At 41.8% G+C, this 274252-nt stretch overlaps 2 protein-coding genes across 2 annotated transcripts; one reads left to right on the forward strand and one right to left on the reverse strand.

Moving 5' to 3' along the window:
* Positions 1 to 127877: 127877 nt before the first annotated feature.
* LOC142594960 (pinopsin-like) lies at positions 127878 to 219075 on the forward strand. The gene is made up of 4 exons (XM_075721625.1): positions 127878 to 128223; positions 154206 to 154531; positions 194936 to 195169; positions 218848 to 219075. The coding sequence occupies exons 1-4, from the start codon at positions 127887 to 127889 to the stop codon at positions 219073 to 219075; spliced, it is 1125 nt and encodes a 374-aa protein (XP_075577740.1). The 5' UTR covers positions 127878 to 127886.
* Positions 216256 to 239955, reverse strand: ST6GAL2 (ST6 beta-galactoside alpha-2,6-sialyltransferase 2). Its single transcript, XM_009485569.2, has 5 exons — positions 238959 to 239955; positions 234604 to 234701; positions 231349 to 231450; positions 230077 to 230251; positions 216256 to 216524 (listed from the first exon to the last, which is right to left on the reverse strand). The coding sequence occupies exons 1-5, from the start codon at positions 239902 to 239904 to the stop codon at positions 216256 to 216258; spliced, it is 1590 nt and encodes a 529-aa protein (XP_009483844.2). The 5' UTR covers positions 239905 to 239955.
* Positions 239956 to 274252: the final 34297 nt, after the last annotated feature.

Here is a 274252-nt window from a genome sequence, read left to right on the forward strand (position 1 = left end):
CTCATGCAACCTTCTCTTTTTAGCTGTGGAAACAATACTGCTAGGTGAATGGTGAATTGAGGAACGAATGCAATGAAGACAAAGCTGGAACATACACCTGAACTACATCTGGGAAGTATTTCTAGATCTCAAAGTTTCAACACATGGAGTCCTTTGAAACATTCTTTGAGACCCCACCTGGAGTGCTGTGTCCAGCTCTGGGTCCCTCAGCACAAGAAGGACATGGACCTGTTGGAGCGGGTCCAGAGGGGGGCCACAAAAATGGTCAGAGGGCTGGAGCACCTCTCCTACGAGGACAGGCTGAGAGAGTTGGGGTTGTTCAGCCTGGAGAAGAGAAGGCTGCGGGGAGACCTTACTGCGGCCTTTCAGTACTTAAAGGGGGCCTATAGGAAGGATGGGGAGAATCTTTTTAGGAAGGCCTGTTGTGACAGGACAAGGAATAACGGATTTAAACTAAAGAAGAATAGATTTAGACTAGACATAAGAAAGAAATTGTTTACAATGAGGGTGGTGAAGCACTGGCACAGGTTGCCCAGAGAGGCAGTGGAGGCCCCATCCCTGGCAACATTCAAGGCCAGGTTGGACGGGGCTCTGAGCAACCTGATCTGGTTAAAGCTGTCCCTGCTCACTGCAGGGGGGTTGGGCTGGATAGCCTCTAAAGGTCCCTTCCAACCCAAAGCATTCTATGATTCTGCAAAAGGTTCTGAAAAAAAAAGTAATTCTATTGTCAGGAAACCTACATCTGAAGTCTGGAGGAGATTAAAAAGGTTTGGAAACCTTTCTTCTACGCACATGTGATACGCTGACTAGATAGGAAGAGGATCTCAAACTCTGTGCCTGTTAAAAGGAAAATCATTATGCTGACTCACCTTATTCATGATTTCAAGAAATACATGGCTCAGGAGCTTGTCTACTTGTAGGTACAGAAGAATTTCCCGACCTAGTTGTAATGGATTCACTTCCAGATAGCACAAACGCGCCCACATGAATGATATTGGAAAAATTAGTCTCTTGCCAAGATAGCTTAAACTAGTAGCCTGAAAAGAATCAAGCAATATCAGTAAGATGAGTTGTTACTAGACATTTTGCCCTAATGTCTGTGCTGGTGATGGCTGTGATTTTTTTAGCCTGGGTACATACCTGTATAAATGTACATACACATTCCTGTGTCTATGTCTCCCTCCCTGCTCTCCTGTATCTCTGGTCCCTTAGTAATTTTTTAATGGCCAGCTTGTTTCATCTGAAATAGCATAGGTGTCGGAGATGTTAATTTCCCGATGCATTTATTGGTGGTAGGCAGATGGAAAAGATACAGGGTATGCTTAAGTCTTACTGAGCAGCAAAAAGTCCATGCAGGAGAAAGACATGAACACTGTGACTATGGCAATTTCAATCAGAGCTCACAATTTATTAAATATGAAACAATCCAACCACAAGACACAAATTCTTTGGAAACCAGGCTTCATTAGTTCTTCTGTTCCTGGAGTTATTAATTGTTGGAGCAAAACTTGAGAGTTCTTCTCAAAACTTCTCCCAGCTTTCTGGGAGAGATGAATGTGGCTCCAGAAGCAGAGAAAACTACAGGAGAAGATGGATAGTGATGTGGAAAGGGGAAAGGAAAAGAAAGTAGTCTGTTGAAAGTAAGAATCTGTGCCCAGATATCTTGAAGCAGAAGCTTTAATTATCCATGTTTCTCTCAAAAAGTTTGAGAGCCATGCCAGGTGATAAAGATCTAAAGTAGATTTCTAAACCCTTTTTCTCCCCACACCCAGTACTCCATGACATTTACAAAAAGAAGAGGTTGTTTGTATGAGGAGAGAAGAAGGAAGGGTGTCATCCATGTGAATGGCACTTTGGTAGTGTGCATTGGCTCAGCCCACCCACTCTCACCCAAAATGAACTTGGCTGTAGAGACTCCGATTACTCATGCATGTCGGGCAGCCTTCATTTGCTAAATCCAGCCAACTGGAGAGCAAGTACAAGAAAAACTAGTTTTGTACTCTGTCTGTCAGGCCATTCATTTGTCCTCTGTGTGGTTTTGTCACATGTCAATGGACATTTCAAAAGAAAATGCATTTGAAAGGCATTATTTTCCATTTTCTTTTTTAAAAAAATAACCATACTGAAAGACTACATCAGCAAGCTTTGTCTAGAGATTAGTGTGCTCTTCTACAGAAATTCCATCAAGAAATTCCTGACTGTCTTTTTTATTTATTTAAATGTTTACAGCCATGTAGACTTAGGATTTATAGCACCTAAATTAGTCTGTTGAGACTATAAAATCTGTAATACCCTTACACGTGGCACCCTTCATGTTCATCTAGCTTTAGGAAAGGCTATGCTGATACGTTTGTGGGCTAAGGTATTCTGTGTGGTCACTAAATAGAAATGGCTATGGCTGAACAAAAACTGTATTAAAATCCCAGCTATTAAGGACCTCTAAATGATGCCCTTCAAAATGGTCATGCACTTTGGGAAATAGTTACACTTTACCACCAGGGACAAAGAAACCTCTCTTTTTAGCTCTAGTTGCTGTCTATATTGCATCCTGCAATTAGTTAAGATGCTATCTATAGGACCATTGTCCTTCACTGGGAGCTGAAGGGCACCCTGATACCAAATTCCTGATGCTCCTCACTGTTTTGGTCTGAGACCACACATAAAAGCACCATCAGAGTGCAATAGCTGGTACCACAGCATGAAAATCTTTGTATTTGCCAGCTTTCACATGCCATCTAGTATGTCCCACTGCCAGTCTTGATGACTTCCTATGGGTTCAAGAGCTCACAGCTCCAAATGGGGGCTGCCAAGTGCAGGCCCTGGGGACGCTGTTGTCAAGCAGGAGGGAATGGCCATAGTCCAGAGATGTGGACGCCTGGCCTAAATTTTCATCTTCCCCACATACAGCTAAGCTAAGGTGTTAGACAAAGGTGTGTAAAAAGGAAGGCTCTTTATGGAAGAGAGAGATACAGAGCTGGTGTGTTGTTGTGGGTTAACCCCAGCTGGCAGCTCAGTCCCACGCAGCCACTTGCTCACTCCCCACCAGTAGGAAGGGGGAGAGAATCAGAAAGATAAAAGTGGGAAAACTCGTGGGTTGAGATAAAGACACTTTAATAGGTAAAGCAAAAGCTGTGCACACAAGCAAAACAAAGTAATGAATTCATTCACTGCTTCCCATCGGCAGGCAGGTGTTCAGCCCCATCTCCAGGAAAGCAGGGCTCCATCACACTTGATGGTTACTTGCAAGACAAATGCCATCACTCCAAGTATTACCCCTTCCTCCTCTTCCCCCAGCTTTTATTGCTGAGCATGACGTCATATGGTGTGGGATATCCCTCTGGTCAGTTGGGGTCAGCTGTCCCAGCTGTGTCCCCGCCCAACTTCTTGTGCACCCCCAGCCTACTTGCTGGCAGGGCAGTGTGAGAAAGAGAGTCTTGACGCTGTGTAAGCACTGCTCGGCAATAGCTAAAAAATCCTTGTGTTATCATCACTGTTTTGGTCACAAATCCAAAGCACAGCACCATACCAGCCACTATATAGAAAACTAACTCTGTCCCAGACAAAACCAATACACATGTGCAAACAAGTGAGGAGAGAAGGGCCCTGGAAAGGTGTGGGATATTGACTGGGTTTGCAGCGTAGGTGTCACTTCCCAGCACGTTCCATGCTGTGTGGAGATGTGGTTAGACCACCGAGAGAAAGGAGCTGCAAAAGCATGCTCTGTAGTCTTGAATGGGGCTTTCCAGCTGAGGCTTGTACACAGACATGCACTACAGACATGACTACAACATCTGGCTAGAGGTAGGGGTCTGGTCAGGCTTTCCGTACGCTTGTGTGAAACGGCTCACTGCTTTTGCAAATGCTTCCTTCCCATCTGTTGGTCCACTTGGCTTGGAAACTCAGAAGGCCATTGATATTCATTAGTCAAACAGGAAAAATGCAGGCTGAAGGGAGAGGGTGCTAGGAGGTGTTTTGGTGTAATGGCTTTTTATACTGTCTAATTTGTGTTTTCAGTGACTTTATCTGCAAAATACTACTTTCAGCACTGAGCCTGTCCCTGGGTATTGCTTCTGCTTGACATTATTTTTATTTTTTTATTCTTCAGCTTTTCAAGAGTTAATTTTCCCTCAAACATGCAGACACTTCCTTCCTCAAACTCCTTTCCTTTTTATACCCCTGGACAGTGTGGAAAGGTAGAGCTCTGAATATAGTGAAGTAACCAGTGGAGAATTTATGCATCTGTGCAGTAAAGCCAGAGCAACCACTCACTCTACAGCTCAGACCTTTAGTTTACCCATTGAAATACTTTGTCTTCAACCTGCTCAGGTTTATTATTTGAAATCTGTCACTTGAAATGAGGCAGTTAGGGGAATTTTTTCATCCTTTTGATGTATATAGTACTTCCATTAACATCATGCAAAAGAAGATCTTCCCAGTTTACAGATGAGGCAATTTCAAGAAGGTAAGTAAAGCCTTTAGAATAATTAATGCAAGTCACTGAAAAAGTGTTCATGCCTGCATTTTTTTTTAGACTTCACTAATTTAATTGCCTCTTGAGCCTGATGAGGTGTTGATCTCTACTAGATTGCAATAGCTGAGCCTCCTCTGGCAATAACTTACAAATGGAAATAGGGTAGTTATCATCTGACCATCCAGTTTTCCAAATAAGACCCAGAGAAATGTTATTTAAAATCTCTTTCATCAGCAGAAGTGATCATATAGTTTATATAATTCTACTTCAATCTGGTAACATTAAGAAAGGTCTATTTATAATCTATCTACTCATTGCTTGGGTTGGATAGAGAAATAATTTTTTATTTATATGAGCACTTTCTCCCTCCAGTCCTGCAGGAGTAAGGTAATTCAGGAAGAGGGAAGACAGGAACTAAGGGGTTGCCGTTCAGTCAGACACTTCAACATGTAATATGTTGCCCCTCTTCCAGAATACACTTTTTAACAGTCTTTCTACTCCCTGTGCATTTAATGGGAATTGCACATACAAAACATGCGTTTTATGAATGTGGATCATTGCCAAGTCAGTAAAGAGCCTCACAGAAGTAATCAGGTGAACTCCTTGAGGTACAAGTTAAAAGCAAGGAAAGTAAGGAAAGTAAATTTCAAAAGAGTGAATCACTAAGAGTGATTTGTTATGAACACAGCGTTAAGCCACGTGTTTAATGATCAGGTGAACTGGTGTAGGTCCCAAACTAAACTGGATTGCCAGTTGGGAGCAAAGGGTCCATGAATTCTGAAGCAGAATCTTGTCTGGCTGTTCTAAGGGAAACTGCATCACTTTTGTGCAGACCCTTTTCTGTTGTTTAAAATAAACGTTAAAACACTAATTGCAGACCCTAATCCCACTACCAAACACAAATTCCAGAAACCCCTGGCCTTTTGTACTTTCCACTGAAAAATGTATTTGCTGAATGCTAGTTGTGTCCTATTTACTAAAAGCTCTATCTGCAGTTGATATGTAAGCATGTCTTAAAATCTTGTTATATTCTTTGTGACCCCACTTTAGCTACCACTGTTTGTGTTGCAGGATCAAGTTGCATCTAGTAAGTTGAAAAACATGAGTGGAATCTTCACCCACCCTGCAACATTATAGCAAAACAGTTAGTATGGTATATGGAGACCCCTTGAAAGTTCTGAATGTACTGGGAACATGACTTAGCCCATGCCAGGACCACAGGAGACATTTTATAGTTCATTGTTTGGATGGGTTTTACCCTGAGCTATCTGATTCTCCTCATATATTATGTAAAGAACTCAAGGCACAGGGGTATAGCTTCAACTTTGGGGTCAGATGTCTAGGTATTAGATGCTGTGGGGTTCAATTTTTAGGTGATTAAGTCCTTTATCAGCTCTAGTTCAAAATGCCTGCCAGATTCCCAGAGGAATTTGTTCTCTTCTGAACATCCTTCATTGTGGCTGGCCCTTCCCTCTCTTGCACCTGTTATCATCATGGGACTACATCAAAACTATCTTCCTAAATGACAAAGGTGGTCTCTGTAAGCTTGGAGGAATGGCTCCTTTATAGGTTTGTAGAGTTTTTATAAAGAACTTCATAACAAGGGTCTTACTCAGTCTTTCACTAATTTTTGCACCTAAATTAATTTGGTAGTTCAGCTGTTATTCTGTATTTCTGCAAAGCATATCTAGTTAGCTAGCTAGCTGTATCTTGCATTCAACGTTTTTCATTGACAAGGAGTCTGGTTTCAACACCAACAATAAAGGCTTGTCTGGTTTTGACTGTGTGAATGGATATTCTTTTTCCATCTGTCACTGAGAAATAGGGTGGATGTCACCTAAACTGCAGCAGTCTCTATCCATTTTTAAACACAACCAGATGGCAGTTTATTTTCCTGTTTTTTCTTAGATGGAGTATCCTATGTGGTTTACAAGACTCCTTACAGCCACATGCCTTTTTTGACCATAGAGCAAAGGAAACACTCAGATTCGTCATTGCTCTTAAAATATATTACAGCCTTCCTGAAAATACATAATTCCACTTTTAAGTACAGCTCTGTTCTCATTTCTCATTTCCAAGAGCCCATCACTGTCATCATCATGTTGAGCGCTGATGTTGGAAGTCCAGAGGGTATCAGCACATCCTCCCTCCCCTCCTGGGAGTTTGCCTGCCTGAGCTTAGAGCCAAGACCTTAGCTGGCTGCATTCAAGGCCAGCTGTTTGAGAAGAGCTCTTGTGAAGAAAGAGCTGGAAGATGCCTTGGCTAAGGGTCCCCACTCTTTCCCTTCAGAGTTGCTTTTAAGCTGTGCCTCTCACCCTTGTCCCCACCTGAGGTACCTTGCAGTTGTGCCACAGTCATGCTCATCCCTGACCATGGGCACTGTTGATCCAGACCCTGATCCTGACTCGTTGGCTTGACTGCAGACTTGATCTCAGTCCTGCTTTGTCTCTATGGTCTTGTCTGGTGATCTGGACTCTCAGCCTAAGCTGACTGCTGTCACTGGACCTTCTCTGGTCACCTCACTCAGGTACTGTGGGACTCGGCCCTTGCTGGCATGGCCCCTCTGTCTGGCAGCTACATCATCATGCTTGGCTCCCCACTGCCTTTTCCTTATGGAGCTGCTGGACCTGGCTGCTCCCTGCCAGGGAGGTTCATGGTGGCAGGCATGATTTGTTAGCAGTAGCCTGGGTATCATACTGTGCAATGACTGTCTGAAGAAAGAAAAGCCGTTTGAGAGGTGAAGACGGCCCCCTCACAGCGTAAAGAGTAGTCATGCTAAGACCTTGTCTATACCTGACAATTTTTCCTTTTTTAATTGTGCCAGAAATAAAGTTGTTATCTTCCCCTGTCACCCACCCACTGAGATATACTTACAGAGGTACAGTGATGTTACTTTTTGGCTTGTTATGAAAAGCTGAGGCATGTGTCCTGGACTGTATGAAATACATGGCACCTATAACTAACTAACCTGGCAAAAACATCATATGCCCTCTCTCCACCATAGTTAAAAGTGGTAAAACTTTAAATGTACCCCCAGGCTCCAATTTGTAATTTTGTTGTAGTTTTGCTGCTATTTGAGTTACCAAAGCAATGTTATTGTGCTCCTTTCCAGTAAAGTCAAATCCTGCGAGGTGTGAAAGTTTGTCCTATATACACCATTCAAGGATGTTGGGACGTACACACAGGATCTCTTCTTCTTGTCTGTCTCTCTCTCTCTTTAAGCAGTTTTCAGTCATGCTTGCCTTCACACTCCATGAATACAACTACCTAACAAGCAGGTGATACAATCACACAGGAGCCAATGTGCCAGGGTGGGGGGGCAAATGTGGGTTACATATCTGGGGATAAGTAAATACTTGTGGCTTTACTTCAGCCAGCAAGGCTCTTTTCTGCCTTTTTGCACAACTCTGTATGACTTTGACTACCGCATGTTGGGATTGACATTTTCTCCTTTTAGAGGTTTGTAGGTTTCTCCTATGGCTTTTCTCCCTTTTAAATTCTCATTACCACTATGTGTTTTTTCCACTTTTTGAAACTTGTTTTTGGTAATACCTTGTTACAGCTGAGAAGGACTATAACACATGCCTATGTACTGCTCACTCTCAAAAGCCTAGAATGCCATTTTAAAAAACAGTTTAGCAGCTTAGAACTAAATCTGCATCCTACATTATCTGGAAAAGACATATTAGTGATCAGTCAACAGTTACTGGATTACACTTGCACACAAGATTATTCACAAAGAGAGAATTTTATTGATAGCATCTTCCCAGCAATATCCAGAACTCACACAGACCACATCATCACAATAACAGATTACAGCAAGCAAATCAGCTCCATGGTAGAAATTTTGCTGTCAGACATTCACTCTAAATTATGTACTCTTTATATGTTCTGCATACAGAGCTGGTGTCAGCCAGGGGGAAATAAAGGCATCAATACATCTGAGACAAAAGCAGAAAGATAGAAACTGAGGTGTGTGGAAGGAAGGAGACATCTTTTGGTTTATGTGTTCTGGAAACAGTGTCATTTTTGCAAGATTTTACAAGACTAGCCAGAAAGCTCACTTGCGTGTTGCAACAACCCATGTGCCAAGAGGCTTCTACCACTGGGACCGCATTACACTAGGGCATTGGTTTACTCAGTGTGGTTACATTTGTCTGGAGGGTCTCCCACGACTACCTCAGCTCACTACTCTCGTAAATACTGCTAATAGCCTGTCTTCACAACAGAGTTAACTCAATTTTAAACATAGTGAAAGTACGATATCAGACCACTCAGATGAAGAGTACGTTAGGTCTAAAGGTCTTCATCCTCGAGATGCTGTAGTCCAGACCAGTGTGACTGTGTCCATAGAAATGCTGTCCCAGCCTAAGTGCTTTAAAAAGGACTGTTCAATGAACTCATTCACAAGGTGCTCCCTCGTCTGCCCAGAGATGCTGTCTATGGCGGTGACATGAAAACAATGCTTTATGTAAGTAGCTTCCAAGCAGTTATTCATTATTAATGCAGACAGTTCTGACAGCAAAAACAAACAGCATTTAGCAGCAAGAACTTAATAAGAATATCATTAAGGAATTCGGTCTGCCAACTAGCAAGTACTTTGTAGTGCAGTGAGCTGACTTCCCTGCCTCTTTGCCTTTTTTTGGCTGCTAAACGTAAAAATGTCACTATAAGTATATTTTCCCTCTTGATGTGTTTTACTGGTACCATACCACAGTTTACCAGAAGATTGATGTCAGCTCCTGGCAATCTGTGTTCTCTGACTGTGTCACAGAGGTGGAACAGAAATAAATGAAAAATGCAGAACACAGGAGACATACAGTTAAGAGGTACAAGCCCAGTAATGCAGGGGTTGGAACTGGAGGACCAGCAGTATCAACATTTACTTTCTCTGCATATTCATTGAATGTATTTGCAAACACAGGCCTTTACTTGTGCAGGTACTTTGCGGAGTATTAACAGGTGGCAAATAGCTGATAAGCATGATCCCTGATGAAAACTACTGATATTTCCTTTACTCACACTTACTCAGTATCACAGAAATGAAATTTGTTCAAGATTAAGGGAACAAAATAATTTTTAGAACCCCATGGCTTTAACTTGACCTGGACACAGTAAAACATTTTTATCAAATGGCTGGAAAGACTTGATGTATCAATTGCTTTGGAAAGGTTAATCAACAAAATTGGCATGTGGCACTGAGTCTTGGCATGCCAAATACCATACTGTGTGGCTGTACAGGGAGAAAATAATGTAGGGCTCTGGTCTCAGTCCAGATTCAGCTGGCTTTGGATCAGCAAGTCAGCATGTACCTACTATTTCACTACGGGTGATCTGCAAAGAAGAATAATGTTTATCAGTTCTCCTTAAAAAAACAAGAGAACAAAGTGCAGAACCATGAAAGACCTCGTGTTTGGAGAATGAGCAGCACTTCCCGGACTTTTTTGCTGCTTCACTTTCTAATGTTAGAAATATCAGCAGCAGAAATCTTGTCTCTTACACCTTTACTGAAAGATTTATTCAACAGTTAGTTAAAAGAGCCGAGGTGTTGAGTGATTCATGCAGACAGTATTTCTTGCAGATAGTTTAATTAAATTAATGTAAACTAACTCTAATCAAACAGCAACAAATTGCACAACTGAGATGTTTCAAACAGTGAATAATGATCTCATTTGCTTTACTTGATCACTCTGAGTTCTTTGGTATGTGTCATATCATAGCCCTGCCATTTCTGTAGCTCCCCATTGAGACTCTAGGGGAAAACAAGCCCTGAAAGTGTTTCTTTTTTACAACCCAAATATTTAAAACTAAAATCCTTTTTTTTTCCCCAGAGGAAGTCATTCAGACCATCAACCTCACTATAATTTAACCCTCCCCTCCAGAAATTATGCCAACTTGTGTTCATAGGATCATCATCAGCTACCTCTATTTGAAGTACAGAAAGATAATTCACAAGAGCAGAAATCGGTAGTTTTTTCACAGCTGCCCTTTCTAGTCAATACATATGCAATCAAGGTAAAGGAGCTGGGATGAGTAAACATGGCACATGGAATCACTGTATCCAGGACGCGAGTGTCTCTGAGAGTATTCTTGAATGATGAATAGGTAATTGCTCCTGTTGTATTTTGTATTCTCCTGAGATGGAGGGTTTTTTCATAGTCACAGAAAGAAAAGTCAGTAGTATTTTGACCCTGAGAGAATTTGGTGTTTGGTGTGGTGATGGGTGTGCTTCTGCATTTTACTAGATGGAGAATTCAACTCTATTTGTCACCATCCTTATACCACAGCATATATGTTTTGGAATGTGACCTGTCCTGTCTAAAGATGATTTTAAACAAGCACAAAATTTTTTTTTCAGGGAGTCACTATCTGTAAAGATCCCTACCTAGATCAAGAATGCACAGGAGTCAATATTAGTAGGCATCTCTTTGGAGTTGACTGTGGTGTAGCAGAGTTCCTCTTAAAATAATATCCAAATGCCTATTCAGGTTTATCCTGCATGCTTCCCTTTATGAAGCTGGCAGGTTTAGCTGCACTCATTTTGCTCTGGTGCCACTGATTTTACAAGCTGCCCCAGACGCTGAATGCCCCACAGACATTGGCAACCTACAGTAAGGCCCACAGAATAGGGAACTGCGCTTATTCTAATTTTACGAGTAAGGGACTGATGCAAAGAGGACAAAGAAGGCCATAGCCTACTTCTCTGTGCAGGTTACTGAGTACTTCCTTCCATGATGGCTCTCCCTGTAGTCAGCTCAAGTAAGGGAGGCAGAGCATGGCTGTAAGTGGCCTGCCTAGCTTTGGAGAGCTGAGCTGTTTTATTTTTGTTGTATACTCTAAGGCACCATACATGTGCTGAAAGAAGCAATCCTGCCTTTCTTGCAGCTGCAGTGAACCAGACTGGAAACTGATCTGGTGAAAATGCACCTTTTTTTTTTTTTTTTTTCAGTGTGTTACAAAGTCTGGGGATTGGCAGACAGCTGGGTTGATTATTTTGCTGGAGTGGCTGCCTTATGCAGGCTTCACCAGTTAAACTATGGCCTCAGTTTCAGGATACTGTAACATCTTCCAGGGATAGCGACGAGAGCACTATCAGTTGTGCTGATTCATCTGCTTTCTATAATTATATTTCTATATAGCATTTCAGCACATAGTCATATTTATAAAAAAATGTTTAAAACCTATGGGTGTGTCAGAATTGTGTAATTCCACAGTTCCATGATTTTAGTTCTATATATGTTTCTGTGTCTACATATTGAACAATTAGAATCAATAAATTACCAGCTAACTATGGCAAACCTCAATTTAGATGACCAATGTCCAGTTGGTCCAGAGAAGATAACCTGTTTTCTTCTGGATTATCTTGCCTATGCTGCTGCTTTAGATATTTTAATTGAGCTAACTAGTTTATTTTGCACTTCTTTCAAGGATTCCTTATGAGCGACTGAATTCTAACAAAGCTAATTAGAAGCTTCAGAAGTGATCCCTGCCAGTACCTTTGACACTTTGCAGATTTACACATCTTCTCTGACTTTTTTTCCTATTGCTGAGAAAGCAAGGTACATATTATTAAACTCCCTATGTTTTTGTTTGTCTATAGTCCTTCCTTCACTGAATTTCCCATCTTTGGAATTAGTGTAGTTTGAAGAATTGTCATTTACTAACCCAGTTCCAATCCCACCAAAGGGCAGAGTGACTCTGTAGGAAAGCGGTGCTATCTATACTAATAAGCATTAGTGACACTCAGGAAAACTGGGTCTTCTGAGTAGACTCTGCATGTTGCCAGTCCTCTCTGCCATTCAGCACTAATGAAAGAGCTGATGACCTTGCTGCAGCTAACAGCTGCAGCAGGAAAGGTTGCAAGGCTATTAAATTAGGAACGCAAATACGGTACATTAAGACTAATTGAGCATGCTGATTCCTGTTGTGACTGTGATGTTGCTGGTTTGGTAAGGACACCTCTGCTGAGAGCTTCTGAAGCATTCCAGAGTTCTGGCATAGGAGCAGATGAAAATTTTGGAATAGCAGCAATTTCTGAAGTAATGTTAATGGCTGCACCGACAGTTCTGGTGACAATCAAACAGGGAAGAACAGTCTGCTAAAGATTACCAGAATCTCCAGGTCTACTCTGCTATGGAGAATGCTGGATTGCTGTCAGAGTAGCGTGACAAAGTGGTTTGGAAGGAGCCTTCAGGATTCACCTATCCACTTCCCCTACCCTGCATTCCTGGGAATTATTTGCTGAGCAGCTAATGGGGACTCTTTGAGCTCTTAGGCAATCTACTGAAGTGCTGCACTAGTCCCATTCCCCATTCCTCCAATGGAAGGGGAAAACTATATTTCCAGTACATCTCGTTCTTTAAAACACTTTTTATTTCTAGACTATATTACATCAGGATAACAATTGTTTCCCTTGAAACAGCTGCTTTCCATCCAAGATCGCTTTTTGGGAGGAAGGATTGATCCAAAAGCTTCAGGAATAGCAGGGATTCCATCAGCAGAGAATGAGCTACACTACGACAGCATAGCTAAGCTCACAGCATCTTGCGGTCTTATGCTTTTAGAAAGAAGCAGCAAAAATAACAAACCCTAGAAGTCTTTAGTGGCAAGAATTTCGGAGAGGAGGAACTGTTCACTTCCAAAGCTATTTGAGTTCTGCTGCAGAGAAAGGACTGAAAGCTGTTGCTGGGTCCTCTCTTCATACTCTTATGGGCAAGTTAGAAATACGCAGTTGCTGAGGAGCACTCACTTGCTGAGAAGACCAGCAAGGTGGACACAGAGGTCCACAGGACCATGGGAAAAAAGACTTAGCGCACCATGCCTTCTCTCTGCCCTAACCTGAGCCCTCTCTCTAAGAAGTCCAGAACATAAGCAGCTGGTGCATATAATTGCAGCTTGGCAATTATTTCTTATTTAGTGACTTTGTCCAGGCATTACAGTCTGGAGAAAGACTCGTAGCTGGGTGGCACTTGAGTAAGCCTTGTCTTTTTCAGAATGTACAGCAATTTTTTGATATTGGAATTTCTCTGCCAGAGGCATTTACTAGTTCTTTAAAAAGTGAACAAGGGTTATTTTTTAACAAATTTTAATAGCACAGGTAAGCATATATCTGTTTCATGGGTTGCAGCTCTGTATTTCTCAAAACTTATCAAATTTTAGCATGAGTGAATGGACAAGGTCAGTCAAAAATGATGGAAAGGATAACGTTCAAATATTGAATAGCCACATCCTTTTACAGATTGTCCACCACTTCTTCTCCACCATGAGGCACTTCCCACAGCAGATGTCTTCTCTTTTCCAGCCATAACTGACAGGAAATGTAGTATATGTGTCAATAGATACAGATCTTGTAGAATTTGGTTTCAAGGCTCTGGAATTTGCTAGAACCTATGATACTTTCCTCACAACAGCAGGGAGGGGAATATTTGTTAAGGAAAATGGTTCTCATGCTGCAGAACATCCACATTATTAATTTACTGTATATTTTGGGATTTGTTGTGTCTCTTTAAACTCCATTATGAAACTACAGCACTGCAAACTAAAAAACATGGTAGATTAACTTCTGTGGAACTGGTGTGTGTCTACTTGATACTGTGAACCGAATGACTTCTTGAGAACCTTCAACTTTGTTTTCTATTATTTTATGCCAATGATTTTACTAGGGAGTGTTTTTTACCTATGGAGGAATTAGAAGGAAATTCCAAAATTAAAAAAGATACTAAAAATAAAAGATCTGTGATTACCTCAGAGGTACCCACAGGAACTGTTGTTTGGGTTCCTCATGGCATACTTTCCTGTATAAGTGAGGCTCCTTGGTTCAAATGAAGCCCCAGCTGAGTTTTATGGTCTCTCATCCTGATGAATTGTTTGAAGTTACACTGGGAGTACCCACATGAAAACCATACCAGGAAATGGAATCATGCTTGGGATTCTGACCCAAGGAAAACAAGGACACTTGAGACAATGAATTCTCATGAGGTTTTACATTAGGGCTTCTTAGATAAGATCCTTTTGATTACTGAAATACTATTTTCTCAAAAAAAAAAATTTATTTTTTGCTTTTCAGATTTTTTTTTTTCCAGGAAAAAAGTTGAGATTTGCTGCTGTTCATGATTTTGACTGAAAACTTTCAACTGAAAACTTTTAAAATTGTTTTTGTTCAAAGTTTTCACACAGTTCTGTTAGCCAGCAGGAAGTTAGATGATGATTAGAGCACTGACTTTTCAATGTTTCCTAGAATATTGTCTTCCCTGCTTTTATGCTCTTAAGACAAGAGTGTGATGGTAAGTGATACTGATCTTTTGTGTAGTCTGTTAGTTAAACTGAAAGGTTATCTTACATTCATGGGTAGATAGTTGGAGAACATGTTGACCAAGAATAACACCTAATTTTTCACATGGTAAGTGATAAGAAAAAAAATAACATTGAAGCAAAGACTTGCTGCTCAGTCATTATTTTCCACTTTCCAACTCAGCCTTGTTTGATTTGGCATCAGTTGCTCAGCGTATTTGGCCATGCTGAATCAGAGAGGAAACAGAAAGCAAAGAATTCCACTTGCTGATGCATCTTTCCTATTTTGCCCAGTTTTCCAGGCAGTGGTCAATCCACTGCTTACAAAGCAATACTCTTCTAGGGCTTTGCAGATAATGATGAAGAAAGTTTGAATGCATATTTTAAACTGTAGTCATGTGGGACTGATTATTAAAAGTGAAGCAGAAATTATGAAACCAGGTATGCATGTGTTTAAACCCACTACTGTAGTCTGGTTAAGACCAAAATTAATGGATTTTTTAATATAACCTAAAAAAAACCCCAAAAGCCATATATTGAATATGAAGGGCAATGTGACTCCACAAATCTAATATTACACTCTGATCCCAAACTCATAGAAAAAGAGCAAGGACCTTACAAATTTGGACTTTGAAATGCTGTCTCCAACAAGGAAACAGAAATTCTGCAAGCTTTACTTAGAATTTGAGATTTTTGTATTTTATTTGTTCATTATCTTAATAATGCACAGCAGCTCTCAAGGGATGTCCCAGGAGAAGTTAAACAAGAACCTGCTTTGTGGAATCAGTAACAGGAAGAGTGGATCACATTTTGGATTTCGTGTCCAAGCTGAGAACATGTTGTGGAGACAGAAATTTCAGCCAAGAGAAAGTTCTCCTGTGGCTGAGAAGTGATTTATTTATTTTTTAATGTGACAGACAAACCTGTTGACATGCAGAGCAAATAACCTCTAAATCATTTTAACCAGTAGAACACTGACTGAAGAATTATGCCGTTGCTCACAGATTCTGTTTATTCTGCTTTTAAAGAAATTTTCTGGCAAGTTGAGTTTTTATCCAATATGACTTACCTATGATTTGATGTCTGTCGAAAAATCAATGTGAAATCATAAAGTTGTATTGGCTTTCTTGCGATTTTAAATTGAAAGTAGTAGTGGGATCCATCTCCACAATCCCCTCCTCCCTCCAAAAGCTCCTTATTTTCATGAATATTTTACATTCCTACCAAGTATGAAAAAAGACTTATGTTCACACCAAAAAGTTATGTTTCCGTCTCCAATTTTTCAATGATTCCATACTAATTCTCCTGATTGAAAGACAAGGAGGCCATACAAGACATTGCTTGACATTTGCTGGAGCATGTTATGTGGATCTGTAGCTGCATCTACATTATATTTTGCTTTGATACAGTGCTGAAGCTATGTAGTGAATTCCTCCAACTGTCCCCAGCTGTGCATTGATTGACTTGGCTTGTAGAGCAGTTGGATGTATGACAACCCAATATTCTTTTGATTAATATTAAACCAGAAGCTGTGCTCCTGCTGTGTATCAAGTGCACCCCTACCCCTAACAGACCTCAGGGTCTGAATCAATGATGATCCTTTGGACAACTTCAGTCCACAGCCAGGGGGGTGGATAAAATCTGATCTGAAGTAGAAGCCCTGTACCACCTTGTATAGCTATGTAAGACAAGCATTGATCTCTTTCATGCTGAGCCACTTCTCTTACATCCAAGTACTTGCTAAAGTAGACATTACCTCTGATTCTTCACTTTCTATGAAGTATTTTAATCTCCTTATTTTCATCTCTTAAATGCCTCTGTGTTTCCCTTTTTTTATTAATACATACACTCGATCTCTGCCTTGGTAGGACATATTTTTTCTGATTTGTTCTTGGAAACAAACCAGTGGCCTGAACAAGTTCTCCAGTTTCCAGTTTCCATGTGCTGTTTAAATATAATTTATCACTTTCCATTTTTATTTTTTATCCTTCCTGGAAGGTTTTGCTTATCACTTTTGTGTCTTTGAAATGCCCATTTCCCTGTTAAGCAGAGTGGCACGAAGTGAGGAAGCCGCTTGCTTATAAATTACCTTCTTCCCTTAACTTACATTTCTAACACATTTTCCAATAGCTGATGTTCAAAAATTCTTTGGGAACATTATTACAAGGGGCTCGCCGCAGATTACTCATGGAGCTTAACACATTACATATTACAGTATAGCAAAAGTGTAACAAAAGCATAATTCAGGAAATGCTATTAAATATTAATATGCTTGAAGTAAAACTGCAGCAAGCCTTCATCTCTGCCCTTGACTGGATTTTGTTTATATGTCACTCACACATGGTTATAGTTTGTGTAAGAAGTATGTTCTTAGACCTTTTGTACTGGTTTTGCTTCAATCGCCTTCCCACACTATCTTTTTAGATTATTGGACAGTGTAATTGGGTGTTAAAATCTTACATGGGTTCAAGAGAGGGTTGGACAAATTGCCGGAAAGCAAATGCAAAATGCAGGATTTGGAGTAATAGTTGGGAGAGGTATTATACCTGCTCAGCCTGCTGTTATCCACTCGCAGGCATCTGCTTCTCATCACCCAGCACCACTTCAGACACCTTTGCCAGCCTGTGGATGCCCTGGTTGCCTTGACAGCAATGGGCTCTGCCAGTGGTTATCAGCTGCAGCTCCAGCCCTCTAAGCTTGTGCCTCCTCACAAAGTGAGGCAGTGACTTTTTTACTCCCTTTCCATCCTTCAGAGTATCTCTAGGGAAACCCTTCTAACCTTTCCACCGCATCTTTAGAAGCAGATAAGCAAAATCTCTTTAGGGAAGAGATATTCCTTGGGCAGGAGGAGGTGGCCTACATTTAGCAGTGGATGCCACATTTTTAAATTGTGTGGCTAGTTTTTAATTTCTTCCAACCATATTTTCCCTCACATGCTCTGGAGCTTTTGTATTTATTTGTATATACAAAAGTGGCAGTTTTGTATATAGTGGTTTTAAAGTGGTACCAGCCACAGCAAGTTCAGGTACTGGTATAGCCCATTGACAGACAGGTTGCACCTGATATTGTTAAAGTTGCTTTGCAAGTTTTAGATTGGTCTAGCAGCAATAGCTGGAAAGAGAGGAGTGTATTTTCAGACATGCTGGGGCCTCCCCGCTCTAGGAATTTAGAAATTTGCTGAAGTTAGAAGAAAACTCTGCCCTCCTGCTGTCTTGGGATGCAGAAAAAACAAACAAACAAAAAACAAACCTAAAAAACCCCCAAAGTCCTCACTATTTTTAGTGCAGGACCAAGCTAAAAATGCTGGCTACAAATCCACACAGAGTATGTGCAGGACTTTTTGAAGGAAAGCTTGTGTCCTTTCCGTTGTTTGGTCCCTGGGGCTTTTCTTGTGGGGAAATGGGAACCCACAGCCGCGAGTGCAGATGCTGGGATGACAGCGGTACCTCGTCGGTTGTTTTGCTAAGTGCCTGTCGTCCTCCTGAGCACCAGCAGGGAACAACAGGAACTGCCGAGAGCATTGCCTGCCTCTACCGAGTACGCTGATCCGACACCAGTCTGCTCATAATATGAGTTAGAAGAATCATATTAGACCCAGTTAGACCCACAAAGTGGTAATCGTCTCAGCTAACTTTACCAATCCGCAAGTGGAATGTCTAGTCTTTTTTCCAAGTTCCCCTTATAGTCCAGGGAATGAGATCATCACCCCCAGCTGGGGATGCATTCCGCCTGCAAGGGCCTCCTTCCCTCCACTCGCACAGAGGGGACCTGAAGGACTGCCTTCCGTGCTTAAAAAATTCCCACCAATCCCAATGATGGGAGAAATGCTCACCCTCATTAAGTTGATGGGGCTGGGAACAATACTTTAAATCAACGTTATTCTAGAGGTGTCTAGGACAATCCTGACGTTATTGGGGTGGTGGCTGTGTACCTGCAGTCACATCCCCTCATTTTGGGTGCTCAGTTTAGACACAGCAGCTAGTATGGTGCCAGTTCAAGAGCCTGAGACCCATCCGATCCCTGCTGTCTGGCACTGCCAGGCCCTGCCTCTCTGTGAAGAGAATCAGCCACTAATGTGAATATTTGAAAACTGCAATTTCTGTCAGCTCGGCAGCCCCAGGCATGATTTCAGGATTTCTTTGAAAAAATAGTTGAGTTCAGTGATACAATAGCCACGTCCAAATTAAACACTGTCAAGAGTTTTGGGGCTCAGCTCTGTGGCAGATTAAGTAACTTGTCCTCACGTAAACAAAATGCCTCAGAAAGAACTCGAAACCCATGGGATTTCCCAGCCTAGCTAGTGGTTTGCTAAATCACTGCAATAGCTTCATATACTGACAGCTTTTTCAAATTTTTAGTATTCCAATTATCTAGAACGACATTACCATGATCTCTGGGACAGAAGCAGATAATTTCATCATAATGTTTTAAGAACCTACTTTCAATAACCAGGCTGATTTAGAGTGAGTGCAATAATTTAGGATTTACTTAGCTGGTTATTGCTGAACCAAGTCAACGTGACATATTTATTGCCTTTAATCATGTCAGTGTTATGTTGACTATTAACCTTTCATGATTCAAAAGCCTTTTGAAATAACTAGTGGCACTATAATGCTATATTTAGATCTAATTAAAACTTTTGTTCCAAACATGATTTTTCCTTTAATGCCAACTGCATTACTATATATGTTACAAATGCAATCATATAATTGAATGTATTTGAAGTAGTAGCTTAAAAAGAATAAATGGACAATCTGAGTGGGAAAACACTTCAGGAAAAAATGAAATGGTAATTAGCTGGCTAGCACAGCATTTTTGTATTATTTTATGAAAAGCAGAATGTTGCTGTCTTTTGCATTTTATTTTCATGATGTCACTGCTGGCTTTTCCTATTTATACACCTTTGCTCCTTGGACTAATCTAAATTTAAATCTAAATCTAAATCCAAATCCAAATCCAAATCTAAATCTAAATCTAAATCTAAATCTAAATCTAAATCTAAATCTAATTCAAGTTGTAATCTAATATATTTTTTTTACAAAAGGAGATTTTTTTATGCATATGACTGCAAATCTCCTTGGAGTGCAAGTGACTGGTGGGTTGAAGCCAGTTCTAATTGAAAGCAATCAAATGCTCACTTTGGCATCAGTGTTTTCAAGATATGCACAAGGCTTGACTATTATTCTGAATCGTTACCATTGTTAATTGTTTCCTGTGTTCTAATCTTATCAATTCTCATTTTTTCTGAAATGAGACAAATCCAATTCAATGACTAAATTGGTCAATGTAGTTCATTTACGTATTGTATTTACTTACACGCACGTAAAAACCTCATACATACCTATACATACAGCTTCCCCCCTCTAATCTACATCATGAACAAATGAATGCTTTATCTGGTAACTATAAATTAATAGTGGCTGTAGGATATTTTTTGAATGTGCATGCGTTAGCAAATATTAGCAAAAATAATTTTTGAATGTGCATTCGTTAGCAAATATCAGCACCTACATTTCATTTAACAGAGCTAGGATAACAACAAATTAATGGAGCAGTTGCTTCAATTTAATTGCTTCCCTCTCTCACGTGGTCTGACCAGAGGGGTCAGTAAGCAAGCCGTGTGTTCCTTGTAAGACAACACGTGTCACTAGACACGTCATGCCCTCCGCCAGCTGCCACCGCCGGTGGGGCCGCTGCAGTGGGGCTGGGCAGGGCAAGGGTGCTGGCTGCTGCCCTGCCATCACCCGCTGCCCAGGGAAGGGGCTCACTGCCCCCAAGATTAGAGCATCATTTATCACTTCTTTATCAGTAGTATATGACTTTTCCCGTATTGATGCTGTCCCATTTGCTTTTCTGTGTCTTCTGTACAGACTTGGTACTTGCAGACAGGGAATTACTGCCTGGGAACAGTGCCCCAAATTGGAACCGAGTAATTCCCATGTTTCTGAGTGGGGGTTCATTGTGGTTTGCAAGAGCTGCTATGCAACTGGAAGCAGGCAAGAGTTCCTGGCATTGGTGGGAAGGTTGCCCAGCTGTGTTTCTAAGTGGAGTACAATGAGTTTGTTTCATTCGTAACTCTGTTTTTCTGAGGGAGGCAGAGTGCTTGTAGAGCAGAGGAATGAGGAGAACTACTTTTGAGTCACTATCTTACGAAGTCATCTTTCTCTTTCACTCAAAGATACTAGTTGTGTAGGTCTCTTGTGGTCTGAAAACATCCATTTGAAGGCCTCCCAGATTTTTCCTCTAACAGGAGACGCTGTTGTGTCTGGTCAGGAGGCAGGGCGCATGGCTGGCGAATGGTGTCATGTGAGGGGACAGATCTAAGCACCCACTGAACAGCAGTATGTGACATGCCAGGTGACAGCAGGAGAGTCTGCAGCACTGCATTGCCTAGCCATAGTGGGCCTGTCTCTCTGCGGGGTGGAGGAGGGAAAAGCCTGTCTGTCCCCAATTCAGCAGGAATCTTAACAGGCATAGTGTGCCTGGGAGCCCCTCTTCATACTGTCTGGAGAGTGGCATGAGAGAGAATCTTTAGTGCCATAGATGTCCTGCTTAGTGCCCACAGCTCAGGGGTCCCCTTGCTGGGAATGAATGGGGTGCAGTCATGCAAGTAGTCAGCATTTTTAAATGAAGTACCTCTGTGTCTCTGCAGTCACTCAGAGGGGCCATTGCAAAAGCAAGAAATACAGGTCCCTCTCAGATGGCCAGCACTGTTGTAATGGTGGTTTAGGCAGTGAGAACTGTCATATAAACCAGCAAGAAATAAATCCCTCCATGCTGCCTCACGGTGAAATAAGTATTTGCTCCCGGAGCGTGGTCTTTCTGCCAGTGACTGGCAGCGGCAAAGCTGCTGTGAATAGAGTGCCCTGGCATGTCTGATAAGCATTATGAAAGGTGTGACTGTTAGGGACTGCGCTAAGTACTCTTTTACTGCGCAAGGACAGATAAGCGTAGGTTGTGAGGTGGCACGTAGCACAGTTGTCACAGAGTATTTTGAGGAAACCCCAGAGGGCTTGGACCATGAAAGACGATAAGAGAGGATTAAAGAGTGTGTCTTTCTTCAGTGAACTATACTTTGCATACAACTAGTGACTGCTTTAATAAACAAGCTGTGTAAAATGATGAATACACAAATGCAACGTGAAGCTTGAATAATTCTCTTATGGGAGGTTCAAGCTTTCATAGGACATCAACCATTCCAGGCAGATTTTGGGGACACAGCTTGACAGAAAGGTAGCCACTTGTCCCCCAAATTGCACATAACAATTTGTTTCCCTGAGGTGTCAGAAATCAACCTAAGGGACTAGACAGTCTTACTTTGACTTGTGCTGTGGTGACTCTTGCTTCACCTCAGCTTGTAATTTCTGGAGAACATAGCAGCTTCAAGATGATTTGGAGGTGTAGAAAGCCTCAGGGAGAGAAACCCAGGGACATGGTCCAAAGGTAGCCTTAGTCATTCAGCTCGCAAAAGCACACAGGAAAAGGTATTTTTCGGTGATGTAGTTCTAATTAGCTCTTCAAAGCCACAAGTGTTACAGTCATCTCATTCAGGATGAAAACTGTGTCTAACAAGACCATCTGTCAATGAAAACATGAGAAACAAGTAATTCTGTGCACAACAGAACTGAAGTAGCCAAGTTTCCAGCACCTATTTCTCCTCATCTCTTCCCTGCTTCCTCACCCCTACTAGGCGAATATTTGGTGTCTGATGGAGATCAAAATTGTGCCTTAATGGGAGCACCGAACACACAACATGATTCCACAAGCTTTATTTCCTTAGACAACCACACTAAAATAAGGCACATTCCTAGTTTAACAGTTGATTACATGCTATTATGAAGGGGAGCAGTGGGGTAGGAAGAAATACTGCAGAAACATTAATCTTTGCGTACATACAACAGTGGAAGATTAGCATAGCACTCTATTCGAAGGGAACTTCGGATGGGAGTTTACCTGCCTAAAGACCTTACAGTTTATCTCATTGTACATTTCATTTTGGTTTTGTTCCTGATCTTGCTGAGACTGGATAATTAGGCACCAAACCCAGTGCCCACAGGGAGCCTAAAATCAACAGAGCTCTGCCCACATGGCCTCGATTACAAAATTCTAACCCTCTAATGCAATAAGGGATCTCAGAGCTGTGTCATAGCAATCTGTTCTGGTTTTATGTACGCTTACAATACAAGATTTAAACTCTTAAAAGATGCAGTTGCAGTATTTCTTTCTCCCTGTGAAAAACTTTATGTACAGTGAAACCACAAACAGATCTAAATGTGAAGACAAATAGAATTTGCAATTCAACATTTCTCAGCATCAGTCAGGAAGGAAATGTACGAACCCATCAGTGTGCTGAAAGAATTTGTTTTAATTTGTTTTCTATTTGATTCACTTCACATAGTTTAGTAATGTTAAATTTCTTGTGCTCCACTGGAGCTGTAGGTTTAGCGTGATCTTTGTACAGTATCCTGTATTGCAAGCTTTGCATAGTATCTATGGTTAGACGGGGGTCCAAAGGGAGGAGGGAAGAGAAGAGATAATTTTCTACAAAAGCAGAGACAGGATGTTTGTGGTTATGCTTTATGAGATTTATTCTTTCACCTCACTTAACATCTCCAGTGTTAGTGCTCTGGTATCTTGCTGTACATTGCTGTATTGCGTTACATGAGACTTTTGCACTCCTGACTTCTTGCAAACTCACTGCTCATGCTGTTATCCTAACTAAAATTGTTCTGTGAACCGTGGGAGGAAATCTGTATTATTTCATTCACAAACATAAGTCCAAACCCATCTTTCAGGGAAGCCCAAGGATTAGCATGGTACAGTCCATTTCCTATCCAGTCCCTTTTGCCAACTGAGAGAATGCAGATCAGAATGGCTGGACAGGAGGCAGAAATTTTGTGTCAGACTTAGACCAGAATTTGTATTATCTGTATAAAAGTGCAAAATGGATGAAAAGCAGCACATGCTCTGAAACCAGACTGTGCCGATGAGGATGCGGAATGGAAGCCCTCTAACACCTATTCCTAAGATAATGTTCAGCCTTCTGCGTCAGCCACCAAAATATGCCTGATACATATAGTAAGTCACACTGCACTGAAGTTATTTAAATCAATCTTATGAAATTCTGTTGCATAAGAAGTGCCAGAGTGAATTCTTGCTAAAGATTTTGGTTTTGTCCTAATGATAATTTCTAATTTATTTACTTTTCCAAATGAATCAGCTTAATATCTGTAGGGTGAAACTTAAATATTGCTTGGTTGATTTGAATGAGTATTATTCTAAGGTATTTGCACAGCATCCTGAAAGCTGTGAAAAGTACTTTATAACTCAGCAACGTATCATCAAAACCTATTTTTGACTGAGCTCTTCAGCGCATTTTCAAAATCCCTACCTGAGTAAATCAGTTGCAATCACTCAGAGTACACATGAATGATTGATTTTGACATCTGGAATGGTAAGATTATTATAATACAGAATAAAGCACCTGTGCCATTTCTGCCTTGAATGGCTGTTAGGGTAATGCTGTAAAGTAATGAACTGTCTAGAACAAATGGTTAATGAGAACAGTTAAGCTTTCACAGTCAAAGCAGAATGCTTTGTGAGGAGCAAGATTTATAAAAAGCTTGTCTCACAATGCATAGTATCATCATCCTATATGAAGACCTTCGTAATCATGATTCTCACTTTCAGCTCACAGTACCCAGCACTGTATTTTACATAATTAAGGTAGCATAGGCTGTTTAATGTTGCTCAGCTGGCATACATACTAGTTACAAAAAGGCTTGCTATAGTAAGAGTTCCAATGCTTGATATTTTTGTAAATAACAAAAAGAAAGCAGTCCAAATCTCTGAGTGTAAACAGTTCTGGTCAAGTCAGTAGAACTGTACCGCATTGGTATCAGCTCAGCATATAGCCCATCACATTAGTACTCCTGATAAATAGCAATAAAGTAGCAATTAAGGTTTTCTGAAAAGTATGTTAGTCTTTTTAGCAAGTGGATCAAGCATTTTCAGAGTAATTTTTTCTTTTTCTTGGCTTACTAGGAAACTGGATGTATTTCTTGCTGGTTTTGTAAGTCTCTATCTTATGGTTAGGGAAAATCAGTCCTAGCCTTTATAATGGTTGTGCCTGTTTGTTTATAGTTCCCCAAATCTGGAAATACAAAAGTACCTATTCTATATCTAGTTAAAGTTATCTAGTTAAAGATCTATATTCTAGTTAAAGCTGTCCCTGCTCACTGCAGGGGGGTTGGGCTAGATGACCTCTAAAGGTCCCTTCCAACCCAAAGCATTCTATGATTCTATGATTCTACATCAGATTAATTCCACTTGTTTCCCATGTTGTCTTTGCCCTTAGGTGCTAAAGCAAAATCTTTCTGGACTTACAGTTACAATCAGCTGCAACTTAGTTGAGTCTTCACATCCCTGCATGGTCCTTCCTTATGTGACAGAAAGAACTGCTTTTCATGATGAGGCTTTTCAATAGCAAAATGTCAATAACAGTAACAACATTCTCTAAAGTCCAGTCAAAAGGGTATTTTAAAAACAACAGCATTCTCCTAGAAGAAAGTCCCAACATTGCAGCCAAAAAACATTGGGATGCTGTGGGCCTGAAGCAGTTGGTGGTGTTTGAATCATATTGTGGTTTTATTGCTGTGTCAGCCAGTTTTGCCTGTTGCAAGTTATGTTCTTCAGAATGGCTAAAACATTGGATATTTTCTGTTAATCCATTTTGCTAGCTGTGCCACAATCTTCAGGCCGTACCCAGACATTTCAGAGAGGAAGAAATATTAAAAGTTTGAATAATACTACTCAAACAAATAATAGAACAAAGAAGCATTTACATAAACAGGAGCTGCTTAAAGAGGTAGAAGCTTGGTTCTGCAGAACCAACTGGAAAGCTTGTACAGTAATCCTTCTAACAAAACGCTTCCAAGTAAAACTGCTTAATGCATCAGAGCTCCCTAAAAAGACAGCACCTTAATTACAATTTGTTTGTTCAGAGATTGAATGGAAACAGTATTGATGTGAACTACAATGGTACAACACTGGGCAGGCTTCTTTTTTGAGTTTTCTAGCTTCACTTCCATTTCCACCAGTCTGTGTACTCTGGATCCATGCAAAAGAACGAGCTTTGTTTTGGGAGCTCTAGGCATAATTGTTTTGAAAATTAAAACCTGATGTTGCTAGGACCATCTGTGCTTAAAATTGAGGTTATGCTCACTGATGGGTCATTGCCCAAAGATGGTTCCAGATAGTGAGGAAAATATGTATAGGGCTCGTTATTTATCTTTGTGAGCCTCCATTGTGAGTTTCACATACTAAGAAAGTGAAGAAAAATCTGCTTTGGGGTTTTGCATAGAATGTGTGTGAGTATGTGTGTGTGTGTGTTTGTGTTTGCATGTGAAAGAACAAAAGGCATTTCTCCCCTGAAGAGTTAAACTGTGAATCCTGGTGACCTGTTGTGAAAAAAGCCAGGAGTAAGGGCCTGCCTCTCCTTTCCCTTGCAAGCTGCTTTTAAGCTGAGGTGTTACCACTGGCACTTGTGCTACTGTCACAACTGTGTAGCTGCGTCTGTGCCTGGTCTCAGATCAGCTTGTCCCTGACCTAGACCTGCTGGCTTGGCTTTCTGGCTTCACCTTGGACCTGCCTCATCACTGTGGACCTGCTGGATGACCACTGGATGGTATCTGACACTGGTCAGTGTGTCCTGACCTGATCCCAACCCTGACTTGCTGGCTCGGCTTCCTGGCTCTTTCCTGGCCAAGGTCACTGCTCTTGCCGACTTGCTATCATGCTCAGCTCCTTCCTCTGTGGAGCTGCTGGCTCTTGCTGCTCCTTGACACCATCAATGTCCTCCAAATGGAAATCCAGGATTTACCACCCAAGAGAAAAAGAAATCTTATTCAGAACAAAAGCAAGACTCAAATGAACTGGATGTGACCGCACCAGAACTTGCTACATTTCACCCCAGTTGGGGGCAGGTGGGGGCCTGCCAGAGGCATCTGCCCCTCACCACTTACCTTGTCCGGACTTCTTTTCCCCCAGGAAAAAGCAGCACATCAAGTTATCTGTGTAACTGGGTATAATCCCACCTCACTGAATTCAGTATTTGCAGGGTCTAGCCTGACTGTGCCAGGGTCTGTCTCTCTGCTGTAAGTAAAACCAGAACAAACATGGGGCACAGTTTTAGCTAGCCGTGTCTCTGCATGGGCTGACTGATGTTTTACATTCTCTGGGCAGGATTTCCCACCTACCCATCTCCTACCAAAGGCAGCCTTTCTCTTCTCCTCTTGAGGTCCATCTGATCTGCTGACAGGCAAACTGAAAAAATTCCCTTTGCATCTTCATCTAAGGCTCTTCTCCCAGTTTGTTAAAACACCACCACCACCATAAAGCACTCATTGTCAAGTGAGAGCTTTTATTTCAACAGGCTATTTGCTTGTTACAGTGATTTTTGCAGAAGAGACCACACATCTGGGGGAGCTGTTTGTCATTTTCCTTGGACTTCAGGGCCCGCACAAAAGTGTTATCTCAGTAGACAAGTGCTTGGTAGGAAGTTCCAAGCTCCATGGAGAGGCTGTCTGGGAAGGCTGCCCTGCCAGCACCTATTGCAGAGTGTAACCATGAAGCTGCCTCTCCTGTTTCAGTGCTTGAAAAAGGGAGGGATCAATCTCAGCTAGACTTGGAGAGCTAATCTTACTTAGTCATCACAGCAATTCTTAATCATCCCAAGACAAGTATCTAAAATAACTAGAAGGAGTTGCCCTGTGGAGGTGCCAGATGCTCTCTCTTGACTAGAGAAAATATTTATTTAGACTGCCAGCTCAGACAGGGCACCTATTTTTTAGACAAGGAAGTTAGGTGGTAGCCCACTAATACCTTCTTGTATCATCCTATATTTGGTTACTTCAGCTGCTTCACTGTATTTTAGTCCTCCACTGCCTTTGCCAGCAAATAAACTCAGCTTCTGAGCCCCACTGCATCTGCCCATGGCTGCAAATACCTGGCCTTGCCATCAGTGTTATCTTCACAGTTGTTCTTGAGCATCACAAGGAATGAGCAGCAAAGGTCTGCAGCATGCCATCTTGTGAAACGTATTAACCATTCCGCCATCCTCTGTCACAAAAAGGGCAGTTACTGAAGATGTATACTGCACAGCAACCTTCTCTTAAATGTGGAACCACTCTTCATCTCCTGTGAAGATTGCTGGACCTGTTGCTTTCTTCATTGGATATCAAACTTTTTTTCTTGGACTGTGACCTCCAAAAAGGAAAGAAGCAGCTTCTCGTATGTAACACTAAACATGACATCTCAGGTACCATTAGGCATGATCTCCCCTTTTTGCAGGCAAGATTCCATGATCTCCTTATATGACCTGGTGACCCGCCTGGTAGATGAAGGAAAGGCTGTGGATGTCATTTACCTGGACTTTAGCAAAGCTTTTGACACCGTCTCCCATAATATTCTCCTTGGGAAGCTGGCAGTTCATGGCTTGGACGGGCGTAGTCTTTGCTGGGTAAAAAACTGGCTGGGTAGCCGAGCCCAGAGAGTTGTGGTAAATGGAGTTAAGTCCAGTTGGCAGCCGGTCACGAGCGGTGTTCCCCAGGGCTCTGTTTTGGGGCCAGCCTTGTTTAATATCTTTATTGATGATCTAGATGAGGGGATTGAGTGCACCCTCAGTAAGTTTGCAGATGACACCAAGTTGGGTGGGAGTGTCGATCTGCTCGAGGGTAGGATGGCCCTGCAGAGGGACCTGGACAGGCTGGATCAGTGGGCTGAGATGAACTGTATGAGGTTTAACAAGGCCAAGTGCCAGGTTCTGCACTTGGGTCACAACAACCCCATGCAATGCTACAGGCTTGGGGAAGAGTGGCTGGAAAGCTGCCTGGCAGAAAAGGACCTGGGGGTGTTGGTAGACAGCCAGCTGAACATGAGCCAGCAGTGTGCCCAGGTGGCCAAGAAGGCCAACAGCATCCTGGCTTGGATCAGGAATAGTGTGGCCAGCAGGAGCAGGGAGGTGAGTGTCCCCCTGTACTCGGTGCTGGTGAGGCCGCACCTGGAATACTGTGTCCAGTTTTGGGCCCCTCAATACAAGAAAGACATTGAGGTGCTGGAGCGTGTTCGGAGAAGGGCAACAAAGCTGGTGAAGGGTCTGGAGCACAGGCCTTATGAGGAGCAGCTGAGGGAACTGGGGTTGTTTAGCCTAGAGAAGAGGAGGCTGAGGAGAGACCTTATCGCTCTCTACAGCTGCCTGACAGGAGGTTGTAGTGAGGTGGGTGTTGGTCTCTTCTCCCATGTAGTTAGCAATAGGACAAGAGGAAATGGGCTCAAGCTGCACCAGGGGAGGCTTAGGTTGGAAATTAGGAAAAATTTCTTCACAGAAATGGTAGTCAAGCATTGGAACAGGCTGCCCAGAGAGGTAGTGGAGTCACCATCCCTGAAGTGTTCAAAAAATGGGTAGACGTGGCACTTGGGGACATGGTTTAGTCTAGTCTACCCTTGATTGGTTTAGAGTGGACTTGGTAGTGTAGGTTAATGGTTGGACTGGATGATCTTAAAGGTCTTTTCCAACCTAAACAATTCTATGATTCTATGATGAAAGGTAATTCATAGTGATGTGACAGGAAGGTGGTGGGAGAACCTATACTTCTAAACTGGCTTCGGTTATGAAAACAGCATCTACCAATGCGCACAGCTGGCACTGCACGACTGTTGTCACGTACAAGGCTTGACACAAGAAGGTTCTGCCAACCTATAAATGAATTGTCTCTGTAAACATAATTTTTTCCAAGCTTTCTTTTTCCTGGACCACACAGCTCTGCCATGACTGCAAAATATGAAAAGATCACATAAGCCAGAGTGGACTAATCTTAGTGATGGCTGGACATAAATGTGGGGAATATTAACAACAGATTAAGCAAAAAAAGCACAGATTTTTTTTGCTATTGCTTTTGTAAAGTCTTTCAGTGCTTCAGCTTTCTATTATTTTTACTTGAATAATTTTCATTTGAAATTATTGTTTGTTCTCCATTCCTAGCATCTGTGGTCAATGTGCTGTGTAATTATTGAAGGGACTGGGAGCTGGGCCACTTTTATGGTAGCTATCCCAAACCCTGCCTCTAGTTTGGTTTTCCACAAAACACATAGAACTTCTAAAAAATCAGGCTGGGATTTTCAGGACTTCCTAAGGGATTTGCATGCTGAATACTCTGAAATACTGTGGAAGTTGGGCATCTAGCTTCTGTAGCAATTGCAGGCCACTCTCCCCATCACTTAGCAAGTGGTAAAGAGCAGGTACAGCAGGAAGCACATCTATTCTACTGCCTTTATTAGGTAACCTACTTTTAAATGTTATTTAATGTGTGTATTTATCCTTGTTCAGAGGTGTGCAGGAGAATTATGGTGTGCTTTATGATAGAGTACGAAAAGATGTTAAGCAGAATCATTTCATCATTCATCTGAAAGGAAAGGGAATATCGTATTTCAATATAATGTTTTTAAAACAGGATGACTGAATAGATTTTGTCAGCAACAAAGTGATAAAAGGCTGTCAAATTTGTGCTGCTGCCACTTCCTAAATATTACTATGTCTACCTTTTTATTTGCTGAAAAGTCATCTTTTAGGAAGTGACAGGTGTATGATATTAAACGAATTTTTTACAGGTTATGCTTTGCAAAAAATATGCTGCTAGCTGAAAGTTGCAAAACTCAGTTGTGCTGTTGTACAAAACAATGTGCAGTCATTAATTCCAGGGCCTTTGTAAATAGGTTTTCTTTAAAAGAAAACACATATCTCAAAGGCACACAACTTTGATCAATTTTTGATGAGAACTGATTTTAGTTATGACTAGAAACCTTATTTGTTTTATTTCTCATGTCTTAGGCTTCTATTTCCCTTTTCAATCTCTAATAATTTTGTTTTGGTTCCATTTTATATGTTAACATTTGAAGTATCTCTATTCATAGTCTTCTGTGGTAGCATTTTATTTTTATTTTATTTTATTTCATTTTAAAAACATGTAAAAAGTCATGTCTAGTACTGGGACAGAAGCTGAAGACATTCTTGACCAATATTGTGTATTTTCTTAGCTTAAAAGCAAATTCTTATCTTTATTTTTCTGTATTCAGATTATCTCTGACATATGACTACAAGTCTTGTGTTTCTCTGCTACGCAGAAGACTTGCATGTTTGTATTCCGTTTCCAACACGTTTCAGGCATAACAGAGTTGTCTCTCCAGCATTTACCTTGCATAGTAGCTGCAAATTTTCCAGATCCTCTTCTTGTTTTTCCATGTAGTTTCTACACAGGAAAACAAGAAGAGGATCTGGAAAATATTTTCATAGAAACATAGAGTCACCAAATATTTTAGCTTGGAAGAGACCTCTGGAGATCCAGCCCCCTTCTCAGAGGTCCACTTGGATGTGGTTGCTCTGGGCTGTGCCCGGTTGAGTCTTGAACATCAAGGATGGAGATCCCATAGCTGCTCGGTGCACCTGTATTTGACTACCCTCGTGGAATTTTTTTTCCCTAATACCTATTCAGAATTTTGCATTGTATCGGATTTACGTGGCAAGATTTTGGTAGCAAGGGTGGCTACAGGGGTGGCTTCTGTGAGAAGATGCCAGAAGCTTACCCCATGTCCGATAGAGCCAGTGCCAGCTGGCTCCAAGACAGACCCGCTGCTGGCCAAGGCTGAGCCAATCAGCGATGGTGGTGGCACCTCTGTGATAACATAGTTAAGAAGAGTAAAAAACTGCTGTGCATCAGCAGCCGGAAGAGAAGAGTGAGAATATGTGAGAGAAACAACCCTGCAGACACCAAGGTCAGTGAAGAAGGAGGGGCAGGCGGTGCTCCAGGTGCCGGAGAAGACATTCCCCTGCAGCCCACAGTGAAGACCATGGTGAGGCAGCTGTGCCCCTGCAGCCCAGGGAGGTCCCCACACCAGAGCAGGTGGATGCACCTGAAGGAGACTGTGACCCCCTGTAGAGGAGCCCACACTGGAGCAGGTTTTCTGGCAGGACTTGTGAACCTGTGGGGGACCCACGCTGGAGCAGTCTGTGAAGAACTGCAGCCCATGGGAAGGACCTACGTTGGAGAAGTTCATGGAGGACTGTCTCCCGTGGGAGGGACCCCATGCTGGAGCAGGGGAAGAGAGTGAGGAGGAAGAGAATGTGTCTCACACAGAGACAATGTGTGATGAACTGACCACAACCCCAATTCTCTGTCCCCCTGTGCCACTAGCAGTGAGGAGGTAGAGAAAATCAGAAGCCAAGTTGAGCCTGGGAAGAAGGGAGGGGGGAAGGGGAAGGTGTTTTAATATTTGGTTTTATTTCTCATTGTCCTACTCTGATCTGATTATTAATAAATTAAATTAATTTTCCCAGGTTGAGTCTGTTTTGCCTGTGATGGTAATTGCTGAGTGATCTCCCTGTCCTTATCTCGACCCACGAGCCTTTTGTTGTATTTTCTCTCCCTTGTCCAGTTGAGGAGGGGGAGTCATAGAGCAGCTTTGGTGGGCACTTGGCATCCAGCCAAGGTCAACCCACCACACCCATGTTCCATCTTGTGTCTGTTGTCTCTCATCCTATCACTGCGCACCTCTGAGAAGAGTTTGACGCCACTCTCTATCTTCCGGTCAGGTACTTGCAGACAGCACTAAAGTTTCCCCTGAGCCATCTTTTCTGTAGACTGAGCAGACAGCTCTCTCAGCCTCTTCTCATATGTCCAGTGCTCCAGCCCCTGCCCAGCTTGGTGGTTTCCACTGGACTTGCTCCAGGACATCCCTGTCCTTCTTGTACTGGGCAGCCCAAAACTGGACACAGTACTCCAATGCAATTTCACAAGTGCTGAATATGGAAAGCATCACTTCCCTGGACCTGCTGACTACTTGCTAATACAGCCAGGGATGTGGTTGGCCTTCTTTGCCACAGGGGCACAGTGCTGGTGCAGAGATGCTCCCCAGTTGGCCCCCAGGCTGTAATGGTGCATGAGGTTTTTCCATGCAAGACCTTACATTTGGTCCTATTGGACCTCATTAGGTTCCAGTCAGCCCATTTCTTCATCCTGTCCAGGTAGGTGAAAGATGGTTTCCCTTCCCAATCTGCAGTCCATAAGAGGATGAAGAGAAATCTTTGGCTGTTTGTTCCTTAGCTATAGAAAGTTTGAAAGGGGTCTTGAAGACATTAACTAGAGTTAGGGTTACATTTATCACACATAATTTAACCTAGGCATGAAGTCTAAGTCTATTGCTTATGTACACTGTACAGACTTTGGGGAGAGCTAGATGCCTCTAGGTGATTTCTCTTATCTTCCCATCCAAAACCATGCATATTGTCCTCTGGAAACATGTCTTTTGATCTCTTCCTCTCTCCACTTACTACAGAGGGAAGCTCAGTAACAAGCCTCATCATTAGCGTTCCAATAACCTCAGACCTTACTTACATAAGTTGTGCTGGAATTCTAGTAGACTCATTCCATCTGTAGTCAATAAATAGATATTAGGTGTCCGGTACTAGACTCTGCCATTGATCCTGCCTCTACCTGCACAAGAGTTTAATAGAAGCTTCCTTCCTTTTTTACCCTCCAGCAAGAAGAAAGGGTACCTGGAAGGAAAGATGGGGATGAATGCATTGAGAAGAAAGGGCTGTGTGGCTAGCTATTGAGGGAGAGGCAAGACTTATACAGTGGGACATTCCATCTGCTGTGCCTGCTTTTACTTCTGCCAGATTGCTTTGATTTAAATTTTCCAAATAATGAGAATTTGATCCTGCTGAGATATGTCTTTCTCCTGCTTTCTTTCTCTGGAGGCAGCATATCCAATCATATACTGTCCTGACAGCCTACTGGTGTGTACAACAGAAGACTACAGGACACAAAGAGCTGTGTGATAAGTAAATCCTGAAGAAACAAGACAAAGGGATAGGAAATATTATAGGGCCATTCCAGCCCCATGTACTGAGCTGGACATTTCTAGGTAGAGAAGAGAGCACATCCCTTGTGGTTACATATTTTGCTGTACTCTGGTTTAATGTGTGACAGAGAACATATTGCCTGAAAAAACCCTTCAGAGGTACCTGACAATTTGCCAGTCAAATTTGCCCTGAAAGCGCAACGTATTTGCCTAAGGATTCAAGCAAGAGAGTCATCACAGTCATAATGTTCTGGGTAGCAGCTTGTTGCAGTGCAGGTTTTTTTATAACTTCCTCCTATGTGCACAAGCAAGGTACATAGTCTTGCCAGTTTAAAAATGTATCCAGCAATCAACCTTGAAGCTGCCTCCCCTACAGCCTCTCCCACATCCCCTGCCAAGCTTCCCACCAACCCCCCCGGTTATACCCTGTACAGGGAGCCAGGCACATCTACTGTCATGTATTCATCAGTGCCTCCTGTGCTGCATTACTTGGTGGTGTAGGTTGTAGCCCTGTGGGTACACAAAAAAAAAAATGCAATTTTGCTTTAATGCATCTAAATTAGAATTGCCTCTCACCAGTGTCTTCATATACACATGTCTGTGTACTACTGCTTTCTATTTCTACCCGGATTGCTTTTTCACTACTAAAACTACATACATAATAAATTGCATATGACTGAGGCTTGACTTTTCCTACCAACACCCTGTCACTATTTAATGGATTAGGAAGGATACATGAACAATCTTTCTCATGAAACTACACGTGGTGAGAATGGGGGAGCAGTACATAGCCGTACTGGATGAGGTGACTGATGAGTGCCTTCCTCAGAGGTAGTGGTTTCTTAAAACTCATCTTAAAACTCATCTGTTTGGTGTATATAAAGCTGGGCACTAAGAATGGATTATTTACACAAATAATATATAGGTAAACTCCACATACCTGTATTTCTTCCAACCACAACATGGGATTTCCTGCTTGACTCCGAGGTCTTTTTGTATTTAATAGCTGGTGCAACAAACAGAGCGACCATGCTAAACTTTATGCTTCCATTTGCAGTAATCTTATTCATTTTGCCTTTTGCTGCTGGCCACAGGTTTTTTCTTACCTGTTTAAATTGTGCTGGAGAAAATGCTGGGAGAACACGTGGCACATCCAACTAGGTTCAGTTCTGAAAGAAATCACTCCAAGCTATTTTAAAATGGAGCTTATAGGACTTTTAAAGCTCTATTATTTATAAAACCATACTAGATTAGGGCTTTGTAAAGCTCTGGCTTGGATTCTGAAAACAAAATTGTACTGCAAACTTCTTTTAGATTTTAAAGTGTTAAAAAAATTCTCACTGCTCATTTCTTCATTGCTGCAAACAGACAAAACCAATCCCTTGGCAGCTGATGGAGATTGTAGGCAAAGTCATCATTTTCCTTTGGTGTTTGCTCTAAACTCCTGATTGCAGCTATACTCAGGTACCCTCTTTCAAGTTAAAAGCCAATTACACAAAGTTTGTTAAATTGTTCTTTCACAGAAGAATTGCTGTTCTTGACTATATCACCTGTAATGGTAAATCCACAGTGAAACCAAGCTATCAGAGGGACACAGTTCTCCTTAGGATTGGTGAGAGCATGGTGCCCACATCAAGAGAAGAGCAGACCTTTCTAGATTCAGCTTTCATCCTGTTTAAAAGGTTCTTTGAGCACTGTGATGAAAATTCATTTTGATAGGCTTAATTATATTTTTCAGAGATATAAAATTTTTATGTTGCTTCTAATAGATAGATTGATGTAGCAGAGATGACATTAATTGGGCTACTGCCACACTCATGTAATTCAGTGTATACATTTTATTTCCTTTTAAAAATGTGTAGATCACTAATACTGCTGCTTTTTGAAACAAGTTGAGAAATGGCAAAACAGCAACTAACTTGTTTGGTTTCTTCTTATCCACAGTGGCCCTGTACCCTAGATTCTTGTTCCTCATCCCGCTGTTCTCTTTTCACTGATGAAAACTATTCATGATCAGCTTCCCTACAGGGCAGTAACACCAGGTACAGTGAGAAGCAGAAGAGCTGAATGCCATAAAGAACATAGCTGGTGAGCTGTTTCTTAGCTGAGCTGGTAGCCCCTTACTTTTATTAAGGGTATTCCTTTTGTAAGTGCAGGGGGACTGAATTTATCAGAGGATAGATTCCTGTACTCATAGTTGCATTCAACTTGACCCATGTGTGTTCACCCTCTGTAGTTCATCCAGATTTTTTAAAATGTTTGGGCACCTCCTGGGACTGCCAGGGTGGGTATGTGGGCTGCGTTAGGCACTGATGTGCTTTTGAGTATCTGTGCCTTAGAGGTGCGGAATATGAAATAAAAGAGGTGTTCCAGCATAAATCCTCTCTTACCCCAGTGCCAGAAAAGCTGAGCTGAAAGAGAGCATGGTGCAGTCCTAAAAATAATAACTGTCTACCTGAGGCTTCCCAAAGCTGCTAGCAGAGATGAAGTTTAAAGAGCGGTAACAATAAAGGGCAACTTTTGGCCCATTTCTCCCCAGGGTGAGCAAGGTCACTGTGAGAACTCATCAAAAACAAACATAAAAGCCATGGCTGGGCTTTTCTGCCTGACACTTCAGTACCAGGAAGGTCTCATGGGCTGAGAACTGCTGCAGCACTGGGAACATAATTAAAATGTAAAATGACAGCAGACGGTATTATTGTCAGTGGAAGGTTCATTCAACTGCTGCCTGCAAGTTGCTCTGAATAACTTCAGAAATGGTGACATCAATGTGACTGCTCCCAGCAGCAAGAGCCACCATGGAAAATATTTATATCTTTGCTTAATTTATGGCAGTTAATGAGACCTACAGGGAATATTCACAGAGCAAAAAGCACATTGTTTTGGCTTGTTTGCTTTCTAATGCAGAATACTTATTGGTCTCCAGTCACTCCCTGATGACACTTCCCTCTTTTGATCGTTGACCTCTGCCATTCTGGATATAAAAAAATGAGAGCCTTTGCAAACTGCTTTTAAAACCTGCTTCTTTGCATTTCCCCTGTGGGACCTGTTTCCTCCTGTTTGTTAAGTATTTGGAGCTGTTCACCTTCATGATCTCTGGCACAGGAAAGCCAGGGGCTTAAGTCCTGAGCCAGCTTCTCCGGCTTCCATGCAGGAAAGGCCTTAGGTCCGTGGCCTTGCTGGCACACCCCATCCCGTACACGGACTGTTGTACCAAGGCGGCATCGTGGTGCCTGGGGCGGGATGTCAGGGTGATGGCTCTGCCTCATAAGCTCATTTGAAAGATAGACTGTGTTCAACGAAAGGTGATACGGAGAAACCTCCCTGACAAACCCCTTGTGCAAACACAGATTAAGGAGGAAGATTTTGTTCTGTGAATACGTTTGCCCTCTTTTGCTATCTTCTCAGGACAGACATCCTTCTCAGGCTGCCCTGGATATGGCATGTACACGCAGACACTGGCTGTGGCATAAACACTGGTGCACACACACGGCTACCAAATGAAGCAGGGGTCTTACAGGGTGGTAGAAGCACCCACATGCTCAGAAATAAGGATGGTATCTCTGAGGAGGCATGCAAGGCTGAATGTCTCCTTGCTCACCAAAGAGTGCATGCAATAGAAGCTATTTCACTTAGGCATCGCGTGGTTTCCCTTGTTCAGAGGCCTGACAATGACATGCCAGGAGGTAAATGTACTTTGTCTTAAGCTGTCTGTCCACAAATAAACCTGTCAAAAGGCTAAGTGGTATATATGAAATTCTTCTGTCTGCCTACAATATTGCAGCTGGTAAGCACTGGTGCTCAATGTCACTTCCGTTGCTTCAGACTAAGAGGAGAAGAACCACTCTATTTTAATGAAGATCATAATTGCCAGTGCAGATTATTGGCTTGAACAGTGGAAGTATATACAGAGTTCAACGTGGCTTTGCTTGCTGGCTACTCACTTCAATTTTCACAGCTGGTTGTGAAGGTTTGAGCATATTAAAAAAATGCATTAGTATAGCATTAATTGGCTTTTACAATCAGCATAGTTAAACTGCTGAAAAAGGACCATGTGGACACAGTCTTATTTTGATGAGAATGCAGTGGTTACTTCAGTTAGTAAGGATTGTGGGGAATGGTTTTGAAGTGAGATAAATAGGAGTTACAAGGTTTGGGTTCTTGTCTGGAGGGGGAAAGAGTGTGAGAGGACAATGAAGAGAGCTGTGGAGCTGGAAGTTATGGTAGAAGGTCAGTACTATGTGTGTGTGAAGGCACAACAAAGGGGAAAAAAAATTCCTTCAACTTTCCCTGTTGTCTGAATTTTTTGTTGCTACCAAATTGAGAGTTTCATACTTCCCTTTGAATCAGTTCTGCTATGTCTAAATTCACTCCTTAAACTATATTATTTGTTTGCTTTGCAGACCAGATACTTAGCAACCCTTAAAGAAAACAGTATGATGCTCTAGGGATACTAGGTCTATATGCCTTTACAGACAAAGCTGTGTGAAGTTGCATAATTTTGGTTGGCTAGAATTTCTTGAATTCTTTTTCTTCCTTATCTAAATGATTTAAATTAGAAACCAGCTTATTTCCTAATGGAAAATTTCATAGGAAAGTTCCTTGCAAATTTAACTTTTGACAGATCTAGTTAAAAAGTTGATTAAAACAGTGATGGTATTTTGATTCCAAACCTAAGTTCTGGAGTTTTCATCCCAAGGTTACTCTGTACTAAACTTATTTTTCTATTTGTAAAGCTCTGCAAAACACTTGGGAGGAAAGGGCGAAGATTGAAGTGAAATGGATCTTGTTTGGCTTTGGATTGCATTGTAAAAGCTTTTCTTATCTTGTAACATCTTCTTCTCCATAGAGAATAGTTTTCTATTCCTCCCCATTGTTAAAAGCTTTTCAGTTGTGTTTGCTTCATAAAATCTTTAGTATAATGTGAAATTCTGCATTCCATCTTTGTGAAATTATTATCCAAAAAGCAAGAACATTCACGGAAGCACATATGTTTCAAGCTAGAGGTACCTCTCTTTCTGGAGCTATTCCATATTGTACTTACTTTGGGGGTGCAGGGGAAGATGAACATAATTCTTTGAGTACCAGAGGCTGCAAAGAACATCAGTAGGAATGGAAGTAATTCTGTGACACACAGAGGACATTCAGATCCTATAGGATAAGGCTCTGATACATTTTCCCGTCTCCCATTTTGGCAGGTTGCAAAAATCAAAAATCTCTTCAGATGATCATACTAGAGCTTATTGATCTTTTTCTGGCACTCTTGATGAAAAGAAGAAAATATTTATAATATAAATAACATCAATGAGTTTTCTGAGTGTGTTTCCACTTTCAAATGAGAAAATTTCTTGCTCCTTTGGATGCAGCAGAGTCACAGATAAAGTAAGAAATGTACAGCAAAGCTGCAAAAAGAGCTTCTTTTCAATAAGGGAATGCATAGACTTTCAGGTCTCCAAACACTATATATATTGCAAAAGAATAAATCTAATCATCTGAAGCATCAAATCATGGAATTAATCAGATTGCAAGAAAGCTTGGGGGTTTGTTAGTCCAGCCACTTGCTCAAAGCAGAGTCAGCTATCTGATAAGACCAGGTTTGTTAGGACTCAGTTTGGTCAGGTCTTGAAAACCTCTACGGACAGAGATTCTCAGCCTCTGCCACTCTTTAGGGCATTTCTCCATTGCAAACTGCAGTAGAAATACCCCAGAAAGCAGACAGAAAGCATTGCCATACATCATGGGAAGTGATTATTCCCTTTTAGTTAGTGCATGTTGTGCCATTCTGGCATCCAGTTTTGCGCCCACAGCGAAAGAAAGTACAGTTTTATTATTTTATTTAACTAATTAAATTTATTTGTCTTATCTAGATCAAACAACTTCAGAAATACACTGGGGAAACAGTGTGGAGCAGAGTTTTGTTTCTTGATGACTGACTTTTTTCTTAAGTTGTATAATCTTAGGTACTATAAATAGCTTAGACTATCAGATTTGATTTTTATGAGATGCTATTGTCTAAAGATAACTGTGGCTTGTGTGTTTTCCCAGTTGCTCCAAGACAAAGGATTTTTGTTATTGAGGAGACTAGATTTTTCTTTAAGCTGTACATTCTTGAACAGAGGTCTTCTTTTATTTGGATTGTTATATAACTGTTGTGTATGTAAACAGTTGGGATTCCTGTATAAAAAGTCAAATGAATGTGAAGACACTGACTTTCTGAACAGCTTCTGTAGGATGTTAACACTGTAAATATTAGAAAGTCGTGTGACAGTTCCAGCACCCTGGGCTGCATTGGGAAGAGCAATTGCCAGCAGATTTAGGGAGGTGATTCTTCCCCTCTACTCAACACTGGTGAAACACATCTGGAGTTCTGGGTCCAGTTCTGGGCATCCCCGTAAAAGAAAGACACGGACTTACTAGACATGATTCCAGTGAAGGGCCACTAAGATGATTAAGGGACTGGAGCATCTCTTGTATGAGGATAGGCTGAAAGAGCTGGGACTGTTCAGCCTGGAGAAGAGAAGGCTCAGGGAGATCTTATTCAAGTGTATAAAATCTGAGGGAGGGAGTAAAGCAGTCAGAGCCAGATTCTTCTTAGTGGTGGCCAGTGACAGGACAAGAGGCAATGGACAAAAATTGAAATACAGGGAATTCCATTTAAACATAAGAAAAACTTTTTTCTGTGAAAGTTATCAAATGCTGGCACAAGTTGCTCTGAGAGTTTCTGGAGTCTCCATCTATGTTCTATCTATGGATGTTTAGCACATCTATGGATATGGATCTATGGATGTCTTAAACAGGATAAAGCGGTGGGGGTGTGTGCATGGGCTAAAGCCATGAAACTACCTCTGTTCAGCAGAACACTTCAGAACAAGTCTATCTTCAAGTGTTGTCCAACATGTTGTACTGAACTGGGCTCAAAGAACATCATTTGGAGTAAGGGTGTGGAACTTCCACCAACATTAAGAGTGAAAAAACAGACCCTTGATTATTAGATTGCTACTTTTCAGTTTACGGCATTTTGTCTTGGTTTCAGTCCAACAACAGATTGCTTTAGAAAAACATGACTAACTCTCAATTTATTTTTTTTAATTAAGAGGGGGGTGGAAAAATTAATTTCCCCCTCTAGCATAACAATATTGTTTTCACTGTCTTTTGGCAGCCGTAAATGAAAGACTGCCAAATTTTGAAGATGAAACTTGGTATGTCGCTTCCCTGTTGACCTGAGTAAAACTCTTTGAATCATGGGAAACAAGATTGTGAAATAAATCCTGTGAGCTTGTCTAAGAGAAAATTTCTATCTCCTTTTATGTGATAGGAGAACTTGTACCCCATTTCTTCTGTAGCTGGACAAAGCACCTTCTTAATGAAGTCTACAGAACAAGACAAGTTTGAGTTTATTTAATATCCATAGAAATACAGTCATGGCTAGATCAGTAATCATGAAAATTACCACAACTGCAAAATCATAAATCTCCCATTGTAACTTTTGCATGAGTTCTTGGTTTTCTCCTGGCTGATTTCTTCTTGTTATAGTTTAAAGTTTCATTCAATTTTAATATAACAGCTTTTGATATTTGTAAGTGGAAACATGTGACTGGGAGGTATCTGGACCATTGCATAGACAAATCTGGATATGACTCCTTTATGACTTTTCACTTTCCACGAATGAGGAAGTGAGGAAGTTTAAGTGTTTCCTGGTGGCTGCTTGCACTGAGAGCAGTATAAACTCCATACAAGGGGGGGGGGGGGGGGAAGGAAAAAAAAAAAAAAAAAAGGAAATAATCAAGATCCTAGTTCCTAGGATTAAAAACTACCAAATGCTGGATTTGCAGCTGAACTTTCATCTGGAGTATGCCACTTATCTCCCCCAGCTTCAGCTCTGCTCAGAACAGCTAACAGCCAGGCGTCTAGGACAGTTTGGCAAGTGACATACTGCAGTACAATGTTAGAAGTCAACTCTCAGGCTGGTCGGTCTTCCAGGCACTGCCAGTACAGAAAAGAAGGTACTGGCATTTTTTGAAAGGATGACCAATGCCTTCTTTCAAACAGTCAGACATGTAGACCAGGAATCCTGTTCTTATCCATGTGCCTGCCTGCAGCCTGGACTCAGGTGTGTGCATAAGCATGTAAAACCTAGGAGATTTCAGACAGGGTTTCCTGTTCTCTAGATGTGGTAGCTCCTGGCTCTGTATCCGACTGATGTGATACCATGTCAGACCCAGGACTTGGCTTAGAGCCAGCTAGAGCCAGGTAGTCAGGGGTTCACTATTAAACTATTCAGCACAGCAGTAATGATGGCATAAGAAATCACAAGTCATAGAATCATAGAATCATAGAATAGTTTGGGTTGGAAGGGACCTTTAGAGGTCATCCAGCCCAACCCCCCTGCAGTGAGCAGGGACAGCTTTAACCAGATCAGATTGCTCAGAGCCCCATCCAACCTGACCTTGAAGGTTTCCAGGGATGGGGCCTCCACTACCTCTCTGGGCAACCTGTTCCACTGTTTCACCACCCTCATCATAAAAAATTTCTCCCTTACATCTAGTCTAAATCTACCCTCTTTTAGTTTAAAGCCATTACCTCTTGTCCTATCACAACAGGCCCTGCTAAAAAGTTTGACCCCATCTTTCTTATAGGCCCCCTTTAAGTACTGAAAGGCTGCAATCAGGTCTCCTCGCAGCCTTCTCTTCTCCAAGCTGAACAACCCCAGCTCTCTCAGCCTTTCTTCATAGGAGAAGTGTTCCAGCCCTCTGATCATTTTTGTGGCCCTCTTTTGGACCTGCTCCAACAGCTGCATATCTTGTGCTGAGGGCCCCAGAGCTGGACACAGCACTCCAGGTGAGGTCTCACCAGAGCAGAGCAGAGGGGCAGAATCACCTCCCTCAACCTGCTGGCCACGCTGCTTTTGATGCAGCCCAGGATTCGGTTGGCTTTCTGGGCTGCAAGCACACATTGCCGGCTCATGTCCACCTTTTCATCCACCAGTACCCCCAAGTCCTTCTCTGCAGGGCTGCTCTCAATCTCTTCATCCCCCAGCCTGTACTGATACCAGGGATTGCCCCATCCCAGGTACAGGACCTTACAAGTCCTTCTTGAGGATCTTGTCTTTATTTTTATTTTGGATTTCTTCAGGTTCTTCCTTTCTTTATACCGAGATTCTACCTCTAGCCATCACTACACCTTTAGACTGAGTGGGTGCTGTCAAGCTGCTGAGAGCAAGTAGCTCAGGTCACCAAGCTGTTTATTTAAGGAATCAGTGAGCCCTTTAAATCTTCAACCATAAGAGATCTGTCTGTCTCCTTATTTTTTAATATACATGCATGTTTATATGTATTAATAGACCTACGTATATACAAAACGTGTATCTGTAATTTCCTTCAATATTCTAATAAAATTCTGGATGCCCAATTAGCGTGTGCTACTGATATACAAGTGGAAATTGCTGACCCCAAAGTTTCCAGGGTTTTATTCTTCTATTAACAACCAGGTATTCTACAGTCCTAGAATGTAGTGTATAAATGTTATTAGTGTATAAATAGTTTATAAACCTTTTTAGTCTTTTATGTCCTGATTTATGCAAACGTTTAAATATACCCTCAAGTCTGCTACCTTAGATGAAACTTGCAACATTGGCCTGAATGAAAATGCTTCCCTGAATTGGTACTGGAGCAATTTAAATTATCATCACATTATATTTTAAATCCTTATCCTCTGATTCTTTTTTCATGGGCTTTGTAGTAGCAACTAAAAATGACTTATACCTTGCAAGTCCATTCTTATATCAAAGCATCTGTCAGCAGAGATGGAAACATCCTCCACATTTGGATCAATCTACAGATTTTAAGGGTAAGCCCTCCCCTCTTAGGAAACAAAGATTTTGAGTATATCCATAATATTTTTGTGAGCTGGAAGCCCTGCCCTTTCAGACTAATCAATGACATCTGGCCCACATCCTTTCAGCTGGGGCTGAATCCTCAGGGGGATTGAGTGGAGCTTGGTGGGAGGTTGGTGTTCAAGAGCTGGTATGAACACAGTATGGGCAGCTAGAGTACCAGGACCTAAGAGTGAAAGAGGTTCAAGCCAAACTGATGGTGTATATGCACCCTCTGATGGTTGTTTCAATGCGCCTTTTAATTTGTATTTTTTAGAGAGAAAGCATAAGAGAGATGCAGTAGTGAGTACTTACTCTCTCTTTATTATATCCTTGAAAATCAAACTAAAATGTTTTCCAAGCATAGCTTTACTTGAAAATGAATTTAAATTAACTTTTTTCTTTCAAGTGTGAATTCAATGTACTGCCACTAGTGCTGATTAGCTGTATGTGGGGACACACTTTCCCAGAGTCATATGACTGTGTTCATCTTAATTCATTCTGAAAATAAAAGGTCAGAAGAAGAGAGAATCCAGAGGAGTGGAATTGATTTGGACTGGCAACATGAAATGTTGTGATAGGAAAAGTGCTAAAACCAGCAAAAACAGCTAAAAGGGTTGAGGCATTTGTAAAAGCATAATGTGCAAAGTGTGAAAAGAGACAAAAGAAACCATGGCTGTCTCATTCCTGTCATGGTGCTTTTATGGTTACCTGTGTCCGTGTTGTACACCGGTTGTGACCCTGCCACAGCATCATGTGGAAGAAATTGCAGCATTCCTTGTGGTGGGGTAGGGTTTTGTCCAGATGACCTCAGCTGTTAGTTTCTTTCTGCCCACCAATACACATGCCATTTTAACATGTGTTTGTATTCTTCTGGGATATTCTAGATTGAGAACAATAATTTCTTTAGTAAAAATTTGTTAAAATAAGGAAATTAATGTTTCCTTTATAAACTTGCTCTATAAAATTAATCTACTCTTACCTGATATGGATGACCAAGCCACACCTGTCCTGGGTTCAACTTTCCTATTAGTTTTGATAAAAAAATAAACAAATTGTGCCTGCCTGTTTTTGTTGACTAGAATATTTAAAAACTTCATGCTGAAAGTTAAACTGAACATAGTCATTAATAATCATAGCCTGCAAACCCACAAATCTGCAAAATATTTGCCTCTGTGTTTAAGACAAAGAAATATTTACTCTGTGAATAGGGTGTTAGAAGAGTATACAACAGCTGGTTAAACACGCAATCAAATACAAACGCTATAAAGCTTCCAAGACCCTTAGCTTGCCACTGAAGACCAGCAATTTCTAGGCATGTATTTGCATACATTTGCATCCATTATAGAAGTCATTCTTCACAGCCATCTTTCTGAAGAGTCCCTTTTTTTTTATAGAAAGCACATATTCAGTGTCTATACATCTAAAGTGCAGATGCAGAAGCAGAGAAACACATGAGAAGTAAATCAAAATGATCTCTCCGGCTCTCCAGAGTGGAGGGCTAGCTCTATTTTGAATGCAATTCACTGCATCCAAATTGCTACTCCAGCTGCTGTGAGTCACTTGAGGAGTGATGTCTTCGATGAGACCCTTTACCAGTGTTCCTTGCAGTATGTCCTCTGTCTTGTAGTACTTTAACTCAGGAGTTTCAAGCAGACAGCACTGAGTTTCTATGTCATATTAGAATTTCCCTAAACTTGGGAAAGCTGATGCAAAAGCAACATTGCTAGGCCAAAGTGCTCACCTGGGGCCAGCCCTTTGATAAAGAGGTTTGCTCAACTCCCCACTGGAAGCCAGAGCACTGTTGGGTCTCCTTCCTGCACAGAAAACCCGCATGTTCTTTTGTCCTCTCCTCTGCAGTCTTGCTTGGTAACTCCCACATAGCTGGTTTCAGATTGTGGTTGTGGACATCTTCTTTAGGAGACTGTTGTGGTTTAACCCAGCAGGCAGCTAAACACCACACAGCTGTTCGCTCACTCCCCACTGGTGGGATGGGGGAGAGAATCGGGAAAAAAAAAGGTAAAACTCATGGGTTGAGATAAAGACAATTTAATAGGACAGAAAAGACAGGGAAAATAATAATAATGATAAAAGAATATACAAAACAAGTGATGCACAATGCAATTGCCCACCACCCACTGACTGTTGCCCAGCCAGTTCCCAAGCAGCAGAGCCCTGGCCAGATTTTCGCCTAGTTTATATACTGAACGTGACATCATATGGTATGGAATATCCCTTTGGTCAGTTTGGGTCAGCTGTCCCAGCTGTGTGCCCTCCCAGCTTCTTGTGCACCTCCAACCTGCTCACTGGTGGGGCAGTGTGAGAAACAGGGAAAGGCCTTGACTCTTGACTGCTCAGCAGTAACTAAAACGTCAGTGTGTTATCAACATCATTCTCATCCTAAATCCAAAACACAGCACTATACCAGCTACGAGGAAGAAAATCAGCTTTATCCCAGCCCAAACCAGGACAATATCCACCCCTTATTCTATACCATCTACGGTATAGACTGCCTCAGGTCCCATGCTTTCCAATACATCCCAAATAACCACCACCACCTTTCCTGTATTTTGATATATACACACAGATACCACTCCCTAAGTCTATGGGCCATCCCTCTAAAATGTGCGTTGAGTTCATTTAGTCCATGACTTTGGGCTCCATCTGTCGTAACAGTCCTTCAGGGTGGGAGAGATGGTGTGTGATGTTGGATTGATGCATGCTGAAGCCAGTTCTGGTTCCATCACCGCTGCACTTTTCCGGTTCTATCATCGCTGCACTTTGCTCGGTTTCATCAAAATTCATTCTTCATTAATCTGGGTGATTCTTACTGTAATACTGTTGATATGGCATATAGTGACCATAGTAGTAATGACATACAGTATTATACAGCAATTAACATCATGCAATTCAAATCATTGGCTATTCTCACCCAAAATCAAATGACCTTGAGGTACACATTGGACTTCCCCATTCTTCCGCATTACCCACCAAGTGCACCCAGGTCCTTGAGCAAAAGCAATCCCATGGATGGGTTTGCCTTTGCCCGAGGTGCACTAGAGGGACTTTATCCCCTTCTACAATACGTAAAAGTTTTGACTGGGCAGGGCCAGGTCCATTGGAAGATCCCTTGGTGTTGACTAACCAGGTGGCTTTTGCTAAATGTGTATCCCAATGCTGGAATGTCCCACCGCCCATTGCTCTCAGGGTAGTATTTAACAGCCCATTGTATCATTTGATTTTCCTGGAGGCTGGTGCATGACAGGGGATGTGATATACCCACTCAATGCCATGCTCTTTGGCCCAGGTATCTATGAGGTTGTTTCAGAAATGAGTCCCGTTGTCGGACTCAATTCTTTCTGGGGTGCCATGTCTCCATAAGACTTGCTTTTCAAGGCCCAGAATAGTGTTCTGGGCTGTGGCATGGGGCATGGGATGTGTTTCCAGCCACCCGGTTGTTGCTTCCACCATTGTAAGCACATGGAGCTTGCCTTGGCGGGTTTGTGGGAGTGTGATATAATCAGTCATCCAGGCCTCTCCATATTTATATTTCAGCCGTCGTCCACCGTACCAAAGAGGTTTAACCGTTTGGCTTGCTTGATTGCAGTGCATGTTTCACATTCATGGCTAATCTGTGCAGTAGTGTCCATGGTCAAGTCCACCCCTTGATTGCGAGCCCACCCATATGTTGCATCTCTTCCTTGATGGCCTGAGGCATCATGGGCCCACCGAGCTGTAAATAATTCACCCTTATGTTGCCAGTCCAGATCCGCGTGAGCCACTTCAATCTTAGCAGCCTGATCCACCTGCTGGTTGTTTTGATGTTCTTCAGTGGCCTGACTCTTAGGTACATGAGCATCTACGTGACGTACTTTTTCAACCAGGTTCTCTACCCGGGCAGCAATATCTTGCCATAATGTGGCAGCCCAGATGGGTTTGCCTCTGTGCTGCCAATTGCTCTGCTTCCATTGCTGCAACCACCCCCACAGGGCATTTACCACCATCCATGATTTGGTATAGAGATAAAGTACTGGCCACTTTTCTCGTTCAGCAATATCCAAAGCCAGCTGGATGGCTTTCACCTCTATGAACTGACTCAATTCACCTTCTCCTTCAGCAATTTCTGTGACTTGTCGTATAGGACTCCATACAGCAGCTTTCCACCTCCGATGCCTTCCCACAATACAAGACGACCCATGAGTGAACAGGGCATATTGCTTTTCATTTTCTCGCAGTTTATTATACAGTGGGGTCTCCTCAGCACACATCACGTCCTCCTTTGGCGATATTCTGAAATCTTTGCCTTCTGGCCAGTCCATGATGGCTTCCAAGATTCCTGGGTGACTGGGGTTTCCTATTTGAACCCGTTGTGTGATCAGCGTGACCCATTTGCTCCACGTAGCATCAGTTGCATGATGTGTAGAGGGGACCCTGCCTTTGAACATCCAGCCCACTGCCGGCAGTCGGGATGCCAGGAGGAGCTGCGCTTCAGTACCAGCCACTTCTGAAGCAGCTCAAACCCCTTCATATGCTTCTCAGTTGGAGTATAGTGGGCCTCAGATCCTCTGTATCCCTGATTCCAAAACCCTAGGGGTCGACCTTGAGTCTCCCCTGATGCTTTCTGCCAGAGGCTCCAGGTAGGGCCATTCTCCCTGGCTGCAGTGCAGAGCACGTTTTTTACATCTTGTCCTACCCGAACTGGCCCAAGGGCTACAGCATGAACTGTCTGCCATTGTTCAAAGGCTTGTTGTTGCTCAGGGCCCCATTTGAAATCATTCTTCTTCCAGGTCACTTGATAGAGAGGGCTTACATTCAGACTGTGATTTGGAATATGCATTCTCCAAAACCCCACACCACCTTGTGCTTCCTTTTTACTAGTTGGTGGAGACACGGCTATTATTTTGTTGATCACATCCATTGGGATCTGATGATGTCCATCTTGCCATTTTATTCCTAAAAACTGGATCTTCTGTGCACATCCCTTGACCTTACTTTGTTTTTATGGCAAAACTGGCTTTCAGACGGATTTGGACTATTATCTTCCCCTTCTCAAAAAATTCTTCTGCTGTGTTGCCCCACAGAATGATGTCATCAATGCATTGCAGGTGTTCCAGAGCTTCACCCTGTTCCAGTGCGGTCTGGATCAGTCCATGGCAAATGGTAGGGCTGTGTTTCCACTCCTGGGGCAGTCGATTCCAGGTGTACTGGATGCCCCTCCGAGTGAAAGCAAACTGTGGCCTGCACTCTGCTGCCAAAGGGATGGAGAAAAACGCATTAGTGATGTCAATTGTGGCATACCACTTGGCTGCCTTTGACTCCAGTTCATATTGAAGTTCTAGCATGTCTGGCACAGCAGCAATCAGCATCAGCATGACTTCGTTCAGGCCACGATAGTCCACTGTTAGTCTCCACTCCCCATTAGACTTTCGCACTGGCCATATGGGACTGTTAAAGGGTGAGCGAGTCTTGCTGATCACTCCTTGGCTCTCCAGTCAATGAATTAGCTTATGGATGGGAATCAGGGAGTCTCGGTTGGTGCGATATTGCTGCTGGTGCGCTGTTGTGGTAGCAATCGGCACCTGTTGTTCTTCAACCCTCAGCAACCCCACAATAGAAGGGTCCTCTGAGAGACTGGGCAAGGCGGACAACTGTTTAATTTCCTCCGTCTCCAAGGCAGCTATACCAAAAGCCCATCAGTCCCCTTTTGGGTCCTTGACATACCCTCTGCTGAGGTAATCTATGCCAAGGATGCACGGAGCGTCTGGGCCAGTTCACAACGGGGCGCTTCTGCCACTCATTCCCAGTTAGGCTCACTTCGGCCTCCAATACAGTTAGCTGTTGGGATCCCCCTGTCACTCCAGAAATACAGATGGGTTCTTCACCTGTATAGCTTGATGGCATTAGGGTACACTGTGCACCGGTGTCCACTAGAGCCTTATACTCCTGCGGGTCTGATGTGCCAGGTCATCAAATCCACACAGTCCAGTAAACCCAGTTGTCCCTTTCCTCCACCTGGCCGGAGGCAGGGCCCCTCTAGTCCTGGTCATAGTATTTTTCACTCACTTCTTGTAAATACAAATCAGAAGTCCCTTTATTAAGATCAGGAGTAAGATCAACCCTTCTGCTCTGTCTGGGGAATTGCCCACTGGAAACTGGAGCAGCAATTTTCCTGGAATAACCCCTTTTTGTGATTGTTTTTCCTTGCAACTTACGTACCCGTGCCTCTAGGGTCGAGGTAGCTTTTCCATCCCGCTTCCCATGTCCTCTCCGTGGTCATGCAGATAAAACCACAGGATGCCCTGTGGTGTGTACTCACTATATCCTCTTTCTTGAGCAGTGGAACACTTACTCCTAATAGCTCAGATACTGGTCTGTACAGGTGGGGAGTAGAACGTGTCCTCTTTGAGTTGCTGGACCTCCTGGGACAGTTTCTCCACAGCCGAGACGCATGCCCATAGGGAGGAGGAGAGACTTTCTTCATATTGCTGGAGTTGGCCAGCCAATTCATCTACCATTTGTCCTTCTCCCTCTTCCCAGGTCACTACTGCCAATGAATTGGCATATGACACTGGTGCGCTCCGTACCAACTTCCAGCACATGGGTCATGTGCGCTTCACTTCATCTGGATCTTTGGATAACTGCTTATTGTCCAGGTCATTGTAGATCGCCTTCAGCATGGCTAATTCCCTCAGGTACTGGATACCTCTTCCCATGGTAGTCCACTAGGCTGGGTGACATATAACATCTTTGAAGGGATACCTTTCCTTCACACCTGACAGGAGTCACCTGCAGAGACTGAGGGCTTGTGCCCCTTTTCCAATCACTTTGGCAATGCCCCCTTCCCTAGAAAGGGATCCCAGCTATTTGGCTTCCCTACCCTCCAATTCCAGGCTACTGGCCCCATTATCCCAGCATAGGAGCAGCCAGGTGACTATGTGCTCACCTGGTGTGGTGGGTTGACCCTGGCTGGACCGCAGGTGTCCACCAAAGCCACTCTGTCACTCCTCTCCTCAACTGGACAGGGGAGAGAAAATATAACAAGATAAGGATAGGGAGACATCACTCACCAATTACCTTCACAGGAAAAACAGACTCAACCTGGGGAAATTACTTTAATTTATTACCAGTCAAATCAGAGTAGGATAATGAAAAATAAACCCAAATCTTAAATCACTTCCTTTCTGGGCTTAACTTTACTCCTGTTTTTCTCTACCTCCTCCCCCCAGTGGCACAGAGGGACAGGGAACTAGGGTTGTGCTCAGTTCATCACATGTTGTTTCTGTCACTCCTTCCTCCTCAGGGGAGGACTCCTCACACTGTTCCCCTGCTCCAGCGTGGGGTCCCTCCCATGGGAGACAGTCCTCCATGAACTTCTCCAACATGAGTCCTTCCCATGGGCTGCAGTTCTTCACAGACTGCTCCAGTGTGGGTCCCCAAGGGGTCACAAGCCCTGCCAGCAAACCTGCTCTAGCATGGGCTCCTCTCTCCACGTGTCCTCAGGTCCTGCCAGGAGCCTGCTCCAGCGCAGGCTTCCCACTGGGTCACAGCCTCCTTCAGGCACATCCACCTGCTCTAGCGTGGGGTCCTCCATGGGCTGCAGGTGGATATATATTTTATTTCTTCCATGTCTCCATGGCAGTTGGGAACAGGTATCTAATGGGGAGCACTCCTTATGACTTAGGTTTGCAAGATATATAAAATTGTTTATATGCTGATATGTAACATGGACTTGATATGTAAAATGGAATTTTGGAAAGGGCAAGTCTGTTCAGTGAATCAACCAGATAACCAGGATCATTTGACCCTCATGATCTGTAAATAGACTCCTCCTCTTTGGTGTGGGTTGGGGAAGGGGCTGACAAATTTAGCCTGGCAAATACACAGTACTTTGAATTAGCTGAATGAGCAATACAGGGATCGTAAGCATTTCCTACACACTATGAGCATTCACCTTTGGGGAGTCACCACAAGTCAGCTAAAACATAGAAATTTGTTAAACCAAAGTAAGTTGATCACAGATCAAGACCCCCAGCGTCCTTCATGGCACAGCTTGTTATAGAATCACAGAAATCACAGAACAGCTGAGGGTGGCAGGCACCTCTGGAGGTCATTTGGTCCAACCCTTCCACTCAGGCAGGGCCACCTACAGCTGGCAGTGGTCCAGGACCATGTCCACAGAGCGTTTGAGTATCTCCACAGGTGGAGACTCCACAACCTCCCTGGGTAACCTGTGCTCAGTCACTGTCACAGCAAGAGTTTTCTGATGTTCAGAGGGAACCTCCTGTGATTCAGTTTGTGCCCATTGTCTCTGGTCTTGTCACTGGGCCCCACTGAAAAGAACCTGGCTCCATTTTCTTTGCACCCTGCCTTTTCAGTTATTTATGTACATTGATAAGATATGCCCTGAGCCTTCTCTTCTCCAGGCTGAACAGTCCCAGTTCTCTCTGCCCATGTCTCTCTTCTACTGGGGAGCTGAGAGCTGGACCCAGCACTCCAGGTGTGGCCTTACCAGTGCTGAGTAGAGGGGAAGAATCATCTCCCTCAGCCTGCTGGCAGCACTCTTCGTAACAGAGCCCAGGATACCATTCACCTCCTTTGTGGCAAGGGCACATGGCTGGCTCATGTTCAACTTGGTGTCCACCAAGATCCCCAGGTCCTTTCCTGCAAATCTGCTTTCCAGCACTGGATGGCCCCCAGCATATACTGGTGCCTGGGGTTGTTCCTCCCCAGGTAAATGGCAGATGTAACCTAGATACACTAACCCTTTTATATGTTTTCTTTTCTATTTCAGCTGCATCCATCTTTTTTTTGAATGAATGTCATTATCCTGCAGCTGTTTCAGACAGAGAAGAAAATAACTCTGTAAGTCACAGAGGAGATGTCATCTGCCTGTTCCATGGGAAGGGCCAGCTTGGGGCTGTGCCTCAGTGGCTGGCCCAGAGAACAGGTTGAGACTTGAGTACCAAAGAAGAGTGCTGGACTGATGGGTCATGAGTCAGTCCCAGCTTTAGTAACACAAGTTACCAATAAAATGCATGACAGCTTATCTCCATGCAACCAGTCTAAGAGTGTGTTGGAAATCAACTGCATTTTGAAAGGGGAATAATGTGTAATCCAAATTAAGATATTTATTATACATTAACAGGAATCAATAACAAAATCACAGATAGTCTGTTGGAGCATTCTCCGTTCTGTGTCTCTTAAGTTTTACTTGGCTTCAAGCAAATGTGCAGCATGAAATACCCTATAGTGTACTATTGACTGCGGTGTGATCCATCAGGGAAGTAGAGGGTCTTTTCTGGACCACGCTCAATTCTGTGTCACTGAAGCCTGGATTTGTTGTGGCCAGTAGTAGGGCCAAAACCATTAGGAAACTCCAGTAACCTTGTCAAAGATTGGCGGTTGCACATTACCTTCATAATACATGCCTGTTGCTTCAGACATTCCTGTGCAGCAGCTTGGATGCCAGCCCATATTAACCACAGTCACTGGGGACAGGTGAGCAATCTGCACACTGGGCTTAGCTGCACAAGGAGGCAGTTTGTCAGCACGTTGTATATCACAGGAGGGTTCGGCTCTCGAGGACGTGTAAGAGACACACAGGACAAATCTAGTGCAGAGGTGGGCTGGCAGAGGCTTTCATCCCCTTCTGATATAATACAGTTGTCAATTAATTAACATTTTAAATTAACAAATTTTACTCATTTGTGTCTTCTGTTCCACAACAGCAGGACCTTTTACTTATTCCTTCTATTGCTACTGCAACTGTTTAATATATGTAGTTTACTGATTCGGTCATGGCGTGTCATTCATTGCAAACAAAAATCTCTTTTCCTCACATTTTCTTATCAATGATTTCCTGCCAGCAGGGGTCACTCGACGACCGCCGCTTCCCATCGCCGCGGCTGCCCTGGTCGCTGACGCCAGCACATCACTTCTGGGTAAGAGACACTTGGAAATGCCTCAGAGTTATAGAAAAGAGACCTGGGAGTGACCATCTTCTTACATAAATATTTTCTGGGAAAGATCCCATCCCATCCCCTGTGTAGCGTTATTTTTGTTGGAAGCTCAGATATTTTTTTAATGGTCATACTATTAAGTGTTGCAATAGTTCAGATAAATACACCTATTCTGCACACTGTGTGTGCAGGCTGTTACTGCTCTCCCAGAATTAAACTTGACTCACCAATGTCTGCTACAAATGAGTATAAAACTTTCTTTAGGAAAGGAAAAAAGAAGCAGTTGACTGTTGGAACTCCACTAGGAAAAGCAAATCAACAAGAATTGAAATAAAAACATTAATATTTTATGCTTTCATATCTGATGAGCCTGTTAGAATTGTCTCCTTAGTGAATGTTGCTTCAAGGAAAAGAAGTCGGCAATGACGACAGAGCAGCTAAAGAATGAAAGGCTGTTATGGCATTTGAAAAAAACACTAGCGGGATGTAGGGTGAAACCTTTAGCTCACTTATGCATAGTATTGGTATTTCAACTGCAAAAAAATTAAGGATTCCACGGGGGGACCAGGGCTCCCTTGCACTAGGCACTGTGCACACAAATACCAGAGGGATAGTTTTTTTCCAAGACAACCAGAATCCTGGACGGATAGGTGGAAACAGTGACTAAAAAATCTTTTTCCTGTCACTGTTAGCTATTTAAGAGATTCATAGCTGCCTCTCTTGCAAAGATACCTGAATGTTGATACTCTGGATGTTACCTGCAGGCTGACTAACAATGCACAGGCTCCAGAGGACACAAAGTGCTGCTCTCACCTCCCTCTATACTTTTGCATCATGAAATCTATGAGAACAGCACATTTGACAACTGTGCTGAAGTTTCGGTTTAAATTTGCAGGGGGAAGTGGTTCAAGCCGTGGCTGTAGCAATACTGCAGAGAAGGGCAAGGCTTGCAGAGGGGATGTTATCTTGCCATGCCAGGAGAGCTCCATGGCTCCATTCTCCAGCTTCAGGCAGGGAATTTGGGCTCACATGCAGGTCTGAGCTACAGGTGGCTTGGTGGCACTAGGAATGGCCTGTGCTCCTGTCACCACACTTCTGCAGGCTGCAGGATGTGTCTGAAGCCAATTTCCAGCCCTTAGCTGCATGAGAACTTACTCACTTAGATTTAGTTTCAAATAAACAGCATGAAAATATCTTAGAAGGAAAAAATTGAGGAGAAAAAAGATTCCAGTCTACAACTATGAAGATACTCTAAACTGTAATTTCTACTACTTGATCACACATTAATGCTTGTTCATCTTATTTTTGGTAGTGAACTGAAGTGATTAAGATCAAAAAACGCCAGGAGAAGAAAAATCAGAATTGTCAACAGGTCAGAGTCTTTTAGCCAACTTTGAAAAGAGACAAGAAATGAGAGGATGAGTCTGCAGCCCTGAAAAGAAAGAACAGAAGAAGGGCCAGTAGCACCATGAGACAGACATGGCCAGTAATTACTATAATGGCAGTACTAAGTAGACATGCAGCAACCAGTCTGTAACAGAGAGAATGGGCTCACTAAATGAAGTTAAGGCTAAAAACTGCCTTACTTTATCTGCATACAGCCCTACTTCTTCAAAAGAATCACAAATGAGTAAACCATTACCATATTAGACCAAGAGTTTTAAATCAGATATTAAAATTCATATTGTAGTCAGTTTGTTCATTTCTGTGAAAGTTTTCATAACCTTCAATATTCCCTTGCAAATGGCCTGAGAGCCATTAAAATAGATGTAGAGATGCACTCAGCATCTCTCATTTTAAGACTCTCAAGTTCCATGTATTGGCTTTTACAAACACTGAGACATTGAAGTGAGACCAACTGGTGAGCTGTAAACATTAGACTAGGAACTGTAAGATGAGTGTAACTAAAGAGCTGATACCTAGAGAGCTCATTATCTAACTTCCTAGGATCTTATTGATGTTATTAATTTCTTCTGTCAAATAGGCAAAGATAATGTGAGATGCTGAATGACCAGGTCATTCCAAGAAGAAATAATTAAACACTTCCAGCTGCAAATGCTTCCTCTTTATATGACAAATGATGGCCTTTTCATGGTACAAAATTACACTGCAAATCATGATGTTAATATGTGAGATGTGTTCTAATTCTGTCCTAAGCTGCAGGATACCTCTGTTGGAAAAATTATCCATTCACCCAGAAAGATTACGCAGTGAATAGCCTAAAAAAAGTAGTCAAACACCCTCCCAAGGGAGGTACCCATTAGTGTTGTGAATCCTCTTCTACCTGATAAGAAGTCTCAAGCAGGAGGTCTGTCGAGATTGTGAGAAAAACCTCTTAAACACCGTTAAGTGTAGTACCTCAAAAGACATTAGGAAGAAGAGATGCAAGGGATGTAAAGGCCATTAGGTGGCAAATCTCAGAGAAATGTTTTCTACCAGTTGTACAGGTAGTCAGATTCAGATGGAGATAAAACTGCTCCCCTTGCAGGAAGCCTCAATGTGGCAACACCTCAGAGATGTTGAGCAACACGAAGTGAACAAGAAGGACAAATGGTGTCTGTCATCTATTCACCAGGTTCATAAGGCAGGACCCTTAAAACAAAAATGACTTTTGCAAAAAAGCATAAGCAGGAATCAGATTGGCTTGGTTCTTTAAGTGTTCTGAAAGAAACTGTCATCATTTCTGGAGATGAGCTCAAACTGGTAACCAGGCACTGTTCAGCATTGTGCAGCAGCACAATCTTATAATCTAACATCGACCCATATCACACCTCAGTTCATAAACCAGCTTCTCAGATTTTGGTTCTCAAGCTGTCTCTTGGGCCCTCTGCATCTACTGCATTACACCATGAAGATCTGCCCCCACTCTCCTGCACTCTTCTAATAAGACCTCTAGAGAAGCTGATGTGAAGTTTGGTATGTGACAGACATCCTCAGATATCTGGTGTCCATGAGCCTCTGAGACCACCCAGCCCCCTGAAAGGTTTTGTGGCTGCTTTATCCCTGTGAAATTTCCAGATTCTTGCGGTAGTGCCATGAAAACAGAGACTAAAAAACACTCCTGTGCCTCAGAAGTTTTGAGTGAGTTTTCCTCTTTCCTTCCTTTGGAACATTTCTTCTGGACACAGTGAATCTTGAGTACTACTCAGAGGTCTTTTAGAGGCTAAGTGGGTGGTGGTAACGATCTGTAAAGGTTTTGTCAGTGCATCTTCTTAGCAGATTGTTAGTGTTTAACCACCACTTGAGGGAATGCTTTATGGGTCTGTAAACACTCTATCCAGAAGATGCTGAGAAGATAGTACTTCCAGGCAAATTCTTTGAGAATGTGGGTGAAGTTGCCTGGGGAATTGTGTTTTGGCACAATGATGTTAATCCTACTTGGCACAATACTGTCTTTGCTGCTCATGTGTCATTTTGCAAAAGAAGGTCTTCAGACCTCTGCTTTTTTTTTTTCCCCCTCTACTTGCCGTTTTCTATTCTGAGAAAGAAAATAACCCTAACCCCTTGTGTTGAATAGAGCTTCTTAACTGGCATAAATGCTGACCCAGACTGACAATGCTCTTTACAAAGTTCAAAAATCGAGTATTTTTTCTTTTGCTGTTGTAAAAGTAGTCATATTTACAGCCCAGTCTTTTAAACATCTGACAGACAAATGCTCTGCAAGCCTTCCACAATAGCAACATCTTTTGGGAAGATCTATCGGCTACTGATGGGAAAAGGATTGAGCCTGCGTTGACTACTGAAATACACTGTGCATCTGCAAGGTTATAACCTAAAGAAGGTAACGGAAATATATACCACTCAGCTGTTCATAACATAGGTCCACAATCAAGCATCTTGACTAATTTACAGTATACAGCAGAGTAGAACTGTAATTCCTTTATCACCATGACAGTAATTCAGTGAAATGCAAGGCATTTTTTTTGCATATCAAATATACATTTTTATAATTCTTGTAAATGTTTACAGAAAAACAGGATTGTGAAAACAGTGCAGAGATATAAGATTTCAGAATACAGAATACACCTTCTAGTGCTGTTCATTGTACTGTGTGTTTTACAAGCCACCAGGGAAAATCAGAACATTACAGTGGGTACAGCTTGGCCTTTTGTGCTTGTTTATAGGTATTAACAGCATGTTTTTAAGAAACCTAATAGCATCAGTTCTCATTTTGTTGAGAGAAATGAACAATTGATAATTACCAAGAAGGATCTCTCTTAATTTCTGGAAAGTTCATTATATACCAGAAAAAAAAAAAAACAAAAAAAAAAAACAGCAACCACCTAAAATTAAATCACCCTCCTCCTCAGGTTTGAAATATCAGCTTTCTACAGATATACATGTTCTGGCAAAAAGAAAACATTAAGTGCATCTGCTGAAGAAAAAAAACAGCAGGTGGGAACAAGTTATATGATACTACAGCTAAATTAGATAAGTGATAGTTCATAGACTAGTAGCACAGGAAGAAAACAAACTATGGTTGAAAAAATCCCTGTAAGTATCTAAAATGGCACTGCTGCAAAGTTTTGTCTGCATAAACAAAGTTAACACCACTGTTTTAGGATAGTGAATATATATAACATACACCTGACATTACTGGCACCAAACTGACTGTATGGAAAAAAAAAAGACACTTGGCATTTTGCTGTAGAGCTATAAAATCATATACAAGCAGTGCCTGGCCCTGCAGTTTGTAGTGTCATGAAGTCTCTTGTACTGTGAATTAACAGAGGAGGAAAAGGATATTACGTTGGGTTATTCAACCCAATTAATCTTTTGCTCCTCCTCTTTGAGTCCAGCGTTACGTTTTATCTCACAGTTTATTAAACACTGGGTAGTGAAGCTTTAAGAAAGACTCAGGCCATGGTTGAATTGTATGGTAGTTTTGGCATGAGTACCACCACCTTGATTCCTACTCCTTCTGCCCACCCATGGGCAGCTTTTTCTCTGCACAGAGGCTGAGAGGGCAGTTTCTTATGGTAAGAATAAACAGCAGTGGTACACTGATGGGAGTCCTTATCCAGCCTTCCCGCCCTGATTAATGCAATAATGGAAAACAGTTTTGCAGGTTTTCCATTTGGAAGTGGCATGAACAAGTGGGGTTTCCTGGGAACAATATTTTCCATTTCTAAGGGTGTCCATTATCTGGAAATCTTTCTCTCTTCCTGAATGGAAGACAGACATTCCTTAATGTTCTGTGTGAGACAAAATGTCTTTATAGGTCATTTAAACATATCATATTCTTTCAACTCTTTCCAGCTTTTTAACGTTTCATTCAGTGTTGAAAGTTAGAGCATCTCAAGAGGGTGACTGAACCTTTTCAGTTTAGACATCTATCTTAGTGTGAGATGAATGGCTCTTGGAAGTATTTACCTGCTCCTATTGACTCTAGATAGATAGTTCAGTTCACATGTGTAATTTTAAAGTGGTTAAAGTCATCAGAGAGGTAACTCGAGCCATTGGTATAATTTGGTAAGGACTATGGGATGCCATAAGCTTGAACACTTGGAAGTCTTATGAAGCAAGCATCCATATATAGTTGTCTCATGGCCTTGAATGCAAGTGATTCTGAAAAGGTCCTCCTTGTTTCCTTTTTTTCATTCAGATTTTCTGTTGGAAAACATCCGTTGGTCACTCAGAAATTTAGACTTTTCAATGGCAAATATATAACAAACAAAACACAATTATTTCCCTAGTTTGGTAAGACTTAATGTTGTATCAGGAGGAGAAAATATGTTAAGACTAAACAGCTGGAGAGAAAGGCAAGAGATCATTATTATTTCACTGTTTGTGGTGGCACCCAAAGCAAAGCAAAGTGCTTAGCAAAGCACTTTTCAAGCAAAAGAAAGGGTAATCTTTGATGTCCGCAGTTCGCAAAAAACCTATTATCCAATACAGAAGAAAAGGGCTTTATATAATGTATGTAATGGTATGCTAACTATAGATAAACCATAAAGCCCATTGTCTAGTGTGTTTTAGATCAGAAACACAGAAGCTAAATAGCCATATTCAAATGTGCATATTCTAAACTACTGTAGCTAATTAAAGTGGAGCAATGATTGTTGAGGTGAATAAGAAAAAGTAAGATATGAAAATCGGGCAAAAGAAGTGTGCTCATGCCATTTTCATCCATCATCCCAGTTTCCTTGTTATATGGTTTCCTTTATTCTCAACATATTACAAATTTCAAAAAGGAAGACATGTAATGAATAGTCTCAAAGAATAGAGATAGCAAGAGTCTGCCAAAGGGAAATCAGCTGTGTGACATTGAAACTACATTGAGAGAAGATTGCTGACTTCCTGAGAATTCTGTTAGTAAAAAAATACATGCATGGAAAAAGACAGATGGGGGGGCATGGGGGGGAAGGAGAGAGAAAGACCTCTCTTAAGAATACAGAGTCATCTGGGAGATGTTTGCTCAACTAAGGTAAAAAGAGAGAGAAGAAAGAAGGGCCCTGAAATGTTTTGAAAAGGCTCTCCACAGCAGTAGGTCAGGTAAACCTGTTTTCAGTGACAGGAAGAACTATAAATCATAAATTCTTCAGGGTAAATCGATCTAAGAAGCTCATTCTCCAGCTTCTGTATGAAGGAGAGATTATTTTTTCGCTTTAAAAATCAGACACTTCAAATGAGAGAGCCAGGGGAACACAGAGGTAAAAGGCCAGAAGTTACAGTTCAGCAGTAGCAACACCTTGAAAGTATGTTTCTTATGAGGGTAGACTATAGACTAAGATAGAAATGTGAATGCCTCTCTCTCTTTCCCTAAAAAGCAAGCTTTTTTGCAAATGAATGACAGTTACAGTGATTCACGTTTGTCTGACCCCTTGAACATCAGGGTACGTAAGTGCCTCATGGGCTTGGCAGCAGAAGCAGACTTGCAGGAGGCAAATGCCTTGCTTTTCCCCAACTTCTGGATGGCTGTCAGCTCACCTATGGCTAGGAAATTTCCTTTGTATTCCACATTGTTACAGTTTATCTTAAATCTACTTGGAGAATGAGTCTATTAGTGAACATGCAACATTATGGGTTTTAGTTCCCAGCCTTGTCTTTTTGTTGACATTTATAACTAGCAATCTGAATTCTTTCTTAAGGAATACTACACTAGAGAGACAGCTTTCTGAATGTAAAGAAAACAGCAAAATCTTTAAAATGTCTAGCTCTAAAAGTTAAATTGGAATACACTGCAGCACTTCTATGCTTTTCTGGTCTATTAACACATGTTTTCAGCTCTCATTATTGTTGGATAAATTCAGCCTCAGTGTAACTTATTTTGACTTAAAGGGATCTTTCACAGGAATGCATTTAACCCTACAGGTCTCTACTGTGGCTGAGGTTTTCTGCAGGAAGGCTGGGATTGATTCAGTGATGATGTCTATGAATATGTTGTGCTTAGACCAGAAGGAAATCAGTTATTCTCGGAAGGAAGCTATTTGGGAGAAGAAAAGATGGATGGGAAAAGGAGAAGGGGAAGCCTGGAGCAAATGAGAGGAAAAATGGAATTTGGAAAGGTTGTGGAGAAAGAACGATGGGTCTTTTTCTCCTAGAGATTTCCTTGATGTTAAATTATTGCAGTGCCTTTAAATCAAGTGAGACAACCTTCAGGATGACCTGCTTTGGAATATGGCAACCTGACTGCAGAGTAAAGTGTCTCAGCAGGAGGATGTGAGACTCACATTTTCTGCCAAATGGGAGCTGAAATTCAGAATACCACCTTTTCATGTCTGAAGAAAATTTTCAGTGTTTTGGTTAGTCCTCCTGCCATTTTGTAAGCCTGTTGCCAGATTAAGCATTCATCTGAAGTGCCCAACCTCAGCTCAAGCAGAAGGGGCAGGTGGACAGATGGTTTCAGGCAGGGGTCTGTTGAACATGTTCTACATTGTGGTTCAGGATCTTCACTTTTCGTTTATTGTCCTGTGCTGGGTTTTGAAGCATGGAAATTCCCTCACCTGTGGATTTAATTATCATGTCTCCACTTTTTCTATACTCAGCCATATTTGCCCCCATTACATAGACACCTGTAAGAAGGCCCCCATCTCTGTAGTTTGTATTCATTATATATTCCTATGTAAAATTGTTTCCTCCTGTTGACAGTTCATAACTCATTTTCTAATCTTCCCTTAAGGTAACCCTCACTCTTTCCATTCACTTAGCAGTAACAGACACACAGGTGCTGGAAGACTAAGCCACAGTGATAAAACCTGATAAAGGTGATTTTGTGAAGCTTTGAATTAAAGAAGATTGAATTTTGTGCTTCCCCCTGTGGATATATGTTTTCCCCCACATTTCCTTATAATACCTAGAGTTGCATTCAGTTGAATTATGATTGTGTTCAGAAAACTATAATGAAGGCATTGGAACTGTGTGGCAATTCATCAACATTTTCTTGAAAAGAGCAAAGAATTTCTGCCTTGAAAAAGCTGTAAAGCCCTCATACAGCTCTTGGGATTTAGGAAGAGAGGGTGTCTCTTCTGGGTTTCTCCACTGATGTTAGGACAATCTCCTTTCCCCTGTCTGAATTCTCTGGTGGAACAGGGAAGGATGGTTTGCAGAATGCATCCAGCACAACAGTAGGTTGTAAGCCATGTACAGAGATACCATTAAGACTTCTCTAAATTTTACCATTGACACGGTGAGGTAGAAAAATGGAGCTTTCTTCCAGAAATACAGTTCCTTTCCTCAGCTTTTGCCCCTGAACCAGTTTCTGAAGGAGCTGTGGTTCAGCTAGTCTCGGTGGTTTCAAACTGACCATTGGGCCAGCTGTGATGGGAAATGGTCAGGGAAGGGACAGGGAGCTGGGTGCTGAGTGTGGTGATATGGTAGAGAGGGGTGGGGGCTCAGCACTTCGGAAGCTATGATCACTTCTGCTGGCACAGTGCATCCTTTAGAGCTGTGAGCCAGATGTGCCCAAAAGCTGGACCCTGGACACTGCCAGCGAGTGTGTGTGTGTGTCGGGGGTCATAACTGAGTGAGAAAGGGGAGCCTTGTTACCACTTGCCTCAGGAAGGGACCAGGGGGTGACACTGTGCTGTGGAGAAGTGGCAGTCTTGGCTCATGTTGATAATTTTGCAACTGTCTGTGCTTGCCCTGGTCTCTTCTGTTGAAATCCCTGCGTGCAAACTTGCTGCTTGTGAACAGGGAGGAACTTCTCAAACACCTTAATGCTGTCATTCATATTCTCAGGTATCAACCTCTCTTCCTTGGCCAGTCCAGCCCCATCATGGCCCTCGGGCTGTGCTGGCACCAACATTTGTGGTGTTGGTCAATGGGCTGGGCCAAGAAACTCACCTGTTGGAGGGAGGAATAAAACCTTCTTTCTGCAGAGCTTTTCTTCAACTCAGCTGTTCTCCTGCTCTAGTTCATCACACAGCACAGAGCAGGAGGTGTCATGGGGCTGTGTAGAAGGGTGGTGGTGAATCTGCTTGTGATGTCACAGTTGTGGTATTTTTGTAAGGAATATATAAAAGTGGAACTTATTCTTTTGGCTGCCAGACAGCGTCTAACAGAGTAACTGCACACACAACATCTCTGCAGGGCATCGTGGACTGAGCACCAAGGGTCCTCACAGTCCCGGTTCCCATGGGCTGCCCTGCACTGCAGCTGGAGGTGTCACTGCTGCCCAGAAATGTGCACTCAGGCTGTTTCTAATGCAGTGACTGCCGGCTGGCAGTGGTGCTGTGGGCCTGATGCACTGCTGACTTATTCAGCCAAAGCTGAAGTCTATGTAGGTATGATTTCATTCCTAGTGGGGTCTAAGCTAGCCTCATTAAAACAAGGTCATATGCATTTTCAGATGTTCCTGTTGAGTCATGCCTCTTTTTCTCCTTTGTGGGAAAGATGATAAGGAGTGGTTTTATGTTTCTCCAGAGCAGAAAGTGGTTTCAGGCCAGCCTAAATGCTAAATATAATGAAGGCCACATGCAAAAGAAAGCAAGTGAATGGATGATATTGTAAGTGTAATTAGGGTCTAAGGTAAGGAGGGGCTGGAAGTGGTATCCTATTGGGAGCAGAAGGGTCAAGAAACCTTGCTAGTTTTAATGAGATCCTGTTCAGTGAGTGACTCGCATAGCTTGCAAAAGCAGGGAGCGGATGAGAACCTTTCTGGAGCTGAGTGTGAGCAGACTGATCCACCTCCTCGGCTGTAATGTGCAGGTAGGAGCGAGTCCAGAGCAAAGCCAGAGGAGCAGCCTGGGGTAATTCTGTTTTATTAGGACAGGCACCAAAGGTAAGTGTTTCTGGAGTTAAGGGGACAGACCAACTTCTGTTTTGCTTTCATATCCTCATAAGCCTTTTAGGCTTAAATTCACAGCACTCGCATAGCTCCTGTATGAAATGAATACCATTTTTAAATCTTAGAAGAAGGTTTGCTGAGCCATCTCTGGGTGTCAGAAAATTTTCTCCACCCCAACAGGCTAAATTTGCAGAACCAACTGTATTCTCATATTGGTGTGAGCAATGGTCATGGCTGGTTCCTTTTTTCCCATCTTTTAGATAGCAATTGTAAATGTGGATGCAAAATCCATTTACAAATATATATTGATAAATGAAGTGTTGTTTAGAAATTAATTTACCTTCATGTTTATGTTACTATGTGTGTGAATTACAGTACTATAACAAAATCACTGAAAAAATATGTAGTCCTGATTATGAATAATATAGCAGCATCTGGGAAGCTTGGGTAGGTGCCAGCATGAAAGCCGATGTCATTTTGGTTTAAAAGCTGGAACAGTGGTTTCTGAATACAGAACATCTTTCTTGCATATTTTATAGCTCTTGGAACTGGCTATGTCAAACCCATTCAAAGCTTATGACTTGCATAAATGTTCATGGCATGAACTGGAAGGTAAGATTTTTAAGAACATGTTTAAAGTTAATTGCTTTAGGTTAGATATCTCTGTACAGGACATTTAGCAATAAAAGGATAGAGGTGTCTTAGTGGCAGAAGGAGCATAATCACAAAAGACAGACTGTTGTCAGAGTGGTGGATCAGTTATGCAAGGTGATTCTGAACAATTGGATCAACTAGCTCGGTCTTTGCCAGGGAAAAATACAAATTTTGTTCATAGCAAAACCAGAGTAATCTAACCCCATTCTAATTGCACAAAAGGCTACACCTACTCATTAAAGATCTTTGAATGTCTGTCCTGGTTTCAGCTGGGATGAGTTAATTTTCTTCCTAGTAGCAGGCACAGTGCTGTGTTTTGGATTTAGTAGGAGAAGAATGTTGATAACACGCTGATGTTTTTAGTTGTTGCTGAGTACTGCTTATGCCAGTCAAGGACTTTTCAGCTTCCCATGCTCTGCCAGGGGCACAAGAAACTGGGAGGGGGCACAGCCAGAAGAGTTGATCCAAACTGACCCAAGGGCTGTTCCATACCATATGACATCATGCTCAGTGTATAAACTGGGGGGGGTTGGCCGGGGAGCAGCGATCGCTGCTCGGGAACTGTCTGGGTATCGGTCAGCGGGTGGTGAGCAATTGCAATGTGTATCACTTGCTTTGTATATTATTATTGTTATCATCATCATTATTATCATTACTATTTTGCTTTATTTCAGTTATTAAACTGTTCTTATCTCAACCCAGGAGTGTTTCTCACTCTTACTCCTCTGATTCTCTCCCCCATCCCATCGGGGTAGGGGGAGTAAGCGAGCGGCTACGTGGTGCTTAGTTGCTGGCTGGGGCTAAACCACGACAATGTCTTTTTTTGCAACCTAGTCTGAGAGAAATAATAAAAAAGAATTTTCAAGGAAGTAAATACAGCTTCATACTGGTTTTGTTGAAATAACAACCCACTAGCCTCATCATACATTATCCATTTCATAAAACTTACATAGTTCTCTTAGTCATATAAATTTCCAGGCATAAGCACATAAATCATAACTCTTTAATAGTTAAAAAAAGTGCCTAGAAGTAGAGATTAGAAGTCTCAACAATCTGTATGTCTGTGCAGTTTTGAAATAGTAAGAGAAAGCAAAACATAGTGTAGAATATACAACTTGGTTACAGATCATGACAGGGAACAGTGAAACCCAAGTCAAACTATTTTTCATGCTTCCTTTAAATAAGAGATGTGGCTTCCCTTCTGTGTGCTTAATGGAAAATAGTCACTTGTTAATGATGATTACTTCAGGAAAAGTCCCACCCCTCCATGTCCTTTCTCAGCCTTCATCTCTCAGATCAGCTATGATAAATCTGTGAATGAAAGTACTCAAAGGATGCAGGTCATTCTTATCTGGCACTTTCTCCAAAGAAGAAAAGTTATTTCCTTCCCAGCCAGGGCATGATGGTGATGGCAGAGGAAGGCACACAGCTCCTGTTCGTGCCCGAGCACACAGCCGCACGGTTGTGGTGGGGTTTGTGCTGACCAAGGGACACGTAGGGGCTGGTGCCACCCAGGGAGCCACGCGAGAGGGCAGACCCAAAGCACCATCAGGGTTACTCCCCTCCATCCTTCCAAGCTACAGCCTGTGCAGTGAAAACAGAAGATTTGGATGGGTATTATGCTATTTGTCTGTGCCTCAACAGAGCTGACTCTTTTTACTATAGTGGAGGTTTGCCTATGTCAACAGTGCTGGATGGTGTAATGTTCCAGTTAACAACAAAAATAGTTTTAAAGAATTGCATGAGAAAGGGTAAGTAGAAATTCTGAGTACTTTACAAACAGTTTAAAATGCAGCATCAACAATGGCATTTTAGTTCTCTTAGTCCCAAGCCAGCGCCACCATAAAGCCAGAAAATCATGTTGGAATTTTGGAAGTGCTGATCTGTGCAAGAATGCAAAGTATCAATTTAATTTAAATAATTCTAGTCCTGACAGTATATAGGCCAAAAATACCACAGCTTGACTTTCTAATCCCATGCTGAGTTTGTAGGATTGGTAGTTAGAAAGTAGATTTGTACTCGTAAACTAGGCAGAGGTGGTAAGAAATCATTAAGAGTATTCAAAGAACAAGAGGAACGTAAAATTAAGCTAACTCCTTTCTATGTCTTCATACCAGTAGACATCTTTCTTGGATTTACCCAAATTATTTTGGCCTTGTTTATCACATTTCATCTTCACACACAGTAAACGCAGCAGTTTATAAACTTGAACAATGATCTTTTTATTAGCCAAGAAAAACAGGAAATGTGGTTCAGAAAAAAAAAAAAAACTGGAAGATAATTATCATAATTAATTAAATCAAGTACAAGGAGTACTTAGCTCTGACTTTAGGTAGCAGACATCTCAGGCTAAAACACGTTCCTGCAGAGAATCTCATTCTAATAAAATTAGCTCTAAGTTCCTTTTCCTCCAACTCAATTATAGTGAGTCCTTCTGAATTCTGGCCATGTTGTCCCTGAAGAGGAGCACAGGGATTCTGCTCACAGGAGGGCGGATTTCAGAGACACAGCTAAGATAAATTTAGGTTTGCAAAAATTTGAAAATTATACATTGTTTATTGAAAATTTTATTCATTTGTATCTGCTGGCAAATGTAACACAGTGAAATGAGGTGCAAAATTTATTTGGTTAGGTACAGTGTGGATGAAGTGTATAACACAACTGGCCCAACATATTTTTTAATATTAATAAAAATATTAAATTGACTCTACCCATCACCATATTCCCTCTTCTTTTTTCTACTGCCAGAAAGGCTAGTGCAATATGTGGATACCTAGTAAAACTGCACATCTTATTATAAGGTACAATTATATGTATAGGATTACAAGTCATACAGAAGTCTGCATAGAACAGGGAATAAAGAATCTTATTGAAGAGAATTAATAAGATTCCAAAATATGATGAATTCTGTATCTACAACCAAAATAATTTTCTAAATAATTTTTACCTAATCAAGAAAAAATTGAACAAATACTCCAAATGACAATGCAGCTTCTTAGATACTCCATTGCACCCTTTACCATAAGATGCAGTCCATTCAAAAGAAAGCTTCATTGTTATTATTTATTATTGAGACATCTACTGTATATTTCATTATGAAACAACAAAAAAGGCAGCCATTCTTGAAAGACTAGTTTTGCCACGATTTTCTGAAGTTGGTGAGGGAGTTCTGCCTTTCTCTTCTTTAATTAAATTTTTGTGTTACTTTTAGTTTGTGTGTGTGTGTGTGTAACAGCAATATTACTCTCACTTAGTCTTTGCATGGAATTTCCTCCTTACTTCAGGAACAACAGCTGCTGAATTACCATGATCCTTACCGTGTTTATGTCCAAGAGATTAAAAGTCTCTGTGGATCAGGGATAGTACAGAGTTATAGGCAAGCAGGAGAACTGAAATCAGTGCAAAGAGATTGAAGTTATTTTAGTTCCTAGAGGCTTTGCATGTCTTTTCAAATATAAAATAATTTCTCTGTAGAAGCATGACATTTCATGACTAATTAAAATGCATTCTGCAGGCCCCTAGAGAGTTTATCTGTCAGTTTAGTTACCTATCTTCAAATTAAAAAAGCCTGTAAAAATATGACCTCCTAATGGATTTTAAAAGCCAAGGATATTCAAGATTTATGTTTTTCAGATATGTAATATCTGATCACCTTAAAAAGCCCCTGACATCTCTTATAAAGTTGGGGACTGCATAATATACAGTCAGGGATGTCTTATAGCATTCTTATAGCTTGGGTAAAGCACCCAGTGAACACATCTGTAACACGAAGGGAAGATTGAAGACCTAATTACTTATATTTGTGCTTGCAAGGGGAAAAAAAACCCCAAGTCACATCATACCTTATTAAATAATATATACAATTCATATAGTGGCTAGAAATGCTACACATATTATATATGTATTTATGTACTTATGTAACTTAAAAGTGCAGTTGGATAAATTTAACTCCTAGTCAAACTGAGGTAAGAGATAGGAAGCACGGGAAGGAGGCAGAAATAAAAGGAGAGGAAAACAACACTTGGGGTACTGTTGTAAGAAACTGTCCTGCTCTGAGAGTGTGATGGATCAGCTCATCAGGGAAGTCCTGCCACTCTGGCATTGCCAACCAGGGTGGAGGGAGCCACCACACGCTGGCATCCTGGATCAGATACAAGCTCAGGTTTGGGAGCTAATGCACAGGCAAGAGAATTGCTCCTGTGTGACCACCATCATGTTATCGGGCTGCAAAGAGGATCCTGAAGCCAAGAAGAGGTGTATCCCAGGTGTGAACATTGCTCATGGTGGGGGGCTGAGGCATGCAGGAGAGGGAGAATGTACAAATGGGAGGTGTTTGCTGTAGGGCAGCTTGCACATCCCTCCTGTCCCTGGCACGTGTCACCGTTGCTGTGTCCTCCCACATCCTTAGACAACTGCTGTCCTACAGGACCTTGGAAAGTGGGACGCACATGTGCTGTCTGTGGGAGAGGTGAATGTAGTCCCCAGCTGAGTTGGCCAAGTGCTATTTTGGTCCTTTGCGGTCAGAGGAGGAAAAAGTTGCATGCAATCTGTAAGAGTGTCTGTTTATATTGCTTCTCTCTTCCCCTCTTCTTGGAGAACATGTCAGGGCTGTATTTGAAGACAGCAGAGCTGTCTTCTCCAGGTGTTGAAATGATTTACAGGAACGCTACTACTCAGCCCAGAGACTGCATGACCACCGAGGATGCCTGCAGTGAGGGCAGAACACTGTGGATGTTTAGTGAAGGAAAAACCAGACTCAGCATAGATTTTATCTTCTTCAGTGAATAAATAGCCCTTTCAGGAATAAAATTTTACCAGTTTATGGAACATCTCCAGGAACAGGTTTCCATTTTAGCACAAGACACAGAGGTGACCCTAGGGAAGGATTTTTTCACTTGATATATGATTCATCTTATTTCCAATTCTTCTGCTTCCATTTCCTGCTGGCCCATGGCTTTAGTATCAACTCTTAAATTTGTAAGAACAATTTTGCTCTACATTGGTACTTTTAAGCCAGATACAGAAAGGATTTTTTCAGATATTTGGGTGGTGGAGCAGCCTTCACTGACATCCACAGGAGGTCTCTTGTTGGCAACAACAGACTTAGATGTTGACATTTAAGGTGGGGTTCATCCCACTCACCTGAAAAGCAGGCAGCTCTTATAAATTAGTCAGCTAAAGAAAGGCTATTTTGCAGAGTGATTCATCCCATCCTAAGACAAGTAGCTGACCCTGGAGGTACTGTCTTTCCCAACTGCTATGAAGGTAGCTGGATTGCTAAATGGAGCTCAGCATGTAGCTTGGATGGTTGAAGACAGCTGAGATAAAAGCCTTCCCTTAAGTGCAAAAATGTCCAGGTACGGACACATACATAGGATGCTGAAACTCAACATCCTTCTGAATCAAATCCTTCATGTGCTGCAGTTTTATGTCTTTTCCTGTAACCACAAAACCTGTACAACCTCCGTGTGTTAAAGTATCAGATCAAAAGACATCCAACTCTCTAACAAATTAAAATGAACAATACAATGACTGGCACATCTGCTGAGTTTCACAGGCCTTATTTTAGACCTACACTAGTTTCCACTTACAGCTTCTTAGTGCAAGCTATACAAGATGAAGATGTTTAATTGCCTATCTGCAGCAGAGAAGCAACTCAGATGAAATTATACTGTCTTAGATCCCCCAGGATAAAAGCCACCATCTGCTTCCTCTGAAAACCATTAGTATAGCTCTCATAATCATGTTCGCATGGACAATATCTCGCTGATTCAGCAGCTCCCCCTTTCTATCCCCTACTTAGTGCCTTCAGTCTCTGATCCTGTGCACACAGAGACTGTAGGAAGGTTACCTGAGAAAAACAGAAAACCCTGCAGCTTCTCCAGACTTCATCTAGATTGCTCAGTGGAGCACAGCGAACAGGAAATGGTAAATTCATAGAATCATAGAACAGTTTGGGTTGAAAGGGACCTTTAAAGGTCATCTAGTGCAACCCCTCTGCAGTAAGCATAGACATCTTCAACTAGATCAGGTTGCTCAGAGCCCCATCCAACCTGACCTTGAAGGTTTCCAGGGATGGGGCCTCCACTACCTCTCTGGGCAACCTGTTCCACTGTTTCACCACCCTCATCATAAAAAATTTCTCCCTTACATCTAGTCTAAATCTACCCTCTTTTAGTTTAAAACCATTACCTCTTGTCCTATCACAACAGGCCCTGCTAAAAAGTTTGACCCCATCTTTCTTATAGGCCCCCTTTAAGTACTGAAAGGCTGCAATCAGGTCTTCCCGCAGCCTTCTCTTCTCCAAGCTGAACAACCCCAACTATCTCAGCCTTTCTTCATAGGAGAAGTGTTCCAGCCCTCTGATCATTTTTGTGGCCCTCTTTTGGACCTGCTCCAACAGGTCCATATCTTGTGCTGAGGGCCCCAGAGCTGGACGCAGTACTCCAGGTGAGGTCTCACTGGAGCAGAGTAGAGGGACAGAATCACCTCCCTCAACCTGCTGGCCATGCTGCTTTTGATGCAGCCCAGGAGACAGTTGACCTTCTCATTGCCAGCTCATGTCCAGCTTTTCATCTGCCAGTACCCCCAAGTCCTTCTCTGCAGGGCTGCTCTCAATCCCTTCATCCCCCAGCCTGTATTGATACCGGGAGTTGCCCCATCCCAGGTGCAGGACCTTGCACTTGGCCTTCTTGAACCTCATGAGGTTCACACAGGCCCACCTCTCCAGCTTGTCCAGGTCCCTTTGGATGACATCTCGTCCTTCTGGTGTGTCAACTGCACCACTCAGCTTGGTGTCATCTGCAAACTTGCGGAGGGTGCACTCAATTCCACTGTCTATGTCATTGATGAAGATATTAAACAGTATTGGTCCCAGTACGGACCCCTGAGGGACAACACTTGTCACTGATCTCCATGTGGACATTGAGCCATTGAGCATTACCCTCTGGATGCGACCATCCAACTAATTCCTCATCCACTGAACAGTCCACCCATCAAATCCGTATCTCCCCAATTTAGAGAGAAGGATGTTGTCGGGGACCATGTCAAAGGCCTTACAGAAATCCAGATAGGTGACATCCATAGCTCTTCCCTTGTCCACTGGTGTAGTCAGTCCATCATAGAAGGCCACTAACTTATTCAGGCAGGACTTGCCCTTGGTGAAGCCATGCTGGCTGTCTTGAATCACCTCCCTGGCCTCCATGTGCCTTAGCATAGCTTCTAGGAGGATATGTTCCATGATTTTCCCAGGCACAGAGGTGAGGCTGACAGGTCAGTAGTTCCCAGGGTCCTCCTTTCTACCCTTTTTAAAAATGGGTGCAATGTTTCCCTTCTTCCAGTCACTGGCGACTTCACCTGACTGCCATGACTTTTCAAATATTATGGAGAGTGGCTCGGCAACTACATCAGCCAATTCCCTCAGAACTCTGGGATGCCTCTCATCAGGTCCCATAGACTTATGTATACTCCAGTTCCTCAGGTGGTCACGAACCTGATCTTCTCCTATAGTGAGAGGGACTTTGGTCCCCCAGTCCCCATCTTGCAGTCCATCTACTTGAGAGGTGTGGGAAGAGACGTTGCCAGTGACAGTGAAGACTGAGGCAAAAAAGTTGTTGAGTACCTCAGCCTTTTCCTTGTCTTTTTTTACCAGTTTGCCAGTCTTGGTCATTGGGGCAGAATGCTTTCTTTGACCTTCCTTTTCTGGCTGCCATACCTGTAGAAGCCCTCTTATTATTCCTTGCATCCTTTGCCAAGTTCAGCTCCATCCACACCTTGGCCTTCCTGACCCTATCCCTACACAACTGGGCAGCATCCCTATACTCTTCCCAGGATACCTGTCCCTGTTTCCACTGTCTGTGCATTTCCTTCTTGCCCTTTAGTTTGACCATCAGATCTCAACTCAGCCATGCCGGTAAGAGACCTGGGAATCGAGAGGTCTTGTGCTCTATGGAAAGCATCCTTAAAGATCTGCCAGCTCTGTTCCCTTGTCCCTGAGGGCAGTTTCCGAGGGGGTCCTATTGACTAACCCCTTGAAAAGCAGGAATTTTGCTTTCCTACAATTTAGGGTCCTGACTTTACTCTTCGCCTGGCCTGTGTCCCTCTGGATGGTGAACTCCACTAGTGCATGATCATTGCAGCCCAGTCTGCCTCCAATCTTGACATCACCGATTTGCTCACTTGCATTGGTGACTATCAGGTCCAGTATCACATCCTCTCTGGTAGGGTTGTCTATTACCTGGCTTAAGAAGTTATCCTTGATGCACTCCAGGAGTCTCCTGGATTGCCTACAGCTCTCTGTGCTACTTTTCCAGCAGATGTTGGGGTCCCCTAGCAGGACGAGAGCCTGCAAGCGCAATGCCTCCTGTAGCTGGAGTAAGAAGACTTCGTCAATACGGTCCCCTTGATCAGGTGGTCTGCAGTAGACACCAACCACAAGGTTTGCTGTGTTGCCTCTGTCTCTAATTCTTACCCATACGCTTTCAACCTGCTTGTGGCTATTCTTCAGAGACAGCTCTTCACAGTCTATCCATTTCTTGATATAGAGGACAACCCCTCCACCCCTCCTTCCTTGCCTGTCCCTTCTGAACCACCTGTAGCCATCGATAACTGCACTGCAAGTTTCGAGTTTCAGCAATGGCAACTAGGTCATAGCTTTCTAGCAGCATGGTGGCTTCCAGCTCCTCCTGTTTGTTGTCTGTGCTACGTGCATTGGTGTAGAGGCACTTCATCTGGGCTGGCTGTCAGCCATGTCACCTTCTTAGAGGAACACCCCTTAATTGCTTTGAGGTATTTCACTGGTGTTTCCCTATTGGCTCCTATTACCTCAGGAGCCCCTGGCTCATCTCTGTAAGACTTCAAGTGTGCTCCAGTGTAGCCAGCACAACTCAGAGCAACAGGCTGAGGGCCCTCACTAGCACCCTGTCTCTCTGACCTTGGTGTGTTATCCCACAGCTTGTCACAGGCAAGCCTGATATCCCCCTCCCCCTTCAAGTCTAGTTTAAAGCTCTGTCAATGAGCTCTGCTAGCTCATAAGCAAAGACCCTCTCCCCGCTTTCAGAAAGGTGAATGCCATCTGACACCAACAAGCCTGGTGCCGTTGTAGGCCATCCCATTGTCAAAAAACCCAAAACTGTGGTGGTGACACCAGCCATGGAGCCATGCCTTAATAGACTGGGCCCATCTGTTTCTTCCAATGTCGCTGCCAGCAACTGGAAGGAGAGAGGAAAAAAATAACCTGTGCTCCAGATTCCCTTACCAATTGTCCCAAGGCACTGAAGTCTGTTTTGATCACACTTGGACTACGTGTTGCAGCTTCATCACTACCCACATGGAAAAGCAGTAATGGGTAATAGTCTGAGGGCCATACCAGGCTAGGAAGTTTCCTAGTGATGTCCTTAACCCAGGCACCAGGGAGGCAGCAGGCTTCCCTAAGAGGAGGGTGTGTCCACCATATTGGCCCCGCTGTTTCTCTCAGAAGGGAGTCACCTACAACTATAAGCTGTCTTTTCTTCTTCGTGGTGGTGGTCGTGATACAGGGCGGGGGGGTAGGCTTTCTGACCCTGGCAACACCTCTGGTATAGATGGACCATCATCCACATCATCCATTGACTGGCCTTCCACATCCAGAGCCTCATACCTGTTGTACAGAGGCACCTGGGAAGAGAGGGTTCGCCTGCTGCCCCGAGCATGGGCTTGTTTCCATTCACTCCTTTCCTTTAAGCTGCTGCCTTCAGCCTGGTGGGGGGAGGATACAGGATCCCCTTGATCTTGGTTTTTTTCTAGCGGCTGTTCCTGCTTCTGTCTCAGGGAGGGCAGAGCATGGTTCCACCAGTCTCTCTCCTTCTCAGACTCTCTGATACTCCTTAACCTTTCTACTTCCTCTTGTAGCTCTGCCACCAGGCTCAGCAGATTGTCCACCAGGTCACACTTCACACAGCTGCTCTAACTACTGCCGTCCATTACCAGTGAAAGGCTCTGGCACTCCCTGCAGCATGACACCTGGAAAATTCTTCTGAAATTCTTCTGGAAAAACTTTTTTGAAAGGAAGTTTCAGATATTTCATGCCTTAGCCCTCCTACAATGTTATTAGCCAGCACAGTGGGTGCCTCTGACTCTCTTAGGTAGCTCCTTAAAGAAGAAAGTAGCCCCCTTTTCTCTGCGTCACCCAAAGGTTCGCCCCGGCCCCCGCTGCCTGCCTGCCCTGTGCTTGCTTTGCTCCTCCTGGCCATGTGAAAGCTTTCACACCCCATGGTGCAAGGATGGCTAGATCTCTCTCTACCAGGGCCTCCCTGCAGACTAGCCAGCCGTTTGTTTCTCCTCTGGGGGTGGGAGCACCTCATCCCCACCCAGCCCATCAGGGACTCTCAGGGACTGCAGTGTTGCTGTTGGCATCACTCCCAGGAACTGGGCAAGCTTTAATAATCTTTACTTGTGACGGAGAGTTGAGCACGGAGAATGCAGGCTCTGAAGGAACATCTCATATTTGATCTTGTGGCCTGCTCTGCTGCTGAGCATGATGTTATCTGAAGCTCAGGCAAGGAAGACTGAGCTAGTTGAGGACACGCTGGACTGCTTCTGAAAGAGCCTGTAGAAAAGAAAATAGAGTGTTACTCAGGATGGGAACAATAAGAAGTTTGTTTAATCAGGCAGGAGTAACCTCAGGTAATGATAATAACTTGAACAAAATAACATTGTTTCTTTTCGGTGTACTGTGTTAATATTGGTTATGTTTTCTCAGTGATACGTAAAAAATAGCTTATTTGTATTGAAATGGTTATATGGTTTCTCTTATGAAATGAAATGCATGATCATGTTTACTTTCCAGTATTTTTTTGCACATACGGAAAACATTTCTAAGAATTCATATACTAACAATGCCCAAGAAACTGTCACTGTATGGGGAACAGACAGAAAACAAGCTGAGTCTTCTGGGTAGAACTTCATGGCAGAGACTGTGTTTCTGCTAGTTAGGATTATGAATTTCTTGGACAAGTAAATTAACCTGGGAGAGCATGGAGGAGGTTTGTATTTGTTTTTGGAAGACAGGTTTACTGTTTACTTGGGAGTAAATGAAAGAATCAAAGCGATTACAGTAGGGACTGTATAAGGATGGCTATTCATATAGCAAAGCCTGAAGGACACTGAGACAGAGGGATCCATGGTTAGATAATATTTATATCCCACACCTCAAAAATACAGTTTCTAAACCAAAATATGTTCTGTACTGTTTGAATACTATTACAAATGAAGACCAGAGCTCTTTTTTCAATAGCAAGAATTTTGAAGAGTTTTGTATTTAGCTGTGTTTCCATAGCACCCGGGTACTCCAGTGAAGACAGACACCTCATTATTTGGTGTTGTGCGCTCACAGACCAAGAATGAGAATGAAAATTGATGGGGAATTAAGCACCCAGGGAAAATGGTGTTGGCACAAGGGAGCGCTCCCACCAAATTCAGTAATTTGGATTGCTGTCTCACACATTTTTGTTTCTTGCATGGGACACTATTCAGAATTGATCTTAATTGATTTTTCCTGTCCTGTTGCATCCTGCTAGCTGTTCCCACTACTACAGAGGTATGTTCTCCCTTCATGGGGCACTGACAAGGCCCAATAGTCAGAAACTGCTGCCTGTGTACACATGGTAGGGCTGATGGTGTGTGTATGAAGGATCCCCCATCCTCAGGGGCTGGATCAGCTGTCCAGAAGATTGTTCTTTGTACACAGGAGGTGAACCCAGGGCTTTCTGATCTCTTGAGATGACCCAAAGTCGTGGGGCATTGAATATAAACATTATCTACTAGGTGGGCTTGTATTGTTTCTTGGTAAACCCCCCAAAACTGCTTGCATACTATAATCCCTATCAACCATAAAATGCTGATAGTGATTGTTCCCATGGAAAACCATGTCCAAAGATTTGATAATTTTGTGAAAAGTGAAATACAGGAATATTGCATTTGGATACTAAGGCAAAATGTTCTTCTCATGGAGACACCAGTCCTTTCCTAGACTAGCATCCGCTTGCAATTAGAATGAGCAGTCAGAAATACAAAGCACACTCCTAAACTCAGCACTCTTAAACTCAGCATCCTTCTAGCATGACTGAAGTATATTCTGTATATATGCCATCTTGTGTTCACACATTTGTATAGGATCTGGATCAAAAAGTGTCACATAAATGAAGCCTTAGAGTATCAACATCACATGGCTGGACAAATGCATTGTGGGCTTATTCCATCAAATGTAGGTTCCCAAAGCAGAGGCATTATAGACAATGTTTTTATGAGTGCTATTAAGACAGAGAGGAAATAAATCCTGTGACTGTCTAAGTGTACAGCACTGTTTCATTGTGACATGTTGTAGAATTTTTTTTTCTTAGCTTTACAGACTTGCATTTTGCAATTGAAATATGCTTGACAGCACTGGTACTCATAGTTCAAAGGAGACCATCAACAAAGTTGTTCATGTTTCTAATATGTTTCATGGAGGACTTTGGTTTGTGGTCCTGATTGCATGAAAATACTGTACAGAAAAGGAAACTCATCATCACAGGATGACTTTCTATTAATTTAGTTTATTATTCACCATTTATAAAAATTCACTTTTAATATTTTTATAAAATGTTATAATTCAGGTGTTGATGGTGGCAGTTTGTAATCCTAAACCACCTGAAAGCTAATCTAAGATTTGATGGTTTATTTCACTAAGTGCCATTATGATTATATTTTAAATCATACTATTGCTCTGCATTGTATAAGACAGCATCTATGTTCCATTCTTGCACTATGCACCATATGTAAGTTATCTTATTTCCTAGCTAATACTCGTGTCATGCACAGCAAGTGAAAAGGAAGCTGTAAAGAATGCATAATGTTAAAAATGTACTTCTAGAGTCTACAGTCACATATCTCATCCTGATCCCAGCTGTATGCATAGCTGATTGCATTACTAGTATCGGCAAAGCTAGCAAAGTCAAATAAATTACCTTGTGCCTCACAACTAAATAGTTTAGCTCAAGGTATAAGGGTATAAAGCTTAAAGCTCTGATAAAAGTTGAAAACAACTGTTAAGTGACATAACTTCTGTGCTAGCTTGGCTTCCAAAGGACTGTATCACATCTCTGCATAGTGCCACTGCTGGGACAGCCACGGGAGCACGGCACACCAGAAGATATGACACATCCAGCTATGGGACTGTGCTGTCCCAGCTCAAAGCATGACTGTATGTAGCACAATTTTACAGAGACTGTTTTGGTGGGATTTGGTTTGAGATGAACGCATTTGTCTGTGAAAACCTCTGTGTGGGGCACCTGCAAGCACACCCTTTTGGATCTGTCCTTTCAGGCAATGGAGATCTGGTCAATACAGTCAAGGGAGCCTGGAGCACAACTCAGTTTACCCTGAAGTAGACACCTCATGTCTACTCATCTGATATCTTCTCCATTGACTCTAGTGATTAGGGTCTTAGTTTGGTTTGCAACATGTAGGAACCTAGAGTCATTTGAGATGCCCTAGGATATGACATGGGACATAGACGAAACCTGTGCTCTTCTAGACTGGCAGCTATGGAATGAAATAACTGTAGAAGCCACCAAAAGCAACTGAAACAATCCCCTAGTGGGCTGCATTTGTATAGTCCTAGGTTAGGTCTTAAACTTGTTTGATTCCTACCCTTCAAGCAATACTTACATTCAAGCTATGCACATTTTGTGGTTGGCACCTGCCTGTCCAGGGCTTTCTCCTGGGCTCTAGCTCATGAACCCCAGCTTCCCACGTGGCTCCACAAACTGCAGGCAGCAGACAGTAAGGAGTGGGAGATTACAATTCAGGGGCACAGCTGGCACAAGCCACAGGCTGCAGGACTGGCTGGTGGAGAACCAGACTGGGAAGAACAACTGGCCACAAGCTGGCCAGCAGGAGTGCCTGACAAAAAGTAGGATTAAGGTGAAGCAGTTTTCAGATATGGTATCATCCAAGTCAGCATCTGGGTTACAGAAGCTCAGTGTCCCTAGCCATGTATAAGAAACTGCTGTGGGCTGCACAGTGGCTACTTCAACTGCCACTCACAGGGGAGACAAAGGCTGTATGCTGCAGGTTTTGCCTGGGGAAACTTCACATTCACAGGCTGACTTGTCCTTGTGGCTTTTTTTTCCTTCATCTGTTCTGTTCGGGTGAGTCCAAATGTTGGCTTCCACAGCACAGTCACCACCATGAGAGTTTATTTCCTAGGCTTAGTGGGGAGGGTGGAGAGAGAAAGAAAAGAAGGGTAGACGCTAGGCAGAATTCAAGATGCTCTGCCCATGTGTTTTAATTCTCCTAAGGAAGCTGGCGGCTCATGGCTTGGATGGGCGTACCCTTCGCTGGATAAAAAACTGGCTGGGTGGCCGAGCCCAGAGAGTTGTGGTGAATGGAGTTAAATCCAGCTGGCGACCGGTCACAAATGGTGTTCCCCAGGGCTCAGTTTTGGGGCCAGTCTTGTTTAATATCTTTATCAACGATCTGGATGAGGGGATTGAGTGCGCTTTCAGTAAGTTTGCAGATCACACCAAACTGGGTGGGAGTGTTGATCTGCTCGAGGGTAGGATGGCCCTGCAGAGGGATCTGGACAGGCTGGACCGACGGGCCAAGGCCAACTGTATGAGGTTCAACAAGGCCAAGTGCCGGGTCCTGCACTTGGGTCACAACAACCCCATGCAACACTACAGGCTTGGGGAAGAGTGGCTGGAAAGCTGACGGAAAAGGACCTGGGGGTGTTGGTAGACAGCCAGCTGAACATGAGCCAGCAGTGTGCCCAGGTGGCCAAGAAGGCCAACAGCATCCTGGCCTGTATCAGGAATGCTGTGGCCAGCAGGAGCAGGGAGGTGATTGTCCCCCTGTACTTGGCGCTGGTGAGGTCGCACCTGGAATACTGTGTCCAGTTTTGGGCCCCTCAATACAAGAAAGTCATTGAGGTGCTGGAGCGTGTTCAGAGAAGGGCAACAAAGCTGGTGAAGGGTCTGGAGCACAGGCCTTATGAGGAGCAGCTGAGGGAACTGGGGTTGTTTAGCTTAGAGAAGAGGATGCTAAGGGGAGACCTTATCGCCCTCTACAACTACCTGAAAGGAGGTTGTAGTGAGGTGGGTGTTGGTCTCTTCTCCCATGTAGTTAGCGATAGGATGAGAGGAAATGGGCTTAAGCTGCGTTGGGGGAGGTTTAGGTTGGATATTAGGAAAAATTTCTTTACAGAAAGGGTGGTCAAGCATTGGAACAGGCTGCTGAGAGAGGTGGTGGAGTCACCATCCCTGGAGGTGTTCAAAAAACGGGTAGGTGTGGCACTTCGGGACATGGTTTAGTGGACATGGTGGTGTTGGGTTGATGGTTGGACTGATGATCTTAGAGGTCCTTTCCAACCTTAATGATTCCTAGTTTTTACCTTCATTAAAAAATAATCCAGCCACCAAGCCAGGAAACATGAAATTATGACTCTACCCTTAATTGGTTTAGTGGTGGACTTGTGTTAGGTTAATGGTTGGACTGGATGATCTTAAAGGTCTTTTCCAACCTAAATGACTCTGTGACTGATTCTATGATCTAAAGAGAGGATTTAGTCCTGTGTGCCAGGAGCCACTGTCTGGAAAAAGGTTTCCACACTTGAAGGATCTGGAGTGTCCTTAGCAGCTGTCCACAAACCAGGAACAACTCTTGGCAGCAAAACAGAGAAATGCAGTACACACTCCTTTGACCACACACGTCATCCAGAAATATCATGCATAAAAACTCTGAAAACTGAAACCACATGCACTAAACAAAATCAAGACCTTATTGTGTATTTGGAGGCTAGTGACAATATGCTGACAATCACTTATCATCTTTTTTTTAGTCCTCTGCCAGGCAAGACTTCTCCATGTAAAAATATTAACCAATATTTTAAAAATCCATTTAAATGATATTTTTTTAGTCTGTGAGTTTTTTCAGGCATCTATTGTAGACATGAGGATTAAAAAATCCAGTATATCCACCACTGCCAGTGAACTAGAGTCATTGCACTGTATTATAACTTAGTTTGGGGGCTATAATTAAACCATCTAAGTTCCGTGCCATGCTGTTCTTTGGATCATTAGCTACTTGGTACCAATTGTAAATTGTAGTCTCACTGAATGCCATTACAAAACTCTCCGTTTTGTTGCCAGCAAGAACACAGGACTTCCCACCTGAACTTAACTAATGTCATGTCAATAAATACATTTCTTTGAGAAGTGTTATTTCTAAATGACATGAAATGACATTTACATCAGTTTACAACAGGGCAAGCTCCATGGATTTCAGTAGGCTTGTTCTTACACTGTGCTATTAACTCTAGATGAGTGTTCTTACATTTGGGTAGTGCTATTTAAAATTGATTTGAGTCACTTAGATAAAAACTAGAAAATTAGAGAACATTTGTGTGGAAGGCAGGGTTGAAAATAGTGAAAAGAAAATGGCTCTAAAGGTTTGTAAAGCTTTCTTCTCTCTGGAAAAATTGTGTGTCAACAGTTGGCAGCCCTACACTGCTTCTGCTTTCCCCACTTGATAACTAGAGCAACACACTAGAACCTTTAAAGGAAAAAGGCATTTTATGCTGAGAGTGCTTATGGTGCCTACAAACGCCTACAATGGAGCAGCCTAGAGGGGGGCAGAGAGATGGGGTTGTGCATTCGGGGCAGCATACATGCCCCATAAGGATAAGCAACACAGTAGACTCTATGGGTGGATTCGGGGGGGGCTGGTGTGAGCCTTGGATGTCAGTATGTGAGGGAACAGAAGCACTGCTCTCCCACAGCTGATGGTAGTAGGCATTCAACCTAGGAAAAGATGTGCTCAGTTTTATTCATTGCTGCAAGCTTGCCAAAAACTGCTTCCTCTTTGTTTGTCCTGAAAAACTATCAATGCTCTATAAACCTTAAAAGATAATGAGAGGCAATAAAATCTTAAAATATTGGTTATTGCATCTGAATAACCAGTTAAAACACACATTTAGTTTTAAGACTGAAAGCCAGTGGTGGCTTCAGCAGATGAAAGGTATGTGTATGAAGATGTATGGCATTAAGGATTGTTTTTGCTGATGAATAACCTCTGAAACAAATGAACCATAAGATAATGCCACACTGTTGCTCTGTTTCAGGTACTTGCATCAAAATGATTAGCACTTAAGTAAATAAATCTCTTTTGCTATACAGATGTCCTCTACCTGATAGGCTTTCAAATGTATAAAACTGGACCAACCATCTATTATAAACTGTGGTGTAATAACAATAATCTCTGCAATGTTTTTTGCAGTTGCAGTCATTGTAGATGACAGATATGTTACAGCAGTGTCATTCTGAGAGAGTAATGCATTACCCATTTATTGCTGTGCAGGAAATTGCTCAGGTAATTATTGTCTACCTAATTAATCCAGGCTTTGGGGGGGGGGGGGGAAAAGAAAAAACCCCAAAACCAAAGGGCAACAGAGAGCTCTGTTGTGACAGGGAAAATTGTATTACATTCTTGGATATTGAGTTTTCCTCCAGCACTCCCTAGTGGCTCATTATAATGTATCCATACTTTCAGCTACTGCATACCAATGAAATAAGCATTTACCATTTTGAATACTTTTCTGATACAACTGCGTATCATTAGAAAACATGGGGCAATGTATAGCCATGGCACATCTGTTTCCTCTTCTTCCCAATCCTCTCCCCTGACAAGATCCTCCTGGATGTGCCTTTAGCTTTAATTCACTTAAGTGTCTGAGAGTTGAAATTGCAAGGCATAAACTTTTATACTTCCAAGAAGTTATAAGGAAAGTTATAAGCAACCAAGGATGGCCAATAAAAAAATGCAGCCTTATTTTGAAAGAGTTACAGAGGATTTTTTTATGTAATATCCATCAAATGCAGTTGGCTTTATGTAAGCAGTTTTAAGCAGAATTACCTCCAAATGTGCCATAAGAGCACATGAGCAGTAACAACAGATCAAATTTTCTGTACCTTAGAGAATGTGTATGAATTTAGCTTAGCTCTTACAAGCAGGCAGCTATCAGAGCAGGGGAGCGGCCAACGTAACAACTGTTCTGCTCCCAGATCTTGCTGCAAATCGTACTGAGCAGGTACCTTTCTTCTCACCTCCCATAATCCCAATTATGACAAGAGTCAGCCCTGGGCTGTGCTGTGTTCCCATGAGCTGTGTTGCCTTTGCAGGCAGGGACTTCCAGCCCCTGCTGTGCCACCCCCTTCTGCTTGGTCAGCTCCGTGAAAAGAATTCAAATATTTGTGTTTATGATTATCTTTTTTAAATGCACGAGTCACCGAGAGCTGGAAAGCAGAGCTGGCCAGCTGGCTAGTTCAACTATTTCCTTCTTTCTAGAAGCAGAGGAGGAGGGGAGCAAACCAGCCCAACCATATTTGAAGAGCTCAGATGGGGCAGTACAAGGGAAGAGGGAAAATCTGCCTTTGCAGGAAAGAAATCTCAGTTCCTTTAAAAAATATGAAAGGTTGCCTTGTGTCATTGTAGTTGTGATGATTATTAAGGGAAGTGTGGATGTGTGTAACTGCAATAACCAGGAAAGCAATAGAAATGGGTGCTCTGCAGAGCCCAGAGCTGGCAGATTCATTATACCATGCACGCCTTTGGGAATCTGCTTTCTATTCCAGGCTGTCCATTGTCAAACCTATTTCCCTGTGTCAGGGTCTGGGGGCAGAGTCAGGGTTCTTGCACACACTTGCTACTGTGCACAGACAGGGAATGTTTCTTATGATCTGCACAGCTCCAGGATTACTATTTTGGGATGAGCATTATGGAGATTTGGCAATGAGAGCATGCAAGGAAGAATTTTTTCAAGTACCACCTTATCTTCAGTTGCTCGGACCTAATCAATCTCTTCCTGTGACTGCAGCACTAAAATGCTAGGTTTCCTACAGGAGGTGGGAGGCCCAGTTAGTGCCTCAATTTTCAGTACTACTGGGCTTTTCTCTATTTGCTTCAGGTTGCTGCATTTCTTGTCTGAGGAAATCAGTGCAGTTTTAAGGATGATTTCTTGTCCTGCTATACTGATGCTCTACCAAAATCTGACTCAAGCAAGAACAGGCTTTCAAGAAACGGAAAGTATTCATTCAATGGCATTTCAGGCAGCCCACAGAAGCACTAAGTACTGTAGTATTTGACAGTGCAGAGGTGGCCAAAGTGGCAGCTTCGGTTCCTGGTTGTGTATTTCTCAGATACATATCCCTCTATCTGTGGTACATGCCATTTGCCAACATTTTAGGGACACGCCTCCTGATGTAGTCGCTAGGTATCAAAGATCTTCAGCCTCTTTCTTTGTTTCCAATTAATTTCACATATTTTAAGGCAGAACATGTGTTATAATGAGTATATCCCTTGCAGCATATTCCTAAATTGAACAAGCACACAAACAACCCCTTGCAGATATTTATCTCTAGTCTTTGATGGGATGCCTTGCCACTGACATGCTGTGTTTTTTCAGGCATTGTGCACACAGTCAAGTTGCATCACATTATGTCTGCCTGTGACAATGTGTGACAGGACTTGAAAATATATTAATTGTGCATCTTATTTTAAAGCAAAAGGGCACTGACGTTGGTGAGATTTGGTCTTAACTTCTCGTAATTTTCTTCAATTGCTTGCCAGGTTAAATCTATGACAGACAGTTCTCTATCCAGTCTGCTAGTCCTTTATCTTTATGTCCATGGTTTATCCCATATGTCTCATTAATTCCATTGTAATAATGACATTTCCTTGGTTAAGTTCATCTCAGGAACCTTGCTTTTTTCTAGCAGAGAAAAAACATGTCTTGTCACTGCATCCGTTCCTGTGTATTTAAAATGAATTAGTGTTCTGAGACAAAACAGCTCTTTAAGAGAAGTCTGATGTAATCTACACCTTTATATTAATTCTGCAGAAATTAAATGCCCAGGCTACATCCTGTCTAACAACAGGAGAGGATATAAAAATCAGCTCAGCTCCTGCCTTAAGTATTTGTTGCATACATATAAAAAATCTTTCTGTCTTCTAGCTACAGTAGATCATAAATCATCTAGCAGAGCAACCTGAGTCACCAATCTCTTTTATACGATATAAATTAAGTTATCTGTAATTTTTCTTGGGCATTTTGATCTCAGACAGATGATTTTCATCTGCCTCATGGCTGGATCCAAAGACTGGGTCTTTTTCACCACCACGAGACACGCACTCTCACAGTAAGGTGCAAAGGTTTTTGGACCTAGTGTGGAAGTATGCTATTTTATGGCATAATATATCCCGTTAGTCTTCCCAGAATGCGTTGGAAAATCAAGGCTTGCCTATTTTGAAGTGTTGTCAGATTCAGAGGGCTTATGAGAGAATTTGAATCCCCCATGACTGGACACTGGAATGACAATGGCCACGTGCAAATGCCAAGACAAAACCAGCTTCTTTCTTCAGAGTAGCAGGGTCTGCTTGCAGAATTACTCGTGATTACTCCTTCTGATTTGTTTTCACCATCCTTCCATAACTCTTAGAATAGTTATTCTCCATATATCAATATTAACTATTTCCTTAACTGTGACCTACTTGTGTTCCCCAGGGCTCAGTACTGGGGCCAGTTCTGTTTAATATCTTTATCAACGATCTTGACGAGGGGATCAAGTGCAACCTCAGTAAGTTTGCAGATGACACCAAACTGGGTGGGAGTGTCAGCCTGCTGGAGGCAAGTAAAGCTCTACAGGGGGATCTGGACAGGCTGGATTGATGGGCCAAGGCCAACTGTATGAGGTTTAACAAGGCCAAGTGCCGGGTCCTGCACTTGGGTCACAACAACCCCATGCAATGCTACAGGCTTGGGGAAGAGTGGCTGGAAAGCTGCCTGGCAGAAAAGGACCTGGGGGTGTTGGTCAACAGCCAGCTGAACATGAGCCAGCAGTGTGCCCAGGTGGCTAAGAAGGCCAACAGCATCCTGGCTTGTATCAAAAATAGTGCGGCCAGCAGGACTAGGGAAGTGATCTCCTTGCACTGGTGAGGCTGCACCTTGAATACTGTGTCCAGTTTTGGGCCCCTCAATACAAGAAAGACATTGAGGTGCTGGAGCATGTTCAGAGAAGGGCAATGAAGCTGGTGAAGGGTCTGGAGCACAGGCCTTATGAGGAGCAGCTGAGGGAACTGGGGTTGTTTAACCTAGAGAAGAGGAGGCTGAGGGGAGACCTTATCGCTCTCTACAGCTGCCTGACAGGAGGTTGTAGTGAGGTGGGTGTTGGTCTCTTCTCCCAAGTAACAACTGATAGGATGAGAGGAAATGGGCTCAAGCTGCACCAGGGGAGGTTTAGATTGGATATTAGGAAGAATTTCTTCAGGGAAAGGGTAGTCAAGGATTGGAACAGGCTGCCCAGAGAGGTAGTGGAGTCACCATCCCTGGAGGTATTTAAAAGACGTGTAGATGTGGTGCTTAGGGACATAGTTTAGTGGTGGATTTGGCAGTGTTAGGTTAACAGTTGGGCTTGATGATCTTACAGGTCTTTTCTAACCTAAATGATTTTATGATTCTATGATTCTATTCCCTCCTGAAACTGCCAGCAAGTATCCCAGAGTCTACCAAATCATCTGTATCATGAAAGCACAGGAAGTGGGATTAGCCTTATTTAGCTTTCAGAATTTGCAACATAGGTGTCAAATAGTTGTTGAAAAGAGTACGTTGCCTACATCATAGCTCCTGACTCTAGGTTCCCTTCATCATTAGTGCACAGGAAAGACACTCAGACCTATTTTAGATGCCTACCTTAGGATAAGAAGTTTTGTGTCCCAGAGGGGCCTCCTTCTGTCGATGAGTATAAAGGGAAACTACAGTGAATGAAGATAATGTTGGCTTCTCAATAGACATTTGTTTCACCAGCAGCTTTAATAAGTGGTATCTAACCATACTAATTACTGATGAAGCTTCATTGTTTTTAATCCCAGTGTGAGTGCCCCACTGAATTTTATTCAGTCTAGGAATTCACTGTCTGTTGTTTTCTTGTCATTTAGCAATTTTCACATTATTTGGTCAATCAAGATCATCTTTGGTGCCATCTGATAACCTGTTTGCCTGGTGTTCCAGTTTGCCGGTTTTCTTCACAACATATACAGAAACACTGTCATGCTACTAAATGTTCATACTGCCCATACTTCTGCCAGTCTCTGGGCAGGGTGTTTGATGGTCCATGCCAATCCTTTTTCTGAGGATGACAACCTAGTATTTTGCTGGTCAGGCTTTGGTAGCTGAGTATTCCCAGGAGCTGCCAAGCCTATGCAGGGAGCAGCGTCTTACCTCCTCCCTGCTCAGTTCACCTCGTTTGTCACAAGGTCTTTGTCTGGCCACTCAATTGGTTGAACTTTGTTATCATTTCTGGTGGGAATGTACCTTTAGGAAAGGTTTTTCCTCTCATTTTATCTTATATCTTTCATATCAACTTGTAGCTCATTGTTATGCCTTGTATCTTAATATCATGCAGTTCTGCACAGTGTAACCTGGACTGAAAGATCAACCCAAATGCAGCTATGGAGCTCCTACATTTCTTTACGTTAATAATGTTCATTGCTGGTTACAGAATCAACAATCTCAGCACAGGTGACTGTTTCTTATTATGTTATTTAGTTCAGCAGTAAAACACTGAAAAATACTTGACAACAATCTTCATGTCTCATTGCAAGATTTAAGGTGACCTACAGGTTAATTATTAAGGTTGCGTTTTTGCCAGTATATAAAAGAGAGCATGGCTTGCGTTCATCTTACTGAACTGTTTTCTCCATGCTGTCCACTGGGAACAGACGGCGGTCCATGCTCTCCCCAAGATCAGCTAATTTATTAATTCCTTCTACATTAAATGTAGGCAGGTATCCCACAGTATACTTGAGGGATTTTATTCTTCTGTTAGAACAGGATTCACATCACCTCTACATGAACAGCAATTCTACAGTCATAACACTATCAGAATCTGACTGAATCAGTATGTTAAAAATATTGACATCAAAATTACCTGATCTCATAGATGCACTCTCAGAATGCTTGGTGATATAGCAGTTCTGTTATCTGTTCCACACACACCTTCCAACAAAACCAAGTATTGCTAAATTATGTTTTTATTGCTAAATAATAACTGTAGTAATAAAAATAAGTGTCTTATTCTATATCCAAGAATATTTATTAATCTTATTCTCATTTCTCTCAGAAGAAAGCTGCTATCATTTATATTCTCTAGAATTGAAATACTTCCCTATTTCCACACAAATTGTTACACATACTATCCAAGGTACTTTCTATAACTGCAACTTACAAAGCCAGTGATTAGGCAGATCAATCAGCTGCTAACCTGCATCTACTTCCATATTTAACAGTGCTTAAAAACTTAATAAATGCAATGGGCAACTTTTCCATTTCACGCATGTAACTGTTTTTTTTTCCCCAGAGCCTGTTCTCAAATAGTAACTGTGTTGATTCTCCCTTTGGGTATGGTCCTTGGACTCCACAGAAACTCGTAAACATCCTCAGATGTCTAAAATTGTTCTCCTAGGGCAGAAAAATCACTTTTTCTGACTTCTTATGCCCTTACTGCCACTTCCTAGCATATTGATGTCTGTTTTCAGTGCTGGCAAAACAAGGTCTTGAAGGAACTTCAACTTCTAACCTGTAGGCCTTGCCTTCAGCTTGAATCTGCATACTGGATAGTTTAATAGCCTGTTACTCTTAACCACAGATTTTGATTCACATCTGTTTCTCCCTCTGCCTTCCTCTCCTTTTAGTAATTTTTCTCCCATTTCTCTTGCAAGAAAGCTGCTATTGATTCTATTCTTCTGAATTTAAATACTTTCCTATTTTCGCACAAAGCATGATGGCATTTGGTGAGTATATTTTAACAAGATTCTATATTTCCACAAGAAAGCTCCCAATGCCCTTCTTTTAGATAAGCTCATAAATCATTTTTTTTCCCCGGAACTAGTTCAAGCTCATTGCTTTATAAAAAATACTTGATGGTGAAATGGTCCAGGGTGAAAACAAATTTCAGCTGAGGCAGCTATATCTTTCTTAAGTCCTTTCCCAAGTGTTGTGTAATTCCATAGTAGTATTAGGAAGTATTTAATCTTCATTGCACATATAGTACAAATATATCATACAGCTGCCTACCTCTGTAAAAAAGCATCATCTTTAGTGAGAATCCTTGCAATATATGATAACAGTGGAGCAAGTGAAAGAAGTATGTCAAGAGCAGAGTCCATGCAAGTATGTGATGGATATAAGCTTATACATGGTAAATACATTTTTCTTGCACATTTCTGGCCAATCAATGAGTAAATTGCTCTGCTTCTACTGACAAGGACCAGCCCAAGGCTCCCCACTACTGTTTTAAAATGTTCAGGGTCTTCCCTTTCTTTTCTGCATGAGCACTGATGAAGAATCCAGTTCAGCCTTTTACCAGCAGGTTTGTATGTTGGACTCAGTGGAGGGAACTCTGGTCTAGATTAACATTTTTGTTGATCTGTTTTTAATAAGCATTTTAAACCAGCAGAAAAAACCCAGACAGTTTTACAGAATAAAGATAACAGTCATTTCAGGGAAAAAAACTCTTAAGAGCATATCTTGAATAGCCAATGTTAATTATCTTGCAATTGTCTTTTAAAAGTCTCAGTATAAGGGACCTGGAAAATCATGGTGGCCACATGTGACAAGCTCATACAACAATGTACAGAAACACACTTAAACCACTTTATTTCCATTTCCAGAGGAACACAAGGCATGAAAGAGTGTGTTCATCCCTCAGATTGTTTATAGAGCAGAAGTAAATCTTTTGTAAATCTTGAAAGACATGTTCTACTAGAAGGGAGAAGGTTTGGCTTTTTTCCCAGCAGGGAGCTTCGAGTCCTTTTGGCAACCAGGCTCCAGAATAATTGTGCAGAAGGTGATGGACACGTTTGTGTGCAACAGTTGTGTCACTTGTGCCAGCAGAGCTGTGTAATGTCTTTCTGTGTTAGCACAGGCAGGATGTGATGGGAACTGTCTCTGCTTACTTTTGCAACTGAATTCACTGTCAAAAAGAGGTCGCAAAGCCTGCCCAGCTGGATTCTGTTAAAAATAATCATTTCTGCCTCACTTAGCCTGATCTGATCGATCTGATGTTGAGAAAAAGATGGACAGAAAAAGAAAAACTGTGGCTGCTTATGAGTGGTTGCTGAGAATATTCCTCCAGGTTGTCCATTGAATTCACAGTTTTTAACCAAGTGATGAGCTAACTATTTCTGAAAAGTGTTTCAGGCTCAGATTTTACCTTTTCTTGGGAAATCACTGTGCCAGAGTTCAAACTTTTCATTTGTTTGCAGGGACTGTGTCCTCGTTTTGGCTGGGATAGAGTTAATTTTCTTCCTAGTAGCAGGCATAGTGCTGTGTTTTGGATTTAATAGGAGAAGAATGTTGATAACACACTGATGTTTTTAGTCATTGCTAAGTACTGCTTATGCCAGTCAAGGACTTTTCAGCTTCCCATGCTCTGCCAGATACACAAGAAACTGGGAGGGGGCACAGCCAGAATAGTTGATCCAAACTGACCAAAGGGCTATTCCATACCACATGACGTCATGCTCAGTATATAAACTGGGGGGGGTTGGCTGGGGAGCAGCGATCGCTGCTCAGGAACCGCCTGGGTATCGGTTGGCAGGTGGTGAGCAATTGCATTGTGCATCACCTGCTTTGTATATTATAATTATTATTATTATCATTATTATATTGTTATTATTATCATTACTATTTTACTTTATTTCAATTATTAAACTGTTCTTATCTCAACCCAGGAGTGTTTCTCACTCTTACTCCTCCGATTCTCTCCCCCATCCCATCGGGGTAGGGGGAGTAAGCGAGCAGCTGCGTGGTGCTTAGTTGCTGGCTGGGGCTAAACCACGACAGACTGCTGTTGCTGAGCTAATTTCTCGTTGTCTCCACAGCCTTTATCACACAAGGATGAACTTTAGATACTAACATAAACTGTGGCTATAGCCTGTTTATGCCTCAGTCAGCGTGTAAGGTGCCACTTAATGTCTAATTCCAGACAGCAGATACTGACCTCTTGTTTAAACCAAAATCTTTCAACATTAAAAAATTGCCCTCCTGGGAAGCCAGGAAGTAACTAAAATAGATGCGTCTGGGTGGTTTTGTGTGCTCTATGGTTATTAGTTCCTCTGAGGAGAACTCAGGAGTGTTGTTGACCGTGATCCAAGTGGCTCGAATAATGTGTTCCTTTTACAGTTTCTTATCACACCAATTTTCAAATTATTCACTGAACCTACTGATCCTTTAAAACCGTGTTCCACCTTCAGTTTTAAACGAGGTAACTAGACAGCAGCAGAGACCAGCAGCGTAAGAATGCAATTTGGATGCTGTGAATGCAGTCCTTTGTTCTTTCAAGCTGATGCACTGAGGTGTAGCTGAATTCTGTGTTTAAAAGCAATCTAAATTAAAAGTATATTTTTTATTCAGAGTTTCTTAAAGAATGTAGCATTCATGTCAGCCCTTCTTTAGATTTGGTTGAACCGAGCACTGTGAAACCTGATCACTATGAATGTGCTGCATACTTTCCCTAACTATGAAATGAACATTTTACCATAATAAGTTTCAGCACATAGCACATTTATAAATTCTGTATTTTGACTGTTGGCTGTTCGTTGTGTACAATTGCTTAGAAAAATAATGTGAAGTAAAATCTGAATTCTGCAACCAAACACAGATCTGACAGATGTCCTGATATGTCCCCAGAACACTGAATAAGGCAAGGCTTCTGCAATGAAAATAGTATAGAATGATAAGTTAAGATTTTCTTGACAATATAAGGTGCTCAAAATGCGTTTGCATGGGTGACATTCATTGTGTCATAACTTTACACAAAGATACTTGACTTTGTCATAACAATAGTGTTCTCAGAAAACAATCAGTAATTTTTACTTCTTTCTAAGGTTTTCTACTCACTTGTGCCACCAACACAGTTTTGAGCCTTCAGATTGACAATACAGACTTTGGCCATTTGAACTTACAGAGGCTGTAGTTAAACTGTGGATCTGGGAATACTTCCAAATGCCTGGATCCGGGCATTCATCCAGCCAAAGCTGTAACCTCCTGTTGGACATGTCTTTGCCTTGATTTCTCCATCACATCTTGGCTTCCAGTGAAGAGAGCCCACATGCACTCACCAGACAGGATGTGCTCTAGTCACAACCCAGCTCTAGATTTTGCCTGATGGTGCTCTGGTGTCCAGGTATTCCTCTGCTGATTCCTTTCCACCCTTCTGACCTGGTATGTCCTTCTATTAATCTGTGGTCTTTTCCTTGCCCCTCTCTTCCCATGACCACACTGCTATTCTCATCTGTCTAGCTCCAGTCTTATCTCCTCTATCTCCCCTACTCTTCTTCTCCCAGCTGTGGTCTCCTCCTGTAGCCAGTTCCTTTCCAGGGGCCCTATCACTTCTCAGGCTCTTTCTGCTCCCTCTATTTCTCCTAGGCCCATTTTGCTATTTCACTCTTTCTTCCTTTCACCAACACCTTCAAAAGCTCTCTCACCCTCTTTCCTTTTCTCTCCTTGTCTAGATTGTTGCCTCAGTCAGTCCCATTTCTTCCTGATGTCTGCTCTTCATTCCCTCATCACTCTTAGTCCTCACCTCTTCTCCCTCTTTAGCAGTCCCAGCTTTTCCCTCTCTCCATTTAACCTCTGTAGGTTCCCAGGTCTCTCACTGGGGCTGGTATGACCTCCCAGTTCTCACCTCCTTGCCCAACTAGTCCATCTCCCTTTTCCACCTCCATTCCATAACTACATGATACATCTTTTGCCTCCATGGACAGTGATCCTGCCTTCTTCCCCAGGATATGTCTTCTCCTTCTTTAATGAGCAAAGTGTAGCTCCTTTCTCGACCTTGCCCATGCGCTAGCAAGGAGCTGATGAAGACCCATTCTTTGCTTTTCCCCTGGTCTCTGGCTTCCCTCCAGCTGTGAGAGCTACCAGTCCTGCCTCTAAGACAGGAATGCACTAACAGTTCTTCAGCTTTCCTTTATATTTGAATAGTCTGTCTATGGAAGAACAATTGCAGTTCTTGGCAACCCATCTAAAGGCTTAATTTCCCTTGCAAATGGATGGGTAACATTCTTTTGTTTTTAATATTGAAAAAGACTCTCCGTAATGTTATCCCTTTTCCCTTTATGTTTACTGGCATAATTCCTATAGCTTTTTCCCCAATAAATACTACACTATGAAAAATAAAATGTTAGGTTTCTAGCTATTGCTTGACTTTTAACCAACTAGGTTCAAGCCATGCCCCACGGACTTCAGATATTTGTCTGAATCTCTTTCTTTTCTCATCTTTCTTCCAAACTAAAATCTTAAATTCAAAGTTGCCCATGACAGGCAGAGGCCAGTATCTCTTATTGCCTCAAGTTATTTATAGAAGTTAGTGGACATAAAAGGTAGAAAGATATAATTCACTCAGGAAAAAAAAAAAAAGAAAAAAAGCCCAAATCTGCTAATAGGATTCCGTGATGCTGAGACAGTAAAGAAGAAAATAATGTGATCAATGTTCGCATATTAAAAAGAAGTCCCATTTGGTGAACAGTCAGGACAGGATGGACACTGTGATCCCACTGACCCTTCTGGGGTCCTTAAGATTTTTAAACATTGACGCCATCTTCTATTTTGTTATTTTAAGCATATCCCATTCTAGGTCATAGTTTTAGGGAATATTCCAGTGAGACTATCCATGATGTCCTTTGTTAGCAGTTGTAAGAATACCAGGAAAGAGGGCTGCAGAGTGCTGCCTTCTGGGAATGAAAAGTTGGTTTGTTTTTTTTTTACAATTATTTCCTTGTGAGGGCTCTCTGTTTTAAGAGTAGCAGATCTCCAAGGACCTTGCCAAATTAAATACTGTGAAATTCTCTCTGAATTAGGCACAGAGGTGTACTGTACAAATTTAATAGTTCAAACCAAGATACTAATTCAATAAAAAACACAGCAAGATTACCAGTTTGCAACATTTTGCAACCCAAGTTCTAAAATTTGTGTCAATAGCAGAGGATGAAAGAGAAGTATGAATCAAAGATTGTACCAGTGTTTTGCAAATACACAGGAATGAATCTAAGATGAGCTCAGCACAAATGGCTGATCAAATGTCATACTCCACAACTCCAAAGATAAGTTTTAAAGACTTACTTAAAGGTCAACATCTCTTTAAACACTGCAAAAAGCACTTCATGTGACAGCAAATTTTCTTGTGATGTACAGCAGAATTATACCAGTATGTGATACGACTTTATTTGCCTGGCGTATTGAGATAGCGTGTCATGTTTACAGCTTAGTTGAAACTGAGGGAGGATTGGGAAGTACATCCTATTCCTGAGGGTAAAATGTAGCTTTCTAATAAACAAGGAGTGAGGATGGACGAAAATGTAAATCCCTCAGACATTCTGAATTCCATCATGACTTTGATATATAATTGTTCAATGATTTCCTGAGGGAAAAATGTCACCTTGTATTTAGGGACTAGCAGTCTGGAAGGTTTGGTGAAGGAGATGTCCTAGAAAATATCTGTAGAAATGCAGTGGTTCTTCAGGAGATATAGCTGCTGTTTGTAAGGTAGCCTGTCTCTCAATTCCCCCTGTTTATTTCAGGAATAATGCAGCCTTCACAATTCAACATTAGTACACATAGGTTTTTGAGCTGCTAAATCTACATAGGACTAGGGAAAAAATACTTAGGGAGCAGGAATCTGCTAGAATACATCTAAGCAGCACTAGATAGCTGTTGTTACTGCCCAGCTAAAACGGAAACACTGACCCAGATTCTACTCTAAGAGGCACTGTCGTTCCTTGGTGCCTCCATAGAAGTCAGTGCAAAGTTATTCCACATGCCTATTGATAAAAATGAAAGATGTGTAAAATTTTGATTTTTTCCAAAATCAGCTGTGAAGTTAAGAAGGTGTTACATGTAGAAAGTGTTACAAAAGCAAGCAGGCTGTTTATTTCGTTCCATATGTTGTAATCAACAATATCAGAGTGAGATGGCCAGGGCTGTTTGCTAGGGTTGTGAACCCAGGTGTGCTGAATGTGAGTCAGCAATAATCTGGATATTTTGCACTAGAAGTAGCACGTGATTATAATGTGAGTATCTGTTGACTTTTTGAGGCTTTGTTGTGCCAGGAAGTCAGCCTTCGGTGCAGCTACAATGATGTTCCAGTTTAGATCAGCAGTGCACTCTTGAAGCAAACCTCCAAACTGTCCTCCTTGCTGTGGCTTGGTTCCCCTCATGGACTGACTTCAGTGTGTACAACATGGACCTTTTTTCAGCCAAGCTAAGCTGCAAGACATTCTGCAGGAGACAGCCCATAACAAACTGCAGCCACGGGTGGGCATTCAGTTCCCCGAGCACAAGTCGAAACTCAGCTCCCGTGAGCATGTACCGTGCCAACGCTGTGCACTCTGCACCAGACGTTTTGATCTACGGACCCATTCCCATTGCACTCCACTACTTGTTAGTGGAAGGGTAGCAGGGCACTCAGCAGGTTACCAAATGGAGTTGTGTTTTGAAGTGATAACTTACCCAGGGCTCAGGAAGTTATCCACTCTTCCACCTCTCACTAAGTCACCCCCGGCTTCAGGATTCCATTAAGCAACCTGAATTTCTTCCTCAAATGGCGGGCAAGTAAAAAGGAATACCCATGATACTAATTGGAAATAAAGAATATGAGTACTTTTAAATGAAAGTTTACAGTACTCATTCTATCAGAAACTACAAGGGAAGAGCTAACCTTCACATATGTCATTTTACTCATGCTAAGGCTAGCAGGCTTTGGTATGCAAATACAGGGAAGGAAAAGAATGGGAAACAGATGTACCCAGAAGGTACTGGAGTTTCTTGGGAGACTGGAAAAGGATACTGTACTAGATTCTTTTAGGGGAAAAAAAAAAAAAAAACCATAAGAGAAACATTCAAATGAAAGCTAATAAATATTAGTAACAAGAGAGTTAATTCCTTTGAAATTAATTGGTAGAAAATGATGAACTGAAAAGGCTATAGTAGGGCTATGGTTTCCACATGGAATGTTTTGGGATTCTAGCAGGAAAGATGAAATATAATACTATGTTTTGAATAAGTGAACTCCACATCAAGGTTTTGGGGTTTACTGAGTAGAACAAAAACCACACTATGGTATTATGCTGCCACAGCATCTCTGGAAAATGGTGCTTAGAAGGCTGGCTTCTGGGCGTGCTCAGTTCTGGACTTCACGTCATGCTCTCTTCTCTCCTCTAGTGGTACAGGATGGGAACTGTAGGTGATTCAGGCAGCATGCTCTGTAGGAACATAAAAATGAAGATTTCCATGTCAAAACTTTGCTTTCACAATGCTCGCCATGTTTTCTTTCATGACAGTGTCATACCACTGTTGGTAAGAGAAAAATGTTAACCATTTAAGTTTAAAATGTTGGCTAATACTCAGATTGTATTTAATTTTTATTGTTGGAATTTCCAGAATTGAAATTCTAAATTTCAGTCAAGGCTAATCATGAATGTGTGGCAAAGCACCCTGTGAAAACGATTTTGTACTGTCAAAACAAGACTCTGACAGCCTCAGATTACTTGTCCATAGCAGATCTGGCATGGGTAGTGTCAATGAAGCGTACCATGCTTGCTCTTCTTTGCTGTCATTCTGGAGGCTGACAGCCATGAAAGGCAGTCCAAGCTTATTTCTAAGCCCTGAGCAGAAGTTGCCATTAAGACATCAACTTTTGAGGAGGGAGGTGGTGCAGACCTCCTTGTACAAAGCAGTGTTAGGAAGACTCTTGCATGTTTCATGCTTGCCAGTGAAGAATTACAGAAGTGGCAACTTCTAACTGCTTAGGTGCAAGCTATTGACATTAGCTGGTACAAGCTAATGAATTAATGTGGTCCCACAAAGCATAATTGAAGTGTCCTGGGAACCACAGCACAGGAGCTAGGATACATCAGCAGTACCAGAGAGGGGTGAAAGGGTGGGTTATGCTCTATTATAAAATATTATGAAAAAACATCATCCTGAAGTTGGGCTCTTGCAGTTGATGGATACTTGCCAACTTTGGCCACTGTCTACCTGTAACTCCTTTTCACCATTTTAAACAAGGAAAAATATCATTGAAACATGATTAAGGCTTATGACACACTCAGTTGCTATGGTGGGAACATCACAGGTTCATCAAGTACAATCTCTTGTGCTCAGTTTGGGTGAAATGTGCTAAACTAGGCCCCTCTGAATGACAGGAAGAGAAACACTGAATATCCAGCTAGTGCCCAAGACAAGGTTCAGTGAAAAACAGCGTGTGAGCATGTAATTAAAGATTTATAGTTGTTCACATGTAGAAGGGGCCATAAGGACACTTTAGAGATTTCTTAAGTGTGCAGCTTTGCAACTTGCACTTTTTTAATACAGCTTGGTTTTTTTCAAGTCATCTTGAATTTCAGCACAGTAGCAGAGAAAGAAAATGAGCAAATGCTGCTCCTGACAGGATTGTCCATCTGGCATGGTTTTTCCATGTAATAGTGTTAGGAAATGTCAGCTGTCACTTGCAAGTGAACGTGTGCAGGTTCAGCTGCCTAAATTTATCATGGAGGGTGACAGACATAGAGAAATTCATCCAAGGCTTCGTTTCTAACAGCTGCAACAGCTTAGGATGCAGCATCTACCCTCAATGTGACCCACCCTCCAAAGCATAGTTAGGCAGCTGCTAAATTTTAGCCAGCCCCACTGCTGTGGTACGGTTCTCCCCAGCCAGCTGGGCAATTCCCCTTTGTACCCACGGGGCCACTCCTGTGTGGGGAGGCTTGCACCCCAGCTGAAACCAAAGCATTTGGCCTGGCCTGGCCGGTAAGGCAGCCTTGTGTCAACCAGCCATTTACAGAATATGCCCAGTGCCACGTCCTTGTTTTTCTCTGCTTCTGTGCAGGTGACTCGAGCTTGGGGTGGTGGGAACCCTCCCCCCCGCCCCGACCTCCTGGGACAGGGGATGAGAGAGCTGGGAGAGGCAGTCCTGCAATGCTGCCTGCTGTCTCACATCTGTTTTTAACAGACACTGGGGTCCAGCAACATCTTCAGCCACACTAAGACAGTCCCACTTCTCACGGCCGTGGAGCAGCCACTGATGTGAACATGGGCTCTGCTGTGCATGGGAGAGGCTCCCTGGTCCTGGGGCTGCCTCTGGGGTGTAATCCCATCCTGCCCAGCCCATGCTTCAGCTCCTGGGGGATGATCATCCTCCTCAGTGCCTCTCATCTTCCTCTCATCTTTTCTGATAGCTGCGGGCAGCAAGCACGAGCTTTCTTTTCCTGGAGGGATGCACTAATGTAGAGCAGGCTGCTTGCTGGGACCAGCCCATGCTGCTGCTGTGTGTCCTGCATGGGACAGCGCTGGGCTAGGGGAGAGCTGCCCAGACTGGGCCAAATCCAGGCAGCATCTGCACCACAGGAGTCGGGGCTTGCAGGACTGTGGTTCATACCACAGCATCACTTAGCTTACCAGTATAGCTGGTAAGGCTGCTGCTGGTGGGCAGGGTGGGCTGTCAGTTTGGGAGGAGGGGGACAGAGATGCTCACCCAGAAGCCAGCTGTCATGCTAGTTCATGGGTTGAAAATGCAGCACATGCTGACCTAGAGCCAAATGCTGCAATTGTAGTTAGTAAGTTGTTAAATACGAAAAAAATGGACCAAAACCAGCCAGTTCACAGAGGACTCCAAATCTATTTAAATACAATGCATGAATGCACAGCCTTAAGTTTAGTACAAAACCTTAATCACAAGAAGCCTGGGACAAAGGTCTGAAGAAATTAAGCACATAAAAGTGAAGCAAAGGAATAAACAGAAAGTCATATACACCTCAGAATATATTTTATTATTGTTTCAAATTAAAAGTGCAACCCTTTGGGGGTACTAGTATCTGTCCTCAGTCTAAAATAGCTTCCTTACAGAGTCTGCAGATAAATCTAATACAAATTCAACAGCATGATAATTCCTGTATTCCACAGCATCAGTGAGAATTTATTGCTGTATTTGACAGAATTTCTGCCCCTGAGGGACATTGCATCTTCATTGCAGGCATTTATTGAATGACATCCTGCTTTGCTTAATGGCTCATACAAAGCAAGATGAATTACAGCATTTCTGAGGTGGGAGCTGTGGGGGTTAAGGTGTGATGCAAACAAATCAAAAAGGAAACCCCAGGCTTCTTCTTGACAGTTTGCACAAGTACCACCAGCAGGAAGGTAGAAAAGCAGCTACTGTTTAAAAATGTCACCTAAACATATATGTGAATCATATCACAGAAACACTTGGACAAAAAGACCTCAAGCATATTCCCACAAGAAGGCTTCTTGCTGCACAGGTGCAATGAAGTAGCCAGCATATTTTTGGAACTGGGCTTTTAATTGCAGATAATCTGTTTCATGTGCAGTTAAGAATAGTCAACAATTTAAAGCTCCTAGGAAATACAAAGCACTAATGGAACAAGTTGATGTTTGGCTATTTCAACCAGAGTAGTCTGAAAAGCAGACTCTAGCATGGAAACTTGGGACTGCAGCATAGGAACTCTGTAAGCCTGTTATTTCCTTAAATGCAACTGATTTTTCTTCAAAAAGAAGAGACATGGATATCCCAGAACAGTGCTGGGGAACAGCAAAAGCCTGTAACATGGAGGAATTTCCAGTTCTGGATGTATCTGATAGTGGAACAAAAAAATATTAAATAGGAACTCTGAAAGAAATCTTGGAATGTTATATAAATGGCTACTGAATAAAAATCTGAAAACTGAACAGACATGCCAGCACTTTGAAGTCCCTACCATGTCAGATAGCATTCCTAACTTGGATGATGGCTGACTGTGCATTGTTTCATTTAGAGCTGCTTAGAAGTTTTCCATCAGAACAATTTTCTGGAAGAAAAGTAAAATTTGCCTTGGGGGATTTTCTATCTGCTATTTGAAAACAACAGAAAAAAAAGCAATTTTCCAACTGGAAAGCAGCTTCTCACTCCTAGTGGCCATACACTTTTTGCCAAAAACTAGTAAAATCAGTAAATTGCATCTCTTCGCTAAATTCTTCCACAAAAAATAGCAAAACCTTTCCAATCATGCAGCTCACAAACCCCAAAAGTTCCAGTACAGGACTGAACCACGCTTTTTAAACGTGTAGACTTTCAGTGGGATGAACTTCCATTTTTCTGGAAGCTCTAGACAGAACAAAGAATTGTCAACACTTTGCAGAGTAGCAAAGCAACTCTCACATCAGCTTAATGGATGCTACCACCTCTAAACTGCTTCTGATACTTCTGTGGTGCTGCAGTACACATTGCAGGATACAGAGAATTATCTGGCCATTTAAAAGTGTGAGAAAGACAAAGATTTCAAAGCTTTTTTTAAAAACTGAGTGGTACTTACAGTAACTTTGAAAAGTACATCTTGCTTTTTAGAGAAGATTTTTAATGTAGCAAAAGTGATTAAATCTACTTATTATCAGCTTTGTATGCAGTGAAAAAGTGTGCATTGAGCCAAATGTGGTTGCTTACTCAGCTGTTTCAAATAATTAGAAACCAGGAGGCTGACTTTCAGTTTAATTTGGTTTGATTAATTGGCTCACATTCACCCTGATATAAGGCAAAAGTACATTCACAACCATCAGATGGAAACCAATACCAACCATCAGTAAAAGTTCTGCAAGGCTGGTGGCTGAAGCTATTACAGGATTCATATCAGTCTAACAAACTAAAGGATATGTGAGATCAAATCTAAAATGAGGACAAGACAGTTCCAGAAGAAATGATCAGATGTCTAGACAAAAGAGATAAGGACCAAAAATATTAGATTGGAGAGGAGTTGGTGGACATGTGAGATGAGACTCGTGTTAGCTCATGCTAGGCATTTGCTGTGTCAATGTCCTCACCTGAGCACATTCCCCACAACAGATGGAGAGAAATAGGCTTTCTGGAACATAATTTTTCCATAGTTTTGGTCCCTCACTACAAGAAAGACATTGAGGTGCTGGAGTGTGTCCAGAGAAGGGCAACGAAGCTGGTGAAGGGTCTGGAGCACAGGTCCTATGAGGAGCAGCTGAGGGAACTGGGGTTGTTTAGCCTGGAGAAGAGGAGGCTGAGGGGAGACCTTATCGCTCTCTACAGCTACCTGAAAGGAGGTTGTAGTGAGGTGGGTGTTGGTCTCTTCTCCCATGTAGTTAGCGATAGGACGAGAGGAAATGGGCTCAAGCTGCACCAGGGGAGGTTTAGGTTGGATATTAGGAAAAATTTCTTCAGGGAAAGGGTAGTCAAGCATTGGAACAGGCTGCCTACGGAATTGGTTGAGTGCCCATCCCTGGAGGTATTTAAAAGACGTGTAGATGTGGTGCTTAGGGACATGGTTTAGTGGTGGACTTGGCAGTGCTAGGCTAACAGTTGGACTTGATGATCTTAAAGGTTTTTTCCAACCTAAACAATTCTATGATTCTATGACTGTAGATAAATCTCAGACTGAAATGAATAATTACCTACAACTACATCTGTACTGTTTTTATTGTAGATGTCTAAAGTAAGATGAAATATACCCTACCCTAGGTATTCACATTAGAGTAAAGGTGGTTTATAGAAGTAACAGAAAACACTTTTTGTTCAAATGCTGCAGAGAGTACCAGGCTATTTATCAGTATAGGAATTTCTCAAGATACTTTGCTGAGCTTGGCAGGATTACTTGTAAGACATTTTCTTAGACTGCCCTGTAAAAGTTTTCCTCAGATGAGGTGTGGCACCGTATCTGGGTACTCTCGTGTAGATCATCATGCTGATAACCCCAAAATTCCTAGTTAAAGTGTTGGGTTTTAGGTGCTGCAAGCAAGGCAGCCAGGATAGGGGACACCACAGGGGAAGCTGAGCATAAATAGCCACTATACTTATGTTCAATCTGAGCCCCATGTGGTCCCAGCTACACTATAAAGCAACCAAGAAAAATATACTTGAAGGAGAAGCAAAGGATACAAATAGCCTGTAGAATATGTGCTCTTCATGCCAGTGTTTACGTGTGAGTTAGCATCTGTTTTTCTTTATTTCAGCTGAACATAGATCCCTTAGGGTATGAGCATCCAGATGAATTACAAAGTATGACTTTTCTGATGTTTGACACAAAGAGTAGCCTGAATTTAAGAATGCTTTATAGGCTTTTACTTTCTATTTTACATTCCTGAAACTGTGTCTACAAGTTATTTTTCATCCTGCTCTTTCTTCTATGCGCTCCTCTTAATTTAGTATCAGAAAGCAAACCTTTGCAGAAAGTTCTTTGCAACAGGTGACACCAATGAATGATCTTATCCTTCATGAGATTCCATATACTGGCTTTGCTCTGACAGATGACAAAGTCTGAATACCCATTAGCTTTTCACTGCCCTAATGAACCTTCCTAATGAGCTCATCCTGTGAAGAGAAGACTGGAGAGGAAAGAAAAGTAAAATAATGAAAAAAAAAAAGGAGTGAAAAGGAAGGAAGACAAGCTGTGATTATGGTAAAATATTAAAATATAAATATAAAAAATATATAAAAAAGTAAAAAAAATTAAATGGTAAAATATTTTAAAATTATTCCTGAATTTATTCTGAATACTTTTTGCCCCAAAATATCTTCTTTCCTTTTTTGCCTATGCCACTTTGCAATTTTTGTGGCTTCCTGCATGTTTGTCTAAAGTTCTGCAAAAGGTAATCTCATGGGACGGAGCTCCAAGCAGCTTCCCAAATTTGTTTCTATAATAAAGCTACCCAAAGCTCCAGCCTCACACAGATCCCTCTTAACTGGGGTTGCGTCACTAACATAATCCCAAATAACGACTGATGCATGTGTCCTGGTTTTGGCTGGGATAGAGTTAATTTTCTTCCTAGTAGCAGGCATAGTGCTGTGTTTTGGATTTAGTAGGAGAAGAATGTTGATAACACACTGATGTTTTTAGTTGTTGCTGAGTACTGCTTATGCTAGTCAAGGACTTTTCAGCTTCCCATGCTCTGCCAGGGGCACAAGAAACTGGGAGGGGGCACAGCCAGAATAGTTGATCCAAACTGACCAAAGGGCTATTCCATACCATATGACGTCATGCTCAGTGTATAAACTGGGGGGGGTTGGCCGGGGAGCAGCGATCGCTGCTCGGGAACTGCCTGGGTATCGGTCAGCGGGTGGTGAGCAATTGCATTGTGCCTCACTTGCTTTGTGTATTATTATTGTTATTACCATTATTATATTGTTATTATTATCATTACTATTTTACTTTATTTCAATTATTAAACTGTTCTTATCTCAACCCAGGAGCGTTTCTCACTCTTACTCCTCTGAACCTCTCCCCCATCCCATTGGGGTAGGGGGAGTGAGCGAGCAGCTGCGTGGTGCATAGTCGCTGGCTGGGGCTAAACCACAACATATGTTTGTGTCAAACTCTGCAATCTGCCTCAACTGGGTTCATGGCTTTGTTATTGCTGCTCAAAACCAGATCAATATGCAGCTTACGGCTGTTAGAGAACAAGATATACACTACAACCTCCTCTCTCTTTCCTGACTCCAGGCTTTTATAACTCTCATAAGAACGACTTTCAAGCAATCTCTTCTCCACTCATCATTTGCTATATTCTCAATTGTATATGGTCTTGTTAGAGCCTATAAGCTACAGTTTCATGAGTCCCGTGTGCCTTTCTACTAAAGACAGTTTTTCCTCTGTTCCTTTCCCTCCTTCCCCAGGGAGGAAAAACCTGAATATTTCAGTCTCTCACCTCATCTAAGGTCATATCTACAGACTCTCTTCTACAATGCTTCATTGTTGGAAAAAGACAAAAATTGCAAAACATGACCACAAATGACGCTAGTACAAAGAAGTCATGACTGGCTTTTTGTGTTTATGACTTTTTCTCACTTTTCTACAATGCCAGAACCATTCTCTTCAGTATGTTTATTGGAGTTGCAACTTGTGGTGTTGCATTTGCATGTTAATTGTCTTGAAGGAAACTACCTAATACTCTAAACAGAGAGTGCTAATTGAAATAATACACTCAATTTTATGCGTATATATTCATCTGAGAGAAAGAGACAAGACATGGTACAGAAAGATGCTTTTCTGTGAAAACAGCTGACAATCAGAAGGGGACTTGCTGCGAATTTCAAGCATCAACTCCCTGCTGTCAGTATGTGCATGGACAGACCCTGCCCTCTCAAGAGCCACCACACACCTCAGTGCAAAGCAGTGGACTTTGTAATAATGCTGAGAGCCCAAATCTGCTCTCTGAGATGGCAATTTTCCAACTTACATCAGTATCAAGGCAAATTGGAACCACACAGATTTATTTATATGGGTTAGTAAAGACTTCTTATGTGTGATAACTTTCCCACAGGAACAGCTTTTGAGAGAGCTGCCAAATGAAAATTGAATGCCATGATACCATGTTTATTTATGCATCTGTTATCGCTGCTCCTATTTACATGATCCTGGTAAATTTTTATGTGTTTCACAGTGCAGACACATTTTTATTGCACATTCGAAACATTAAGTTCATATTGATGGAACTAAGAGGTAAAAAAGCCTTCTGTTCAGCCTTTTTGAACAGAATATGTGTGTTCACACATTTCCCATGGAACATGAGAGTTCACACAACTTCAGAAGCTCTGGGTGCTCTTCTAGTCTCATTTCAGAGATCATTTTGATGAAAGACCATCCTGAGACCCATTGATACCTGCAGCCATATTCCACCTCCAGATGGTGCCAGCAAGGTGAATGGCAGTGAGATATCAAAGCTATCATGTCAATACTGCAAATTGTTTATGAGGAAAATTTAAAAACTCTTTGAAAGATGTTATGCCATAAGGACATGGCAGAAATTAATCTGGTAAGGGCAGTAGTGCCAGCTGAGAGACTTATGAGGTCAGGCACAGCAATCCACGAGTGAGTCTATACTGCTCTTAGGTTCCAGCAGTTCAATCTTTGTCCTAAACGGTTTGTGTGTTTACTTACTGCAATTGACACTAAAAGCCATCCATGATAAGCTCCACTGAAGGGCTAGATATCCCTTGAATATAGTTTAATAGTTTATATAGTCTAGCAAAGCTAAGGCTGAGGAAGGATATGATTGCTCTGTTAAACTACTTCAATGGGGTAGATATCATAGGAAGATGAAATATTTATGTAAAAGTGGAAAGCTGGCATAAGATCAAATGTGCAGACACCTAGTCGTGAAGTGGTGTGGCTATTTGGCCTTTTGAAAGGGGCAAAACATTCAGCTGGAAGATAGAGTTAGACCAGATTATGAGAGGCTAAAATAATAGGTTTTCTAAGGAAAGCAGGAAATGGACTCAACAACCTAATAGGTTCCTTCCAGACTGATGTTTTTAGATGGTTCTGGTGCTGGTAATTTATTTTCTCTGTCTCTCCAACATTATTTGTCGTCTTGTGTTCTAAATGGTTTCCCACAGTTTAGTGGGAAAATATCATAACTCAGTCAAGGGAGGCTTATTTTAGACAAATTAAATTAACAGCAATATTGCATTGCTTAAAAAAAAATAAAAAATCCTTTTGGCTACTACATAGAAGAGAGAGAAAAAATATCTACAGTCTATCAGATTTTCAAAGATTCATATTCTTTTTCCTGTGTTTTAGAACCATAAGACATAAGTGTATGTTATTTCAACAAGGAGCTATGAGATTGGCTATTTAGATTTTAAAAATCTCTAAAAGTAAAGACCAAACAGGTTTCCTAAACAGATGTTTGCCTTTTCTGTATAAACACAGAAAATCCCATGACTTAGCTTATGGATAAAACTTTGGCTGCTGAAGTGCTGTGTGCATCAGATGACTGCTTCCTACACAGATTGTAACACATACAGAGCTCCTTCCTGATTTGGGAATTTTCCAGAATTTTTCAGGATGAACAAGTTTGTAAGATTCATTTTTATTGTATTTTTAAGGGCTGTAAATGGTCCTCGTGCAGGGTTAGCTCAAGCAGAATCCAGGTGTGAAGTCCCCACCTAGTACATGTTTCACACACAGAAAGGTGCAGACCTGGCTGGCAGGAGAGGCTGAGCCCAGAAGTGGATGAGGACTCCCGTCCCCTCCACACTTCAGGTGCCCAGGTCAGGGCTGGGAGCAGGTACGTTAGCAAGGACAACATATGGCACAATGAGGAGAGTCCTGCAGAATGAAACAGCTGGATTTGCGTATCCCATATTCATACCATTTGCATTTGGGGGGGCTACAGTAGACTAGGCATGCTAGGTGTGCTCTGGCAGTGTGTCTTTTGGCTTTGTGTCATCTGAATGCATATGTTTTGAGAGATCCCTCTGGAATGCAAACCAAAAAGTAGTTAAGTAGTGACAACTGACATATTTACTCAAAAAGTGCGCTCCTGATGGGAAATGAAGCACAAACATGGGCCACCGGTTACCTGCTTTGTCTTCAGAGTCAGACCTCCTGCAGGCTGGCACCTATTGCTCTCATTTGAAGGAACTGAGGAATGTCTGAAGTTTTCTTTTCAAATTCATAAAAGAGAAAGGGTTGGTATCCAATTTCTCTTTGCCCCATATTCTGTGAGTTATCAGTATTCTGAATGTCTATATTATGCCAGAGGTGTGGAGGTTTGCAAGCAGTAGCACATGGTTCTCCACTGTGCCCTGGGGTGAGCACCAAGCGTATAGGAGGGCACCTGGCAGGAGCTGCTTTTTCCCAGTGGCAGGATGCTGCCAAATAGGTGACATTGCCAGCAGGGTGGGAAGTGGCATGAAAGCAGGCCCGTGTGCCTCTGCCCAAAGCAACAGCTACAGGTCACGCAAGAAAAGGTAGCGGTACAGACTTAGGAACCATTTGCCCTTTTTCACCTGCTTTAGGCATGACCTCATTCAATTGTATTTATTTAACAGAAAGGATTCACAGGGAAGAAGGTGTGAGAAGCTCCAGCTTAACACTTAGAGCATGGATTTGAGCCTTCTACCACCAAGGAGGATGGCAACAACTACCACACCATGCATCTCCACCTTCCCACTGAAGCTCTGTCTCTGTGCCAAGGGAATAAAAGGTGCATGGCATATAAAGAGACAGCGCTTGAAGGACACACATTCCATAGAGGAGGGGTTTGAGATTCTGCTTTTTTTTTTTAAACCACACTCCATTCAATGTAAAAGACAAAGATGCCCTCAAGGATGAACTCAGGAATCCAAGGATGGATCCAGCATGAATGAAGACTCCTCCAGCTGAGTGTGTTGAGGTGGGAACCACTGTCTCATACTGAGGTAAATGGGATTTGGCTTCTATGTGATGGTCTGCAGTGCAATGAGGAGTTAACAGGGCTAACTAGCTCAGTGGTGCTAATATGGCTATAAGAGCACTGTTGGTGTGAGAACTAGCTCAGGTATCTCTGCTCTGCTCTTCACTGCACTGTGTAAAGTGACTGCTAGCTTCTGAGACACCAGGTGGTGTGGGCCACTCACTGTTTGACTGGCACCATTCTGGATGGATGCAGAAACAAAGCCACAGAGGGCTCGAGAAACTTCCCATAAAACACAGACATCTAAGATCCTGTTTGGAAACCTTCTGATTTTGGTGGATATGGAGCAAAGGTCTCCGATTCATGCAATTGGATGTTGCAGCCAAAGTCCTGCCAAGCCTTTCTTTGGATGGAAACCTTATTTTTTAAAGCATACTCGATGGTCCTCATCCAGTTCAATAGAAGTAGTAGCACTGACTGCAACAGAGGCTTGGAGTGGCAAAGTGCTTCTGGAGGAGAACATCAATTGTTACAGGTGATGTAAGCTCAGCCTACTCTGCTGGCCAGCACCACCTTCAATTAACAGCTGGAGTCATACAAAATCATCAAGAGTACATCTGACTAATTTATAGAAAATTTGTCTTAATAGAAATGTATGACTGAAGCATGTAATTGGGTTTAGTGCCCATTTTAGCTGTACTGCTAATGAAAGTACTGGGAGGAAAGCTATATACAGAGAGAGAGCAAAAGAAAATGTAATCTGCTAATCAGATGGGATTTAGCAATCTATGGTAGGCTTTTACCAGCTTTTACTTCTCAGCCACTTAACTGGAGCAGCGTTCTTTTACTTTGTATTAGGAACTGCAGACATCTTTCTGACGGTCCTCTTGAGAAGACCAACAGAAAGCAACTATTATTCTTCATGATAAATGGAAATCTTGGAAATCTTGTCCTTGATGGATAATCAAGGCTGCTAATCAAGTCTGTAGAACTTTCAGGTAGAATTTTAACACTTTTTTTTGGTAGCCCAATATAATTAGGGGTGAAGTAATGGAGAAAACACAAACAGTGACGTTCTCTAACACATACAACACTCTGTACACCGATTTTCGCACAAATAAAAGATGGCTTGCCTTCTATTCTAGTGGTGAAAACAATCTAGATGCAATAGGCTGTGAATGAGGAATGAACTATGTGAGCATGAAAATCTTAGATTAAATCTACTGAACTTCATGTACTTTCAAAACTATCTGTCACTTTTCTCCAGTAGTTCTGAGACTGTGTATATAGATATAAATGAAATAGAAACACTTGTGACAAAATGACCAATTGGAACATATGTTATAAAGCTTTGGGAATGAGAAAAACTGCATCAACCTAGTTTCTTTTTCCAGATGGAAGAAAATCAGCGTCTTAAATCAACACCTGAGTGACACAAAAACTAGGAAAGGAGAAGTTAATTAATTCATTTTTCTGCCCAGTTACCTTGGTGTCAGACTTGGAACTGCATCTAAAAACACTAAGTTTTTTGGATAAATGACATTTTTTAGGACTTTAGGTCCTAATCAAAGTATACAACTCAGTAGAAATATACAGACACAAAACCATGGCATGGAAAAATATTTCAGAATAATTTGACTTTCCACTTTTTACCTTCTCAGATTGCTGCCTGGCCAACAGATGCTAGGGGAAGGCTCCCAGTAAGCATGGGTGTAGAAACATGGAGGCAAATTGTATCCAGCATGTATGTGTCTCCATCAACTCTGGTGTGATCCATATTCAAGACAGGGTGGAATTACGTTACCAATAGAAGAAAAAACACATTGGAGAAGAACCATTCTGCAGTCTCCAGAAAGAATAATCCATGTCTTCAAACCAGCTTTGCAGAAAAAGGTGGATCCATGGCTTTGCTTTCTTTCCAACCATTTGTGGCTGGAGATCTAACAATCCTAATCCACAGCAGAGGCTGTGGCTGGCAGAATGGACAGGCTCTATATGCTTATGGCCATAAACTAATGTCTAGACAATATTTTCTGTGTTGAGAATTATTTTCAAATGGATTAACTCACTCTCTGTGCCAAGACCTTATTTCGTGAGATTGTGATTTCAGTGTAGCTAACAGACACAGCTACCCTCAGCTTTACTTTGACAGTTAAAAATAACCAAATTAAAAGCAACGGATGGCTTAGAAAACTGCAAAACATCCATTTGTTTGAGTTTGATTTATTAATCTTTTTGGAACTCATAACCTTGCTTATTTTTCCCGGCATCCCCTCAGCAGCCTGCAGCTTGACTACTTAACCTCACATGGCCAAAGCGCTGCACACCGGTGATGTTATTCCCCATTGCCTCAAAGATAAGTGAGGGTGCAGTCAGGCCCATGAGGATTGAAGAGCAGACGATTATCTCATCTTGGCTAGGTCACAGGGTAAGGGATGAGGGCTTCCAGATCCCCCTCATTTCTTCTGCCCCACAGTGCAGCAATTGCTCACACCATTGGTCCCATCTGCCTTGATGATACCTCCTTTCAGTTTCCGCATAGCAAAGATGTAAAGATTGAGCAAACTTGAGCAAGTTTTACCACATTATAAGGGTTGAGCAGCTTCTTAGACATGATACTCATTTTCAATGAAGTTCAGCCATAAATAAAGTATGAAGAACCTTTTAGATAGGGTGAGCTGTCTTTGTAGCATCTTGTGAAATGATTTCCTGAAAAGCTTGAAACCCATTGTCAGAGCTAGTGTCAGCAACTTTAGCTGGTCTCGCACACTCAGGCTGGATTAGCTGGCCATCTTTAACCTTCCACGCAATAATTTTGTCCTCCGCTGCAAAACAGCCTGTCATTTGTTTAAAGCTGAAAACATTTTTCCCAGCCATGGTGTTAAAAGATGATGAAAACCAGCAAACAAAAAGACTTACTGCAGGGTGCTTGTGACAGCCTTTTACCCACGGCCCCCATGGGGACCCTGTAGCAATAGTGATGGGTAACCTATGGCTCCCAGGCTTCTTGAACTGTTTTCATCTGAGTGCCATTGCTGCAAGTGCACACACATGCTCACACGTGCTGAGAGCGGGCACTGGTGCACTGATCCAATAGCAGCAAGTGCAGACATCTACCAGCCATCAGAGATGATGTATTCAGCACACATCACCCAGATTGCATTTACAAATTGAGATTTCAGCCCTTCTAATTAGGCCGATAGGCCTCAAAATGTCAATCAGTACCCAGGAGACTTTTGAGCCTAAAGACAAACAGACAATAGATTTAAGAGCATTTTCTGTCCCTTCATCTGAATTAGCTGAGTGACTGGGAAATATTTTAAGACAAAGTGTTCATGTTACCACTATTTCACACCCTTAAATCTAGGTACACTTGATCAAGTGCATGTATTCCAGGCACTGATTAGCTGTTTTACCTACCTGAGGTTGCAAGATATCATCTGACTGGAAATTAACTGCAAGTACTTTAGCAAATACATTAGCATTCAAAAAAGTTGGGGGCAAAATGCTAAAAAAAACCCCAAAAACTTCATTATGTTTTAAAAATTAGGATATAAATAACTTGATGTTTTTAATAGTGTCAGCTAGGCTACCTTTTTTTTAAAGCTATTTGCAAGGTTTTGAGAGCTGCCTTTATAATGTGGTCCAGAAGCAAAGGCAATTATGTGCATAAACTTTTAGTACAGCATCATGAGTCACTTCAGGCTGGGTTTTCAAATGTGTTTTGCACCTACAGATGCAGAGGTGCTTTGTGGCATTTGTAAAAGTGTCTGCAGATACCCAGAAAGAAGGGTGCCAAGAAGGCACCTATTAAGAAGACAGGTAACTCTATTTGCCTCACTTTCTGCACACATGTAACTGAAATAATGCTGCGGTGCATCTTGCAGGAATGGGAAGTTTGCTGGAAGTGATAAGTATTAAACAAAAAATCTTTATATGTTTCACTGCAGAGGAAGCTCTTATGGAGTTGTCAAAATTTCCCATGTCTCTCCTTTCACATGTCCAAAATTAACAAAACTGAGTTTCAGACCTAACTACAGCTGGGAGTTGGTGGGAAGCACAAAGGTAGGTAGAAAATAAACCCGACCACACTAAAAAAACCCTCATTGTGTTCCTAATCTCCCAAAAAAATGGTTAAACAGTTTTAAGTGAAATTATTGAAAAAGTATGTTTCCAGGATAGTAATTATTCTTACTTATGGTTTAAATGCATTTTGGAATGGTTTATATTTAGTTAAGGATTATGATGAAATCCTGCCTACTCAATTAGAAGTTGCATTTTTTGCTTCATCTAAGAGAGAGCGTAGAGTTGCAGCCTGTAAACAGTTGCAAGGCTCACACACCGATGCCGAGTAAAATGCTGCCATCTTTCGGTTCTACTCAACAGAAACAGGTAGAAAAGACCAAGATTTTATCTTCAGAAAGACAAGCAGCAGTTGCTAGCTTCGCAATAGTTGCTCCTAAGGTAGTCATTGGCTATAACCCCATTATCCTTGTCCTCAGTCATGGACTGTAACTCCATAGGTGCTATATAAACCCCGAGCAAAAAGTGGTCCTGTTCCCAAATAATGAGCCCCCCCCCCCCGATAACAAAACAAAAAAAATGGGGGGGGAAAGGGGAGAAGAGATGTGGAAGCACAGCAAACCTGTGAAGCAAACATATAGGGATAACAGGCAATGGTTTTAGCATACCTGCAGGCTTGAGGAAAGGTTTCTAGACAACAAATGGGTTCTCTCAGCTCTAAAACTAAGCTTCACAGAGCTTGCTTTTTCACAACCTTTAAAAAAAATGCCCACATTAAATAAGTGGTGGGAGGAGCATAACTCATTTTGATAGGAATCATTTTGAGGAAAGCATATCTTGAAATTCTAAATACCACCACAGTTAGATTAATTTTTTTCCCCCCAGCTTCTTACTGGTTGCTCTACAGGTAAAGCAAGACTAGCACAGACATGGGCCTTGCCTTGGAAATTAACTTCCCCAAAAAGAGATTTTTTTTCCCCTCCTGAAACATCAGGAAGACTAAGCCGTGGGGCTGCTGAAGGGAGCTCCCTGCCCAGGGCTGCTTCTGCAGTTGAAGTCATTCATGTGCACTTGCCCTTGTGAAATAAGTAATTTACAGTTTAACACCTTTCTTCTTTCAGGAAATTACCTTCTGCTACTTTAATTTAAATGGCATGATAGTACCTTTCGCAAGAGAATCCATCTAATGACAGAAAACCCTAGGATACAAGCAAAAATGTGAGGCTGTTTTTCCTCTCCTTCCATTTTGGAATTCAATGTCTTTTGTTTTTAGCTTGGCACCGGGCCTTTCGCCTTTCCTACTGTACACAAATGGCACCTCTCACTCGCAGACCTCTGCAGTATGCTATAGCAAAAATATCTGTTTTCAAAACACAATAATCCATAAATCCAGCTGGGGATTAAGCACTACCACTGAAATATTTGTAATCCTTTTGCACACTACTGAATAGAAAAAAATTTTATTGCCTATTCTCTTGTTAAAATGTAATTGCCAGTTGTACGCCCAGCAGCAGTTAGCATCTGCCCAGCACATAAATATTTCTCAACTCTCCTTTTACATTCTAATACTGTCCAGGGACTCACTCTGTCAGAAATACTAATGCCTATGCTCTGCCAGAATCATTGCTTATTAGGTCGAGGATTACTCCTGCATGCATACACCTGTATTTGAGGCTTTTGTAGAATTTAGCTTGCTAGTGGTTGGGTTATATGCATAAGGCACTAGAAAATTAATGCTGATTGGTCTCCTGCAAGCATTCAGGGATCCTGGAAGATGGGCTGGTATTTTTTGAGACAGACTCAAAAAACCAGCCCCCTAGGAAATGTACTCATATCAAATGTGCATAATTCAGATTAAATATATGAATTGTTAACACAGGTATTATGCCACAGGTATATGTTTGTCTTGTCCATATTTTTACCAAACTCAACCTAATCTTAATCATAAAGGCTAAAGTTTAACTTACCCACTACTGAATCCATAAGTCAGAGACAGATGTGCCCTCCCAGCCCATCGGAGCAGCTGCATCCAAGGAAAGACCTATTCCAGGGGGAAATAGCTATCATGCCATGCTTCCAGATTCCTGGCAGAAACCTGGCTGAGAGAAGCTCTTCTTCCTTCAAACCCCAGAGCCTGATCCCATTTGCCTCCCTGAGCACAGCTCAGTTTCTAGGGTAACAGCAAAGAGGAGATAAACCCAGTTCTGGGAGAATGATTCTAAATCCTAACCCAAGGAAGCCTCTTTGACTCTCAAAAACCAAAGACAGCAACATTTTAGTGCTCTGCTGCTCTGAAGTCCTATAACTGAAACAAATCACAGAAGGTGTAGTAGTTTGCATAGCCTCAGTCCCTACAGCCCATTGACCAACAGGAGTTAATAAACGTTAATTTCCATCACAGGTGGGACACAAGAAAGCAGTATAAGCAGAGCTGACTTTCAGAAGCCTCTGAGTCCCAAACCCAGGTGCCTGAGTACCCACTTAATGCTTGCAATCTGGATCATGAGTCTGGATTAGGAGAGGAACTTGTGCCTGAGGACACATCCTGAAACATCAGAGTAATCCTACTATCACATATTCCAGCAGAGCCCAGGAGAGTGAAAGTGTGCCCCAGCCTCCCACTGATTCACTGAGAAGGAAGGAAACACTGGGCATTTTCAATTTTCCCACATACCACCCTAAAACAAACTTCTGCATAATAAAAGCAAACACCTCAGTAGCCCTTGTTCTGTTGTTCACCTTGATCATTGCGTTTGGCACAGAACTCTTCACTCAGTGTTTACCACATGGGTATTCACATGGCTGGTTTCCTATCAGCCAGCCAATTCTACTATGGATTTGCTGGTTGCTGTTAAAGTTACGACACATGCCCAGCAGCCATTTGACTGAGTTGTCTGTTCTCGTTTTCCAAAGGTGGTAATGCTAACTATGGAACATGACAAGTATTCGGCAAATTGGTTTTTGCAGAATCTAAATGTCGATCTCCTCATTCAATTACATTTTTGGCCAGGAATGTCATCAAGCCTTCAAAGTGTTCTCTTAGGGACTTGTAATCACTAATGCCATGAAAAAACAGCTGTCATCTTGCTAAAAAATCTACTGAATTTTGAAAGAAACCTTGCTCGTGTATAACATGGCTGCTCTTGGCAGCATGTATTACATCTGCTGCAAAATCTTGTTCTACAGCTAGACCTAAAATAGGAAATAGAAAGCAAATATATATTTTACAAATGATTCCTGGTTAAAACATGATTTGTAACACTCTGAAATCCCTGTAATACCTGAAACACAGTTATTAAAAATTTTGTTTTCTATAATTTAAGCACAAATCTTGCCTTGGGTACATCTGAGTGGCAGATGTGAACTGTATGGGCAAATGTTGATGGGCAATTCATGTCAAAAGCTGAACTTGATGCATGGATATATTGTTCATGAAGAATCTCGGTGAAAGCCAACGTTAGTTTTTGTAGTTATTTAACGAAATTGTAGGAGACTATAGATTCCTAATTCTGAAATCAAAGAAATGATAGCTTTCTAAATTTCTCATAGAACAACATGCATACTTAGCATTGACTTTTAATTTAATTGAAATAAAGAGACCATCAGTTTCATTACTCAGCATGTGTCGACAGAGCAGTTGCAGAGCCATCATCTACTGCAGGTTCATGAGCTAGTAATTCAGAAGTATAGCAAACCTTGCTTTTCCTGAGGTGAAAAATGTGATGGAGCTGATATTTTTGTGGGACATCATCTGACATATTTTTCTGAAAGAAACATTCTGAGAATTAAAACATCCTCCTTATCCATTTGCACCAACTTTATTTTTTAACCATTAAGCTTCCAGAGAAAAAACTTCAAAAGATTTATTTTTGATTAAACTTAAATGAAAGCTTACCCTAAACATCGGAAGTTATATTTCAGCTCCACTCCATCATGACAGGCTTAGAAGATTTGAGATTTTATCTGAAGAACAGTTACACAGGAAGACTAAGCAAATGAAAGTTTGGGAGGGACTCCAGGGAAAAAAAAGTGGAGCTAAAGCAACAGAAAGACATATGAAAGCAACAGAAAGAGATATGGGAGATGCATTATCCACCTTCCACATATATTTTTGACAAAAATGGAATCTGTCTCCAATTGGGACAGAACATATTTTCTAGTAGAGGAGCAAGTTGCTGGAGGGACTTGTGAGCAAGGGAGGAAGAGGGTCTTCTTTTTCCATGACAGGCTAGAGAGCTAAGTACCTGGATTGGAAGTGATCAGAATAATTACAATTGTGGAATTGAAAATATTCTTTTTAAATTCTCTGAGATGCCTTCTTTTAAGAAGTTCAGTTTGTGTTGCATGGGAAATCTTGTTACTATGCTTTGGCAGACTGTGCTTTGCTTTAAAATGGATGGAAATAATTTTCATCCTCCAGAAAACAGAACATGTTGATGGAAAAACTACTCCTCCAGGACCAATTGCTAAGAAAGCGGCAAGAATGGGACAGCACTTTAGAAATATAGATTCTGCTCCTGACTTATATAGACACAAAAATTCACTAGCTAGTAATTTTGAGTCCCTAGACAGATTCTTTGAATATTAATGAAATTCTCAGAATGACACAAAATGTTTCTTTTTTATGTGTGTATAAATCAAATGAGTAAATCCGCTGTTGGGCTTGTTGCATATTATTCCATTTTAAAACCTCTAGTAACTTCAATTTCATTTAACTTCTGAGTCTTCCAGATTTGCTTACATTATTTGACTCATTTTAAGTTACTTTTTTAGAAAAAAAGGCAGTCTATAAACCCACTAACTTTGAAGTTCTGTTTCTGTACTTTTTGTGGGTCATTTTTAACTGGGTTTATGTTTTAAACATCTTTAAATAAGTGAAAAATTTTATTAATGAAAGTTTTGATTCTCATGGAATTAATCTAGAATTAATTAGAAATTAATCTAGAAACTAGAGATTTAAGTAAGGAAAAAAAAAAGCCAACAACAAGCCTCTTCTCTTAAGGAAATCATGATAAAAAAATATGGTACTCATCGTCAAGAACATAAGGAACATAAGGGAAAAAGTTGTACCTCTACTCCAAATTAAGTCCTGACATGGATGTGACCCTTTATATCACCCAGAACATAAGCAATAACAGCAGCTGGTAAATTCTTAGGAACAGATCCCAGACCCCTTATGCCCTTGTTCTCTCCGCCTCTATTACACAAGTACTACTCAATCATGGTGTTGACATGCATCAGCCTACGTCTCAGCTGATCACTGCTTGCCCTGTGTCTCCTGGTTGTCCAGCTCAGGGATGTGGAAGGGGTGATTCAGGACAAGCAGCTGATTTATATGCTCAGTTCTCCTCTAAAACCAAGGTATAGGAGAAGTCAGAAGAGTGATGGGCTGAGTCTCACTCTCAAGTGGAGCTGGGACTTGAACAAGGTATATACTCTTGGACCTGACAGCATGGAAGGTCTCTGTGGCTCTGTAGCTTAGACAAACCCAGAGAGTCCTATACATGTGAGAAGACCTAGAGAAATCGAAGTGGGCAGCTGTCTGCTGTAAGATCCACCTGACCTGTGTTGAGAAATAATGGACCTGGCTTTAAGTGCATTAGTGTAGGTACCGTTAGCATTGAAACCATAGCAGCAAATATTGCAGGGCTTGTCCAGAACCAGCCAAGCCCAGATGGCTGATGCCTAAGTCAGTGTCATTTACAAAAAGCTGTTACCCAGGGCAGCTAGGATGACAGGAACAAAAGCAAGTGTCCACAGGGTACAACTAAATTTCCCATGGTAGTATAGACACAACCTTCTAGCTACCTGCTAATCTCCATGCTGCGGAACAAGTTTAAGACTCATGCCAATCTTTTAAGACATGATTTCATCCTCCTCTGATCCCTTTCTTCACCCTAGTCCATTCTTCTTCTGTACATCTAATTCTGATCTTGATGGGCTCCACAGCTGCCTCCTTCCTTCTGCTGAAAACGGATCGCTGGTTGAAGGAAGCATAAGTCTCACATCCAGTATGAAATGTAACTGCTGCAAAAAAATTCATCTTTGATTCAAAGGAACTGCTAAGTGGTTACTAAGAAAAGTAAGATGTAGCACTTTGGCAAGAGCACGTTCAGATATATGAAACAACTCAGTGCCCTACCTTCTCCCTGTGGCAGATCTGACATTTGCGCGCATTGCTAGTTTGGACTGACAAATTGCCCAGTACTTTCCATTAACATTTGTGCTGCCGGGTCTTACGATAAGTAGGGAGATAGCAGATTTCAGCTGAGCTGTAGATAATGTTAGAAAGAAAACTACCCCGGACATCTACCAAATTACAGACAAGCGCTGTTACCCAGTTGTCTCAGCCACTGGTGAGGGGCAGGATGGCCAGACAGGGCAAAGCTAGAGCAAAATAGTGCTTCCCCTTCCTCATCTCAAGAGATGGTCTCTGAACAGGAAACAGGAAACTCACAAGTTTTGTTCCCTTTCTATTGCCCAGGAGAAAATCTTTCCTCAAAGAAAAATCAGATCAGAAAATGGTGCAAGGGTGAAGAGACCTGGGTCTGTGCCTGAGCCTCCTGCAGCCCCTAGGACTTTGAGAAGGTAGATGCAAAACTCCTTGAGGTGCAAGAGGGACTGAGAATTTGCGAAGCAGATGTGGTTGATGAGGAGAACCGTTGGGTTGTAGGATCACTCTGAAGAAGCAGCTGTAGTAGAGGCTGTTAGGGAGACTGTTTAGGGATAACATTAATTCCTGGGTACACAGTGAACAGGTGTGCTTGCAGGAGCTAAATATGGAACAGTGAGCATCACAAATATTCCTCTCTCTTTCTGTTGCTTACATGCATACACAGGCACACGCCTATCTCCAGAAGGGCAATGCAAGCTGAGGGCTCAAATAACCAAGCCTTTGTTTAAAAAGTCCTTTTTGTCAGAGCGAGTCTGATGTGATTTTTGAGCTTTTGTTATTTGGCATACTGCAAAATAACAATGCAAAATCCTGCTTGTCTCTGAGCCACCTTTATTGTGGCCAGGCAACAATGGAAACAGAAGGTGCCTCTGGGTGAGGCTGTGGCCCATCTGATTTCCAGTAGGAGCATTGGGGGTGATGGAGCTGACAGACTGTGGAAGGAGAGAGAAATGCCTGAAATCTGTTTTTCTAGGGTACGCCCTGGCAATGAGGCAGGATGTTGAACATCTCCGAGGGACTTCTGTTGGTGAAAGGCTCTGCCAGCCAAACACAAATATGTAGAGTGCTTGACCTATCTTCTGTAGTCCTTTGGTCTTTTTTTCTCTGCTGTCTTTTGTTTTCAATTGGCAGCTGCATGGAACCTCTGTCTTCCCGGGACCAGTGTCAGCAGTGCATGCAGTGCCCTCCCTTGGCTACCCAAGGGAAAGAGTGAGAGTGGTGCCACTAGTGATTTGGAGGGTGAAACTTGTGCTCTACACCCAGGACTGGGACCGGCCGTGCATCTTTTCCACCCCCAGTTTGGCTCTGGTCAGCCCTGTTCTGAGTGACAGCAGGTCAGAGAAACACGCGATCCCCAAAGGGAACAAGAATATAAGCTAACTCCCATCTTGCGTACAAGTAAGGGAAGCTGGATAAAGCCCAAATAACAGTCTGAGCTTCCTCCATAGTTCCCACTTTGCCTTTCTGAACAAAAAGTTCCTTCTGCTGTCTTGGTTTCCCCTTTACTGCAGCAAAGAAAGATGTTCCTCATTACAACAGTGAAGTGAGGCACAGAAGTTTGTGCTACCTGAAGCCTCATGCCTTCTGAGGGCACTTCTAACTTTGTGCCCGGATTTCTGAAAGCTTTCTTGTTGCCTTCCCCTCACCTGCTGATGGCAGAAGACTCCGGGCATGAGCTGTGAATAGAAAAGGCATAGGACCTTTTATGGCAACTTCAAAATAATCTGAAGGAAGCATTTATTAAAGTGCAAAGCTACAGAAAGAATGGTTCAAATTTACTATAACCTTCAGAAAGAAAGCTACTGGAAAGAAAAATTCTAATCCTGCTGTCTGCCTAGATGTGCTGTGTGGTGCCCCTGAAGCTGGAGTATCCCTCAGCCACCCTGAGGGGGAGGCATCACTGGGACTGGTTAGAGAAAGAAGAGGGGACATGACCACAACTACTCTTCATGCACTGTGGAGTCAGGGAGCAGCTGTGATCTGCTGTCTGGATCCAGACCCTGCAAAATGCTTCTCTGTCTCACAGCTTAGGTGGTCTTTAGAGTTTGTAGGTAAATTAAGCAGCAGCTGATTGTGATTTAGAAATTCAGATGAAGTACAAAAATGAGAAAGAAGTTCATGTAGGCATTTCAGAGCCTTGCAGAAGCCTAAGCAAAATCATCCCCCAGAAACAAGACTCCAACTGAAAGAACTGGCTCACTGAATGGTCATGTTGCTCGTGCTGTGATAGTCAAAGGGCAAGTGAGACAAGGTTTCTAGACAGAGGCAACATCTTTTATTAGGCCAGATAGTATACTTGGAAAATTAGATAAGCCTTATGCACACAAGTTCTTGTCTCAAATACAGATAATGTCTTTTATTATACCACATTTTGGAGACTCACACCCTTCTGGTTAACAGAAAAGGGTCGGACAGGATTCTCAAGGATGTCTCAGAACACATTAGATAACTCTGTGTGGGTATCTGAACCTGAAGATTGTTTCTAGGTAAAGAAAATTGGGTTTGACTCACAAATTCTCTTGTAGTTTACAAGAAATAATCTTCCTCCACACTGTTCAGAAGGCATTTAAAAATCTTCTGACAGTGGTTTTATTATGATGCAATATATTCTTATCTCTTAATTCCAAAACAGGAATGACTTTAGTAGCTGCTTTCAGAGTCTTGTCATCATATGCTTTGTGCAGGATAAGGAGATTATGAGCAATTTCAATCTTGGACTCATATCAACTGTTCTCTCTCCAGACTCACAAACTGTGAAATCTGTGCCATCCAAAATATCTAAATATGGAATTGAGGCCAATGCATTTTTTATCTGCTGCCATTTTTTATAAGTAATCAACTAGCTGGGTTTCAATGTATAGGCTATGAGATATTGTGAAAAACCTGAGGATACTTTGGTTTCACTTCCAGCCTTTCCAGTAAGGATTTTAAGAATTATAAATGTTTGCAGCTGTTCACAGGCAGAAAGGAAGAGTTTCCCTCCCTTTCCCTTATGGTTTCTCCTGATTTTATCACTGTCATGCAAAACAAAATGGTTCCACTGTTAATGAAAGAACTACTTGGTGAAGCCATGTAATGTGCCAGCACTCTTTAGTATCTCAGGTTATGCACAGTTATGTCACTGAGCTAAGCAACCACTCAACATCGTATCTTAAGCCAATGAAATTATGATGATGGATGCAAATTTGAAGTCTTTTTAGTAAAACCAGGGAAAGAGTCAGGAAACTTTTTTTTTTCCTTTTGAGAACATCGGAACGGATGTTACCCCTAGTGCTAAGCTGGACGAACTGGGTCTTTCTCGAAGAGCAATGGGAAAGTTAGAGATGATAAATGAGGACACTAAAAGCAGTTCCCATAGGAACATGAGAAAGTAATGTAAAGATGTCCTTTCAAATTTAAGGGCAGCTTCTGAAAGCAGGATATAACTAGCATACGGACACAATCTCAACTTCACACATGAATCCTCATCCCTTGTCTGTCCACCTGGCTTACACATTGGTGTACACCCAATTCTCCACCTTGCAATGCATCTCCAGCTGCTGCAGCCCAGGAACTGGGGTGGTGAGCTCTTGGGCATCGCTGTGAAGGACAGTGCAGATGCAGCTATTGACTGCTGCACAGGGGGAACACAACAGCAGGTGTTCTCAGTATTGCTCTCTGCTTCATTCATTAATGTCCCTTCTTCTGTATGATATTAGAGACTTTACTAAAACTCACAACATTTGTTTGGAAGCAGGAGGTAAGCAGGAAATTCATGGGAGATGCTGGAATTCCCTTGCAACTTTTATTTTTTGTTAAATGAAACCAGGAATTCAAATCAAATGCTCCTGTTTAATTTCTGACGCACCACCAGGACCGCAGAATTACAACCTCAAATGGACACCATCCAGAGCATGGCAGCCTGCCTGCTCCTCACTGACACACACTGGCAATTAGTAATGCTGCCAAACTGTTCTGAATCATAATCTGTGAAATGAAAGGAGATTCAACGAGTCAGGTGTGTAAACTGCCTGACAATTTGTTTGTGTTGACAAGTTTTTTTGCTGGTACAACCCACTTTTCAAAAACTTCCAGGTTCATAACAAGTAGATGAATTTCAAACCATTTATTAACCCAGCTATCTTTAGTAAGCGGTTTCATCAGATGTTGCACCAGGTAATGAAGTACAGTTTAACACCTATAGAAGCACATTGTCGTGCTGCTGAAAAATTATTAGAAGTATGTGCGTTTGGTAACTGTGGTTGTTTTTGTAACTAGATGCCATAATGGAGAATTTCAGCGGTACACATTTTATAGGTGACCATGAAAAAATGACCCTTTATATTTTTATTTTTATTTAGGCATCTCTAAAGGAGGTACACTCCTACTGTCTCTCTGAATGTGACTAGCACATTATTTGGGGTTTTGTTTTTGTATTCTGGGAGAAGCAGTTCTTAGTTTACAGTGGAGGTCCAATCAGCAAAATTGTGATAGCATGTATTTTCTGAAGATGATGGTATTGGGTGTATTCCTGATTTATTTCTTCAGAAAATTCTTGCTTTATTTAATGGAATAGTTTTAGTTAAGCTGAATTTTGGAACAAAATCTTGTTATTAGTACAACAGCTAATACCTAGGTGGTCTGCCTTTAGGCTTCCACTGGGGAAGAGATTTTATGAAGAGCCTCCACACCATCTTTTTTGCTGGGCTGTTTTTGTATGATAGGTTCATTGGTTTGTCTGTCTTTAAGCCAGAGAAGGTGAAAAAGCTGACAAGTGTGATCAGATAACAGGTGAAATCTAGCTGGGGTGGAATAATATGACTATGATGATCACTTTACAGGCTTTAACTGTGACCTACAAATTTAAAACACTGTGTTCAGAAGTTCAGCAAGAACCAGAGCTAAGAGATGTTCAACAGAGCAAGATTATGCTCCCAAATATTTTTCCTCTAGTGTTTTTATCCAGCAATTCATTCCCCGTGGGCTTTTTTTTCTCCTGTAGAAAGACCAGAGCAGTAGAAGTCTAGAAGAGTAGTAGTAGGTAGTAGTAGTAACAGAAAGACACAGTATTACATAGTTGTCAAACCATATGCTGTTTCTGTGATACACATATTTCTGAAAACACAGATTTCAGCACACAGTAACCACAGCACTTCTTTGATCTGTAAATGCTTAAAATTTAAAGATACACGTGGAAAATAAGGTCAAAGAGGATGACCGGTAACTTACACACAAGATGTGTCTTTTTGATACATTTTTAAATGGCATTCCTGATCTGCTGCTGAACAGGTACTTATACCTGGTTGCTTATTAAAAAAAAAAAAAAAAAAAGTCTTTCATAGCAGTAAGAGTGCGAAGAGTGCACAGGCCAACCTTTCTGTGCAGCCGTGCCCCACGACCAGAGATGCCCTGGCAGACCCCGGGGGGAGTGCTGGCCGGGGGGGCACCCCTGCAGCAGGGAGGGGGCAGCCGGAGGGGCGGTTGCCAAAATGCGGGGCGCTGAGGGTCCCCATACGACCCCCTCCTCCGGTGCCCCCCATCCCGGGCGGGGGGCGGCCCGGGCTGCAGCACCGCCCCGGCGCGGGCGGGGCGCGGCGGCTGCGCGGGGAGCCCGCAGGCGGGAGCGGTGCGAGGCGTGCCTCGGCGTTCGTATTGATTTTTTTAATTTATTTAAAAAAAAAAAAAAAAAATCTATTTATTCTCCCCCGCCAGCCCGCAGTTGGATGTCTTCTCGGCCCGCCTGGGAGGGGAGAAGGAGGAGGAAGCGGGCGGGACGAGCCCACCGCTTCCATCCCGCGGAAAGTAAGCGCCCTGCCGGCGGGGGGCCGCGGGGGGCCGCGGAGGGTCCGCGGGAGCGGGGAGGCGGCGCCGGCGGGGCGGGGGTGCTTTCCCTCCGGGGGGCGGCCGCACCCCCCCGCCGGACACCATCTCCCCCGCGGCGGCGGAGCCCGGCTGGGGGGTGGGGGCAGCCCGGCGGGTGCCGAAGTCGGGGCTGCTTTGCTGGAGGCTTAAGCGGCTTTTTGTTTTTACCTTGGGCTGCTGTAGGTGATAGATGCAGGTGGGTTTTTCTTCCAGTTTTCTATGCTTCCCCCCCAGCCGCCCCCCAAACAAAAAGTGTAAAAAAAAAAAAAAAAAAAACAACCCAAAAAACCCCAACTTTGTGAAGGAAAAATCATAAACTGAGGTTGGCTGAAGAGGCTTTTACTCGATGCGGTGTTTAAAAGCTGGGGAGAGCCGGGGCGCTGAGAAGGTGCTGTCTGTTGCCTCTGCTGCAGCCATCCCGCCTGAAGAGACACTTCTCATCGCTTCAGCGCAGCCCAGGAATGGGTCCCTCTCGTTTACTGTTAGCACAGACATTTCTGCCCCCAAAAATTCCTCTTTGCACATAGCAGAGATTGACCTAACTTTTAAAATACTATGTAAAAGTAGCTTTTCTTTCAAAAGCGATGGTTCAGGGTTTTTTCACGCTGTTTTACCACACGGTTAGAATTTTCCCTCTCGCAAATAGTATGGCTTCAAATGTGTCAAATAGTGGTGGACTTCATCGCATGTATTCTGCACTCTGTGTTGTGCTCGTTTTCATGTTTGTCTTTTTCCTGAATATGAATTCCTAAAAGTAACTCTCTAAGTCTGGATGCAAGAGGTTCTCCCGCAGTTTTGTGAGCTGGGAGATACCCAAACATCTGGAGCCTTGTCTCTGTCTTCTAGATTACTTCTAAAGACCTGCCTTTGGGTCTCTTGACATCTCACAGTGTGACTTACGGCATGGAAAAAAATAGTCCAAGAATTTTCACTGCTGCAAAGACCCACGCAGTACCCCATCTTTCAGCTGTGTTTGAAAAAATTATTTCAGGTGATACCTCTGGTAGTGGTTGCTTGCTGTTAGGAATAATTCAGTTTCTGGTCTGAAAAATGAGGTTTAGTGTATTAAAAAAAAAAAAAAGTATTCCTGCAATAGTTCTGGCATCAGGTCAAAAAATTGATTCCTCCTTCATAAAATTTCAGCTGAGAATGTCTTTGAAATTTTATGAATATTTATAAATTTTAATTTTTCAGTAGAAAGCTAACTTCATAAATGAAGGAAAATAATTTTAAAACTGATTAGAATATGAATTCAACAACAGCCCGATTAAGGCTGTGTGCCTATGTAAATATAAGGGGTTTTTATAGCTCCTCTATATCACAAGAGAATAATGTAAGCAGAACGTAAGAATAATGTAATTTTTTTAGCAAAATGATTTTGAAGTTTGATTTTATTTGTTTTACGCAATTTTATCAGCTGTTAAATATTTAAAGTGAATTAAGGATCATCCTTGGCATGTTGCACAACTTTGCGAGGGAAGATGGTAAAGCATCTGCCAATTAGAAATAATGAATGACTACATTTAAGGAAAAAACCGAAACATTCCTAAACCCTTAAAGCTAATATGTTCAATAAGTTAGTACTTATTTTGGGGTAAAGTGAGAGAGAAAAACCAGCTTCACTGGTGTAGGATACCACTCAGACTAATGCGTGGTGGCAAGTGCAAAAAGAAGCCTTACACTCTCAGTATTAATGCCTGTGCTCCTAGAAGCTGATATAACATTTTTTGAAACCTTTTTTTCCAACAGACTGCTTCAGACAAAAGTGCAAGCAGTGATGGGTTTTGCTGTATCTTTAGATTACTACTGTCAGAACCGGTTAACAGATGAAGCATTTAATAACTGGTGAGGCTAAATGAACTTTTGTCCTGTTTTACCTGGCCATATGTTTTGTTCTACATCAACTCAAATGGATTCAAGGAAACAAACTGGATGCTCATTTATTTGTTTTGAATGCAATTGTAGGTTTTATTGGGTTTGGGTTTGGTTTTTTTAACATTTTTTGAGAAGCAGAACTGGCAGAATTACATAGAGTTCAGTCCTGCAAGTTCCTGAGTTTGCTAGAAATTAGGAAGGTTCAGGATGTCCTGCTAGATCGTGGAGACTTGGGGAGCACAGAGTGTCACCTCTAGGACAGGGTTGTCAGAGATGCAGAGTAACCTCTATTAAACCAAGCTGTCTGGAGGAAAAAAAAAATCAAGTGAACCTTCAAGCACACGAGCTCATCTTCAGGTGTTTTTCAGCAATAATGTGTATTATTTGGTTGAATGCTAACATTAGGTAAGAATTAGACCCATTCTTCAAGGGATTTGTGTGGGAGTTTAGAAGCTTTATTGAAATCTGAATTTGGCTTGTACCTCATCCAGAGGTCTAAAAAACTTAGCACTTTATCCAATGAGCTACTAATAAGAGAATTCTACACAGCCTGGATCTTCAGATGTTTTTCTCTAAAGACTCCTAAGTTCACCCCAAACTTTTTGAAGCACATCTTTGTGCGTCCTTCTTGTTGTCTTCAAATTTCAAGTGGCCGCATGGCTTGACCTTCACAGCGTGTGTACTAACTTTTTCAAATGTGTCTTACACTGAATTGCCAGGGCCTGCTCCTCTCGCCTGGGCGTTAAGGCATCCTTCCCCGGTGCACCAGGGCAGAACTCATCCCACTGATGCCAGATGGGTTGTGGTCAGTGGAGAAATGACCTGGGCACTGGGCTGTGCCGCTGCACCTGCTGTCAGGCCGCTAAATTCTAGTCCGCTGAATCCCATCCAGGGAGTAAATGTCCTTTTACAAGCACTGTAAATATGAACTTTTTAATATGTCTTTAAGAATGCAGGATGTATGTGACTGTGTCTAAAAGATCTACATTTTATTATTTATATTTTGAGCTTAATAGAGATACATATATCAAGTCAGTCATATTTGCTAAGGGGATTTTAACCTTTGGCTTCGTCTAACACCAAGGCTGTGATGCTTTAATGATAATATTATTCAGACCATTTGCCTGTGATTATTCTGGTGAAGTTAATTCCCACATAAAAACATTTATGATGGCATGCTATAATCTTTGCTACAGATTATCTAGGTGTAACCAGTTCAGCTTGGGAGAAAAAATTGCATCTGTAACTGAAATTAATCTGCATGTAAATCAGACTTAAGTCTCTTCAGATTTTGAAGCCAGATTCTGCAGTATGCTTTGCAGAAGGGAGGAGTGGATAGAACTTAAAAAAAAAATCTACAGATGATTACTTACTGAGTTTATTTCACTGTACATCTTGTTTTCATGTGAATTCTTCCTTCTGAAGCTTTCCTTCAGCACAATGCCACCATGCTTTTTTCCTACCAAAGAAAAGGCAGCTATTTGCCTTTTCAGTCATACAATTAGTGACTAAGAAACACTCAGCATTGTATTTTTTAATCAGTTATTATTTCATTTGTGTTTTGTTCCACTAAACTTTAACTCTGTTCCTTTAAACACAATTATAAGTAAATTTAAAGTATATTGACGGATAGTCCCAGTTAGTTTCCTTCTATAATCTGCAGCCAGAATTGGAGAGGGGATAATTTTTTTTCAAAGTGGTAGAAAGAGGATTTCAAATGTTCTTTCTCTTAGATATGTTACCCAAGACCCTTACCAATCTAAATTACGATGTACCTCCTAAATGGGGGAGGGGAGGGAAGCAGAAAGCATCAGCATTTCAGATTGTCAGTGACGAAACAGCAGAAGGTCTGCAAAGTGTACATAATTTACTCATCCATAGCAAAAGTGAAGACAGACTGCATACATTAGAGTTCAAAATCACTGCAATAATGAGACATATTTAGCACAGTGAGTTTGTGAAAGTAGGGAAATAGTAAGAAGAAATACTTGCTATAAACGTTCACCATGACACAAAGGTATGATAAGAGAAAAAAGCCAAACAACCTCTGCATCTTCAGTAACTCTGAACTCTCATTTTTCCAGTTGGTTAACACATCTTTTCCTACAAGACAATTTCCAAAAAGCAGTGGTTAGGACTAATACAGAAGATGCTCAGTTTCAAAATATGTGTAATCATTTTAGGAGCACATGACCCATGAAGGAAAAGTTTTACTATTTTTTGGTTCAACAAGTTACAGGTATCATGCATTTTGCACTGAGGAGTGGAAATTCCTGCATATATATATATATATATATAAAAATATACACACACATTTTCTTTTTATATATATATATCTCCATCTATGTTTTTACAGAAATGTCTGTGCAGAATTTGCCTGCAGCCTTGCAGAAGGCTGGAAAACCGGTTACGCATCCACATTAAGCGCTCTGCTATTGCTTCACAATGTACACACACAGAATGTATTTGCTGCGTGCGGGTATACAAATTCGTGTCTGTGGTGGGAGAGAGATGTGATGCTTTGGGTGTTCGGCTGCTTTATAAATAATGAAGGAGAACATCTGTCCACTGGTAAATGTGGGGGAAGCGCAACTGATATCACAGCTCTGCCAGCCTTTGTAAGCACATGAGAGCTTCAGGGACTGTGCTTGAAATTAGTCTTTCTGGGTAAAGAAACACTTTCTCCTCCTCGTAAAATTTTCATTGTTTTAATTAAGGAAATGTCAACAAACTGATTTTTCGCTTGAAAATCGGAAAACTGGAAAGACTGAGAAATTTGTTATGGTTCAAAAAGGGAGGAACTGTTAGTAAATTATGTATGTACTTTTTGGTCTTGGTATGGAAAAGGTTGTTTTGTTTTTACCATTTGTTTTCTACTCTATTTTCAGAAGGACACCCACTGTCAGAAGAAACCAACAGTAGCCACCCTTTGGTAGAAGGGCTGCCTGTTTGCTCTGAAGAACGAGACCATGCTGAAGCACCTCTTTAAGATACCTTCTATTCTGAGCCTCAGAAAAGATCATCTAAGATGATCCTGGGTTTAAATAACAAAGATGAATTTGAGCTGATTGTTTGCTTGGTTCTGCTGCCCTGGAGTTAGCTGCAGAGCTGACCACTGGAAAGGATAGTGCAGGTAGATACTCCTGTGCTGCAATACAGTGTTTCACACCTGCATAACCATCTAAGAGGTATCTCAGCTGAATGAAGATCACAAGATTCCTGAGATGATTTGACCTGTGATGGAGGGACGCTTCTGGGAAACTGCTGGAGGACTTCAGCACAGGGCACCTGGCATCTCTGTCCTCACCAATCTCTGTCAAAGTCCGAAATGAACAACACTTGGTCGTACAACCTGAGCTTTGGTGCACCTACAGATCCTGTTGAGCCAAGGGCTGGACTCTCACGAAATGGGCATACAGTAGTGGCTGTTTTTCTTGGATTTATCTTGTTTTTCGGTTTCTTGAATAACTTGATTGTCCTCATCCTCTTCTGCAAGTTTAAGACCCTCCGTAACCCAGTCAACATGCTCCTCCTGAACATCAGTGTCAGCGACATGTTAGTGTGCATCTCAGGCACTACCCTCAGTTTTGCATCTAACATCCATGGCAAATGGATTGGAGGGGAGCATGGTTGTAGGTGGTATGGCTTTGTCAATTCCTGCTTTGGTAAGAGTTCAATGATAATTCTCTTATCTTATTCTTTTTAACACTGGTGCGTGAAGCAACTTGATCAGTGAGCTCACTGCTGCTCTATGGTAAACAGAAGGATGCTTTGATTGCCTTGTTATGGTGAAACATAAGTGAAATGCATGTTTTAAAACACTTTAACAAAAGACTTTATGAAACAGTAGCACGGATCTGATAATTATTTCGTAACGTATCACATTTTTTTGAAATGTCTTGTTTCTAAGAGCTAAAAATGGCATCTAGAAAGAGGCAAGTCACTGGAAGGAGTTTAAGTGTATGAACATATATAATACTTACTTCTTTTTCAGGAAAATTTGTGCCAACACTGAATGACAGGCCCCTCAGTGCTGCTTCGGTCATGAACAAAGCCTGTATGAAATGTACTCCATTTACCATTTGTAATTATCTATCAATCTATAATATGAATTCCCTCATGTGCCAGATAATGACAGTTTTCATCATTAGATGCTTTCTGTTCTCCCCCAAAGCAAAACCTTTGTTTTAAAATTACATGCTTGCAGATTCAATAGCAAATTAAGTCATAGGAATAGATTAGTTGGAAACAGTCAGTGTGCATCAAAGCCGTGGTAAAACAGTGTTCAGCATTCTTTTCCTGTCCAGACAAAACTTTTCCTGCAACCAGATTTTGCACTGCTAGGTTTAAGTGTTTTAACTGAAAATTACTCTAATTATTAAAAAAAGATAAAGGAAGAAGCACGGTCAGAGGGCAGCCTTTACCCCTCCAAGGTGGGTCATTGCTTTAAGAATTACGTCACCAAGCAGTGACCCTTTCTGCATTTATTCCTACGTTCAAAAAAAGGTGCACTAAAGCATAAACTGGCCTGTGGGTGCACATTTAGATGTGATCCTCACCTCTCCCAGACTGGGGGACCTGGCACAGCTCCCTCTTGTTGTACGACCTTGCTTTGGTGCCTCCAGGCTGCCAGGACAGGACCGAGCGCATCCCCGGCTCTTCTCCCACCCTGGAGCTGCGGTGCGTCTCGTGCAGGCGCTTTGGGCTGAGAAGTGCTGCCGCAGCCCTTGATGTAAAGTCAGGCTGCGGATCCAAACCCACGTTTTTTACCTGAATTATAAGCTCTCTCTATTTCCAGTGGTGTTGTCTCTGGTACCCTTCCCTTCCTCAGACATGTTCTCCACTGATGACAGTTAACTCAGCCTGGAAGCTTCCCCTGGGAAATTGCTGCTTTGCCCAAAGTGAGCTCTCAGGAGTTAACAGTGTTGTATAATATAAAAGCGCTGACTTTGGCCATCCAAAAATACACCCCATTATCAACAATACCTTGGCTTGTTTTGTCAGGCTGTTTTTGGTCTGATCTGTGCAGAGCAGAATGACGTGTCTTCTCCTTCCATGTTTCATGTCCATTTTTGTGAATTCTATGAATTTCCGAAAAGGCTAGTTACTGAAATACTGGGAGAAAGAGGTTAGGACTGTTTTTTCTCCATCCTTTGATTTGGTCTCTTTTTTCATTATTTAATGAAATAAATTTTCTTTATTTATTTGAGATGGGATGGGAGAATAACATTTGGAGGGAGGGGAAAAAAGGTATGTGTTTAAGGGATTAGAAAAAAAGTATGATGAAGGTTCCCTTCAAGCCTGCTGGCTTCTGTCAGGGTACCTGGGTGTTACCACCCTGGTAACTGTGGAATTAAACCGGCAAATGGGTAAGTTTCTCCTGAGGTGACTTGCTTATGGAATAATTCTTCTAACAGATTTTCTGTATAAATCAGGTGAATGGCACGAGTGCAGATTTCTGCGCTATTCTGTGCTATTGTGCTGTCACCTGTGTTCGTGTGAGAGTTTCTGGTATAATTCTTAAAATTGATCAGATCATCAAGGAACAAGCAAGCAAACAAAACCACAAAACCTGGAATGCCAAAGGTGACCTCAGCTCCTCTGAGTGGTGGTGGGGCTGTCAGCAGGGTGTCATGGGTGGCTGAGGCAGCCTAAATGCAGGTAGTTACTGACCTATGCACGTGGAAACTTCTCGTGGCAGTGTTAAATTTTTTTGCAATTCTTTTCTCAAAGTCTTGCAGTACTCACAACTTTTTTTCTTTCACTAGTGCCTATAAAGGGCATACTGAAGAGGTTTGCTTGCAGAGTTATAACTAAAAAATGTTCACTGGAAAATAATGTGAGTAAAAGCAAATAATAGTAACAGGTTGCCTAACATATATATGTCTCTATGGACAGATTATATCTGCCAATTAATACCATTATTCATCAGGTTTTTTGAATTTTTGTACTCCAAAGTGTGCTAAAAAAGAGCTACTTGTAGGTATGTGGTGTGTTGATAGCTTTTCCAAGTCTTCATAGCACTTGAAAACAAAATGCTTAGGTATATATTTGTGGGTTTTGGGGTTTTTTTTTTTTTTTTTAGTGTGTTCTGTAAGCATCAGAGACTGAAGAAGGATCCATTGAATGGAATGGTTCATTTTTTTTATGGCTGTTGGAAAGTGACATGAGAGAGTTGCGAGCTTTTTGAGACTTGCAGGTATTACTGCTAAAAGAAAAAACAAATAGTGTCTCATTCATTGTAGGATTATTTTCGTAGAATCATAGAATCATTTAGGTTGGAAAAGACCTTTAAGAACATCCAGTCCAACCATTAACCTAACATTACCAAGTCCACACTAAAGCAATCAACGGTAGACGAGACTAAACCATGTCCCAGAGTGCCACACCTACCCGTTTTTTGAATGCTTCCAGGGATGGTGACTCCACCACCTCTCTGGGCAGCCTGTTCCAATGCTTGGCTACCCTTTCCCTGAAGAAATTCTTCCTAATATCCAATCTAAACCTCCCCTGGCGCAGCTTGAGCCCATTTCCTCTCATCCTATCAGTTGTTACTTGGGAGAAGAGACCAACACCCACCTCACTACAACCTCCTTTCAGGCAGTTGCAGAGAGCAATAAGGTCTCCCCTCAGCCTCCTCTTCTCCAGGCTAAACAACCCCAGTTCCCTCAGCCGCTCCTCATAAGGCCTGTGCTCCAGACCCTTCACCAGCTTCATTGCCCTTCTCTGAACACGCTCCAGCACCTCAGTGTCTTTCTTGTATTGAGGGGCCCAAAACTGGACACAGTATTCCAGGTGCGGCCTCACCAGTGCTGAGTACAGGGGGACAATCACCTCCCTGCTCCTGCTGGCCACAGCATTCCTGATCCAAGCCAGGATGCTGTTGGCCTTCTTGGCCACCTGGGCACACTGCTGGCTCATGTTCAGCCGGCTGTCAGCCAGCACCCCCAGCTCCTTTTCGGCCAGGCAGCTTTCCAGCCACTCTTCCCCAAGCCTGTAGCGCTGCATGGGGTTGTTGTGACCCAAGTGCAAGACCCAGCACTTGGCCTTGTTGAACCTCATACAGCTGGCCTTGGCCCATCGGTCCAGCCTGTCCAGGTCCCTCTGCAGGGAGATGATTCCTACAATGAAGTGGACTTGGGGAAAAATTGTGTAAAACTTATCAAAGTGATTCAGAAACTCAAGAGGTGGAAAATCAAGTATATTCTGTGTCATAAGCTGGTGGCTTAAGACCTCACTGACTGGTGCAGTGTAGTTGCTGAGGATAAGGAAGCTTTTTGTCTGCAAGAGGATTTTTCACACCTTAGTCCAGTTTAGATCATAGCCTTTGGCCTGTTCACTGTGACTACTTTCTGAGTGGCAAAGCTGATCAGATTTATAAACATAAATGCAAAAGCTACAAAGACTACAAAATACTATATAAGGCTATGTATGGTATAAAAGGAGCATGTAAGAACACAGAAATGGCAAAACTGTATAGGCTGGGAGGAGAACATTTCTTTGTGTTATTTACACTTTCTTGCAATCCCTTAGCTATTCTTAAAAAAAAAATTATATACTTTCTATTCGCTAAAATTTAGCTTACCCTCCTTTGTGTTTCATGTCTGGTTTTGGCCCATCAAGGCTAAGAGGAATGGTCCTACTGCTCGGGGTCCAGAATAGAGATGTGTAGTAGGAAAAGTAATTAGGAAGAATGGAAATTCAACATCAAACTTTGTAAGAATAAACACTTCAATATTCTTACCTGTTCCTTTTTTTCTCACGGGATAGATCCTATCCTACTAGGATAAACTTCAGTGTAGGGCCAGGGTTTCGGATGATATAACAGTAAGTTCACTGGCTTTGGTAGAATTGCACTCTCTTGTACCAAATGAAGATATGTACCTTTTTTTTTTTTTTTTTTTTTTAAGCTGCAGTATTTTCCTAAATCATGAAGAAATTTTAAGTGGGCAACTAATCTTCATGACTTGGTGAATATTTGATGATGTATAAAACATATCTAAGCCAACTTTAAACTGTTAACATATTTTAAAATGCAATTCATTCTTAAAAGGCTTCTGAGAAGGACTGTATTTTAGTGGTTATTTTTTTCCCCTCCCACTTTGTTTTGTGATGCTATGAAAGCCTCCTCCTTCCTGTTTAAAACCAAATTGAGAGTGAAGGTATTATCCCCCAGGTCTGTTGCCTGGATGAAACCTGAGCCAGTGGAAGTAGGAAGCTGAGATTTGTTTCAAATGAAAATGCATGCTGAGAGATGACTCTTTTTTTTTCTCTAACATTGTCTTACTGTTTTTAAAATCACATAACTGTTGCCCTGGAGGTGATCTGGAAAGCAGATCTGATTCTCCTTCCAGCAATATCGACAGTGCAATGTACATTGATGTCGCTTACTGTGGAATCGAGTTGTAAATTCTTTACTGGGTAATCCATTGCCTACCCCAGGCAGTTAAAAACCACGACCCAAGAACCAGCACCAGGAGGTTGCTATGGGCACAATGGAAAAAAATACGGACAGAGTGTAGGTGTTTGGTTTATTTACTTGCTGCTTTCCTCACGTCTGCTTCGTGATTTCAAACCATTCACAGAAAGCAGAAGTTTTAGAAGCTAATGGGATGTGCAGATGCTGATCAATAAGCACATAATGGGGATTTTAAGGAGAACATTAAATATCATGAAACGCACTGTGGAAGTGTAAGATCTGTTGGGTCTTGATCTGGGGGAGCATTACAGATGGAGCTGGAGGACAAACAGCATGGGATGTTCCCAGCATAAATTATTTTACACTGGTGCTTGTGCACGTTTGCAGCTCTGTCAAGTAGGTCACTGCAGTGGAAACTGCACATGTCGCTGAGTTGGGGAAGTGGATGGATTTGCTAAATTTGCTCCCATTACCCACCGCTTAGCCATGGTTTGACAGGCTCATGGTTATACATTTAAGCAAACATGGAAAGGGACACAGGGACAGGACACATTTCTCCCAGCTGACCTCTGAGTAAACTTTGCAAGCAAGCTGAAATAAGAACTGTTAAATATATTGTGAAATAATTAAGCATTAGATTTTAATTTAGGAAAAATACATTATTTAGTAACGCACTCCCATAGAGACCACATATATATACAAAGTGGTGTGCCATCCTAAGATGAAGTTTGTCACGCAGCTTTGACCATCTCACATGTAATCTCTCCTGTGCCTTATTAAACACTTAAAATCTCTGGACAGATGAAGACTTTGAGAAACATTTCATCTTCTCCCAAGATACTTGCACTAATGTAGACTTCCTAAACATGTAGGACAGGCAGAATTTGGGCTCAGATGACTTCTGGAGTTCATTTTCAGAATCACTACTTTATGCCATGCCATGTCAGGATTAAATATTAAATAGATTAATACATATGGGAAAGGTGGAGCTTTCTCTGGCTCAGGAAATCCAACACTAGATTCTAATGCTGGAAAAGTTTCAAGGCACTTGAAACAAAGCAAAGATATTTTTCGACTGTTGAACTCTTAGCTCTTTTTTTGAGGTGTCTGCTGGTTGTTTTCTCTTCCTCAACCTTCACGGGAGTTAAAATACCTGGCAGTTTGCCTGAGAAGTTGATTCCAATATTTCATTTTAAAAAATGAATTCAGGTTAGTGTTGTGTAAGTGAACATCACTATGCAAGAGGACACAGAGATGCCTATGCCATGTGAAAGCTGTGTGATTTGAGGCTGTGTCTTCCTGCACAGTGTTCTGTCTGTCCTGGATGCAGGACACGGCTATGTTCTTAAACCTATTCTAATTGAAGGCATGTATATGTGTCTTTATGTCCATTGATAAACCAAGGTCCTATCTAAATGAGGACTTTAATCTTTTTAGAAACCCCATACTACTCAACTATCTGGGTAGATAATCTTTTCAGTCACATTAAAGCAGTTATTGATTGATTCCCTTGTAAACTGCCAGAGAACACACTGAATGAGAAACAGAGCTGCTCATGATTTTGTTTTAAAGTTCAGCTGCCTTGTGACCTTAAACAAATAATTTTCTTCTCAGTCTTTTACCTTGGTTTTATATGCTGTAGCTTAGACTGACTGCACTAAACTAAGGTGCTTAAATTTAGAGCACAGACTTCTGACATACTGGAAATGCTCTGCTTACAAGATGCAGTTGAGACTGCAGGTGAAATGAATGGCTCTTCTGTGAGAAGATACATTATTTTCAGGAATAAAGACAATCTCCCTTGGCTTGATCCTGCAAGAGCTCAAGCCTGAAGTCTTCTGAGCCCTGATACGGCAAGTACTCACCTCCCGGTGCAAAACCACTCTTAGCAACTTCTCACCTGCCCACTGAACATGGATAGCTCCTTTTCCAGTGGGCTTGGGGTGGGATTAAAAGTGATATTTCTATAAATAAAGCTGATAGCAAGCACAACTAATCAGTAGTGTTTAGGAAAACGTGGTTCTGCATCAGGCTCCAAAAATGTCTCCGTTTCAAGTGCATAGACTCTGTTATGCCTGCAGTCAACGTGACCCATGCAAGCTTTCCTAGGTAGCTGTTCAGTATCAGAAATAAATACTCTACTGGTAGAGGAGAGGGAGGGGGAAAAAAAGGGGTCTGAATAATGGGAAATAGGTCAAAGGTGCTTACAGTTCCTTTCTCTAAAAAAGGAGAAATGTCATTACCTAGAGGGCTTTACTTATTTTAATGCAGTGTTACAATTGATGGTTTATCCTGAATTTTTCCACTTTATTTCAAGTACCTGATATGCATTAGGTTGTATAGTAAATGGAAACACAAAAGTACTTGTTCAGGAGGGAGGTAATCTGAATTCCTCTTTGGCATCCCCTCTCTAGGGAAACTGAAGTTAGCCTGCTGTACTTTTTATTTAAATAATTAATCAATGACGTAGTGGTATATTATTAAGTACACTTCTGAGGGGCCATATTTACATAGAAAAATGAAATGCTGAACACCTTACAGACAGATGGGAATCATGTGACTAAACCCAGACATTTTCCAATGCACCAGTCTTCTTTTATAATCAATAGAAAAACAAATTGTACTGCCAGCATGCAAATTGTCTGATGTATTTGAGATGTTCTCTTCAGGGTGATATGAGCTGTGCCCTACAAGCGTCCCTTTATCTCCACTGGCTATGAAAGGAGCCCAGGCTCAGGGGTAGATATTTGCCCTGTACCTCTCTGGAGTCATGAGATGACCCTCACAAATAGGGTGCTTTTTGCTCCTTTTGTCTTTCTGTCATTTTCTTACTTTTGCTTATAATTCCCTCTCCACCTCAGTGTCCTCTTCCTGGATGTTGGGTTTATTTCTTGTTTATTTCTAGTTCCTATAGGCATTAAATACTGTACAATGTTGAAATCACTTGGAATAGTTGTCCAAGAGTGAGTATTTGGAAGACATCTGTTATATTTCCATGAAGAGGTGCCCAAGTCCTCTTTCAGAGCTTGAGAACCCACATTCATCATGTAGTGATCATGCTGTCTGCTGTCCCTACCGGTAATTTGTAGAGCACAAGCATTGGGCTTTTGTATGCAGTTCAAGTGCTTGAAGCAGGGGGTCAGCTTGGGCAAAAGTTTTGGAAAACCTGATATAGAAATAATCATACCATTCAGAGAAAGTGGAAACAGAAGACCTGATGTGGTGCTTTGAATATTATACCTGAAATCAGAGACCTCACTTGGGTATATGGTTTAACGCCAGGTTAGAATAAGAGAAGGTTTTGCCTTCGTTACAGCAGAGCATTGCCTAAGGTCTCATTCAATTTGCCTGTGTTCTTAAGTCATTGCAGACTATGGGTGTTGATGCTAACAGTGTTAGGTCAGATCCTGTGGCGTGCAGTTGATGTCTGTGTTACCAGGCATGGTTGTTTCTCCCTCCCCTGGTCTGGGCAGCCCCAGCTCAGCCCTATCTCCATAGAATCATAGAATCATTTAGGTTGGAAAAGACCTTTAAGATCATCCAGTCCAACCATTAACCTACACTACCAAGTCCACACTAAACCAATTAAGGGCAGACTAGATTAAACCATGTCCCGAAGTGCCACATCTACCCATTTTTTGAACACTTCAGGGATGGTGACTCCACCACCTCTCTGGGCAGCCTGTTCCAATGCTTGACTACCCTTTCCCTGAAGAAATTTTTCCTAATTTCCAACCTAAACCTCCCCTGGCGCAGCTTGAGCCTGTTTCCTCTCGTCCTATCACTAACTACTTGGGAGAAGAGACCAACACCCACCCCACTACAACCTCCTTTCAGGTAGTTGTAGAGAGCAATGAGGTCTCCCCTCAGCCTCCTCTTCTCCAGGCTAAACAACCCCAGTTCCCTCAGCCGCTCCTCATAAGGCCTGTGCTCCAGACCCTTCACCAGCTTCGTTGCCCTTCTCTGGACACGCTCCAGCACCTCAATGTCTTTCTTGTATTGAGGGGCCCAAAACTGGACACAGTATTCCAGGTGCGACCTCACCAGCGCGAAGTACAGGAGGACAATCACCTCCCTGCTCCTGCTGGCCACACTATTCCTGATACAAGCCAGGATGCTGTTGGCCTTCTTGGCCACCTGGGCACACTGCTGGCTCATGTTCAGCCGGCTGTCAGCCAGCACCCCCAGCTCCTTTTCAGCCAGGCAGCTTTCCAGCCACTCTTCCCCAAGCCTGTAGTGTTGCATGGGGTTGTTGTGACCCAAGTGCAAGACCCAGCACTTGGCCTTGTTGAACCTCATACAGTTGGCCTTGGCCCATCGGTCCAGCCTGTCCAGGTCCCTCTGCAGGGCCATCCTACCCTCCAACAGATCGACACTCCCACCAAGTTCCATGCCATACTGCAGTGGGATTGTGGGCTGCACCAGAACCCCCTCACTTCCCTCCTCCTCCTCACACCTCCCAGCTTTCAGCACAGTGGAAACTCAGGCACGTGGCTCAAACAGGAGCTGGGGTGTGCTCTGAACTGGTCGCTTACCTCAGGTGCCCTCAGCATGCACCAGCAGCCACATGTAGGTTGGGTCATCATATTTTCCCTTGGCTGCCATCCTTAATGTTTTCTGCTGTGTTTTGTTGTATGATAATCTAGAACCTATTTTCCTAATGCCTGACCAAAAGAAAACAGCAAAAAACATGCGGAGATACCAACAGTGAAGGGTGGACAGCAGCTTGTGTCTGTGACCCTGGAAAGGACAGAAGAATTCTGTAAGGAAATCAGTAACTTTGGCATTTTTTGTGCATAGCTGCAGCTGCCCATGTAAAAAAAATGTTCTGCCCATGCCCAAAGTCTGTTTCTGTGCATGTGTAAGTGACTGCAAATTTCTGCCAATGTTTGATGCTTCCTTATTGAGCAGCCATGCTTGCAGTTCAGTTGCATACTTTTGGTTCTGGGACATCGCTCTGTGTTATCGCCACGTGTTGCAGAATGCTAAGGACTTTATGCAAGGAAATACACGAATAACGTCACTCCTGGAATAGGAGCTTAAAGGCAAAGACCACATGGGATTGCTTGCAAAATTATCCTGAAGGTGAATTCAGTCTGAAAGGTCATGTCTGTAAGCTGCGTTCGAGATGATGGAACAGCATTTCTGAGAGAGTTAAGTTTAATCATTTGCATTTGCAGGCCCTTTTTCCTAATCCTGGGTCATGGCATTAACCCAGGCAATGCTATGCCTGATGGCAGTTTTCTATTACTTTAGGAAAAAGCAGAAACCAGCTGTGCCAGTGGTCAGGCCACATGCATGTGAAGAAATACGTTATTAAAATGTAGCTGGTTTTCTGGTCCCTCAGTGGGTAAAATGAAATAAACTAGAGCCCAGTAAATAAGCAATATTCAATCCAAAGAAAAGTATATTAGAGAGCAACGGACTTTGCTTGTGAAAGGCTATTAAATCATATTCTATTTAACTATGTGTTTAATAATCTCTAGTAACTCTTAAGACCATCTGTGTGCTGACACACCTGAACAGACTTTGATAATTTTTTGGAAAACTTTAAACTTCCTTTTTAGTCCCTGACGTATACCAGAGAGAGGATATTGTCTCTGGCTATTTAAATACAAGTTAATATCCTTAGTGGCTTTGTCTTAACTGATGATACTCATTTTCTATGTCCATTTCTTTTGAGGAAGCATTTAAGCAGAATGCTACATCTTCCAGTCTAGTAAGCAAATGAATACTTACAGGCTTTTCAGTAATAAAAAGGATACAGGACCATTGGCATAGTTCCAACTAATGGCACAATAATAGGTAATAACTATCAATTTCATTTTTTCCCCTTTTTCTCAGCCGTGGCCAATACTTCACACTTAAAGTAATCACTAGGGGGTTTTTTGTGTTTTGTTTTTTTCCTGTTAGTGTATCTGCCACTTTTCTGATTAGAAATGTCTAATTTCTATTAGAAATGTCTATTAAGATGAGAAAATAATTTGCAGTAGTTTGTTAAAAGAGTGTGCTGACATGGAAAAATAAGTTTCTTCGAAAGCTGGAGCTATCCTGTTTACATTTGTATTTTTCTAGGTATCAACACTAGCTGAGAAACTGTTTCTGAAACTGGAGATACAGTAAATGTCTAATAAGTTAATAATCTACAGCCCCTATTGATTTGCAGACCACTTATTGTTTCTGTTGATTTCACAGCTAACATGATTCACTACTTAAATAATCCAAATGCCTCCTATTACTGGAAGGTTTGTGGGTTTGGCTTTGTTGTGGTTTGTTTGGGTTTTTTTGGTACTAAGTCAAAATGACCTCTGGCTGTTGTAAATTTTCCCACAACTGATACAGGTAGGATGAATATGTAATATCTGCAGACAGCAAATGCAAGGGAGCACCACTCCAGGTAGCCCGTCCCTCGCCCTGACATCCCACCATTACTGTTGTGTGAAGTGTCCCTGTGCTTTGACTCCTGAGTGGTTTAGGACCTGGTTACCCGTCCGTCTCCCCATGCCGTGCTGGCCCAGTGCAAATCAGGGGAGGCAGGTAAGCGAGCGTTCACCCCGTGCGAGGGTGAAGCTTCAGGTTCCCTGGGGGTGCCTGAGTCCCCTCTCATCTCTTGGTGGTCCAGATGGTAATGCCTCTAATCAAGGTCACCTGGGCACCATCTTTAAAACTGCTGTGTTGTAACAGTGCCGGACTTCATGCCCTTTGGCTGAAGGTTTCTCATGCCAGCTGTCAGCATCAGGCTCAATTGCTGTGGGCCATTTCAGCCAACAATTCTTCCCAGAATGTGGCAAAATTACGTTACTTCTTCTGCTTGTGGTTTCTTAAACCCATTTGACAGACAGATGCCAGTATGTTGGAAGTACAATCTCATTCTATGGCCAGATACAAGCTTTTACTGTTCGTTATGAAAGTATAGTAGCCACAGTGCAGAAGGCTGGTGACTCACTGGGGTAAGCTGTAAATCTTTACATATATTCTGTAGTATTTCATTAGAGGCAGATGTTCACTGTGTGCTAATGTTCTAGTGTTCTTTTTCAATTGTGTTTTCTATTCTGTTTCTTTTTTTTCCCCTATTGTTTTTTGTTTCTATTGGTTTCACTGATGCAGTCCAGAGCAGAAATAGTAGATAACTATGGGAAGAAGGGATCAAAGTGAGCAGGCTTCAGACAAGTCAATAGACGGAAACTGTTTTAGGCTGAATTATTTTCATAGATGCTTATAACAACAGAAATTTGTTCAGGACCAAATAACTATCAGAAAAAAAGGGGAGAAAAAAGCAGACTTGATTGTGAAAATTTGTCATAAGGAATACTTTGATCATCTTTAAAAATCAACAGCAATGTAAAACTTTGCTTAGATTAGGACTAACAATTTCTAGGATTCAAAACCATTAGTTAATTCACATATGCAGTGTTTTATTGCTTGATATCTAAGTGCTGTCCGAGTCTAGTACAGACTTCTGAGATAGTACTGAAATAGCACACTAACATCTGACAAGATTTGCTTTGACCTGAGAAATGGTATGAATTCTGAAAAAACAGAGATAATCCCCTTTAACTTGTCTTTATGAAACTTTTAGAACACACAATGGTTGAATACGGTTAGGTCTGCACTAGACTTAATTCTTACATGTGTATGCACACTGAAGCATTATTGTTTGCCAAATTTACAGTCTGTGGGTAATTTCTGTTCTGCGTTCAGGCCATTTATGAATTTGCTGGGGGCCCTCTTTACACTGACATGTTTAATCACCCGAACAAGATCATGCAGCTGCTAGCACACTGCGCAGCAGGCAGCACGAGGCAGAGTATCCTGAAACGGGGATCTGGCATGGTGGTCGGGAGCGCTGCTTTCCCCTTCACCTCGGCACCTCACAGCGGCAGAGCGAGCACCGAGGGGGAGGCTGACAGCCGTCCCTGCGGCTGAGCCGTCTGCCTTGGTGTGAGTTCAGCAGGAGTAAATTAGAAACAGTTCTAGGGTAGGAAGTGATATTCTAGGGATTAGGAGTTACAAATTCTGCCTCTTAATGAAAGGGTGGAGTATCTACATGGTATGAGGGTGTGTATTATGTATATGTTCTGTACGCCGACTATGGTGCACAAAGCAGCTTTTCTCCATGCAAGTCTTTGTAACAAATCCCAGCAGTTTCCCTTAATTTATCCAGACTTCCAAATTTTCCTCTGTTTTTGGTCAGCTCAGTTTTCAGAGAAAGAGCATATAGCAGCGCAAGAGGGCCGAGGTCCAGAAACGGCTGCGGGAGGATGTCGAGGATTGCCTTACTGTGTGTGCTTCTTAAAACTGAAAGTGTATTTCTATTTAATATCCTTGTGAGAAGCATAGACTGCATCAGAGGAGCAGGATGAAAAGCTGCCAGTCAGGATTTAAACGGGCTTTTTCTAATGGGTAGAAAGGAGGTTATGAGGCAAGACAAAGCCATAGCTTAATATTCTTTGTGATAAGAGCAGTAGACATACCACCATCTGGTTTGCTCCATGTACCAGTTTTTCTCTATTGATCAGTGCATCAAGGGATGTTTAGCAAGGAATTTGAGGATGAGAATGAGTAGGAGTTTTATAAGTGTTAATATCTTTTCAGGGGTTGGGGGCACTCAGACGCTTGGGAAAGAAATATTAAAAGTAGATACAAGCAGGTAATGGCCTCTTACTGTGCTGTAATTGTTTCTTCTTACAATTTCAATAACTAAATAATAGTTGTGCCTTGCAAGGGGTTATGTACATACTTACTAAGTATTTGCCATTCAAAAATATGTTGCCCAGCTATGCTTCTAGAATACTAAACTTCAAGTTAGGATAACTTTCAGCATCCAATGATATTTTTCCAGTATGTAGTCTCAGCAGCCTGTGATCTGTGGTGTAGGGACTTCATCCCTGAAGTAGTACTTTTGAGTCTACTAGGTCTTCCTGGACTTATGTCCTAGGCTGCTTGCTCTTGGGAACCCTGCAAAATTTTGGTATGCACAATATAATATGTCAAGGAATTCCACTTACTATGTACAATGCAAAGAAAAGTACCTTCTCCTGTTTGTTAATTCTGAGTCTGGAACCCGATGATTACATTTGAAAACCCAGTTCTTGTATTATGAGAAACATTAAATAATCTTCCCCATCCACATTTTTATGTTTTCTCTTCTTTTCTCTGTTTTCGTTTTCTAATAAGCCCTGATGTTTACTTTTCTAAATGCTGCTGAGCATTGCTGCTTAGTGGAAGTGGTTTGCATAGAGCTATCTATCATAACTGTCTTTGCAGAGCAGTCAGTCAGTCAGAAACAATCGCTGTGTATTTAAAGCTAGGACTGTTTTTTGCCACATATGGCAGTTTACATCAGTATTGCATTTCATCTGCTCAGTGACTCAGTTTCATGTGGTTGTTCTGCAGTACTTCGCAGTCAGCTTTTGTTGATTTTGCATTATTCAGTGTAGTATAATCAGCAAACTTCACTCTTTACCATCTTTTCCAGATCATTTATTAATGTGATGAATAACCCAGGGCCTAGCACAGATCCATAGGGGACTTTGCTGGCCACAGTTTCCACTGAGAAAACTAATTATTTTCTCCTGTGCTTTATTTCCTGCCTCTAATCAATTATTCATCCACGTAAAGATCTCTGTTATTGCAAGGCAGCTTACTATCCTTAAGAGCCTTTGGGCTAGCTAACACTGTTTGGAAATCCAAGTAGGCTTTATTGAATGTATCACCCCTGTCTGCATAGCACTGCCAAGGACCTCTAATGAATTAGTGAGGGATGGTTTCCCTCCATGGTAGCTATGCTGGTTTGTCCCAATATTTCATACCTCCTTATACATTCACTACTATATTCTCTAGTGTTGCAGATTAGACTTGTCAGTTGGATAGAATCACAGAATCGTTTAGGTTGGAAAAGACCTTTAAGATCATCCAGTCCAACCATTAACCTAACACTTAACAAGTCCACCACTAAATCAATTAAGGGTAGAGTAATAATTTCATGTTTCCTGGCTTGGTGGCTGGATTATTTTTTTAATGAAAGTAAAAACTAGGAATCATTAAGGTTGGAAAGGACCTCTAAGATCATCAGTCCAACCATCAACCCAACACCACCATGCCCACTAAACCATGTCCCAAAGTGCCATGTCTATACGTTTTTTGAACACTTCCAGGGATGGTGACTCCACCACCTCTCTGGGCAGCCTGTTCCAATGCTTGACTACCCTTTCCCTGAAGAAATTTTTCCTAATTTCCAACCTAAACCTCCCCTGGCGCAGCTTGAGCCCATTTCCTCTCATCCTATCGCTAACTACTTGGGAGAAGAGACCAACACCCACCTCACTATGACCTCCTTTCAGGTAGTTGTAGAGAGCGATAAGGTCTCCCCTCAGCCTCCTCTTCTCCAGGCTAAACAACCCCAGTTCCCTCAGCCGCTCCTCATAAGGCCTGTGCTCCAGACCCTTCACCAGCTTTGTTGCCCTTCTCTGAACACGCTCCAGCACCTCAATGTCTTTCTTGTAGTGAGGGGCCCAAAACTGGACACAGTATTTGAGGTGCGGCCTCACCAGCACTGAGTACAGGGGCACAATCACCTCCCTGCTCCTGCTGGCCACACTATTCCTGATACAAGCCAGGATACTGTTGGCCACCTTCTTATCAGATATGACTAGTTATTGACCCGTTAATAGCTAGTTAATATAAAAAACAACTTGACCACTAGACCTTACGACAGAAACTTGACTTGGAAGAGTAAGTATTTGTAGTGTGTTCCATCTCTAGGAATGGTAACTGCTGAAAAAAGCAGATTATAGAATCATTTTAAAATCTCTAGAAATGTATCTTTATTATTAAAAATGGACAGTTGCATTCAGTGAAGAAGCAGAGGCTCACAGGAGGGAAGTTAGCTAGGTGTGCTCTGGTGGAAGTTTGGTTCCTGGCTGGCAGATGATAATATACTGTAATTTCACCTCTTAGCTTACTTGGTGCTATATCCCATATGTAGAAAAACCCTGATACTACGTGCTACACCTGTGCAGATGCTTAGCATGAAGGAAGGTCCAGGGGATCTCCCCCTGTTTGGAAAGCAAAGGAGCAGTCCTGGCAGGAGGTGGGGGTCTTGCAGGGCAACGTGGGCATGGACATGGGGATGCTGCAGTGAACCTGGCTGCCCTGAGAGCATCCTCCTGCTATGCCAGCACTGTACGTCCATCCCTGCTTTCCACATGCACACAAGCCCCAAAGATTTCTCCTGAGATGTTGCTGTACAGGAGCTCCATCTAGTGCTGACATTATTTCTTATTCTGATTCCCTAAGGTGGCTGGATAAATACACTGATATGGAGGGAGCCAATTTAGGAGGCTGAATTTGCAAGTGCTAGCCTGCTTTCCAGAATGCAAAGGGATCCTGTGTAATATATGGAAAGTGAGACTGAAATTAATATTCGGGGTTTTTTTTGTACCCTGCTGGTATCATTGAGATGCAAAAGGGAATTCTTTGCTATATTTATGCCACTAGGAGTAGTTCTTTGTTAGTTGGTTGGTTGATGGGTTGGCAGGTTAATAGCATAGCAGAAAAGCATACTACTACTGAGTGATGCACATTAAGTCACAACATACAGCGAATAATTAAGATCACCCTTAAAGCACAATGTATCCACATTCAAAAATTCAGCAAGGGGGGGAAAGAAATTAAAAAACCATGATAATTCTTTACTATTAAAAGTAATACATACTGCCTGTACTGAAGGTATCACCAAACACAAAAGGAGGGGTATGTCATACAAAGCACAAAACCGAGAAATGACTGTTGAGAAAAGAGCAGGAAAGATTTACTGAACAGGACTGGTAATGTTTGCTGTCAGATTTGTCCCAGCAGGCTTGGATGCAACAGTGATTTCACAGTGATTTCTTTCAAGCGCAGAGTTAAACTGTGACTCCCATTAGAGTTAAGCAGGAAGAGAATTCTTTAGGGAAAGGAATGATTGCCTGCTCTAATGGACTCACAACTACAAGTCATCTAAGCAAAAGAAAATAAATAATTACAAGTATTAGATAAATAACGATTGGTGTATTTACTTCTATTCAAAGTGAATTGTTGATATTTGAAGTAGCCTGTATATTGAAAGCCTAGACTGCCAGCATTTAAAAAACTGGGCCTGTTGTAACTGTTGTAACTGCTGACGTGTAACAAATGACTGTGGGAAATATTATCTAAATTTCAAATCAGTAGAAGTGTTTTTAATGCCTTAAAAATTAAAAGGAAATGGTGATTTGATCACTAGCACGTGGGAGTGTTCCATTAGAATACGAGTCAACAAATGCAAGAATATTTGATTGCTTTGACCATTTATTCTGTTTTGTTATATAGATATTTAATAGGCATATGCAAATATAGCCAATAGTGTTTTGGAAGCATATTCCATTCTCAGCTGCTTCTGCCAGTTATTGAGGCATCCATGCATTCCTCTGCAGTTCTTATCAATTAGCTCTAAACTTACCAGGAGCTGTTATATTCACACTGTGAATTTACTGTATCGTAAAATTATTTATTGTGATTTGTTTATTTGCTGAAGTGTAGATACTGAGCTGTAAAATTCAAGGACGTCAGGCTAGTACTGGTTGGTTGTCCACCAAGGCCAGTGCTCACTTTGAGTCTATTCATCTTAACTCTGTAAAATCTTCTAGGTTCAGTGGGCTTTCTTTTTAACTCTGGAAATGTTTGGGATCTTCTGCCAAAATCTGTTGGCAGCGGGATTTTGGCCCATAAAATATCTATCTCTTTTTTTGCGGGGGGAGGGAAAAGGAAGAAGTGGATAATATTCTGGGGGCTAGCGAGGAAGGAACAGCAGCCACGTATGTCTGCCACTCTCCAGACCTGTTTGCATCCCTTCTCAATATCCATTTGTGTTTCTCTTCTCAAAAAATTTAAAAAAAAAACAAACCAAAAACCTGATAAAAATGATTTTGTGAAATTCCATATTCACAATCTCTTCTTTCTCTCTCAGATTTGCTCATTTGATGCTACTTTCCCACTAGCCCCAGCGGCTGTGGAAGTTGTTAACTAACTTAACTGTGTTCTGTTAGTTTAGCTGACTTTGTTTCATTCTGGGCTGCATATCCCAGATTTTGCAGGCTGATCAACATCCTCATTGTCACTTGTGGCAATTCTGGTATCATGCAAGAAGAGGAGATGTAACCTGCAGAATCTCACTGGAGACTGTATGTGAGATAGGTTTTTCCCTATCTTGACCGTAGGAGGGAAGGGTGTGTCATAAGACTCAGAGCTAGAAAGCAAAAGGGAATAATTTTTTTTTTTTAACAATTAACAAGTTTTGTTCTTTCTTCCCCCATGATGCTGTGCCTCAGTAGTTTCTGCAAAAGTGCATATGCTGTGAGGAGGTCAGTGATCAGGTCAAAAAATCATAGAAATGCTCCTTCCCTTCTGCCCATTGAGTCAGCTTTGGAAAGTTTCTGCTTTTATCATTACAACAGTCTTACCTCCTCACCTGCAAGGAAGTCTCTGATGGCAGCAACTGCTGTGGTGGAAATTACTGTATTTTTGTGGAAGAAATGCTTTGACTTTAAGGTAAGCAGAGCCCAGTAGTTTTCCTTATTATTATTAACGTTAACTAGTACATAAGAAAAATTGAATCAAAGCAGATGATAGAACAGATTGCTCCATGTGCACTCTCATAAAGTCTCTGATGCTGTGGGAGGTGTTGGGTAAGGTACTTTGGCCCAGAGCTGACAAAATTTTGCCTGAAGATTAAGCTACTATTAGAAAGAGAGCTTGTTGCTTTTTTCCTCTTGCTGCTACCAAACCTCTCTTGTGAATACTAAACTTACAAATTCTATTTTATGCACAGTCCCTGAGGCATAATACTAGGATATGTTTTCAGAAAGGCTTCTAAGGAGATGTAGAAGTGCAAATATGTTGGAAAGGTCATGTCTTTTAAGTTGCTTAAATTGTTTATGTTTCATTTCCATGTGTGGAGTGCTTTATTTCTGTAGAGAACTAATAGAAATGGTCTCATTTAAATTCAGGAAAGTTATTTCCCTTGAAAACAGCACTGAGTCACTGATCAAACTAGTTTTGTATAACTCAATAACATATTTATGTAATACCATTTGGTAGCACAACTTGGAATTAAACATGAAACCTTAAAATAGAGGTAGTAAGAGCCTTCATTTGAAGAGGGCTGTTTCTTACTGCTGTTGTTCTGTGTTTACCTTTAAGTCCTTGGGCAAGCACGATGAAAGACGTCAGCCAGAATAACCAGCAGAAGAATACCTCAGCACAGGATTCCCCACTATTCCCAACTTGGGGTGCATTTAGTCACAAAACCCTTTTCCTCCTTTTACATCTTACTTATCTCCATTTCATAGTGCCACAAAGCATTTTAGCATATTCTCTAGCTAATGAAGCAGCAGATTTATCAGCTGAAACCTGAGGGACCAGAGGGAAGGGAACGCAGCTGTGTTATGTACGACACATAACATCATTGCTGAGAAACCTACCTGCTGCTGGCATTAGGTATTTACCAACACAGCATTTCTAGGCAGAGATCAGAGCATGTGTCTTCCTTCTCTGCAAATGTCCTTACCGTGCTGTGCTCTTTCTTGCTTGCTGTCTCTCCGAGTTCACTGTTCAATGCTGCACAGTGGCCTGGCTTCAACAGGAGGGGTGCAAGGGATGGCTTTTGGTGAGTCTTAGACCGCCAGCTTGCCGGTTCATGCTCCTCTTCCACTTCCAGGTGCATGATCTCCTTAACCAGGGTATTATATTAAAGGTGCCTCATAGTAATAGGTATTCTATACACACATATATATGCATGGAGTCTCGTAAATATATGGATCATCACCATTTTATCTTCCTTCAGCAACACAGTTGAGCAGTGGTGGCCAGAGTTGCTGTTGGTTAACCTCTGCTGCTGGCAGGTTCCTCTGGGGTTAGCACAGGTTTGTAGATGGTACGTGGGAACCCCAGCACTTACTATCCCCTTGATTTGCCCCCTGCATTTTGTACGTGGCTGGCAGATGATCTTGGTGCTCGCCTGGGGTGCTGAGCTGGCTCCGTCACACCTTGGGTCTCAGCAGGGGCACGGCCAGGTGGACTTTGCTTCCCTGCCTTGCACCAGCCTTGCAGCCGGGTCTCACCCCAGCTCGGTCTCAGCAGCTGGGTTTGGCCTGGCTGCGGGCTGCAGTGGCGTCGGGAAGCATGGGGACTTGCCGTGGAGTTACTGAGGTTGGTACGGCTGATGTGCAAAGGGAAACGTGTGTAAACACCAGAAGAATCATAGAATCCTTTAGGTTGGAAAAGACCTTTAAGATCATCCAGTCCAACCATTAACCTAACATTACCAAGTCCACATGGAAGAAGCTGCAGAAGAAGAGTTAGAAGAATGGCCTATGCAGGTAATGAAGAAAACTGTTCCCAGCTGATAATAGCAGAGTACAACAGCTCATTGGCAGAGGACCCTGCACTCCACTGAGAGGAGCATGGCATCAAGGGTACAGCATGTCACGCCTGCCATTTCTTTTCCTGGTAGCTCACTGTGAAAGAGACAGTGCTTGTGCAGGTGAGGAGATGCAAACAGGGAGCAGCAGCCTTACCTGAGACATACCAACGTTCATGTGGGCATGATTGGTAAACAATGGACCACTTCATAAGAGCAGTGGACTCCTACAGTGTATGAAAGCTCTATGCAAAATCCAATTTCTTGCCAGGGAGGTACCCATAAGCAAGAAGTTTGACAAATTGATACCTGGAGTCCCTTGTTCTCCCTTGTTGCACAAAAGAGATCCTGGACAGACCTCTTGAACACAGACCTTTGTGCTTGTGGTTTTGAGAGTGTGAGGGGATGAAAGCTATGGGAGAATGACTGTGAGTGGGTAAAATCAACCTGCATGGAGGTTGGGTGCGATAAAATCATCTTGGCCTTTTGTGACAGGTTGCGTTTAGTTTTGATCCATTAATGTCTTGTTGAAGGAGGTGCTATTGCATTCCTCCAAGCTCAGTCTGCCCAAGCTCACCTGTGGCTTCTTTTCATTGCCCCTGGTTCTTGATAACCAGAATACAGTACAGGTTATATATTACATCATGCAACCGTGATGCTCCAGGACTTTAATCAAGATTAGGATAATGACCTTCAGGAGCTTTAAGAGGGCAAATATACATAAGTTAGTAGACAAAACATTTATGCAGTGTAGGCTGAATCTCTGGGATTCTCAGTTTTTCATAACCTACACACCACTGGCAAGATGCATGCCGTTTCCAATTACTACATCAGTGAGCAGTGTAAACCAGCAAAAACTAATATGAAAATATAACTTTCTTAGTTGAGACTTGCGGGAAAAAAAACGTGATTTGCTGTGTCCTTCACCTAGAGCCATACTCTGTGCTGTGCTGCCAGGAAGAAATGTACAGATCTTTAAATAAAAGTAAATAATAGATAATGTCTCAGATGGTCGTCCTATAAATGGATGCCTGTCCTGGTTTATGACTTGAAATTGAATTTCTTGCACTCTACTCACTGCAAATAATTGCTGTGTAGAAAAGGCTCATGCCTCAGACCCGGCCTGTCTCAAAGTCACTTATTTCCGTGGTTAATTTTTGAACAATTATTTGTTCCTGTAATGTAATCTGCAGTGGATTTTTATGTCATCTTTCAGTACTGTTCAGTGAGAACCTCAGCTTTGTTCCTGTATATGCATGAAATGCTGGGGGAACAGATTACATTTCTCACTGTGATTGACTCCTGTGGAGTTATTTGGCTAGGTACCAGCTTGAGACTCTAAATATTTGTTGGAGGCAAATTCTATTTAGGTGTGCAATTCCTGAACTTAATTTTGTTGCAATTTTAGAAAACATTGCTCATTTGAAATTAATATAGGCAGTCTACCCAGTCATAAATGTTACTGCAAAATAAGAATGAAATGTTGGCATAAAGCATTGTGATTAGCTTTAAAATTATAATTATTTTCTTCTTTTTATAACTTACATTAATTTTTTTAATTTGTTTTCTGGTTATTAAGACTATGGAGATTACATTCAAGTCTTTTCCTCAGCCATAATTCTAAAGTATTTAATTGCTTTTTGTTTCAAAGCTGAGATTCTCACTAATTCCTATGACTGCAATAGATAGGGCGTGAAATAGAATACCAGATAACTGCAGGATTTCTGGCAAAGGCCACAACAGTTAAGTGCATATGACATTAAGAAAACTCTGATATACAAAATAGGAGGCACAATGAAAAGTGAGAAACTTTATTCTACTTTATCCAAACCAGATTACAAGATGGGCATAAGGGAGGACCAAGGAAACTATGGACCTGTGAGTCTGACCTCAGTACCTGGAAAAATTATGGAGAAGATCATACTGGGTGCTATTGAAAGGCATGTAAAGGGCAAGGCAATCATCAGTTTTTTATTGGAAGCTCATTCACTAACTGTTACACACCTGATACCTGTTTTTTCACTTCCACCCAGAGTCAAACTAAATACTGACGTAAAACCTGGTTTTGCCTGTTATAAAATGATGTTGTTTCTTTTAGTCCAGCAAATTAGGCCTGTGTATCTGCTATAATTGATCAAATGATAGTGGTATCTTCCCAGGATTCAGCTATTGGGCTGATAAAGGAGTGAGATTAAAAAAAATTACTTTTTTAAATTAAAAAGCTGAGGATATTCTTAGCAAACAGAGACAATGGAGCTTATAATCTACTACCATATTGGACTAGGGTTATTTCTTGATGTGCATCCTATATTGGTTTTGTCCAGTCTTGGCTTCCATGTTAAGGTGAAGGCCCTTCACCAGCAAGGTTGGATGGAGTTGCAGTGTTGGGGCATAGAGGGTCCAGGCACATCTTGTGACTTTGTGTACACTGCGCAAGGTCACACTAAGTAGACTTAGAGAGGGTTGCCATGGGCTCTGTCAGTTTTGTTTCTTCCTCACCTGGGTAATAGGTGTTTTCATTACTCGCAGCCAACTGAATTGAATGCATCTCACCGTTTAATTTTTTATTTTTTTATTTTTTTATGGCTCTTAATTTCATCATTTTCTGTCTTTCAAAGCACCAGTTTCATTCTTTCAAAGTATTTATAATTTTTTCTAAATAGTTAGCCTGGTTTAGTATGTTTTAACCACATAAGCCACACTGAATTCTTTTAACTTTTAATATCTTATGAACTACCCCTTCAGTGCTTTCCTCTTTTTCCCTTGTTGTTTTGAAAGCATTAGAAGTCAATGCACAATGGTGTTCATTTCAGTGATATTAAATAGTTCAGGTACAGCACAGACCTTAAAGTCTTACTGTGACAAAAAGAAAAAGATAAATATTGATTTTTTTTTTCTGAACTTTTGTGGTTTGGGATTCCATATATCACAGTTCTTGTCCTCCAGAGAAAAATGTAGTTTGTGTCATGTCAGTGGAACTCAATAATAAAAGGTGAGTAAAGATGAAATGGCTCCTGCCAAGGTGTGTAATTAAGAGTCGCCAATCTTCCGTGTAGAGAAGAAAGATGATTTGCTGTAATTTAAAGGAAACATTTGTGGTTTTGTCTGATTGCTAATATTTGATTTATTTTTTACTGACATCGCCATGGTCCTAATTTAATAACTGAGCATTAATTCTATGCCAGTTAAAGACAGGACTCTTCTTTGGCTCAAAGCAAGCAATACTGCATTCATGGCCAGTTATCTTCAGACCCATTCCATAAGCCATCCATCATAAATACCAGTGCAAGAAAAGCTGAGCATCTTTCTCCTAGTAGGCATTAGGCAAAATGTGAAGAAGTGTAAACGAATGCTGTAAATCGTGACAATATAAACCATGAGAAGCTGCTGGGCAGTAGCACAGCCACAAGGATGAGCAGGCAGAGCTGGCAGCGACTTGACCTGGGAGCCCAATGGCTAAAGCAGCTGTCCAGGAAGCAGGGTCCTGAGCTAGGGAAGTTTGTATACCCCATTTGAGTTTTCTGGGCAACACTGCACCCACAGGACTGTAGGATATTCTCAACAAAAGTATGTCTCACCTGCCATCTTATCAAAATAAGGACACTGTGCCCTCAGTTGCCATCAGAGGTAAAGCAAGAATAATATAATCTTGCTGTAGAACACTCAGTTGGGAGGGGAGAGATTTCTTATTCCTAAGACTGTTTTCTGTTAGTCCATGATGGTCTAATCTGAAACGCATGAATAGATCTATATCACCCTACTGAGGCCTAAGTTTCAAATATAAAATCTGGATTTTCGCCTACATAAGCTAAATGGTTTTGATAGCAAGAAGCTCTTTAGTCAAACAGATGAAAGCATGGAAAGAGGCAATGCTAAGAAAGTGAAGATAAATAAGCGTGGGCTGGAAATGAGAAGAGACTGGTAGATTGTTTGGTCCTGAGCCTGTAATTCAGAACCCACTATTTTTTTCTATATTGAGGTATGTGATTAATGCAGGAATTACGGCCAAGGGCTTTCAAGAGCTGTGTTATGTAGGAAATCAGATTAGATGAGGGATGATCAGAAACTCTCCACTGCCTCTAAAATAGTCTAGCCTTAGAATAGGTTTAGACTCCTAAACTGTATAATTCAGTTGAATTTAGTGGAGCTGTGTCATTTTACAGCTGTAAGTGTACCTACTTTTTAGGTCTGACTTCTCAGTAATATACAGAAAATAATTTAGTAGACTCTTGTTACAAGAAAGATTGTTTTCTTCATCAAAAGTTGCCTTCTCCTCACACCCTTTTGTCTTCTCTTCCCCTGAGAAATAAGGCATCCTACTGCAGCAAGCAACACTTGCATTCCCCCTGGGTACTTTGCCATACCCAGCTCTGCACAAAGTAACTGCAAATTGTTGTCAGGATGGCAGGAATAGCTGCACCCGCATTCAGCTAACTAGGAAATGAGTGACTGAATTGTGGGAGAGAGAGAAGCAAAATGCTGTGCCTGGGGAGAGTATCCTGCTGTGCCTTGTGTGGGTATGTGTGGGGGATGTTTTGCCCAGGTATGGGATAGACTAGTGCTATCCCCAGGGGGGTGTCTGACTCACCTCCATCCTGCAGCTGTGGAGGAGCTGTAGGAGAAGCTGACAGTTAAATGGGGGAAAAAATGGATTACAGCTGTGAAATTCCCTGAAGATCCTCTTTTTCATTAACAGATTTGCTGGGAGTAGGTACCACTCAAAACCAGAGAATTTTGGCAGGCTAGATCTCAATGCTACTGTGTAGTTGGCTGTTAATAATGACAAGGATCAAGAAAAAAAAATCCTGGAAATAGCTGGACTGACATAGGTCTATTCAGGTTTTTCATCTTGCAGGACCAAAAGGAGAGGCCTGTAACCCATGCGAAAAGATGGTGTTAAATTTCTTCCAACAAGTTCCTTCTGTTATAAATCCTGGGAAGAGTATCCAGTGTTGTGTCACCAAGAACTGTAAGGAAGCTGCAAGGAAAACAACAACATAGGAAACGACAAAAAAAAACAAACCCCACTCAGTCAGGACTAAGAACCTGCCATGTAAATCCATAAAGATTTGTAGAGAGGGTCAGGACCCTGAACCTTGAAAGAGAGAGTGGAAATGTCCTACAACCCAGATTTCTGAATCTCCCACTAGAGGATATAACTGGTCTCCGACACCTAGAGCTCAGTGTTAATCTAAATCACTTCTTGACTGATTATGTGATGTATATGTAAATAAAGTTACAACCTGCCACATCACACTTATGTCAAAGGTTGTCTGTTGTTTCCATATACAAGTGGTCAGAACTGAAGCTATATCTAGCTGATGGGGCAGAAGTGCAAAATCTTCTTTCATTTTTGGGCTCCCAATCTTGAATATAAAGCTTTCTGCATGTATAAAAGTCAGTGCAATATTTGAAAATGCTCATGGATGTTAAAAATTGAATATTTCTTAGCAAGGGAATCTTTCAACATTTTATTAGTTCATGTAGAAAATGGATTTCCCCTGGGTAATACTCAAACAGCTAAATCTGAAAACCTGCCTAGGAGAGGAATAGCTCTCAAGTATGAAAATCTTCCAATATAAGATAAATACGAGTTAAACAAAATTTGACATGATGGACAGAGCAACCAGGTCCAGTGGGGATTTAAGCATAGAGAAGAATAATGGAAATAGTTTTCACAGTTGCTTCAAATACGTAATAGTGAAAAAAGCATCTTGTTTCTTGGGGTTTAAAATGGATACTGCACAAAATAATGAAAGTAAGTGTTTAAATTGCTTGGTTCATTGCAGGCATTGTGTCCCTGATCTCCCTGGCTGTCCTGTCCTATGAACGCTACAGCACTCTCACCCTGTGCAACAAGCGCAGCGCTGACTACCGGAAGGCATTGCTGGCAGTCGGCGGTTCATGGATTTATTCCCTGGTCTGGACTGTGCCACCTCTGATCGGTTGGAGCAGTTACGGGGTAGAAGGTGCGGGTACAAGCTGTTCAGTACGCTGGTCCTCGGAGTCAGCCGAGTCCACGTCCTATATCATCTGTCTCTTCATATTCTGCTTGGTCATCCCTGTGATGGTCATGATGTACTGCTACAGTCGCCTCCTTTACGCTGTTAAACAGGTAAGCTGCTGTATGCTATTGATAGTGCAAATTGCTCTGAGACATATGTTGCATTTCTCTTCTATCAAGTTTGGAAGCACTGGTGATGAAGAGCAAAATAACAAAGCAAAACCAAATGGTAAAGACCACAGAAAGCCTGAAGGAAGGGGCAGGAGGTCTTCACCAAGTTTTTCATACTCCAGAGCTCCAAACAGTTAGAACAACCAGATAACATCCATATAGATACTGACTTTGTGGTTTGAAAATATTGTTTTGTAGGAAAACCAGCATATCTGGGTGAAGGTTGCATTTGTAATGAAGCCAACACACATGTTTACCTGTCAATAAATAAGACATGCATGCAAACATTTCTTCCTCATTTTCAGTCATGACATTTTAATAATTTCTGGTTCTTAATCTGTGGAGACCTAACTCTACAGCAGTGCAGTCTATTGCAATTTGCAGAGTTATTCCAGGGATCAGTTTCTCCTTGTAATTCTAGGCCACATTTAAAAGTTTCCTTAAATACTACTACCACCACTGCTGTTACGACTGCTACTACGCTGACACTCTGACTGGTTTAATAGGTATTGCAGATACTCTTAAATGAATGTTCCAAAAGAGTCTGCCAGGGGTATGGTATTGTGAAGTTTGAATACTCTTGGGAGAGTAATGTAGTGGTTTAACAATGAATAATGAGAAATGAATGAGTTTATAGGTGTTCTCTAAAAAGTAATTCTCTAAAATGTTCAGTTGAATTAACTAAAGGTATTAAATGGAAGAAAAAAGAAGAAAAAAAGAAGTAAATCCCTGAATAGAGGGTCTCATATAGAATTAAAGTGGATGTAGTTTACTTTTGATTAGTCATAAGGAATTAAGGTCGTGCCTTTTACATGATTTGTAAAAACTTTCAGAACACTTGAAGCCCAAATGGGAAATCTTTTCCTGGTTGAGTGCTGAGCAGGCCAGTAAAATCCATTTGATGAATCACACATTAGTATTCCTCTTAATGCTGTGCAATAGTAATATGAAAAAAATTCTCTTGATTGTAAACCATGGAAGTGAAGTTGCAGACCATATCTGGTCCCTGGGCAGCAGTGTCCTTTAACATCACCTTAAAGAAAGGAGCAGGATCTTGGAACATGTGCTACTACTAATATGCAGAAGATACAACTTTCTTGAACTTTTGTCTCTTCTTTCCGTCAGCCCTCCCTGTCATTCCTGACAACAGACATCACCCACAACATACAAATACTTGTATGGATGAAGCTTCTGTAGCATGTGCTTTAGCTTCTAGTTATAAATGTCAACTTGTGTCACTTTATTCACCTTTTTTTTTAAATCCAGTTATATTAAAAGTAGTAGTAGATCTCACTGATCTGCCTGATGGGTCTCAAGAAGTTGTGGCAAACATGTTGAGGGAACAGTGTCATAAAAAAGATACGTGCAATCTATAGCCCTTTTGTATTTAGATGTGAAGATTGAGTAGACCGGATGGAAGACTAGGTTGATTGATTAATGGACTGTCCAGAGGAAAAAAAGGGAGAAGGAATAGCGTTTTCCACAATCCTGTCTCCTCCGTCCTCCGTGTGCTTTTGAGAGTGATCCAAGAAGCCTCTGGGATGCTGAGGTTAGAGAGCCCTGAGAAATTTTGTAAATGGTGGAAGTGAAAAAGAATCGAACCTGATCTTGCATAACCTTTTGGAGGACAGATCTTAGGGAACTAATGCTTGTTAAATGCAAAGGAACTCCAGTGAGGATTAGATTGTATCTCCTCTCTGAAGTTGTTATGACTCAAGGGTCGTAACAGCTGCCTGAGCACTTGTGAAGTCTTGCATAGCTAAACCCGAAACTTTTACACAAAACATCTAATGCTTTCCTGGCATTTGTAAAAGATTGCCTTGATAAATTATATTTCAGCAAAAAGAATCTCAATCAGAAAACTCATCAGTCCTCAGCTTTCTGTGATGTATATACCTCCAGTACCATAATCCTGAAACCTTTCATTTTATAAATTTCCTGTGACATATATATAAATTTCCAAAGACCGTATCATGGCACAGTCACTGAAATACAGACTTTTTTCCTCTGGTCTGAGGTCCTGTAACTATTCTGTAATAAACGCGGTGGATTATGAAATGCTAAAGTATGTCATGTTTAAACTGGAGGAAGAGATGAGCAATGCGCAAATAAAAGTAGAGTAGTTCTTACATAAAACTACAAAGAGTAGGTAGGGTAATACAAAAAACGTTAAGAGAGGTTGCTACATCCATTATAATGTTGTTACTTTCTAGTGTGGGCAAAAAATTCATTATCTTGCAATATTCTGGCCTCATAGATTAAAGTCCTTCTATGACCCTCTAAGTAATATATTAGAAGAAATATGGAAGCATTGCAAACATAGTAAGTGCATTATCCCAGCTTCAGCTGCTTAGTAAATGCATTTCATATTTTTGCAAGATACATAGAATTTTTAATGTTAGAGCATTGTAGTGTTAATGGTATTGCACCCTGAGATTGAGTGCAGAAGTTATGCCGTTATTAATACTGCAATGTAAATTAATTGAGGTGGAAGAATTATCTTAGTAGATTTGGGATAGTTAATGCAAGAATTGGCACAGCGCCTGCTTTTTCCCTTTGCAGAGATAGTAATTATAGGTCTGCTTTTCTCTTTTTCTTTAAATTTAGTCAGGTACTGTAGCATTCTGTCAGTCAAGGCATTAATAGATCCTATGAAGTCATCTGCAATCTATGTATTGGTAAAAGGCACAAGTATTTCAGTGACACAGGTTTTATAGAAGATCATCTTTTCAAGGAATTACAAGTCAATTGCATCCCTGTATGAATAATGTTAACAGCAAATGCCATTAAACAGTATTACAACACGACTGTACTATTATCTCAGAGCTGTTGCCATTTATCAAGCTCGAAGACCCTTAGGAATTGCTCAAGTTATTTTCTTAAAAGGTATGGGGTTTTCTTCCGGAATGGTTTTGTCTGGCCAGTTGAGTTTGGTTCTGCAGGTGGCCTTTGCTGCTGTCCTTGTGTGACACGCTTGGAGGAGCAGAGCTCAGCCCGGCTCGAGAGGTGGGGTGGTTGAACAAGTCCCAGGAAGATGTTAGCTCTGAACAGTGACAGCACTTCAGAGGTGCAAAGCAAAATAATGCTCAAAATGGAGAGCCAAAGAAAACCTGTGGTTTCAGAAGCTGTTAGGGAACTTGGCAATGCATCAGATCTTAAGACATAGAGAAACACAAATATTTTATTAAACTTTCCTCCCTCTGAGTCCATATTGTCACTCATGCTGATCTTGTTTCCTGTTTTTATGAAACCTATTCTTCCATTTCTGCAGATGCTGAAACTCAGTTTCTTCTTTAAGTTTTCCTTTAAAGATGATGTGTCTCATACCTGTAAGTAGAAAGGGGTAGAAAGGGGCAACGTTTTCTCCCTCACAAAATATTACTCATATATATTTTATTCATACACATACAGAACAAGGAAAGGAAACTGAGAATGGTCTATTTCTCCTACTGCAATTAAATTTTTCTTTTTCAGTTTTTGGCTTGTGATGCTTCTCTGTGACTCTACCATTGTGTTCCCTCTGGAAAAATGTTCTTTATCAAGTCAGTGTCAGTTGTTTACATTTTGAAAAGTGGGCTCCCAAATGTGGAATTACAGAGATTAGCATTGTGATTACTGTAGCGCAGAGGGCACAATATAATTAAAATCCTCCACCGAGGGGCCCAGAGAACTCATATGAACCAGCCTAATGAAAGTTAGTAAAACTTTTAAAAGAGATCTCTTCAGCCTGCATTATCTCCCACTTGCACATAGAAATCGTGCCCAAGGACAGGAAGAATCCCAAAACATTGTTTCAAGGTAAGTTTTCGGATTGGTTTTGTGGAGACCCTCATCTTGGCTCATCTCATTGCCAGTCTTCTTTCATCGAAAGCTGTGCATGAACAAAGCTCAGCAGCTTTTTATGGAGTGTAGCTAGGACATGGAAAACAATAAAAAGGATTGTAAGCAGAGCACAAAGACTTAAACACATGGTGTAATACACATCTGACCGTGCAGTTCTTGCTCAGTGCACAGACCATGTATTAAAGTGGGCAAAGGGCCAGCGGTCACACTGTCTCATGGGGTTCTGGAGTAGACAGACTTGTCACCTGACCTGATAGTACTACTGTGTTGGGTTTTTTTTTTTCCTTTTTACTTGAGAACAGTGAGGAAAAAGTAGAGATGGGAAACATTTATTATGTTCTTTCATGTCATTACCCCAGTTCTATGTTGACTTTGTTTTTTTGACAAAAAAAAACCAAGAAAAAAATGCTTAATGAAAATTTTAAGGCTGGCCCATATGAGAGAGAAGTTGGCCTCACCAGTATGCCTTGTCCTGTACCCCTTGGTGCACCTAGTAATGCTTAATTCCTCATAAACTGCTGGTTTAACTAGTGACCAAAATGTGGGTTCAGGTAGTGGAATAACCTGACTATTTCCCTTTACAGCAACTTTGTTTCTTTTGAAAAGTGCCACATGGTTTCTGACTTCCATGTGTCATAGGGGAACAAGATCACCTTTTTTTTTATCCCATCCCCTGAACCTTTCTAAGTCTTGTCACCTTGTAGGGGAACGGGGACAGTAAGGGTTATGCTGCAGAGAGCTGCCTGGTCCTCTCTCTTTTACTCTTCTTCCAGACTTCAAATTACCAAATTTAGTGGAGTAAAAGTGCTTCTGTCTCTTATTTAAGAAGTAACGCCCCAGAGTGAAATTGTGACTTGATTATAAACGTGAAGAAACTAATTCTGAATTCTGTGTGGTGAGATTTTGACTCTAGTATATTTTTTAAAGCATTGGATATAAACAACAGTGGTGGTTTGAAATCTCCCATGCCCTCAAAGAAAGTCTGAGAGAAAAAGGAAAGAAGAGATGCAGAGTTTTATGACTTCTGATTCCTTAATCCTGCTTTATGTCTGTACTATTTGGAACAGTTAAAAATATCTGTAAAAGCAATTACTGCATCATTGTTCATTAAAGTAGTCAGGAAAGGATTACAAAGTAGAAGGATTGCTCCTGTGACTGTTTCCAGTTCTCCAGCTCATTTGGAAATGATTGTTTGTAGGAAGACAACACAGTAGGGCAGAATGCTCAATGATTTAAACCGAAAATAAATTATCTTCACATAATACAAAGAGTAGGATGGAGAAGTAATAATTGTTCCATCATTCCTTCATATGCTTCATATGCCTATAAATAGAGAAACTCGATTTTCTGAAACTTTATCTTTGATGGCACTGAAGTTATGACTTATATTGAGAAAACTGATAAAGCAATTATGTACCATTAACTCAATCTTCTAAAAGCCCTAAATAAAAACAGATTTGTAGTCATAGGCCTTCTTCTAGAAGCAAAGCTCAAAATCTTTCTAGTTATTTAATGAAACAAAGAAGTCCGAAGAAATATAATTCAGATGTAGACCTTGTCCTTTGGTTCCTGTAGCTCATCTCTTTCAAATGTGATTAAATACATTTGGGATTTGACTTAATTTCAAATGTGTTTGACCCTAGCCGCATCTGTGCTCAGACAGTCAGCTATACTCATTAGACAACCATATCTTGTTATTTTTTTACTCTGTGTCCATAAATTTTATTTCTTCCCTTTGGGTCTTCATTTATACTTTCTCTCCTAGCTTCTCCTGATATAGAGGAAGAATGATAAATAAGTTTGCCTTTCCTTTTTAAACCTTGCTGTAAAGATATAATAATTACATATAATTCACAAGCAAAAAGAGATTCAATTTGCATATGAATGGATAGATGTTTTCTGTCACATCATCATGAGGATATGGGAACTTAATTGAAATGTCTCGTGTTAGGCTGAGAGAATTGGAATAAATCTTAGCAAAATGTAATGCAAGGGGTCTGCTGGATTATCAAATGTTACAAAGCAATGTAGTCATATAGCTTATAACCAGCATCATCAAGAAAATCATCAAAATCAATGTATCCAAGTTTTCTGTACAGCCTTCAACTGGCACACAGCAGTCAATATTCAACATCTCCTTACTGGGCAGTTCTGCATGTGCAAGCCACTGCACAGCTAAAACACAAAGCTGGTAACAGGCCATTTTTTGGATTCTGTGATAACAGGAACGCTCTGTGATAACGACACTCAGGACATGCAGTTTTATTGTTTGATTTGGGATTTTTGGTAGAACAATGGGCTTTAAATTATGATAGCAGTTGACATTCCTATATAATAGTATGTTTTCTCTGAATGTCTAGGTCGTTCCTCAAGTAGAAAAGCAAAGCAGCTGACTTTTTTTTGTTGTTTCAAAGAAGAGGAGCACTGAAATCCATTGGACTGCATATAGTATGTATCAGTGATCAGTTCTTTGAAGATCTGGTTATTCTCAAGTTTTCTTAGCTTCTGCCATGATGAAATTTCTCAGAATCCTGTAGGTGAGGTGATATCTGAGACAGCTATTTTGAAAATTATTAATAAAAAAGTCATGGAATACTTGAAAAAAAGGCAAAAAATCATTGCTCTCGCCATTTTGCAAGAAGTTAGTTAATTCTGTTGGATATGTAATTTGTTTAGAATCAGATCACAATCTGTAAATGGTCTTACATAAATATAAACTTCTTAGCATATCAACTCTTTCTCTGTTTAAATTTTTTCTGATCAATTCTGTAACCACTCTGGTCTTTCACAGAGCATAAGTCCCATTGCTTCCTTTTTCTCCTTTACCCTCGTGCCTTTTTTTGCATGCATAGATCTTCATCCTTCTTTCATTGAAGAGATTCTCATAATTTTTTTTCCTTTGACAGTTTGAAAATGCGGTGAATATATACAGTTTTTCCAGTGCTTTGTAGAGATGATACTACTATTCCTACTCTACAGAAGGAAAGCATGTAGTATTGAGAACTGTGAGAATTTAAGGCATTTTCGGCATCTATGTAGTCTAATTTTTTTGTCTACTCCATAGTGAATAAAGAAAGAAAGTCACATCCAAGGAGGTTTTTCCCAAAGTAGGCAACTTTTGTCAGCCGCAGACATGCGGGTGAAGGGTCTGGAGCACAGGCCTTATGAGGAGTGGCTGAGGAAACTGGGGTTGTTTAGCCTGGAGAAGAGGAGGCTGAGGGGAGACCTTATCGCTCTCTACAGCTACCTGAAAGGAGGTTGTAGTGAGGTGGGTGTTGGTCTCTTCTCCCATGTAGTTAGTGATAGGATGAGAGGAAATGGGCTCAAGCTGCGCCAGGGGAGGTTTAGGTTGGATATTAGGAAAAATTTCTTCATGGAAAGGGTAGCCAAGAATTGGAAGAGGCTGCCCAGAGAGGTGGTGGAGTCACCATCCCTGGAGGCGTTCAAAAAATGGGTAGATGTGGCACTTTGGGACATGGTTTAGTCTAGTCTACCCTTGATTGGTATAGTGTGGACTTGGTAGTGTAGGTTAATGGTTGGACTGGATGATCTTAAAGGTCTTTTCCAACCTAAAATATTCTATGATTCTATGATTCTATGTAAGATGAGTCCCACTAAAAAAGTAAATTGTTGTATTACAACAAAACAAGGAAACACTTTCATCTTGAAAAGAGGATACAGTGTATCAATCATTTATTCTTTAAAAAATAGTACCTGTTTTCAATGATTTAAAAAAAAATGGTATGACAGTTAAATGATTGTGCTATTATGTCATTGTTATTTAATGTCAGGTCATAATATAAAATAAAAGCATAACATAACTATTGAAACAAAATCTGTAGCATTTTGACACTGAATTTTAACATTCCTTTCCTGATGACTTTAAAAATACTTGTTTTCACTTTCATAAGCAATTTTCAGATGTCAATGTTTCATATTTCAGACTGTTCTATTGTTACATTTCTGTTCAAGGATATTACAATGAAGCAAGCACTGATTATTCCTGTTAGCTGATTATTATTATTTTTTTTAAATGGCAAGCCTGCTGGAATAAAAAGTTGCTTTGATTAGCTTAGAGGAAGATTTATGAACATGCTTAATTTTTAAAGGTTCTTGTACTCTTTCATAACTATTAGGGTTTGCCCAGGAGGTGAAAAGATTGTTATGTAGCTATCATGAAGTCGCTATAAGTATAGCATCGATTTTGGGGGTTCATTGCTTTCAGCTGTAAAAAGGTTTCAGTTTTGTGCACTACATTAATACCAGTTTTTATTGAAGGAGTCTGTCCCAAGGGCACAAAATCCAGTGTTTTCTGTAACAGCGGAGAAAAATGTGAAATCCTGTGAAACCCTGAGAAACAAAGGAGATAGCTAACATTTTTTCTTTGTGTATAGCTGCAAGGCTTGTAATTTCAGCATCTCAGCTTTTAGGAGAGTAAAGGTATGGTGAGTCAATCCAATGTAAAATATCTTTCAAAGTGTTTAGAGACTTCAGCTGCTGTCAGGTCTTGCATAGATATAGGTCTAGCCCACGGGTGATGGGTATGTGCGCTCAGGGTTGTGCTCTGTATTCCTAATTAAAAAGTGTCGACTGACTGTGGAAGCACATGTGACCAGATTAGTCTTCATTTTTTGAGGTCTGAGCATACTGGAAGGGAAACGGGCATGAGAAAAGATTATGATCTTCTTTCCCCTGTGCTCGCATAAGCGTAAATCTTTAGTTAATTGTTTGTATTTTGCAGGGAAGCACTAATATAGCGTTGGCATAAATCAGGCACTGTACAAATTCATTGTAAATCAAGTTAATGGCTGGCCAGAAAATAGGATTTCATTGGGTTTGCTATTTTTCATTCTTTAGATAAACTAGGGAGGAAATAAGCCTGTCACAATCTTTAATAACAACCTAATAGAAATTTAAGATCTGATACTTTAATCTCTGGATGCATTATGTCCATAAAGAATAGGCTGTGGTCTCACAAGTCTTTCAGTTTACAGCAAATGGTGTACATCAATACCGAGCACTCATGATATCTCAGTTCAGGGGGTGGTTTAGTAAAGGTTTCTGCTGATAAGTAAAAGCATAAGATTTTTTGTTTGCTCACTAGTTATATAACTGGAAAGGTTAAATGTACAGAAGGGTGTTCTGCAGGGTAAAAATGTGGTTTTGTGTACTTACATTTCAGCACTGAGAACTGAGTCACACTTACTTACTCCCCTGTAGTTTGACTCCACTTAAGAGACCAACTTGTGACCTCAGGCAGAATCCCTGGGAGAAAGCTTGGAGCAAAGTAAATTGTCCTACATGTAGCGCTGTGGCATCGTCCCCCAGAGGAACACTTCTGAGGGTGTTTCTGCAAAGGGACGTTGCTGTGCAGTGAAAAAAGAACAAAAGTGCAATGCCGAAGGGCTTCCTTCTCTGGTGACCACGGCGCTTGGTATCACATGAACCGTGCCATTGTGTGAGAGTACTTATGCCGGTCCCTAGCCAGAGCTGTCTGGGTGGGAAGTCAAAGCAGAGGGCCTTGGTTCACTGCACGTAAACCATAATGTATATAGCGAAGTTTTCAGTCACAGTCCAAAATGTAGTTCTGCTGTTTTCCTGGTGGAGCAAAGAGAATTAACAAGGATGTTTGCTTTGGCTTTTTCCACCCACGTTAGTCCTGTGCTACTTGCAACTACAGGATTTGGCCACAGATGTTTGTAGTAGCTATTACCATTCATTAGTTCCTTGGTTTAGCCCCCTGTCCACTGAAAATCCTGAGAGCTCAAGCTATAGTGCCTGAGGCAGTATACGTTGGCAGTAATACAGGGAAAGAATTTTACCTGAGAACTTTATCGTGTAGTGAAGAACGATGGCATGCTGGTATGACATGACAAATCCACATGCTACAGAGATACGAAATGGATGAATATTATGATTATGTGCTTGCAGAATGAAAATCAAAAACATGTAAAAGAACAAAGGTAAATAGAACAAACATTGTTTCAAAGTTTCTAATCCATTGTTTCATTAGTTTCTAGTCCTACTGGCTAGGTATGATTTTTTGTCTAGCTCAGTTGAATAACTTGCACGTCTGCATCAGAGCCCCTTCATAAACACGGATTCAAGGTTTATGGCTGAAGGAATGCAACTGAGCTGTCAGGCTTTTATTGTCTTAATAATAGGAATGTGTTAAACTATGTAAAGTTATGAGATTGATTGTACTTTTTTACCACAATTAAAATAAGGCAAAATTTAGATTCACTAGCTACTTGGCACTAAAGCTGTTTCATCCACAAACAAAAGGTGAGAAAGCCCAGTTCATCTTTGTCTTACGTCTCCAATGTTTTCTGATCCTATAGCTTCAGCTTAATGTGATTAAAGCTAAGGTGGCCTAATTTACCTGTAATAGATACTAATTTTGCTCAACTACTACTCATACTCTAATATTTTTATCACCTACTATATCCTTTTTCTTTTTTTATGGTGACTATTATACCCTGCTAAAGTGTTAGACTTAAATGGTACATGTATATTTCCTCTGTGAAACAGTTATTTTCAGTGGAGGCAAACCCATGTGTAATGTGAATATAACAGATTAAATGAGAATAAGTATATTTTGCTAGTGATGCGAGGTTATGTTGTCTTCATAGTATATACTTTTAATACTTAACACTTATGTAAAGTGGGCAGGTCACTCTTTCAAATCGTACACACTCTAGGAGCAGAAGAAATTTTTTTTTTTTTTTTGTGATTGTGTGGACTCTGCACCCAGGAGCATGCATGCAGATAACTGTACATACTCAATGTTGACATGTTTTTACATGGTCAGAGACCTTCCTTTGCCTTGAAGCAAATGGTACAAGCTGCCTACATCCACACTGCACAGTGTCTGGCCTTGAGCATCCTGTGGACCTTACATAGTGTCCCTGTGGACCTCAAACATGGTAGGTAGTTCATGTTTTCTTTATTTGCCCAAATTAAAGCGTCTGAAATGACATGAGGGCTGCCTTCCAGCTCTTGCAGTGCGGAGCTCTCACAGTGTGGAGCTGAGAGTTGATATGCTATGCTCTTATCTATATAGTAGAGGTGTTGGTGAGTGCAAGTCTGTGGCACAAGTCAGAGGACTGTGTAGAAAGGAGGGAGCCAAACCTGGTGCAGCCTTGTCCATACCACCTACTGGGAGTTGTCACTGATGGTTTTTTTTTGTCTTTTGCATAGTGGCTTGAGGGCATTGTCTTAGAGAGTGCGAAGGCAAATCTGTGCTGGGGAGCCAAGGATGCCGACGTTTAAGCAGGATGGATGATCTGGGACATGAGCTTTATCTCACTTTGTGAAGTGGTTTTATTTGGTAATATAGACATAGCTATTCATGCTTTTAAAAATATGCACCTATTCCATGTCTTTCTTTTCCATGGAGGTTTAATTGTAATGTGTGTGTTAAGAAATCTGGAATTTTCTTTTCGTCCTTAAAGGCAGCTTGTTGTATAAAAAAGTTCATTGTGTGCACATGAATCTAAGTTTCTGGCTTTCTTCCTTGACTTCAGACAATTGTGGGTACTATTTTGAATAGAGCTGGTTGGGAAATAGACTTTCTGGTCTTTTCCCTGTTTGAGATTTTTGATGGAGAGATTTCTTGTCTTGAATAAGGCAGGGGGGACACACAAATCTTAACCTCACTATTTTTCACAGATCAGGAAATCAGCAGCATTTTATTTTGACATAATCCTCCACTGGGACATTTAGATGTTAAAAATAAAACCTAAAAATGAAACAATCTCCTCTTGACCCTGAAACCACTCAGGGTCCTAGTGCCCTTGTACAGCAGTTGCTTAGCCAAAACTATGTGGAACAAAAGGGCCTGGAAATCCTTGGAGCTGATGAGCTAAAATGCCTGTGAGATCCAGTGTCCTGAATAAAATAGCTCTGTGAGGTAACTAGGCACTAAAAGCCCAGGCATTTTAGATCTCTGTCAGGCATATTGTCAAGGAACAAGAGAGAAGCCCAGGGAAACTTGGGTACCACCAGAAATGTCTCGAATTTGCATGTTCCCACAGGATGTTTTCATTTTTGTGATTCAGTTTCCCAGTGAAGAAATGTCGCACTAGGAATAATTTTTACCTTAATTGATCTGTAATTTGCCTCTTTGCAAATGAAACACTTCTGTTGTTGCAGTGCAGCTGGCTTAAAAAATGCCAAGAGGATTTCTGTGGTTCTACCTAGACCTTTTTCTACCTTCTCCATCTTCACCACCTTGTTCAGTATGCATGACATGATATCGTAATAAATGTGCAGCTCTCACATTCACAAAATAATTCATTGCCCTTGGGGCTTAACAAGGGTAAAGGTGTAAATACCGGTATTCAGCTTACTGAGCCTCATCAGTATGGCAAAGAAGTGTTGAAAAGTCACACTAATTTTCACGTTCTACTTATGTGTTCTGTCATGTTCATACAGTCAATCCAAATCAGTATTATTACAGGGGTTTGGGGTTTTTTGGTCTATACTTGTTTTTTCCTTTGTTATTAAAATAAACAGCCAGGATGTTTTATGGAATTCTTTCCCTTTACTAAATTGTTGCTGCTTTGCACAATACTTGGCTCTGTCTCACAGTGAGTCAGTGGAAATTAGCTTCTGTTCTGTAGTAGATTAAAACTGGGGTCGTACTTCAATTTACAAGCATCTTATTGCGCAGCTGGCTCTACTTATTTCAGTGGGCTTGATGGTAAAGTGAGGGCCACTGTCACAAGTCAAAAATGATGGCAGAAATAGAGCCAATAATATTTCAAACACAGAGACTTATATTTCAGGCAGCATTTTATTAATCTGAGTCAACGAAAATAGATGGCAATATTCTGGGTGCCTTTACTTACTAGGCTTGATAGAATATAATCCTACAGGACTCAATACCCAGTGTAACTCAGTTGGATTAAACGCTGGGGCAATCGACTGGCTGAAAATTAATCTTGTTTTTGCATGCATGGCAGGGGGAAGTTGGGAAGGCAAGGAGGAAGGCAGTACTGCCGCTGCCTTGACAGCAGCAGAGACTCAGAGCAGCTTGTGCGGGCCAGGCAGCGGCGCCTGGGCAGGTCTGGGGTGAACGCACTGTGCCCCACTGGAGAGCACCCTACAGCAGAGTGAGAACAGTCTGTGTGAAGTATTTAGAGTAGAGGCTTCTGAGGTTTTTTTTTTTTTTTAATTAAGTACTAACATATGGCTCTTCAAAACATCTGGTCCTGCTGGAAGAAAAGAGATACTGTTCAGGCACTTTCCAGTTTGCACCTCACACTTCAGTTTTACAAGGAGCCTCCTCCACTGAAGGAGCGCTTGCCCAAACCTTCCCAGGAGAAATTATACCAATGTATCATACCACATAGAAAGTTTTACCTCTCTTCTTATCAGGCACATGTTTCATTTGAATTTCTCTTCACTAGTAATGCAGTCGTCAGATGAACTCTTTAGCTGCTTAATTATAGACATCTTCAACTTAAAAATCTCAGGAATCCTTAAGCAGTAAATCAATATCCCTCTGGACAGGTGAATGATAGGAAAGAAAAAGATATGATGATAAGTAGCCAATGTTTCCTTTGGCGAAATATGCATAAAATTACTCTATTTCTCAAGTTATTTTTAAGAAGATGACACTTAATCCGTTGATTCTCCAACTTTCCTATTTCATACAGTTTTCACTGTAACTTAACTACTGTCCCCTTTGTGGCCTTAATTCATTCTTCCTTTGTTATTACAAAATATAAAAGTAAAAAGAATGAACCTTCAATCTTAATTTTTAAGATTTGGGAGTCTGAGGCTTCACTTTCCTGTTCGTTAAGCATCTTTTTTCCATGGTTCTTTTAAAACACCTACACCGTATGAGTCTTAAAACAATGAACAATGGTCTCTGGCTTGAGGTAGAGTCATCTGAGCTTACAATGAATGGGTGATTGTTTGACTTCTAGTAGTACAACTGACATCTGCTAAGCAGCTAGATTAATCACAGCTGGGCACGTGCTAAGGCCTTGAGGGTATATTCCAGACTTTCTGCTGTGCTTAAGAGTGGTGATCTAAATTCAAATGGGAGACCTGTCAACTAAACAGCTTCTCAGATAATAAAAGGCAGGTAAGGTGTTTACTAAGGGGATCTCAGTGATATTGGACTGTTTTGTTTCTAGTCACATATGAGGCAGAAGAGGCACAACATTGCAGTGTTTCAGAAGGGTGTAACATCCATTTTATCTGGTAATGTAACACTTCACCTGAAACTGCCCCAAACATGTGGAAAGAGAAATTTCCATTTAGCTGGCCTATTAAAGATTAAATATGAACAAAGTGTGAATAAAACCAGCTTGCACAGAAGTAGAAAAGAAAAAAATTCATAAACATTCTGAGCCTATATTAAAAAAAAAAAAATTGCGCAAACATTCCTATGATGAATGGAGCTTTCCCTACTTGGCAAACACTGAAGTGTATGCATTTTTTTAATGCTGTTAGCAGTCCCACTGAACATGCTTAAAGGTTTGTTATAAATCTGTAAAACACTGCATGCAAGCCATTGCCTTGCACAGAAAATAATAGAATGAGTCTTGCCACTAGTTTGATCATAGCTATCCCTAGTTATAGCATCATAGAATCATAGAATCGTTTAGGTTGGAAAAGACCTTTAAGATCATTCAGTCCAACCATTAACCTAACATTACCCAGTCCACACAATTAAGGGTAGACTAGACTAAAACATGTCCCAGAGTGCCATGCCTACCCGTTTTTTGAACGCTTCCAGGGATGGTGACTCCACCACCTCTCTGGGCAGCCTGTTCCAATGCTTGACCACCCTTTCCGTGAAGAAATTTTTCCTAATATCCAACCTAAACCTCCCCTGGCGCAGCTTGAGCCCATTTCCTCTCGTCCTATCGCTAACTACATGGGAGAAGAAACCAACACTCACCTTACTACAACCTCCTTTCAGGCAGTTGTAGAGAGCAATAAGGTCTCCCCTCAGCCTCCTCTTCTCCAGGCTAAACAACCCCAGTTCCCTCAGCCGCTCCTCATAGGACCTGTGCTCCAGACTCTTCACCAGCTTTGTTGCCCTTCTCTGAACACGCTCCAGCACCTCAATGTCTTTCTTGTAGTGAGGGGCCCAAAACTGGACACACTAGTAGAACTCTGCCCTGCTCTGATGTCTTCGGTAGGAGCTGGGTCTTTAAAAACACCTGTCTCTGGGAAAGGTCACTCAACTAATTCACCTGAATATTGCCTTCTAGTTTCTCTATTGGTATGGCTTGCAAGCACTCACTAAAATCCTTTAAAGGCCTTACCTGTTGCTTTTCTCGCTCTCGCTTGCTGAGCAAGTTCAGAATATTAGTTCAGTCTAAATGTCAGGTTGAAAGAACTGACTTTCACATCATTTCAACCTGGCCTTTCTGCATCAATCTTTAAGTTCTTTATGAAGAAAATTTGTAACTGTGGTTGGCAATCTTGCCTTGGCCTTTTACTAATTGCAACTCTACTCCTGGGAGCCTTTTCTTTTTGCATGTTTTCTTTCACTATTCAGTAGTGAAAAAGCTCTTCTGCCCTGCTTATGTTTCTGTGCTCCAAGATGGTCAAGGCTCAGTAGGTGCTTAGTCATGTCAGCCTGGCACATTTTGGATTTTCTCAATATAAAACTAAATGGATTTGCTTTGAGCTCCATTGCTTGCTGAGTAAGTTCAGGATGTTAATTCAGTCTAAATGTCAAGTTAAAAGAAATACGATTCCAGCCTGCTGAATCATCTTGTTAACTCAGTATTCATTTTACTTTGACCTTTCCTTAGGGAGGTACAGGTATTGCTCAATTAGTTTTGGTCTGTCCAGAAGAATGGTGGAATTTTGTAAGACTACATCATCCTTTTCTCTCTGAGGTGATAAAATTCACACTGTACAGGCTTCATACTGGCTCTGACTATATCCATCCCTACTTACTCATTGCACTCTGGAGGATTCTTTTGTCAGAAAACTCAGAAATGAAAGTATTGCTCAAAAGTGAGCTGAATTTGCAATATCCATATTTAATAAATCCTGACTTGAAGGGGCCTGGGCTTATTAGTGAATCACTGCTAGAGCAGTTTGTATCTTGGTACTGTCCTAGACAAGTGTTGGACCCCTTGAAACTGGAATTAGAAGGAAATCTAGAGAATTATTTAAAATACCTGTGTTGCTTTTCCCAGATGTAATTGTCAAAACCAGCATATCTAGAGTAAAATTAGGCTGTAAAAGAATATTATACTAGTGCCAACCTCTTTCTTGGAAGATAAAGGACATGTTTTGCAATTGGGAGTAGTACTATTTTGCAGATTGAGGGAATGAAACAAGGATCTGGCCACTTGCTGTGTGCAGGGATGCAGAATGTCCATCCTCAGCGTGTGACATCCCCAGTAGTTCTGTTACAGTCCCCTTTAGCAGACATGAAACCAAACAGTTATTATAGTAAATATCCATGGAGATCATCAGCTGGGAGAAATGAGTGCAGTTGATCAGGCAAGCAAGGGACAATGGCCAGCAGTGATTGGGTGAAGCAGGAAACCTGGGAACAAGGGGAGCGAGTAGGTTTGGCAGTGGTGTCACAGATTGAGGGTGGGGTGGGCAACACTGGCCGTGGTACTGCTGGAGGAGAAGAACAGAGTTTGCAAGGCCTACAAGGGCAGTAGGTGATAAGAGCACCTAAGGTGCAGTTATTTATGCAGAGAAAAGTTAACTGTAGCATATATCATGCATGTACGTATGTATGTATGTGATGAAGGGCTCTTACTTACCGCTCTGCAAAGAGATCGTGGAGTCAGTTTGAGTAATTTCATGAAAAATGCCGTTCTCTGTTCAGGAAAATCAAAGGAATAAGTAAGATGTTAGAAAGTACTAGGAAGGGGATTGAGAGAAACACCCCCAGTGTTGTTACATCATTGTATAAGCTTGAATATTGCAAGGAATTCTGGTCATCTATTTGAAAAGGATGTAGGAGAAACAGAAAAGGTACCAAAAAGAGTAACAAGTGCAATCAAAGCTACAGAAGTAGCTTTCAAGGAGAGATTAAACAGTGAGAGAAACATCCTTAGAAAACAGTGTTCAAACATTATTATCTTTCAATTGTGGTACTACATTTCAGTGGTCCACATTTTGACTCTTTGTCCTTCATTCTGGTGCTTGTGATGTAATTGTACACATAAAGAGGAATTGCTAGGAAATACAAGAAAAGGTTGCTCATTAAGCTAAAATAGCTGCTGTGAAAAACTAGAGGTTTTTATGAGCTGTGGTATGCTGATAATCCTCCTGGACAGGCTATGTGTCAAACTCAGCCATACAAGTAAATAAAAACATTGCCATGTACATAGATTTTTGGTAATAAGATTCACTGGTCTCACACCTTCCAGGTTAAATCATAGTGATTAACCAGAATTTATAATTAGCTGTATTTGTGATTCTAAACATAATCACTTCTTTTCACTTAAGCTGTCTTTAGTTTCTGAAAAGTAACCTGTAAAGGAAAACAAAGCTCAAGAAGCTATGTTTCTTAAAGATGGGTTTTCTACATTATTTTTGTTGTTGTTTTTGTTTGCTTATTGCTCATAGTATACTCACAGATCCTGTTTACTTTAGCAATCTTATGTACAGATTTATAAGAATTCAGCTCCAGAAAGGATTCTTAGATTATCTAGCCTTCCAACCTGTGGCCAAAATGTTTCTCTGGGTTCCTCCACGTTCAAACTAACATGTGTTTGATAAAATACAAGTCCGTCGTCCAGAAATACATCCATCCTTGATGTTAAGAAGATTAAGAAAGTTTCTACTACTTTCCTGGAAAGCCTGGTTCAGAGGTTAATCACTCCAGCTGATAAAAAGGACAACCTATATTTTGGAATTTTTTTTTTTTTCACTTCAGTTTCGTGGCATTGGATACCAAATACTGTATGAAATCCTTTAGTCTTGGCATTTTCTATGGCCAACTGGAAAACTGACACTGTTAAGTAGCAATGTGATTCCACATTAAATATAATGGAAAACAGTATTTATTAACTCAAACTTACTGTTTATTTTATAATTGGTTCTTTGTGACCAAGCCTATTTATTAAAATATTTAAGAGAAGAGATTTGTCTGTGAAGGATTTAATACACTGACCCTTTCATCTCAGCAGAGAAAATTAATTTCAAAATGAATTTAGACAACTGATTAGGAAAATGGCAGAAATGTGGCTTAGCATTTCCCTTCTCTTTAAAGTAAAGCCTATGATTAATTTTTCAGACCTTTTAAATAAAAAAATCAACAAGCAAAAAGGACACAGGCTCATCCTGCTACATTGCTTCTTTTTCAGTATGCCCTTTGTAGAGGAAAAGATAACAGGTATGATTGCTGTTGAGAAACTCATCACTGAGCTGGCCAGTCACTTAATCACGGAGAATAACCAATTGGTACCAAAAAGAAATATTTTTTTTTGAAAGAGAAGCCTAGGAAGAGACACTTCTTCAAGCTGAAATCCCAAACTCCAAGATTATAATATGATCCAAGCTGGAAAGCAGCCTGGCCCACCGAATTCCCTGCATAGATAGATAATGTTTCAGAAACAGGGTGTCAGCTTTGAATTTCCGTGTATACTTCCATAAGCGAGCTAGAGCTGATGGTGTCACATCAAGTCCTTCCTTCCCCTTCCCTCATTCCTCTTCCCTTTTCGTTTTCCTTTCCCTTTCCCTTTTCTCTTCCTTCCCCCCTCCTCCCCTGCCTCTCTTTTCCCCTCCTCTTCCATCCTCTCCTGTCCTTTTCCCTCCTTCTCTTCCCTGTTCATGTTAGCATCAGTCAACAGAAAGCTTGCTGGTAACAATTGTTTTCATCTAAATTAATGCACACATTAAGGTATAGCTAGCTACCTGATCATGTTTGCTGACTGAATCATTCTACTGGCGCTGTATCTTTAACCCCTATATTAGTTTACTCTTAGATTGCTCCTGAACAAAACCTGCAGCTGTATGAACTGATACCTTCTTAGATATAGTCAGTAGTCTCACTGGCAGAAGATCAGTTTGTTATCTGCTAAACTGCCACTTCAGTCTTACAGGATTTTAACCACCACACAAAAATATTAAAATATACTAAAAAATAGCCATCAGCTAGTTTTAATTCATAAAAGTCTGCTACTGCACCCTTATGTCTGTCCCCTCGGGATATGTGAGAATGTGTGGCAAAGAGCTCAAATGAACCATTACAGTGTGGTAGCAATTTTTCTGCTTGGATACAAAATTTGGAATCTGTATTGATTGTTTTCAGTTGCCATCACTACTGCGTTATTCTTCTTGTTCCCCTATAACCCACAAATCTGTGCTATCCACAGAAATAATTTATAAAAGTGCTACCTTTTGTACAGCAGCAGGGTAATAACAATATAGTAATGCACTTGCTGTCCTCCTCTCCCTCCACAAACTAGAAACAAATTTAAGGGAAAATCAATATTGTTTAGAACTAAAGTTCCAATAACAGCTATCTTATATCCCAGTCATCTTCTAAGAGGTTGCTGTCCTGGTTTTGGCTGGGATAGAGTTAATTTTCTTTCTAGTAGCTGGTATAGTGCTGTGGTTTGGGTTTAAGATGAGAATAATGTTGGTAACACACTGATGTTTTAGGTGTTTCTGAGCAGTGCTCACACTAAGTCAAGGAATTTTCAGCTTCTCATACTGCCCTGCCAGCGAGGAGGCTGGGGCTGCACAAGAAGCTGGGAGGGGACACAGTCAGGACAGCTGACCCAAACTGGCCAAAGGGATATTCCATACCATAAGATGTCATGCTGAAAAAAAACTAGGGAGGTTGGCCAGCAGGGTGGCGGCTGCTTGGGAACTGGCTAGACATCGGTCAGCAATTGCATTGTGCATCACTTGTTTTGTATATTCTTTTATCATTATTATTGTTTTCCCTTCCTTTTCTGTCCTACTCAATTGTCTTTATCTCAACCCATGATTTTTACCTTTTTTCCGATTCCAACCCCCAATCCCACTGAGGGGGGAGTGAGTGAATGGCTGTGTGGTGTTTAGCTGCCTGCTGGGTTAAGCCACGACAGTTACTTTAGGTTTTTTCTTACTGAAATTGCCATAATAATGCTACTTTACAAGCTCAGAGCCCTTGGAGCTGTCAAGATTCAAAAGAATGAGTAGTATCAAAGCAAATATAACGTGATAGGCTATTGGTGTTTTTCACTGTTTTCTTCCAAAGTGAGTATGCGTCTCAGAAACCAGTCATCTCCTACGTGTTACTTTACATATAATTACAGATCACAGATAAAACTGAAATGGAGTTTGCCAACTAACCAATTTTTGCAAAGTTGCACATTTTACTTTTAACGTGTAATGTATTTCTTTTCCCTATCAACACCATAATTCAGCGTCAGTATACTTTACAATTGTGCTTCAGCACTACCTATATCTTGCTCTTTCTGCAGAGAAATGACAAGGATTTATCTAAGTGTGGTGAAGTTAACACAGCTCATCACTTCTACAAGTGCTTGGCTCTCTCCTAGAAATGCCAGTAGGTCTCTAGCTGGGCTGTTAGTGCTATAAAACTGCCACTTCTTCCCTAAGTGATGCTGGTGTCTCTATAGAAATCACTGACCTGCCTTAAAGCAAGCTTGGAGAACTTTGTTTCAGTAAAGACCAGTGGCAGCCTGTTGCAAAGTCAGCTGCAAATATTCTGTAGCTATCCCCTTGTCAGATGAATGCTCTGTGCTATGGGCAATTTTAACAATTACCTGGCATTAATAGGCTTAGTAGCTGCCTAACCTCATGTTCAAGTTAGTTACACAAAAATATCTTTGAGAGGGAAAAAAATCTTTCAGAAGTCTGCTTTTGTCTCTCTTCTTCGTTATGTGTCCACAACATGAAATAATTGTGGCTATTGCCTTCAGAGGAGGATTAATTTATTTCCTTTATGTCAATAGCATACATGTAAAAAATATTGTTCTAGGAACAAGTAAGTATATATAGATGATAAAGTAAATTATGAGGTCAGGAGTGCCTCTTCAGCATAAAGTGACATATGTAATGTCAGTTATTCTGGAATACAAGTAGATCGTGGAAGGGGATTCATCTTAAAGATCCAGAAAATTCTTAGACACCAACAGCTGAAGTGTTCATAATCTCTATCTTAAGTTTTTCATTCAAACATAGTAAGGCAAAGTCTGCAATGAGACCATTGTTCTCTATGCTGAATTCTGTATGCAGTTCCCATGCTCATCCCCCTGGAGCATAGGAGTACCTCACCAGTGGTCCATCACCCTGGTATTCTGCTCCTGACAGCAACTATGGCAGATGCTATCAAGGAATTGTGTGCAGACCTGTCCCCTCTCTGCACCCCAATGCCCTCCGGCTTCCCAACATCCACTAACATATTTATTTGGTCTAATACTTCTTGCATTTTAATGCAAATTGATCTAGGTCCTCTAATATAGCTGCTACAAAGAATTCACAGGATCTTCCCAACATCTTGAGTCCTTCCCACAGGCTACAGTTCTTCACGAACTGCTCCAGCGTGGGTCCCTTCCAAGGGGTGCAGTCCTTCAGGAACAGACTGCTCCAGTGTGGGTCCCCCATGGGGTCACAAGTCCTGCCAGCAAACCTGCTCCGGTGTGGGCTCCTCTCCTCTCACAGGTCCACAGGTCCTGCCAGGAGCCTGCTCCAGCATGGGCTTCCTATGAGGTCACAGCCTCCTTTGGGCATCCATCTGCTCCGGCATGGGGGTCCTCCCTGGGCTGCAGGTGGAGATCTGCTCCACCATGGACCTCCCTGGGCTGCAGGGGCACAGCTGCCTCACCATGGTCTTCACCACGGGCTGCAGGTGGATATCTGCTCCGGCACCTGGAGCACCTCCTGCCCCTCCTTCTCCACTGACCTGGGTGTCTGCAGGGTTGTTTCTCTCACATATTCTCACTCCCATCTCCAGCTGCAATTGCTGTTGTGCAGGTTTTTTATTTTTTCCCCCTTCTGAAATACATTATCACAGGGGCGCTACCACCATCACTGACGGACTTGGCCTTGGCCAGCGGTGGGTCCGTCTTTGAACCAGCTAGCATTTGCTTCAGCGGACGTAAGGGAAGCTTCTAGCAGCTTCTCACAGAAGCCACCCCTGTAGCCCCCCAGCTACCACAACCTTGCCATGCAAACCCAGAACAACATGACATGCTCTTAACAACTAGGGAAATACTGTCTTAAGGTGCCCGTTTCATGGAGATCTGTCAAGTGCTTTCATAATTTTCATTACCAATTTGGATGATGGAGTAGGAATCTATATCTAAAACTGTCAGTGAACATCAGGATTCATCAAGGCAAGTGCAGAGTTTTACTTAGATGGGAGAAGTCGTAGAGGCTGGATAAACACAGCTGGGAATCAGTACAGTCTAAAGGATCTAATTTGAATAATGAGTCACAAACAATATGTGGGTTTGGGAACACGATACCTTTGCAAACAGAATAGATCTTATGGTGGGACAGGTGAGCAGAGGTGTGGAACACCCGACCTCAGGTATGCTCTGTTCTGTGTGCCGGTTTCGTTAAACCAAGATACGTAAATATTGAGAACAGATACATGAACAGTTTTCAAATGTAAAAACACTGCTACTAAAGAAAAGCAGTTGCGACTAATTGTGCTTGCACACCCTTACACTAATGGAAAGACAAAAGGAAATAATTTCTAGAAATGAAGGTTTAGATCAGATGCTACTGAAATGTTGGTAAGGATATAAGTATTGAAATCATGGAGCAGGTTGTTCAGGGATATGAAATATCTTTCTATTAAACAGGAATTCTCAGGCTGGTTGAGGAATACTTGTCCTGCATTTACTGGATACTGGGGAAGGGGGGGTGATGGACACTGCTGAATCTCTTAAGAATCCTTCAGCCCTCTGGCTGTATGATTTTAAATACATTAAAATTCATGGCATTCCCAACATTTATTTGCAAAGACTGTAAAACAAATTCATCAAGGTAACAGGAAATTTACAGTACTAGAGTAGTTTAGGCCATATAAAAAGGAAATGGTAGAAAAGCAGAGAAATTCAGTCTTTTGCCTCCACCAGCTGCTATTTATTTTGAAGTACATCAGATAAAGTAAAATAAACTTTCAGAATGCCAGATTTGTGAATATGTAACAACAGCTATAATCCAAAATTTTGCAGAAAGAGCTGACGGTCACGTTTGGCATTTGTTTTCAGTTAGTTAGAGAATACTTTATGACATGTTTATTACACTTTGTGATGCATATTCCAATGTTTCTGTTGCATTAAAAAACATGTATTTCCTTTTAAAATATTATATACAACTTTAGAATATAGACAAAAGACAAAATCTGGCTTAATCTGGATTTGAAAAATCATGTCTGCTGGTAAAAATATAATTCAGAGACATTTTACGAAAAAACCCTATACATACATATGTTTTGTCATACTCCTTTGCTCTATTTTGTAAAGATGTTTCTGACTCTGCAGGGAAGACATCTAGATGGCTCCACTTTTAAGTCATAATTTGGTGTAAAACTGAAACAGAGCAAAAAATGGCATTTATATCCCCCCTCACTCATTTGTATCTATAACTTGTAAGTTTTCATGCATTGTTGCTTCCACAGACCTCATCAGAGAGGATATGTGGGGTAGAAATTGAAAGTCTGTGAGCAAGCCCGTCCTTTTAAGTTGTAAGCATTTGGAAAACTAGAGTGCTTTGACCCATAGAAGAAAGCATCTTATTTTTGTTGGTCTTGTTCATAATTCTAACAAGGAACAGTATTTAAAACCCAGCTTCCCATCTTTTCTCTATTTTGTAGGAGCCATGGTCTGTTTTTACCCATGTTGTACTGCATATCACAAGCCTATGGTAAGAACATATAAATGCTGGATCTCACATGTCTCCAAGTCAACTGGGCATGGATAGACTCCAGTCACAGCTTTTAGGTTTGGCACTCCAGGACTTGTTTTTCTGATCCCTTTCTTTCCATGTCATATTGCTGCCCTCCAGCTGCCTTACACTATATCTGACACCTTCAAAATCCTTCCCCTTATTTACACCTGTTTTTCTGGTGGCCTTTTGTCCCTTTTGGGGGTAGCATGTCTTAAAAATCCTGTAAAAGCTGTTGAACTTTATGGATCTCTGCAGTGTTCCAAGCCTGGACAAGTCACTCCCACCCACAATTTCCTACATCTTGTTTTCATGTGGAGTGATGGCTGACTGCCCACAGTGAACAGGATTCTCCCCTCTTACAGAAGGTTTCTGGCAGTGTGTGTTTATTCAGACTGAGAGGTTTAACAGGCCCACTATCTTCCCTTTTCGGTGGGCTCTGATCTGAAGAAGAATGCTGCTTCATGGAGGTGATCCTCAAAGTAGCGTTAGAGGGATAGTCAGAGTAGATGTTCCCAGACTGAAGCCATGATGGTTGTCCTACAAGGGTGCAAATGCCATTAGGAAGGGCAGCATTACAAAGGCAGAGCCTGTAGCACCAGACTAAGAAAGCCTCTATGGAGGAACCACTAGAAGAGGCCACATAATACACACTAGAGAATGGATGTTATTTCCTCTGTCTAATCATACATTCTTTCCTTACCTATGCCCTGGTCTGTTCCTCGCAGTTTTTTATGCTATCTTGCCCTTGTAGCATCAAATCTTTGGTCTAATATTGTGAATATCCCAATTCCCAGTATGAGTTTTTTATTTTGTGGGGACAGAAATTAAACTTTTAACTAGAAAAAGGAATTGTTTGTTGGGGTTCTTTTTAAATAACTGTATTTATTCTAGGTAGATCTAAAAATCAGCTGAAGTACCTCATACTCTGGTTATGTAGAATAGCTACTGAAGATACAGCTTCTGAATTCACAAGGCAGGAACAAATAGTAGTTTATTGAACAGGGTTTTTTCATAAAGCGGATTTGGTTTACTTGTATAGGAGCCTCTTCATGAATAATAAATCAAGAACTGAAAACTACTTTTCCATATTTGTTATATCTGTACCATCTTTATTAATAATAAATGGGTTTGGGGCCATATCTATACATGCAATTCTGCCATACCTATACATATATCCAACATAGCATCAGCTTGTGCAAACTGACCAGACGCAGAGAAATATTTGTAATGTACTGCATAACCCTAACTCTCTTAAAAACCAAGTGCCTCCTCACCATGCTCTCCGTGTGCTTGCAGCTTAGGTATGCCTGGCAGGCGGTGGGACTGTTTTGTATTCTCATGTCCACCATGTTCTGGAGACACTGCCCTCCTCACCTATCTAACGTGTAGGGGGTTTGGGGAGAGGATTACAGAGTATTTAGTATGGGCTTCAGTCTTGTTTAGTCCTGGATTATTTTGTGTTTAATCACAAGCACAAGCTGCGCAGTCAAAGACAGCCTTACAGGGTAATGTATCGAACTCATAACACTGTAACAGTTTGGTTCTGCTTATCTTGCCTAAAACAAATATGAAAGACAGTTTAAGTATAAATTTCCTAACTGGAAGTCTTAAAACAATACATAATTTATACAGGACTGTCTGTAATACACAAGCTACAGAAAAGGAATTTGTCTTCATTTTCTGTGAGCTAAGACAAATGTTTATAAACACCCAGGCTGGGTACAATTCACTAAGCCAATTTCCCCTTGCTTACCCTCTCTGGCATATGAGAGTGAGGGCTTCAGAGACCTAACTTCTTCAGGTGCAACACAATCCTGGGTACAAAATCTCCTGAGGAAAAACAAAATGTGTGCTCCTGAGCTTCAGTCTTATTACTTAAATTTAATTCATCTAATCTAGTGGTTTACATGAATTTCTCCCTCCTACTTGTCATTCTGTGTTGAAAAAAGGATGATGTGCTGTAGAGAGAGATTAAAATTCAGGAGGGTGTTGAGGCTCCTGCTGAGAGGAGAAGGATTGAAGACTTCCAGACTTTGCAGGGTTGGATTTGTTTTGGTTTGGTTTGTTTACTGAATACACCTGTGCCATCATAAGCGTATAATGATTTGAGGGAAAGGGTCTGTTGTGAGTATGGAGGAGAATGCTTTCAGGCCAGTTTCAGCATAATTGCTGTACTTTTAAAGATGCCAATGAGATGAGAGCTTTGAAACCACTTTTGGTTTATATTCTGTGTAGAGTTTACAGAATTTGACAAGCAGATCTGAGCACACATATTAGGCTTATTTAAATATAAATAGCTACATGTCAAAGGTATACCCACATGTCCTTAATGATGCCTTGCTTTATCTTATATGTGAGTAGTAATTTTCAGGGGGGTGGGAGGGGATCCCTCAGTAAAGTGTGGGAAAACCTGACCTCTTCCCAGGAAAAAGGGTAATTGTGGTTAGGTTCTGAAAGACTGCTGATGCCTGAGAGATTTTAGCATCTAATTTCACTGCAAGGAGAGCAGTTACCAATCCAAAGGAAAGCAAAGCTCAATTTATCACCCACCTGTGCTAGCCTGGTGAAAAGTAGTGTTAAATGCAAGTGAGAGCTTTATACATGCATGCAAAAATGGATCTAGGGGAATACCCAAGCTCCATTTTTAGGCAAAACATTATCCTGACACTTTTTCTTGAAATTCACACCCCAGCTTCAGAGAAAGTATTGGTATTTAGTGTACAAAAAGTTGTTGTTAATCTAATTCAAGAGGTGAGGAGGGCAGTGAGTCATACTTGCATCGTGCCTTTCTTCTCCAACCTTGGATGACTCCTGTGTAAGACTTTTCACACAATTATGGACATTTGCCTGTGTGTATATATCATGTATAGTGTATATATACATATATATAGCTTATAGAGTATGTGGTGTGTATACATTTTTTACATATATACAAATACATATATATACATTAACACATACACTGCCTTTTTCAGTGAGAAGGGAGAGGTCATAAACCAAACTGCAAACACACCTGAAGGGAGGGGAGAAGGTTTTCATGTTTCTGATTTCAGCTGAATAACTTTTCCAATCTCAGCTGACATTTACTTTGACGCTTATATTTATTGTCCTTGCCAATTACAACACACAGGGTGTTATTTCCCGCTTTAGCTGTATCAGTGTTCCAGTCTTTTGAAGCATTATTATTTGTCACCTTTGATTGAAAACACTTTTCCTTTAGATGTGGGCCAATGTGCACTCCATTTCCTATGTAGATGGTAGCATTTTATTGCTTAGCATCAAGGAGTAACTTTGAAACCTGGAAAGAAGTTTTACACCTATCAGTTCATCTCTTTTTGAAGAGCTCAACCATATGAACAATTTTGCAGATACACATTCTGCATGGCGCTGTCTCTGGAAGAAAGTACACAGAAACCAAGAAGGAATTAATGTCTGATTTTTTCCCCTTCTGCTTCAGAAATTCTTCAATGCAAAATACACAGAAGTCAGCTTTAAAAAAAAGAAATATGTTTTCATTTTTCCTTTCCCTTAACTTCAGCTGGGCTGTTAGGTCAGTCAAAGCCATTGCAGAAGTTATTAAAACAAAAAAACCCCACCCAAACCCAGAAGCTGGTTATTGGAAAAGTAAATCTGTTAAAGATAGAATTTGTTGGCAAGCCTTTCAAAAAGAGGAATCTTAAACTGAATTACTGGCTTGATTTTCTGAAAGTGATCCTAGCACCTTCCACTTTTATAATAGCAAGTTGTGTTGCTAAGCAGCAACACATGTAGTAATATTCTTACACGTTACCTTTATAAAACTAGCTGTGTTTTTTTATTCTATTATTGGAGAGTATCCTTCAGACCTTCAGTTTTTCCCTCCCCAAGGTGGAAGTCCTCTGTTTCACCCTCATGGATGAACCCAGTATTATGCACCAGGGGTATAGGGTCATTCTCAGTCCTGGCTTGGTTCAGCAGCTACTGAATCTCCTTCAGGAGTCTGTGTTGTATTTGCTGACAAAACATCCCTTTTATCACCAAACTCTGGTTTAATTCAACCATGCAATAAAACCTACTGTTTTTTTCAAATACCTACTCCATGCCGTTACAATAAAAACAGGCTACACTCCTGTTGATATGTCTTACCGTGAAAGTCCTCTAACCATGGGATAGATAAATCTAGACAACAATAAGCTTAGTTCCCCCAAGCCTGTCCAGTGTCAGTCTTTTGTCAAGTCCCTAATTTTCCTCCTGTCCCTCTGAATAAAATGTAGTTTTCTCTTTCTTAATACTTGTTTTGGCAATGTTATCACTTTCTGGATATATACTAGTGTAAAAGGCCAAGTGCCGGGTCCTGCACTTGGGTCACAACAACCCCATGCAGCGCTACAGGCTTGGGGAAGAGTGGCTGGAAAGCTGCCTGGCCGAAAAGGACCTGGGGGTGTTGGTTGACAGCCAGCTGAACATGAGCCATCAGTGTGCCCAGGTGGCCAAGGCGGCCAACAGCATCCTGGCTTGGATCAGGAATGCTGTGGCCAGCAGGAGCAGGGAGGTGATTGTCCCCCTGTACTCGGCACTGGTGAGGCCGCACCTGGAATACTGTGTCCAGTTTTGGGCCCCTCAATACAAGAAAGACATTGAGGTGCTGGAGCGTGTCCAGAGAAGGGCAACGAAGCCCTTCTGGGGTCTGGATAAAGAAATCGATACAGTGTGAAGAGCTGTCCCTGAAGAATAGCCATGAGCAGGTCAAAAGCTTATGGGTAAGAATCAGAGACAGAGGCAACAAAGCGAACCTTGTGGTTGGTGTCTACTGCAGTCCACCTGATCAAGGGGAGCCTACTGATGAAGCCTTCTTCCTTCAGCTCCAGGAGCCTTCGCGCTTGCAGACTCTCATCCTACTGGGGGACTTCAACCACCCTGACATCTGCTGGAAAAATAACATGGCGAGCTGTAGGCAATCCAGGAGATTCCTAGAAGGCATTGAGGATAACTTCCTAAGCCAGGTAATAGACACCCCTACCTGAGGGGATGCAATGCTGGACCTGCTGGTCACCAATGCAAGTGAGCTCATCGGTGATGTCAAGACTGGAGGCAGCCTGGGCTGCAGTGATCACGCATTGGTGGAGTTCACACTCCTGAGGTATATGGGAAAAGCGAGGAGTACAGTCAGGACCCTGAATTTTAGGAAAGCAAAATTCCAGCTCTTCAAGGAGTTAGTCAGAAGGACCCCCTGGGAAATGGTCCTCAGGGACAGGGGAACGGAACAGAGCTGGTAGATCTTTAAGGACACCTTCCATAGAGCGCAAGAGCTCTCAGTCCCCAGGTGTAAGAAATCAGGCAAGGAAGGGAAGAGACCAGCATGGCTGAGTCAAGACATGCTGGTCAAACTAAAGAGCAAGAGAGAACTGCACAGGCGGTGGAAGCAGGGACAGGTGTCCTGGGAAGAGTACAGGGAAGCTGCCTGGTTGTGTAGGGAGGGGGTCAGGAAGGCCAAGGCACGGCTGGAGCTGAATTTGGCAAGGGATATAAAGAATAACAAGGGCTTCTACAGCTATGTCAATCAGAAAAGGAAGGTCAAAGAAAGTGTACCCCCCAATGAACAAGAATGGCGACCTAGTATCAACAGACAAGGAGAAAGTGGAGGCACTCAACAACTTCTTTGCCCCAGTCTTCACCGGCAACCTCTCTCCTCACCCCTCCCAAGTCAATCGACCAAAAGATGGGGACCAGGAGGGTAAAGCCTCTCCTAGTGTAAGGGAAGATCACGTTTGAGACCATCTGAGGAACCTGAATGTACATAAGTCTATGGGACCTGACGAGATGCATCCCAGACTCATGAGGGAATTGGCTGCTGTAGTTGCCAAGCCACTCTCCATGCTATTTGGAAAGTTATGGCAGTCAGGTGAAGTCCCTGGTGACTGGAAGAAGGGGAATGTTGTTCCCATTTTCAAACAGGGAAGAAAGGAGGACCCTGGGAACTACCAACCTGTCAGCCTCACCTCTGTGCCTGGGAAGATCATGGAACAGATCCTCCTAGAAGCTATGCTCAAGCACATGGAGGACAGGGAGGTGATTCGAGACAGCCAGCATGGCTTCACCAAGGGCAAATCCTGCCTGACTAACCTAGTGGCTTTCTATGAAGGAGTGACTGCATCAATGGACAAAGGAGAAGCAACAGATGTCATCTATCTGGACTTCTCTAAAGCCTTCAACACAGTCCCCCACAACATCCTTCTCTCTAAATTGGGGAGATACGGATTTGATGGTTGGACTGTTCAGTGGATAAGAAATTGGTTGGATGGTCACATCCAGAGGGTAGTGGTCAACAGCTCGCTGTCCAAATGGAGACAGGTGACAAATGTTGTCCCTCAAGGGTCCGTACTGGGACCAGTACTGTTTAATATTTTCATCAATGACGTAGTGGGATCAAGTGCACCCTCAGCAAGTTTGCAGATGACACCAAGCTGAGTGGTGCAGTTGACATGCCAGAAGGATGAGATGTCATCCAAAGGGACCTGGACAAGCTGGAGAGGTGGGCCTGTGTGAACCTCATGAGGTTCAAGAAGGCCAAGTGCAAGGTCCTGCAGCTGGGTCAGGGCAACCCCCAATATCAGTACAGGTTGGGGGATGAAGGGATTGAGAGCAGCCCTGTGGAGAAGGACTTGGGGGTGCTGGTGGATGAAAAGCTGGACATGAGCCAACAATGTGCACTTGCAGCCCAGAAGGCCAACCGTATCCTGGGCTGCATCAAAAGCAGCGTGGCCAGCAGGTCGAGGGAGGTGATTCTGCCCCTCTGCTCTGCTCTGGTGAGACCCCACCTGGAGTGCTGCGTCCAGCTCTGGGGCCCTCAGCACAAGAAGGACATGGACCTGTTGGAGCGGGTCCAGAGGAGGGCCACAAAAATGATCAGAGGAATGGAGCACCTCTCCTACGAGGCCAGGCTGAGAGAGTTGGGGTTGTTCAGCCTGGAGAAGAGAAGGCTGCAGGGAGACTTTGTTGCGGCCTTTCAGTACTTAAAGGGGGCCTCTATGTAAGATGGGGACAATCTTTTTAGCAAGGCCTGTTGTGACAGGACAAGGAGTAATGGTTTTAAACTAAAGGAGGGTAGATTTAGACTGGATATAAAGAAGAAATTTTTTACGCTGAGGGTGGTGAAGCACTGGAACAGGTTGCCCAGAGAGGTAGTGGAGGCCCCATCCTTAGAAACGTTCAAGGTCAGGTTGGACGGGGCTGTGAGCAACCTGATCTGGTTAAAGCTGTCCCTGCGCACTGCAGGGGGGTTGGGCTAGATGATATTAAAGGTCCCTTCCAACCCAAAACATTCTATGATTCTATATAATCTTGTTTTAGTCTAATTCAGGCTAACATGTTCTTCCTGAGCCCATTGATAGGGATGTCGGTGCGAGTCAAGGCCAGTTATAACATGCTCACTAGACTTAGACAAGCAATCAAATACAAGCAAGTAATATAGTTTGTGATTGCTATCAGTTTGGGAAAATTAGACCATTCAAGGGAATGGCTTGCTACCTATAACAGTCTCCCAAACTATCTAGGGAATTTGTAAAATACGTAAGTCACGTTAGACACATGAAACTCCAACCACCTTAATATTTTATAGCAGACAGTTCCTTTTGATCATCTTTTTGATAGAAAATTAGAGTTCAAATAACTTTGGACATAACATTTGATGCTTCTTGCATCCCCAGGTTTTTTCAACTAACTATATCTTCCAGATAGCAGACACATTTCACTGCCCTTTCAGTTTCCATTTTCCACATATCTTATTTTCTACACATCTTTGATTTGTTTCAGGCAAGTAAGTGCCATAGAAGTGTCACTGCCAATATCAGAGATAGCAGCTCTGTGCAGTCCCACAATTACTGAAGGACATACATACAAATAACATTTTTGAGAAGTGCATATCATCATATACAATGTATCTGCTTAAATGAGCTGCCAGGGCTGGTGGCTCTTCAGTGTTATGGTGATTCTGTTTCACCTCAGAAGCACTTTTTTTCTTTATCGGGCATAGGTTTTCACTTTTCTGAATTGATTTACTTGTTGCTGTCATACCTTTGGATCATTCAATGAGTCAGTTCCTTTCCATTTGGTGTGGGCTCCTCACAGTGTGCCAGAGGGAGACAACTTCTCCTGGCCCTGCAGTTCCTATACAAGAAACAGCAACCCCAGCTGCCGGGGGGGCTGCTTAGGTCTGTCCAGCCCGGCTGCTGTAGGTGTAGGCACACTTTGCCTGTACTCCAGGTGAGTGGGATGCAAGGCAGCTCCAGACTTCACACATCTGTATTAGCCCGGTGCTGAGCCCAGGGCACAGGCTGACTCACAGGCAGGCTGAGCTTGCTACTCACGGCTGAGTGCAGTGCATGCTCAGCTCTTGCACTGGAATTGTCTTGTGTCCTGCCAACTCAATACACAGGAAGCCTGCGCTCATGTTTTTGTAGCCATTGTCCTTGCTGGGTACATCTGTAGCTATAGGGAGAAAAGAGGTAGCCCCCACTTGGGGAAGATATGGGTATCTAATGTGCTGCTTTTTCTAAAACCAAGCTGTTAATGCAAACCAAATGATAGCTAAGCATAGTATACCGTTAATTTTCTTATGCACACTGATGCTAGAAAATCCACGGTGAGGAAAGAAGCTCAGGATAAAACATGAGTTGTATATGATGGAAGTGACACCATGAGCTGCTTGTTTAGTGCCGTTTAGAATGTGTTCACTGTATAAGTCAAATTGCTGCTAAAAGCCCTTTAGCTAGTGCAGTGAAAGAATTCCTGCAACTAAGAGGATTATAGTGTTAGCAGCAATAGCAGTTATGCTTCAAGGGAAGTGTACAAAGCCCTAAGTTTTGTATTTAAAGCATAGTTTCACTTCACCTTGAGGCATTAAGATAGCTATTCCCATTTCAATAACAAAAATTCCCAATAAAGCCAGACTTCAGCTGATAAAATATCCTTCCTATGGACTTCAATTCCTAAACTTAATAATGACATTAAAATAATTAACTATAAAGCCCCTTGTGTGATTTTATGGCTTCCTCCTTCTGTATTTGTTGCTATAAACTCATTATGTGGCCCCAACTGAGCAAAATGCTCATGTGCATGCTTAAATCTCTGTTCAGTCAGTGAACATAAAAGTGTAAATGCTTTGTAGAGTCAGGGGCCATTGGATTCTAAGATGACCCGAAGCAGATGTTTCTGTTTAGTCCCTGTTTCCACAGAGACCATACATCTCTTCAGTATTCACTCTTGTTTTTAACTTAGCCACTTAAATGCTGATAAAGAAGGCATTTATTTTTAAGCCAGTAAGCCCTTTTTTTCCCATTATTGTCTACCTTAAACAACAAACAAAGTATTTCATCTCTCTTAGTATTAATCCATAAAGTATCAGTTCTGGTGTAGCCCACACTGAAAAGTAGCTTACTTGGAGCTTCTGTTTCCCACAGCTTTTTAGAGCTTTTTCATGCTTTGGGGTTGGTTTTTTTTTTTGGCTTTTTTCCTTGTTTTTGCTTGAGGACAGAATTCATAGAGAAGGGAGAGGAGAAAACTCATCATAACTGATATTTGAGTCACTGCTTGGTTTGAGACACTCCTAGGTTTGGTAGAGGATTATTCATACCAATAAATAGAGAGCATTCCTAATTTCCTTTTGTTAGAAACATAACAGAGAAGGCTGTATTACTTGACTGGTTCATGAAGGAAGAATGATCTTTTTTCAGCTTTTTCCTCTACTGCAGCTTTTGCATTAAAAAGTCTAGCTCCATTCTGTTTATTTCAAGAAACTGTAGTACACTAAATGTTCAAAGATTGGCAGACTTCCCTCAGATGATTATGAATATTTCATTTGTCTCTGGTTTTGGTAGTACTGTTGAATATTTGATCATGTCAAAACAAGCACTTATAACTGACACTTAAAGAGGCTGGCAACAAACACTGCTGCTCATAAATAGCCTTCTCTTTACTGTGCAGTTCTGAAGTAGTGAAGAAAACATGGCTAATGTACAAAGACAGATCCAGGAATAATGCATCAGCCGTGATAAAAAAAGCACTTTGCACCCTGTTTCCATATTGCTTGTTTACAGTGGACGAGGTAAAAGACAATTACAGCATCCACTATTTAGATGCACAGAGTATAATTGCTATTATTTTCCATCTTAATAAATAGTTGGAGAAAGAGAAACTGACTTAATGCATAAACAGCCCCCCTGATTTTTAAGATGCTATGATGTACATGTTCCCTACTTGAAGTGGCTCTGGATTTCTGATTCTTACTGCATAGTCTCTCCATCTCGTGGTTAGATGGATGGGATGCCATATACTCTTCATAACCTTTCAAGATGTTCACAACTGAAAATGACTGGGCACTGTTAAAATATGAAGGAAATGCTTTATGAGAGAAAGCATGTAGCTACATTAAGTAGGGAGGAGAGACTAGGGTAAATGCAAAAAAGAAAACACGGGAATTCATGAAAACAATCAGCTCAGTTCTTTATCACTGAAGCATTCCCTTCTTAATAGTTAACATTAGCCCAACTCTCTTGCCTTACATATATATATATATATATATATATATATATATATATATAAAAACACCAGCTTGCCCATGGATGAAGGGATTATGCACAGCTGTACACGTTAGTGTCTTACAGGGGTGACCTGGATATGTGCCTCTGGCACTGTGGGCCTTGCAGCTGCCTGCAAGATGCAGCAACACCACCTCTGAGGTCTTTCCTGGCACCTGTGTCACCTTCTGAGCAGGTGATGTGCCACCAGTACTCCCTCGGTCCCACAACTCATACCCGACTAAATCCAGAGGGAGCTGAGCAGGGGCTGCAGGAGGGGGCAGGATGTTCCCTTGGGCAGGATATTGCCCAGGGCTCTTCTCCCATATGGAGCCACGTGGTGGCTAAGAAAAAAATTGAAAGCAGTAAATGCCTCACCGGAGGCAGGGTGCTGCTGCCCTGTTTTGTCTGGGCTGGAAAGCTCCAGTGTTTAGCCTGAAAAAAACCCCATGGGCTCAGCGGTGGTTGGCACTTGGCTGCTCCCTCCAGCGACAGGCTCACTGGAGCAGTTGACTTGGCAGCAGTGAGGTCTGGACTCACTCCTGCATGCCTAAATCGGGTAACCAGAACCTGTTACCCTAAAATCATTTCATCTGTCCCATAGCCATCTTATTATTCTTTCCCATACCATTGTACAGAAGTGTTCATGTGTTTGGAAGGTGCTGGTTAGCATTCCGCAAGGAAAAGGACAGACCTGTTCTCTTTTGAGGAGGCCAAGCTTCCTCTAGGTCATGGCTTTTCCCCAGGTCCCTGTTGTGACACTCCCACATTTGCCTACACCCAGTCGGAGGCTGTTCTCTGAGGTTCCTGGCAGAGTACCTGCCACGGCAGATATTTGGGGTCTTTTTCTTGAATCTCCAACCTAACAAGTGCCACAGTAACATCAAAAGCTGCTTGCATCCCTTTTCACTAACCCCCTCCATTTCCTATTGCAAGCTTCCCTTTTCAGTGGTTTGTGACTGCTCTAGACTTTGACCAGTGCTCTTGAAATTTGCCATGCTCTGGCCGGAGTTCCCCAGTTTCTTCTTTTCCAATGCATAAAATAGCACTGCAGCCCATCACTTGGTGAGTGATGTATTTGCTATGTCTTGTCAGCTGGGAGGGGATGCAGCTTTTGAGGTCAACCAAGCAATGTGTCACTCGGGCCCCTTTTGAGGACATTTGTACCACTGCCATCCTCCTCACTGAATACCCCCATGGCTTCTCCCATGCTCTGTGGCCTGTTGCATCTACTGTATCTGCTCAGCACACTGCCATAGTCATCTAACTAGTGGTGTCTAACTTGTATGTCAGATTGAGTGGAAAAGGAGAGTGAAAGGGAGTATTGGGTATGTACGTGAGACGCAGCTTGGCTACAGGGCAAATCCAGATGAGAGCTAATTGTGCCAGTCTTATGCTCACTGCCTGAGATTAGACAAGCTTGCCTGTTGCTGCCTCTGGCTGAGTTCTGAAAAACCAAAACACTTCTGCTACTTCCCAGGATGAAAGTAGGGGACACACACACCATTTTCTCATTAAAAAAACCTCAACAACCCCTGCTCCAACCCTCTTCTTTTCTTTAAATATAGTGCCTTCCCAACATTAGAACAGGACTCCCAAATTTGGCAGGAGATGGCCTTTGTCCCAGAGAAAACAGCTGAGTTTACAGTGAAGACGTGTTTTCCAGCCATCCTAAATAAATACCTTTTGATCCAAATCAGCCAGTATTTCTTGTGTCATTTTTAAGATGTGGTTTAGGTCTTCTATGTATTTTAAATGTGTACTATATATACCCTTTATCTTCACATTTACATTGGGCTTTACAAACTCGGCTATTCTAGAATGTTATTTGAATCTATTTTTTCTCATCACCATCTGATGCTCTTCTATCAGCTGGCTGTCCAGACACTAGGCATTTCTGGTAGGCACTTCCATTTGACTACTGAAAATACAGTGTAGCAATTGCATTAAATTGTCCCGTAGTTTTAAAATAAGAGAATAAATTTAATGTTAAATTGACTACTGCTTTTTCACTTGTGAAACTGTAATCTTTCTGTAGGTTACATCAACTTGAGCTATATTTTGCTGGAGGCCTTCCAGCACCTATAAACAGAACTTTTAAAGATAACACCTTCTAAGGGTAGGCTGTGAAGCTGCAAAGACAATGAAACCAAGAGTGTGTAGATAAATGTAGTACATGGCTTCAAAAACAAAACTCTGGGGGCACTTCCTACAGAGTAGTCTAACACTTCTTGAAATCCTCGGGCATTTCTTGCATTGTTAACATATCCCAGAATGTACCAGGGTGATACCATGACCACCCTGAGACTCCACTGCTTGCCTTCACCAGTATCAAAGCAGCCGTGTTTGGGCTGAAGTGGCTTGGAGAGATGGAAGGAGCATAGCAAACAAGACCATGCAGTTCAGCTCTCTTTCCCAAGATGTGGCACAAGGCTAGGGGAAGGACAGTCACACAACAGCCTGGCAACATGCTGTTGCACCAAGCAATACGACTTGCACCAAGCAACATTGCACCAAGCAATACGACTCTTCTCCCACCCCTTCAGTTGTGCAAGCACAACTCCAGCACCTCACGTGTCCTGTGCATCAGCCAAGCAAACCATCAGCGTGCAGTCTCCATCCTTGGGCTTATCTAATTAAAACAGTAACTTTGATGCTGCAATTTTCTGGCAGCCAGAACACCAAGAAAAAGTGAGATTACTGACACTGAGGAAGCAGAGGAGTTACCCGAGCATAAAATATAGTTAACAGCTACAGCAGCTCTGGACATCAAATGAAAAGCATCAAGTACATTTGGGGTTCATTGCAAGGGATGCCTAGAGATCATTTGTCCTTTGGACTCATCATACCATCCTTGTCCCATCTGGAAAGCTGGGACATCCAGGTCACCTGGGATTTAGAGCCATTAAGCAAGGACATACTTTACGATCCTTCCTCACTTCTGGTCCATTGCTCGCATTTCTTACTGCAATTCTGTACTTTTAATCTTTTCGCTGTAACAGTAAGAATAGAAATGTACTTTGGGAAAAAAAAAAAGTACTTTCAAAAACGCCCTGAAGTTCTAATTTGCTTGTTCCCAGGATCTGGACTGTAAGTAAATCATATTATAGAATTATAATATAAGGCACATAAAAATCAAAACAATTGGCTACATTGGTGTAAACATGGAAGTGAAAGACTCTGTGAGCATGACAGCTAACTAAGTTTGCTTTCCAATAGGTTTGTCTCATGACAAATGAGTTTTTAAACTCAATTATAGAACACTGCAGCGGAAGGTCACCCTTAATAGATACTGGGGACACATTATGAATGTCCTATTTCAGGAACAGCTGCGATCAGAGCTTTCTCGTTTTTAATTATCAGAAGAGGAAGATGGTGGGGGCGGAAATCAAAACAGAACCTAAACTAGAGTGGATTCTCTGGTGTCTAATTTGAATTCATTTCACATTGCATTTTTCTTCTTGATGAGAACATTAATAATGATCCTTCTGCTCTAGTGACATGTCAAGAACTCAGTGTCAAAGACCTCTGTCCACCTAATAAGTTTCAAAACCTTAGTCAAATTTACAAGGAAGATATTGGAACCAACAGACAGACAGATTTATTAACATATTGACACAGACACAGTAACAATGCAGCCTTCCTTTCCTAAGAAAAAAAGCTAAAGATGTGAAAATAGAAGGATACATACCAAAATCACACCCATAGTCACTTCAGTTTTACATGTCTTTCCTTCCCTTCTTTCTGTTCTCTATTTTCTCTGTGCAGAGGGTAAACTCTTGCAAACTCTTCAGGACAGAGATATTATCTAAACACAAAGGGAAAATGTGCTGACTGATTCCTCTGCCTTTATCAAAGTTCTTTAGCTGTGAATGCCATGGCTAGCTGGGGCTTTGCATTCCTCAGTTAATATTAAACTTGTAACACAGCTGCAGCTAACATGGGATCCTCGATTCTTCGGTCAGAGAAAATTCCCATTAGTCATGAAAAATTTAGTTCAAATAAGCAATATGGGATTGGACCATTATTTATTATTAATCCTTTTTTCAAGCTAAAGTAATTATGAGATATACAAGTTCTGTTCTTGCAAAAAAAAGAATAGTCCCCAGCATTTCAGAAAGGATGGATTTTATATTGTAATTGCCTTTTTGCAGAAAATCATTGGAAGACTACGCAGGAAAAATACTTATTTTTTAGCAGACTAAGTTGATGTGTGTTTTACTTACTTTCAACAGGAACATATCTGCTGAAATTCCAGCTAGAACCAACCACTCTAGAAGGCTAGAATCATCATTAACTGAAAATGAGCAGTGTCACCATATTATTTTGCTTTCCATATGTACTTACCCAGTTACTGTACATGTTTTTAACTCTCAGTCTGATACATAAATACATACGTTATGCAAAAGCACCCACACCACAAAGGTGTAGGTAAAGCTCTGACTATTTCCACTTCATTAGCATGTTCAAGTTGGACACCAGGCAACAGGAGATGACATTTGACTCTGGTGATGAGTGGCTTCCACCTTTAACTGTGTTCTATTCATTTACAGAGTTGTGCACATCAGTGTTCTCCTGCATCATTTTTTTGTCTTAGGTAAAGTGTGGATGCATTGCATTCCAGGGAGCTGCCTTTTTGCTTATTTATGTTAGTAGCTTTACAGGGGCTTGGTTCCCTTGGGTGCAGTTTACTCTCAAGTACCACATTCAGGAGGCAAAAAGATCTTAAAGTGGACATAAATTATATTTGGCTGCATACAAGACTCAATCGATATAGTTTAAACATTTGAATACTTCCTGAAATCCTGCTGGCACATCTGGGTTTGCTAAACACACACTGGGGGGGAAGTTGAGGAATTAACCACAACCTCAGGAGACCAGTGCACTGAGGCTCCATCTAGAGTCAGTGGTGAGAGACTGGCTCCAAAATTAGCCTCCTTGCAGAGTTTGCTTTTCTCTGTTGGCTGCAAAGATGCTTAGGGAGACCAGCCTTGCTATTCTGGACTTAGTACTTTTGAATGTTTCCTAAGAAAAATAAAAATTGGCTGTTATTTTCATGTTTAGCCTCCATCTTAGAGCTCTAGATTCCAAAAGGGCATGATGGTTCAGTCCAGAACAGATCAAAGGACAGTACATTTTGAAGCACAGACTATACTTTAAATACATCCACAGCAGAGTTGGGTTTGCCCACAGACTGTAACTACTGCTAAATTCATGATAGCAAGATGGGCTGTTGTACCATCACTTTGAAACCGATCATTTAAATCTGTGCTTCCTGTTTACCCAGTTCTACTCCATTTCCCCCAAAAATCCAATACAATAGCTGAATTATGTCAGTATTTGGCACGCTTTTTAAGAGCACAAAAAAATGGTTTTGATTATTATCAGGAGTGAGGCTGTTTTATCAAAATGGTAAACTACGTGGAAGAAATAGTCTAAAAAGGATCAATCCTACGGCTTAAAACTTCATGAAGTGTTGTTTGCCAGGCTCCTCTAGTGTCCGACTGCAAGTGTGACCATTGCCAATACTACACCAGGCCAGCCGAGGCTTTGTCTAGCCAAGCCTTGAAAACATCCAAGGCCAACGTACTAAGCATGGTCCTAGTGTTGCTCTGCTGTTTCCACAACTTGAACAGCAAATGCTTCTGTTGGTTCACTTGTGCTTCGTAATGCTTCTCCATCTCAAGCAAGTCCTATGTACTGGAATAACTTGAGTGAAAACATTGTAGAATTATACAAAATACCATACATGAAAAGCAACGGGAGATACCCTACCAGCTATTAAGGACTAGACGCTGACTTCGTCACATTTGTGCTTTTGCTCCAACCTCCACTGGGACTCTGGTTTATGCTTGCATGAAGCATGATGTCTGCAGGGCTTCCCTCGGTGCCTGGTGGAGACAATGAAAGTCTTTCCACTGCATTTGCTCACTTTGGGGCTTTGGTTTGGGTTTGGGTTTGTTTTGCTTCTGGAACTACAATATTGATTATCATTGCTGATCCAAGACCAATAGTCCCAGGTTGTTAAAGCAATCAGTCCAAAAGCTCAGCTTCTTACATTCTGTCTTTTTTCACCTTCCTCTAGGTTGGAAAAATCCACAAGAATGCTGCCCGCAAAAGGGAATACCATGTACTGTTCATGCTGATCACTACAGTTATCTGTTACCTCGTCTGTTGGATTCCCTATGGAGTTATAGCATTACTTGCAACATTTGGTAAGCCAGGTGTGGTGACTCCAGTTGCAAGCGTCGTACCTTCCATCCTAGCAAAAAGCAGCACTGTTTGCAATCCCATTATCTACATACTTATGAATAAGCAGGTAAGGTGTATTGTTTTTAAATTGTATTTTCTTCAGGGTCTGTCAGGCATTCTTGACCACTGTGACTACCAGTCCTATAGATGTGTCTTTGGGAAAGGGCATTCAAGGCTTGTCCAAACAATATCACTGGAGTCTTGGGATGGAAGTGTTTGCAATCAACATAATATATTGCTAGATAGGAAGAAGAGGTAAACGTTTGCTTATTGAAATTACTTGTGTTCTTCTGAGGACACACTGGGTGTTAATTTGTATGCTGCAGAGTTGCCAAAGGTATTGGCATCTATTTACAAGAAGAATACTCAAACATTTGGGGAGGTGGGGAGGGAGAAAAGAGGGACAAGAAAAGGAAGGGACTTCATGACCTTGAAAACAATATAGAGGAGGAGACCATTTGCAAATACCATTTTCATGACAGATCCCCTTGAAAACAAATGGTCATTGCAATTACAGTTTTTGTGGACTTCTACATCCTTCCTGTTAACTTTGCAGCTCAGCTACATGCCAAAATAGATAATGAATTTTGTCTCATGAGGACCAAGGCCAATTATAACACTTCTAAAATGCCTAGATCCAGTTGAGGTCCCTCATTCCTATAAATGGCATTTTCAGTACACAAAAGTGAACTTCCTAATGTTTCTGTGTTGACAACTCTGACTCTAAAGTTTGACAATGGCAGATCTGGAAGTTTTAAAAGTGTTTTGCAGTAAGAAATTTGGAAAATATGCATAGTTTATGAAGACGCCTTATCTTTCCTATTACATTATGTGTTAGAAGTTACTCTCAATTTCCTTTCTTCATTATGTTCATTACACTATTATACAGAAAAAAAAAACCCTTTATCCTTTCTTGCTCAGTGTATGCTGGAGCCTACCCTTAGGATTTATCAACAGCAGCATTATATTGTTATGAAGCCTAGACAAGGGAAAAGCTGTATGTAACAACCAAATATATTCCAATTTTTCCATAGTCTGTGATCATCCTTGGTCTGGTTCATCTAACATAAAGTTCTTAAACAAGGAATGAATCTACTCCTGGAGTTTGAAGGAAAAATCTCAGACAAGCCATGAAACCGCCCTGAAATCAGAAGGAAAAAGTACTATTGCCTTCCCCAAGACCAGGACTTCATTTCCAAAGTCTAGTTTGAGCTGATGTTGAAAAAGATAGAGAGCTCCATTGAAAAGTACTAATGCTGAAGCAAAATAGCAACTTTTTCTCCTACCCCTTACCTTTTACAATTCTTATGGAAACTTCTCAACAGCAGAATTTGTCTTGCTTCTTTATTCTCTGAGCACTTTGACTGAGGTCCGTGACTTCCATAAGATCATCTGACCATGCCGTGATCACTGGAGCAGACTGTAACAGATTGCAAGTACGTTTTGGCATCGTCTTTACACATGGAACACATCCCAAACAGCAAAAGTATGGAAGCTGGGGAAAGATATGGGTCCTAAAACACATTAACTCAGTACAGAGCCTTGAGTGCCTCCATATGTCTTGAGAACAGAATCACATGCACAATTACCTGTGGTGACAACCTGGCATCCACAGATATACACACAATTAAGGCTGTTTTTATATTCTCAAAGTGCTCCAAGAAGTTATTGAGAACTGTGTATTCTGCAGCATCAAAGGCTTGTGAGACAGTCATGCTGCTGTGGGTGTGCAGAGGCAAAAAGTAAAGGCTCACGGTTGAGAAGAAGTTGATTAGCAAGAATAAAACCAGGGTGCTTGCACATCACAGGAATGTAGCAAGCTGTCTAAAATCACTCCTTCCTTGCAGTATGTACAAAGGAAATACTACTGAATGCTTACCTTGTTTCTCAATATGGGGTTTACTTTTCATCCAGTTCATCATCTCTCATAAGGAAAGATCAGTGTGGGATGATCTGTCTACAAGGGGAAGATTCTGTTAGGACAGTTTTGAGGCAAAGGCAGGCAGTTTCTTAGCAGCAGGAACTGGAAAGGCTGTGCAACAATTCAGGAGCACCATGGCAGGGAACTAGAAACAGTTTCTTAAATGTCCTTTCTTCATCTCCAGTCATGTGTGAGACCAGTGTATTAGATTTGTCTCTTTGGACACTGAGAACATTTCATTTGTTTCCCACTGCCTACTGTTCCACAGCTGCCACCATTGAACAAACAAGTGCAGGGGAGCAAAGTCAAATCAGTCTTGGAGGGTGGATCATTAGTTGCCAGCTTGTAATCGCTCTATGGATTGGGGTTTTTTGCTAGTTGGCTTCCTTATTGTTGCAGAAATCAAGACAAAAATCACTCCTGAAAAGGAGCTTGGTCAGATTTAGGGTAAATACTTTTCACTGTAATAAAACCAAAGTAGTAGTTAATGCCTAGCATTAATCTGCAGCTCTCATCTGCTGTGCCACTGTGTATTAGCAGTAAAAAAAGTTATTTTTATCTGACACTGAGGAATGAGCTTCACTCAAACACATGCCCCCATCTGTTCCCCTCCCTTTCAGAACAGGAACAATAGTAACACCCTCATCTGATGCATCACTGGTGTTCACAGCACCTCAGCTACTCTGTAGTTGTTCTCATTCTTTTTTGTAAATTTAACACCTCAGGAAAAGCTGTCTCCTTCCCAGCACTCAGCTTTTCTGGGCTTCATGCTTAGCTGAGAATTGTCACAGGAGGCTGGTGCCTCCCAACACAGAAATTAACTGGCCTTCATTTTTCATGGTCCTCACTTTACAGACACAAGATGCCACAGTAGGCTATTTACTCCTGTGTCTTATAAATACACTGAAAACATATGGCTTAATTTTTAGTTCTCTGTGCATAAGCTAACCTTTTTGCTTTGGGACATGCCCTGAAGATTGCAAAACAGCATTGGTTGACTGCAGCTGTGGTGTTAGCTTCCAGCTATCATAAATCAATGTGGAATATCGTGGAACCACCAGCCTCTGAGTCAGCCTTAAAACTCATCCTGCAGAGCACACCTTTAAATTAACTCTCAAGCAGGCCCTAAGTCACTTTCATGGTCCAGGAACCCCAGAGAAAAAGTTCTGTCTTTGCCATTGCCTTCTGCACTGACCTGAGGCAATAAAACACTGGGGAAAATGGTGAATTTCTTTCCAGTTGCAGGGACTCCGTCAGGCGGGATGGCATGGGGCAAGCTGCTCTCCTGTTTCCTCTGCTGTCCTCCAGGAGTAGACAGATGCACCATTTAAGCTCTGTTGCTGGGCTGATAACATCATGCCAGGCAGACATTAAGCTTCGTTGACAAAGCTGTAAAGCACTAAACTGCCTGAGACCGAGTGATATTCAGGGGGAAGCTGGAGGAGACAGGAGAAGATTTTGTTTTCCCTCTTCTCTCACTATGGATGGCTCTTTTCCTCCTTGGCAACACGGTCGTGTGTACCTGGGGCAGTTCTCCCCGCAGGGCAGGGCCCCAAAAATGCGGCACACAGCCAAGTACCATGCCAGCTGGGCTGGCACTGCTACCTCCAGTTGTCGGAGCAAGCTGGGCAGGGTCAGCATGCTTAGGCTTTCAGTGCATCAGTCCTTTATACAGTTAATGTAGTTATGCAGATTTTCTGTTTCATCTTCTCCTGCCTCTCTCAGTGTCTTTTATTCCCATCACAGCTCCCTGTCAAGTTCACATTGTCTGTCTTCAAACTTCCACCCATGCAGCCACCCCAAACAGATTTTCAATGACAGCTTCAATTACCTTCCTTTCACCATGGTGGTGCTAACAGAAACCTGCTCTTTCACAAATTACATGCAAGCAGGTATTAAACGTTCACCTGAGAGATATGGAGCTTCCCCATAGCCATGGGCTTGCTGTTGAGAAGATGATTGCTTGGGGCATCTTGCTTTCATGCGTTCCATAGAAAGGGATAGGGACCCCAACACAGAAGAGCTTTCTGGCTGGTGTAACTGTACCTGAGGCCATACTGCACTGAGAAACAGGGACCATTAGCTGGATAATATAATGGTGTGGCGGCTTTTGAGGTTAACCTTATGTTATGTATGCAAAGTTCATTTTTTATTGATACAGAAGTCAAGATATGAATAATGGGTGCGTGAGACAGTATGGTTATGGATGAGACACAGTGAGATTGAGTGAATCTGCACTTGCTATTTCACGTAACTTCAGCTTAGCACTCAGAGAAAACAGGAATTTACTGCATTGCTACTGACAGCCAAATTTAAGTCAAATTAAACCTGTATCACTCAAAGATCTACAGAACCAATCACTTGGAAGCCACTGATCAGATTATAAGTCACAACCGTTGTTGGTGTAAAATAACCTTGCTCCACTGCAGTGCATGGGCTTCTGACTAATTACTTTCACATGTTTAGTCACTCAGGTAGTGCACTTAAGGCTCCCTGGACTACTGAAACTCAGACTAGCACGTCTAGTACTGCATATTACAATTAGGAAAAAAAGCCCACCTAAACCCTGTGATCAGCAATGTGCTATTTCTGGTGTCAGAAAGTGCCTCTAAGCAAAAGTAAGGAGGGAGAGTGTGAGGGAAGGGATGTATTAGATGTGAGTAGAAGTCCCTGATTAGCAGTTTGATTTCTACTCTCTGTCTTCTTGTATTAATATCATTGCACTGATAAAAATAGAATCTGACTCTGCCATTTTCCCCAAGGATTTGGAGAAGTGATGCTGAAAAGAATATACACACTTATTTGAAAATAATTAATACTGTGACCTTTCCAAATTTATCATGTACTGGGGGGGTGGAGGGGCTGGGTGAGGGAGAAATTAAATAGAAAGAATGAACAAACGAAGCCAACTGCAGCGACTTCTGGTGGTTTGGGTTTTTTTTTTTTTCTGGTGGACAATGAGATTCGAATAATAATAATGTACTTAAGAGTGTTCCCCAACGAGACCTGGACGCAGTGTGTGCAACTGTGCTTCTCACGAGTGAGCACTTACTCAGGCACACAGCCCTGATGCTGCAGTGGGACTGCTCACACACTGAATTGTCTTCAGGTTTGTCTTCATGGTTCATGCACGCAACGTAAAACAGCCACCTGGGCCCAAGCTGAGAGCCTCTATGGAGAGGCTGTGAAGAAGCAGGGGAACAGTGTTGGAGTCTGATGTGCGATAAGCAGGAGTTAACCCAGCGGGGACGCGGAGTTTCCCCAGCAGGCTAGAACTGTGAGCAGAAGAAAAGGTCTTTTCATATTATTTTGCCACATTAGGATGCCTGATGGCACACCATCCAGAGAACTGGAGCTGCCTCAGATTGCAAGTCAGACACCTCCCAGGCACGCTGTGGCTGCAGTGGTCCCCGGGAAGCTCTACAGCCACCACCCACCTCTCACCATGTGGGTTGCTACCCATGTCAGCCCCCTCTTCCAGGGCCTCCGTGGAACTTCCCTGCTGCCAGATGAGGAACATGGAGTCCTTTTTCTTTGATGATAAGCTGTCTGTGTCTTATACATGCAGTTTTCTAGCAACCCTATTCAGTCCTTCTCGATCTTATCTTATGCACTGAGCAGGGAGAAATGCCTATGCACTTTGGCAAACAGAGCTACGCATGATAGTCATAAAAAACCCAATAATAACCTTAACATTTCCCAAGGGGCTGTATAACAGCTGTATTTTCTCAGTCAATTTTCATATGGTATTGTGCAGTTTTCAGTATTTCCAACAAAAGATAATGTTTCATTTTTAAAGCTGCAGGAATACGTGGATAAGTTAATGCTTTTTTTTTTTTTTTTAAGCTGCTCATTTTCCCACTTGGAAAACTAAGATATTTTAGCTGCATGAGGGCACAAAACTAAGACCTGCAAAGGTAGTATGCAATGCAGGGACAGTCATGTCAAGCCTTTTATGCACAAATTGGAACACACCTATTAAGTCCTGAAAAGAGACCCCGTTTGTTTAGCTCATGACCTTCTAGAGGTTTGTGGGCTTACCATAAGATTTATTGCCAGAAGTTGTTACAATTTTTCGTTAAAATTCATGTAGAAGTTAATACTCATGATCTGTTTTTTCATCTCTTCACTGGTAGCTGGGCTGACTTTGAGTAAATAATAGTCAACTTAAAGAAGTGATGCTGCATTACCTTCTCAGTCGTCTGGAAATGGCAAGAATTTTTGTCCAAATAGAATTGCACACCAGAGATATTAAGCTGAAAATGGGACAAGTCAAAACAATCTCTTAGTGCAGAATACTCTACACTAAGTACAATATTATAGTACAGTTCAGAAGTGTTTTGACTTTATTTCTCTCCCAACATGCAGTGTTATGACTTTTTAAAGTTGAGGGGCAAAGAGAAGAAAGGTCTCAAGGGTACCTTTGCTGCTGTCATAAGGTATAACTGCATTTTACACAGTGAGTTCAAAATTACTTTAGGAATTTCTCTCACAGCTCATGACAAAAAGATCAGTTCACACAAATAACCTGGGCATTTAACTAGGGTCCCAAGCAGCCCCAGCCAGCCTTCATGCTGCCCCAGGCTACATCCTTGGTAGAACCAGCCTGCGTATGTTGACATGAGCTCAGCCTTGTCCTGCCTGCCATGTGGATGCTCTCTGGGGGCTGGACTGGCTTCAGCATCACAGAAGTGTTTAGGACTTGCTTCTCTAGACCCAGGGCAAAAGTTGGAAGCAGGCAGCCAGGCCACCTCTCATGCAAGCAAAATATTAAATAAAATTGGAAACTAATACACATGAATGAACAAAACCACAGGATAAGCATATGTGTTTTGGACTGTATAATGACTTGCAGCTTATGGCTAGGGAATGCAGTAATGGAAATGACATCCAGTTAAAAGATCTTCCTTTCTGGAAGACACAGAAAGTGAAGGGCAGCAATATCTCTTTATATATCATTTTAAACAGCATCTGATATGTTGATGTCTCTTCCTATATTGCTCTTTTCATAGCACTGGAGAAACATGGGGTTTCACAGAAATGGGACGAAACCTCCACATTAGACAAGGGAAATGAATGGGTTAGAACACCTAGGGGAAAATGCAATGAGTAGGGTTTGTAGCAAAGACAATGGGATCCTTTTGTAGTCCATGTCCTCCCTGCAAAAGAAAACAGACATTTCTGAAAGAAGGAGAAAAGAGGATACTCCAAAGAGTGAAGCTGAGGTCAAATTTGAAGTGATGAGTAGTGCAGAAAGAGAGAGGATGTCTCAGGGGTCCATACTGGGACCAATACTATTTGATATCTTCATCAAAGACATAGGGCGATTGAGTGCACCCTCAGATGACACCAAACTGAGTGGGGCCATTGATATGCTTGAGGGAAGGGATGCCATCCAGAGGGACCTTGACAGGCTTGAGGAGTGGGCCTGTGTGAATGTTATGAAGTTCAACAAGGCCAAGTGCAAGGTCCTGCACCTGGGTTGGGGCAATCACCAGTATCAATATAGAATGCGGAATGAACGAATTGAGAGCAGCCCTGTGGAGAAGGACTTGGGGATACTGTGGATGAAAAGCTGGACCTGCTATTACTTCAGTGTGGCCTAGAAGTTGGGTGTAAGGTCTTGGCATTTTGGTATCTTTTTCCGAACTGCTTTCCAAGTTTGGTGTGGACAGTTAAGGTCCTACTAAGGCCTACAGGATCTACAGGTAGACTGAACTTCAAAATAGCATTGCCAAGCCACAGTGAATGGATCTTATAGGACCTTCTGTAGCAGTGATCTCAGCTGCAACACCAGGTCACGGATCAGACTCAATTTTAGCCCACACCTTGGTCTGGCTAAGATCAAGCATTAATTTAGCCTCAGAATTCCACATTTTAATTCTAATGCTTCTGCTTTTCTAGAATATGTCCACATTTTACAGGTAGGTCTCCAGCTATGTGTTTGCTGCACCTTACCATTTCAAAGCTGAATGCAGGCATAGGTCAGCTGAAGAAAACAGAATCTCTAATGCAATGCAATAGATTATATAAACAAAGAATTTATTTGCTTTATGAGGACAATCAAATTCAACAGATAAAAAGATTTGAAAAAGTAAGTGTAACCCTGGAGGTAATAGAACATCTCATTTTCCTCTCCTGTTCAATCATTGAATAATCTTGAGTGATGCAGCAGTGGCATAATACTAAAATTTTATCCAGAGCAGGATGTTTTTGTACATTTTGTGTCAGTTGACATTACTTATCAGAGTTTTACTATGTTTACCAGGTATATCTTTGCAGTCATGCATCCAGCTAACAATTCAAGCAACAATCATTTCAGATTAGGTGGAGGGAGGGAAAAACAAAATGAGATTTCCTACTCAGAGAATATTTTTCAGCATTTATGTAACTTCCTCTAAAGAAATATTGTTAATTGATTTAATCGTCAGTATCTTTGTAAAGCAGATAGTTATCATCATCCTAGTTTTACAGCAGGAGAAATTTGAGGATCAAAGGTTAGATTACTGCTCAAAACCTCCTGAACTTGCATGGCAAGTCTAATTCAAATCTGCAGAACTTTATTTTATGATTTAATCATGATGTCCTTCTTCCTTCAGGGCAAAAAAGCTGCTGTACTCAAGGAAAGAATGGTTGCCACAGTATGGAAAATACAACATAAAACTATACTGGGCCTTTAATTCATTAGAATAAATCCCTTTTCATTATAAACTGCATCATTTAATGCAATTCAGAAATTTGACAGTGTCCAAATGAAAACAAATTTGAGGTTCCTTGTCTTTTGAAGTAGAAGGTGTTGCAGAGCTTTGTTCCTCTGGTGTTTAGTGTAGTAACTGCTTTCAAACTAAATTTATTTGTAGCCAGTTTATAAACCCTTATTCCTGATTTACTCAAAGAGCCCTTCTTCTTTGGTAGTTGTCTTCTCTTCATACTGGCACACCACAAACAGATCACCTTCTGTCTCCATATTGCTAGGCTGGACTAGTTTAGTTCTTTTCATTTCCTCCAGTGACCTAGGCTCTTCATCTTTGCTGATCTCTTCTCCCTGGTATTCAGTGACAGGATGTGTGGGAACGGTTCAAAGCTATGTGAGGGAAGAATCAGACTAGATATTAGGAAACATTTCTTTACTGAGGGGGTGGTCAAACACTGGAACAGGCTTCCTAGAGAGGTGGTCGATGCCCCAAGCCTGTCAGTATTTAAGAGGCATTTGGACAATGCCCTTAATAATATGCTTCAACTTTTGGTCAGCCCTGAAGTGGTCAGGCAGTTGGACTAGATGATCGTTGTAGGTCCCTTCCAGCTGGAACTATTCAATTCTATCCTATCCTACTGATGTCAAATCTAAACACAATTACAAACATCTTCAGTACTGCTGTTTGCTATACATAATCTCATACTCAAAAGTAGACAGTGCTCTTGATACTGTCCAAATGCCTGTGACCAAGAATATGCCCAGTTGCCATCACTAATGTGTAATCGTAGCAAAAGTAGTCCTGCAAAGGTCCTGTCTTTCATTAGTTGCATTCCATTGCTCTGTAGGCAATGGGCCACTCTTGTAGCATGGGCATGCAGTGGCAAAAGCAACACTCAGGTGAATGACACGTTGGCTTCATAGTGCTTTCCTCTTCTATTTTAGTAACTCTTTTAGTTTTCTGAAATTATGAAAAATTCAAATAAAAACCAATTATTCAAATTATAATCCTTTTGGTAATCATGCTTGGGATTGTGTATTTCATCTGAGAAACTTCTTAGGAGTTCACTGGATGTTAATAGAGGACCAACACTTCAGTGCATTAGGAGTTATTTCTTGTTTCTGTCTTGTTTGCAGTGCTTAACTCTCTTGATTATGATCTGTAGAATCTGAACTGAAAACGAGAACGTCAGCTCTACAGTGACTTCTTAAATCCCTTTACTCTAAATTAGGACCAGATTTTCAGATAGAAATATGCAGGGGTCCTTTGTATAGGATACAAGTATTGTATATCAAGTACTTTATGGATGACCTTGCTTCAGATGTAATATTTTATCCCGTTAGGGGAAACACTTACTCAAGACCTTACAACTGACCCAGGGCTTTATAAGACTTCTGTGTATGCTGGCTTTAGGCCAATAGGAATACAAGTAGGATTCAAAGGTTAACCAAAAATATATATATATAACTTGTCTTCCTTTTCACCTTCACTGCCTTCTCTCTCAGTGATGACCAACGTCAAAATCAAGGGATTTCTATGCAAGTTATAAAACAAAAAACAGGCAATTTTGTAACTTGTTGGGCAGTTTCCCATTAAAGTGTTTTCTCAGTGCAAAATGTGGTTTCTGCAAAATTAGAAGCTGTTAATTTTGCTAATTTTATTTTCAGCAGGGAAAAAAATAAGGACAAAACATCCCATTTTAGGCCAGATCTCCATGCCTAAGCCTCTGCACCTTGATTCCTGTAAAATATATCTTCAATGAAAAACACTGTCCTTCACTCAGGCAGACCAAGCTCCCTTACCAGACTGCATCCCTATGCACCAGTCCAGGAACAGTGGTGGCTCAGCTAGAGGAGGACATGCAGTGAAATGTAGCCCAGCCCAGAGATCTAGCTTATAGGGGAGCAGGCAGAATGAAGCTGAACTATAATTCCCTGAAGGCATCTACTTGTAATTGGGTATTTTGACAATCCAAGGTTTTGTCTGGAATTTTTTGATAATTTGTTTTGGTTTTGTCTGAGATAAGAAATTGTAGAAGAATTAAAAATACCATCACAACAGAAGTTCTGATTTCTCAACCCAATCGGTTCTGTTGCATCACTTAACCATAAAACCAAACATCAGCTACCAAAACACAGTCACAAATCAAACCACCCTTGGTAATCTCTAATTCTGTCTTGGGTAAAATCAATACCTAATTGGCTGCAAACTGAGATTAAGAAAAAAAAAAAAAACGGACAGACTTGGTTTCTATCCCTTATACCTACCACTTACCACAGTGCAGGTCTCATTGCCTGAAAAACAGTGTGAGCTCTGTAACAAGAGCCCTCATCCAGCAGCAGGATCCATATCTGGTAATTAAAAGGTTCTTCCAGCATTCCCGTATCAGAGCACCTCCAGTATGTTGTTCATAGCAACTGATGGAAAGGTAATTTTGGACAACAGAAGCTGTAGCAATAGGGCAGGTGGTATGGGAATCTGGGGGAAGGGAGGGCTCGTAAGAACCTGTGTTTTAGCCAGAGGCAGAACGAAAGATAGTGCTGAGGAAGACTCAGTAGATAAAATGCTGAAGAGCTGCTGAAGTTTTTGTGTGTGTGTGAGTGTTAGCAGAATGTAAGACAGTGACCCACCCTCAAGCAAAAAGACCCTGAGTAATTCACAAGGGAAGACAGCCAATGGTATCATATTACAGAAATAACCTCATGAAAATAAGGCTTTGGATTTCCTTGTGCAGTGTTCTTGGTTTCAGCCTAAGTGAAACTCGGTAAGGCACATCTGCAAGAACTGTTTTCCCTAAACATGCGTTATACACATAGCCAAGGATAGGCAGCTCATAGCCCACAGCAAAAAAGAACACAATAAGATCACATTTCTACAAGTATTTATTAATGTACTTTAGTCGTAGCAGAATTGGGGCAGTATAAACCCATCACAGTCAGCTGGAGTCTTTCTTTTAATCCTTGTGGGCTGATCCAGAGTCCATGGGTGAAGAACTGAAAATACAAGAAGAAACTGGGTAGGCAGAACAGCATATTGACTATGACTAAATAAACACATAATTTTTCAAGTGTCAAAATACTTCTCATTGTTATGCTTTGAACTTTCAGCAAAATGGGAGTTATTTCAAAATGATCTGGAATCACTCATCCCATATTACAGTAGTAATAGGCCCTTCATTTCTCCTCATGAACTAAAATGTTACTGTAGGGACTGGTAAATATGCTGCTGCCTCTGTCAGTCAGGATCCATCAATCACACTGCAAACCCCTAAACAACTCTGACTTAATGAAATGGGAATAGGAAATAGAGGCAGAATCCATTTTGTTGCTATTCACTGAAGTTCTTTGCCTGTTCTTGTTCCTCACATTGCTCTTAAGTTTCTTTTAGGTAGCAGGAATTAACTTCATATATGCTACCCCTTTCGTAGACTCTATGGGTTTTACTAGCTCTGTTTAAGGCCAGGGAAGAGCATGTGCGAGATAAGTATGACAATTGGTGTTTTTTTTCCTGCAGTGATAAACCCCATTGAAAGCAACAGTGCTGTCTTAAACCAATGTGCATTGAAGACGTAGTAGTGCTGTTAATATTGTGCTTTCATGTGCACAACCAATCCCTTTGAAATTCAGCAGCCGTGCTGGTTACAATGAAGTCTGGGTAAAGAAAAGTTTCTCTCTGTTTCCTCTAACAAAATAACTATCCCCAGTTTATGATCCCTGCAGCTTTGATCTCTCACTTTGTTCACTTTATGAGAGAGCGTATTTCATGAGGACTTATCTAAAAAGAGTACTTTGAATGATCAAGGATTATCTGAGTAGTATGCTATATCCATGAAAAGAAGGTAGTATTTCTCAGGCATTGGTATATGCTCTTTTGTTTCTGCTCTCCCTGCTCTTCTACCATGGAACAACTTCATTATTATTATTTTGGTAACAGCTTATTGATTTGTTTTCTTCTCATCTCTACTCTTCTTGAGATGCTCCAGCTGCTCATCAAAATGTCTAATGGCCTGATAGCTACATTCAGCCCCATACATTTGTAAAGTCTAAATTAGGTCCAGCAGATAGCTTATAATTTAATTTGTATAGAAGAAAACAAGCATTGAAAGTAACTGAAAAACAACCCAACACCTCAAGAGAGAAATATTGCTAGGGAAGAAAAATAACGCTGCTTGATCCAGTAGGAAGCTTCAGCAAATCCTCCTGTCCTCTTTTCTGAAAAAGCAGGCTCAGAAACAGGCCCAGAGCAGAACTTTCCCCACCTTTCCTTCCTGGTCATCTGCCCATACATCTGCCCTCCTTGTGCTCAGGATATAGCACATGATACGAGCCTCCTGGCTCTCATGCCTCATGGGCATCACAGCTGGGCCAAGGGGTAGACCTCAAGCACTTTGAGCTTGCACAAGAGAGACATCTCATGTTTCTTGCCTCGACTTGCCAAAAATTCTTCCTACTGTCCCTGTCTTAATCCAAGGTGTAGATACTTTGGATCAGGAATGCCACCTAGTCTACAAAACATCAGACAATTCACAAGTCATCAACTCTAGCTTCTTGAGGCATGTTGCTGTTACACCTCCTTGAGCTGCTATACGAATGACTAAGCTATGCTTAAAAGACAAAAAAAATTCTGTTTTTATAGAAAACAATCCAGAACCCCCCAAACCTCTTCCATTTCCCCCCACCAAGGACCTCACCTGCACAGGAGACACACCTGCTGCACATAGTAGCAACAGTGCAGGGTGTAGCCGGTACACCACATGCATCAGCACTCCAGGACTGAGGGCAGTCAAAACCCACTGTTTAGAAGGTGGGTCAGCAAAATATTTTAATTGGGAAGCTCAGTTGCAGTCAGATGACTGTCTGGGAGTGAGGCAATTAGCAGCAGCTGACACAGCCTGGAGTCAGCACTGGTAGCAATTTTCCCCTCTGGCTGCTTCCATAAAATCAAGGCAGCTGTGATGTCTATTGCCTTGCCCTTCTGAACCCCTCAGGGTTTCTGGAGTCCTCTCACAAGCATATAAGGAGTTGTTGCTACAGTAATCACCCCTTACCTGTCAGCATCCTGTAACCAAGAGGGTATTCAATTCTTATGTCTATGCACGGAAAGAGGTCACCAGAGGAAATGGGTTTTCTTATTTCAGTTATCACACAGATGACTGCAAGCACATGGAGAAGGTTGTTCAGAGTACAGCAATGTAATCCCACAACTCTGCTGGCATTAGTCTTTTCTCAGTTTAATTTGTGGGATTCAAAAGAAGCTGAGCTTCAGAAGTCAATTCCTGTTCATAACTCTACCTTAGTTCTTCATTTTAAGATCACATCCCACCATGCTAAACCTGACAGCAGCAAGATGAGCACCAACAGATGAGTTGGGTTCCTCTCCAAATGTGTAGAAAAAATAAAAAAACAAACAGCCAAAACAATTCAATTAAGTGACTATGAGGAAAAAACAGCAGTTCTGCCTTTGCATCTAGTATGGTACATCTTTCTAGCTGTTTCTTTCTCCTTCCTTGCTGTGCTTCATCATTCCTTGTCTCTCCGCCTTCCTTCCCCTGGACCCGTTTCTTTACTTTTGTAATTTTTAAGAATTCAGCAGTCACACCAGCAATGCTTCTGCCTGTGATTTGTCACAACTGACTTGTGCTGCCAGTTCTCTGGCGGCTACTCTGGCTGCAGGGAAAAAACACCCACTATGTTACTGCACTACAGTTAGTTCCCTGTCATTTTAATATATTCAGTTAGGATTTCCATCAAACTTAATAAGCATTTACTTGAACATTAGCATATTTTTAGGAAAAAGAAATAACAGGGCATGCACTTCTAACTTGCCTTGGGTACCAAGGCATGAAGCTCAGGGATCAGGCTGTATTTAACTTCCACAAAAAATGCAGTAATTTCTTTGAAGTGCTCTATCTGTAATAACCTACCACTGCAAGAAAGTAGAATCTAAACATTAAAAATAAGGAAAGATACATGTATGGAGTGCACATTGGTAGGTTTTGGGGTGCAGCAGATAATTCCATGCTATTCTGATGAAACAATCAAATTATCCACTTGTCACCCTGGAAAGATCAAGATGCTGGGAGAGCTAGAATAGAAGTCCAACCAAACCACAAGTGTTAGTGGACTGTTCATACTGATTGATGAAGTAGTCCCACAGTAAGGCACTACTTAATCATGACTGCAAGTGCAGTTTCCTGCAGAAGAAGGTGGCAGGTGTGATTACAGCAAAAGATTGGCTCCTCCCTCGCTTGTCTAGCTGTTCTTCAAGAGGTTCATGCTGCAGTCAAGACAGCAAGTCGGAGCAAGCATTCTGGGACATGTCTTTCAGCCAGATCACAACAGGTGAGCTAATAATGCAGATAAATAGACCTATTTGAAGTTCGACCTGTCAGAGAACTGTGTCCCTCAGAGCTGCTCAAGTGAAACACAGCTGACTTCTATGAATAAAAAGATAAAATATACCTTCTTCAAAGGCATGTTGTTCAGAAAGGGGCAGCCCAGTTTGGGGATTAAACCTGAAAATGAGTTGCGTCCAAGGTTCCCTGAGATACTATCAGAAAGGTAATGTCAGACCTCCTAGAGCTGTCACTGCTAAAGAATAGGGAGTATAGCAAGATGTTCTCTGTACCCAACACAATACAGTTCATGGGCTTCAACCTCCTACTGAGGTACTGGTTTGTATGCAATGAGAAAAGAATGTCCTCTCCCATGTTGTAGACAGTGTTTACGGAGCATTATGACATGGAATACAGTGATCGTGTTTTCTTGCTGTTTTATAAATGAAAAAAAGCAGAGTAAAAGCAACGTTGATGGGTTTGAAAAGCATCAATTAGTTGGTTTGTTCATGCATCCCAGCATTCAGTTTATCCCCTAGTGTAGCTTAGTGTTCTGAGTTTTCTGAGAGGTGTTACTTGCATATCGTGACATATAGTAATTATCCCCTCAACCCTGCCTGCCAGAGGTGGTATAATACACAGGATGAGCTGCATGATTACTGCCTGCCAGGAGTTTACGTGACAGCAATCTAACTTTTATCATTGCACTAATATGTAACTAGCTTTACTGTCGGCATGGACTCACGGTGACTCCCTGGGATGAAAACAGTGACTGTCACCTCCACTGGCCCAACTCCAGCCACTGTCTAGTTCAAAGACTACCAAAAGCAGAAGAATGCCTCACATTTAATGAATGTAAGCAGACTTGTAGTGGTTAAATTATATGGTATTTCATCACAGACTGAATGGCAAGTTGTATTTTCCGCTTGGTGTGTTGTATTTCACTTCAATTAATAATTGATAAAAAAAGTCTGTTCTTGTTCTTTAAGACATGACGCTGGATTCTTTGAATGGGTGGCGCAGCCATTTAGCTGAAGTTTACCAGCATTTCGACTACAACATCAAGTCACCAGAGCATGACCTCCTTAGAGGGCTTGACTATCCCAAGAAATTTACTGCCAAAGCTAGAGCAGTATGGTATATTGTCCCACGGGAATCCTAGAACAGCTGCTTGGGTGGATGTGTTCATTTTAGAGTAAGACTGGCTTCACAGTATTTGCCTCTTTTCTGTCGTTTACTGTGAAAGCTACTTGTCAGCCTATCTGTTTCCATTGGAGATTTCATTGCAATTGTGGGCAGAACCGACAGGCACCTTCCCTGTTCCGTGCTATCTGCAGTTCAGTGCCATTCACTCCAAACAATATGAAAAGACCAGCACTCCTAAACAAATGAAAACAAATGTTTTATTTACAGGAAAAAATCTGTACACTGTGCATACATAAAAATATACAAAATCATAATAGAAAATATAAAAAGTGTTAAAATGTATACAAACACTGCTTAAAAATGTGACTCCTGTAAAATCTTAAGCTTTGTTATTAGAGAACACATTCATTTAAAAAAATCATCATACAAAATAATTCTCAAAGCTATTAAAAAATTACACAGTCTATATTTGAATAGTTCAATGACTACATATTATTAAGAGTGATGAGATGATATGGATAAATGTAAGGCTTTCACACACAACTCTTATTTCACGAACAAAACTCTGAATCTGATCACAAAGCCAGAGAGAAGAAATTTGAAGTGTCAAAATTCATTCAGTGATGCAGGTATGCCCAGACATGGGCTACTTTAAATTTCAAACAGTTAAATCAGGTATCCTCCTCGTGTGTGAGAGGATAGCTCCTGGGAAATATTCAGATCCTTTCTAATGACAGTCTTCTGAATTACCTACTTCAAAAAACAATTTAATTTATTCAATACACATCAACTTCAGAGAGCATGAAGGAAAAAATAGTAGCCATTTATTTTTGCAGTCAATGCATTTAATATTCCTTTCATGGTACATCTGTGTCACTGTCCAAATGGCATTTTCCATCCTTAAAAACTGCTGAGGAAAAAGGAAATGAAAAAGAAAAACCCCACTATGGACTGGATTGGTCTACATGTGTTTTGAACTCCTGTTTAATTCAATCCATCTCTAAAATGACTGTGTTCAGTCTGTGCAACCATTGAGTGTAGACTCCTGTCTTCATTGAAGAAAAAAACTGTCTCAGTTTTGCTGACTTTGGCAAGAGACCTACAGCAACAAGTTCAGAATTTGGATGTTTTCACCAAAGAAAGTGTCCTGACCAAAGACATGCAATGATTTAGCTAAATTTGTACAAAGAGAGTGTAGATTAGAGTGCGTAAATCACCCCTCTCTCTCTCTCCAAAGGTACGTATTTCTTATATCATTGTGATTTCACTGAATTTACCAGTTTCAACAACATAAAACTGCACAACAAGGTAAGAAAAGATTTAGTAGTTTAATCCAAGGAATGACTGCCTGAGCTGTGATTTTATGCTCAGGTTAAGCTTTAGAACTATAAAGGAATGCAACAATTAATAATTTTTCCTAGCAAAAAAGATTTTGGCTCAAAATAAGGCAAAATATTTCATATTTTTTTTCTTGAATAAACAGAAGAATACCTTGATTTAACCATCCAAAGGCTGAATGCATAAAATGATAGAGCACCGCAAGTCAGAAAAGCTACAGAATTCACAGTGGAAAAAAGAGCATAATGAAATTCAGCATAAACTCAGCGCATTTCCTGAAGCTGCTGCTGCATTTCTGGTTTGTTTCAGATAAGTGCAACTGTTGTCCACAGCACCAGGGCACAGAAATGAGGCTCGATAGCTTTTGAAGGCAACTCACTCCTTCTTCTCAGTAAAACTCCGTAAATGTAAAATCTGCATCATTGCAACAAGTGTGAAGGGAGCTCAGGGGTCCACTAGCAGAGGCATTTGCTTGGCTGATGATGCACCTCAAGAGCCAGGTCTGTGCAAACCTCTCTTGCCTACGGTGCTGCTCCACTCTGTTAGCGTGCAACAGCCACACGAGAGCTACGAAGCTATGCCTTTTCCCCAAAAAACCCTGCAATCTGGGTGGGAAAAGGCATTTCCTTTCACATTGCTTGCATTTAATATATGTACCTAAAACCAGCACTCTCACACGTTATTATTATTAAAAGATACATGGTTCAGTGTTACTATACACTCGCTCATTGTTTTAAATTTACTGACTGTGATTCTTTGTAAAGATCTCTCTGCCCTTGTGAGGGATGGGGAAACACCCACAAATGCAAAAATACTTGGTGGGTTCTTAAAACAGCCACCAGTGCCAATGCCACAGATTGTAAGCAGTGGTGAGGGGAACATCTCTGCAAGTCCTCTATGTTCCCCCTTTATTTCTGCCTCTTCCCCTCTTGCAGCAGGTGGAGGTGAGCCCTCAGTTAGCAGATGAGGCACACTTGCTCTTGTGCCAAAACCCGAAGGTGGACAGGACAAGGTAGGGGAGTAGAATCTCTTTAAGCAGCCACAAGGTGTTCGAGCAGGCAGACCAATGAAACATCACAGTGGAAACCAGTGTTGGGAAGCCAAGCCAGGGGATCCTTATTTTTTCAAGAAGATGGGCATCACAAGTCAGTTTTCCACCTCTGTGAGCAAGCAAGCATTTCCAGCACAGCTCTGCGGCATCTTCTGAGGCGATGGTGCTACAGCACCCGCATTTGCACTTGTAGGAGGAGCACTGACTGCCATATAAATCAGGATACAGCAAAGAAGAAACTTCTGCTGGGAGGGCTTGAATGCGCACAGTCCAGTAATTTAAAAATATACAGTTCATTTTATGACATCTCGGACCTGATTCTGCACTGTTATTAAATGATGTATTAAGTAGATATGCTAAGCACTTGTTACATGAAACTTTATAATTCACCTTGTTCTGTAAACAGCTATGATGATTATTTTGACAAATTACTGAGGGAATAATACAACATAATCCTGCTGTGGGTAGTTGAGTAATGCAGCTAGTATTTTTCTTCTTGGTGAAAATCAAAGTTAAAGGTTAGTGGTTGCAGACCAAAGTGATTACGCTTTTTTTCTTTTCAGAACTTGAGAACTTCCTGCTTAGAGAAAAGTAGCATATTCACCAGTCCTAGAAAGCTAATCAACTCCCTTCCTTTGCAAACATGTGGTAGTTAACCCAGCGTACAGGAAAGAGAGAGACATGTTTGATTGCACTGTTCAGACTTCAGATGTTTTGCAAACAGGGTACCAAACATATGGAAAAACAGATTAGTTCTATCTAGGTTATCTATTCTCCACAAGATTGAACAACAGTGTTATTAACTTTAAGAGTAAAAGTTGTCACCATATATAACATTAAAATGAAATCAGTATGCAATATATCCAGAGTCTAAGGCTAATATGAGTAAAATCTATTCATTTTGACATATACCAAAATGATTTATGGACATAACTATCCATACAACACAGAAGTACAGTTTTTAGATCATCTGGACATACTTTCTGTCAACAAGAGGAACCTTACGAGGATCATAAAGCCCAAATTAAGAGACTACATGGGAAGAGAAGGCTAAGCCCTGTGTAAGACACATATTCTTCACTTCTGCGGAAGGAAAATCATCAAGGAGCAGAGTGAGAGAAAAAAGATTCTGTGATTACACTTACATTGCTATTGAAGAGGAAATAGTCATTAATATTGTGTGCACTCTTCAATTGCCTTTTTGTTGCTTAAGACAAAACATAAGAAGTACTTTCCACCACAACCACTCAGCTGTTCTTTTCAGTGCTTCTTTGAGCTGTCTGCCTTTTACTGAATGGCCATGAGTAGGATATAGCTGTGCTTTTGTGTACATATGTTCCTGCTGAACTTACCCTAAGAGAAAGGATACAGTTGTGTGAAAAAAAAAATCCCCAAAACATTAACCTCCTGCCACTCAGAAAATCTAAAACTCAAGTCTTGCCATGAAAAATGATGCTTTAAATATATTAGCAACCAGGCAGATTTTTAGATGTGCCTTAGAGAATATTCTCATTGTGTGTTATGAAGGAAAATATCAAATTATCTCCACATGCAATCCATAGTCAGTTTTTTTGCAGGCATTACAGCTTCTCTGGGGTATAGTCTTTCAAACGTTAAATAAAAAATGCTGATATCCCCTTCTTTTGTCAGAAAACTCCCTATACTTTCTTGACAGCAGTAACTTGTGAACAAGTGAGTTTGATTTGGATCCCAGTGAAATACCTAACAAATGATGTCTGTAATCCTGAATGCTATCTTTACTGCAGAAAGGTGAGCTCCCTCAACGCGTGCTTTCAGTGCGATGTGTGAGTGCTGCACAGCCTCCCTTGGCTTTCTCTGGCTCTTCTTTATCTGTGCAGACCAGGGGAAGGCATCATTTCCATCTCACTTACACCCTCTTGATAGGCCTCCCAGGGGGAGTTTTCTCCTGAATGCGTTACGAATATGTTTGTTGCTCTCTAAAGAAATGAGACATTTCTCTTTTCCTCTGCCCTACGCAGTCAGCGTGAGCGTGGGAATCTGGCATCAAAAGTACATCCAGTAGTTTAACTGGTTTAGCTGTGTGTACAGCCATCTCCCATCTGCACTGACTTCATAGCCACCATAAGGCCCCCTATACACTTGGAGGTCTGTAACTGAGCCTGCAGGTTACGTCTACTCTAGGAAATTAAAGTCTGCTCTAGTCAATGACTGCACAGCTCCGAGTAGCGATTACTTCATTCTTGGAGAGTGTGAAAATCCCATGGAGCCATGAGAAACGCTGCATTGTTCAACTGGCCGCTCTGTACATGAACAATAGAGGCTGTTTCACAATGCCAGGTCTAACAGTTAAATAAGTTCATTAAAAAAAAAGTTACAGTCTAGCATATGTGGCATAAGAGACCACCGACAAATTCTGACAGTCACACCCACAACAATACATTATATTTCTGCCTAAGTATGTCCTTTGCACCTTTCATGAGCTAAGCCTTTTTTTTTTTCTTTAACTATTTGCAAAGCAGTAATAAATACTCAGGCTCAGAAAAGAAGTATTTCTCATGCCTGCTACTTAATTACAATTTATAGACTCAAGACTAGATTGGTCTAAGATACATTTTTCAAGTATTCTCTTCTTGTTTATAGTACAACAGTAGTACCTTATTGCACATTGTTTCTGAAGGACCCTCTTCTACAAGCGTGAGAAATTATTTCGTTCGGGGCACTTGACAGCTTTGAACCCTGGCAAAATGACTTTCCCTTTCCGATACAGATCATCCTGCAAACCTTTGTTCATCCTTTGCACCAAAAGCTTCTCATAGAGCAGTGGGTGGTAGGCCCCTAAGGTACAAGCTGCATCGTAGTAGAGTTCATGGTAGTGACATAGGTCGGTCTGTCGGACTGAAGGGATGTATTCGTACACATGCACTTCGTTACACATGGACATCATGATGAGGATACCTGGAGCAGAAAGCGAAAACAAAAGTGAACCCCAGATTTCACCTTTCTCACAGAAATTTCCCTGCAGTCACCCAATCTGTTTTTCTTTCTTGCTTTCCTTTGGTGTTACAAACCTTAAGTATTACTTCGGTAAAATTAGCTGGAGCAATAGCTCCTTTTATTAGGCAGCTTTCACTTGTCCCTGACACATAAAGACTGCGATCCCTGTAGAGTCGACAGGGTAGGATGACAATCATAAGGCAAGAGTAAAAAGCCTATAAAGGGCTTGCATACCACCATCAGCCTCCTTGAGTGAGAAGACTGCTCTCTCCCACCTCCCCCCATTTACCCTATCCTGTCCACAAAACATCCCACGCAAGCATCAGGGACCTAATGCAGCTGCATGCTAATTTTTTTGAGTCAACTGATCACTTTTCTTGAAGCTATTTAGCAAGACAGACCAGGTCTTTACATTCACTTTCAGAATACAGAACGTGCACATACACACAGAGCAGTTGTCTGGTGTTTTTAAGGAGCTCTTTCGGTATTTCTACCACTTCCACAGCTAAACTCTGACCTGCCATGTACAGGAAATAAAAAAAATTCCAGGTATGCCCATTCTATCCTCCTCTGTGCTTTTGGATATCTGTGTCTTGCAAATATTTACATACATAGTAATCTTCAAGGCTATGAAGAATCTAACCAATTTCCCTTTCCTATTTTGTACACCACAGCAAAGGGAAACAAGGGCCGGTGTCACCCATGTTTCTTCCCTTGACAATTTCTGAATGGTTCATTCAGATTGTTGCCAATATTAGAGTATCAACGTACTCCTCGAAACATCTCCATCTTATTACAAAATTGATCTTTCTTAGTCTAGAATTGGACCAATTCCACTTTTTCCATCCACTCGCTTCTCTCTAGGCAGGAAGACATTACCAAGAAGGCAGTCTAGATACATCCAGAAGGACATATAAAGAAGCATCAGCCATGTAGTGGTAGCACAAAAGCCCACAGCTTCTAAGAATTTTTTGAAGAGTCTCATGGAGAGAGGCTGAGGAAGGTGAATTCCTTCTTAGAGCAGCACTGCCATGAGGAAAAGCCTCTGACCACCTCCTACTCAGCAAGGAGTAATCCATAAAATGCCAAACCATTTTTTCCTGCCACATGTCAATGGAAGACTATCATCAGCACTGTCAATAGCGGCTAAGAAAGGCCATATAGAAATTAATTTCCTGTTTAAAGCCAGGTAAAGGTTCACTGTGACCTTAGGTGCAGTCCTAAGATGCTGTTACTCTCCTTATCCTATGCTCAAGATCAAAACTAGAACAGGACAGATTCAGAAGCAAGGTAGGTGGGCTTATGCAAACTTTGTTTTCCTATGGCACAACTGTAAATCCATACTAACAGAAGGTCTTTATAGCTTTGAAACAAGAGAAATCTTGCTGTCGCAGCTGCACATTTTCAAAGGGACTAATATCAGATATTGATCAACAGCTCTGTCTAAACTGCAATATTTTCACATCAAGCACAGCTTCTGGGATCTTTTTCTGTTTCCCATAGCCATGTGAAAGGAAAATGATAGAGTAGGCATTGGGCACTGGTTGTTTTAAGGTTGCACTTAAAAAATATATAGAAAATGCATTGAAGCACTTGTTGCACTGCTGGTAGCCCTATCCATTGAATAATGTCTGTCAGCTCTCAGAGGAAGACAGCTGTACTAATTCTGCTCACTTTGCACTTACAAATGAGAACTGATGTAATTGGTTTTTTTTTTTCTGTACAACAGCTTTGGAATCATAAAGCATCAAAGGTGTTTTGGGTAATTCTCACAAGTGACATGAATTAACATAAAAAATTATTTTGGTTCGTTAATTAAGCAAACCCATTTTCTGAAGCTTAGTTTGCAGTTTGGGAACACAGAGATTTCAACGGCTTGCTAATGAAAAGAACCTTATGTTCTCCCTGCTGTGTATCATTAGATTATCAAAATGATTTTTTCCCTGCCTGATGTGTGAAGTAACTGAAAACCAATTACTTCTGTGATTAAATCTTCTTTTATCATAAATGAAAGGTTCTGAAAATGTTTCAGATTGTTCTACAGCTTTACACTCTACAGAGTCTGTGGTCTCAGAAAAGCAAAGCATATCAATTTCAAAGTCCACAAATTTAAGTGAACTTCAGTCTTAAGCAGGAAGAAACATGGATTCATGGTGAAAAAATATTTAATCCCTATTTGAGCAAAAAGTACAAGCTTAATAAACCGTGTTTCCTTGCCTCCAAGCTGTTACAGAAATGTTCTCAATTGTAGCCTGCCTAGTAACTTCTTTCTTTGTTGTTTCAGTTTTACAAATGCTTTCGTCAGCTTTTCCACTGCCAACCTCCTTCCTCCACTGATGGAGAGCCCACCTGCCACTCCAAGGTAACCGTTATCCAGCTGAATCAGAGGACGGATGGTAGAAACCTGTGCAATAACGAACCACGTCCAGAAATAGACAGTAAAATGACTTTTCTCCTGCACCCAGAGCCAAGCCTGGAACCAGTTTCAAGAGCTGTACCACCAATGTCTTAGGAAAACTGGCTCTGATGGAAACTACAAGCCTTAATCAGAGTGTGTTTCATTTCACTGCCGCATTACCCAGCTAACCTTAAAATTAATAAAGGAAGTTGCCATTTGTGGGATATGAGAACTGCCAAGAACAAAAATTTGGACTCTGATTTCCTTAATAACACTAAAGATGGCCACATCACTGCAGGTATGGTTCAATAATGACAAAATTTTCAGCAATATGATTGACTTTCCTGTAAATTAATTAATGGAGCACTTAGAAGTGGTAGAGTTTTAGTTCTTAGTGATCTGTGGATCCATGTCCTCCAGAATCAATCTGAAAGGCATGCTGGGCTATCTAGTTTAGCTCCTTGCCTTTCCTGCCTTGTTCCATCCAGTCTGTGTCTTGGGATTTCAGATTAGGTTGCTCACAAATAACCATAACTTCTGACAATCCATTCAAGCTTTTGCTCATGCTGGACAATAATGTTTTGAGGGAGGAAAGACAGTGACTTGACAGGCTAGTTTCTGAGTGGTAACAGCTAATTTACAGCACATCTCTGTGTTGAACTCTAGGGTCAACAAACTGAAAGATGAGCTAAGACAAGGAGTAGAGATTACCACATACAGAGGTGTGCCTGGGCTACAGAGGCTTATCTGTCCTGGTGGAAATGGGAGCACTCCTGAGACTTCCATATCTGGTGCATGTCAAGTGCCCAAACCTTACTCTAGGGAAAAACATTGGTCAGCGCCAGACTTTTCCTCTTTTAGCACCTCTAACACCACACACGCCCAGGCAAGGAGACCAACAGTGCAGTACAACCAGGACTCCCATCCCAACCACCTACGTGTGAGATCCCAGGGCATGCATGATTACACACTCAATCTACATGAATGCAAGGAGGTAGGTCCCTCCACTTAGCTGTCAAAGCCCCCAAATTCGCCCTTGGAATGATCTGCTCATGCTGTTTCATGCAAAAACAGAAGGTGGGATAGCACTATATTAAAGACAAAAGGAGGAAAGGAAAAAGGCGGGGGGGGGGAAGGCTCTTTTGGAAAAGAAGCTGGTTTTCTTGTATGAATAGAGCCCTCACTAAAATAGGGAATAAATGGGCTCAGTTCTGTCCCATGTCTTAGAGGATTTGAACCCCCCTCCACAGGGGACAGCCCCAGTGCTGCAGAGCTGTTACTGAAACCTAAGTTCACAAAAAACATGAATCAACAGTCTTTAAAAGAACATCAGCAGTTTAAACCATGAGGACATTTACACCAGTCCATGTACTAGGATATATTCAGTTTGTATTCTCTTTACTTTCTAAAGCCATGTCTGGCTTGTTTTCCTTAAGTCCCTAAAACAGGGCTGCCAACGTAGCTCCCTGGGCTACAGGTCTCATGTTCCAGCCCACGTTTTTTAGTAACACTCTAACTCAGTTTCTCTCTTTGCTTGGTGTTAACAGCATTGCAGTGAGTTACTGACATCCGTATCCAGCAGGTATAAGTGTGCCAAGCTGTCTATATTTTCATCTACCTCACAACTCAGTCTCCCCATCTTCCCTTGTCTCCCCCAGTTACCTTCAGTGATCTTGTAATTTTTTTGGAATTACTAATAGCTTTTTGGCACTTACATGACCCCTAAAACTTTTTTTTACATTACGTTTGAACTTTGATGTTTTGGATGCAATTACAAAGATAAAGAAGAAGTATGCACCTGACTGCTTGCTGACTTGATCTTCCGCTAACCTGTTTTGCTTGCCAGTTTTTCTTGCGAAGTCCTACCTCGCTTCTCATTTGTTACCCCATTTGTTATCTTTGCATATCTCTTTCTGTATTATTGCTTCCCAGGTTTCTTTTCTGTGACTGAATCTCTTTGCATTTCCTCCCATATGTATTAACCTGTAGTTTCCAAGTTTACTTCTTTCCCTATATTGCCCACAGAGTGCATGCCTATCTACTTATTTCTTTCGTCCATGTACTTTTCACATCACTGCCCGATTCAGTATCATGTGCAAGTTTGTTTCATATCTCTATGATCATCAGCATGAATGAAAACCAAATTGATAGCCTATAGGGTGAAGAATTTCCGTATGATACACTTCAGTATTTGTCTTTGCTCACAGTCCTTAAGTTAATTTTCAGACAATGCAGAATTGCTATATATAAAACAGCACAGACTGGCTTACACACGACCTAAGGAGACATTAATGAGCACGATGAGATAGTTGTTGTCCCAACACCTTATAGTCTGGACAGAATTAATCTGAGATGTTCATGCCCATGTCTGACCTAGCTGGTCGAAAGCAGTCCTTATAAACAATGCAGGAGACAGGCATTTCTAGGGCTCAGTTCATCTGACTTATTTGAGATGTCTACTTTAGGACAGGATGAATTGTTCCCTGTAAGTGCTGTTCCTCTCCAGTGACTAGGCAGAAACTAAAAATAAGAGTCTGGCTCTTGCTATCAAGCACCTTCTCCTCCACTCTGCTAGGTCAGAAGCTTTTGGAGCTTCGTGAAAAAATAATGTCACTGGCTTTTCCAGGAGCACTGTGAGAAGAAATGAAAACAAGGTATGATTCATCTGATCAAATGTGCCCACTGGTGCAGTTACCCACACCTGAGACAGGCTCCTTTGCTGTCAGTAGAAGAAAGTGGGCTCTTTTAGGAAGCAGCACATGTCTACTCGTCTCAGAGTAGACGTTTAAAAATGGATCATACAAGTCAGGCCCCAGAAGCTCCCATTTCTTTCTGTTGACTGTAGGAGAAGCCTGAGTGGCAGCACAGGTACCTGTACTACATGAGTTCTACCTGCACTCCCAGTACGGGATGAAAATTTCACATGTAGCTGGGAACACAGGTCTCATAGCCGTATGTAAGAGGTGCCTATTTTCGCTCTAGTAAGTCTGAGGCTAACTAACACAAATACAGATCTGCACCGGAGACATCTGAAGCTAGGTGGCATGAGCCCTGTTCTCTGACTGACCTAGCCATGGACCATAAACAGAAGTCAATTTTATGTGCAAAGATTAGGCTGAGAGGAGATGGCTTTTTTTATATGCATAAGGATTGAGGTACAGGAATAGGAGTGAAAGCAGAGAATTAGAAAGTATTTAGGGAAGGCCAGAGCACATGCACAACTTAAGAAAAACTAAAACCTCAAAGGGAAAGCCTATAGGCTATCTATAGCATGCAAACATCAAAAAAGGGTGAAGTAATCCTTAGAATGAATGCCGAGAGAAGTCCGTGGGGCACAACGCAAAGTCTGCTTTTCATCAGTGGGCCCTAAAAAAGCTCAGCAAAAGCTAGATTAACTAGATTAATCTAGTAGTAGCAGTATTACTATCATGGCTAGGGGATTCGGTCAAGAACATGTTAAGCTCCAGTGCAAACCAGCAGAAATATTCCCAGTCCGAGTGATGATGTTGCCATGAGATCGGTGGAGGGGTCTGGAGGGAACTGTGCAGGCAGTTCAGAGTCCCCTCAGAGCAGGGACAACTTTGAAGTTGGATCAGGTTCCTTGGGGTCCTGTCCAGCCCAGTACTGAGTATCTCCAAGGAGTGGAAATGGAGCTGTTGAATCTTTTCAGAAGTTTACTGAAGCATTTAAAAATAATATTGTAGGCATGACTCTGAAACCAGCAAGCAGGTGTGAAAATGACCATCAGACCTGGTCTCTTCCAGATCTGATGCTTAAGCTTTAAAACGTTTAGATCTTAAATACCCAATCTAAATTTCATAGTAAGGAAAAAGTCAGGGTATCTGGCATGATTTTAGCTGTGGTAAACATGATTGGTGCAACCATACATTCAAAATCACAACTGAAGATATTTCTGTATAGGCCACTCGAATCTAATTCTAATACCCTTGCTGGATTTTCAAAAGTCCCATTTGGATTACAACTGTGAAAATGGAAAAATGCAAAATAGTTCTGCCTGTGTGGAGAAAAGTTGTTTTATAGCTGATCATTCAAGGTATGCTTTATGAATGTTTTATAGTTGAATAACCATGTTCCTGAATACCGTATAGGACAAAAAAGGGATTGTGAGCACAGAATAGTCTTTTTAAAATATTTTAAGATATATTATTCCAAAGAAATTATGTGGCTGTCAGAGAAACAGTCAACCTGCAAGTTTGTTAAAACAGTACAATGCTAGATTCTAATAAAGTATTATGTATTTCAAAATATTATATATTAGTATTTCAAAATCCTCAGAAAGATGTATTACTTTTTTTTCCTATTTGGCAGATATCTATGGTGTCAGGAAGTGTTGCATATGGTTTAAACTTAGTCCAGTTGGCACAAACAAACTCCTGAGCTTTTACAGTCTGTGCTGAAAACATTTAAATCAGAATTAAATTAAGATTAAATTCCTTGCATGGATAGTTTACACAAATGAACATACACTATGGATTCGAATCAAAAGGAGAAAATGTTTTTCAATTTGTTCTTGGCGATTTTAATGACTCAAGAGGTTTTGAATTTCTAATATGCATCTTTTGTACAGTACAATTAGGCTTTGTGGTTAGCATACTAATTTAAAAAGAATGTTCTGTGGTTTACAAGTAAATAAAATATAGTTTAATATACCTGAATACAACAGATGCTGTACGAAGGCATCTAGAATAATAAGTGTAATTCAAACATTCAGCAAGAACTCAGCATCATTTTAACAAAATGTAAGAGATGCTGAAAGCATTAAAATACACATAATCTGATTATTATACTCATAATGTGTCTCATTTCACACACACCACAAATTTAGTTACAGAAAAGAATTCAGCTAGACACACCGGTAAGTTTCTGTTTGATAATATGTGCACTTGAAAGCATTACGAAAAAACTATCAAGCATTTAGTTTTCTATATGTTAATCTACTTCTATAGTCTCTATTTGTCCTCTCTTGATTGGATTTCAGGTACCCCGGGAAAATTTGCCACTCCTTGAAACAGGGCCAAATGTGCCTCAGTTATTCTTTGGAACATATAGTAAAAATAGCTCTGGCTTTTTAAAATACTGTTACTAAGAAAGGGTTCTTTTACCTCTGTTTAGTTCATGAACTATGACAAATACTAACCACAAGCAAACACTACCTAAATTTACAGAAAACCAAGTATTTATTAGGGATTTGAATTGTCACCAAATGGCCCTGTGCCTAAGCTTAATAAGTTGTGCAATATTTGTCACCTTTGATGTATAGATACTCGCATTATATAGTAGACCTAGGAAATTACATATTTATCACTTAATGCTGAATGCAAAAAGCCGTACAGTAATCACAATAATATATTCTGTAATATGAGCGTAGACTGGAAAATGCTGACCAGTAATATAATGTAATTTTAAATGTATTATTCAAATTTGGGTGATACACTAGAATAGTAAAGATCTTTTTACGTGATTTGGGGTGCTGTGAGAGGAGAGTTTGCTCTTTTATCTCTGTATTTCAGGAAGTAGAAGATGCTCAAATTTCAGAGTGCTTTTTATTAGAATAAGAAGAATTTAAAGCTTATGTATTTGGAGGTATTATTTATTCGTTGTGATAATACTTGAACAAAACTGAGCTGGAAAGAGTAAGCACTATTCTGTTCCTTCACCAACTGCTGGCAAACAGCTGAATAAGTAACAATAATAAAGGCAACGCTTAATATGTCGAATTGTTTCTTTCAGTTCATGCAAGTGTATTTTTTCTAAGCAGAGCTGGAGATCAGCTGCATTCTTCTATTCAACATGCTTTCTGAAGCCATTTTAAATTTAAGTTCTTAGTCATACAATGATCTGCTAATGTTGCAGTGTAATGATAGTCTTGCTTGTACTATTGTCTCAGTGCATGCAAATGAAGATTAAAATAACGTTATCAACTATTAATGACGCATAACTGTTAAATCCGTAATGTCAACTGTAAAGCCTCAAACAAGCCTTTCTTTCTCCCAACAATAAAGTAATCTGGGCTTAGTTATCATTTTGTGCTTAGTGGTTCATATGTTACACTAAAAGCTACGACACATAGCAAAGACTACCACCTACACAGACAACCTAAATTGTAAAAATCTACACAGACCATGTTTTGATTTGGGAGTAAAAAAAAAAAAAAAAAACCAGTCAGAGCTTTCAACTAGCTTTTTAAAAAGACAAAAAATGCTGGGTATACAAGGGTATATAAATGTGAATTTCAAGTAAAATCACCTCTGAAGAGGTAAGCTAGCAAAATGTACTGACAGACTATGGTAAGTAGGAATTCATAGCAAATCCAGTTAGCAAACAATGGACAGGAGCAAAATCTTCACAGAAAAGCCTGTATATAATCTAGACATTACTAAAAAGACCCCAAACTTTCCAAATACTAATGTACCATGCCATCCAATGCACACAGAATGCTGCTCTAGACAAACTCAAGGAAGCAGTTTTAGTCTTGGTCTTCAGATGACAAAAAAGTAAAGGTCAGAACTAGGCTGTTTACATAGCCTACCAAGGAGGGTATAGGAACAGTTTTCTTACAGTAGAATGGTAAAAATAGAGACTGCAATTTATACACCATCAGCCTCAATTAAAAACTGAGCTTTAATACCTTCAGAAAGAGGGGAGGAAGACTAAGTTCATATTTCACAGTGAAAAATGTATTAATAGGAACTGAACAGGTAACACTTATTTCTGCTGCCAAAAGATAGGGCAAATCCTTCCCTAATAACAGTGACGTCAATTTAGGATTTGCCAGTGGAATCCAAATCCCAGATTTGGTGGTTGGATGCTTACATTTCTTCTGAGAAAAATGGAGTAGACTGAAGTCTAAGACAAGATGTGAACATATCAATACTCACTTAACAAACCAAATTTTCAGCCAAACGTGAACCAACAAATTTAACTGCAAAAAGCCACCATGGCAATTGCCTAATGCTAATGCAAGATGATGAGAATACTGCGCAGAGTTTTGTTTAAAAGCATGAAGGTGGCAGCTGCAAAAATGATGCAAAAATATGCAAGAATGGGTTCTCAAAGCTCATCTGAGGATTAGATTAGGGAGACAAAGAGTAAATAATTTATAATGAGGAGTGACAGTAGCTAAGCTATGACATGACACATAACGCAAAATTATAAGCCAGGGAAAGTCCACATAAGTGTCTCAGGAAACAAGCCAAAAAGACTCCCAGATTAAAATAAAAGGTTTGTTTTACCCTGGGGAACCTTTCCCCACAAAAAAAACCAGTCTCTGTGTTTTCTTGGTCATTATTCATAGCCTTTGAGCTAGAAAATACCCCACTAAAGGGTGACTTGTCTGTGCCAAGTTAATCCTTCCTAGACATGGTATACCCCCAGAAGTAACACCTAACAAACGGGCTGCAATCTGACAGGCAATGAGTTCGGCCTATTTTCAATGATATCCTGAACTTACACCCATCACTAGGCTGGGTAGAAAACAATGTTAGAGTAGTAACAATTTAGTGGAAAAGACTGCAGTCAGATGTGGGTCTGCATGTAGTGTTGTTAAGGTGCAGCCAGGCAGCGGTGACGGATGGGGCTGCCGCAGGCTGACACCATGTTTAGAAGAAAAGCAAAGACAGGAACATCTACAGGTTAGAACCTGATGGAGAGGAACAGAGAAACTCTGCTCTTGGAGGAAGCTGATCTGTGTTGGGTAACATTCATCTCGCCTGGTTTTAGACCTCCATAGCATGTGTGTGTTGTACGTTACCATTCAGAAGTGGCTGAAAACAGTGACGTATTTAAAAGGCTTAAAACATTAAGCGAATGTACACAAAATGCGGTATTACTAAAGCATTCTAAACTTGTGCCTTATTTTGTATGGAACCTGTAGAGCTCAACCAATCCTGCTCTGTGCCGCTCTACAGCTGGGACAGGCGCTATGCTTCCCTCACCCCAACCACCAGCTCTTGCGGTGCTATTGCCTCTCCTCAGCCATATGCCGGCTCAGAGCTAATGTACGTAGGGTTTTGGGGAACCAGTGGCTCCAGGAAGGACTTATGCCAAGACAGGGCATCCCATGCCCCAAAGGAAACACAAAAAGATGTTCTTCTCCCTAGCTCCCATGTGGTGGAGAAACCAGGGAAAAAAGATCCTACCTCTTCTCACTCTCTTTCCCCTAAAGTCACAGCATGCAAGAGACTACCTCTTCCTCACAAATGACCCACCGGCCCCTTTTCCAAGAGACTTAGTAATATTGTGACCTAAGTACTTTAATACAGCTATTAACAACGTTAAAAGATTCCCCTGACATCAATCCCTGCTGAAGGATGGTGACTCACTGCTGCAGAAGAACACTGTGAGAACACATTCCACCAAGCATCCTCCCTTCGGGAAGACTCAGTTTCTTCCAAATAGCACTAAGCAGCAGAAATAGATACAATTGTCAGGTGAAAAATGTAATTACTGAAGAAACACTCTAAGACCACCCTAAAACATTTCTGACATTCCTGAAAGGAAATAGTCTGATGTTTCCACGTTTCAATTTCTACATTTGTCCAATTTTGTAAACTGGGGCTACAGAGAGTTAAAAAGCTTGAAACTGAAGTGCTTCACTTGATCCAGAACCATTTTTTTTTACCTTTTCCATGTTGCTGGCAGCAACAGCAATGTGAGGAACTGCTGCTCTTCCTCCACATGTAACCGCAGCTCACAGAGGGCTGCCTGACTTTCTGTCGGTGTAAATACGGACAAACCAAATCCTTGTGCAGAGTCTGTATTCGTTCTAATTGCAGAGCACTGCATACAGACTTACAATAAGTTATTCTAATAAAGTGATTAGAATCACTATGGTCCATGCTATAAAGAGCTTAGATTCAGGGATACAAGTGTCTCTGCGTGTGAAAATTCGTACACTCTATTTAACAACGGCCTATGTTCCTTCCTATAGCTGTTTTGAGCACAATGGTATTAGCAGTGTGGCCATTTAATAAACTATTTTCCCATGTCTTCTTGAAATTAAGACACTCAGATTTTATGATGGTCATCATTTACCTATTCTTTCTAATTTTATAAGAAATAATTTTACAGATTTTGTAAGTATCAGGTAGAAGCTGAACATTCAGGATACGCCTTTCATACAGGTGCACTCAGCTGTGTCTGCCAGCTTCAGTTCCAACTGGATATTTGCTACAGCAGTTGTTGAGAGGTACCTGATCTGAAGACCAACATGGCTTTTCAGACTTCTGCCAAGCTGTTATTACATTTTTTATGCTTTATCTTGCCATCTGACAATACACGGTTGTGTTTCTGTGCTGTCTCCCAGTTTATATTATGTAACATATGCAATGCACAGACATCCATTCAATAAGGTTAATAAAATAGGAAGCCTTTCCCTAATAAAATACTTTAAATGCATCTATAAGAACAGTAGCTACTTATCAGATGAGGTGGATATAACTCCCAATAAGCTTGTCTTACTGCCTTGTTTTCTTAAAGCTAATAATAGCATTACCAGAATTTCTAAGCATCTCCTTTGGAAAAGAACAATGTAACTAAAATTCCCAGTAAAGGTGAAGGAGGCAAATTTACATCTGTACCCACAAACTATATGTATCTGTACAGCTTTTGTTGTTAAAGTTTTTGCTTGTTTAATGATTGATATTTTCAAAGCATTCTCTGCTTGAAGGATATTTTTTGTCAGAACATCTAGATTTGGGGTTGAAGATTACTGTTCTATTCTTACAGTGAAATTAACTCAATTTCTTCAAACAAAGCTTTTGATGTGTTTCTTATATATGGTGGAAGTACAGATTGACAGCACAATGGTCCTCTTCACTATTCTTATACTCAGCAGCTGTTAACCTATTTTTATCAACAACTTCATTACTCCAAGAAATGCTTTTGCAAAATGTGAATGCTGCTGGTGAGATCATTCCACATGAGCAGACTTCTCCTTATGAATTTTTGCACGCTGGTTCCAAAAATCTCACTTCAAGAAGTAACCAAGTGCCAAGGCATCCTCCTCTAACACACATCCTCCTCCTCTTTCCACTCACATGCCAGGTAAGCACAACCCACTCAGGTCATAGATGGGCATCTCACAGACACCTTTATGTCATCCCTCTGAGAGCCTCAGCACCCTCCCTAAGGCCTCTGGTGGGCTCCACAATACCATGGGATGCCACTACTACACAGAGAGCCCAAGATAAGTGCTGAGAACTGGTTTTCCCCTGTTGGATGCAATCTCAGGTATCTTCACTTCCAGATTCAGACAGAAAGAATGGTAAGAGCATTTTCCGCCTGCAGCAAATACATAGACCAATATCACAATGTCAAGGAGGAAAGGATGGAGTTTCCAAAGTGGAAGATTATATTTGGAGCTCTATTGCCCTCTGTGTCTCTAGAAGCATGAGCAAGGAAGACCCTGACTCAGCCTTGCTACTCTGACTACTTTCACGCTTTAGACACTCACGATCAGGACCCGCTATGCATCAGATAAGTCGTTATCTGAACAGCTGGGCACACTGCCAAATTATCCCCCAAGAAATACTAAAGAAGGACCAAAAAACACAGTGAAACTCTATTCCTTCAAGTGTACGAAGAAGGGGGATGCTTTGAGCACTTTCAGCCTGCACAGTGGAAGCCATGACAGGGCATGGGAAATCCCATTCCTTGACCTGTGTAGGGACCACAGCTTGCCCTGTCAGACTGCATCAGTGATTTCATCCTCTCTGTATGATCTGCCATGTGCTTTTACTTGTCTGACTGCATCTCTGCTGTATGATCCCAACAAAGAACTTCAGAATCGAGTAGGTTCTCAACAGACAAATTAATATGGAATAATACAAAGTTCTCACAGATGTATGTATGTTTTATAAATCTGGTATGCATACTATGGATGTGAAGGGCAAGAAAGCAAAATATTAAATTCACGCAACTATTTCATAGTTCTTATACTGTGTGTTTTAGCTAGTCATTGTTTCTGTATAGAGCACCAGGAACAAACAGTACATGTATATGGACTTGATCCTCACGCAGTGTACACATTTAGGATTTCTGAGTTTTTTTTTTTTAATCTAACGTGTCTACCAGGCCCATCTTTGATACACCTACCAATAAAACCTGAAGAAGGAGGGTTGGGCTGTATCTTCTCTTTAGTGTTCTCCTGAATGATGTCCCAGAGCTGCCATATAAACTTTGGATGGAGAATGTAAAACGGCTGGTTTGGATTCTTCCTGCGATGCTGTACGTAGGGAGTGAACAGATTGTAGTCTGGCTTCTTATACCACTGGGAGCAAAAAAATAAGATTTTTTTTTTAACTTTATGGTATCCAATGTGTTTTGAACACTACATGCAAAATAATGCAAACTAGTTTCATTCAGGTTCTTCAGAACAGAAGCAAAGGTAGCAAAGCAGCCTGCACTGGTGGGCACTTCTCCTAGAAAGCCAGTCCTCACTCAGGGCTATTCTGCTTCCTTTCTTCATACAGAGACTCCCAATAAGCAATTCACTGCAGCGCGACAAGCTAACCTCATCTCCCACTCAGAAGCCTGTGTTGAACAAGGGGTTCAAAGAGCCTTGACACAAGACCCGGGCGAGGAGGGGTGAACCCTCCTCTGAAAGCGTCCCTGTCCCTGCTGCCAGCAGCAGCAGCACGTGAAGCAGCCTGACGGCAGCCTGCGTAGGAGGCAGGCAGCCTCTGGCATCTGTTGCTAAGGGAGTTCAGCAGATGAAGATTTACTTTCTACTTTGCAGCCTGCTCAGCTCCGAGGTCCCCTTGCCAAGAACCGTCAGACCAACTGGTCCGCTGGAGCTGCAGCACCAGCCAAAGCAGAGACTCCCCCAGTGACAACCAGATGGACGTCTGCTGCTCTCAGCGAGGGGGTGGACGGTGGGGCACAGATGGCTGTGGGGGAGTGGACACAAAGGGAAGACTGGTGGGGAGAAGGCCTGAAAAATGGTGAAGGCACCAAGAGAGCTTTTCATTAGGGTGTTGCATTTTGTCTGGGGAGGCAGAGGGGAAGGTGGGGAAAATATGGATGCAATTCTTCACTTTTCCTGATAAAACCTCCTTCTGAAATCTAGCAACATTCCTTCCTTGGCAAACACACAGAAAACTCACTGTTATGTGAAAATAGCAATATTTTCTAAAAAAACCCCATCATTCATCTATCCTAGCATCTCAGAGCAGTCCATTCCAGTACAAGTGCTGGCTATTAAAAAGCTTTTGACCAATAAACCAATTTTGACCAATTCATGCAGAAATAGCAGACTTTGGGGTTCATCATGACAAATGAGAACCAGGAGAGTGCAGTGCTAAATACATTCATTTTCTCCAGTGCTTTCCGACTGATTGGGAAGAAAGGTCCAAGCAGACATCTTACCACGTTCAGATTTGCAGAGTAGGGGGCAGGATCCCAGGCAACTAAGATAACATCTTTGTACAAGGAGCTGTCTACAAAGTGATGGTTTGGGTTGGTGAGAATCTGCAAACACAGATGCAAAGAATTGCACAGCGTTAAAAGCAAGTGGGATCCAGTAAAATGGCAAAATCCTTCTCTAAAATGAACAGTCCTCCCCACACTGCTGTTTGTTCTGCTTGAATTCTGGTCAATTTTAAGCATCTTGTTTTGTTAAAAAAATATATAAAAAGGAACTTAGCCATAAACAGCACTCATGACAGTTTGAAGTAGCAGTATGCTGAATTACTCTCCATCTGTGAGGGATGTGATGGGACCACTTGAGATGCTGCATAATTGTGTATCAACACTACCGTGTATTCTGGAACTTGAAAACAAAAGCTACAGTATTTCAGACTACCCACAGGATCCTCTTCTTGGACACAGAACAGCCTTCTTTGAAAGGCTGCAGACCCCAAGGATAATGTCTTTTTTTTTTTTTTTTTCCCCTGCCCCTCCCCCACCTCCCCCATTTTGGTTGCTTTCTCATTTCAACAGCAAGACAGTCTCATTTCATGTCAAGTAACTCCAAAAAGGCAAATTAGACCACGACTGTAAAAGCTGGCATACCTAGAAAAATAATTCCAGGAACAGGCACATGATAGGGCTATTTTTGAAGTAACTGTCATATTGCTCTGATCTACTGCTCTCATATAACTCCCTCCTGCATCTCCTGGTCCTTTGCCTGATCCTCCCGCCCCACTGGAAGCCTACTCTTCGCTCCTGCTGGCTCATCCCTTCCTGGACTCTCTATGCCTAACCAGATCTCTCTGATCCCTGGTGCGTCTAATATCAGGCAGGGTTGAGCTGAATGATTTCAGCATTGGTTGAAACAGCGTGAATTTGGCTCCAGCTGTTAAACTAATCAACATTCCAGACAAATAAATTCATACTAATTTTCATTTCCCTTTAGGATCCAATGAGCCGTATTTGATTATGCATATTTTTCTTCAGAAAAATAATATTGTTGCCATAGCAATATTCTTCCTACCATAAACTTTGAGCTTAATGACTTTCCATCAGCCTTCTACAACAAGAACAGAATTAGTAGTGCTGCCATCAGCATCCCCAACTGCATTTCTCAGAGCAGTTTTCACCTGAGAAAGTAAACTCCTTTTTTGAGAGTACAGAGTAAACAGATCAGAAGGTCAACCTTTTAAAAGCTCGGTTCCAGAGTTATCACACAAAGATGCTCTTACTTGCCTTTCAGTAAGCAAGAGTTCTTTGGAGGTGTTGTCCACACAAATTTTGCTCCTAGTGAGCCTGCATTCATATGTATGAGATGAGTTTCTTCTGGAATAAGAATATCTGTTGTGGCTGCACTGGCTTCCTTCACGTCCTTTGGGCTTTCACAGCAGAGAACATGAAGGAAGAAGAGGGCCACAGCAGCCTTTTAATCAACTGAATGCAGGAATTTCCAACAGCGAGGAGGGAAGGAAGGTCAGTAAACCTGTATGGGTAACCCATCTTCAGCATTGGTAAAGAAAGAAACTTTTATCAAGTGGGCTGCACAGACTTCTCTCCCAGGGAGGGGAAGGCCAGTTTCTCAGCAGGTGGCCAGAGCATCACGGGTGGCTTCTGACCTCTTTGAAGGAGCAGAAAGGTGGTGAGAATACAAATGTTTGTGAGGAAACTGTGTGAGCTGATCTGGCCTGAATTTTAACCATGTCCTGTGTCTTCTTGAGAGGCCTTATGGAGAGCAAGCAATGTACAGCGCAGCAGAGAAGACCATGGGACCCTCCATATACCACCCCAGCGAGAGTGCATTGCAGCAGCTCTGGGAGCCAGGAGGACCCCAGCGTGCTGCAAGCAGCAGAAAGCAGCTAATTCACCTGTTTAGTCTCTCTAAATTTGGTCAGATCACTCCCTGGAGGCATTTCTCTCTTCTACTACTAGTGAGACTAGTCAACTAAATAAAGTTTATAAACCCTCCTCCTTGCCTGGCACAAGAGTTCAGGCATGGTCAGCAACCAGGACATTTGGGCTAACAGTAAAACAAAGAACAGTCAAAAAAAAAAAAAAAAAAAAAAAAGAGAGAAAAGAAGTAAAATAAATGACATTAAGATCAGTGTTCTCTGATACCTTGATTTCATCACTAAATCCAGAGTCAGATATTTCTGCTTTCTTCCCCTCAGCAAAAGGGCCATATTTGACCCAGATCACTTCAAAGATCTAGTCTGTCCTACAGCCTCACAAATAGCTACAAAACAAGTGTGAAGGGAATGACAGTGAACAGTCCTCTCTGTGGTGGCAAAGAACATGAACTTAAACACACAGAGAACACACCCACCAAGGATGGACTTTGCATGGGCAGTCACTCAAAGAAGAGGAATAAAAAATGAATTCATAGGAATTTTGCTCTCATTCAGCAAGAATCAGTATGTATAGAGCATGCTACATGGCCAACCATACTACTAGTGTAAACTAATTAAACTCACCATTTTAATATGTCATAAAATTTCACAGTAATTGTGTTGTTGCTTTTTGGCTGCATTTCATAAAGGGGAAAGAGGCTTAGTTTGCCCAAGACCAGAGTTCGGGTTTTTTTCAAAGTTGAAAAACTGCTCTTAACCATAAGGTGTCACTATAGCTCAATGCACAATTATTTGTTGACACCCATATGCAGAAAATCCCATTTTCTGTTTCCATTCAGATGAACAAACTCACCTTATGTGTAATACCCAGCGTACATTAAAGTTTTTTACTAGTTCATTCCAAATTTTTAAAGAATGATCACTTGTTTAAAGTTAAGTATTAAGACAACTCAGCTCCCATTTCTTTTGCCTACCAGCAAGGAAATAATTGGGGAACCAGAGAATATGAGAAAAGAGCTCTGGGATCCTCACAGCCTGGGCTTTGTGAAGATCCCAGAGGCAGTATGGTGAAGGTCTTCTGTACTGATGGCTCTGGCATCCTGCAAAGCCTTTACAGATGTAGGACACATGAGAAACTTTACACACCAATTCTTTGAAACAAGGATATCAAGTGACGACTGCAATCACTCTACACTGACAGCAGAGTGAACATCCCTGTAAGGGAGAACTTTTACCTGCTCTACATCATGACTGTTAAATCACTAGCTGTGTCCCAGATTACCCAACACTTTCTTAGAAGTTATTAATTTAATGTCATATCATACAGAAGTGACATGGAGTTGAATTCACAAAAGGAAGATCTTACCTGAGAGTTAATGATCCGCATGGTTGTTTTATTTCCAACATCTTTTTCATAGCCACGTGTTGGAGCAGAATTAAATCTTAGAACAGCATCATGAGAATCTAGGAGCATAAATAAGGGGGTAATTTTTCTTAGTAATACAGAACAGTAAAATAAAAAAAAATACCTAAACTAACGTAAAACTTACACATTTCTCCCAATCTTGATATTCTAAGGATTATAAACATTCTACTATGCACAAACAAAAATCCTCTTGTATCTGCCATACATTTTTAACATTATAAAATCCACCTCAAAAGAGTTCAGAATCAACTATTAATTTAGCTTGCAATACTTATATATTTCTCTTAATTGGATAAACTTAGTGTGGGAAGGTCATTTGTACACCCACTACACACAGTTGCTCGCTACTTCTATTTTAAAATTTACAGAGAATTATTCCATGCAAAAGTATGTTAATTGCAAGAATATCTACTTGTACATTTGAATGAAAAACAATGCTTAACTATAAGCTTGTGCTTCACCGCATTTTAAAACATCTGAAAATCTCAGACCACCCCAAACCTATTAATCACACTGTGTACTTATTCTCAAGGTCAGTACAAGTCTTAAAGAGTCTCTGTAGGGAAGTCAGCCCACAAACCTGCTCAAACACAGAAACCCAAGGATCCCTTGGTAGCAAAGATCTAACAGAGCTGAACTGTCAAAAGTTTCCCCACAAGCTGTTGACCTTGGAGTCATGCAGAATAGAAAGCAGCTATATAGGTCAAGTATGGGTCAAGGGTAGACACCATGTGCAAGCCTCTGCTGGATAAAAGATAATCACCCTCCCAGTGCTTCTTTAAGGGGATCTCAAAGCTCAAAAGGTGTGAGGGAGAGTAAGACACTACATCCATTGTCCAGAAACACACTGTCCCTGTCAATAGCCCCCTATTTGGTCTACTTTTGTCCCTTCTATTGATGGAAGCAGAGAATATGATTCAGGCCAAAATGGGCATGTAATGCCTTAACCCATAGGTAGTTTATACAGCTGTCTATCTTTAGTCACTTAAAATGTGGTTGTCTGCAGCTCAAAAATGGAGGAGGCAGAAGTTGCCAAAGAACCAAACATGCTTCAATGGAGTTCAGGCCTGATCCTATCAAACTGGGATCTTCTGTCCTTTCACACCTTTACTCCACACTTCTTGTACTCCAGACAAGAAAATGTTGTGTGACATGAAGCCGGCAGTACAATCTCAGCCATACTTCCTTGATTTAACCTGTTGTGTCTGAAAAGAAAGAATTTTTTGCCAAATGTCCACTGAGTCCAGCTCCTCAGAACCTAAGAAGGAGTGCAGGTTCTTTCTATGTCCCTATGCAGGGACAGCCCTAGCCTCAACACCTAGCCTTCATCTGCCTAAACATAAGCATCTTAATTATGTAGGAGCTGAAGGACATGAAGTCAATAGAAGCTGTGGGTACTCCACATTTTTGGAGAAGGAAAAGAAAAACAAAGGTCCTTTATACTTGAAACCTGCTTAAGAATTTAAGAACATAAATTTGGACCTGCATTTGACAACTTTTTGACAATCTGTTGACTGGGAACTGGGAATCGGGTTGGGAAATGGGAATTGCATGGTTCATAACTCGAGAGACAGCGTGCTGCATTTCTAACATGATTCATGCTGGTTCTTCACATCAAGAGTAAACACCTTTCCTTCACCATAAAATATATGATTTGGACACAGCCTAACACTGATGACAGCTGGTTTAAGGCACCTGGTTTTAATCTTATTTGGAGATAACCATTTTAAAGATATAAAAAGTTTGGATTTTGATTGCAGATCCCTTCCTGATGATGCCAAAATAATTGGGTCTCCCATTAAATACCATGATCACGATGGGAGTGTTTGTTGTACTTGCACGTATTTCCACACCTAGTATCATTCAAAAACAATCGGAGGGGTGGGAGGGAGGAGAGCAAAAGGCAGAACACACATTAACATTTCTGTCTGCGTTTCTAATAGGAGCACAGAAGAGGGAGCTAAAGGCCTATGAAGATAAAGGTCCTCTACTGCTGCTCTCTTAAGCCTTTTTTTTCTTTCGGGAGGATAAATAGTAAAAGCCTTTTGCCTGCAGCAACTTCATCAACCAAGGCTGTACAGCCCACGGCCCAAACACCAGAACTCATGCATGGGGTGCTTTTCCCCACTCGCTAATGATGCTGACTTTGCCGTGCCTCGGTGGATACCGGCTGCCCACGGTGCCTCCAAGCTTGCAGGTTTGCTTGCGTTTTCAACCAAGAGCTGGTAGACCTGGTGCCAGCTCTGGGAGAGGACAGTCTTCTCCTACAGCTGTGAATGCACAGGGGAAAAGAGCATCCTGAACACTCTGATCTTCCTCTTCCCGGTAAGACTCTTCTAACTTTTTCAAGGACTAGAGAGGAGGCGGAAAGGCACAGCCAAAAGCTCAGCTGTAACACATACTATCTGGACTCTGCAGGGGAAGCATAACTTCTTCCCCATAAGAATAATAATACAAACAGATGCTGGAGCTTCCATTTTCCATTTTAGGTGTGGAACACTGGCACGATGTCTCCAGCATATTAACACTTCCCAGGAGCTGTACTGACCACTAAGACCCATCGGTTTGCACCAGGCCCTTCTGGGATGGCTGTAAACAGTCAGCTGGCCCCCCACAGTTCTGGGCCAAATTCTCTGCTCAGTCACAAGGACCCACCCATGGCCTGGAAGACACTTAGAAAAAAAACCTTCTGTGACTCCTGCTGCCCCATACACCTCCCTGTACAACAGGTAGGAGGAGATGTGAAACTTCTGTGTAGGCCTTACCAAACAGCATCTCCTCCTTTTAGGCAGCATCAGATGACAATTTCCCAATTAAATCAAAAGCTCTTCCTCAGAGAATGGCATAAGCTTTCTGTGCCCAGAGTGTTCTCAAGAAAACGGGTACATACAGGAGCATACGGGCCCCAGGTACCATATCAAGCGCCAAAGTCCATACCTGAGTGTACAAATAGGTCATGATGCATGCTGTAATACATAATTATGTAAATATGTCACAGTGTGCTATGGATTCTCCAGTAGAGCACTAATCCATACTGGTGTAAACGGGGTCTACTGGGAAACACTGACAGAAGATTTTGCTTCAGTCAAGGATAACACATGGGAGAAGGGAGGAACTGTTAAGCTTTTTCACCCCAAAGATTTCTAAATCAGTGCGGCTTCCTGTGAAACTGGGGATTACCCTGGCCTGATCTGAGCTGCAGGCGAGCTGGGCACCCATGCTGTGCTGGAAGCCTATTAGCACAGTCTGATAATGACAGCAGCTCTAATATATCCCAGAGATTTAAAGGAAACCCATCTGTGTTAAAGAGATGATACAGCGCAAGTATTGGGATGTGAAGTCCTGGAAGACGGAAGGATTAATGAGTGAACATCAAAAGGTTTTTATAGAGAGCTGAAGGAGATAACTCTTCTTGCTCCAGAAGCAAGTTTGAAACATACATTTCATCCTTCTTTCAGCACCCTTAGCATACTGCACATGTACTACTAAAATGAAGAAGGACTGAGACATTAACACGAGCAGTAGCACTCATTTTTGAAAAGAAAAAATAAAACTGACCTGGATTAGTTTTATGGTTCCACAATCCTTTTCTGAATAGCTACCACAAAACTCCCACCTTGAAGTGGGGAATTCTGTGTGACGTTGACATCTCAGCACACCTGTAACCCCACTGATGCAGTGCAGCAATGGAAAAACAATGGGCAGAGATACTTGAACTCATTTAAATTCACTCTTGGAAAAGAGGCCTTGACCATGAGGCTGCTCAAGGCTCTGAATTCTGTATGTCTGTGAACTCTAAATATGCAAGAGATGAAGAGGATGCTCTACTGCGTCTTGGCACGGAAACAGAGTTCAGTCTGGGATAGCGATACAACAAGCAGTTTCTCTACGAGCCACCACAAAATACAGACAGGTACAACACAGCTTTGCAGAATAAAACCTGAACATGGCTCCAATCTGCTGAAGAAATAAACACATGTTGCAGCAAAATGACAAATATGGCAGATTTGATGAAACCACTGCCTCCTCTATACTACAAGCTGTAATATGATAGGAAGGCATCATTGTTTTCTTTAAATCAAATTATGACTTCAGGCCTGATTTTCCTTTCAGTTATATTGTCCTGAAAGGAAACAGCTTCGTTGAAGTCCATAAACTCACCTTCATGTAACGCTGGTGAGAGAGAACAATCAGACTTTATAGACCTATACTTGAGAAGAATGAACCTTTTGAAAGATAAACATGAGCTCACACATGTACATATATATGCACATGAATAGATGCATTTCACCCACCTATTTCATCCCCTAGAGAGGAATTCAGTATTGCACCAGCAGACATAACTACGGCACAGCTCCCAAAGCCATGTGTATACAATTTGCCCAGTGGAATTTGGGGAACGTGCTTTTCCCATCCAAGAGTGGAGAAGGGAGCCTCCTTGCCATCTATTGTTTTCACATTCACCCTTTCTTTTAGCTCACAGAATAGCTGGTCTCCTGTCAACTTGGAGTTTCGTTTCCCCTTGAACCGCACCCCATGCTTATTGGTGCTCAAATAATCTTTCATCGCCTTCTGCAGTCGAGGGTTTAGCATCTTGGAAGAGACATCCCCTTTCCAAAGCTTGTACAGAAAGGATTTCGACATTGTGGAATATAGTCCATCCCAGTCATCAGATTCATCAAGCATCTGGCTTCTCCTGTGCTTTGTGCTCCTTCTCCTCATTCTTCTCTGATGGCTCCAGTTGTTCTGTAAAATATTTACTTTTGGATTATCCTCATCCGCTGAGATGAATTTTGCTATCTCTTGAAGGTGGTTGTGTGACCGAGGCTGACCAGCAGCAAATAAATAATCGTCATTCACTTGGTAGAAAGCACTTTTTGATTTTCTTCCTATCTGGGATGGAAAAAAGTCATCTTCATTTCTAAAGGCATCTTCCAAATCAGTCCATTTCTTAATACTTCCAGTCCCCGATTTAAATGTACCTAAGAGATCTTCATTAAGAAGTACCTCATTCCCATCGATGGTTTCAGAGAATGATGGATCGTGAATGGCTCCCATGATGACTCTCTGCTTGCCCTGAAGGGGCAGAAGCCTCTTAGTTTCAATGTAAGAAAAGGAACTCGGAACTGGTTCAGCAGTGTTGCTATCTGTAAAATAGATGAATATCACCAGAAAAAGCAGACCCCATGCAAAGATCCCGAACAGCATGAGTTGTTTCCATTGCTTCAAGTTAGGTTTCATGGCAATGCCTTTACCAGCTGCTCTGTGCCTTGAAGTATTGGTGAAGGAAAATGAAACCTGGAAAGAACATCAAATATTAATCAAGAATGGTTCTAAAAATAGATACAATTCAGAAACATCTTAACACGCTTTGATAGAAGGTGCAGAATTAATCTTCAAGCTGTAGCGTGGAGGATTCAGAAGCAGAAACAAACTCCAGAGCCTGCAGACACTAGGAGTGACACACTTTGGCTGTAACCACACAGTGACAGCTGCTAGCTACAAAAGAAGCTGGTGACCAGTTTCTACAGTAACACTGGATCCTGCCTTCGGGGAGATCATGTGCCTGCCTGCTTCTGCTATACTGAGCATAGCATTAAGAGAGCAAAAGCAAAACCCACGCCTGGCTGTATCTACAGCGGGGACAATATCAGCTGTCTTCTCTTGTGCCACTGAAAGTCCTTGCACAGTGGGACTGTGAGCAAGCCTGTCCCCCAAAGGGGCCAGGCAGGGAGCACAAACTCTCAGCTGGACAGCCCTCCTCTGCCCACAGGCTGGAAAGGATGGTGCTCTGTGGATATCATCAAGGGGGAGTAGAGGAGAGTATCACACCTCGGAGGGAAACCTTTTCTTTTCCTCAGCTGGTATGAACTGGCACAGTGTCAGTGCGCTGCATTATTTGTTGCCCAGGATCAGACCCGAATAAGAACAACTGTTGTACCTCTGCTATGGATGCTGCATGCACACTGAGGTGGCATGAAGGAGTTCTGCATGTCAAGGAGTGAGGGGTTTGCGTTTTCCAAAAAGGGGGATGGATGGCACAACTAACTTAACACCTGCCTTTAGGATAATGATAGAGATTTACATAAAGGAGGTAGGTAGGGAATGTCAGACCTAGACTTGGAAATCTGTCTTCTACTAATTTGGACAGCTTGCGCATTAGTGGAGGGACGCATGGTCCAAAATGAATTAAAGTCTGACTGAGGAGGCTGTATTCCGAGGAAAATACACTAACACATTGCTGGCCATCATGCACACTATGCCCTTACACGAACCCACTTGCTTAATCAAGTGGTGTGGGCATCAGTGGCAAAGCTGACTGAAGAAAGCCCGGCCCTCCCTTATCACAAGCCTTATCATTCACCTTGCTGCACCACAGTCATCGTCAGCCTCAGTTGCTACACTGCAGTGTAACTCAGTGTACTGTTTAGTGACAGATCACTTACCTGATCTGGATTAAGAATAAGCCCCTTTTTCTGGAGTTTTTTTCCTAACCCCATTTGTTTTCAATGACCGCTTAATGGTGGGACTTAAGAGACGCTTGTACCAGCCAGCTGTGATCAGGAAAGGGGAATGGGAGTCGGGGCAGGCTTGGATTTCATTAACAGTCTGCGCCTCAGGAGACACCATCTCATCCCCTGCATCGAACAGCACAGACAGCTTACACACCTCTGATAACACACTGCCTGCTTATACCTGCCCATCAGGAGGGACAAAAACCACAGTCACCGTGTGCTATCACCTTTCTGCAAGCTGCCAAAGTACATCAAAGCTGAGTGCAAAGTTTAGACCGAAGCTGTAACTAAGGCTGCGTTTTCACATCGAAAAGAAACCAGCAATAACACTGGCGTAAGGCGCTCCCCGCTCTGTCCCTCATTCCTGCACCATGCCTCTGCCACTGCCAACACCCCCGTGTATATTACAAACTGGACCAGTAAGCTGATACAGCAGGGGGGGTGGGTTAGGGTGGGGAAATACATGTTAGAGGGGTCTTTTGTTTTGTTTTGTTTTTTAAACTGGGTCAGCCCCTTTATCCACTTCAGTGTGGTCACCCGTCCAGTTGTTTCAGCACAAACGAGGAGATTGCCTACCACAATGCAGAGGCGAGAACAAACCGCAGGTGGTATTAGCAGGGATGCTTCAGGCTAGCATTTCTGCTGACCTCCTAGGAATGTGAGGCCACAGCATTACATTTCCAAACACAGTCTATTTTAATGATCTAGACAAAGCCTAGAACATTAAAAAAAGCAAGCTGACTTTGGGACTCAAGGCAGTGTCCAAACAGAGAGAAGATTCGTAATGTCACACTTGGATGACCAAATTTCATTGCAAACACATTCATTTCTAATACGCTGAAAAAAAAAAAAAAATCCTGAGTGAGATAACCCTGTGCTGCGCACACATTTGGCTTGGCTTACACAAACCACATGGAAAAAAACTATTACTCCAACTGACCCATTTCCTACTTACACTCTGCTGCTGCAAGATTGCTCTCTGCAGCACCTCGATGCTCCCCCCACCCTTCCAATTTTAAATCACTGCAGGCGATGTCCTGTGGGAGTTGACTTACGGTATATGACTGTTGTGCAACTTAGGTCTGCCCTGAAGTTATTGCAACCTGCCCACTCATCAGTGTTCAGATGGTTTGCATTTTTAAATCAGCATTCTTCGCCTGTCTGAACTGCTTTCATCCCTTTTTATCATTTTCCCTGCTGTGTTTCCCCAGCACTTTTCAACACGTGGCTTCCAAACCACTGTGTAAGTTAGTCTTTGCTCAGTCAGATGTTTCTCCTGCTGGATATACATTTCTTACAGGATCCGCAAAGGAAGCATCTTGCAGAATCTTTTTAACAGACAAGCTTGCAGGAAGTCAAAGCTATAAAGGAAGAGGTCACTAATATTTTCCACTGAGTCACATAACAAGTCCAAACACAATTTAAACATAATCCATAACAAAATCTCATGGTTTTCTCAATTTTTTCCAAGTTTTGTTGCAACTTATAACCAGAAGTTGATAAAAAATAGAAAGGGTTTAGTCTTAATTCAGGTGTGAAACTACAAAAGTTTCTAATTGTCTGTGATTGTTTGATGCAGCAGACTGCCTCAGCATGAAGAATTAGTCTGGACTCCTAAATTTGATATACAGGTTACAATCTGAAAAAGGAATGAGTTGCATTATTAATTAGTTTTAAATTAAAGTGAATTAATTCCCCCCCACACCACATACAAGGTCATAAAAGCACACTCGTCACACACAAGGTTGGGGTGCACGTATGAGCATGCACATGATTACCTTTTTCATGCAGCAAAATATTATCTGTGTAAAACAAAAAATCAGCATACAGCAGTATATTTGTCAACACTGCAAACAAAAGGAGAGGCACCAGTGAGAATAAATCTGAAAACTTTACACATTAACCACTGCAGAAGCTTATCTACAATCCCTTGTTGCAAGTGGGGCCTCAAAAAGGATAGTCAAATCTCTTGAAGACCAGAGCTATGCAGGCAAATCTCTGTGCTGCTTTAATGTTTTTTGCTCACAAGAAAAGCCTTGTCCTCCAGCAGCACAGCTGAGCTGGAAGCGAATTCAAGGTCATCACTGTATTAGTTGCAAGAGGACCCCTACAACCTCACAGGATCTTGAAGGCTGTGCGTGGAAAGCTGCAGTAAGTCCAGAGAAATATCACTTTATCTTATCTCCCTCTGCACTAAACATCCACTCCTCTCCCCCTCAGCCCCTGCAGCTTCTCACACCTCACAGTCCCCTGCTTTGGGAATGCCGGGGAGGAGAGGGCAGCCGCTCCGCACACCCTCCCCTCCCTGCTGGCAGCAGACCCCTCCGCTGCTCGCTGGGAACCTCCCTTGGTACCAACTGGGGATGTGCTTGGGCTCACGCCCTGTGTTGCTGGAGGCAGCGCATCTCAATTGCAAAGAGAAAAACATTTGTGTAGGAAACCAGAAATGATGATCATAATGAATTACAATGGCTAAATAAAGAAAACCAGGCGGTTTCATCGGCATAATTATTGAAGTCCACTGGATGCTTCAGGAAGAAACTTCCACCTCTGTCATCTATGCTCATCATACAGCTTTCAAGCTGTCAAAGCAATTCTACACAAATCTTAAAATTATCATTAACGTTGCTCGTTGTCTCCAACTTCAGCACCCCTGCCGTAATAATCCTCCCTACTGGGGAAGACACCCAAGACATAACCATACTTCAGCAGAAGTAATAAACCTGTTTGCCCCAGAGGCTGAAGATCTCATTTTCCTACATATCTCCTTTCCGATAGGCTCTTTCAATCATTAACCGATTTAAGCTCCAACTACCATATGGAGAGGGGCTTTTTTCTTACCCAGCTTGGCTGTTTGCATGAAAGCCATGGAAAACGTGACGCAAGGTACAAACCAGTGAAGTGGGCAGAAAGGGGAGACTTATTTGTTTGCTTAATAGAAGTACTAGCAGCAGCTATGCAAAAACAAAGGCAAAGCCCAAGGGTCTCTTTCAAGCATCCCAGGAAATAAAGCCAATTCCCCAGTGGAAATTAAAGGCCGATTTTCCAAAAGCAGCACCCATTTATGGGAAATTTCATTTTGCTACGCTAAGATGCAAGAAACCAATGCGTTCCCCTTCCCCTTATATAGCCCACTGTTTTGCAACAAGGAGCACTTTTAATTTTTCTAAAGTAGGCCTCCTGACTATTTCTTAAATGAGAAGAGATGGATGAGGGAGATTTTTTTTTTTTTTTATTCCTTTGAAACATTCCTCCCTTTCAACACTGTCTATTGTTAAATTAATTTGTACAGACCCCAGCAGCTCAGAGGTCAGGATGGTTCAAGTTGATGTTCTAAGATGTGCACTGTTATGTTAAACAGGGCTTTTCTTGGCTGCAGCTTTGCAGCGAGAAGGTCACCTCGGGGTTATTTGGGGTAGCAAATGTTAGCTGTGGGCAACCGTTCCCAATGGGCTGAGAATCAGACCAGGGTTTATTTGATGGAAAGCTTAGGCGGCCTGAACAGATAGCAAATGCTCCTTTAGTTTGCGTCCTCTCTTAGTCAGCTAATTCCAGGGTATTAAGAAACCTCTGGCATAGGGCAAGACAGCTGGAGGCTGCATTTCCAGGGTGGGGAAATACACTCATCCTCTCATGTGGGAAGTGCCAAATTGGTTTTAGCATTATCACATCATTTCTGCGGTGCAAGCCATACAGTAGGCAGCAACAGACAGGCAAGCCTGTGGGGAGTGGTGACTGCCAAAAGATGTATATTAGTCTGTTGATGGTCTGGACACTTGTCTTATTGGCTGTGATTAGGCCTCCTAATTAATGAATCTCTTTTGGACAACTTCCTTGTTAGTCCCGATAAATCTGGCTCCTTCCTTCAGTGTTATTTTCAGAGGAGTCAAGCTGCATTCAGTATTATTTGTGGCAACATAAGAAAATGTCTTCTGAAACAAAGAAGAAACATCCAAACATCTCAGAAGTAGGATTGTTTTTTTTCTTTTTTCAATATTGCTCAGTGCCTTTTTAACCTATATTTAGTTATGATGTTAGGGAAAATTCCTTGGGAGGTATGCAAACGATGGTGCTGCTAACCTGAATCACCCATTAAATGTGAGCCAAGCATCCCAAGCCAGGGCATTTAGAAAGCAGAGTCTCAGGTTCTTGTTTGCTTCTGGGGATGCAGGCAGGCAGTATGCCTGTTCTCAGGTCCTCTGGTAAAACCTAGGATTTCAAGTTAAAGGGGGTGGGGGGGGATTGGCTTTTTTTTTTTTTTTTAAATTTTTCTAATGACCCATTTCCAGGAGCTCAGGCTGTAAGAAAATTACCAAATATAGTGAGACTTGCAGTAAAAGTCACTCGAGCTGGCAACCCAGCAGCTGGAGAAATGCTCAGTGGGGTTTCTGCCAAGGAACGTGTCCCAGATTATTCTGTAGGAGCATGGGGGCTTAGATGCATAAATCTCTGGGTTTTAGTGGGAGGTCAAAGCTATCTTCTATGCATCTGATATCCACTCTCCACACTCCGTCATCAAGTTCAAGCTGCCTGGCATTGAAGCCAGCTATCACTTTCCTACAGCCCACAGAGCTGCCTGCACAGCCCAGAGACCACGTACAGGTTATGTGAGCGTGGGCCGACAGGAGGGAAGTAAAAATAACCATACCAGCTCTTAGCCTTCACACGCAGACTTTCCCACTGGCAATGGAAATGTTCATCACAGAATCAAGGGCCAGGGAAAACCTGGCTTTGTAGTGACCGACTGTAGCTCTCTGGTCAACCTCCACCTACCCAACTTGCAGCATCTCTTCTCGCGAGCCATGACAGTGGCTCTCACTCCGACACACACCAAGATTCAACATTCTAGCCAGGATTTCCTCCCAAATTTCAGGTCAGAGGAGGCAACGCAACCTCTTTGTCTTTTACGGACTGGCTATGAGCCGACCACAGTCTTGTTACCGTAACTGAGGATTTCTGCAGAAATGTACTATGTATCACTGCATGTGAAATTCAGAGCAACTTCAGCGTAAATCACTTCCAGGCTCTTCAACCAAAAATAGAATGGGGCAGAAGTGTCACGTAGTTGTGCTGAAAATAAGCAATTTTCACAACATAACTCAAATCAGCCCCTATAGCCTTTCAAGGAGCCCCTCATATAGCCATGTACCATCTGCACTCAGCCTTACCCTTACTTCTGACCTGTTTTTGCCATTGGATCTTGCCAGACCTTTGCTGTGTCCTGGCCCCGTTCACAGTGAGATGCAAAAGTTCAAGGCTGCTTCGAGTTGCAGCAAAAGTCAGCAGTGCTTGGTTCCACCATGGGACATGGGTGCAGAAACCACCACTTTGGCCATAGTCCCTAGCATGTCCTCACACACAGCAGAGAAGCAGCTAAGGTATCTTTTCTGCGCTTGCAGAACTACTAGCTGGCTGGTTTGGACTGTTTTCGGTCATATTTCAGCTGCCACAGCACTGTCTCTTGATCCAAGCACCAGGAAAAAAAAAAACCAAACCTCTTATTTACATCAGTCTAAAACCACTGCAAATATCCAAAGACAGTATGCCACTGGATAATCACGGAGGGATCCAGCTTTGTACAAATACCACCCCAGCTGGCTACACTCTTACACCTCAGTAGTTCCTCTACACAGGCAAAGCCTCGCGGATCGGGCCACAGAGCAGCCTGTGATTTTTCTGTGCTACATTTGTGCATCTCTGCTCCCCCTCATAAACTGCAAGTTGTAGAGGAACTGCAGTTGTTCCCCTGATCCACATTAGGGTCCCGGGAAGCCAAACGCCGTGCCTTTGCACGAGGCATGCAGGCTGAAACGGCAAGCTGCCTGCAGATAAAAGCCAGGTGTGGAAACAAGGCAATCAAACCCATGGCCATCACTTGCGCGTCCTCGGTTCATACATAACCACCTTATTAATGTATTTACTTTTATTGCTGAGGTGAGGTCAATGAGGAGGAAATGAGTACACCGACGACAGGGAGGAAGAAGAAAGGGCTGGGGGAGGCTGGGACGGGTGGGAAGGAAGCCCGGCTGCAGAGCAGCGCAGAGGGCAGGAAGGCAGGGGTGAGTGGCGGAGAGACAGAAAAGAAACTATGCCCACAGCGCTAATGAGAGAGCAAAACACCACCTGCCAGAGACAGGGACACCTCAGCACCAAGGGGGTGAGAGCTGGAAGCAAAAACTTCCTCCCACCAGAACAACCACATCCTTCCCTCCAGGGAAGCACTGGGTGAGCCCTGCTACCGCTGCGGGCAGGCTTCCTGGCCCACAGCATCCAACCCTATTTCTCCCAAGCAACTGATGGGAAAGAGGCCACCATGCTCCTGCAACAGACCGGAGGTCTGGATCAGCAGCAGACCCACACTGGGTCTTCCCCCGTTCCTTCTGGGCAGCCCTTCCCAGGTCAACGTGCTGCTTCCCGCCATCCCTGTGCACGGGAAAGGGGACCTTTCCCATGGGGCACCGACTGTGCTCCTCGCAGGTGGAGCATGGCCCTTGCTCCCCACCCACCCCATCACCCAGACACCCTCGGACTGAGTTTTGCAATAGATTAGCACCCAAAATAGCTGCACCTATTTTCACCTCTTCTACCCTGTGAACAGTCGCTCCACACCCCATGCAGAGATGCTCCAAACTCCAGGCAAGGTTGGTGCCTGAAGAGCCACAACACAAGTTACTGCCCATCTTAAGCACAGCCTGCCTTTCCATGGGACTGATCCTTCCCTGCCCACAGAAGAAAGTTTAAATCCTTTTCCCCCTGCAAAAGCGCGGTTCAGGAGCAGCCCATGCCTATGTTCTGATGTCATGTGTAACTGAACATGATGGCAGGAATGTCTTAATACCCTGAAACAAGAGAGAGAGAGAGACGCAGAGAAATAGATAGTCTACTCAGTGTCTAATAAAGCATAAGGAAAAAAAAAATCCAGCCAACATATATAACTGTATTTGGTTCCCCTCCCTCTTTTTAAGGGACAGCTTTTGATAGCATATTTGCAAAAACACATAATTCAAAAAAGGAAGGAAGTGCTTTGAGGGTTTTTTTATTTAAAGCTTGACAGGATAAACGAATCACAGTCTCATTAAATCACACAAATCTCAGGCTGCACACAAGACTAAACCACGAGAAACAGGACGTTACAAATCCTCATGCAGTTCTACACTTCCAGCACAACAGCTCATTTTATTTCTGCTCTTGGCAAGGTTAGAATAAAAGGCTTTTTTTCTTTGCTCCATAAATGTTTTTAGATGCTATATTACTTGAACTTAACACAGCAGTAATTGCACTGAAAAAGGGCAATCTGAATTGCTTCCTGAAAGAAGGAAACGTTTATACTAACATGCGCATGAACAGGGAGCACAGTTACAAAAGGTCTGTTTCAATCCTATCACAAAAAACTTGACCAAACTCACAAACTCTTCCAGGCAGAAATGGTTGAAGCATTTTGATTTTTGACTCTAAAGCGACAATATTTCTGAGATATACTGATTACCCATATCTCAATATAGCAGTAAATTTTACTTCCACAGAGTATGTTTCTGCTGTATGTTCCAATAAAGCAAGTCCTACAGGCACTGCGTTTTGCTTTGCTTTTTATTACTAATTTTTTTATTAGACTCTAGTTTGCCTTTTTACATTTGTTACAGAAAGCAAGCAAGCCCTTGTTTTAAAACTCTGAAAAAGAACAATGGTAAATAAATTGTTCCCTAGTTCTCAGCTCTATCTCACTGCTGATTCCTATTTGCTTATGTTAGAAACCTAATTGTAAGAGAGGATTTAGAAAATCATCATTGTTAATGTCTCATTTCTATATACTCATACACCTACATACAAACAACATGCTTTCTATAAGCTTATTTGCTCTAGGCTAAAAGCTTGAATGAAAAGTTTCACCATGGAAGAAGGCCTGCCAAACTGAAGGATGAAGTCAGTTTAGCCCTTGTTACATTACAAATACAATCCAAAATTGAAGTTTCCTGGACTGGAACAATTCTCCCCCCCCCCCCGCCCCCGGCCTCCTTTTTTTGTATATTTTAATACTTAACATGACTATGCTGATGATAAGCCAACCTACACTAGCTGGGATGTTTTATTTGGCTTCATACAGCAAAATAAAGTGGTATTAATATTTAATTTTTTTTCTTCTTCTTCTGCTCCATTCTGGCACTGTTTTATACATGGCTCTAGGCAATATTAGTTTAAACTATGACTAGATCAACAGAAATCTCTTGTGTGGGGGATACAGCTGTTTGTAACCTGACACGGACCACTGGAACCCGAATCTTACCTGTCTGGAAATTTTGCAGAGAAACAGATCTCTAAGAACTACCATCATCATACCAGTATGAGGAATAGTGACAATTAAATCAAGGTTGTTTGTTGGATTCTTCATAGCTTTCCCCTTTGTGCAGTCATTAGTGCCCATGCACAGCGCACAAAAAGTCCTGTCTCCCAGCGCTGGCCATTCACTCCCTGCAAGTACAAATGACTTTACAAGGTGGAAGGTAGCAGAAAAAAATTCCAGGGTCTCTGAAAGCTCTGACACCATTAAAACAGTGAGAAACTGAGGTAAGTGAGAGGCAAGGCAGAGTTGGCTAGTTTGCAAGATTATTTGCATTAGTTGTTTTTGTTATAAAAGTTAAAATGACGGGATAAGATTCTGAGCCCATCCTCACTGGATACAACTGTGGAATTACCATTTGATGCTAATTTTCACCATCGTAAGAGACAACGGAATCTAAAACCTTGTATTTTGAGATCTACAGGCTACTATGGATGAATCTGTGAGAGAGTAAATGGTTTTCTTACTAAGATACTTGGCAGAGGTTGTTGACGTGCCTTTACCTCTAGAGGAAAGTCACCATTTAAATACTGACTTTGAAGTCTGAAGCTAATCAGTATACATGTAATATATTCCCTTCCTTCAATTCTTCAACAGGTGGGACTCTCAAAATTTTCATTAAAATATTTGTTAGTATTTCAAATGCTGGCTATGTCTTTTTTTGGTTTTCAGCCAACAGGCAGGCCTTTGAAATATCACTGATTTCATTAAAAAGCCCTCCTTCTAAGACTGCCTTTAAGTAAGCAAGACATGCAAACCCCCTGCCTATCTTTTGCACGCTCTGCTTCGAAGATGCAGATGAAGTGCATCCTCTTGCCCGGCACAGAGCATAGCCGTCCTCTCAGCAAGACGTCAGACACGTCTGAGATTCTCTTTCTCCCTCTCCTCCCTTGCTGCACGCTGGCAACTCAGCGCCCGCGGGAACAGACACCCTCCCGGCTGTGGCAAGCAGTAGCTGGGGTCTGCCCCATGCCCCCCCAGCACACCCGCCTCCTTGCCTTCCCAGGGAGCCTCTTCTGAGCCAGCGCTTGCTTCTCTTCAGGTTCACAGCTTTCCCAGAAAACGTGAGTTCTCCCTCATCATGGCACCATCTGCCATTTAGGAAGGCTATCGGCAACACTCAGGCCAACCATCTGGAGAATCAGGAAAAAAGTTTGCAAGGCTGGAGATGAACTTTTACGTGGTTTTGCCCCTTGCCTAGCATAATACAGCCCCAATCCATGCCTGCAGCTTTTAAGTGCTAAAGGCAGAGGGCAAATAATACAGTGCAGCCAATTCACTGCCCTAAATCAATCAGAAGGAGGTTTTCTCTGCCAACATAAAAAGGGACTGTTCCGAAAAAGAAATCTTTGTTTTAACATAGATTGATTCCTTAGCAACACCCAATCCTGTCAAACCTTTTCTGTTGATGGGGTTCAGTCCTGCTTCAATCCCATTCAGACACTAAACAAATGAAAAAAAAAACCCCACAAACATTTAGTCTGATCTAAAAACTAATGCTTAATGTTTCTAACATTTTCACGATTCTTGCTTTTAGTTCCTGATTTGCATCTATATTTCTAGTCAGCATATGTTAGTAGAGATGTTTTACTATCAGTTAAAACTGCTATGGCAGGTATAGGGTATACTACACAGGATGACTGCAAGCAAAGCAAAATTTTCCTACTTTCATCAGGTTGGTGTTTTTTTTAGCTGTTGGAGAAAAACACATTGAAGTTCATGCTAAATATGGGTATAAAAATGCAAAAAGATATACTGGCAGCAATCATAAATGATGCCAGGCAGTGATGAGACTCTTGTTCTGGTGTTCAGCTGTGTTCAATCTACTCCAAACTTCTCAGATTTTTCAGTACCTGTGCAAAACATTCTGTTGCGCCTGCTGTGCTGTGGTAAAAGAGTAAAATTCCTGTGAATCTGTATTTGGACATGAGGTAGTACAGCAAAGTGCTGGTAATCCACACTCACTGGTAGGAAACCTACCAATCACCAAACCCAACTTGGTGAATTGATTAAACAAAATTTACCAATCCAATAAAGCAGGAGAAACTCTACATAGGACTAGTATATTTCCTTAATTCATTGTAACTTGTACTTTATTTTAGTGCATTGTACAATTTCATAGTACTTCTAGTAACTATAGTGAATTGTGTGACACAGAACCCCCAAATATGAAATCTGGTATTACCTCTAACAGGCCCTGGAGGGTTGTGACAGACGCCAGGTTATTCCGGGGGAGCAGCTCTGTGTGTTCCCATTACCCCACCCCTGTGCTCATACAAAGCTACAGCAGAATCCTGTCGCATCTCACAATCCTGAAGTGACATTTAAGTAGAGGAATACAAAGATTTTAAGATGAATTTATGATCACTGCTTGGCATCATTTATGATTGCTGCCAGTATATCTTTTTACAAACCACATTTATTCAAACATACCCTGTACCTCACATTCTGCTTTTCCGCTTAAAGAGCCCAGTTCTGTGAACAGTAGCGGCCACACAAACTGGGGGTTTTTGACTTCAGCATAAGAAAATGAGCCCCACTGAGCTTTTTTTTAAACAAGCAGACAGACAGTATGTTGTGCCCCAGAAGAACCAAAAGAAGTACTGCTTAAAGTTAGTTGGGGAGGAGAGAATACCCACACCCACAGACCTGAGGTCCAGCTCTGGACACAGAACCCCACTGACTGCATTTGCACACAAGCACTGACCGCCAGCACGCACCCCGAGTTCGCACTGCAAATCAGGTAGCTGGATACCACCACATTTCAGTCTAAAGATGCTGTACTTTGTAACCGATTTTCGCTTTCTTCTATTTTAACTAGTTTTTGAGATTGCTAAATCTCTTCAGATTGCTCCGAAAGCAGCAGAAATTATTAACAGTGAACTAATTTATGATGAAATGGACTTATACCAACTACTGATAATTTTTTTTAAGCTTTAATTGTTCAAATTTGATACAGCTCTTTAAGAATCCTATCCAATGTGCTTTCACAATTCTCAATGGATAGTATTTATCTGACTTATTTACTAATTACTTCCAAATTACAAGTGTCCCTCAGGTCTGAACCATTTCTGATGAAAGAATGAGCAGACTTACATAGTTTTATACCATGAGGGAAGAGAAATTAAAGGAAAAGAATCTGTATGGCTCAGGTCAAGCAAATAGAAAGCTTGATTTCTTTAAAGGGTTTTCTAACTTTATTACCATATGCAAGTAACAATTTGTGTCTGCTAAACCTTCCATGCCATTGCCATGCTAAGGTCTCCATTTAGGATTTTTTAGTAAATTGAGATAATCATTAAAAGCTATGGCAAAAGCAGTATTCCAGACTGCAGATACTGTAAATGTCACTGTATCCATAAAGAAACTGAGTATGGACAAACACATGACAAATAATCACATATTTTCAAGCCACTTAAACAGAACATGCCCAAGGGCACACTGTAGAGGAGCCCACATTTCTGTCCGTGGGTAACGTATACAGTTTCCTTTCCAGGAGTCAGAAAATCCAAGTTTATGCAAATTCTAATATATCACTTTTCTGCCAAACACGCTGTTGTAAGAAACAGGCACATCGGTGTCTTTAGTTTAAAATCAATTTCACTTGGCTTGGGCATCAGAAAATTGGGGAAAAAATAGACTTTTAGTACACAACATTTGCTTTCTAAAAGCACTGCCTTTCTTGGAAAATGTAACATTGTTAATATAATACATACTTCACGTACTCTATGTACTCCCTCTACAGCTGCTACTTCTCCAGCATTTCAGCCAGTGACTGACAACTCCAGATTACAGTCGTGTGTTTCCTCCAGCATCACCATGTCACTATAACCACCTCTTGATTTCCAAAACCTCAGGAGAAGTAGCATCCTTATTCTGAACTATCTCCAAGACCTATGAACCAGTCACCATTGCTGCGAGTCTTGACCCAATCTGTCTTTTTCTTGATGACACTTTTATTCAGCATGCCTGTTTCCAAGTCACTTGACATTTTCCCAAGTACTTCTCATACATGGGACTTGCAATTTTATTCTTTTGTAATCTCACTTCACATGGATGGAAAATGAGAGGAATCTTTTGCTTAAAAAGGTATTGCATTTCAAAGAACAAAACTATAACTGTTTCGTTTAGTGAATCTGAATGAAAAATTCAATTTCCGTTTATATCCCAAAACCACAGTGGAACTGATGTGGTATCAAATATTACTTTCTGAGAAACTTGGACACTGGGGTAACGAGCAGCTCTCTTGTTGCTCTGCTGTTACTGACCACACTTCTGCTTTATAGTTGATTCCAAACCTTTTTTTTGGGGGGAATCACATATAAAGAGGCTGACTTTAATCCAGTGGTAAGGTAAGGAAAGGAAGACTTCCTACTCTATCACGTATACTTACTGGGTGCATTCAGCACTTATAATACAGTTTTGATTCACAAAACTCCAACAGTGCCCACCTAACAGTTTTATTGTCTTTGCACAGCTGTATCATTGCCTGGCTGTTAATGTTCCTGCCTCATTTACTTAAAATGTTAAGTCAGTAAATAAAGAAATAATTCCAAGGATTTAATGGGTGGGATTTCAATTATTTTAAAGTGTCATACTTGTTAACTATTCTTTAGCAAATAAGTGAGCAAATTCAGAAACAGGGTTAAAGTGGCACTATCAAAAAGCAAACTACTGTAGAAAGAGGCCTTTACTTTCTTGAGCTTCTTTCTTGAGCTGGATCAGATGTCTATCTTAGCCATGCTGAATTTCTCAGCAGTCAAGGCTATGAATTACTATTGGCTGCTTGACTGATTAGACATGGTGCTGGTATGCCCGAGACCTTCCAAACACAGCAGGGGTTATTGCGGCAGTAGACAATACTGTAATATTGCAGTATTACAGGCTATGCAGTTTCCTATCCCTTCTCTCAGCTTGTGCAATGGGTTTATGAGACTCCTTGGAAACTTTCATCTACAAGCACGGGATAGAGTAGCACCAGGAGTAACTCAAAGCTTTGCAGCTCTGCAGTCTGAAGAGCGCAGACACACTATTTCTAGAAATGCCAAGAAGATACAAATTCATTGAGGTGATCTCCTCCACCAGGGCCCCTGCTTACTGAAGAAATCATTCAGGGAGTCTCTATGCAGAGCACCTCAGTGCAGTGCAGTGATGCCTGAGCTAGCTCAGGAATCAAAAGATGCATCCCCATATCTACATATTTTGCTTTGCATTTCCTCTTTGATAGCTATGGGTTTGGTGCTAGCATCACCTGGAGAATCCTCAGGGCACTTTCAGCTGCAACTAGTTACTGTTTAAAAAAAAAAAACCACAAGCCTCTGCATCACACACAACAAAAGCAAAGTCCCACCTATACAGTGTGCTCGAGCTGTGCCCTTATTCATCTCATGATGACCTTGCAAAAGCAACGTACATTCCAGTGACTGCGAGGCTTAATTATTTTAATTCCGTGGTCCAGGAGTTTTCAGCGGGGTTTCTCTACTGCTTGCAGCTTTTGCAGACTGTAGCAGTATATCTGATCACAGGTTTAAGTAGCTGTGATTACACCCACCCTGCACTCTTCTCATTGGCTGCCTGTATAGTGGCAGATTGATTTTTAGCTGGCTCTGTTGGTCTTTTCAGTGCTCCCAATAATAAAAAGCCTGAGTAAATAGAAAACCTTCTGCTAGGTATTTTATGCAGACACCCTTTTTCAGGATCTAGCCCATAATAATCTAATGTATCTTGACAGACAATCGTATCTTTGGTGTGGGGTGTGTTAGGCAAGAAGCGGTGATGTCCCTCTGCTACAGATGCTAGCACCGGTGCAGATGGCAAACAGGACAAAGACTCTGCCTTGCACAGACATGGAGCACCTCTCAGCCTCATGAACTGCAGAGCTCAGCAGGTGCTGGGTGATCCTGCCCAAAAGAGAGTCCTACCAGTGATCAACGGCACCTTGTCTCTTCCAGGAGCAGCACCTCCTGACTTCTGCTGAGTCTTTCCTGGTGCTTTCAAACTCCAGCCCCAGAAAGAAAAATACAGTCGAGCATCGACATCAAACACTCTCAGCACCTGCCTCAGGGTGAGGGCTCATTCCAGCTTGACATCTGTTCCAGCCCTGCTCACTCTGCCTATAAAGTGACTCAGCCAAATTAATTCAGTGTCTTTAAATATAGCGTATTTAGAGACCTTTGCTCATTTGGTTCCATCTAACAATAGCAAGTATCTGCAATGGCATGCTTTGGTCTTCACATCATTCAGAAAACAGCACTCAGAGCAGAGGAAAGGGCTGGTGCACCACCAGGTCTCACTCTTGTACAGAATCAAATCACAGCTAAGGTGCCCCTAACTTGAAAAATAAAAAGCACTTCCAGGCCCACAAACATATTCTCTATCTTTTCTAATGCCTACCTGAAATTTTGCAATTTTGGCAGCTAGGCGTTTCAGGCTACAGATGTTTAGACACAATGAAGAGCAGCTCAAGAGCACACACGGAGAACACTGATCCCAGTCTTACGCTATTGCTACCTTCATGTCTTTCCACAGCAGGAGCTGCCACTAGGGAAACCCTGAATGACAAGATGGCCATCAAACAGAAACATTTTTCACCTGGAGGTGAGAGTATAACTAGGCCAACAAAGACACTCTCTTCTACCAAGCAGAGAGGGAAAAGCTGTATTAAACAGTGAGCTCTCAAACCAGAATCTCCAAAGAGCTCTCCAGTGACAGTCAGGTGGGAGTAGAACTCAACTGCGACTCCTTCTCCAGCAGATATTGGGCTAATGCTTCTGCCTTACCTCTATGCCTGTACGCAGCCACGCACAATTTGGCTCCAAGCTATACTGCTCTGAATCTACCCTTTTTAAAAAACAAAAAACCACCCCCACCAAACCTAAAATAAATAGAAAAAAATACAATCAGCCTGAACAAGAAATAGCAGTGAACAATTACGGTGGAATGAATATCAACTATGCAGAAATATTTCTAATGGAGAGATTAGCTTTCTGTAACAAACTCTGGTTTTAACCCTCATAACTTCAACACAGTAAAACCCAGTCACATGAAATTTCACAGTCATGGTCTTGTGCCAAGGAAAGCTTCTCTGGAAAGTCTGAGGTAGATCGGCCAAGACATCTTGGAGATATGAGAGTTCCAGAAAAGTGAGGTGTTCTCCATTTCTTGGACTGTGTCCTAATTTCTTTTGGCTCATCATAACTTAAAAATGGTTGGCTTAGACATTCCAAATTTGCTTGGCTACTACTGGTGCCTTTGACTAGTTGCAGGCTATTTTATTACTAAATGTGGCTTTGTGCAAATTTAGAGCGCTACAGTTGTTAACACCACATGTTGGCTCGTATATACCGTAGGCAAGCCAGCCTGGCCCACTGCAGGCTCCTCAGTCACCTCATCAGCTGTGCTCAGGAGCCAGTGCCGAAGCCCAGGACCCTTCCCTCAGGTCCAACTGGGTGTAAGAACTTGGCTGGACTTTACAGTCTCCGTGGGGGAGCTACATTTCACCAGCCTGAAGAGAAATGGTCCCGGGGTGCTTCTAAGCCTCGCCAGTACCAAAGTGCCTCTCTTGGAAAGGTAAGCACACACCAGACACAGATGGTTTCCTCCCCAGACTTACTATCATCCTACTAGTCCTTCAGTCCATACTTAGACTTATTCTTTGACGTGCACAAAAATTTTCCCAGGGAACGTGCACAAAACTGTGAAGTACCCCCTCCTCCGTGGATTACTGATCCAATCTATTTTCCATTTCCACAGTGATTGCAAACTCTGTGCTGGGGTCTCGGTGCTTCTTCTGAAGCTTATTTCCTCTCTCTGCTCCACTCCCTCGGTCTCCAAGGCCCTTTTCCAGACTGGGAGCCTCATACACATAGACAAAACATACCTCATTAGACTTCTGGGCAGGAAAACCCAGGGGGAAGATCTCAGCCCTCAAGAAGCAAATTTCCCCTGAGCAAACTAAAAGCTTTGATGAACCCTGGCAAGACTGTGGGTAAGGAACTCGCTCCTGATGGGGACTGCTCTGTTCACAATCTTGATTTTGATAACGGATACTATGGCAACCTCATGCATCTCTTGAGACAGCCTTCAGCATGGTCAACTACTTTAAACAATTCTCCTTAATCTTTGATATTTCCTTTGACAATGACTATCACCTGCCAAGATGCCAGGAAAACAGTGCACAGCTGATCAGTGGTGGAAAACATTAGGGCATTAAAAACACTTCTCCGTGAAGTATGTTTCTACACAGAAAATGCCTCAGTTACAAAGAGACCTATTCTGTTTGAGATGGACACATACATGACTCCCATTCACAGGAGCTATGCAAGTGCATCCAAAGTAGAATAGGCTTGAAAGTGTCTACATTTACCAAACGCTAATCCCACACAGAAGTGCTGTTTGAGAATGATGCATTCTTCGACCTACTGCATCTTACTTTTGCTCTTCAGAAACAAAAGATTTTGCCATGACCACATCACTTGCATTTAAAAAACAAAAATGGTGATACAGGCACAAAAAAAATCCATAAAATATAAATGATCTACCTAGTCGATAGCAAGAACTGAAGCTTTTTCCACATTTCTCATCCAATTGCATAGTTATCAGAGCTCTTTTATTTGTAGTGGCTTCATATATCTGTTCTGTCACCTTTTAAATGCAGATAATCTACCTCAGAGGTTTGCTCTTCTCAGGAGAGACCAAGCAAAGCTCAGCCAAGTTTTAGAAAATACACAGCCCTGTGCTGGGTCAGCAGAAACCTGCGGAGCGCCAAGGAAAGCTGCACCAGGAGGACTTCTCGCCATCTCCCACGGAGCTCCTGCCTCCATGGCCCTTTGGGAAGGAGTGCTACCCTGCTCCACCTCACCGGCCGCTGTGTGAGCTAATGAAAAGAGCATGAAGAGGATCTGCATGCACTTTCCTCCCCCTCTCAATCCGCAGCGGGCCAGTCACAGTCTGACCCTAACTTAACACTCGGGCTGTAAACTTACTTAACACTTGTAGAAGAATTTATTTTTTCAAACATACTGATGGCAGCATATGGCCCATCGACAGGTTTATTATTATAAGACACTTTTTCCACCAGGTTATAGTCTTTTTTATAAACATATGTTTCAGCACATAATAAAATCCCTAAGAACTGTTTCTGAAACATAATCACTATGCAGGCACAGAAACTACTTTTCAAGGTTTGTCAAGATAATGAGAGAAACAATCTTTTAAGGGACTTCCAGTTTTCTAAATGTCTTTTTCTAAATGTCTTTTAAATCTAAGGGTACTGAGTTATGCACATTAAACAAAACAAAAAAAAAAAAAAAAGAAAAAGAAAAGCTAGTTCTCTTTGTTAATGCCACATTATTCTCCATTTTGTCAAAGCAATCATTTTTATACTTAGTAAAACTTCTCCTTCCGCTAAGTAGACCTTTTAACTATGCTTTAAATCAGAACATGTGTTTTATGGGTGAATGATATGCTTCTGAAAAAAAGGTGGCATATTGTAAAGAAAATGTTAACACCACACAGCTACAGCCGTGCAAACTCATCAGTGTAAACCCACCCTTGATATTCTGTGCCCTTCAGCTGTGCTAATGAAAGGTCTGTGTGTGGAGTCAAGGTAGTTAGATCACGGCCTTGCATCCATCTGCAAGACTATATCCAAGTTAAATGTCTAAAACCATGTCACTGTTTGATTTTCCTATAAGCCACATTTGTGTTCTTAAGAAATAACGCTTCTTGTCTATCAGCTCTAATGCAATTTCTACACTAGCATCACAATCTCTAGAAAAAAAAAAAAATTACATAGTGTACGCTGCTTGCCTCAAAAAATTCCTGCGCTCCTCTTATTCTTAATGCTTCCTCCATAACGCCTCATGATCACGATATATTTAGCCCAAGCAGGCTTTGTTTTAAAACCAGCGTCTTCAATACAAAATATGACCCAACTCACACATGTTTCCTAAGAGCTTTGTTTCCTACCACCCAAGTTTATTGTCTCCTGTTGAAAGGAGCCTGCAGCTGGAATACAAACTAGGAATCACAGGGGTCTAGATCCAAAGCCTACGCAAATGCAGTGCAAGACCTTTCCCTGATTTTACAGGACTAGGTATCAGGCCTGTACTTCACTGAAGACAGTAGAGGCCTTCCAGACTGTATGATGCAATACATTAAATGCTCCTTAACTGCTAGAATAAAAATTCACAACCATTTTGAACATTTCTTTGGTATTTAGGGTATTTTGGGGGAGAAAAAGCACTTCTGGGGATTTCCCACACCCCCCTTACAATGACACTGGAAAAAATAGTCACCAGCAGATTTGAAGCTTAAAAGAAAAAAAAAAAAATCCCTAATTTTATCATAGGCATACTGTTATAATTGTCATGCGCGAGCTTGCATTCAAAGAAAACTCATTTGTTAAAATTAATCACTGACTTCTCAGCCAATTTGTCAGTAACTACTATCAAGCCTGGACATTATTAGCTTCATTGGGAGATACAGCGTTTCCTCCTATAACGCTTCCACAGGATGAAATCCTAAACCCAGTGAAGCCTTTGAACATTTTGCAAGCAACTTCAGATGGAGCCAAGACCCCATGGATGCTGCTGCGTGCTCTAGTTTTTCCTGCTTTTACAGATTAAGCCTTCCTAGGAGAGACGGGCCAACAGCTCCGACAACAAAACGTGCTCCTTCTCCACCAGCAGACAGAGCACGATTAGCAATCACAGGTGCCTACGCCGTGTTTGGAAACACTTCGCTGGCGGGATCGGTTTGAGGCTAAGATGAGGCGTGATGTGCTTGTTAGCCACTCTAACGAGTCTTCCGACAAGGGGGCTGGCTCTGCTCATCTAATTGCAGTGGCTGCTCCTACGATGTGGAAACCCGTCTATTAGAAACCACATTTCACAGGTGACTAAACAGCCTTCGGATAGTAACAGCTTTCGTTTGGTACTGACCTCCATTCACCGCCGCAGCGTAAGGGTGAACGGCCCGATGTCCCGTTGCCAGTCCAGAGCCAACCACCTCCTGCTCTGCATACCGAATTATAATATACCTACAACATTTTTCAGATTTGCAACGCCTTGTGTTGAAACAGCACTTTGAACTAGCATCTTCTTATCTAGGAATCAGCCTCATAAAAGAATGTCAAATTCTGCACTACTCCGTTACGCAAAGACTGAGGGCATTTTGGACCATGATTGTAGAGCACATCACTACATTTTTATACACAAAAGGTGTTTACTTTGCTCCCTGTCCCTCAAACACAGTATCACGGGCAGAAGAGACTTGGTATTTCACGGAAAGAGGATCAGAGCCCTTGCTGAGGGACAGACAGGACACTGAGCAGACCAAAAGTGGCCCTTCCAGCGAGGAACTGAAAGGCAACTCCACTACCAAAATTAAATACAGAGCATAGCATAGCAGAGCTACTTTAGACTAAGGATCCTAGAAGGATCCCTCACCAAATTTTACACCCTCCAGACCTTTGGCTCCATCAATGACATAATGAATTCACAAAGTTGCAGAACAAATCACTCCATCTCACTAAGTCCGCTACATGCGGTGGGCCACCTATCTTCCGCCCAGGCAGATACGTATCACAAGGAAGACGAAACTTTCCTTTCCACAGTTAACAGCCATTTGGTTCACACGATTTTACGTTCAGTCCCCAGAGAGCACTCGCAGTCCCTTCACAACCCTAGCTATAAAACGCCCTAATCTCAGATAGTATTTATACAATTTAATACAATAAACAGTGGATGGTACAAAACCTGCGGTGAATCCTACTCCGATGACAATCGCAGAGCTATATGCAATGAATAACATTTATTTTTCATTTACATTTAGATTTCTGAAGCGCAACCTTCCAGAAAGCACAATGCAGTAACACACACAACCAGCTGTAAGGTGGCCACTCCAATGAAATGTAACAGCAATCCAGGCCACCACATCCCAGAGACCAGCTCTGCTTCACTTCTCCAGCTCCCGCCGAACCTCTGGCCAAAGATTTGGCCTCTCCAGGGTGACTGGTGTCGGAGGGGGCTTTCAAGGCCTGTAGACAAACAGGCTCTGTCAGAGCATCTGTCAGGAGCAAGTTCCCAAGGTCAAGGACCCTCATCAAGAACATTGCAGGCAACCGCTCCCTGAGATTTAACTCTTCAAGCATTTATCCTCCTGGAAGTAGCCAATCTTCGAAAAATGTATACAACAAACATAACGATTTTGGCAGGCTTTGCCCTCAAGGCCAGCTATTGAAGCACTGTTTCTAGTCAGTGTAAAATTTTGAGAACAAATAAAAATAAATCGGAATTTCTTTTCAAAATTGCTTTTCTCAGAGTGTTACTGATGAAAAAAATCAGTTTTCTATAGTTGCACCATAGAAAAGACTGGATCTAAAATACAAAATGCTCCTAAGACCCATAACAAATACCAGGGTTTCTTACATTATCCTCAGGTATAATATGGTACTTGTAGTCAGCTTTTCATATGATCTCGTACCCTAAATATGACATTATGGAGATATATGGAATTACTATATACAATTAAGCACATGAAGCAACGGTTGCTGTATCTGAACCCTTTACTGTAAATTCTTTGTGGCACAGATTTCATCCCATGCCGCTACTTCTACATTCTTAAAATAATTCTCAAGACACACAATGTCACTGGAAGAAATACTCTTAACTTCAGTAACCGTTTAAAAACTTTCAGAAAAAGAATAACTGCAACTTCCCCGTCTGTGTCACGGTTTAGTGGATACCTAAATATGAACTATAGAGTTTTAACTCTATAGTTATAGATCACTCTATAGTTCACACTATAGATATATAGATCACTCTATAGATCACACTATAGATAACTCTATAGTATAGATCAAAACATGTTACCATATGACGGCATGCAGAACAGTTGCTTTGAATTACTACCAGCAAAATCACAACGCAACTGCTTTTAGTTATGCAAATTGGAAATGTAGTGGCATGACTGCAAATGAGAACCTAAGAAGTGCAAAGTTCACGAAAAAGCCATGCACGCAGCTGCTCCAAAAATAACCATGGTCAGATAAAAGTCTGAAAGCAATTATTTGGGCTGAATATTGTACACAGACCACTGCACTAAGCTTCTATAATTAAACAAGACAAAAGTTCAGATGGTGCCTAATAAACCATTTACTACATTAATTATATTCAAGTGTGGCAGTCTAATGCTTGGTAATAACTAACAACAAGGGAAATAATTTAAAGAAAAGTATCTGATGTTGTAAATTTCCTTCTTTTTCATTCATCAGTACCAATGTTACTAGCCAGCCCTTCTAACACACTTCAAACGCACGAAATGGATACTGCTTAGTGTCAGGAAGAGCTATTTAAGGGTTGTAAACCTTTACTCTGAGGAAGCCAACAGTCTTACTCGACAAAAATTATTTCTGCACTGCGAAAGCAGCCGCAAAGCCAGATTTTCCATTCCTTGAATCAAGTCCCTACGCCTTTGTTCCAAAGTTACGGTGTTACAGGGGCACCCAGTTTTTTTCTAGCAGCAACAGCATCTCAACAGACCTTCGCAGATCAACAGATTTCCCGCTGACCCTATTCCCTGGGTTTGCCTTCACACTGATCACACAGCATTTGTATACATCTGCAATTGTAATAGTATTTGCAGCAATTCCTTATCAAGATAATTAATATCAGAGAGGTATTTAATATCTTTTGGCTTCTTTTAATGCCATTAGTGGCTAAATACATGGAAAATGAGCCAACACCATATGCCCAAGTACTTCTCTGTAGACCGCCAGCCAATTGCTTAGCAAATACAGAGAAGTTCCCAAAACACAATCTGAAAATTACTGCAGAGAGATTTGCATACAATTTCTGATGGAGCACTACCATTCCAACAACTTATGTAAAATGCAGCATGCTCCACTAGTATATGCAGTAACTAACATACACAGCATCAATTCATAATGCAATCATTAGGATGCTACCAACAGGATGCTGCTTTATCCCATTTCACTAATCTGAAATAGAAAAAAAAATCCAATTCTGCCAGATTACAATTATTTTCTATTTTGCTTTCTTAATTTTAAATCAGGAAATGTTATCTCCAGATTTTATTTATGCACAACTCTGTTTAATCTAAGAGGGCATATAACAACCATTTTGCAGATTTCAAAGGACAGGGATAAGGTGAACACATAACTTTATCCATAATGTCCTTCCACTGGGACGTTTACGTATGCCATCCTAACATGCCTTTAAGCTCCTTCTATAAAGTTTTTATAACGCTTTCTCTATTGTTTGGCCTTTCTTTTCCTTTCCTCAGTAGAAAACACATCGCAAAACATAGATTTAGAGGTCTGCAACTTTGCCACAAACCTCTAACATTTTGTATGCATCCTCCAACTCTGAATGTGTAGTGTGGACAATGCTGGGAAATCCTGTCCTCTGCCCAGATAAACTGTAGGAGAAAAAGAGCTCTCCGACTACCACATCAGGAGTTGTGGAGGTCCTAAACTCCATCACCAAAGACTTTTGCCTACACATAGTTCAAAGTCTTCACTTAACAAGATCTCAAATCCAGCACTTTCACAGCAAATGGCAAGTGGAGCCCTGCCTGCTTCAACAGAGGTGTCTGCCAAGACGCCCCTTTGTTGTCAGCTGCAGAATCAGTGCCAAATATCCTTGGGTTTGAATACACAGGCAGGACCTCACCTCCAGACCCTTTATCACAGCTTCTCATTCAGCAACAAACAGCACATCTCTTCCCAAATAGTGCAGCTTTTGGTCTTAGCAAGACACACACAAAACCAGCAGGTAACCACTGCCAGGTTTCCAGTCAAACAGCATTTCAAGCACAAAGCACATATGAAGAAAAAATACTGCTAAACTACAGTTCAAATTTAAAATAATAATAAAAAAAACCGTGTTAAAAAAACCTGCAAGAACTTCACCTTTAAATGGAAAAAATGTAGTACTTCTTTCCCCATATCCAAAAGTCCCACACTATCAAGACCAGCTGAACTGTTTTTGCATGAGTTTTCCAAAGAAAGATATATACATATACATGTATTAAAATTACCTGGATGCAGACACCACGCCTGGGAAGTTTCATTGCAAAGGGTTAAAGTTCAGAAAGTTTGCAAGACTGAAAAAGGAAAATCAGATTGAAAACCGAGCAAAAACCTTAACCTTGAGGTTTGCTGCTGCCTCCTGCCTATCACTTAACGTTTCTCTCCACATGAAGAAATGACTAAACCTTACTCCAAGAGTTACCAACTAAATTACTTGAGCGAGTAACCTCATCAAAATTTTTTCATGTACCAATCGAAACACATTACCACGACAGAATAAACTACAAATGGTAGCTGAGTATTAGAGATGATAATGCTCCCGATAAAATACATAGGCAGACCACAAAAGTGATCTACGCTGCTTACTAGAGGTAAATTCGCAGAGACCTTTTTTTTCCCTTTGAGAATATCGATTTTGAGATGCTCATACGACTGCCTAACTATTTATAAGCGCAATCTGCAAAAGCGAATATAGAACTAATAGAACAGCCTTGAAAAGCACACACCCCCACCCCCAAAAAAAAAAAAAAAAAAAAAAAAAAGAGGTCTCATTTAAATTCCTGGAAAGCGCTGCTTCTCTAAACACATCTATTCAAGCTCTCCTGAGCGGGCGAACCCTACTGAAAACACACCCTGCACGCTCCCCGCCTGAAAACTGTTACGCCAAGAAGCCGCTAAGCTATGCCACCGAGAAGCCATATGGCTTCACGTATAGGATTTTCCTCCCAGCGAACGCTGCACAGTAGAAACCCTCCCCCTCACGCCCCCCCCCGCCCCCAAAAAAAAAAAAAAAAAAAAAAAGCGCGAGTGCTTTCCGCCCGGGGGTGCCCCTACCTACCGCCGGGGCGCTCAGGGCTCTCTGGGGTGCCTGCCCCCCGAGGTGCAGCAGCCGGGGCGGTGCGGGCGCTCCGCCTCGCCGCTTCCCAGGAGTTGCCGCTCCCCCCGCATGCTGCTGCTGCTGCTGCTGCTGCTGCTGCTGCTGCCCCCCGCCGCCGCCGCCGCACGCACAAAGCGCAGGGCGCGGGCAGCCGCCGGGGCGGGCGGCACCCCCGGCTCCCGCCGGATCGCAGCGGCACCGGCGCCGGGAGGTGACACGGCCAGCGGGGCGGCTCGCAGCGGCGCGGCCCGGCCCCGGCCCCGCCCCCCGCCCGCCGGGGCCGCCCCCGCCGCTGCCCGCGCACGGCCGAGCCCCCCCCCCCCCCCCCCGCGATGGGGGTTGGGGGGGGCACCCCCGTTACCCCGCGGGAGGAGCCGGGCTGCCGGAGGCCGGGCGGACATGCCGGGGGCTGCCCCGCCGCGCCGTCCCGGCTTTATTGTTCGGGAAGGGCAGCGGCGAGCGGAGCGGGGCGGGCAGCGCGGCACCTTCCGCCGAGCGGGCTGGGGGCAGCGCCGCGGCTTCCCCGCCTGGGGCCGGCGGCAGCGGGGCGCCCTCCGCCGCGCTGGCCCGGGGGTGCGGGGGGGGGGCCGCCCTGCACCTTCAGGGGTGTGCGCCGAAGTTCAACGCGGGAGGGAAGGGCGGGAGGTGAGCGGGGCGGGGGCCGGGCCCTGGCCTCCTCCCCTCGCCTCCCCCGGCCGGCAGCGCGGAGAGCGGCCCGGGGGCTCCGGCACGGCGGCGGCGGCCGGGGTCTGGCAGCGGGAGGGCGGCCGGGCACGGGAGGGCTCCTCGGTGGCCGGTCCGGAAAGTTGAAGGCGTGTTCCTTCCCTCAGCCCTCCCCCGTGGGCCGGGGCGGTGCGACGCTGGCACCCACGCGGCGTGGAAAGCGCCGCAGCCAGCTTTGGCTCTCGACGATGAGGCTCCGTTAATTAGGGAAATATTTTAAGCTTAAAGGTCTCTGAAGAAGAAAGGCATTAACTCGCTCGTCAAGCGGGTAGGAAAGCAATGCGATGCGGGGCTGCGCGATCAGCGAGCACAAAGGGAAGGAGAGATCGGGGAGATGCTAAAGGAACTGCGGCAAACGCTCCCCCGCGCCGCTGGACCCAAACGACACCCATCGCCCCTGCCGTACTTCCAGCGTCTATCCAGCGGCGCAGAGAGAGGGAAATGTTTGCAGCCCAACCCTTGCTATCCTTTCTCAGCTTGCTGAAGAGCTAAAAATATCCTCAAGCGTGTTTTACTGTCGTGCTTCAGATTGCATAGTGGCTCACTTTGCAAATAGTCTTAAGTAAGTCTGCGCTTACAAATAATCAGCGCAATGATAGGTAACCTGTGTTGCGCTGGATCTGTGCTCTCAGCTGAGCATCTGCGTAAATGCATCCGAGACTGTAGCTTCTTTGTGCCCGTATTTGTAAGGTGTGAGATGATCGGAACAACAAGCCTGCAAAGGGCATGTCTTCAAAGCTATGAAACAAGCATGGAAATCAAAATAATTAGTACTACAGCAAAAAAAGATGCAATTTTCTAAATTGCGCGGTAACATCTTGGAAATAGAAGAAAAATCACAAGGATGTGAAAGACGAAACACAAGAATTGGTTAACGGTTTTAAAAAATATGATTGTTGAAATAACACTCCACGCCAAAAGCAAATAATGATTGTAAGTCCCAGGTAGGCTCATCCACTTACTCTGTTTAACTGAGAAGTTTCATGAATTGCAAAGCAATTAATGAATAAAAATAACATTTTTCCCCTCAGCCTAGGACATTGTGAAAACATCTTTCAAACCCAGAGCTAATTTCTTCAAAAATATAAAAATCCTCATCTATCAATGTGATATGTTGTGATGCAAATGCGTTTTCTTACATACATGTGAGGAAGGCAACAAAAATGCTATTGAAAGGGACTGCGATGTAGATATATCCACAGATTGGCTCTATGGGTACACTGCTGCTTGAGGGATAGCCCTGTATAGCATTCATTCAAAAATCTAAATTTATAAACATAATTAGCAATTAAGGGATGAATATTCTCCCAGTAATTTTTTGCCCAGGCTTGCTGCATCTGTCTATAAAAGGATGTGCTGGCTCATGCAATAAACCATAAGTACGTGTTTTAAGAAACAAAGTGAAAGGTAGATACTGCTTACTCAATTTTTTAAATATATTTAATTAATTTTAAAGTAGGAATCTAAATTTGTAGAACTCTACAGATTTCTCCATCTGTTACTATTTTAAAATGTGCTGTTCTTTAGTAGGCTCATTTTTAATATACCAGTGAAATGGAATTTCAATTTGGAGTAGAATGTAAATGAATAGCATAAATTAAGTGAATATTACAGGGAAGCTGGTAGCACTAAAGTATTCTACATGGGAATCTGAGATAGTTTAAACACAGTGTCAGGAGTCCTTGTCGCCCGAAGACTCCCCTCTCTTTCAGCAAAAGGCTTCCAGAATGGGCAGTTGGATTGGTGACAAATAATGCTGGTTGAGCACAATTTTTATTGACTGCAGTGGGAGTCGTCCCTACACATCTAAATGTAAAATTTATCTGCAGAAGGCAGGTGGAGTTAGTCTGCAATCCAATAAGGTTTACTTCTGCCTTTGACATTCTGCTTTTGGCTTAGACTCTGAACTCCAAAATGGAAGAGCTCTGCATCCGGTATTTCTGACCATTGGCCTGATTCTGTCTTCAGTTTCAGCTGTGTAATAACGAACACCTTCCCTGGAAACCAGAAAAGTGAGTTGGGATAAGGTCTGTGAGATCAGCATCAGGCCCCATAATGTCGGAGCAGCCTGGGGAAGGGTTTGAGATCAGAGGACAAAGTAATCTCTGGCAAGTCCAGAATGGTAAAGAATTTACTTTCACGCGTTCACAGCTTGAAGAATTTGTCTTTTATATAAATTGATAACAATAGGGTAAAGTTACACACAGTTGCTGTTGCTTTGTTACCGAGTTTGACTACTGGTATAGGTGCATCTATCACTTTGTTTTGTTACAGTGTTAGAACAGTGCGTATAAATAAAGGGGATAAATAACCTAATTTACTATGAGCAAGAGTCACAGTATATTAAAAACTGTGACACAGAGAAAGCTTTCGCCTCTCCTAAAAAAAGTTTTATAACAGATCTTTGTAGTCATCATTTAAACTGGCAGGGTACAGTACACAAAGATCCTTAAAGCCCTGGCACAAACTCATTCAACCTTTTCAAAATATATCCTTGGCTAATATGGCTCTGCTGATGTAAAAGGGAATTTTTCCATTGACTTTACCAAAGCTGAGTTTCACCCAAGTAATTGCAATTTTTTTTTTTCAGAACTATTCTGGTTTTGAACAAAAGAGGTGCTTTTAAGGTTACATTAGTGAGTAAGCCCTGGGTACCCACAGATCATGCATCTCCCGCTCCTCACGGTTCCCCAAGATAGTTTTCTGCCATTAGTCCTGGAGGGGACATGGTAGGTGGGTTACTGCTCTCTTTCTGCAAACCCTCAGACAGCTTGCGGGTGCATGCCGTCTCTGTTTGGGGCAGGGAAGGAAGGAGCACGCTGCAGCCTGTTCCCTTCAACACCTCGGGAGGCCGTGAATCTCCCGACTCTTCAGCAGCGCTGCCTCCGGGTAGGGCTCCTCGGACCGGGCATTCCCATCCTGCCGCACCCAGAGGGACCTGCAGTCGTCACATGGCATGTCTCTTGTTAGTGCTGACCTGCCTTTTGTTTCTCATCACCAAGCAGGTTTTTAATAAGCTGGAGATACTGTTGTTGGCGTCTGCACACCTCAGATGCGTTTCGGTGTTGTAGCTGTTCGGGCGCAGACGTGGATTTAGAATCGGAGCCTACAGAGCTCAATTAACAACTCTCCCTTAGGAGAGAGTGTGGCCTGGTTTCTTTTCCTCGTATCGTCTCATGGCAGGTGATTGGTAGAATTGCCTCCTCTCCAGAGCAAGCTGTTTCTTCGCCCTTCAGAAACATCCTGATGAAATCCTCCCTGACTCAGTGGCGAGGTGGTTTAGTTTCAGATGCGCACGCACATTTGGCTGGGCTCACAGGGCTTGTCGCATCCTGGCTGACGGGTACTGGTGTGTGCACAGGGTGTTTCTAAGAACTCCTTTTGTTTGCGCAGAACAGAAGGGGAAAAAAAGAAGGGGAGGGTGTCTGCCAGCATGGCATAGATCATCTCTGAAAGAAATGTGCATGCTGTTGCATGCGTGCCTGATGAGCCAGCCCAGTTGCAGGCCAGCGTTCCTTGCGTCTCGGCAAGGTGCGGTTGGAGATGCAGTGGGTGTGAATTCGGAGCCTGCCACCAAGTGTGAGCTGCATGCACCATCGCTGAAGCAGCCCTGGGACTCAAAGATACGACGGACACAATTTCTTTCTAGGTTTCTCTGCTCTTGAGGGAAAGTGCTAACTTACTGCTGACCTGGCCTGTATTAATAAATAATTCTTATCCTTCAGTGCTGGCTCAGATGTGGAAGCCAGTAAGCAGAGTCACAGCCTATTTTTTGCTTTCGTCTCCGTCATATTTGCCTTAGGAAGGAAGCACAGGCTTCCATGTCCACCGCATGGACTTTCAACCAGAACAGGGTCACCTGGTTTACTCCCTTGCATGTGCAAGTCACCTTTGTGACTTCTCCTCGTCAAGGAGCCAGATTCATAAGAAACAGTAAAGAGCTGTAATGAAAAGATAAAGGTGCCTGAGCTATCTTCAGCTTGGATTTTTCTGCCAATTGTCACATTACTGCGGAAGTCATCCCCAAGCTTTGAAAAAGGTGAACTTCAGCTGCATCTGTAAAAGAAGTGAGTAACAGGGTGGGGACTTCAACGTGAGCCGCGCAGGGAGCTCCCTCCTGTCCCCTCTGGTGCTCCATCCGACCGACCTCAGGTGACATCCTCCAGACAGTGTTTTTGTGGCACTGCAGGAATGTTATAGGCAGAGTCACACAGTTAAAATCACAAACATTGTAAATCTCTGTCCTTCACATTAACGAGATTGCAAAGCCTTCACAAGCAGAAGACTGTAGCATCCTAAGGACATGGGCAGTAAAAAGTTCCTAAAGGCTGGTTGCTTTGATGAACTCGAACAATGATCTCATCCACTTTTCTGCTGAAGTTCTGGAAGTTTCTGTCCCTTTGCCCCCCTGTTATTTATTACTATTAGTAGCAGTCATTGGGTGCTGTGTGCCTTGACTCCTTGTCAACTTCCTTTCAGTGGGAGTCGAGGATGCTAAAGTAATTTGCAGCCTTTAGGCAATTTTTATTAAAAATCAGTCAGTGAAAACTTCCCTGGAATTCAAAACCTGGATATTCTGTATATGTAAATAAACGCCTAGAGATAGATGAGCTTTGGAGCAAATTTTATACACAAAATTACTTAGAATTAATCTCTGCCTGCACTCTGTGCGGTTGTGATTTATGGAGGCATTATTGATGACCTGCAGTGGGCTGGCTCTTTGGTCAAAAAGGTTAACTGAAATAAACATGGTTTTATGTAGCAGGTTTTTGAAGCAAAAAAAAGTGCCACATCTGCTGAATCATCAAGACAGGAGAACGGAGAAAAAAATTGGGTTTGGAACGACGGCTTGCTTAGTGTACAGTGGGGTACTTCCTTCAAAAGAAGACGCACCTACTTGCCAGGGTGGCGTTACCGGCAGGGAGGCAAACACAAATTCACTCCCTGAAACCCTTGCAGGCAGATAGCCCTTTCTGCCCAGCCTGCCTGCTGCAGCGCGTGCCCGCTCAGAGGCAGCCCGACCTGTGCAGAGAGAAGCCAGGCCAGCGTGCAAGGCCAGAATTAATCCCTGCAGGCCAGGCAGCACACGGCACCGCAGCAAGTTGGGCACCTGCTTGGATGGGAGAGGCCTCTCCCGTTTTGCTGTCGCTTCCCTTTCTCTGACCTCCTGCTGATAGCTGGGGAGGTTTGATTTAGGGCCCCTGTACCTGAATGGATCTAGAAGATCCTTCAGGCTGTCCCCATTGCCATGGCCAGCCTCCACCTTCATACATTAAGGACTTATCGGATGTAACCGAGAGGTCCAAAAAAACTGCCCCTATACCATTTGATTGAAAAACTCTCAAACACTCGTGCTCGGTGCTTGCCTCTACTCCAAGTGTCCCTCCTAGTGTCATCTGGCCACTAAACAACGGGCACTTGCTGTTCAAGGGCAAGGTGCAATGTTCCCGCAGGCAGAGGAGTGTCTCTCGAATCAGGTGCAATTGAGGGCAGGATTCATAGCCTGAAGTGGGATTGCGGCTTTGCAGAATTCACATACACTAGTTTCACCTGGTTAGGAACCACCGAAGAAAGTTAGTTTTCTGACAGGAATTACTTTATACTTTGAAAATGGGTCATTGTTTTCTTGTTGATTTAAAATGCAAGGGAGCTTTCCCAGGAGTAGCTTGGTTGCTGGTTATTCATTGCTCCAGTGCTAGCTATTGCTAGTACATTGTTTCGTGTAACTTTGTAGCTGGACTGGGAAATGCTGCCTTGCTTTCTGCTGTACATAGCCTAAAAAAACCATGTCTTGTTCTCCACTGCAGGGGAGTGCAGACAGAGCAGTGTAGCAAAGCCATTCATGTCATGCATACTTTCCAAATGCTTTAAGACAAATAAAGAAATATGAACAGTGCTGTGGTTTAATGGCTATTTGCATACATACAAGCTATGTATCATACTGAATGATACATAATGAATTCATACATTTGAATATGCAAATGCATTTTTAGGACAGTTAAAAGCACTGTACGTGGGTTTTAGCCAATTACTGCCACAAAGCGAGTCAGCAATTTTTGCCCTCCACTGTTAATAGGAAGAGTTGGCAAAACCTGTTCCTGTCTTGCTTTGGTATTTTCAGATCAGAACTTTACAGTGCAAACATTATCTGGTTTGTTTAAATAATAAAGGCAGGAGTTCTGACGTTAATCTGGGAAAACAACTTTTAGGCTGGTTTATTTTGTGTTCCCCACCTTTTTGGAGACACAGAAGGTACCATACAACTTTATTCTACTTTGCAAGGCACTTGAATATGTTGCAGTTACATCTGCAAAGATGTTAAATATGTTGCTGAAACTGGTTAAATAGAAGCTATTATATGAAAAGTGGGAAAGTAAATACAGGCATACAAGAAAAGCTGTGTTTTGAAACGGTGTCACTTTTCTGCAAGGAATAGGCATTGAAAAGACAACTTTAATTAAAGTCTTTATTTTCCAGCACATTTCACGGTTTAAAGATAGTAAACAGTAAGCCAGTGTTTCCCACTTGGTGATAAAATCTACCCTTTCCCCTGAAAAAAAATAATTAAGACCATTTTGTTCAGGGGACCATTGTGCCCCTGTGTATAGCACTGGGTACAAACAGGAGCAGGATTGTCCTGTTGTCAGGAGGAAGGTGGCATTCAAGTACATCACCATGGCTGTAAAGCACTTACCCCTTTTCCTGATTCGCTTGCCCCAGCTGAAGTTGCCCCAGTCTCATCCAGTTCTTCCTGCACAGAAGTGAACTGTACTGTTTCGCAGTGTTCTGTGCTCTCGTTGAAGGAAATGGAAGTCTTTCTCTCTCTCCCTGCCGCCCCCCCGCCTTTAATCTTCTGAACTTTTCTGCAGCTTTCTTGCTGTGCCAGTACCCTTCTCAACTTGCAGTTTGCTCCCAGACAGAAATCTCTCTGTTTATGGCAAAGGATGAGAAAAAGTATTAAAATCTTATTGAAAAACTTGGAGGCCAATGTTTGAGAAGCATTGTTTTATTTTTCCTGTTGTTTATAAGGAATGGCTCAGGTGGTAGCTGTTGTGGTTCCAGTCTATAGGGCAGCTTCCATCTCCCAAACATTTATTTTAGCCACATAGGAAAGGTGGCAGAGAGTTGGGAAAAGGGAATTAATGTTAGCCTTGGCTGGAAAATAGAGTTCTGGTTTGAAAAAAGAGAAGGAAAGAAAAAGGACATGTCAAGACTTTGTTCTTCATTGAGGTGAAACAGAAGCCTTTTGAATAAATCAAGGGAAAACATACTTCCAGAAGAGCCAATCATACTTCTCTGGGATGTAGAAGATTTCAGGTGTATGTTTTTACTCTTCCTCATTAGGAACAGACGCTTGAAACCCATATCCCAGTTGGATACCCTGTGGCTCCTGGCTTGCCTCTAATAAATGCTTCTCTTTCCCTCTGGATTTTGAACAAGAGTCTTGAGCTGAGAATGAAAATTTCATTGAAACTAATGTGTTTCTGTTTTCATTAAATTGTAATTTTCTGGCAAAAATAACAGTTTGAAAAATTGTTGGCCAGATCGACTGAGCATGCATAGCTCTCAGAATAGAGGCGATGCTAAAGAAAAACGTTCAGGTCCAAACTCTGTTCTCAGCTTCAGTGGCAAAGTAGGGGTGCAGCTGAGGGCAAGGTGCCCTTTGATTTGCCAGGGAAGTAAAGCATTTCTCCCAACAACTGAATTGAATATTGCGTCCCTTTTAATACAGTGACAATTACACAATGCTGTTTATTTTCCATTTTTTTTCATCTCATCCATCATTCACAGCTCAGATTTCTACACTGATTTCACCAAGTTGGTTTACTGTACAATGCAAAATGAAAGTCAAGTTAATTTCGCGCTCTACCCACCTCAGTCTGATTAACGCAAATTAAATTCTGCACTAATAAGGCTGAGTGTGTGACCGTAATTGGAAAGCCTTGAGTTCCTCTGACTGCAGGGAAAGTGCTGTGTTTCCCTGCATCATGAAAACATTCGAATCATAACATCTGGGAAATTTGCAACAAACAATGGTATCAGTTTGGGGCCTCCATATAAAGTTTATTCTGTTTCTCATCAGG

Source organism: Pelecanus crispus, chromosome 1 (genome assembly GCF_030463565.1).
Source record: "Pelecanus crispus isolate bPelCri1 chromosome 1, bPelCri1.pri, whole genome shotgun sequence".
NCBI lineage: Eukaryota > Metazoa > Chordata > Aves > Pelecaniformes > Pelecanidae > Pelecanus > Pelecanus crispus.

Bases quoted from the DNA above. Each gene is read 5' to 3' on its own strand.
- LOC142594960 (XM_075721625.1), top strand. From the start codon at position 127,887: ATGAACAACACTTGGTCGTACAACCTGAGCTTTGGTGCACCTACAGAT. The intron at 154,532-194,935 runs GTAAGCTGCTGT...ACCTTCCTCTAG, and splicing joins TCCTTTACGCTGTTAAACAG to GTTGGAAAAATCCACAAGAA. The intron at 195,170-218,847 runs GTAAGGTGTATT...TTGTTGTTTCAG, and splicing joins ACATACTTATGAATAAGCAG to TTTTACAAATGCTTTCGTCA.
- ST6GAL2 (XM_009485569.2), bottom strand. From the start codon at position 239,904: ATGAAACCTAACTTGAAGCAATGGAAACAACTCATGCTGTTCGGGATC. The intron at 234,702-238,958 runs GTGGGTGAAATG...TTATGCTCCTAG, and splicing joins CTCTCTAGGGGATGAAATAG to ATTCTCATGATGCTGTTCTA. The intron at 230,252-231,348 runs GTAAGATGTCTG...TTTTGCTCCCAG, and splicing joins ACTCTGCAAATCTGAACGTG to TGGTATAAGAAGCCAGACTA.